The sequence below is a fragment of the Monodelphis domestica genome, chromosome X, assembly GCF_027887165.1.
Source record: "Monodelphis domestica isolate mMonDom1 chromosome X, mMonDom1.pri, whole genome shotgun sequence".
Lineage (NCBI taxonomy): Eukaryota > Metazoa > Chordata > Mammalia > Didelphimorphia > Didelphidae > Monodelphis > Monodelphis domestica.
The window spans coordinates 31,186,333-31,453,832 of record NC_077235.1 but is presented as its reverse complement, the minus strand read 5'-3'; the positions used below and the strand labels follow the sequence as shown (position 1 = coordinate 31,453,832).

Below are 267,500 nucleotides of genomic sequence, written 5' to 3'. Positions count from 1 at the left end.
GCCAGTTATTGAAGCACCACCCTTTCATTGGCTCTGGGGGGGATCTTTCTTGTAATACTTTAGTGATCCCATCAAAGTGGGTGGACTTCTTCCATTGGCACAAATTGCAAACCAGCCCATACTGTGCCCAGGTTGTGCAATTCTTTTTGGCCACATCCCCCTGCAAATCATCAGAGTGCTTGGCATAAAGCATCAGCCATTATTATAAGTTCCTAGACTCTCCGGCTGTGATCAGTCGACCTACGTGACCAATACACTTGACCTATCATGTGGGCCTTTCCTCTTACAGAGTGCTCTCTGCCTCATGGGCACTCTCCATCCCTTGGAATCCCTGGTTTCCTTCACTGCTCATATCAAGCGCCTCCTTCTTCAGGTAGCACTTCCCAGTCCTCCTCAAAGGCTAATGTGCCTCCTCCCCTCTGATACTCTGGGTTCATTTGGTACCCATTTGGCAGCTATTTAGCTACGTGGGTGACGTCTCCTTCAAAAGAAAGGCAGCTTCTTGGGGGCTATGCCCCAAGACCTCTGTAGCACAGTGCTTGGCACACCATACGCATGTTGCAAAATGCTTGAGGATTGACTGATCGATCTAAATACCAAGTAAGTGGGGCAGGTCTTACGTACTGCTAGGGCCCCTAGGAGAGAGAGAGTCTAGTACATCATCACGCCATGGTCTCAAAGGCCCTACCAGTGAAGAGTAGGTGCTAGAATACAGGTCTCAAGTGTGTCATCAAAGAGCCCCATTCAATTCAGAGGCCTATCGCCAGAAAACCAGTCAGGTTTTTTCCTTTGGCCTCAGAAACTTAGAACTCTGGCTGTTCCTTGAAAAAGACACTCCAGGTCTTGGTTCTGAGCATTTTCCCTAGCTGTGTCCCATGCCTAGACTGCTCTCACTCCTCATATCTCACCTACTGACTTTCCAGGCCCTTTATTTAAGTCTCAGCTAAAATCTCATCTCCTCTAGGAAGCCTTCCCCAACCTCTCTTAATTCTAACGCTTTCCCCCTATTAACAACTTCCCATGTATCCTACCGGTACTTTACTTTGTATATACAGAACCACTTTGCTTTACTGAGCTTTGCTACATTATTATACTTGGTGGATATTGTGTCTTTTTTACAAATTGAAGGCTTGCGGCAACTCTGCCATGGACGAATCTATGGGCGTCACTTTCCCAACAGCTTGTGCTCACGTTGTGTCTCTGTGCCACATTTTGGTAATCCTTGCAATCTATCATACTTTTCCTTTCTTATTAGATCCATTACGGTGATCTGTGATCAGTGGTCTTGGATGTTACACTTGCAGTCATTTGGGGGAACTATGAACCACATTCATAGAAGATGGATGCCTTAACTGATAAATGTCCTGTGTTCTGACTGCTGTTCCCTGTGTCTCACCCTCTCCTTGGGGCCTCCCTATCCCCTGAGACACGATAATATTGAAATTAGGCCCGTTAATGACCCTACAATGGCCTCTAACTATTCAGGTGAAAGGAAGAGTCAAGACACAGCAAATCATTATTGTTGTCTTATTTTAAGAAGTTGCCCCATTACCCCAACCTTCAGCAAGCAGCATCCCGATCGACGTGGAGACCAGACCCTCCGGCACCTAAAGGGTCCCAGCTCTGAAGGCTCAAAGGATGGTCAGCATTTTTTAGTATAAAGTCTTTTTAAAATTAAGATCTGCACATTGTTTTAGATGGAATACTAGAGCACGCTTAACAGGTGACAGCATAGTGTAAACACGGCTTTTCTATGCACTTGAAACCAATTCACCTTACTGCGATATTTGCTATATTGGGGTGGTCTCGAATGGAACCAGCAAGATCTTGTAGGTATGCCTAGACTCATGTATATGTTGTCTCTGTCACTAGATTGTAAGCAACTTGAGAACAGGGGCTGTCTTTTGCCTCTTTGTATCCCTAGCACTTGGCAGAGTGCCTTGCACAGAGTAGATGCTTAATAAATGTTTATCGATTGACCAAGCTGGGAATTCTCGAAATATCTAAGTAGGCGATCTGTGAGATCACCTAAGCTAAACTCTTCTACTACCTAGGACTGGAATCTCCCTGATGGCATTCCTAACAAGTGGCCTTCTAGGCTCCCCAGCCCCAGTGATTGGGAGCTCATTAAGGCATAAGGCAATCCATTCCGTTATGAACCAGCTTAACTAGTTAGCAAGAACTAACTGATACTAGCCCAAGTGAGCTGCTCTAGAACTCCCAGGTGTTGCTCCTGTCTTTATCCTACCAAGCTTGAAATCTGCTATGCCTTAGCTAGGTCCTGATTAGTGTGGAACAGCGAAGCCTTCCAGGGGGCTCTGTGTATTTTCATTTACACTATTCAAAGTTTTGATTCTGTAAGATACAGTCATTATCCAGGCCAGCCCAATGGAAATAGGGAGTTTCAATTCAAATAATTAGGGGGATGGGAGTGGAGCTAGATTATTCAAGTGGGACCTAGCTGAGAGAAAGGAGAGGATAGGGAGAGAGGGAGGGAGGGAGGGAAGGACAGAAGGACGGAGGACAGGAAGATCTCAGAGGCGGGCCCAGGGACCTTTGGCCTCTTGCTCCTCAGTGCCAGATTCACCATCCCCAGGCATGGATCAGAGAGAAACGATAGCACGTTGTGGGTATTAGAGATGGAAAGGGCCTTAGCATAGAATTTCGAGAGTGGAAAGGCCCTTGGAAGTCAACCGGGCCCAATTCCCTGACTCCAGAAGAGGAAAGTGAGGCATTTCCCAAGGCTCCCATAACTTGTAGGTAGCTGAGCTGACTACATTCAAACCCAAGTTCTCTGACAAGAACAAGTCCCTGGTTCTTTCCACTAGCTCCCACAGCCCTTCCCAAACCAGAGTCCAAAAGTCAACCTTTGCATCTTGCATGTGACTATGTAGCTACACACATATGGATGTATGTGCCATTTAACAGCCCTTACTTAATGCTTACTAGGACAGCAAGATGGTTCTGCAGTGGGTAGAGTGCTGGGCCAGGAGTCAAGGAGACTCATCTACCTTCCCCAGTTCAAATCAGGCCTCAGATATTCCTAGCTGCATGACCCTGGACAATTCACTTCACCTCGTTTGCCTCAGTTTCCTCATCTGGAAAATGAGCTGGAGAAGGAACTGGCAAACCACTCTTGTATCTTTACCAAGAAAACCCCAAATGGGGTCACAAAGAGTCGGTGATGACTGAAAGGACTAAATAACAATGAAAAGAGTACAGTGTAGCAGGCATGGCATCAGGCACCCCACCAGGTACCCAGCTTGTCTTCCACATCTGCTTTAAATGGCTGTCTCAGAGGGGAGAGAAGCAAAGGTTATCGATAGCTCCTCATTCCTGTCTCTCTCACGCACACCTCACATTAATATACACACCTACCTTAATACATGGATCCTTCTCCTCCCCCTCTCTCCCTGGCAGTACAACACACACAAGCCCCCAGGGGATGGCAGGGGAGGGGTGGGGCCCATGCAGCCTCCAGGATAGACACCAGACTAAACATGGCCAGAAATAGAACTCTGCACTGTGCCTGTCCTGACGTTCCATCTGGTGTAACATGGAGGACTGGCGCGGGGGAAGGAGGGAAGGAGGGAGGGAGGAGAAGGAAGAGCCCACAGGCAGCCTTGTGGAATTCAACAATTCGAGTCAACCAATGTTCATTAAGTGTCTACAATGTTCTGGGCCCCGTGTTCTGCACTGGGGACAGCAAGATGAAAAATGACCCAGCATCCTGCCTTCAGGGAGCTTACTATCTACCTGGGAGATGAGACCTATACACAAGAAGAAGCCAAGGCTGTGAGAAAGAGGGGCAAACAGGAACTGAGACAGAGTGCTCTCTCTGGGAGAAGGGGGAGAGGGCTGGCTGTAGGGGGTCCAAAGAGGGCCTTACATAAGGCCTTAGAGTAAGAGATATGGGGACAGAGGGTTCCAGGCAGAGGAGGCACAACGATGGGAGGAGATGGATATGATGAGATTGTCCAAATTGGCTGGAACATAAAGAACACGAGGAAGAGAGATGTGAAATCAGATTGGAAAAGTCAAATGGAGCCAGATGGGGGAGGTAAGGAATTTGTATTTTATCCAAAAGATCAGAGCTTTTTAACCCATCCTGTCCAAGGCCACAGGCCACATCAATAACAAAACAAATTCAAACTGTCCACGGCCATGTTGGACATCTTCTGTTGAGTGCTAAGTAAAGGGCCAAGGCACCTCGAGTGTTGGGCGCCATGTTTTTGGAAGGGCTGTGACAAGCTACAAGTCACCAGACGCATCATTTATAAGCATTTGGTGAGGGAAATGGAAAATTAAGAAACAGGAGAAATTCATTCATCATGATGAAGCTACCCTACTTCTCAGTGATTGTGCTAGGCTAACAGTATTTCCTTTTCTCCTTTCATCAGGGCTACTAGAGGCTCTTCCCCAGGGTGGCCCCAACCGATAAATTGGGAAGTCCTAACTGTCAGAGATTACGTGCTAAATTAGACAAAGACTGGGTTTTGCATTATTGGAAAGAAAAACCACCAAATCAAAATGGTGGTTCCTTAATGCAATTTTGTGGCCCTAAACTAGAAGATCCAGGGGAATGCTAGAGGTATGCTATACCTGGGTATTTGAGCCAAGCATTTGACAAAGTCTCTTATATATCACAGGTGCTAAACTCTCTGGCAGCAAAAGGCTCAAATCAGATTAAAATGTGACTGGGAAATGCTTTAACAAAATAAATAAAAATACAATACAATATCGTCTTACTTTGTGATTTTCAAAATCAATAAGCCAGCCAGAGAGATCGGATTCTGTTTGAGTTTGACGCCACCGTCTTACACCATCCTAACGGGCAAGATGGAGATATATGGTTTAAATGAGAGGCCTCCGAATGGAAGGACTGTTAATGGGTCACTACTGACTTGGAAAGAGGTCCCTTTAGAATCCTCCAAGGTTCTATCTCTTGGCCTGATGTGGTCAACAAATCCTCAGGAGATTTATGGGTGACAGTGACCGAAGAACTCTGATTCTCGTTTTGACAAAGGAGGAAAAGAAGTTGTCCAAGGCCATACATGTAGTCAGTGGCAGAACTTGGATTTGAACTCAGGTTCTGCGACTCCAAAGCCAGTGCTCTTTTCATTATATCACATACTACACCACTCTAACAGTCCAACGACAGACTGGATAAAGTCATAGAAGGTACACTTGTCAACGTCGCAGAGAACATAAATAGGAGAGAGATGACTAACCTGGTGGATGACAGACAGGATCCCGAAAGGTCTCGAGAGGGCAGAAAGCAAGGTCAGACCTAAAAATAAAAATGTAATAGGGATAAATATAAAATCTTATGCTTAGGTTCAAATAATTAACTGCATCTTTAATAGAAGATGGGGAAGCGTGGAGAGACATAAGGTCACCTGAAAAGGATCTTGGGATTTTACACATCTACTGTGTAGCAGAAACGATGATGAATGGACTCAGTTGGAGTCCACAGTGTGACCCAGCAACCACAAAAAGCTAATATGATCTTTGGCTGTATTTTTTAAACCCTTCCCTTCCACTTTAGAATCGGTTCCAAGGCAGAAGAGTGGTCAGGGCTAGGCAACGGGGTTCAGTGACTTGCCCAGGGTCACTCAGCTAGGAAGTGGCTGAGTTCAGATTTGAACCCAGGGCCTCCCATCTCTAGGCCTGGCTCTCAATCCACTGAGCCACCCAGCTGGCTCTCAATTTACAGAGTCACCTAGCTGCCCCCGATCTTTGGCTGTATTGAGTGGCACGATGTCCCACATTAGGAAGTCAGAGTCCAGCTGAACTCAGCCTTGATCAGACATGTACAGGGTTCTGGTTTGGGATGCTTCATTTTAGAAAGAACAATGATAAGCAAAAGAACACTCAGGGGAAGGCTCCCTATTTTGAGGTTGGGTGGTAGAGAAATAAAGAAGAGAGGAAATTCTGTTTTGTTTCTTCTCAAAACTGTTACTACATATCTTAGAATTGCTACGAAGTATTGGTTCTAAAGCAGAAGAGCAGAAAAGGCTAAGCAATGGAGGTTAAGTGACCGGGGCGGGGGGGGGGGCACAAAGATGGTAAGTGTCTAAGGCCAGATTTGAATCCAGGATCTCCTGTCTCTAGGCCTGGCTCTCCATCCACTAAGTCACCCAGCTGCCCCCATATTATAGAGGAACATGGAAGTCAAGGGAACTTTGGGGGGGGAGAGATGGCAAGTCCATAGCAGAGGAAACTTGCTGCTAGTGTTTATATGTAGTTTTATTTGGGGCATGGAGAAGAGAAGGGACTTACCCACAGTCATACTGCTAATATGTTTCAGAGGCAGAGCTTGAACTCAGGTCTTCCTGACTCACTATCCATTGTGCTGTTGTCTCTTTCTAAGACTCAAAGTCAAGCCTACTGGCTGATTACTTAAAGAATCTTCTCTCTTTTCTTTAAAAAAAATAGATATCATGCCAACACTATGCCCAGTTTTCTTTTCCTTCTCTTTCTGGTAAATTCTAAGATGGGCTTGCCATCTCCCCTCTGCCCTCTCATTTTCACTATCTCCCTCACTGGACAATCCCGAGCATCTTCCTATCTGTGTCATTAAAGATGGGAAACCAATGAGATGTGCCCATGGCCAACCTTGAAAGTGAGCTGCTCTGGGGTGGAGAGGGCAGGCCCCCAACATTCCACATGGCTGCAAGGCCAGAGCTGGCCAAGCAGAGTGGGCCAAGTCCTAGCCAAGCCTCCCTCCTCCTCCAGAATTAACATTGGCTTTTGTTGTAATAAAGATTTATTACTTTATTTTTTTAAACCCTTACCTTCCATCTTGGAGTCAATACTGTGTCTTGGTTCCAAGGCAGAAGAACAGTAAGGGCTAGGCAATGGGGGTCAAGTGACTTGCCCAGGGTCACACAGTTAGGAAGTATCTGAGGACGTGAACCCAGAACTTTCTGTCTCTACGCCTGGCTCTCAATCCACTAAGGGACCCGGGTGCCCCCAAGATTTATTACTTTAACCATTACTTGTCAATCTGACTTTTTCCCCTTAACCCTTACCTTCCATGTTCGACTCAATGATGCGTATTGGTTCTAAGATAGAAGAGTAGTCAAGGCTGGGCAATGGGGGTCAAGTGACTTGCCCAGGGTAACACAGCTAGGAAGTGTCTGAGGCCAGATTGACCCCACCCCACCCCAGACCGGCTCTCGATCCCCTGACCACCTGGGCTGACTCCTGTGGAAAACTCCTTCAAATCTCCCAATTGCTGCAATGGGCTGAGCCAGAAACATTAAAGGTATTGCAGTGATGCCGAGAGTCTGAGAAGGGAGAGGTCCCGCCGATTCATCCCCTCTCCTTTTTGGACAGTTATTAGCCTAGTAGACGGGGAGATACTATATAGCCTGCCGCCAAGCACTTGCCCAAGGCTCCCTACATCCTCTGGGATGAGGAGAGATGCAAGGTAAACGAGAGCCCAGTAGGGAGAATTCTCAGCTGGCAGAAGAGCCAAAGTGATAGAGCAGTCAGGAGTGATTCAGCGGCCCCTTGGAAGGAAGTCTCCCCTGGAGTGCCCCCGGGAGCTGGGCTTGGCCTAAGCCACCGAGGAGCAGAGCACCTTTATCAGCGCGCCATCATCAAATTTCTGGCTGGCCCAGGGCTGGGAGGGGAGGCTAACAAGATGAGAGGCAGGCTCCCCAAAGATCTCACCAGGCTGGGTCATCAGGCCGAATCTAATAAGAGGCGTTTAATGGAGATAAACAGGCTTACCAACGGGCTGGAAAAAAAAGCAACTTTGCCAGTACAAGATGGAGGAGATAGAAGTAGACAGCACCCCTGCAAAGGGACCTGGGAGGGGTTAGTGGACTTCTTTGGAGGCAGCAGGCTGACGCGGTAGCCCTGAAAGCTGATGTACGCTGTGGGTGGATTTAGTGGGGCCAGGACACAGGGCTGACCACATGTGGAGTGCTGGGTTTGGATCTGGGTGTCACGTTGCATCATTGAGAGTACCCAGAGTTCAAGGGCCTCAAATTCAGGTCATGGGAGGGTCAGAGGAAGGAAGAAGAAAAGACCTGGGAGGGCCAGAGGTGTTTTTGTCTCCAAATGGGGTTTCCCTCATTCTGTTTGGCCCCAGAGGCCAGAACTAGGAGCAGAGGGAGGAAACTCATCCGGAATGCTGTCAGGGCCTTGTGGGGTCTCTCTGGCCCCTGAGGTTCTAAGGTTCTAGGATCCAGGCAGCAGGAGCGGCAGTGGGTACGAATCTTCACCACAGCCTGGCTTCGGGCTCTGAAATGCCAGTGGGAGAGTGGCCACATCAGGAAGGCCAGCTGGGCAGGCCACATGCCAGGTGGGCGAGGATGCCCACTGTTCTCTGACCCTTCCTCATCAGGCAAGATCAGCAGGACCTGCAGGCCCCAGAGAAGCCCAAATGGCAGACCATTCCCACGATGGCAGGGACCACTCCTGCTGTGCACACAGCCTGCTGCCAAGCAAACCCCAGAGTTTGCTGGCTCCCTCCTCCCTCCCTCCCTCCTTCCTTCCCTCTCCCTTTCTCCCTCCTTCCCTCCCTCCCTCCCTTCGCCAGTCTGCATGCTCAGCACAGACCTAGAGTGGGTGTGGGGCCTCTCTGACAAGCTCCTGCTTTTCCCCCACTGCTTCTGGGGAGGAGGGAAGAAGGGAGAGGCGGAGGTGAGAGAGAAAACACACAGCCATTTTGGCAATTAAATTTCCGAACCTTTTCATTATGCAATTTCAATTCATTAAAAGGTTTTTCCTCCCCCCCCCATACCCCAAATTCCCTTTCAATGTAAAACCCCACCAAGTTAGCCTGGCCCGGAATCAAGGCCCAGGAGTCCCGGGCCTGCCTTGTGGCCAGGCAGCAAAGGGCCTAGACAGGAGGGGCTTTTAGCCTTGGGCAGGAGCACACAATAAGCATGCTGTTCCCCTCCTCATCCAAGGCAGCTGCATGGAAACCAAAGGGTTTCATAGGTACAGACAGCGGCTCCTGGGCCTGGGCACCAAGAAAGGGAGGGCTGCCAAGTGGGAAGAGGCCACGTGGCGGGGGGGTGCTGGATGAGGCAGCTTCCCATGAGCTGCCAGGACCAGGCTTTGGGGCCTGCTGGCCAGCCTCCTGACCCCTGCTTTCCTCCGGCCTAGTAGAGGGTCTGTCTGGTGCCTAAGGTTCACAGAACACTTCCCAAATAGTGGCCCATTTGGTCCTCTCGGCACGCCTGGGGAGGTGGGTGCCATCATTCGCTTCATTTTGTGGAGGAAACGAGGGAACAGAAATCCACTGCCCCGCTCGCTCCCCAGCCCCAATCCAGGCTGAAGCAGGAATCAAAGGTCAGCCTTACTTACTTACCCGGTGGAGGACAGATGGAGTCAGACAGGTCTGCAGCCCCACCTTTGTTTGAGAAGACATCCAGGTGTCTCCTGGGAAAGAGGGAGCCATTTGGAGCCTGTTGCTGGAGTCCCCAGCCAAGCAAGGAGTCCCAGGGAAGCTAGGCCTTCAGTTGGCAGCTGTTCTAGCTGGAGGAGACACAGATGTGCTGCTGTTCACTGGACACCTGGGCATACCTGGCAGCTCTGGGAGACTACTCCTGGCCTACCTTTCCCCAGTTCTGAAAAGGGCGACAGCAGCTCTGCGATGGCCTTCCCCACGAATAGTGCCTTTCCTTCTGGGTGGGTGGGGAGGAGTAAAGGCTGCAAGGGCCCTCTTAGGAGTCAGTGAATTGACAAAACTAAATCAGACTGGCTTAGAGTCGTACACCTAGTTTCTGAGGTAGAATCTGAACCCAGGTCTTCCTCATTCCAAGTCTAACACTATTCCACACTTCAGTTAAGCCCAACTGGTTCCTTTTACAGATGAGAAAACTGAGGTTGAGAGAAGAGTGCTTTTGAGGTATCGAGGGGACTCCCTGACACGGTCACAAAGCTCCAAAAAGGGTCAGAGTAGAGCTGGGTCTCCAGCTGGGCTCTCCTGCCTCAAATGCGGCAGAGTTCGGTGGGCCCCAGCTAGCCTGAGCCTGACAAATACTTCCACACCAGGTCAACTTGGCTGACCTTAACAGGCTGCGTTTGGTAGCTTGAGCAAAATTCTTGCCAAGTTCTAAATACATATTTTTCTCCTCTTCCCACCCCCCCCCAGCTTTTCTCCCAACCAGAATTAGTCAACTTGGCCACAGGCCATGAAACCTAATTATTTCTGTGAGAGCGTTTAAGTGTGTAAGTACAACCACTGATGAGCAGGCGAGCCAGCCTGGGAACGCCATGTGGTTCCTTGGACTTGGGGCCCCGCTGCAGCGAGGCAAAAGCTGAAGGGAAGAACAGAAGGGCTGGATGCCTCTTGGAACATGGCCTGAGGAAAGCAAACCCTCAAGGAGAGAGAGAAAAAAAAGCAACCACAGACACATCAGAAAGGCCACTGCAGCTGGAAATCCAGGGGCCCCACAGCCTGACATCCTGCCTCTGCTATAGAAGGCAAGTCCCCAGCCCTCTCTGGACCTCACTACCCCCCTGATCCCTTTCAGCCACAGAGACCACCTCGAGCTAGCCTGGCACCCTTCTGCCCAGGAGCAGAAGGTACCTCTACTACATTGGAGGGGGCGTGACGGCCTAGTGGATAGAACTATGTTTGGTGCATCTAAATCCTGACTAGCTGTGTAACCCTGAGCAAGTCATTTCACTGCTGTCTGCCTCAGTTTCCCCAGCTATAAAACGCAGATACTAACATAGCACATGCTAACCTCTACCTCTCAGGGCTGTTGTGAGAATCGATGAGATCAGGGCTGAGCACAGTGCCTGGCACATAGCAGGTGCATCATAAATGTTTATTGACTGGCTGACAGATCATATATGGAAGGTGCTTTTCAAACCATATGGCACCATATAAATGCTAGCTGTTATTATTTTTTTCATTATAATTATTATCGTTCATTTACGTGGCAAAGGAAGGAGCGTGTGGGTCCCTTAATGAACTGAGAATTATTTTGTTCCCAAGCCTGGGCTTATAGAGAGAGTGAGGGACTCAGGGAGCCAGGGTTCAAGCCACTGACTCGCACTGTGACCTTGAGCAAGTGACTCAACCCCTCGCCCCTTAGAATGCTGGGATGAAAATGGGAGTTGGCCCACATAACCTCGGAGGCCCCTTCTAGGGCTACTGCTGGGGCTGGGACTCCAGGAGCTCAAGGGTGGGCCTGGATGCTCCCCAAGGTCCTCTCTCATCCAAGTTTGAAGGAACTAGGCCTGGCTGGAGATGGGGCAGTTCCAACGTGGCCCCCCCCACTTCCAGCAACATCTTGAGATCACAGATTCCAAGCAGGAAGAGCCCTTTTAGACAATTTAGCTCAACCCCCTCATTTTGCCAAGGACAAACCAGATGAGATTATAATTAGTTCTCAATTATCTCCAGGAGGTTGACAGTGGGGGTGGGGAATAGGCTTAGCACATAGTAGCTCCCTGCTTTGGCCTTCCTGCCTTAGGCACCCCCTACAGCCTCAGGAGGGGGTGCCAGGCAGCCCAAATGGGAATCAGTGAAAATCAGGGGCATCTGAACACTTACTTCAAAGCCCAGCTTGGCCTTATTTACTGGGGGACGGTGTGACCTTGGGCACTTCATTTTCCTCCCTGGGAAATGACACAGTTGGGCCAGGTCAGGAGATCTTAACTTTTTCTGTATCATGAACACCTCAGGCAGGCATTCTGGGAAAGCAATTGGGCCCCTCTTTGCCGAATCAGGTTTTTTCCCCCTAAAACCCTCACCTTCCACCTTAGAATCAATACCGTATATTGGTTCCAATGACGAAGAGCAGTAAGGGCTAGGCAATGGGGGTTAAGTGCCTTGTCCAGGGTCACCCAGCTAGGAAGTATTTGAACCCAGAACGTCCCATCTCTAGGTCCACTGAGCCACCCAGCTGCCCCCAAGAATCGGGTTTTTTAAAGTCGTAAAATGCACCGAATTATAAAGAAACCAATTCAAGTAAAATACTTATCAAATTTTTCCAAACAAAAAGTTCACAGACCCTGGGTTAAGAACACACACACAGAACGATCTCTTAGGTTCCTTCTGATTCTGACATTTGGCATTTGAAGTTCTAATATTCTTCCCAGCTGTGTCTGAAGTTCTTCTGATTCTGATATTCTGCTCTGAGATCCCTTCCAATTCCAATAGTCTAGGTTCTAAGGTCCTCCCCAGCTCTGACATTCTATGTTCTAAGATTCCTCCCAGTTCTGACATTTTCTGTTTGTTCTAAGGCCCTCCCAGCTCTGATGAAAATGTGTTCTTAAGATCTTATTCTAGCATTCTCTGTTCGAAGAACCCTTTCAGTTCTCTGGTTCCTTTTCTAAGGCTAGTCTGGGTCTATGAAAGAGGATTAAGAGGAGAAAAGAGACTTGTCAGCCCCTAAAGTATGGGGAAGCACTTAAAGTGTTAAAGTCATGAAGACCCGAGTTCAAATCTTACTAGTTGTGGGACCCTGGGTAAGTCACTAATCCTTGTTAGCCTCAGTTTCCTCATCTGTAAAAATGAGCTAGAGAAGGAAATGACAAACCACTCCAGTATCTCTGCCAAGAAAACCCCAAAGTGGGTCATGGAAAGTCAGACACAACTGAGATAGCCCCTAAGGTAGAGAACTGAAAACTGACTCTATGTCTGTTTCCATTCAAAGACTTGGCCATCTCCCCCCAATTTCCAGTCAGTCTTTCTCCTGTCTTAGTGCTCTGGCTTGGTGCTCCAGACAGACTAGAGTTCTAGAATCTTTCCTGCCTTCCACCATCAAGGTGACAAAAGCTACCCGCCATATTGGCTGCCAAATTGGAGCCAAAGAGTACACGGAGGAGCCAGCACTAGGAAGGGACCTCGAGAACTTGAAGAAGGTACAGCTGCTGCCTCTTTGGGGTTTTGTGGACAAGAGCAGAATGTTATTCTTCATCAAAGGAAATCACCGACACATGAAGGGGGGGAGAATGGGTTGCTCTTAGTGTGGCATTGAGGAATAAGCACTGGACTTTATTTAATAAATGTTTGACGGACTGACTGATCATGAGTCAGAGGACTAGGGTTCAAATCCTGCCTCTGCTCTTTACCAGCTGTGTGACCTTAGGCGGATGATTTTGTTCCTCTCACTTCACTTGGCATTTTTGTTTTAGTTTGTTTTGAAACTTTTACCTTCTTTCTGTCTTGGTAGCGATTCTTATTTCTCTGAATGAAACCGTTTCCATTTATTGTTATTCTCTGACCACCCCACACAACCCAACAGTTTAGTATCTTTCCTAAGGCAGAAGATGAGCTCCTCTAACCACGCTTTGGTCTCCTTTGCTGGCTCCTGTACTCTTGGCTGATTCTAAATGCTGGTGTTCGTTCCCAGGGGTTCAGTCCTCCATCCTCTTCTCATCTCTCCAGACACCATCTCCCTTGAGGATCTTATCTAGTCCTCCTCTTCAACCACTGCCTCTATGGAAAACTCAGCACTTTCAGAGGCCGCCCATTCCACTTAGGGAAAGCTGGAACTTCTTTCTTCACAAGTGTCCCTCTCCATTTCCCACCCTCCTTCCTTGTCTTCTGTCCTCGGAGATCAAGTTTTTGTTTGTTATTCAGGTTTACCTAGCTCTTCATGATTCCATTTGAGATTTTCTTGGCAGAGATACTAGAGTGGTTTGCCCTTTCCTTCACCAGCTCGTTTTTTACAGAGGTGAAACTGAGGCAAGGTGGGTAAAGTGACTTGCCCAGGGTCACTCAGCTAGTTAGTGTCTGAGTTCAGATTTGAACTCAAGAAAGTGGAGTCTTCCTGACTGCAGGACCAGCACTTTGTCCACTGCAGAGAAGCCAAATCCCTTTAATGCAGGACTGCAAAGCCAGCAATCTTGTTTCCCAGCTCTTCCTCCTCCCTACTCAGATTCCTTCAACTGGTCTTTGCCTGGCCTGGTGACCAATGCCCTTGCCTTTCTAGCTACCTTCTCTAGACAATCCACAGTTTTGTGAGGTTTTTTTCCCAGAATACAGTGCCCTAAACTGAACACTTGGCAGCTAGGTAGTGCAATGGAAAGAGCTCCAGACTTGAAGTCAAGAAGACCTGAGTTCAAATCTGGCCTCTGACACTTACTTGGCTATATGGCCCTGGGCAAATCACTTCACCCTGTCTGCCTCAGTTTCCTCATAAATAAAAAGAGCTACAGAAGGAAATGGCAAACCATTAAGGTATCTGTGCTAAGAAAATCCTAAATGAGGTCACCAAGAGTCAGACACAATTGAAAAACGACTAAACAACAACAAACTGACCATAATATTCCAGATGGAAGTCTATGTGTCCTCCAGAGAACTCAACAGAGGGGCTTGCACATAACTGGGACTCAGCTGTTTGCTGAATAGATGGAGACCAAGAAGGAAACGGAACCATTCTGGATTTATAAATACAGTAGGACATGTAATAATCAACACAGACAAGACAAGCTCAACAGACACATGGCGGGCGGGCGGGCGGGCGGGCGGACAGGCGAGCAAGTGTTTTTTCCCCAAAGTACAGCCAGACTTCAGCAGATCCTGTAGCACTAACCTCTTTCTTCACAAACCTAGGAGGCCGAGCTCCATCCTGGAGGGCGCACAGTAGGAACAGACTGACTGCTGTGCCCAGCCCTGTGGCCCACACTGAAGAACAAGCATGCTAATTATGGCACTCCACAGCCCTAGAGAACCCTTGAGACTGCCACTGCTGAGGGCCTCCTCACTTGAAGGCAAGGAGCCGGGGAGGGCCCGAGCCCAGTGGGGACCAGCTGTGACTGCTGTGTCCTGGCAGCCTGCTGAATCACCCACCCCAAGCTCGGTTCGGGGTCCCCAACACCAAGTTCTTCATAGACATTCCTGCAAGGTGAAGGCAGGGAGGGGCAAAGCAGGAAGAGCGCTGTAATGGGCCACAGGATACCTGATTTTCTGGGCCTGAGGCTCCATTAATGAGACAGTCCCTTCCCTTCTCTGGGTCTGTTTTTTCCTCTGTAAAATGAAAGCTTTGGACTCAATTGTCTCAAAGAGAGTCTCTCCAGTCCTGATATTCCCAGACAATCTTTCATTGTCTCTGTTTTACTGAAGAGAAATTAGAGTCAAAAATGAAGTGACTTGGCCAAGGTCACATAGACAGTAAAGGCTCTTGGTTGCCAGGAGACCTAATGCTCTTCTTTACTGGGTGTCCCCTTCCTCTCAAATAAAACTGGGCACCTGAAGGTGTGGCAGAAGAGGCCTTACAGTACCCAGGAGCTAACAGCAGAGCTGCTGAAAGGGCACTGGACAGTCAGGTCCTGAAGGCCTGGGGCTCAAATTCCCATTAGCTCCCATTGATACAGACATCAACAACTGTCATTGTGCATTTTTTAACCCCTCACCTTCCATCTTAGAATCAATACTGTGTATTGGTTCCAAGGCAGAAGGGCAATAAGGGCTAGGTAATTGGGGTCAAGTGACTTGCCCAGGGTCACACAGCTAGGACGTGTCTCATCAGTGTGCATTTTATTCATTCCCCAAGCACCAAATGAGCACCTGCTTCATGCCCGAAGAGTGGGAAGATACAGAGATGAAAGTGATAGGGGTAGGGGAAAAATGAACCATATCTATTAATCTGCTAACGTATGGAGGGGATGTAGATTGTAGTGTCCAAAGACAGGAGAAGCCAGCAGGAGAGTATCAGACCAGTGCAAGTGAGAAATGGTACGAGCCCACACTGCGGGAGAGGTGAGACAGAAAAGGACAACTGAAAGACAGAGAGGTCTGGAGGATGGTTTGTATGACCCTGGGAGGGTCATCTGGCTTTTCCATAAGAGGTCCAGAGGGGGAGGGATTGGCCTCAGAAGCCCCTTCCTGCCCTGGAGCCTAACTGGGGCTGAGGGACAGCAACAACCACTGAGGTTTCCAAGTTGAGTAACTAGGAGGATGATAGTGCCAGTAACAGAAACAGAAATGAGAAGGAAAGATTGGGCTGGGGGGCCGGGGAAGGGAGATGTTGAACACAAGGGGCTAACAGGGCCCCTTCCAGTGGCACACTCTGTCTGGCAGATCTTCTTCTCCAAGCTGGAAGGGCTTTGAGCTGAGCACAGCCCCAGAGCTGGCCTGTGTCTCTTTGGGCAAACTCACCCGGCTAAATGCAGAGAGCTGCCAGGATGGGTCTTTCAGGTACATGCAAATGACAAAGCAGTGCAGGAGGTACCAGTCTGTACTGGAAAAGGAGGCACCGACGCCCACAAAATCCAGGATGCTTGAAGTGGCCAAGTACATTTGCAAAGCACTATGTGCAGTCATCAGGTGCTATGGAAATGTCAACTCTGATGATTACAGGTATGCACGCCCTCCCCCGGCTCATACCACCAGCAGAAATAATTGGCATCAACAGGTTTGTTTGGCTTGTGTGCACACCCTCCAGTCCCTGGGAAGGCCGATCTACAAAGGGCACATTTGCACTTCTACTAACTGGCACAGCAGGCTTCTTCCTTAGTGCCTGCCACAGTCTCAGGGCCCCTCTCCAATCCCAAGGTGGGTCCAGACCTCTCTGCCTACGTGTGAGGCACTCAGCTGGTCAAATGCTTACTGCCTGCCTGATTACTAATAGGTACAAGTGCCCTATTACGCAACTCAGTACAGTCACTCTTCCACAAGCTTCCATCTGCCCACTCTCTGGTCTGCTGCTACTGCCGCCACTGCCGCTGCTGCTGCCACAGTGAAGGGGGCAAACTGGAAACAGATGGATCAGAGGATCTTGGAGAGGGGCTGCTGCCAAGCCTCCTGAGGCCCGAAGGAGGGGAGCTTTGGGCCCACTCAATGTGTTCCTTCCTCCTTGAAGCACAGAGGCTTCAACAGCATAAGGTGTTCCATTAAAGTCATGGCCGTGCTATGTACTATGGGCCTCTGCCCAAGGGGCTTCCCCTCTCTGGGACACAGTTTCCTCCATAAAATGATTTGGGATAGTCTAGAGGATCTCAAAGGCTCCTTCCAGTTCTGACATTCCATGTTAAATGTGCTCTGTTCTAAGGTCTTTTCTAGCTCTCACATTCCGGGTTCTGGGTCCCTTCCAGAACTTCAATTTTATATTTCAAATTCTATATTTGAAGTCTCTTCCAGTTATGAGCCTCCATGTTAAATGCTTTATGTTCTAAGGTCTCTTCTAGCTCTGACATTCTATGTTCTAGGTCCTTTCCAGAACTTATGCTTTATATTTTGTATTCTATATTTTGAAATCTCTTCCAGTTATGAGCCTCCATGTTAAATGCTCTATGTTCTAAGGTCTCTTCTAGCTCTGACATTCTATGTTCTAGGTCCTTTCCAGAACTTATGCTTTATATTTTGTATTCTATATTTTGAAATCTCTTCCAGTTATGAGCCTCCATGTTAAATGCTCTAGGTTCTAAGGTCTCTTCTAGCTCTGACATTCTATGTTCTAGGTCCTTTCCAGAACTTATGCTTTATATTTTGTATTCTATATTTTGAAATCCCTTCCAGTCATGAGCCTCCATGTTAAATGCTCTCTGTTCTAAGGTCTCTTTCCCAGCTTTGACATTCTATGTTTCTAGGTCCTTTCCAGAACTTATGCTTTATATTTCATATTCTATATTTTGAAGTCTCTTCTAGTCATGAGACTCCATGTTAAATGTTCTATGATCTAAGGTCTTTTCTAGTTTGGATATTCCAAGGTATAAGAGTCTATGCAGCTGACATTCCACATTGTATGTTCTAAGGTCCATTTCCAGCTCTGACATTCCCCACACAGCCCTGACATTCTGTATTCTAGGATTTGAGGTCCTTTCCAGTTCTAATATCCCACACTGATTGCTCCAAGGTCCTTTCTAGCTCTGACATTCCAAGATGCATGTTCTAAAGTCTCTAGTTTGAGCATGGATGCCCTGGACCATGCAGAAAATCACCTTTCCTCTCAATTACCACTGCCAAGGCTGTCAGTAAGGTACTTCTTTTGGATTTAGGGACTTAGAAAAAGGAGCTTCCTTTCCACTAAAGAAGGCTCACATAGACATTCCACAGACCCCCTTGAAAAGCATGTTCTCAGAGCCAAAAGAGATGGCGGCAAGAAAACCAGAACCCCTTCTGTTCAGGCTTGACTTGTATCCAAGGCCACTCATCCTGACAACTTTCCAATTTCAATCAATGTTCAGAACAAGATTCCATTAAAATGGAGCCTCTTCTCTTCTGTTCTCTCAGACTTTGTATAGTTCTGTGATTTTATGGGGAGATGGAACGGTTTGACCTCTCCAGAGTCGTAGGGCAAGGGAGGCCAGAGCCAGCTGGGCCAGTGATTGGCTGTGACAGACCCAAAGGGCAGACAAGGAGCCAGAGTAAACTCTTCCTTTGCGCTCACGTTAAACCTTAACAACATTTAATTTAAAAAGTAATTTTGAAAATTTCTCGTGCGATGAATCAAAAAGGTGTTTGAGGCTGCTGTGCTGATCCCTGGAGTTTGGCAGCCTGGAGTTTAATAACCTGAATCTCCCTAAAGCAAACGGAACCCCGAGCTGCTTCCGCTGGAGGTGAATACTCCCTGCTCCTTCCATGTCGCACTCAGGGCAAAGAGTCCACAGCTCTTCCTGCTCCTCCATCCCATCTACCTGTCCGTTCTATCCCCACGACATCTCTCCCATCCTTTGCCTCCTCTCTGCTCACAAGGCCATTACCCTAGGCCCTCATCACCTCTGGCCTGGATAGCTGTGATAGCCTCGTAAGCCATCTCTCGGCCTCCTGCTCGCAACATCTTCCCTCCCTTTGCTGTACCATCTTCCCAGGCAGAAGTCTTCAGTGGCCCCCTACTCCCTCTACGAGAAAATATAAACTCCTCAGCTTTCCACTGAAGGCCCTCCATAGCTTACTCGGGTAACTCCTGTTCCCAAACTGATTTCCTTCTGTTCCCTTGCCCACAGTGGCTTTGGCGCTCAGCCGAGCCAGGCGACTAACGGTTCCTCAACATTAACTTAACTGCCTCTTCTTGCCTCTCTCTATTAAAATCCCCAGGCTGTCCCTCACCCTGGGAATGCAGTCACTTGTCATTTCGGTCAGTCTGAAAGCCAGCCTGAAATCTCTCCTCTCTTCAGGGCCCAGCTCAGATGCTATGGCCTCTGGGGAGTCTTCTCTGATGCTCCTCCTTCTGCCCACACCTCCTGCTCACATCCCTCTAAGACATCCTTCCAGGATCTCTCTTTGGCCCCACTCTGAGCTTCCACTGGGCACATTCTGTTCCCACCATTGCGGGAAGTTCCTGGAGTCCAGGGGCCCATCTTTGTAGCTCTGGGGGGGAGGGAAAACACAAAGTTCTGCACAGACTAGGTCCTTAAGAAACATTTCTTGAATTGAACTGAAATCAAGCTCTAAGCATTTCTAATCCAACTATTCTGAACCTTGAGGGAGCTTATCTGTTTGACCCTGAACAAGTCACTTCCCTTTTATGGGCTCAGGCTTCAGTCTACTCTTCTATTAAACAAGGCCTAGATGACTGCTAAGGTCCTTCTCAGCTCTGCCATTCACTATTCTTTTTTTAAACCCCTCACCTTTCATCTTAGAGTCAATACTGTGTATTGGTTTCAAGACAGAAGAGCTGTAAGGGCTAGGCAATGGGGGTCAAGTGACTTGCCCAGGGTCACACAGCTGGGAAGTGTCTGGGTCCAGATTGGAACCCAGGACCTCCCATCTCTGGGTCTGGCTCTCAATCTACTGAGCAATCCAGCTACCCCCCCCATTCACTATTCTAAACACCATCCCAGCTCCCAAAATCCCTTATTCATTCATTCATTCATTCATTCATTCACTCAATTTCCACTGACACTAACTGAGTGCCCATATGCAGGTTCCTATGGTAAACAATATTCATGATGCAGAGAGCACTAATAATAATAACCCACATTTCTAAAACGAGTGCGAGGGAGGGTCCTAATCTGGATACAGCAGCATGAATGAGGGACGAAGGTCCCTCCAATCCTCTGGAGTGACCCACAAGGCTACCATCTTAGCTACCCAAGTCCTGATGAGAATTAATCAACCAATTAATACACATTTATCCCAGCAATTAATACATGCCAGATACTATAATAGAGACAAAGGTGAGAGCATCCCTGCCCTTGAGGAGCTTACACCTCAGTTATGGAAAACAACATGTGAATATATGGGTAAATAAAAGGAGAGGAAGATGCTAACATCTGAAGAAAACAGGCCAGACCTCATGTAGAAGTTTGACCTGTCCCTTGAAAGAAACTAGGGATCTAGAGAGACGGTGATAAGGAAGAGACGTGTTCTTGGCACATAGTAGGGATGTAATAAATATTTGTTGACAGACCAATGAATTCCACAGATGGGAAACAGCAAGCAAAAAAGCAAGGAAGTGGGAGATGGAGTGCCACGTATGAGAACTACCGAGAACACCAGTCTGGTTAGACAACAGAATGCAGGAAGCGGAGCAATGTATAACAAGGCTGAACAGATTGCCTGGGACTAGGCTGTCAAAGTCTTCAAATGCCAAACAACTCTAAGATAGAAGGGCAAAGGTTGAGCAAATGAGGTTGACTTGCCCAGGGTCACACGGCTAGGAAGTGAACAAAGGCAAATTTGAATCTGGGTCCTCCTGATTCCAGGCTTGGCACTCTGTCCATTGTGCTACCTCTAGTTGCCCCAAGGATATTGTTTAGGGAGCTATTGCAATAATTCAGGTGAGAAATGAGAAGGGCCTGAACTTATGGTAGCAGTTGTGTGGAGAAAAGAGAATGAATGCAAAAAAGAACATGACTTATTAAAAGTAAACCGAGATAGGGCAGCTGGGTAGCTCAGTGGATTGAGAGCCAGGCCTAGAGATGGGAGGTCCCAGGCTCAAATCTGGTCTCAGACACTTCCCAGCTGTGTGATCCTGGGCAAGTCACTTGACCCCCATTGCCTAGCCCTTACCACTCTTCTGCCTTGGAGCCAATACACAGTAATGATTCCAAGATGGAAGGTAAGGCCTTTAAGGAAAAAAAGTAAACCTAGGGAATGAGAAGTGGAAGATGAACATGAAGTTGTGAATATGGGTAGTGACTGGAAGGATAAGTGGTACCCTTAACAGAAACAGGGAAGCTTGGAAGAAGGATGGGTTTGGTGGAAAGATGATGAGTTAAGTCTGGGGCACACTGCATTTGAGATGTCTAGAGAATTTCCAGTTCAAACTTTTCAGTAAACAGTTTGATGGTGCAGCTTTCTTGTACTCAGCAACTAGAGCCAGAAATAGAGACCTGGGAATGATAAGCATAGAAATGATCATTAAACTCATGGAAGTTGATGAGGTTATCAAGAGAAAATAGAGAAGAAGGTCCAATACAGAGCCTTGGGGTACACCCACAGTTTAGAAGATGTTGTTGGTGATGATCCTTCATGGGAGACTAAAAAGAAATAGTTAAGACAGATAAGAGGGGAACCCAGGAATTAAAAGGAATCTACTCTACTCAATTCAAAGAGCAGGGAGGCTTAGAAGAGTTGTTACTAAGAAAGAAGGAAAGTAGATCATAAGACTGATTTGGCTCAAGTGACTTTCACTGTACTGGCTAGGTGCAAAGATGGGGTCTGATTCACAAAAAAGCTAAAACAGCTCTCAGAATATGGGCCAAACTTACAAAAATGCTAGATGTATTCCTTTGTGAAGATGGTGCATAATGGCTACAATTCAGGTAGCTGTAGCACCTAATGAAAAACAAATAGATTACAGCACATAGGACAGCTGCCCAGTGTATGATAGCAGCACTTTACAGCTCAGCAGAAAAAGCAGCCTAGGGATGACATCAGCAGGTTTGACCATCAGGAAAGTCATAAAGAGCTTAGGAAAGTGGAAAGGTGCGCCACATAGAATAGAGCCCTAGGACTAACAGTTTCTCAGGCTCTATTTCTCCCCTCTTCACTAGTGGTATGAGAATTTGAGGAAGGGTGTGTGTGTCCTTACATATATGAAGGGAATTTTCTTCATTATTTACCTTGCAATTCTGTTTAATTAAATATTTATGCTTTAAGTTAGTGAATCTTCTGGGTTAGTCAGATTTTTAAAAGAAGCATTGGATAGGGGTTCATGAGGCTGTGTTTTTCTAAATAGTCACTGTCCCAAGCAAAGCTTGAACCTGAAAATAGCTCTTGGGACTCCAGTTGAGGGCAAGGGTGTGCTGCAAACAACACCCTCTCTAGCACTTCCCTTACTTCCCTAAGCCTCGGTTTCCTCATCCAGAAAATGGGACTTGCACTAGCAATCTCTCAAGAACATTGTGAGGTTCAAGTGCCATAGCTAATACTTTGTAAATCTTGGGGTGCTAATGCAAGTGTAAACTGCTACTATTAACTTCTACAACAACCTTTCTCCAGTGACTCACCAGAACACAAAGATGACCCTGAGCCCTCCTGGGTTCTACTGGCAGAGAGTCAACTCTAGCAGGATTTGCACTGAGATAGAAAGACATCAAGTACAGGGCCAGCAACAGCCAAATTGCATTAGGAGAGGCTCTCTACTAGAGTGCACAGAGAGTAGTAACCCAACTCCACACTGCCATGACACCTCAGGCCTTGCAGAATCAGACCTTCAGGGTAAACTGGAGGCCACAAATGAATTGAAGGGCCTCAGACTGAAAGATGATCCTTTTCATGATCTGTTGGGTCCCTGTGACATCAGTAGTCCTGCCAGTGCAAGTCTGTTGTAACACAGAAGATCATCTTAGCCCTATGAACCAGTGTGTGTGTGTGTGTGTGTGTGTGTGTGTGTGTGTGTGTGTGTGTGTGTGTGTGAGAGAGAGAGAGAGAGAGAGAGAGAGAGAGAGATTCATAGTGTCAGACCTAAAAGGGCCTTTTGGAGAACAAGTCTAACCCCTTCATTTTCAGGTAAGGAAACTGAGCCATCTTTGGATAAGAATGACCCTTTTGATATGGGTGGTGGGTAGTACACTCTCCCACCCCCACCCTGTTTTGCTTTGGGCAGAAGACCTCAGGATTCCATCTTTGGTTGACTAATCTTAAATTCATCTGCTCTAGGTGAAAGACTAGGGGACCATTCCTGCTGTGGGCAGGGAAGAGGGAGGCAAATGATGGAAGGATGAAAAAACTCCTTTATTCTCTCTCCCCTCTTATTTACCACTGCTAAGAAGAGGGTGGGAAATGACTTGCCCAAGGTAAAACAGCAGGTAAATGTCATCAGAGCTCAGACTAAAATTCAAGTCTCTCCCAAAGCCCAATTCTGCGCTATGCAATGCAAAGTGTTCTATGGTTGTGTGAGAACTATTTTCCAGTGTGAGATGTGGGTGTTGGGACATCTAGTCTTTCATACCAGATTTAAACCATGTTTCCTTCCTTAGAAATTCATATCCTATCATCAATAAGTCTATTAAAAAAGCTTTAATAATGTTAGCCCCAACTTTATAAACGGGGAAACCAATGCAGAAACCAAGTTCCTCTAGTATCAAAAGGGGACCTGGCATTGGCACTTTGTGAATAATAGATTCCCATGGACAGAACCAATTGGAAACCAGTAGAATGTAAGCTCCCTGAGGGCAGGGGCGTGTGTACGTGTACACCAGGCACCTAGCACAAAGTTCTGCCTAGAGAGGCACTTAATAGATGCTGAATTGTTGAAATGAGGTTGTCCTTCCATCAGGCACATCTTTCTACCCCAGCTTGGGATTAAGCATAAACTATCAAAAAGAGATAGTGCCTCTTCTAGGGACGGGCAAAGAGGGCTGTGTGGGAGGCGTATAGGCCTGAGAGACAAGGCTGTACAAGAAGCGTTGGATTTGGAGTCAGAAGGCTGGGGCAGATCTTGGGTTTCCGTAACTAACTTCCTCTCTGTGTCTTTCTTCCTTTGGTAAATGAGGAGTAAGGCCTACATGCGAGATCCTTGATCTGGGGCCCATGGACTTGTTTATCTTTTTCCTCACTATTTTGATAACTATAATTCAGTAGAAATTAGAAGTTTCCTTGTTAATCATGTATCTTATTTTATGCATGTAAAAACTGGGGTCTGGCTCCCTTCGCAGCCAGGAAGTTCTTACACATAGCTAACCTAAATCTTTCTTGGCGCAGCAAGCCTCCACTGACTCTGGGTCTGAGGAAGAACGGCCTTTACTGACTGTCTGGAAGTCTCAGAACAGTCAAAGAGTGAGGCCCAGGCCTTCTGGCCTATGGACAACCCCTACACTCACAGGGAACGTCTCTGCATCTACCCATGTGGCCAACCCTCCATTTAAAGACCAAAAAATGGTGCAAAAAGGAACTCCCACCTCCTTAGCTCAGGTCTAGTCACCAAACTGGAAACAGGTCCATGCGCCCACGTGGCATAGCCTTGTCCAGGGAGACCAGGTTTAGCTGCCATACTAGGGGCATGATTGAAGCAAGATATTGGCCCTAAGGCTCCGGGAAAGGCAGGATCTGCGTTCCCAATGATGAGCCATCCACCAGTGGTAATAAATAACCCGTTAGGATGACAGGGATTGGGTTACTGCAGAGAAGATTCAATTCATTAATCAGAAGTCAATAATTCCACACTCTGGTCTTGAGGCGCTGATCAACGTGTCAGTCACAAGTTAATGCCATTTGCTGCTGCACTGTGCTGATAGCAACCTCTCTCCCAGCAGCAAAGGCCCCAGAATAGCAGGGGAGGGAGCACGGGCCTCCCTAGGAAAGAGCTGGCCAGGGAAGGGGGAGAGGCAAGAAGGGGGCCTGGGAATCGATGGCAAAAGAGCACATATTCAGCATTCTGCCTGGGGAGTCATCTCTGCCCAGCCAGAGGCCCAGGGAAACATCTCTGTTGGCCACCAGGCCGAGTGTGCTAAAAAAGACGAACCCACCCCCTCCCCAACCTTGCCCATCTCTACCTGCGGACATCCTCCAGGAAGCCTACCCTGAATTCTCCTGGTTGCAAGTGATTTCTCCCTCGCCAACTCCTCTTGGGCTCTTCCCATTTTGTCATTTGCTCTATAGCTCTTGGTATGTATGTCCTACGGTCTTAAGAAATCGGGGCAGAGGGGGTCTCAGACATCAAAACTGGTTGGTTAGAATCCACCACCCCCATTTTATAGGTGAGGGAAGGGAAGCCCAGAAACAGGAAGTGACTTGTCCAGGGCCATGCCCTTAGGAAGTAGACGGGTACCTGGATTGGACCAGATGGGGCCAAGATTGCTTCCAACCCCAAGATTCTGTGATTCTGGGCAATAACAGAGCCAGGTTTCAAGCTTGGGGTTCTCTGAATCCCAATCCAAGGTTCTTTCCACATTATGCCAGGCAGCCTCTTTTTACCTCCCCTACCAGACTGGAACAGCAACTGGAAGGTAGGGCCCAGCAAGCTGCATCTTCTCCAGTGCCAAGCCTGCTATAGACACAAAATAGGCACTCAGTGAATATTTCTCAAATCAGCGAGAAACTGCTGAATCCTGAAAGGGATGGGCAGAAAGAGAAGATTAAAGCTGCCGTATGAGCAGGGTCAGTTCTGGGAAGGACAAAGGCACAGGTAAGCCAAGGTCCATCTGGGGGAAGATGGGATATGCTGCCGGCCAAGATCGGGCCACCTCACCTAAGAATAGCTGAAGAAATAGGGGGTGCCAAGTTTGGAAAAAAGGAGAGGTAGCTTTAAGTATCTGAAGGGTCACCGAGTTGAAAAGGCCTTCCCCAGAGGGCAGAGCTGGGAGCGCCGGGAGGGAGAGGAAGGAAGGCAGGTTGAGGCGGCTTCACCTAAGGAAAAAGATCTTTTCAATTCAAGCTGCCTGCCCTTGCGTGCAATGGGCTGCTTTGATGAGCTCAGGGCTTTCCCTGTCCCTGGAGGTCGCCAAACAGAGGCTAGATAACCACCTGTCATGGCTGTTATCAAAGAGACTCCTGCATGGGCCACAGTTGGCCTAAATGCCCTCTGAGGGTCTGAGTGCTCTGTTTTTATAGCCACCAGCAGGGCAAAATGGGAGTCTGGAAGCAATCGATGCTGCTTGCAGGTACTCGGAGCAGGGGGTCATAGGGCAGGAGGAGAGCAGCGAATTAGACACAAAGCAAGCATAAACAAGGGCCCAGGAAATGGAGCTGGAGGAGCCGAGAGCCTGAGAGGCGAGCACTGAGGAAAATTGATCTAACAGCGGTGGGGCTGATGGACTCGATGGTGACCCAGGAAGGAAATATGCATTAAATGGTTTGGAGAGAAAAAAAGCAGCAGCTTTGCTGGATGTTGGGCCCAGTTAGCAGCCCCACATACAGGCAGCCATATGAAGGTAGGAGTGAAGGGGTGCCGGGAGACTTTCTGACTATGTTGTACAAGAGGGACTCCTCGTTCCAGCACAGGATGGACTACAGGCCTCCGAGGCCCTCCAAACTCTCAGGGACTAGAGGTAGCTAGGAGGTGCCATGGGATAAATCAGGAAGACCTGGGTTCAAATCCTGACTTCTTGTGTGAGCCTGGTTAAATCACTTACCTTCTCTGGGCCTCAGTATCTTCATCTGTAAAGTGAGGAGAGTAGATTTGTCGATGGGAGGAGTCCTTTCCAGTTCTAAATCTCATGACCTATGAATGAGGTTCTGTATTTCTGGATAGCAATGACTCAAGGGACTCCTAGGCCTGAGAGGTAAAGCGCAAGGGCTAGGCAGCCAGCATCACTCAATCACATGCGAATGGCATCTGACAGAGTGAACCAAAGAAAGAAAAACACAAGGAACCAAATCTTCCATCTGAAAACATTCAAGGTTGCTATTTGTTTCACGCCATCGTGCCCAGACACTTTTCTAAAGAAGGGCAATTGTTTCCCCTATGTTCTAAGGTTCCGCCCAGCTGCGACATACTTTATTTCATGTTCTAAGGTCTCATAGACCTCTGGCATGCTACATTTCACATTTTAAGATCCTTCCCAGCTTTGACATGCTATATTCCCTGTTCTAAGGTCCTTCTCAGCTTTGACCTGCTATATTCCCTGTACTAAGGGCCTTCACAATTCTAGTATTCTATGTTCCATGTCCTAAGATCCCTCCAAGTTCTAGCATGCTATGTTCCACGTTCTAAGGTCCATCCCAGGTTTGACATTCTATGTTCCACATTCTAAGGTCCTTCCAAGTTCTGGCATGTTACATACCATGTTCTAAAGCCCCTCCCAGCTATGACATGCTATGTTCCATGTTCTAAGGTCCCTTTCAGCTTTTGGCATTCTATGTTCCATGTTCTAAGGTCCTTCTCAGCTTTGACCTGCAATATTCCCTGTTCTAAGAGCCCTCACAATTCTAGTATTCTATGTTCCATGTTCTAAGGTCCCTCCCAGCTCTGGCATGTTACATTCCATGTTCTAAGGCCCCTCCTAGCTTTGACATGCTATGTTCTATGTTCTAAGGTCCCTCTCAGCTGTGACACACCATTATATTCCATGTTCTAAGGTCCCTTTCAGCTTTTGGCATTCTATGTTCCATGTTCTAAGGTCCTTCTCAGCTTTGACCTGCAATATTCCCTGTTCTGAGGGCCCTCACAATTCAAGTATTCTATGTTCCATGTCCTAAGGTCCCTCCAAGTTCTAGCATGCTATGTTCCACATTCTAAGGTACCTCCCAGCTCTGACAAGATATGTTCCAAATTCTTAGGTCCCTCCCAGTTCTAGCATGCTATTTTCTATGTTCTAAGGTCCCTCTCAGCTCTGACACACCATTATATTCCATGTTCTAAGGTCCCTCTCAGCTTTTGACATTCTATGTTCCACATTCTAAGGTACCTCCCAGCTCTGACAAGATATGTTCCAAATTCTTAGGTCCCTCCCAGTTCTAGCATGCTATTTTCTATGTTCTAAGGTCCCTCTCAGCTCTGACACACCATTATATTCCATGTTCTAAGGTCCCTCTCAGCTTTTGACATTCTATGTTCCACATTCTAAGGTCCCTCCCAGCTCTGGCATGCTACATTCCACGTTCTAAGGCCCCTCCTAGCTTTGACATGCTATGTTCCCTGTTCTAAGGGCCCTCACAATTCTAGTATTCTGTATTCCATGTTCAAAGGTCCCTCCCAGTTCTAGAATGCTATTTCCTACATTCTAAGGCCCCTCCCAGTTCTGGCATGCTATGTTCGACTTTCTAAAGCCCCTCCTAGCTTTGACATGCTATATTCCATGTTCCATGGTCCCTCCCAGCTCTGGCATACTACATTCCACATTCTAAGGCCCCTTCTTGATTTGACATGCTATGTTCCACGTTCTAAGGCCCCTCTTAGGTTTGAAATGCAATGTCCTCCTTCTAAGGGCCCTCCCAGCTTTGACATGCTATGTTCCATGTTCTATGGGCCCTCACAATTCTATTATTCTATGTTCTACATTCTAAGGCCCCTCCCAGCTTTGACATTCTATGTTCCATGTTCTAATGTCCCTCCCAGCTCTGACATGCTTTGTCCCACGTTCTAAGGCCCCTCCCAGCTCTGAAATGCTACATTGCACGTTCTAAGGCCCCTCTTAGCTTTGACATGCTATGTTCCATGTTCTGAGGTCCCTTCCAGATCTGCCATGCTACATTCCACATTCTAAGGCCCCTCCCAGCTTTGAAATGCTATGTTCCACTTTCTAAGGCCCGTCCTAGCTTTGACATACTATGTTCCCTGTTCTAAGGCCCCTCCCAGTTTTGACATGCTTTATTCCACATTCTAAGTTTCCACTCACTTCTGACATGCTATGTTCCATATTCTAAGGTTCCTCCCAGCTCTACATGCTACATTCCACGTTCTAAGGTCCCTGCTAGCTTTGACATGCTATGTTCCACGTTCTAAAAGCCCTCACAATTTTAGTATTATGTTCCATGTTCTAAGGTCCCTCCAAGTTCTAGAATGTTATGTCCTAAATTTTATGGCCTTTTCCAGCTCTGGCATGCTTTGTTCCCCGTTCTAAGGCCCCTCCTAGCTTTGACATGCTTTGTTCCACGTTCTAAGAGCTCTCACAATTCTAATATTGTGTTCCATGTTCTAAGGTCCCTCTGAGTTCTAGAATGTTATGTCTTAAATTTTATGGCTTTTTCCAGCTCTGGCATTCTTTGTTCCATGTTCTAATGCCCCTCCCTGCTTTGATATGCTATGTTCCACGTTCTAAGATCCCTCCCAACTCTGACATGCTTTGTTCCACGTTCTAAGGGCCCTCCCAGCTCTGGCATGCTACATTCCACGTTCTAAGGCCCCTCCTAGCTATGACATGCTATGTTCCACATTCGAAGACCCTCTCAGCTCTGACATGCTTTGTTCCATGTTCTAATGTCCCTCTCAGATTTGGCCTGCTATGTTCCCTGTTCTAAGAACCCTCACAATTCTATTATTCTGTGTTCCATTTTCTAAGGTCTCTCCCAGTTCTAGAATGCTATGTCCCACATTCTAAGGCCTTTTTCAGCTCTCACATGCTTTGTTCCCCGTTCTAAGGCCCCTCCTAACTTTGACATTCTATATTCCATATTCTAAGGTTCCTCCAAGCTCAGCATGCTATATTCCACGTTCTAAGGCCCCTCTTAGCTTTGACATGCTATGTTTCACGTTCTAAGATCCCTACCAGTTTTGACATGTTATATTCCATGTTCTAAGGTCCCTCCCAGCTCTGACATGCTATGTTCCATGTTCTAAGGTCCCTCCCAGCTCCTCATGCTACATTCCATGTTCTAAGGCCCCTCCTAGCTTTGACATGCTTTGTTCCACGTTCTAAGGCCCTTCTTTGCTTTGACATGCTATGTTCCACATTCAAAGGTCCCTAACAGTTTTGACCTGCTATGTTTGACTTTCTAAGGCCCCTCCCAGCTTTGACATGCTATGTTCCCTGTTCTAAAGGCCCTCACAATTCTAGTAGTCTGTGTTCCTTGTTCTAAGGTCCCTCCCATTTCTAGATTATGTCCTACATTCTATGACCTTTTCCAGCTCTTGAAAGCTTTGTTCCACGTTCTAAGGACCCTCCAAGTTTTTACATGCTATGTTCCATGTTCTAAGGTTCCTCCCAGCTCTGCATACCACATTCCATGTTCTAAGGCCCCTTCTACCTTTGACATGCTATGTTCAATGTTATAAGGCCCCTCCCTGTATGGACATGCTATGTTCCCCTTTCTAAGGCCCCTCCTAGCTCTGCCATGCTACATTCCACATTCTAAGGCCCCTACCAGCTTAAAATGCTATGTTCCACGTTCTAAGGCCTCTCCTAGCTTTGACATATTATGTTCCCTGTTCTAAGGCCCCTCCTAACTTTGACATTCTATATTCCACATTCTAAGGTTCCTCCCAGCTCTGCATGCTATATTCCACGTTCTAAGATCCCTCACAATTCTAGTATTATGTTCCATGTTCTAAGGTCCCTCCAAGTTCTAGAATGTTATGTCCTAAATTTTATGGCCTTTTCCAGCTCTGGCATGCTTTGTTCCACGTTCTAATGCCCCTCCCTGCTTTGATATGCTATGTTCCACGTTCTAAGGTCCCTCCCAGCTCTGACATGCTTTGTTCCAAGTTCCAGGGCCTTTCCCAGCTTTGACATGCTTTGTTCCACGTTCTAAGAGCTCTCACAATTCTAATATTGTGTTCCATGTTCTAAGGTCCCTCTGAGTTCTAGAATGTTATGTCTTAAATTTTATGGCTTTTTCCAGCTCTGGCATTCTTTGTTCCATGTTCTAATGCCCCTCCCTGCTTTGATATGCTATGTTCCACGTTCTAAGATCCCTCCCAACTCTGACATGCTTTGTTCCACGTTCTAAGGGCCCTCCCAGCTTTGTTCCATGTTCTAAGGTTCCTCCCACCTCTGACATGCTATGTTCCATGTTCTAAGGTCCCTCCCAGCTCTGACATGCTTTATTCCATGTTCTCAGGTCCCTCCAAGCTATGGCATGCTACGTTCCACTTTCTAAGTACCCTCCTAGCTTTGACATGCTATATTCCATGTTCTAAGGTCCCTCCCAGTTCTGGCATGCTATATTCAACGTTCTAAGGCCCCTTCTAGCTTTGACATGCTTTGTTCCACGTTCTAAGGCCCCTCCCACTTTGACATGCTATATTCCATGTTCTAAGGCCCCTCCTAATTTTGACATGCAATGTCCTCCTTCTAAGGGCCCTCCCAGCTTTGACATGCAAGGTCCACCTTCTAAGGCCCCTCCCAGCTTTGACATGCTTTGTTCCATGTTCTAATGTTCCTCCCACCTCTGACATGCTACATTCCATGTTTTAAGGTCCCTCCCAGTTCTGGCATGCTATATTCGATGTTCTAAGGCCCCTCCTAGCTTTGACATGCTTTGTTCCACGTTCTAAGGCCCCTCCCAGCTTTGACATGCAATGTCCACCTTCTAAGGGCCCTCCCAGCTTTGACATGCTATGTTCCATGTTCTAAGGTCCCTCCCAGCTTTGACATGCTATATTCCGTGTTCTAAGGGCCCTCACGATTCTAGAATTCTGTGTTCCACATTGTAATGCCCCTCCCAGCTTTGAAATGCTATGTTCCATGTTCTAAGGTTCCTCCCAGCTGACACGCTTTGTTCCACGTTCTAAGGCCCCTCCTTGCTTTGACATGCTATATTCCATGTTCTAATGTCCTTCCCAGTTCTGACATGCTTTGTTCCACGTTCTAAGGCCCCTCCCAGCTTTGACATGCTATGTTCCATTTTCTAAGGTCCCTCTTAGCTCTCACATGCTTTGTTCCACATTCTAAGGTCCCTCCTAGCTTTGACATGCTATATTCTATGTTCTAAGGGCCTTCACAATTCTAGGATTCTGTGTTCCATGTTCTAATGCCCCTCCCAGCTCTGGCATGCTATATTCCATGTTCTAAGGTCCCTCCCAGCTTTGACATGCTATGTTTCTTGTTCTAAGGGCCCTCACAATTCTAGTATTCTGTGTTCCATGTTTTAAGGTCCCTCCCAGTTCTAGAATGCTTTGTCCTTTATTCTAAGGCCTTTTCCAGCTCTGGCATGCTTTGTTCCACGTTCTAAGTTCCCCTCTCAGCTTTGACATGCTATATTCCAAGTTCTAAGGTTCTTCCCAGCTCTGACATGCTATATTCCATGTTCTAAGGCCCCTCCTAATTTTGACATGCAATGTCCTCCTTCTAAGGGCCCTCCCAGCTTTGACATGCAAGGTCCACCTTCTAAGGCCCCTCCCAGCTTTGACATGCTTTGTTCCATGTTCTAATGTTCCTCCCACCTCTGACATGCTACATTCCATGTTTTAAGGTCCCTCCCAGTTCTGGCATGCTATATTCGATGTTCTAAGGCCCCTCCTAGCTTTGACATGCTTTGTTCCACGTTCTAAGGCCCCTCCCAGCTTTGACATGCAATGTCCACCTTCTAAGGGCCCTCCCAGCTTTGACATGCTATGTTCCATGTTCTAAGGTCCCTCCCAGCTTTGACATGCTATATTCCGTGTTCTAAGGGCCCTCACGATTCTAGAATTCTGTGTTCCACATTGTAATGCCCCTCCCAGCTTTGACATGCTATGTTCCATGTTCTAAGGTTCCTCCCAGCTGACACGCTTTGTTCCACGTTCTAAGGCCCCTCCTTGCTTTGACATGCTATATTCCATGTTCTAATGTCCTTCCCAGTTCTGACATGCTTTGTTCCACGTTCTAAGGCCCCTCCCAGCTTTGACATGCTATGTTCCATTTTCTAAGGTCCCTCTTAGCTCTCACATGCTTTGTTCCACATTCTAAGGTCCCTCCTAGCTTTGACATGCTATATTCTATGTTCTAAGGGCCTTCACAATTCTAGGATTCTGTGTTCCATGTTCTAATGCCCCTCCCAGCTCTGGCATGCCATATTCCATGTTCTAAGGTCCCTCCCAGCTTTGACATGCTATGTTTCTTGTTCTAAGGGCCCTCACAATTCTAGTATTCTGTGTTCCATGTTCTAAGGTCCCTCCCAGTTCTAGAATGCTTTGTCCTTTATTCTAAGGCCTTTTCCAGCTCTGGCATGCTTTGTTCCACGTTCTAAGTTCCCCTCTCAGCTTTGACATGCTATATTCCAAGTTCTAAGGTTCTTCCCAGCTCTGACATGCTATGTTCCATGTTCTAAGGCCCCTCCTAGCTTTGACATGCTTTGTTCCATGTTCTAAGGCCCCTCCCACCTTTGACATGCTATATTCTGTGTTCTAAGATCCCTCCTACCTCTTCATGCTACATTCAACGTTCTAAGGCCCTTCCTAACTTTGACATGCAATGTCTACCTTCTAAGGGCCCTCCCAGCTTTGACATGCTATGTTCCAAGTTCTAAGGTCCCTCTCAGCTTTGACATGTTGTTTCCACGTTCCAAGTCCCCTCCCAGCTTTGACATGCTATATTCCTTGTTCTAAGGTTCCTTCCAACTCTGACATGCTTTGTTCCACGTTCTAAAGCCTCTCTCAGCTTTGACATGCTATATTCCTTGTTCTAAGGTTCCTCCCAGCTCTGACATGCTATGTTCCATGTTCTAAGGTCCCTCCCAGCTCTGACATGCTTTATTCCACGTTCTCAGGTCCCTCCCAGCTATGGCATGCTACATTCCACGTTCTAAGTACCCTCCTAGCTTTGACATGCTACATTCCATGTTCTAAGGGCCCTCGCAATTCTAGAATTCTGTGTTCCACGTTGTAATGCCCCTCCCAGCTTTGACATCATTTGTTCCACGTTCTAAAGAACCTCACAGCTTTGACATGCTATATTCCATGTTCTAAGGTCCCTCCCAGCTCTGACATGCTTTGTTCCACGTTCTAAGGCCCCTCCCAGCTTTGACATGCTATGTTTCCTGTTCTAAGGGCCCTCACAATTCTAGTATTCTGTGTTCCATGTTCTAAGGTCCCTCCCAGTTCTGGAATGCTATGTCCTTTATTCTAAGGCCTTTTCCACCTCTGGCTTGCTACATTCCACATTCTAAGGCCCCTCCTAGCTTTGACATGCTATATTCCATGTTCTATGGTCCCTCTCAGATTTGGCCTGCTATGTTCCCTGTTCTAAGGACCCTCGCAATTCTATTATTCTATATTCCATTTTCTAAGGTCCCTCCCAGTTCTAGAATGCTATGTCCCACATTCTAAGGCTTTTTTCAGCTCTCATGCTTTGTTCCCCGTTCTAAGGCCCCTCCCAGCTTTGACATGCTTTGTTCCATGTTCTAAGGTTCCTCCCACCTCTGACATGCTACATTCCATGTTTTAAGGTCCCTCCCAGTTCTGGCATGCTTATTCGACATTCTATGGCCCCTCCCACCTTTGACATGCTATATTCCATGTTCTAAGGCCCCTCCTAACTTTGACATGCAATGTCCTCCTTCTAAGGGCCCTCCCAGCTTTAACATGCAATGTCGAACCTTCTAAGGGCCCTCCCAGCTTTGACATGCTATGTTCCCTGTTCTAAGGGTCCTCACAATTCTAGTATTCTGTGTTCCATGTTCTAAGGTCCCTCCCAATTCTAGAATGCTTTGTCCTTTATTCTAAGGCCTTTTCCAGCTCTGGCATGCTTTGTTCCACGTTCTAAGTCCCCTCTCATCTTTGACATGCTATATTCCAAGTTCTAAGGTTCTTCCCAGCTCTGACATGCTATGTTCCATGTTCTAAGGCCCCTCCTAGCTTTCACATGCTATGTTCTACATTCTAAGGCCCCTCCCATCTCTGAAATGCTACATTCCATGTTCTAAGGCCAATCCTAGATTTGACATGCTTTGTTCCACGTTCTAAGGCCCCTCCGAGCTTTGACATGCTACATTCCACGTTCGAAGGCCCCTCCTAGCTTTGACATGCTTTGTTCCACGTTCTAAGGCCCCTCCCAGCTTTGACATGCTTTGTTCCACTTTCTAAGGTCCCTCTCAGATTTGGCCTGCTATGTTCCCTGTTCTAAGGACCCTCACAATTCTATTATTCTGTGTTCCATGTTCCAAGGTCCCTCCCAGTTCTAGAATGCTATGTCCCACATTCTAAGGCCTTTTCTAGCTCTGCCATGCTTCGTTCCATGTTCTAAGGTCCCTCCCAGCTCTGACATGCTACATTCCACATTCTAAGGCCCCTCCTAGCTTTGACATGCTATGTTCCCTCTTCAAAGAGCCCTCACAATTCTAGTATTCTATGTTCCGTGTTCCAAGGTCCCTCCCACTTCTAGATTGCTATGTCCTACATTCTAAGGCCTTTTCCAGCTCTGCCATGCTTTGTTCCACGTTCTAAGGTCCCTCCCAGCTCCAGAATGCTATTTTTAACCCCTACCTTCCATTTTAGAATCAATACTATGCATTGCTTCCAAGGCAAAAGAGCAGTAAGGGCCATGCATTTGGGGTTAAGGGGGTTGCACAGGATCCCACAGCTAGGAAGTATACGATGCCAGATTTGAACCTGGGGCCTCTCATCTTTAGGCCTTGCTCTCTAACCACTGTGTCACCTAGATGCTCTTGGCATGCTGTGTTCCATTTTCTAAGCTTTCCCCCAGCTCCTGCTATGTTCCACATTCCAAGGTCCCTCTCAGCTCTGGTACTTCAATCTAATACGGTTCCTTTTGGCCCCAAAGCCAACGGTCTTCTGGTTTCAAGAAGCCCAGATATGTTGGTAGAAATGAGGTGGATCTGTTTGGTGGTACAGAAGACCCGTACCTCAGCAGCCTAGGCTTTTTGGAAAAGAATCCTGCAAGGCCCATAAAGTAATCCAAACAGTAAGAGCAGGCATTTACAACCACAAAGCACTCTGGGTACACCGGTTCACAAGGAGTCTGAGCCAAAAGGCCTGGCTTCAGTACTTGCTGGTTGCCTCAGGCCTTCATCTCTCTGATCCTCAGTTTCTGCATCTGTAAAATAGATAGCACCACTGCTCCTACCTTCTGGGGCTGTGGCTAGGAAGGAGAGCCTTCTGTAAACCTTCACATGCTAGCTAAGTGTGAGCGGCCCTATCAGTTGCCCATATATGTTCAGGGAATGGCAGTATCTCAGGGATTTGTCCCAATTATTCAGCGACTCCAGGAGATGGCTGGTCCAGACCCAGGTAAGCCAAGGCTTTGGCTAAAAGCCCTGCAGGCTAATTCACCGGAAGCAGGTTGAGAAGGAAATAGCAGCTTGGAGAAAGTGGAAAGGCTTTATGAGACAACTTACTTCTACCAAAGAAGAGCAGATTCAGACCACTGAGTCGGGTTCCAAAAGATCCTTATTCTCCCAGAGATTTGGCCACCACAAAGTTCGCAGCTCCCTAGACCCAAACCTTAATGGGCAGCTTCCAAGAGAGACAGATCAACTCCCAGAGATCCCAATGCCAGGGCCAAGGAACTCCCCCAGGTCAACCGGTGCTCTGGATGTTGCTACTGCAAAGCCCATTATTTTTATTCAACAATAGCTGGCCAAATGTCCAGTCCAGACCACTGGCATCAGGGCATGGAGGGCACCGATTCTTCCAAGTTAATATCCGTATGAGAAGAACTGGCTTAGGAAACCCTGTCCCATTTGGTTTACTTCAATCCCCCCCTCCACCCACAATGCATCACCTATGTGCTTCAGCAGCTTGAAGCCAGGGTGCCCAGCAGCTCCCTCTGCCAGTGCCACTTCTTGGAAGAGAATGGTAGTGTCAGCCAGAAAGCTAAGGCCAAGACATCCAGGTTACTGTGCCGTCCCCCTGCAGAGAGCCAGTGCTCAAGGTTCTTTTCAAAATGGCAACTCTTGGTTACTCGCATGTGGATATCCAAGTTATGGGTGACGACTAACGGCCACCTCATCAGGGTCCACCACTGCCTCCCTTCTTGTCAATGGTGGTGGGTGAAGGCCGAGGGAATGTAACAGAATTGGGAAGGCTAATTGGGGCAGGGGTATAGGGGCAGGAGCTTTTCGAAACTGAAAAGAAAGTCATTTGAAGTCTTCTAGATTGGATCCTCTCTTTTCTGCGGCACCAGAACAAGAAGGAAGAAAAGGTTTGGAGGACTTTGGGGTGCAGTGGAAAGGGGAAGGATTTGGAATCGGAGGACATGAACTCAAATCCCAGACCTATGGCTGCGTAACCTTGAACTATCAGTCAGTGCCCAATGGTTTCAATTGTCAAATGAGGGGAGTGGACTGAGATGATCCTTTCAACTCTAAGGAGGAAAACATTAGAAAACACACCTTATAGAAAAGAACCCAAAGGTGGGGCTCATGAGAGGAACCTCCTGAGGGGAGAAGCCAGATGTTGTCCTGATGCCGGCCTCCTTGAGGGAGCAGGTCCCTTTCCAGAGGGGGTGGCCTCCACCTTCAAGCAGGAGGAGCCCCACTAATGGTGGCCAACTTGAAGTTGAACCAACATTCGCTTTGGCATTTTCTGAGATCAATTCTGGGTGCTTTGGCCACAATGCAGAAAGATGAAGACTGTAGCCCAAATTCTAGGAACTAACCTGCAATGCCTGTTGGGTGACTGGCTACATGCTAGCTACTTCATGTGTACAGACTTGTAACGTTTCATGATTCCGTGACTAGAAAGGACCTTGAAAGGCCATTCTAGCCTTTTCTTGCCTCCGGACAGGGCTACCCACCAATTGGCTACCCACCAATCATTGCTGCTCTTTTCCCACCTCAAGACCAGAGAAGCGGCTCATGCACCTATCTCTAGAACAGATCCTGGTACCTCACAATCCCGAGACTCGGGGAAGCCTCAGTTTTCTCATCTGTAAAATGGAGGTAATAATAGTCACAGTAGATACTTCACAAGACTTTTGGGAAGAAAGCATTATGTAATCCAAAAAGAACCTAGAAATTAGAATGATTACTATCGCTCCCTTCATACCCCAATAGAAACATCAGCACTTGCTTCCCCTTTATTCCATACTGTCCTTCCCCTCTGTCTTCACCCCTCAGTATCAAGGCAATAATGAGTTCATAAAGTCATAGCTTCAGAACGGCTCTTCTGAGAGATCATGGATTCTACCCCGTCGTTTAAAAAATGGGGAGGGGGTGGCTCAAAGGATTGAGATTCAGACCCAGAGAGGGGAGGTCCTGGGTTTGAATCTGGCCTCAGACCCTTCCTAGCTGTGTGATCCTGGGCAAGTCATTTGATCCCCATTGCCTAGCCCTTACCACTCTTCTGTCTTGGAACCAATACACTGACTCCAAGATGGAAGGTGAGGGTTAAAAAATGGGGAATATGAGGTACAGACAAGGATAGTGACTTGCCCGAGCTCCCACGAGAGCCAATTCCCAAGCCACTGGGCTTGAGCCCATCTCCCAAACCCCAAGATCATTTCTGGTCTTGTGTGGCCCAGTATGATAACTCGGCCATAAACAGATGAGATTAAAGGGCTGGAGTCGGAGCCCACTGGGGTGCACGGCTCTCCCCAGGTTAGTAATTCTAACAGAAGCCCCCACTCAAGTCCCACAGAGGAAAAAACTGGGCTAGACTTAAAAGTTGGCTTCTGGAGGTGCAAGGAATGGCAGAAAAGAAGGGAAGGAGGTCACTGGGCAGAGATATGGGCAGACACCAGCAGCCATGCTCCCAGAGCTGGCTGACCTGACTTGGCTGGCTTTCTTTGTGGTGAAAGAGGGTTCTGTGGGGAGGGAGTCACTGCCAAGGACAACGGTGGCACAATAGAGGGAAAACCATCATTGGAATAGTCTTACCATGAAACAAGAAAAACAAAGGAAGCCTGTGTACCTGCCCAGCTCACAGCATCAGTGGCATACGTGACCTCTAACCCCCTCCACTTAACCAATAGCAACAGCTTCTTGGCTTGTGTGAGAGGCTTGAAACACTTGCAGAATCACAAGGTGGAGGCCATTTAGCGGGAAGGGCCCTCAAAGGTCACTGGGTCTGACCCATCGGATTTCTAGATGGGAAGACTGAGGCCCAAAGGGCCTAGCTGCTGGTCACACAGGTGGCAAGTGGCAGAGTGGGATGTGAGCCCAGGTCCTCTGAGCCCAATCCATAGGTCAGTCATTCCATAGAAACAGATGCCAAGGGAGACAACGAAATGGTTCCCAAACAAAGGGGGAGAATGGCCCAGAGCAGGTGAGGGATGTACCCAACGACTTAAGGCCTAGAGGCAGAGTGAATAACCTCTAGGCCTCAGTCAAACAGGGCCAACAAACATCTCCTTGCCCCATTTCCCTCACAGTTGTCTGGTCAGAAAACCATTCCGGGAACTATGGCGCTATGGAAATGTGCGCTATTTCTTGTCTTCACCACTCTTCGTGGTCTGCATTGGTCTCCTTGGCTGTGAAATGGGAACAATCAGTCTTGCAAACTCTCTGGAAATCCATTGGAATACCTCAAACGTGATGGAGGTGAGCGCTGTGATGGCTACAATTTGGAGCCCAAAGATTTTGTGCTGCCAGCACAGCACGAGAGAAAGGGGAAGGAAAATGGTACTTACTTGGTTCCAAACAGCTCAGTGCTAGCTCCGCTGGAAAGAGAGAAAGCTGGCGCGCTGGAGCCCTGCGCTACAGAGAGACACCAAAGGAAGAACCAGGTTACAAGCAAGACAAGGGTCAGAGCTGCGGACAGGTAATAGGAAAGAAAGGGACGAACGCGGGGCAGGAATCTACCCAAAGGGACCCTCCTCACCTCTTAAGGTCAGCAAGACACCACTCAGAGCACAGGAGACCTTTCCCAAGGAGGGCCTAGCTCTCTGGTCCCAAAGCTCCTGAAGTCACAAGACTGGAGTCCTGGGGCTTCCACCTACTGGCTGCGTGACCCGGGGTAAGTCACTGCCCAGCTCAGGGGCCACACCTGAAAAATGAGGGATCACACAACAACACGTTAGAGTAGAGAGAGGAAGAGCTGAATCTCAAATGGGAGAATCTGGGCTCAAATCCTGGCTCTGCCACATTGATTGTGTGGCTTTGGACAAGTTATTGCCATCCCTGTTCCTCTGCTTCCTAGTCCATGAAATCAAGAGGGTGGTCTAGAGGATGTCTAAGGTTCCTCTCCGTGACCTCTGGCTTTAAAGGGCAAGTTGGGGCCGCTAGGTAGCTCAGGCCAGGAGATGGGAGGTCCTGGGTTCGAATGTGGCCTCAGACCCTTTTTGACTGTTAGACCTTGGGCAAGTCACTTAACTCCCCTGCCTAGCCCTTACTGTTCTTCTGCCTTGAGAGCAATATGTAATATTGATTCTAAGCTCCAAGGTAAGGGTTTTAAAAAAAGGGAGTCAAGTCACATGGTTTCCACAACACCGGGAGGGGGAGAACCCAAGGTTTCTGGAGCCAAGTCCCTCTACCCACCCCCTTTTCTCCTCCAGCACTGAGCTCTTGGGAAATCCAAAAAGGGCCCCAAAGGCAGCGCCCCCATTCCGGAATGGGAGAAGGAGCTTCGGGAATCAATCCCGCAGTCAGTAAGGGGAAGTCCCTGCTCCTTCCCCAGATGGGCCAGAGGTGAATTCTCTTTGCCTGAAGCCATTCACAGGAGGGGAAGGAGGCTGTCTCCGAGTCTAGGCGCTGACCACTCCCCCCTCCTCCTCCCTCAGGAAGGAAGCGTTATCCCCCAGAGCCGTCACAAGACCCCACGGGGGCCACAAGTCAGCCGCATCCGGAATCCTCCCCCCTGACCTAGGACTGCCTAGTTAATTTCAGGAGACAAGGGGGGTTCGAGGCTTTTAGAGCTCAAAGTTAAGGCGACTCTGAGCTCCCACTCATTTTACAGAAAAGGAAATGAAGGACCTGAGGGAGACGGGATTTGCCGAAGCCGCAAAGCTGGAAAGAGGCAAAGCTGCAATTTTAATGCAGAGGCTAGAATGTCCAATGGGGAGTCCCCGCTTTGCTGCTGGGCCACCTCGGGCCTCAGTTTCCTCCTTTGAAAACCTTAGACTAGGTGTTCTAATTTAGGGGCATCTGGCTCTAAATCTCCCTGTCCTTAGGCTGCCGAATGGGACTTCGCTCTGCCCAAGTCCCCCTCCCCATCGGGGGACCCCCTCCCCTTCTTTGTGGTAACATCATTAACAGTTTGATTTCCTAATACTTTCCGGGAAAGTAAAAAAAGGCAGCAGCGATAATTCGGGGCTGTTAGGTGAGGGGAGAGTGGAGAGGCTTAGCAACAGAAGGTCAGCCACTGGGTGAGAAATGTTTTCAGCTGCACCAACTCCCAAGTGTGAAGGAGCTGCGAGGGGCTACGATAATCTAGCCCACCAGGAAGCCCGGAAGTGGCAGCCATAAGAGCTGCCATTTCTGTCGAACCCCAACTGCCCTGGGATGCCAGCTACGGGATTGATCAGAATTTTTTTGCAGATGGGGAAACTGAGGCTCGGTGAGGGGGAAGGGTGGGGCCAGTGGATGGCCAAAGTCTGTGTGTGGGGGATTGGGACCCAGATGTCCTGGTCCCACCTTTATCACTTTTCTGATCGTGGCCACCAAGCCCCACGGCACACAAGACTACAAGACTATCCATCCATCTAGGTGGGAATTGGGACTCAGGAGCCACAGAGGAAGAGAGAAAGCCCCCCATGCGAGGGGTTAGCCACCTTCTCCTCGTGCCCCAAGCCTGCTTTTCCGCCTCTCTAATGAAGCCGGCTGCATCCCAGATTCCTTCACCCGAGGAGCAGGGCGATTTACTGCCCAGGCTTGACGGATGTCAAAATGTGCCACGTGCTTACGTAATTGTTAGCCATCCATCAGGGCTTGTTATTTAGTCAAATGTTTGTTTTCCAAGTGTGCCTTTAAATGGCTTTCTCTAGCCGGCTGCACAGCTGTTCCGAGGCTCCTCTGACAATGGAGAAGTTCTCCGAGAGCCTCTCCTGTCGGGGTCGGCTCTCCCCATCGCAAGCAAGCCTCCCCCCTTTCTCCGCACTAATATGCTCCGCTTGGATTTCCAGAGGCAGAAGCTCGAGAGCGCGCCGCCGCCGCCGCCGCCGCCGCCGCCGGGGAGGGGAGCTAGGCTGGTGGACAATGAATGCCCTCTCTCGCACGCTGGAACATCCTGGTCTCAGGCAAACAGCAGGTACCCAACACCCTGCTAAACCCACACGTCAGAGAGAAGCTGGCAAAAGGACCGGCGCCAGGGCTAGTCAGCCAGAGCCCTTCCAGTCACAGCTCCTCTCCCCGGAAGCCCTGGCTAGGGAAAGTAGGTCCCGGGCTCGAATTTCGGCGACGGAGCGGATTTGCCAGCGCTCCCTTCCTCCCTGGCTGCGGCTGCGGCTGCGGCTGCGGCTCGGGGGAATGAATGGGAAAAGGAATGTCCGTCCTAGCGCTAGTGTCGGCCAATCCATCTCCTGCCTCCGGGAGGTCGGATTTTCGAGGGCGTTTGCGAGGGGCAAGATTGGAACCGAGAGCCCCCTGGGCCCAGTCAGGCCATCCGTGGGCCACGCCAGAGGCATGGGATGCGGCAGGCAGGCGGGCGGTTGGGCTCGGGGGACAAGTCTAGGCTCCAAGGAGAAGACGGGGTGGGAGGAGAAGGAGAAGGAAAGCCGCATCCCCAGGTCAAACCTCAAAACTTAAGTCAGCAAATCCATTTCTCTTGTCACTGCGGGGTGGATGGCCAAGGCTTCCCCGAATCGGACATTGTAATACAGTTGTCCGGGCCCAACTGAAACTGCTCGGGAGACAGATGGCTAATTATATTCCCAGCCGCATTTTTCTCTGGGATAGAGTTTCAGCCAGTCAGCCAGTTTTATTTGATTAGCCAGTTTCCCAGCTAATATGTGAAATGACAGTTCATTAGGACTTTTCTGTTCCCTTCTAAAAATACCTTTGAAAGGAGGGAAAATTCTTCCCAAGCCATGGAACGTCATGGCGGTAAATAAAACCCCAGGCATATGCTCGCCAGTGTGGAGAGCGGGGACAGGAGCTCTCTCCACCAGAGAGGGAGGGGGTAGGAGAGAGCCGAGTGCAAGGACGTTGGGCCACCGAGCGGCTCGCGCGCGGAAACCTCCCTCAACCCCGATGCCCTGGCTCAGTGTGGGTCGGTAGCCCCTCGGCTTGCCAAAGGACACCAAGAGAAATCCAAGTCCTGGGTCAAAGTGCAGGGAACGCCATATTTAGAGCACCCCCCAACCCTCCACCCGACCACGCAAAAACAACAACAAAAAAATAGCGTCTCAACCCAGACGCCCCGCAACGAAGCGGAGAGCCAGAGAAGCAGCAGGGTGGGGGTTCAAATGCCCCCCAAACCGGGCGACGCAGTCTTCGGGCCCAATGGGTGGATGGTGTGTGTTGGGAGGGATGGGGGGTGGGGGATTCTGCGAGCCAGGGCAGCCTCCCGAGGGGACGGGCAGCCCACAAGCAAGCAGGGGCAGTCATGCTGCAAGCGCTGGATTCCACCGCACAGCGGCAGCGGCGGCGGCAGCGGTGGCAGCAGGCGGCCAGCACTGTGCCCGCCCGTCCGCCCGCCCACCATACCCGCACTCCCTGGTGGCGGCCCCCCGGGGCTGTGCGGGGCGGCCCCGGACCACCAGCCCGGCTGGGACTGGCCCGGACCCGTACCAATTGTTCCGAGGGGTGGCTGATGCAGGGGTGGGGGTGGGGGCTCTCCGGGACCCCTCCCCTAGCTCCGGCCCCGGGCCGGGAGGGATGGCAAAGGCGCGCGGCGGCGCCGGGCTTTGGGAGCTAGCCCGGTGCCCGCAGCGAAGCAGGCGCGCGCGCGTGTCCGTGGCCCTGTCTCTGTGCCTGCGTGTGTTATGTGCCGGCCCGTGTGGCCGTGGCCGTGGCCCGTGTATCTGGGCGAGTGTGGGTGAGTGTGAGTGAGTGTGTGCGTGCGCGCGCGCGCGGCTCTCGCAGCCCCCAATACTTCCCCTCCCCCTCCGCTGCCGGGCGGCCGGGCGGGCGGCCGGGCAGGCGGCCGAAAAACGAACGGGGCCTTTCCTAGATTGCAATGCCTGGGAGGGCGAGCGCGGGGCTCGGGCTCCCGCGCCTGCTCCCGCGCCCGCTCCCGCTCCCGCTCCCACCCTCGCTCCCGCTCTCTCACACGCCCTGCTGCCTGTCTTCGCTGTCTCTCCGCTCCAGCTGCAGGCTGCAGCGGCGGCAGTAACAGCAGTGGCAGCGGCGCTGGCACTCGCACCCCCACCCCCGCCGCCGCCCGGGGCCGGGCAGGGCAGGGCCCCGGCACGGGATGCCATCCAGGCCACTTACCTAGCAGGCTGCCTCCTGACGCAGGGCGAAGCGAGGCTCTAGGGCCCAGTGGGGCTGTGAGCTCCGACTGCAGTCAGGGGGGCTGCTGGGGCGGCTGCTGCTGCTGCTGCTGCTGCTGCTGCTGCTGCTGCTGCTGCTGCCGCCGCCGCTGCTGTCGCTGCCGCTGCTGCTGCCGCTGCTGCCGCCGCCGCTGCCGCTGCCGCCGCTGCCGCTACTGCTGCTCCATGCGCCTGGACCGCCAGGTGGACGCGCCTCCTCTCCTCTTCTCCTCCTCCTCTCGCTCCCTCCCTCACTCCCTCCCTCCTGCTCTGGGGGGTGGTGCCGGTGCCGCCGCCGCTGCGGACCGAGTCAGCGCTGCCGCCGCCGCCGCCGCCGCCGCCGCCGCCGCTCAACGCCCGCGCTGCTGCTGCTGCCGCTGCTGCCACTGCCGTCGCTGCCGCGAGTCCTGCGGTCCGTGCCCCGCACGCGCCACCGCCCCGAACCTCGGGCGCCTAGCACGCGGACAGCGCGCGCGGCGCGGAGAGCCCGCTCGGGGCGGCGACGGCCCTCTGAGGGGGGGAAGGAGAGAGGGAGGGAGGACCACGACGACAACGAGCAGGAGCTGGAGGAGGAGGGCGGCTGCCGCTGCTGCTGATGCGACTGGCTTCCCCTCACGGGTTCTCCTCTTGCCTTTCTCCTCCTCCTCCTCCTCCTCCTCTCTTCCCTCTCTTCCTCCTCCTCTGCCTCTCTCCTCCTCCTCCCCCTCTTTCCTCCTCTCCCCCTCCTCCCCTCCTCCTCCTTCTTCTCCTCCCCCCTCCCCCCCCCACCCCCGCCGCCGCAGCTACCGCTACCGCTACCGCTACTGCTGCTGCTGCTGCTGCCCCTGAGCCTCTGCGGCTGCTGCCTCCCCTCCACCTTCTTCCCCGGGGTTGCCTTTGCCCATTCAAAAAGGTGCCCAGATCTGGGCGCTTTTTGCCACTATTGCCCCTACCATTGTTTGCTCCGTTGACACCACTATTGCTGGACTTACTGCCCCCACCCTTCCCCCAACACACTTTCCCTCTCTCTGCTTCCCCTATAACCACCTTTTCTTCCCACCCCCACCCCCTTTTGGGCGCCCGGGAGCGCGCACCGCGCGGCCACCTGTCATAAAAGGCGCGCACCCCCCAAAAAACTGCCCCCCCCTTGAGGCTGCTCCTCGTCCCGGCCCCTTTCCTTGGCAGTTGCCTCCAAGTGTTAGGGGGTGCGAGGAGCTTCTCTGAAGTTTGGAGGGGAAGAAGATCGCCATGGCTAGTCCCTCACGCAATCTTCCCAGCCATGCCTTCACCTTTCGGCCCCCCTCCCTAAGTGACAAAGCTCCAAAGCCGGGAGGTTGAGGAGTTGGAAACAAGGCTTGGGTGAAGGGAGCATTCTTGTGCCAAGACGGGGAGGGGAGTGCTGAGAGAGTACAGATGATTCCAATAAGAACTGCAGAGGTGCTGGGAGCACAATACTGAATAGATCAGTGAGGCCAAACCCCCTTCTCTACAGAAAAGCTCCGAGAGCTGGGGGTGACACAAGTACTAAACAGCAGGCCCGGGTTCCAGCCCAGTGTGCCCAGGACTCCAAAGCCAGGATCCTTTCTGCTCTTCTAGGGGAAAAGGCATCAAGACATACCCTTCAGCTCAAGGCTCTAGCCTTCAGCAGCACCATCCCACACTGCCTAGGGCTAAGGCCAGGAAAGGTTCTTGGAGAGCTGGGCTGCTGAGACAGTTTCTGGTTCCTGGATAAGCTGTTGCCTGCTTCCACAACGGCCCCTTCCTATCAAATCAGACCTAAGAGGCAGCAGCAGCAGCTTACCTAAGAGAGAAAGGAGGAAAAAACCCCTCCACACACACAAACTAGCCAAGCGAGTGGCTGGCACCCTAATGAATTAGAAACAGTTTCTTTTCTGTTCCTCAACTCAGCTATTGCAATCATAGGTCCATTCTCCTACAGCCTGGGGTCCTCAAGGATTGGACTCCAGGGAGTCAGACCACTTAGGAGTCATGAAATCTTGGACCAGTCACTTCCTCTTCTGAGCCCCAATCTCCCCACTTATAAACTGGAGGGTTTATAATGAAGTTGAATGAAATAACTTGGAAGATCCCTGCTAGTTCTGACATTCTCTGGTTGAATATCCCTTTAGACCTCAGCATTCTGTAGCTCCCTGGCTCTCTGGTCTTCCAGGCACTGCTGCTCCACACACCCCTGCTCCACCCTTTGTCAACAGGCCACGCTTGGAACAGAGGGTCACTTCATGTCCTGCTACCCCCTGGCCAGCCAGCCACTCACACCTTTGCCACATAGTCTGGGAGGCAAAGGTTTGAGACAGAGGTCTGCTGTATTTTGCTCACAGTCCAAGTGCTCTTTGCGTGTGTCTTTGCACCCCACAACCAAGACAGTCCTGTCTGCTTGCACCATAGCCCCTTCTGTGAAGCCCTGGATGGGGCTCCCATAATAACAACTTCTTACATTTCTACTCCCACTCACATCTGTATAACACTTCTACAACTTGTTGCGAGGGCTTCCCTCAAAATAGCCCCCTAGGGACCCCAGAATCCTATCTCTAGAGCTGGAAGGGTCCACAGAAGCCATCAAGCCCTACCCACTCATTTCAAAGCTGAGGAAACTGAGGCCCAGGAAAGTTAGTGGCTTGCCCAAGGTCACACAGTAAGTGGCTGAGCTAGCACTTGGCTACTCTGACACCAAAAAGAGGGCACTTTAGATATAGAACCACCCCCTCATTTTACAGAGAATGAAAGGAGCCCTTAAGAGATGCTGGGGCTCCCCAGGGCCTGACTCCCACTCCATTGGGTTTTCCACTACCCTACACTGTCTTCTTGGGGGAGCTATTGCAAGTATCCTCCTCCTCCAACATATTTCCCATGGGGAAACAAATGCTACAAGGGACTCCAAAGTGACTTACCCAAGGCCACACAGCTGGTAGAAATGTCTGAGTCAGAAATGTGAAGCTAGTCCTAACTCCAATACCTCAAGTTCCCTTTGATGAATGAATCTCTTGTATGGAAACCTCATTGTAATGCTCTTTGCACTAGCTTCCAATTGGGTGTGAGGCAGGTCTTCCTTGGCTGCTTGCCCAGTGAGGGCAAATAACTGCCTCTTTCTTGTGAGGCTGCCTCATCTGGAAAGTGAGAACCCCAAGCACAGTGTTCCATCAGACTTCAGTGGAGAAAAGGGCCATGGTGGGGAAATTAGCCCCAACTGGCTACTTAATGGCCAGAGCGCTACCAACCACCCCAATCCTCTAGAGCTCTGAGGTTAGTCACACACTTGGGAAGGAGGCAGGAAGGCCTAGAGGGATCTAGGAGAGAGGGCCTTAGGATGGGAGTCTAAAGACCTAGATTCTAGTCCCACACCAAGTAACAAGCATAGAATCTTCTTGGAATCAATTTCCCCATCTAGAAAATAGATAAGTTTTCTCTTTCCCTGTATGCCTTGCACAGAATACGGGAGGACTAGAGAGTTTGTGTTTATAGCACACTGATATAGCCCAAAGCCCACTGGGCTGAGGGTCGGATGGGTGATCTGAGTTTGAATCCTGACTTTGTCACCCATGAGCTCTGAGACTTCTTTCTGGGTAAAAATGATTCCGTCCCCTTCTGGCTCCAGCGCTGGGTATTTCTGTCCTCTCTGAAGGGTGGTGCCTGGTCAATAAACCCTGATTCCTTCCTCTGAACCTGCCTCTCCTCAGTGTGGCAGGAGGCTGCTCAGATACAAACTATGAATCCAAGCCCAGTGCTCATTTCCTTACTCTTATTTGTCGATGGCCACATGTAACTTCCATTCCATTCACTGATTGCTTTTTAGATGCCTACTTTGTGCTGGGCACTGTCCAAGGTACTCTGGATAGAAAGCCAAAAGGGAGGCAGTCTCTGCCACTAGGGAGCTTACATTCTTCCTAGGGGAGCCAATTTGGTCACCGAAAAGTAAATCTAGGACATGGACAAAGTGACTTCCCCGTGACCTTGGGTCCTGTCATTCCCATTCAGTGCTCTTTCTTGGCTATGCCCAATGTCTTCGAGCTCCCCCCACTTGGGCTCTTTCCACTACCCTTCCCTGTCTCCTGATGCCCTGGTTGGTTGGGGATTTATCCTCTCCCTGAACCCAAGATGGATAAAGGAGGGGGAATAAAAAGACCTTTATTGCAGGATCATACACACAGGTGTTACAATGTATGATATTGCCATATTATTATGCATATAATGCACCATTATACAATTGTGCCTGTAGAATATAGAACAATGTTAATACTTGGCTCAGCTTTGAAGGCCCTTTTTCTTGGAATAATGAAACAGAATTGCCCAGAGGAAGTCATGGGGTCTGTGATAGAGAGGTCAATGCATGGAAACCCCATGTGCCAATCTTTCTTTGTTCAGGGTCAGTAGCCGGCATGGTAGGGGGGCCTGGAGGGCCCTATTATCAAGTGTGAAATCAGCTAGGCCCTGAACAAGGTAAAAGAACCTTGGTCCAAGTTCAACTCTTTGACAGAGCCAAGAATGAGGTACTTTCATTTCTGCCCCCTCACACACACAGCAGCTTAGAGAGGGCCAAGAATTCCTCAGTCAATCATTCAGAAAATATTTCCTGAGCACCAGCAATGTGGGTAGCCCCAAGCTGGCCTGAGGCAGGGGGATGCCAGGAAAGCTCCCTGCCCTCCAGGAACTCTCCATCTAGTTGGGGAGTCAGCCCACACATGGGTGACTACAGGAGATCACATAGGCAGAACAAAATACCCAGCGACCTTAGGAAAAAAGAGAATGAATTTGGGGTCCCAGAATCCCAGCATGCAAAGAAACCTCCGTGACCATCTAATTCAACCTATTCTAACTCCACCCAACCCATCCAACCCCTGCCTCAAGTTCTGCTCTCTGGGCCCAAGCAGAAGTCTAATCCCTCTTTCTATGTGATAGTCCTTCAAAGGCTTGCAGAGAATTATTACCTGCCCATCTCAATACTCAGGCTCAATCCCCCCCCCCAATTCCTTCAACCATGAACTTGAGAGCCTTCCCCAACTTGGTTACCCTCCCCAGGATACTCTCCTCCTTCATCTTATCAGTGTCCCACCCAAGATGAAAAGAAAGCCCTAGCTAGGCCTCTCAACCCCCAAATCTTGAGGACAGAGAAGGAAGAGGCCACTGAGCTCTTGTAGTCCAGGGGGGCTCCTCGAGGACTTTTTATGATCCATTTAGTTAAAAATGTTTTTCTTCCTTCCTTATTCCTGGCATCACCATTTCAGAACATAATCTCCCCACCCCCACCCCTGCCTTATCCAGCAAACCTTTCCTTGTAATACAGGTTTGAAAAGGAAAATGCAGTTGAGCAAAATGAACCAACAACTCAACTGGGTCTCACACAGAGGCGATATTCCTCAGCCACAGAATCTGCCCCTTACGCAATGAGGAAAGTTATTCATTTTCCTCCTGAGCCAGGCTTTATGAGTGGCAGCCATAAATGAAGCATGTCCATGTACAAAGCACAATTCTGGGCACATAGGGGAGACGCACAGCTTAGAAGGTACGGCCCCTGACAATGAACTTCTACAACAGTGCATGGGAAGTACAGGAAAGAGCTGGAGAGCACTGTGTGAGGTCTGAGGAGGAAGGGCATTCTCGCACAGGGAGAAGGGGAGATATCCTGGAGGAGATGCTGCTGTCTGAGAAGAGTTTTAAAGGATGGGTAAGGGTTCAACAGGGGATGCGGGGAGGGCAGTGCATCCAGGAAAGGCACAGAGAATGTCTTGAAGTGGAGTCAAGGCTAGAAAGGGAGCTGACAGCCAGATTGGACTTTACTGGGTAGGCAATAGGTAGCCACAGTAACTTCTTGAGCAGAGTGCCTGCCATATGACTAAAAAAGATCATCATGGAAGCAGCATATAGAACAGATTGGAGGAGGGGGGATAAAAATGGAAAGGCCTGTTAGGAGGCTATTACAATAGTCCAAGGGGGTGAAAATAAAGGTCTGTACTAGAAGGATGAAAGTGGGAAGTGAGAAGAGGAGATGTAAATTTGAGAGAGAATGCAGGGATGGAATTACCAGGGCCTGGGAACTGATTATTCCCAAGAGATACAGAAAAGGAAATGGTCACAGTAACCTCAAGGCTTCAATCATGTGGGCAGTGAATGGCAGTGCCAACCACAGACACAATGGCATCAGAAGGGGGAGGAGACAGAAAGAGAAAAAGATGGATGTCTGATATGCTGAAATTGACCCAGTGGCGGAGCATCTAGTTAGAGTTGTCCAGGAGGCAGCTGGAGATATGGATCTGGCATTCACAAGGGAGTTTGCATAGAGGTAACATTTAGAGATGAGGGACGGATGGGGACTGCCAAGAGAAAGGATGCAGAGACAGAAAAGAAGCCTGCCAAGGACAGAACCCCAAAGAGCACCCAGAGTAAGTAGCTAGGGAGAGGAGGAAGAGCATGGGAAGAAAGCACAAGTCGGGTAGGGATAGCAATAGGGGAAAATGCTTAGCCCTTACACACACACACACACACACACACACACACACACACACACACACACACACACACACACACCTCTATCTCTCTCCTCCCTCTCTCCCTCTCCCTCTCCCTCTCCCTCTCCCTCTCTCTCTCTCTCTCTCTCTCTCTCTCTCTCTCTCTCTCTCTCTCTCTCTCTCTCTCTCTCTCTCTCTCTCTCTCTCCCCCCCCCCTCTCTCTCTCCTCTTCTTCTTCTTCGCCTCCTTCTCCTCTCTCCCTCCCTCCCACAACTTTAGTCCTGACCAGATGGCCAGGACGGGAGGGGCTAGATTTCTTCCCCAAACCCTTAAGATCGGTACCATGGACAGAGATTAATAGTCTTCCAAACACCCAGCCCTCAGCTCTGGCTGGCTGGGTAACAGGAGCTCAGATATCAATCACTTAGTCCAATTCCCATCATTTTCATCATGGTAATAACTCCCATCTACATAGCACATTTAGGTTTACAAGGTGGCTCTCCTGCATGTAGATCTGTACAGTGTTGCTGCAATGTAGTGGGGAAAACCCTAGATTTGGATTTGGAGTCCATATCCTGGCTCTGATGCAGTTTTCTTATCTATGAAATGGGGGCAGTCATAATACTTGCAAAGAGGGATAATACAGTCTAGTGGGTAGAGTAGGAACCCAAGTGACAACCCCTGATAGACTCAGTCTGGCTTTTTCATGACTTGTTAAATAAGGCAGCCTAAAACAATGGAGAGAGTAGTGGGTTGTGAATCAGGGGAGCTATGAAGAGTGATGACTTTGGGATCAGAAGTCTCAGGTTCAGATCCTGCTTTTGCTACTTATTAACCCTATGTGATCTCATATAAGTTACTTCATTCCTCCGGGTCTGGCCTCAACTTTCTCAACCATAAAATTATGAGATTATGGAGTAGATGGTTTCTGAGGCCCCTTTCAGCTCTAAATCTATGAGGCTAAGATCCAGAGTCTAGCCCAGAATTCACCAGCATGTAACATTACCTATCTGACCAGCCATTTCTTCATCCATAAAAACAAATGTAATAATAACAATAACAATAACATTGGCACTCTGCTTCCACATAGTTGGTCATCAGGGAATTCACAGACTCACAATGGGAGGGCAGCTCGGAGGACATTCAGTCCATACCTGACAATTTCTTATCTGCTTTCCAGAGAGGCTTCCAGTGAGGACAAAGGCCACTACTTTCCGGGCAGTTCACTTTACTGTGGGATACCTCAGATGGTTAGGACTCTGGAAGAGAGAGGAAGGGAGGAGACCCAGTCCCTGGCCTCGCTGGAATCCTATACCTATGTGATTGAGTGGCAAGCAATGGCTTTAGAGTCCAAGGATTTGGGCTCCAATTCTGGTTCTCCTTGTGTGTCACAATCATGTACTTCTCTTCTATGAGAGTTAGCTTTCCCCTCATTAAAATAATGGGGTGAACACTTTCAGTTCTACGAACATACCCCTCTTTCCATGTACCTGAGGGGAAACAGATATTATCACAATGTGCTCAGAACACTTGTCCAAGAGCACCCCAGGGAGGAAGGGGACAAAGATTCTGATCCCCATTTTACAGAATGAGGAAGCTGAGACCTAGAGAAAAGAAGGTACTTAACCAAGATCACATAGATGGTAAGTCTATGGCAAATCCAGCACTCAAACCAAGGGCTTCCCCCTCCCCATTTCACCATCCTGCCTCTAGGGGGCAGAAGAGGAGCCTTCCCACATAGCAGGACCTTTGGAGTGAAGCTGACTGGATGTCCTTGGCCACCCATCTGCCACTTCTTCCTACAGGAGCTAAGGCCCTTATCTACATTATCACAATCACCAAGGACCCATGGATGAGCGCTCCTAATGGGTGTCTCCAAAGAACAGTAGGTTCTCTTTATGCCTGGCTCAATCAACACATTCATCAAAGGTTTGATGATGCTGGGAAGGCTGCCAGCCTACCCAGGCATCACTAGGTCACCCTGGCAGGGGCCAATCTCTCTACATAAGCTACCATTCCAGGGTTGGTATGAACCTACGGAAGACCCTCCCCAGAAAAAATGTCACCATTGGACAAGCGTTTATTATGTATCTCCCCAGATGAATTCAGATGGTCTTAAAAGGAGAAATGAGTGTTGAAGAGAGAGACTGGGAGAGGCAGAGGATGGGAGGGAGAAAGGAAAAGAGAGGGGAATAAGGGGTAGGAAAGGGGAAAGCAATGATGAGAGAGAGAGAGAGAGAGAGAGAGAGAGAGAGAGAGAGAGAGAGAGAGTTGTAGCTTCTGAAGCCAGACTGTTGCTAGGTTGGAAAATGAATGAAACCCATTCATCACCATTCTCCTCAATAAATCAGATCTCTGAAGTGTTCAAAGGCACATACAACCAATATTGCATATAAAATGACAAAATTAGACAGGATCTTGGAAAGCTCCTAGTCCAACTCCTTCATTTTACAGAAGAAACTGAGACCTAGGGAGAGGAAGGGATGTGTCTAAGGTCGAATCCAGGTATTATGGTTCCACTGCTCCACTTCAAACACAATCTAGGCACAAAGTCACAATTATTAACCTGGAGCCTCCTTTCCCACCTCTATGGGAATGACTCACAAAGATTTTAGAGGTAGAAAGGACCTGAGATATCAGACTGAGAGACATAAGGGACTTTAGAGACCATCCAGTTCAATCCCCTCATTTTACAGAAGTCCTGACATCCAAAGAAACTAATTGACTTAAGGTCATTCAGGTAGTTGGTGACAGAGCTCAAATTTGAACCTATCTCATCCTATTGCCAGGGGCACTTAGGTGGTACAGTGGATAGACCACCAGGGCCTAGACTCAGGAAGACCTGAGTTTAAATCCAGCCTCATACCTGCTAGCTCTATGACTCTGGACAAGTTACTTTATCCTGTTTGCCTCACTTTCCTCATCTGTAAAATGAGCTGGAGAAGGAAATGGCAAACCTCTCCAGTATCTCTGTCAAGACCCCCCCCCCCATCAAAAGTCAGGAAGAGTCAGACACAACTGAACGATTACACCTACTCCCAATCTAGTGTGCTTTCTATAGTAACTGCTCTAAGTTACTGGTTCTCCTCTGAGCACGATTACTACCTACCCTCCAAATAGCTCTTAGATGTTCTACTAGGATCTCAAAACAAGTATGTCCAAAATGGAATTCATCACATTCCTGCCAAAATGTGCTCCATCCTCCTGACTTCTTTAATTCTATTGAGGGCCCTGCTCTCTCCCTAACCTTCAAGGCCCATTGACTCCATTTTTTACCTTGGATTTCTTCCCTTCTCTGAAATCCAACCAGTTGGCAAATCCTGTTGACTCTACCTCCATAATATCCATCACTTCCTTTCCACTCACAGGACCCCCACTTTAGTTCCAGGGCTCATTGCCTCTTGACTGAACTTTTCATTTTTTTACAACCTCTTACCTGATCCCCCAGCCTCCAGTCTCTCCCCTTGTCCAATCCATCCAACACACAGCTGCCAAGTTAATTATCCTAATGCACAGGTCTAGTTATGTCTCAGCCTTCATCAAAAACATTTAATTCCTCCCTATAGCTTATAAGATAAAATATGAGCTCCTTATCCGGCAATTTGAAGCACTCTCTTCCCAATCTGGCACCAATCTACCTTTCTGACCTCTCCCTACTATCTCCACCCACCACCCCCACTCACACACTCTGATCCAAACTAGCTAAACTACTTGGTATTTGCTTGCAAATGCCTAGAAGAAAATTTTGCCAAGGAAGGAAGGAAGGAAGGAAAGAAGGAAGGAAGGAAGGAAGGAAGGAAGGAGGGAAGGAGGGAAGGAAGGAGGGAAGGAAGGAAGGAAGGAAGGAAGGAAGGAGGGAAGGAGGGAAGGAGGGAAGGAAGGAAGGAGGAAGGAAGGAAGGAAGGAAGGAAGGAGGAAGGAAGGAAGGAAGGAAGGAAGGAGGGAAGGAAGGAAGGAAGGAAGGAAAGAATTCAAAAGCATTTATTAAGCACTTATGACAGGCCTGAAACAGAGGCTACAAAGACAAAAGTGACTCCCTGCCTTCAAGGAGCCTCCATTCCAGGAAAGGGGTATAATACTTAAAGGGGAGTGACTGATATTTGGGCAGTCACAAGGAGAACACAGAGGCCATGGAGAGAGCTGACTGACATGCCATTTCTAATAGCAATGGTGGAATCCATTTGATTCTGAGTCCAAAGCTAGAAAGGGGGTGAGGTGAGGTGGGGAAAGGGATAGGGGAGTCTGCCTAGAAGCAGGAACAATCCCTCATCCCCTCTGGAGAAATTGCAGCTGGTTTCTGGAAATGATGAATTGCTTGGCAAGGCAGCTCTAGTCTGTCCTCTCCCCACTGTCCAGCACTGATCCCCAATTATCTCTCAGCATTTCCCTTCAGCCTGTCTTAGGATAAAGCTAGTTTTCTCAGGTAATGAGGGAGCAGAGCCTGCTGATGACATCTAGCCTTTATCTCCCCAGGTATGGAGATGAGCTCTGACCTGATACCCTGGGAAGAGATGTGCTGCCGGGACACAAAGTGTGGACTGCTGGACACCTGAATTTAATGGCTTTCCTCAATGCCCACACCCATTCCCCACTACCTTCTATGCTGCTCTTCTCTTTCAGAGAACCTTGCAGCATTCTGCCAAGATCATCCTCATCTTCAATGTTCATGTTCAATGAGCAAACACTTATTAAGCACCTACTATGTGCTAGGTCTTGCTCTAAGCACTAGGGATATAAAGACAAAAGCGAACACAATACCTGACCTCAAGGAGCTTCCATTCTATAGGGAGGATAGCATACACATCTATAAGTCTATACATGAAAGTTCCAAAATAAACCCAAAAAAGGGGTTTGAGAGGGAGGGCCCTAGCAGTTAGGGGATCATGAAAGGCTTCCTGGATAAGGAGGTGCTTAAGTAGAGATCTGGAAGTATGGAAGGAGTATATTCCAGGTATGAGACTGCCAGTGCAAAGGCCAGGAAATGAGAGATGAAATGCTATGTGTAAGCAATAGCAAGAAGGTAGGTTTAGCTGAACTGCAGAGTGCAGCAATAGGCAGAACATACAAGGGAGCTGAAGACTGAGGGCCAAGTTATAAAGGTTACAAAGGATTTTAAAAATCAACCAAAAGAGTTTATATTTTATCCTAGCAGCACTAGGGAGCCACTGGAGTTAATTGAGTAGTGGAGTGACATGGTTAGGTCTGCACTTCGGGAAAATCACATGGGTGACTCTGTGGAAAATCAAGTGAGTGTAAAGGCAGGAAGCTAGCAGAATAGTCCAAGGGAAAGGTGACAAGAACCTGAGTTGGGGTGGTAGTTGTGGAAGTAGTAAAAAGTGGTCAGATGAAAGACACAGTGGGGGAGGAGAAATGACAAGATTTGGCAATTGATTGGATGATGAGGTTGAAAGTGAAGAGTGCCCTGAGCAGAAATAAGATCATGAATTCTGTGTTGTCCATTGAGTTTTAAGATGTCAACAAACCATCTAATGGGAACTGTCCAACAAGAAGCTGCCAGCCTGGTGCTCAGGAGAGAAATTGGGCTGGATAAACAAGTCTAGAAGTCATCTACGTAGGGCTAGGGACCCGAGCTCTCAGGTGAGGAAATTCCCTCTACCATTACAAGCTGGTATGTTCTTTACAACTCAGAATCTCAGCGAGTTCCCTAGAGCAATTTGAATTTAAGTGACATGCCCACAGTCAATATGTGTCAGGGGGGACTTGATCCCAGATCTTCCTGGCTTTGAAACCAACTCTCCATCTACTATGGCAAGCTGCTTTTCAGCAGAGATGCTAATGAGAGCCATGGAAACTGGTGATGTCACCAAGAAACATCAGAATAGCAAGAGAAGAGGATTAAGAAGAGAATTGTGGGAGGACAGCCCAAACCAGGAGGCATGCTTTGTATGAGGACCCATAAAAGGAGCCTGAGAAAGAGCAATCAGACAGATGGGAGGAGAACCAGGAAGGAGCAGTGTCACAAAAAAAGCCAGAGGAGACAGTGTCCATGAGGAAAACTCATTTACAACTTGGGAGAGAGTAATTTCAGTTGAGTGATGAGGTTGGAAGGCAGAGAGCAAAAGGGTTGAAGAGTGAGTGAGAGGAGAGAAAATGAAGACAATGAATGTAGACAGCTTTTTCTAAGAGTTTGGCTAAGAAAGGGAAGAAAGTTTGGAGATGATAACTTTAAGGGATGGTAGGGTCTAGTGAAGATCCAGTTCTCGTTTTACAGAGGAAGAAATTGAGTCCCAGGGAGGTGGAGGAGCTTGACTAAAACCACACAGTAGGGGAAAACCTCATTGTAATGTTTTGCAAGGTTTGGAGGCAGCTACTCTGGGTGAAGGTGGCTCAATCCCCAAAGAGACCAACTTGTGCCTCCATATTGCAGCTGATGACCCCTGATTTTCCTACACAGAAGAGGAAGTAGAGAGGGAGTGTAGGAAGATCAGGGGTCATCAGCTGCGATATGGAGGCAACTGGAAAGCATGTGGGTCCCAGGATGGTAAGTAGCAGCCTAGGGTCAGTTGAAGGAGAAGAGGCCACCATGCTGTAAAAGTTGCATGCCAGGGGATTGGTGGAGGGGTGCCAGGTAGAGGACATCCTTGGGATGTCAGCACCCAAGGACAAAACCCCAGGAGCTTCACCCTACATATGGCTCTGATAAAATGAGAGTCAGCATAGTGTAGGGTAGCAAATTGGGCAAAGGTTCTAATACCACCTCTAACACTAATTAAGGAAAATCCACACATCGAATTATAGAGCCTTCGAGAGCTGGACTGGGGAACTCAGAGGTCATCAAGTCCAATTCCTTCATTTTACAGGTGAAGAAAATGAGGCCAAGAGAGGTCACCTGACTTACCTAAGGGCACACAATGAGTGATTTGAATTCAGACCTCCCTCACTCTAAGTCTAGGACTCTCTATCCACTGTGCTACCTACCTATTTTCTCTGGTCTTCAGTTTCCTCATCTGTCAAATATTCCATAATTTCTAAGTATTTTCCATCTATAAATCCTAGGAAAAATTTCCTGTCTTCTTTCTTCATAATCCTCTCCCTTCAGGGTGTGATAGAATTACAACATTTAACAAAATTGATGCATTCCTGAAAATTTGGCTCCAAGAAGGGTGAAAAATGAGCATTAAGATGAAATCAATGGCTTAAAAATAGCTTAACATGGATTTTCTTTAAAAAATAAGTTTTCATTAAGTGCTTTTCTTTTCTAAAAATACACATCACTACTCAAAAGATCTGTGGTTTGGGCAGTAAAGGGGACTCCTATTGTTGAAAGTCCCTTCACCAATGTTGATAGCAACTTGTCCTACGCCATAGGATCATCAGCGTAAGGGATCATAGAGGTCATGTAGTCCAACCCCTTCATTTTACAAATGAGTAAAATGGGGGCCAGAGAGATTCAGTGACTTGCCTAAGGTCACTAAGATAGCAAGAAATGTTATTTTAATGAGATACTGGTCATTTGGTATTGTGGTACCAAGGATAAGCATTTATCCTGTGAAAATAACTGCAGCTTGTGTACCAACATCAGTTGTCTCCCTCCCTCCCCAGGCTCAGCCTCTGACTCTCTAGGCTTAGTCCCTCAGCTCAGCTCCAGGACCTTCTCTCCCTTCCCACTCGCACCCCACTTCGGCTTCCTTTCTGTGCCATTTCCCCCGTTAGAACAGGAGGTCCCTGAGGGACAGAAGTAGTTTTCTTTGCATTCCCAGTTCTCCCATGGTACCCGGGAGACAGTAAGAGCTTAATAAATGCTGTTAGCCTAGGTGAGGAGGAAGAAACAAAAGAGTCTCCAAATTAAATCCACAATACACTCTGCTACTCAGCGCCTTCAACATCAAGGTGGGAAACAGTGACAGTGACAGTAAATAAGGGGGGGGGAGTGTGGTTTAGGAAAAAAGAGATCAGTAGCCAAAGATTCATAGACCGACTACATGTCAGCCATCGTATCAGGAACACTTTCTTCCAGAATGCTACTGACAAGCCCTAGAGTGAGTACCAAATAACACCAGCAAGAATCAGATCCACTCTACTTTGATTTGATTTTTTCTCAATTACATCTACAAACAATTTTGAACGTTCACCATTTATAATTTTCAAGCTCCAGATTCCCTGCATGTGTCTCCCCCCCCACCCCCCGCCGTCTCCTCTCCTCAAGAAGGCAAGTGCTTTGATATAGATTCTAAATGTGCAATTACATTATATTTTAATGACTAGGAAAAGGCTTATGACTGAAGTGGGAGTTATCCCTGAATCAGCTGTCCATGACAGTCAGACCACTGATTCTTCAGGACAAAGATCGGAATAAAGATCAGAATGAGGACAAAGCCCCGCCATAGACAGTGGGATCCCCACACTTGGGCCCTTCTATCATAGTCCCATAGCAGACGTAGAAATAATACCTAAAGAGAAGAGAGGTGGGAAAGCAGCTGGACTGAACCATGTGACTACAGAAGAGATCCGTGCTGGAGCAAGACACAATGGCGAGGACGTTAAAGGACCAATAGGCAAGATGTCTGAAGGAGCAGAGGATAACAAAGGTGAGGAAACAATCTCAGACCTTATTAATAGCAAACAAAAGATAACCACTAGAGCAATAACAACCCTTTATGAAGACATACTCAATGCTGGAAAGAGGCAGCCTTTCACAAGCAGCATCCAACAATGGACCATAGCTTTGCCATGTTGCCATTGACTAAAAGATGTAATGAATATGAGGTTACAATATGCTTATTGTTTATTGATTTTTTTAAGTATTTGATTTCGTAGAATAAAACTGTGCCTCAAAAACGATTTTTCATCAAGGCATTTTCCATCAGTCAAGAGTCCTTGAAAAATATAATGACAGAAATAACACTGCTCTGATCATAAATATCACTCAAGGCATAAAACAGGAAGCCATATGCTCACCAAAGAGGTTAGTCACTGTGATAGAAGAAATCCAATGCAGTCCAAATGGAAGAGAGATGCCTTGTGGATGCTGAGGTCCTTCAGATGCTTCTGTTGATGGTGATTGCATCCAGCCTTCCTGGAAGAGCTCTGGATTCGTGCAGAAGAGTTTTTTTCTGACCATCTGCACAGGAAAGACCAAGTGGACTAAAATGCCCATTGCCCAGATTATAGCATGGATTCCAAGGGACACCACAGAGAGTTTATCTATCTAGACAAATATCCAAGAGAACGAGTACAAATGGACAAACTGGGTTTAGAGACAACAGGAGGAAGAGAGTGGGCTGAATTGCAGCTGAGAAATTGCCAAGTACCTTTAATGACCCCATTTTCCATGGAAACAAAGACCCATGTCGCTAATACCCACATTTTACCAGTTTGGGTTCTCCCAAGATGTCAAGAGAAGATGGAGAAGGCCTCTAGCACCTTGGGTGGATTCCCTCATTCGAACATATTGTTTATTCATTTTTCCAGCCTTTTTTTACTCTTAACTTTAAAAAACTGTCAGAGTTGGGCTCCATTCCTGTGGGGAAAGGGGCACTGACCCAAATTTGAGGTTCTTTGTACAGCTGCTCTCAGAGCTAGCTTCAGAGATGTAAATGTTCTCGGTTCTTCCAAGGTGGTATGCTCTAAGGAGAGGTGTGCTTAATACTCTCTGGGACTGTGTTCTGGCACGTGAATGACCACAAGCATTCTTTTTTCTCTCTGGAACTTTGACCGGGATCCCCTGCTCTCTTGCAGTCACAAGCACTGGGGTACTGATGCTCGTCCTCCTCATCCTGGGACAGCAACCCAGATCTGAGAATGGGCAATGCAATAACCAAGCAGAGCCAGCAAAGGGACCCCTGTAATCTTACTTCTGACCAGCTGTCCAACTCACCTTTACCATCTGTGGCTGAGAGTTCCAGAAGCAGCTGCTGCTGATTCAGTCACCCTCCAGGCCTGTGCTAGCTTGCCAAGGTCAGGCCTACCTTGGCATCCTGGTCTGTTCTCCACTCTCACCCCAGTGTGACAGCCCTTTCCTGCAAACTTTCTAAGTTGTCTTGGGCTGAAAAATTGTTTCACCTCATCCTTTCACCCCCAGAATCTGTTTTAAGGTGTTATAACAAAGTTGTTTGGAGGGTAAATTGGGAGAGATAAGGCAGGTCCCTATCTCTGCCATCTTGGCAGTCTCACTCTGGCAAACTTATAGGAGGCCATGACCAAGACTCTCCCAGGATGGTCAAGCACAGATGGTTTTATTGGTCCATGGGTGATATAATAAAGAGCTGGGCTTGTAGTCAGAAGACTTGAGTTCGAATCCTGACTCAGATACTTCCTGGCTTTGTGAACCTGGGTGTGGCATGGGTTTGTTTCATTTGCAGAATGAAAGAATTAGGCTCCTCTAGCCTCTTCCCTTCAGTTCAAAATTTATGCTCCTGCAATCCAATGGCTGCAGTCTCCATTCTAGGAGGAAACTTCCAACAGAAACTCACAACAGTTTCATTGGAGTATTTCGAATGGGAAAATAACCTTCATATCCTTTTCTGTAAAATGGAAATACAACATTTCATTTATGAGATGGTAAAGTTCAAAGCTGTGATCACGGAAAGGAACTTCGTTTCTAAATACTTTGTGTGGGAGATGGTAATCTCTTGAAATTTGTACCTGTTTCTTGAAGAACCTTTATTGATCCCTTTCATTTCTTCTGTGACTTTCCTTTCTGAATCTGCTCGTACCCCCTCCCCAAACAGGTCATCCCTTTGTCATAAATCACATCCCCTTTTGGAAGTTGTACATATCTATTGACAAGCTGAGCATGTGATTAAATTCCATCTTGAGGGTCCCTTCTACTATGGCTGACTCCCGTTCAAGGAAAAGCCATCCTGGCTGCCCAGGCCATACCTTCTGAGGTCTCCATTCCCCTGGAGAACCAAACTCCATAGCAGACAGTGGTTTATAAGCAGGAATGCCTATTTGTTACCTTATGGTGGTGTGCTGCCTGACACTGTAGGTCTGCTTGAGAGTTCAAATTACAGATCTGAATGTCACAACACTGTATGTTTATTTTCAGTGTTTTTTTAATTTTCAGTCATATTAGGCAACTGCTGGGAGTCACACAACTGGATGCAGAGACCACGGAGGTGACGATCTAACTCTGAATAGAAGCCATACAAAAAAACCGGAACTACTATTTCCTTTGGAGCATGTCGTTCTTAACTGAGAAGTCTGACTCGATATGGCTCCCAGGTTTTTCTGAAGTGCATTTTCCTAGACCAATGCCTGGAACATTTTAGACACTTACTGAATGCTTGTTGACTGATTCCAGGCCAGCTTTCATGATCATGGCTCATAGGATTGGTCCACCAGGCTTAGACAGACGAGGGTTCCAAAATGGAGGGGAAACCCCAAAGCTAAGACAGAGCAGGAAAAGAAGAGATAAATGGAAGAAAGAGGAATGGCTGCCAAAGCAGGGTACCCTGCAAACAATGCCCCAAACTGCCAGGGAGTTGGAATGATGGGATTTTCCCCTGTTCTGGCCAATGATGCATTTGAGGGTTGGTATGGGAGTACAGTCGAAAACTATTCACTGGTTGACTCTAGCCTGAAAGATTCCATGTGCCTACACTGGAAATCTTGCCTTTCATCGGAGACACTGAGACTGTAATCCCTACCCAATGGCAAGGAATGAACCAAGTAGCAAAGTCCCAGAGCCCTTTGTGCTCATCTTCCCAGAAAGGCTTCCTCCCTGTCTGCCCCCCTAGCTCCCCCAGTGCTGTGTGATGAGGCAGCCCTGGAAGCAGAAGGAAGGAAAGGACCCTTGGCCCTAGGCTCCTGTGGGCCAAGAGACAGGAGGAAATGGATTGGAACCCATTGGAACCCAGCAACCACACTGGGTCTATTTTACACCACTTGCTCTTGGAAGCTCTCTTGATATTAGGATGCTTTCCATTTTAGGTAAAAATTGCTCTTACTCTCAATGTTAGAAAGTCATGTGATCAACCTTAACAGTTATAAAGGGGAAGATTCAGTGGAGAGGGGCTCACAGCACCACCAAGTCATTTTGTGCTCCAGCCTCGGTAAAATTATGACGGAGCAGTTCATGACCTAGATTTCTGATAAGAAGCAACACTTGGGCCTCCTCTCGAAGACCTCCAGCCTTCGGAGTTCTGGCTTCGTCTAAACAAGTTTATTTACCCAGGGTTTTTTAACCTAGTGCATGGAGTCATTTCAAGGGGGTTTGAGTTGTTAGGAGAGGGAGAAGGGCGTGCGGCCTGGAGAGCTGGCCTCACAAAACAGGAAGACCTCTGCCATGCTGTAGGCGGATAACCATAGGCAAGTCACTCAACCTTTCAGCACGCTGGGTAATGAACTCTCTAAGACTCTAAATTGTAGAGAAGGCTGCTAAATTATGCGGGTGGAAGACCACGTTTCCTCACCTAGGAGGTCCCTGTGCCAATGAAATCCCAAGTCCAGTCCCTATTCCCCATCACTTAAAAAAGGCAGCGTGCATTCAAAGTCTAAGGATCCCTTGGAGAATTTACAATTTCTCTGATGCTGATTCCGGTCCCCATCCCCCGCACACCCACCCCCTCCTCTGTGCACTTATCCTCCAGCAAGGTATTTCCCTTGAGTGGCCAAGACATTGGCTTCGCTTTCTCATTATGCAGAACTTTGTCCGCTTTTTACCAGGCTGTTATTTCCTAACTCTCCAAATGGCTTTAGATCATTGTTATTACTGAAAACAGCTTTTAAGGCGCAGATGAGAAGGTCGGTTGGCCATTGAGGGTTACCATGGATGTTAGCTGCTGACTCACAGACTAATAGTCCCAATTTCTCCTCTTGCAGATGTGTGGCTGTGCCCCTTTCCCTTAAAGTACAAGATTGAATACTAATAAGGGAAGGCCTTCACTCAAACATGGATGGCAGGTCTACTGGAAGACCTTTGGCTAGGCGGTGGGAGGTGGGCTTCCGAGGGGCAGCAGAGAGAAGTCTCGGCTCAGCACATGTTGGGTGTTAGCCGGGGAGAAGTCTGGGCTGTGAATAGCTATAACACAAGTGAGCCATGGGATGGACAAAGCCTGGTCAGTCTGTCCTGATGTTATTTTTGAATGATTTATTTCCTCCTCAGATCGTTCAAGAGCTTCCGCCTCATTTTAGACAGGAACACAACCTAGGAGTCTGCCTTGCTGATGCTGGAGGAGTAGTCCTACTCAGCTCACCATTGGGAGAACACGATCGAAGGGCTGGAGGGGCCCTTGGAACAGAGGGTGTTGGAGCTGGGAAGGGGGTTTGGAATAAAGAATGCCAGAGCTGGGAGGAACCTTCAAACAGAGAGTGTGGGGGATGGAAGGGATCTCCATAGTCCCGAGTTGAAGACACAGTAAGGGTTTAAAGAAAAAAGAGCCTATCAGAGCTAAGAGGGTCCTCAGAACACAAGGTGTCAGAGCTTGGGAGCTGAGGGGAAAGGGTAGATCTTCAAACACAGACCATCACGGCTGTTGAGTTGGCAATGCTATTAAAATGGACAGTGTTCGAGCTAAAAGGGACTTTGAGCTGTTGGATGGCGGAACACAGGATGTTAGGCCTAGAAGGCACCTTAGAATTGACTAGAGGTCAGATGGTGTCAGGACACTTTGCTGGATCAGCTACCTCTAGTATGCCTCTTCTCTCCAGGACTCAATTTCCCTAGTTCCAAAATGAGGCCTCGTTGGCCTCATCTTCTTTGCCACTCTCTGTAGCCTTCCTCTAAGTGACCAGATTAAGAGGTGAGCCCAGGCTCTGCTATAAGAGAGGAATCAGACATGTTTGGCACCAGAGGGCAGAACTACGAGTAATTGTGGTGGTGGGGGACTACATGAAGAGAAACCAAGGATTGAAATTTAAAAAAAAACAACAATCGGTGGTTTGTTAAACCCCTTCCCTTCCGCCTTAGAATCAATACTGTGTTTTGGTTCCAACGCAGAAGAGTGGCAAGGGCTGGGCAATGGGCATTAAGTGACTTGCTCAGGGTCATACAGTTAGGAAGTGTCTGATGTCAGATTTGAACCCAGGACCTCCTATCTCTGGGTCTGGCTCTCAATCCACTGAGTCACCCAATTTCATTTAAATGTACTTTTTTCTTTTTCTTTTTCAAAAGTATTCTTTATGTTCAACATTCTCTTTACTTAAAATTTTGAGTCTCCAGTTCTCTCCATTCCTCCCACCCATCCCCCATATCATGAAAAGCAAGAAAAATAAAGCCATGGAGAAATTCTACTTCAGTTTGTGCTCAGAGTTCATCAGTTCTCTCTTTGGAATTGTCTTGGATCCCTGTATTGATCAGAGTAGCTCAGTCTTTCATGGATGATCATCATTAAGACCAATTTTCACAATGGAATGGATTGCCTCCCAAGGTGGTCACATCCATTTCCTCAGTCTCTTCCCTTGTCCCGTACGGGCCTCCTTCTCACATTGTCCACTCCTGACCTTCCCCAACGAGGGGCAGAAGTGTTCACACTTCAGAGGACAAGCTCTGCTACCTATTAATGACGAAGGCTTTGGTGGGGTGGGAGCTAGGTACTTCCATCCCCAATCCTGTGGAAATTGGACCCAGAGAGTAATCAGTGAATGGTCCCAAGTTTGCAAGGGTGTACCCCATGGATCCGGTTTTGGCCCTGTGCTGTTTAACAGTTGTATCGATGAGTCGGATCACACTTAGCAACTTTACAGATGACACACATCTGGGAGGGATTACCACCAACACACGGACAGAAGGCCTGCAGAAACACCTCCCAAGCTAGGCTATTTGGCCAAAGACTATTAAGATCAAATTGACTCATGTCATATATGAAATTTTACACTGGGGTTCAAAAACACAACTTCGCAAAGAGAAGATGAGGAGAGTCCTGGCCAAGTAGAAGTCAGTTCCACAAAGATCTTGGGGTTTCATGAAATGTTTTTCCTTTTGACAACATGCCCCAATTTGCCAGATGCATCTGAAACAGCCCCTGCTCTGCTATCTGGAATCAGGCTGAGTGAGGGCAGTTAAAGACTCCAAAGGGGCAAGCAAAAAGCCAAAGCAGAGCTGAACGGCCAGGCGCTAACTCTCCACATGGAGGGAGCCCAGTCCTGTGACAGCAACAGGGAGAAAGGGACAATCAAGGAAAGGAGGAGGCAACTTTAAAAAACCCCACCAAATGAATCATCATCCTAAATCAAGCCCAAGTGCGCAAGAGCTTAAAACCAGAGAAAAACAAAATGGAAAGAAAAAAGAACTCTTGAAATATGGGAGGAGCTATTCAAAAAAGGATGAAATGGACAATCCATCAGGTCATTTGAGAAAAACAAAATAGAGAAAGGAATCAGGGCTGGATCTGTGATTTCATTGGTATAGCGTACGCCTGGGTAAGGCGACACCCTATGTTTACCAATATAAGTCAGCACCTTCTTCACAGCTTGTAATCAAAAGAGAAATGCCATTGAACATTTGCCCAGGGTGGCATACTCAGTAAAGATTTGAACCCAAGTTTTCCTGGCCAGCTTTCAATATACGAGAGAGAGACAGAGTCATAGAGAGAAAGAGAGAGACAGAGACAGAGAGAGACAGAGACAGAGACAGAGAGAAAGAGAGAGACAGAGACAGAGAGACAGACAGAGGCAGAGACAGAGAGACAGACAGAGGCAGAGACAGAGAGACAGAGAGAGAGACAGAGAGAGAGGGAGGGAGAGAGGGGGAGGGAGAAAGGGAGAGGGAAAGAGAGGGAGAGAGAGGAGAGAGAGAAAGAGAGAGACAGAGAGAGAGAGGGAGAGGGAAAGAGAGGGAGAGAGACAGAGAGAGGAGAGAGAGAAAGAGAGAGAGAGAAGGAGAGAGAGAGGGAGAGGGAAAGAGAAGGAGAGAGGGATAAACAGATAGAGGGAGGGAAAGAGAGAGGGAAAGAGAGAAAGAGAGAGGGAGGGAGAGAGGGAGAGGGAAAGAGAGAGGGAGAGGGGAAGAAGGAGAGAGAGAGAGAGAGAGAGAGGAGGAGAGAGAGGGGGGAGAGAGAGGGGGAGAGAGAGAGGGACGAGGGAGGGGCAAATAATAGAAATCAAAAGTAGAAGTAAAAATTCATAATAAATGGAAAGTAAATTATCAGAAACTATTATAACCAATGACATGCCAAGAAAATGGCAAACTTATTTGAAAGAGATGAATAGTTGCCAAAAATAGAGGATCCCCAAAGTCAGTGCAGTTTTAAGCTATCCAAAGTATAGAGTAAGGTGCAAAACCACGTTTGGATTTTTGACACAACCTGTATAAAATACCCAGGTTAACAGAACATAAAATAGCAGAAAGAGAAATTAAGCAAGCCATAAATAAACTCTCCAAGAAAAGAAAGGAAAAACCAGGTCCAGATGGATTAGCCAGGGAATTCTATAAAATATTTAAAGAACAATTAAATCCTATTCTATATAAACTTCACAAAAATAGAATCCACCTTCCCAAACATTTCCTCTGACACAAATCTGCTCCAGCTACTTAAACTGGAAGAGAGAAGGCTGTATCCCACATCGCTAATGAATATTGTTGCAAAAATAATAAACAAAATATTAGCAAAGATGATCACAATATATATTTGAAGCTATCCACTAGGACCACATTAGAGTTAAAGCAGGAGTACAGGTTCGGCTCAATTTAAGGAAATACAAATATAACAAATAATATTAATCAAAGCAGTAAAAACCCTAGTATTAGATCAAGAGACCTCAAAAAAGCCTTTGACCACAGATGGCACCCCTTTATGACCAAAACACTAAGAGCATATGAACGAAAGGACTTTATATGTTTGATGGAATCTACCTAAAATCCATAATTCGTAATGGGGAAGCCTTGGATAGTCTTAACAAGGTTGGGGTAACGGAATAGTGCCCACTATTTCCACTATTGTTGGGAATACTAATCAAAGCAATTATGCTTTAAAAAATCTGGGGAACAAATATAGGCAAGAAGGAGGCAAAATATCCCTGTTTGCAGACAATATGCTGATTCACTTAGAGAATCCCTGAGATTCAATGGAAAAAAAGAAAACCAACAACTAATCGAAGCAAATAATACCTTCGGAAAAGTAGCAGGATGCAAAACAAACTCCCAGAAATCATTAACCTCTCAGTATATTATTGACGAAAGCGAGGACAAAGAGATAGAAAGACAAATTCCATTCTATTAGAGAAAGGCAGACAACGTTTGAGTGGTAACTTACTAAGGTATAGGCAAGCCTTCAAAACCCTCTTTAGAGAAATAAAGTCAGACTGAAAGAGTTGGAGAGAAAGAGAGACAGAAGGCAGAGCCAGGGCCAGAGCCAAAGAGACGTTGCTCTTGGTTCTGCAATACCAACTTAATTACTGTCAAAATGAACTTACAGATTTAGGACTATACCAATAAAATGACCACAGGCAGCTTGGTTGAGGCAGACAAAATAATAACAAAATTCATTTGAAAGAACAAAAGGTCAAGAACTTTGAGGGAAATAATGAAAAAAATGCAAGAATGAAAGGGGCCCAGCGTTACCAGATCTCAAGCTATAATATAAACCAGTAGTTGTCAAAACTATTTGGTACTCATTAAAAAATAGACAAACAAGATGCAGAAACAACTAAAGACAATAGTCCAGTGTTTGGTAAGGCCAAGAACCCAAGTTACTGGAGGAAGGTCTCCCTATTTTACAGTTACTGATAAGAAGATGGAAAATAGATTTCGACCAACATCCCAACACCAAGCACCACGCTAAACTCCAAATGGTTATCCAACCCAAGGATAAAGGGTCACAAGACAAAAAACGAATAGAGGAGTGCAGAAGGAGAGATCTCTTGTAACTTTTGCAGAGGGGGGAAACGCTTAATTAAACAAGCAATACAAGGGCTCACAAAAGACAAGATAGCCCATTTGAGTCACAGGGAAAAAAAAAGAACTTCATAAAATCAGTGTGGCTAGATTCAAAAGGGAAAGATCTTTGTATCCAACATCTCTGAAGCATCTGGGAAATGGAACCAAATTCCCTAGTGGATAAGTAACCATTACTCTCAAGAGAAGTATCACAGACTACTAACAATCAAGTGAAACATCGCTTCAAATTAGTAACAAGAAAGGAAGTACAAATCGCAACAACTCCAAGGGCTCACCTCACACCTAGCGAACTGGCAAAGACGATGAAAAACGAAAATAGTCAATGTTGGAGGCAATGCAGGAAGACAGGCACATTAATAGGCTCTTGGTGGAGATATGATACTGTCAGCGTTCCAGAAAACAACTGGGAATTGTGGGGCCTTTTAAGTGATTAAATCCGCTGTCTTCTTTTACCTGGAAATCCCATTGCTAGGCATAAAACCCAAGGAGGCCAAAGCCAGAAAGGTTCCCTCTATGCCAACATATATGTTGCCAGCAGCACTTTTCGTGTGGTAACAAAGAACTCGAAACCGATTCCTATCTTTTGGGGAACGATTAAACGATTTGTGGTGCCAGAATGCAAAGGAATCTTTTTTTTTTTTCCGAAACTTAGAAATGTGAAGACAAATGTGGCAAGATGTCTACGAGCTGATAAAGCACGAGAAAAGCAATCTATGTCATGGTCGAGAAGAATATAAATGCAAGACAAGAGAAAAGGATACAGCGTAATTATCATGATGAAACTTGGACCAGGAGAAAAGTTGAGAAAATACACCTCCCTCCCTTCCATCCAAAGGTCAAGGAGTACAAATGTGCAATTCCGTCTATACGGCTAAACACGACCAATGGGCTGGCTGCTTTGTTGAACTGGGGCTCCCCTCCCTTCGTTTTTATTTGAAATCTTTGTTACAAGGGAAGGCCTCCTGGGTAGTGAAGAGGGGAAAGAATATATTTAGAAAAGAACAAGACATTCCGGAGGACTGAGATACAGCATGTTATGCTTCTTGACAGGGGAGTGATGACCTCCAGGTGCAGAAAGAGACACAGGTTTGTGCACATGGCAAAGATGGAGACATTATTTGTTACAAGGATCGTGTTTTCTTTTTTCCACTGGGGACAAGGGATTGGTGGGGCTGAGAGAAAGGGAGACGAACGCTAGCAAGAGCATTGCCCCCTTCCCCCCAAAGCAAACAGGAAAAAGGAGAGAAAGGAGGGTAATTGAAGTATTTTTAGTGCACAGAAGAGAGCGAAAATTGAGAAGGAAACAGAGGCAAGCAGGGTAGCTTGGAAAGTAATACACTGAATTGATCATATATATATATAAAAATTGTATATATTACAAAATTGATCATATATATATGTATATTTGTTAAGGTAAGCTGTATATGGTAGGCATTTCTGGTCTCACAAACAGCCCTCTTTCCCTGGTCTACTTTGTATTTGGAAATGTTCTTGTTTGTCAGTGCTCATTAGGTTTAGGAGCATTTTTTAAAGATGTGATACAAAGTGATACAAAAGCGAGAGGCAGCAGTAAACAAAATTGGAAACCCTAAATAAGAAATACAAACTGGCTACAATGATGTGGAAAACAACATCCTGAACAGTCAAGAACCAGAAAAATTAAAAATACATACCTTTGAGGTTTTCCCTCTCACCCATCCAACTGGCAAAGAGAGCAAAATCAACGCTGGAGGGTCTGTGGGAAGACAGACACTCTAATATACTGCTGGCATAGCTGCGAATTGGTCCAACACTTCTGGCAAGCAAACCGGAATGATGTGCGAATAGTTACAAAATGCTTCATATCCTTTTGAACTAGTGATCTCACTTCTGGGCGTATATCCTAGGGAGGTAGAACAGAAAAAGGGCCCCCCTATATACCGAAATATTCACAGCAGCACTTTTTGTGCTGCCCAAAAATGGAAACAAAGGAGTGAAGACCTCCAGGTGCAGAAAGAAGCATGTGTTTGTGCACATGGCAAAGGCTTTGAGCTGCTATTTTACAAGGATTGGGTTTTCCTTTTCTCACGGGGGGGGGGGCAAAGTGGGGCCGAGAGAAAGGAAGGAGAAAGCTAGCACTAGAGTGTTGCCCCCTCCCAATGGAAAAAAAACCCCAGCCAAGAGAAGAGAAGATAGGAGGGTCACTGGAATATTTTTTTAGATGGACAGAAGAGAAGAGAAATTGTGAAGCAAACAGAAGCCTCCGTTGACTGGGAAAGGATAAGCAAATTGGGACACATAAATATAACAGTATTATTGTATCATAAGAAATGATAAAGACTCGGAGAAACATGGGAGGACTTGTATCGACTTATAAAGAAAAGACGGAAGAATCAAGAGAAGAACGAAATGTGCCAAACATTGCGGGGAAACACAGAAATGAAAACCAGATAGTTCTTGCCCTCACGGAGCATAAGTTCTAAGATGAGGAGACAACAATATACCCAACAGTCTCAAAAATGTAAATGAAAACAACACGCAGACATGGGTAGGTGGTAGTGGATAAAGCCCGGGACCTGGAGCTGGGAATACCAGAGTTAAATCCTGGCTGAGACATTTATTAGTTTGTGACTCTGGCTTTCGACTCCTAGTATCCTCAGCTATAAAATGAGGATAATAACTGCACCTACCTCCAGAGTTGGTGAGGATTCAATATATGGCCATATTGGCCATTATCATTATTATTAACACAGAAAAAGCACAACCAAGAGTAATGGTAATGAGCTATCTTGACTCCAGGAGAGCAGCTAGGTGGCGCAGGAGTGGACAGAGTGCTGGGCCTGAAGTCAGGAAGTCTCAGCTTCATGAGTTCAAATCTGGCCTCAGATACTTACCAACTGTGTGACCCTAAACAAGTCACTCAACTCTGTTTGCTTCACTTTCCTCTGTAAAATGGACTGGAGAAGGAAATGGCACACCATTCCAGTATGTTTGCCAAGAAAACCCCAAATGGGGTCCCAGGGAATTTGACCCAACTGAACAAGGGCCTAGAGATGGGAGATCCTGGATTCAAATGTAGCCTCAAATACTTCTTATCTGTATGACCCTAGGCAAGTCACTTGGCCCCGTTGGATGACAACAAGGAAAGACTTGATTCTAGAGCACCGATGATGAAGCACTTTTCCCTCCTCTCAGAGAGGTGAATATATAGTTGTGAGGGTAGTTTGTTTTGCTTAACTCAATTTATTCCAAAGGAAGAGTTTTGTGAGAGAATGGTTATGGGGAGGAGAAAAGGGGCGAATTAAGAAAAAAAGCAATAAAAAGAAAAAAAGAAAAAGTATGAAAGTGAAAAGGTGGGTGGAAAAGCACATGAAGGCCATAAAAAAAGAAGGAACAGGAAGCAGATGAAGAGGAGGAGAAGGAGAAAGAAGGAGAGCTCTCTGTGCCTTGGACAATGTCTAAGGTTGCCATGCGTTTTGACATTAAAGGAAAAATATGCAGGCAAAGCACCAAATAACCTGCATATGAGTAGGAGTCATCTTGGAAACATAAGCCTTGATCCTTGAACATGGTAAATACTTACTAACTTGGTTCGTTACAAATTGACAGCCAGCCAAATCCCATGCCAAACCTCATATGATAAGGGCCCGAATCTCCTCTCCCTCTGAGTGAGTCCCTGGGACCAGCCGCTGATGTCACCTTATCTTCCTCCCTTTTGGAAATCTTGGAAAACTGGCCTGGGATGATTTGCACCCTGTTCCCTAGCTGCCCTGGAGAAAGAACAGAGATGGAACAGCTAAATGGAGAGAGAGAAAAAGGGTCTTTCCAAACCCTACAAGACTCAGTGGCAAGGGGTGATGGGAGTTAGTGAGACCTTGGAAGAAGAAGGTAAAGAGGAAGGATTTTTCTAGAACCTACTCAGAGAGGAAAACAGAGGCTCATTTGTAATAGTGCAAGAAAGAAATGGTAATCGTGACCGTGTTAAGAGACTCACTGTATTCCAGGTGAAGCTGTGGGACTTAGCTGTTAAACAACAGCAGGTTTCCAAAGAATGTAGCCATTCTGGACCCAGAAGCATGACGGAGCCATAACACTTGCCTATGGCTCCAGGGTTTTCACTCCTTGGATCTGCTACTCAAAAGTGAACTCCTTCGAGAGGAGGAAGCTAGCACAATTTACTGGAAGAGAGCTAATCAGCAGAGAGAAGCAACCTAGAAGCAAGAGGCACCATAACATTTGTCAGGAGCAAATGACAGTCACAACAGATCGGTAGAGGTCTCCATAGGGAGCAGCTACCAGAGGAGAGTTCCCAGGGAAAGAACAACTCGAGGCAGACACAGGGAGCTTTGGGGAGGGGCACGGATATGGAGATGCATCCTTTGGCTTCTCCCACCCTTGCTGGCCCCCTGCCCCCAGCCCAGTACCCGTAAATGGGGGTGTGCTGGAGCCAACTCAAACTGACTCATAAGAGCTAATTTTTCAATTTCCAGTGTGAGCATTTACACCTCATAAATCAGCAACCACCACAAATCAGAGCTTGATTTATTGTTTCCTTGATTGTCTAGACTCAAGAAAGCAATGGTGAAAATGTTAATAATACTGATTAAACTTTGAAGATGTGCCATGATTTTCAGAGATCCAGTTGTTAAACATTTACCAGCTCCCTCTGACTGGAAGCCATGGAGACTGTACAGGTCCTTGGGAGAGGGAGGGTGTCTCACTGGAAGTGGGGCAGGCAGTGTCTCTTTGCTCTCTATGTGCTTGGATTTTAGTCCTTTTGGTGCCGTTTACTGTGTAAACAAAACTGCTCAATGTCTTATGAAATCATAGATCTAGATGATATTTTTTCCCCAAAGCCTTGAAATCCTGGAAAGGGTAAGACAAAAATGGTTAACAGGAAGTTGAGATTCAAGATCAGTAAGGAAACAGAGAGCACCTAGTGGCCCTTGATAAATTCAAGTCACCTGGTCCAGAAGAGAACAGTATGCTCAGTTAGTGAAAGTATGGACAGATATGATTACAAAGCCCTCGTCAGTGCTATCTGAAAGTTCATGGGAGAGGTGTCATGAGATCAGGAGAAGGGCAAATGATTTTCTAAAAAGGGAAGTAAGTCTGTCGACTCTAAGCCATTGAGCTTGCTTTTGATTCCAGGGGAAATTTGAGAATGGATCAATAAAGAGATGTTATTGGAAAGGCAGCAGTGATTACAAAGGTGTCACCAAGGGCAGGTCACGCCAGTCTAACCTTATTTCTTTTTTTGGACGGGGTTATTAAACTAGTATATCAGAGAAATGCTGGACATAAAGTTTACCTAGAATTCTTTCTGCAAACCACTTCCTAAGGTACACCTCATGGAACAGCTGGAGTGATGTGAACTATATAATAATATGCTTCAATGGTCTAATGTTCTGTTGAAAAGAGTAATAATTAACAATTTAATGTCAACTTGGAAGGAAGTCTCCAATGGAGCACCCCAGAAATCCGTGCTTGGCCCTGTGCTGATGAACATTGGCTATCAGTGCCTTGAATAAAGGCTGGGATGACATGCATGTCAAATTTACACATGACACAGAGCTGGTAGAGGGACACTGGATGGCAGGGCCAGAATCCACAAAGATCTAGATAGGTTATAATACTGGGCTGAATCGAAGAAAATGCAATTCACTAGGGATAGATGGAAAGCCTTATACTGGGGGTCAAAAATTCAACTTCCCATGGACAGGATGGGAAAAGCCTATCTAGACAGTAAGTCATCAGAAAACAATCTGGGCGTTTTAGTGGACCTGTAAGTTCAATATGATTCAAGAGTGGGATTGGGATGTGACAGACAAAAAAGAAAAGCAAAGGTGACTTTGTCCTACATTTAGAGATGCTGACTTTCCCAGAATAAGGAGGTGGTAGTGGTCCCTCTGTCCTCTGCCCTTTTCAAGCCCCAGGTCTGGGTGTCACAGCTAAGAAAGGACACTGATAAGCTGGGGAGCAAACAGAGGAGGGCAACTGTTATGGAGAAGGTCCTGTGAGGATAGTTGAAAGGCTCCTAGGGATGTTTAGCCTTCAGAAGAAAGGCCTTGGGGTAAGGGGAGAGGACATGCTAGTTCTGTTCAAGTGTATGAAGGGAGGGCTGTCATTTAAAAGGATTAGACTTGGTCTGCTTGGCCCTAGAGGACATTATCAGAAGCAAAGAGCAGAGTAGCAAAGAGGCAAGGAAGAACTTGCTAGTAGAGAGAGAGGTCCAAAAGCACAATGGGCTGCTTGTCCTTGGGATTAAGAGGGGCCTTCCTTCTTGGAGGTCTTCAGGCACTTGGATAGAGATTCCTTTTCAGGTTTGGGATGGAGTTAATGGCCAATGAGATCCTTCATTAAAACGCTGGGGGCTGGAAACAAGAACTGAGGGGCACCCTGGAGGCAGTGAATGACAGGTAGGAACTTCTTAGGTTCCATCCAGGGAGGGGCACCCATGCCTTTCGCAATGGGAGAGGCCTTCTGATTTGGGCTGCTAATTCTGATAGCATTAATCAATTAACTAATTATCATATTATACATAATAACATATAATTATGATGATTAATTAACTAATCAATTAACTAATTGTGTTCTAAATAGCCCATTGTACATACACCAAAGGATATTAGCCCTGGATGGTGTGAGGAGAATAAGGTAGAGGCTCAGAAGGTTCCAAGAGAACTGAGAGAATGTTCGAGTTCAAATGAACTGGGGTTCATATGACCCAGCCTTATTATACAGAAGGGGAAACTGAGGCTCAGAGGAAGAAAGTAACCGGTTCATGACAGCATTGGGACTCATATTCAGATATCCCGACTCCCAACTGGGCATTTTTTCATTACCTACACTGTGTTGCCTCAGTGGAAACACCATGGCAATGATTGGTGTCACTGAATCATTTACTCTTCAATTCTCCCCAAGTACATTAATTAGTCTGTCCTCTTTGTGTGTGTGTGTGTGTGTGTGTGTGTGTGTGTGAGCTTGAGTACATCACAGGGAGAAGGTCATAGAAAACCACCAAAAAATTTGGGTGCCCGATCTTGCATCTCCATCCATGGACTGACCTACAGAGAGGACTCCTGGAGATAGATAGACAGAGAAAGCATTTATTAGGGGAGTATCATGTGCCGGGCACTATGTAAATGCTGGAGTTATAAATATAGGGAAGCAAGAGAGTGCCTGGCCTCAAGAAGCTTACATTCTAATGGGGGAAGGCCTCGTATAAGAGAGAACCAGAAGGGAGAAAGAGGATATCCATATGGGGGGCACGGTGAGGAGATTCTGGGTGGGGGGCCCAGGAATGTGGTTCGAATTTCCAGTGGGATGAAAGCTTCCACTTCTGTGGAAATGGAGTGAAAAGATCCAGGCCAACCCACTTCCACTTATGTGGAAAGGTAGTCCCAAGCAATCGTGGCCCCGTGGACAAAGAAAGTCTGGAAAAGAACTGAAAACCTTCTGTACTTATTGCTAGGAAGCATAAGCCAAGTGACCTGAGAGATCCCGGCCTCGTGAGACAAGGAGTCACGTGGCCCCCAGAAGCTGTCTCAGGCTTTGCGCCTGAGGTAAACAGCAGCGAGTGGCCTGGTAACAGATTCTGAGAAATCATACCAGCTCTGCCAGTAGCTTGAGCCCCCACTCACTCCATCTCATCCCAATCCACTCCTCCCCAAGGAACCAATAACCCCAGGGAATTAGAGGTGTTAAAGAAAGATCAGGGACATGATTGCGGGGCTGATTTCATGTAGAACCCCTAGAGCTGACTGTCTGTGCCCCAGATCTGATATTTGATACAATGAGTGTGTCAATGTCTGGTTGTCACTGCATCTCCTCTGATCATCTATGTTACTTGACACCACAATATGTTGGTCCAGATGGCCAGTACTCAGTGTAGAAACAATATAAGACCCATGTAGTGGCAAGCTGTCTGCTCCCGGCAGCTGCTTCTCAGCCTCCTCCACCCTGAGTGACACACACTCACTCCTTCTTTTATCTTGTAGGTGCATTGGGTTCTCCTCATCTTTGTCCTTTTCTCTCTTGACCACCCCCAATTCCCTTTCCTCTTTCTCTCGGTCTCAGAGCCAGAGGTGGTCTGGAGATCATCCAGTCCAGCTGCCTTTATTTTATAGATGAAGAAACTGAGGGTCAGAAAAGGCAGAGGACCTTGGGGTCCAAACTCCTCATTTAGAGAAAGAACCAAGGCTCAGAGAGAAAATGGCTTGCCCAGGATCACAGAAGCTAGTAAATGGCAGACCTGGAAATCCATAGAATGTAGTTTTTGGTTTAGTTCATTTTTTTCAACGTCCACTCCCCACCCATGGCTTTCACAGCCACCCAGGGCCTCGCTGCAGCCACCTAGCCTTGCTCCCAGACTCTCTCTTCAAGTGCCCCCGCTAGCTCTGGGCTCCTGGTCCCTCCTTCTCAGAGCCCCAAGTCTTGACCAAGTACTCCAGTCAACACCTCCTGGTGGTTACTGGAGGGCCATGAGGCAGTCACTCTCCTTGGTGTCCATCAGTGAAAAGATCCAGGCCAACCTACATCTACCTGCCCTGGAGGCAACATTTGGTCTCCAACAGACCTGGCAAGGCAACCCTTCCATTCTCAATCAGAGCAAAAAATCCCCCCAACGAAAAACCAACCCTCATCTCTGAGGGTCTGCTGTCACGACGTATGTCCAAAAAGCCAATGACGACAATGAGACTCTCTCCTAGATTGTTAGCAGTGTGAGATACTTTCAAAACGACAACAGAAAGCCCAGCTTGAGACCTCAAACTTAACTAGATGGAAACGTGCCTGAAGAGAGTTGGACCTCATTCAGGAGAGATCGTCAGCCAATTTAGACCAACATATGCCGAAAATGGTCAATCAAGTTATCCAGAGTGAGACTCCTCCCTCCCAGGCAGATGCTGTTGCAGCAAAGCGAGACCTGGAGGGCCATCGTTGGCAAGCAGGGGAGATGAGATGAGTCTGCTCCATGCACGCAGACATTAGAAACTGGATCAGGTCAGGGATCAAGCATTCAGCTCTCACGCATCCATGGACTAGTCAAACAAATGCTGTGCACACACCGCAGCAACCCTCAAGCAACAACTCTCAACTGGCTTGAAGATGGAGGTGATACTTTGCCCTCCTGAGCTGAGGAGGCGGAGGAATTGCCACAGAAGCCCTGGAAAACAGAGCCCACCAGCGGTGTTAGTGGTCATCTCAGCTCTCCTTGTATACATCCAGGAAAACAAGAAGCTCACTACCCATTCTCCTTTGCAACAGCTTGCATTGTTTATCAAATCTTATTTATATAACAGTGTAACCTGCTTCCTTGTAGCTTCCTCTGCTTGGTCTTCCCAGCTGTACCCTCTTTAGAACAACCCACCAGATACTTGAAGATAGCTATCGCATTGCCGGGCCCTAAATCTCCTCTTGGCTGAAAATACCAGTTTTCGACTGCCTCCTGGGTGACACAACGCCTTCCCCATCCTTCCCACTTCCAATTTCTTGCCAGCTACTTCCCAGCTTGGCCCAAGGGGGTAGGTGTCAGCTTTCTGTAAGCCCTTCTAGTTCCCATCTTGATGTAAAGACTGAGACTACAGACTCCTGTCTCCATCCCCCACCCAAAGGAATGATGATAATCAGAGATCTCAGTGCCACACCTGGCTTTTTCCCAGCCAGCCCTCCACCTGGGTTCCCAGCCTACATTACACAGAACAGACCATGCCCCTTCTTTCCAGAGGGCCCTCGGCCAGTTACATGTGACGTCATGACTTTGACTTTCATGTCCTTCCTTAGCCTCCCAAAGCATGGGGGTACCTGGCAAACCAGGGACATGAGGAAGGGGGAAGTCTAGACATTTAGGCTCCTAGGTCCAGCCATGGCACTTGTCAGCTTGGCATTAACAGAGCGCTTTGGATTAGAAAGTTAAAGGCACCAGCACTGGTGGGCAGCACATATTGTATTGCCCCCAAGAGAGCTCCAAGTGCAATTGAACACACGACTCCATTTATCAGCCTGCAGGGCTGGAAAGGAGGCAAGATTGGCTTAATAGACATAGTGCTAGGTGGAGAGTTGGGCACCCTGGGTCTGAAGCTTGGCTGTCCCATCTAATAGCTGTGTGATATTGAACAAGCTGCCTTCTCTCTCTGGGCACCAGCAAATTGAGGAGGTTAGACTGGGTCGGTTTCACCTGCTAAGAGTCTCTGGATCCTAGAACTTAAAGGAAGAAGCTATACCCCCTACGAAGTGATATGGCTGAGGTCCTTGAACAGGAGGAGCTACGTCCTCCAGAGAGGACCGGGATACAATTCTTGTCGTTCTCCATCACTTACTTCACAGGCCCACGATGCTTCTCTGTGCTATTCTGGCAAAAGGAACAAAAGGCAAAACTTGCTTTTCACTCCAAATCTTCCATTTTTAGCAGTTTTTTCCTCTCTCCAATTATAAACACTAATTATTATAAACACTAATCTCCTTTGAATATTCTTTTTGGAAGGACCTGGCCCCCAGACGGACCCCATAGGACAGGCTCACATACTAGACTCAACGTGAGAGTCTCAATACACAGCAACTGGTTGAATGAAGATCATTGGCACGCGGGGCCCCATCCAGGCAAGGGCAACCAGAAGGACAAGTTGTTGTAGATGGTGGCATCCCCAGATTACTTGAAGACAATGTGTATGTTTAGCCTGGAGAAAGGAAGACTGAGGGGGTGGAGGAGAGGTCTTCAAACATGGGAAGGCCTATCACTTGGAAGAGGGATCAGCCTTGTTCTTCTTGGCCGAAGAGCAAGGAGCAATGGGTAGACAGGAGAGCTATTTTAGCTCCTCATAAGGCAGTATGAGCTATGGCGGGCGGAAGGGAGCTCCCCATCATTGAGGCCTTTGTGAGTAGAAGGTGCCAGAAAGGTTGCATGTGGATTCCAATTCAGGTCTGAAATGGGCAAGCTGACCTGTGAGGCCCTTTTAGACTTGGAGATGCTGAGGTTTCTGTGACTTCTATCTAGCAGGTCGAGTTCCCAAGATGCTAGGCCATGAGGTAGAGCCTTCTGGAAAATGGACCCTTTTCGAAGGGGATTTGCCTTCTAAGGATATAAAATCTCTGAAGTCAGTAGGGGATCAGGGCCCAAACTGGATTTGAACATACAGTCTTATTCTTTTCCCAGACAAGTCTCTAGAGTTGACCCTGTATACTTGGTCTGAATGCCCCCGATTGAGTCCATCTCTGACCCAGGCAAATATCTCCAGCTGGAGGCATTTGGGGGCTAGATGAATAAATGACTATAAATAAGAAGAACATGTCCTCAGAATATTAGAGTTCGGGGCCTCTAGACAGAGAGGCTGGCAGCTTAGAACCAGGGACTCAAATCAGGAAAAATAGTTTTGCCTCCTTCCATGCAAGTCATTGAACATTTCTGGGCTTCAGTTTCTTCCTCAAGGGGGGGAGGGTTGGTCTCTAAGGTCCCTTCCAGATCTAGATTGGCAACCCTAAGTAGTATGTGGGGTAGGATAGAGGGTAGGCAGGGAGGAAGATGGAGGAGAAAAGCAATAATCACCATCCCATAGAGACCTCTAAGGTCATATAGTTCAAATCCCTCTTCCCATTTTGCTGTTGGAGAAACCAAAGCCTAAGGAGGTTAAGTGACTCGATCAAGGTCACACAGGTAGTAAGAGGCAAAGACAAAGTTGCCATTTGAAGCCAGGTTCTCTAGTTCCTATTTCAGTGCCCTGTCCACAAATCTATGATACGGTCATGTACAGAAGTGATTTTAGAGCTCATGGATTTGGTACTTAGAATTCAGGTGGAAAGTGAGGGAAGGAAGGCACGACTCCATGGTCATAATAAGAGCTGACATTTACATAGCACTTGAAGGTTTCTAAAATCCTTTGTATCCACGGGGCAGCTGCACTGGGGAAATCGCCGGGTGCTTTTGATGTCCCCAAGCTTCTCCTTGAAACATCAATATTTTTCCAGTGTTGTTATATGACAGAGGATTGTGGAATCTCCGGATCTCAAAGTAATTAAAGGAACAGGTCAGCCAAAAGGCATACAGCAGCAGGCACCCCAGTGGCCCGAGTAGGCTAACAGGGAGGAAGTGAGCAGAAGCAGCACAAAGACCGATCTCCATGAAGTATCTAATCCGAAGAGAAGCTGCATGCATTACCTAGAAAGATGAAGGGATAACTGATAGGTGGCTCACAGACTCCATTGGGACTCTATTGTAAGGATAATTTTAGTTTTTTGACTTAAATCTAAATAATTGGTCACCAGGGATGATTCCCAAATAATAAAATACCCAAGTCAGCTGGAAATTATCGAGATTTTAATTAATATAGAGAGAAGGAATTAAGGAAAGGGGAGAGAGAGAGAATTAATTTAAACTGCTCTGGCTCAGGCTGAGCCAGGCAGTAGTTAAAGGTCTTGGCTAAAGTGGCCTCCCTGAGCCTAAGGGTAAGGGAGTCAGTCTTATCACTCACCATGAGACCATCTCCAAACTGGGTTCCAGTCCTCCACTGAACTCAATCTCCTGAACTAAGTTCAGAATCAACCATCTCTGAACTGAATTGCCTAAACTGACTTTTTACCCCTCCTTTTAAAGAAATTTTCTCTTATGTCACCTCCCCTAAATTTTCACATCTACCAATCACAGTAGATGCTTTTTTCCAGGACTGTCCATTCTTAGTTCTCACCACTCTTTAGTTCTCACCTTCTCTGGTTAGATTATATCTTTTGAGGTACTTCACACTTCTTTATTAAAATTGTCTTTTGTGAGTTACTTGACCTTTTTGCGATTAATTTAACCTTTACAGGTACTTAATACCTTTTTGTATTAGATCTAAAAATAGACCTAGTTTAAGGTTCTAGCTTCACTATAAGGTATGAGTTAAGTACCTTCATTGTTCAATCAGGAGTTTACAACTTTATATGTCTAATTAGGGTGGAGTAATTTTAAAAGTTCCCAATACATTCCTGATTCTTGTTAGACCAAGTATCTCCATTGTTACAATAAGGAAATAGCTAAATAAAATATTCTAAAGTACAGTCTGAGTAGTTTTCAAGATTCACACTATACAATGTTAAGAAGCACAGAGGAAAGCCTCTAGCATAATGGGAGGTCATGGACCAGAGTCACAAAATATGGGAAGGCATAGATAGCCTGAAATTTGGGTCATTGGAGAGAATACCAACACTGATGACCTCACAGACCTGTTGAATTTTCAAAGTAGAGGAAACAGACATTTCCTGATGCCTAGGCATCAAGGTCTAGGCTCTAGTCCTAGTTTTAGCCCACCCTGTTTGACCCTGGCCACATCAATTCCATTCTCTGGGCCTCAATTTCCTCATATATAAATGGGAAGGTAGGAGATATGGTAGACTATATGGTTTCCAAAACTTTCTTGGACCTTCCACATTCTATGACCTAAGGGTTGTTTCATTGTTATTTACTCATTTCTGATTCTTGATGGCCCCATTTAGGGTTTTCTTGACAAAGATACTAGAGTAGTTTGCTAGGTCCTTCTCCAACTTGTTTTACATATGAAGAAACTGAGATAAACAGGGTTAAGTGACTTGTCCCTGATCACACATTTACTGTCTGAGTCTGGATTTGAACTCAGGTCTTCCTGACTCCTGGCCCAGAGATCTATTCGCTATGCTATCTAGCTGCCCTAAAGGTTCTTCTAGCCCTCAGATTTTATGGTAGTTTGTAAGGATAATAATGTTATAGGGTCAGGAGCTGAGAGAAACACCATCATCCTTCACTGAGACTTAGCTTAAGTCACTGTGGCTCCCAAGTTCCCCAAATCAGAGAATTATAGAATGTCAAAGTTGGAAGGAACCTCAAAGAACACCGAGATCAACTTCTCTCATTTTATAGTGAAGGAAACTGAGTCCCAGAGAGGAAGTGACTTGCCCAGGGTCACACTGATAGCTTGGGGCAGAGTAGGGCCCTAAACTCAGATCTTCTGACAGCAAATGTCTGGAACGATTCCCACAATGCTTTGTGTAACAATCTTAGCTGAGGAAATTACTCTTTGTCAGCTATGGTTCTCTTTTGCCAGCTCAGGGGCCGTGAAACCGAATACGACAGCAATGTCAGTTCCTCCCTTCACTCCATCTGAGAGTCTGCTTTCTGGTTGCTAAAATTGGCACAAACAAGAACGGTCTACCTTCAGAAGCTACTGAGAAATGGAGGACAACAGGATGAATCATTTGGAATAGATGCACTGATCTCCAGAGCAGCCACCCCAAGGTTTAACTCATTTCCAATTAGACTCTGCTGATGACTCACCTGAATTTCCATGATCTGATGTTCCCCACCCCCAGCTGACATTGTGCTATCACCGAGTACATCTTGGTCAGGTTGAAATTGATTCGGGCACTTCCCCAAAGCACCGTACTTTCATGTGGCCCTCCCAAGGAGGCTTTAATCTTCTAGGCTCGGAGGCAAAAGGTCACTGGTACCATTTTCCCTTCTCGAGGCCTCGACCACCTCCTCTGAACAATAAAAAACTTGCATTCCGTGGTTGCTAGAGTCCATTTCAGTTCAAAATTCTAGCACCTCCTCCAATGCTGCCATTTTATACTCCCGAGTCCCCCATAACCGAATCATAGTCCCCACAACTATACAGTGGCATAGGAATAGTCTAAGGTGCCATTACCTATCAAATTCCCCACTAATTATCAACAATTTACATGGCCATCTGGCACAAACAGAAGCATCTTCTGGTGGGGCTCCACTGGCAAAAATAATATTTTAAGAAAAAACGCAAAGAATGTGTTTTCCTCTGGGATTGGAGGGAAAAGGCTGGAACCCAAGTGTTCCTACACAACCATGCATGTGATTCACCTACATGACCAACGTTTGTCACCAGCTAGTTATTTTTGTAACTTGCAACGTGTTTCTAAGACGTTGATTAGAAATTTGCATTTAGAAACAAAATTCTAACGTGACTTATTAACAAATTGAGCTGTTCATGGAGACCGTTTGGCCTGGCACGATGGAAAGACACGGGCTTCAGATCCCACCTCCGAGTCCTTGAGTGATTCACCTTCAACTCTGAGCCTCGGTTTCTTCATCTTCCATCAAAAGGTGGAAGAGTCAACCAGGGGAAATTTAATGCCAGATATGATGCTCACTAACAAGGAAGAATTGGATGCCGGGGTGGAGATGATGAGAAGTCCTGGGACAAGTGACAGCTTTCTCCTAAAGTGTGCTAGAGAAGGGGGAAACCACACATAGCTTGGAAGGCATTCTAGATCCGGGGAAAGTCCATTTAAAAAGGTTCCAAAGAAGGAAAAAAATCTCATGGACCAAAATTCAACAGGGAAGTAAATCTGGAAAGGATGGGAAAGTCCCAAAAATGAATTGTGAAGACTCAAGTAAAAACAATTCTAACAGAGGAAAACCCAGAGTGTCCGAGGAGACCCATGGGGACACACAAGGAACTCATTTACCAAAAATGCTTTCTAAAAGATGGGTAGCAAAGATGGAACAAGTGCAGGTAACAGAATGAATGAGGATGGCTTGGTTCTCTAGCAATAGCATCAGGGCTGTTAAAGAATGAGGCGAGGTTCATAAGGAAAGCTAAGTTCTTTAAAAAAATCTTTGTTGTTATTGATGCTATTGATGAAGGAGGGACCAAGAAGGAAGAGGAATACTGCTAGGGACAGATGGGAGGATAATTGCCAACAGAAGAGATGCAGGGCTGCTTAATTCTAATTTTGCTTCTACATTCTTTGGGAAGAATGCCATTTACAAGACCACAGTCGCTTACAAAATCATACAGAGTTGCGAGATATTATAGAGGTCATCTGATTGAAGCCCTCATTTCAGAGATGATGAAACTGAAGCCCAGAGATGTGAAATCATTTCCACATGGCAGCACCAGTATTTGAACTGAGGCATTCTGACTCCTAAGCAAGCCAATGTTCCTTCTAGTACACCTGGCTGCTTCGGCATCATTAGTGTGGCACAAGAAAAACTCGTTTGTTTCTTTGAGATTTTACACAGAGGGAACTAATCTAAATGGTTTCTAGACTCTCCCAATTCTCTAAAATTATTTAAGGATTGAAGCAAACTCATTTGTTGTTATTAAAAATAATTGGAAGCTAAAAAAAAGAATGCCTTTCATACACGGAATTATGCACAAAAATAACTGTTGGGAACTTGTCCAAGATAAGGAGGAAGCAAGAGAGCATATAGGGGTCCTTGATGAGTTCGAGTCACTTGGTCCTGATGAACTACACTATCAGCTAGTGTAAGAACTGGTAGGAGTGATGGCTAAGTCATTGAATGAAGGAGCTGAAAGGCTGTGGAGAATGGGGAAGGCACCACAGGACTGGAGAAGGGCAAGTGTCGTCATGATTCTCAGGAAAAGGAAGAGAATATATAGCATGCAAAACATAAGCCGATGAGCTTGACCTGGATTTCTGGGAAATAAGTGGAAGAGAGAATTAAAGAAATGGAAAAGGAAGCTGTGATTACAACGCACAGATTCATCATGGACTGGTCATGCATGACACATTCGCTTTATTTCCTTTTTGGACAAGGTTACTAAAATACTTGAGGATGTTAGGGCTGGAGTTGATCTAGACTTTAGCACAGCATTCGATAAAACATCTCATACTATTCGTGTGGACATGATAGAGAGATGTGAACCAGATGATGATGCAATTGGATGGATCCAGAACCAATAGAATGACCTTAAAGCCAATATGGATGGAGGTCTCCAGTGCAGTGCCTCAGAGATCTGTGCTTGGCCCTGTGCTGTTGAACATTTGCTGTTAGTGCCTTGGATAAAGGCTGGGATGCCATGATTGTCAAATTTACAGATGACAATGTTCAAAAATGACCAAATTAAAAAATAAATTTTAAAAATAAAATAAAACAACACACACAAAATATTTACATATGACACAGAGCTGGTAGGGGGACACCCGATGGCAGGGTCATGATCCACAAAGATCTAGAAAGGCTATAGTACTGGGATGAATTGAAGAAGATGCGATTCACTAGGGATAAATGTAAAACTTTACATTTGGGCTCAAGAAACCAACATCCCATGGACAGGATGGCAGAGGCCTGGCTAGGCGGTAATTGATCAGAAAATGATCCAGGGGTTTAATAGATTGCAAGCTCAAAATGGGATGTGACAGGCAAAAAACCAAACCAAACCAAAATGATTGTGATCTTGTCCTACATTTAGGGAGGCTGAGCTTCCAAGAATAGGGAGTCGGCAGTGGTCCCTCTGTCCTCGGTCCTCCTCAAGCCACATCTGGAATCTTGTGTCAGGTCTGGGTGCCACAGCTGAGAAAGGACACTGATAGGCTAGAGAGCAAAAGGAAGAGGGCAACTGTTATGGCAAAGGGCCTCGAGTTCAGGTCCTGTGAGTATAGTTGAAAGGCCTCTAGGGATGTTTTGTCTTCAGAAGAGAGGCCTTGGGGGTAAGGAGAAAGGATACACTAGTTCTTTTAAGTATGTGAAGGGTGGGCTGTCATGTAGAAGCGAGCTGTGGCTTTGTTTGGAGCCAAAGAGCAGTATCAGGAGCAATGAATGAAGCCTTACTTAATAGGGGCCAATCCAGACTTAACACAAGAACAATTTCCCTATGTCCAAAGAAAAGAAAGGGCTGCCTCTGAAGGTACTTGGCTGCCCCTCACTGGAGGATTTCCAGCTGAGTGGGGATATTGTTGAGTCTGCTGGACGCCGTGGCCCTTGAAGGCCTGTCCAACTCACGAGTTCTGCTTTTCAGGTCTTTAGACTACCTGCCTCACAGGGTTGGTTTGGACACAGGGAGAAGCCGAAGGTCCTGTAGACGAGGTAACTGGTATTTTCTTGGCCCCCACTGCTTTTAGAGTAAGTAACATTACCGCATAAATAGCCAGGTAATTGGCTAGCCCTAGAACATGAAATGTTCCCACTGGTGGCTCACCACCAAGAGTCCACTGGAAACCTGTGCAACATCTGGGCTAAGTCTTGTCAATAAAATGAGTCTGAGGTTTAATTTCCTCAAGTAGCTTTAAGAGGCAAATGTTAATCACCACTTCTTAGAGCATTCACTATAATTTCAAACATAAAATTAGAAGGGTTGCACAAATGGCCACAGAGAGCAAGTCAGCCAGTTGTTTTGTTCTTTGCAGCAGAGGCTGAAAAATACACGAATGTACCATGTGTTCTGCCCCAAACAGCCGGAGAATCAATGACCCTAGGCCTGTGCAGACAGCGTAACTCTGCAGAGATTTCGCATAAAGGTTGGACATGAATATTACTCTACAGTTTTTGAAACCAGAGAAGCCCACAAAGAGGCTTTACAAGGCCACAGGTGACACAGGGATCCTGCTGGGAGTATCCAGTGTTGTACGTGGGCAGAAGCAGAGGCTGAGATTCTTCTTAGTTCTCTTAGTTCCCAGATCTTAGCCACCATGTCAACATCGGAGATAGAAGGAACCTCGGAGACCACCTAGTCCAGTCCCTACTTGAGTGAGAATCCCCTCAGCAACATAATGGCCCATGGATCACCTAGACTCTTCCTGAAGCCCTCTAGCACCCCTCTATAGCTTATGGATAGCTCTAATTGTTAGTAAAGAAGCATGGATTAAGTGCTTCCTATGGGCCACTTCCAAAGTGCCTTGGTATCCCTGGGAATACAAAGAGAGGGAAAGAGCAGGAAGCTTTTCCATGCTCTTGGCCTTACTCTTTGGGATCAAGGAGGACAAGCCGAATCTCTCTTCCATGTGTGGTGGTTCTCCATGGTCTCCTCAGTCTTCTCATCACCACATTAAACACCCTTAGTTCCATCAGTTGATCTTTACATGGCAGCGAGGTAACACAGTGGCTAAAGCTCCAGGCTTAGAGTTAGGAAGTCCTGAATTCAAATTTCATCTTAGTCTCTAATTAACTGTGTGACTTAGCTCTTCCTTGATTGTGAAGATTAAGTTGTAATCCCTTGTCTATTTTTAGATTTTAATCCCCAAAGTGTAAAGCACAGTACTTAAAGTTGAGTATGGAGATCTACTCATTTTGGATTTCAACCACAAAAATGTATGAACACCCATTTCATACATTGAGGTCTGTGACCCTCATGTGAAAGAGTGGGCAGACCAATTAAATATTCAGTCCAACCATAAATTTACCAACTTCCCTTTCAGGAGGGGGAAGAATCTACATACAGTCAGTCAGTCTTTGGGAATCATGGTCAGTTACTATTATGATAAGAGTTCTTCAGTAAAATTATGCTTACAGTGTTGTTGTGGTTGGATGAAATGGTCTCCTGGTTTAGCTCCCTTTACTTGACAGTTTATACAAGTCTTCCCAGGTTCCTCTGAAATCATTCTTTCCACCATTTCTTACAGAGAACTCATATTCCATTACATTCATATACCATAATTTGTCCAATTGATAGATACTTCCAACTAGCTGTGTGACCCTGGGCAAGTCACTTGACCCCCATTGCATAGCCCTTATGACTCTTCTGCCTTGGAATGAATACTTAGTATGGCTTCTAAGATGGAAGGTAAGGGTTATTAAAAAAATTGATAGGTGATCCCTTAATTTCTAGTTCTTTGTCCCTGCAAAGAGCAGTATGCTCAGTCATATAGGTCCTTTCCCTCTTTCTTTAATCTGTTAGGGGTAGAGGCCTAGCAGTGGTATTGCTAGGCATACATTTTAGCAACTTCTGAGACATAATTTCAAATTGTTTTCTAAAATATTCAGGCCAAGTCACAGCCTCACTAGCAAAATGCATTAGAATTAAGAGGTTGGGGAAGGCAAGGATTTTAGTTGAGACTTAAAGGAGGCCAGGGAGGCCAAGAGACAGAACAGAGGAAGGAGAACATCCCAGGCATGGGGGACAGCCAGAAAAAATGTCCAGAACTGAGAGATGGAGTGTCTTGTTCAAGGATCGGCCAGGTGGCCAGTGGCGCTGGTTGGAAGAGTATGTGTTGGGGAGTATAGGAAAACTGGAAAAGTAAAAGGGGTCTGGATTCTGAAGGGCTTCGAATGCCAACCAGAACATGTTTTTGTTCCTCTATTTGGTGTGTGAAGGCTAAGCCAGGGATCCACTGGAACTTAGTATTAGTCTTAGACTAGTTGGACTAGGCTGAGTTTCTACAAGGCTACTCTCCAGCTTTCCCAGCAGTGTCAACGAAAGGTACTAGGCCTCTTCATGAAGCCATACGCTGCCCGTTCATATTCTCGGCTGCCACATGGCACTACTGCTTCATATTGACCTTTCAGATCACAAAATCCCCAAGATCTTTTTCAGATGAATTGCTGTAGGCTAGCCAAGCCTTGCCTAGCTTGTATTTGCAAGGTTGATTTTGAAAACCCAAATTTTACGACTTCTCATCTATTCCCATTAGAAACCCTCGCATCCAGCTGTGTCACCTGCAAATCAGATCATCTCTATGCCCTTTATCCATCTCTCAGAGGTACCATGATTTTGTCAGGGTGGGGAATTCCTTATGTGGGAATTCCTTCACAGGAGGGAGATGACAACAAGCCTCTGACAGTAAGTAGATTGGTCCTAAGGTGTGGCCGAAGCCCCCTGAGGTTCTCACTTTACACACTGCTAATAAGGGTCTGAGGCAGAATTTGAACCTAGGACTTCTTGAGTCCAAGCCCAGGACTCATAAAAATGAGGCCACCTTGCCTCTCCATTTATTGTGGTCATTGGATAAAACCTCTTCCACCATGATGCAGTTTAAACGCAAGCTTTCTTTATGAAGCCTTTCACGAATCCTGTCCACCTCCACCAACTGGTGCCCTCCTCCCTCTCCAACTACATTTCAACTCTTTAAATGTCACTTTTATTCTGGATACAATGAGCATCTGTATATCCTTAAAACAGAAAGGAGACCAGACGTCAAACCGTGGTTTCCTAGCATGTACAGCTTGCTCTTCTCTTAAAAAGAAATGAAGGCCAACCTATAGCTTTCAAAGCTGTCCTGCTTATCTGTGCTTCTTTCTGGACTTCCTTCTCCTCTCTGTATTTTTAATAAAGATGCCCCAATGATTCTCTCTTCTCCTTCTTGGGAAGGGAATAAACATTTAGAGAGCACCTACTATGTGCCTGGCACTGTGCTAAGTGCATTGCAGATATCTGATCCTTTCAAAGGCCTGGTGAACCCCTCCTTTTGACAGCCCGCCTTGCACAAAATCTTTGTCAAAAACATGCATAATGAGACAAAACAAATTCAGACACTGGCCATGCCTGATGTAAAGTGTACATAGATTTGGAGGGGTTTAGGGAGGAAACACAGAGGGTATAACAAATAAAGATTTTGATTTTATTTTAACAGAGTGGTAAGGGAGAGAAGAGGGAAAGGGAGATGTGTCTGCGTAAAACCCTAGTTTAACCCCCTATTTAATAATACTATCTCAACTGCAATAAACTCCTAAGGGCCGGTCCAAACAGAAACCTGAGATCTCACATATAGAGTCTTTGGCAGGTAGATGCAGCTGTCTAGGCGGAAAGTCCTCAGAGGTCCAGAGGATGGCTGAAATCTCCCAATCTTTTCCCTTAGTCCACCGAAGGGTAGTGGGATACTCCTATTCACTCTTGCTTCAGAGGGCTGCTTGGGAGATGGTCCAAAGGTGTCCACGAGAGCTCAGATCTGCAACCTCCAGCTTCTCTGTCAGCTGCGGACCCCCAAGTGAGTCCAGCAGTCTCCTCAATAGCTTCGAACCTTTCCCCTGCCACCTCTGGGATTCTGTGTCTCATGACCTGTCTGTCATGCTTTGTAACCCATTGCTACACTAGCAATGCATACTTAGTCCATGTCTTAAGGCCATCTTGCATTAACCTATTGCATATTCTATTGATAATCAATTAAGCAGTAATTATTAAGTGGCAACCACTGCACCACGCATTGAGAATAGAAGTAGGAAGAAGGAAAAAAAAATCCCTGCCTGCAAGGCCCTTTTGTTTTATTGGGAGAGAGAAGTAGAAAGAAAAAGAGATGCAGGATAAAGTTTATATATATTTATCTGCTAGGCAAAGAATAAGGAAAAGCTTCATGCAGAAGATGAGATCTGAGTGAATCTTAAAGGAAGAAAGACATTCTTTAAGATGGAGGTAAAGAGGAATTGTGGGAAGGTGTCTGAATATGGCAAGAAATTATATTATATCCCATATTCCTCCATGAATAACTTAAAATAGTGTCTTGAAGTGAATTTTAGAGCAGCAGAAGTCATTAGAATTTGGGTAAGGTAGTTAGCCAGTCTTGGACAAGCTCTCACCTCTGGGGCAATGCTCGGGATAGACATCTCCCAAAGTGCTGGTGCCTCCCGGCTGCCTGCCGTTACCTCAAAATCCACAAACAAGGGTGAGGGGGCAGTTGTGGAGGCTAAAACAGACTTGGTGGGAGTGAGGTGGCTGACCAAGAGAAGGTGATAGGGTCCCCTCCAATAGCACAGGATGCAGGGCGCAGGTGGGCTGATCATATGGGGTCCCAGGCTGTGGCTTCTAGTCAGACAAGAGCATACTCAGGTGAGTGTGGTTGGTCCCAGGGGTGGGGCCCTGCTGGCTCTGGTCACTCCCAGGAGAGTGGAATCTCTGGTTTCCATTCCAGGGCAAAGAGTTAAGCTAACTCTGATCTTAGCAACAGGTAGCCTGAGGGACTCCCTCAGAAGAGGGGAATTCTTAAGGTCATTCACAGACTAAGGCATGAGTCCAAATTCAGAAAAAGACAGTGAAGTCAAAACAACTACTTCTAAAGCTTCAAAGAAAAATGTAAAGTGGTCAGGAGCCCAAAAGAGTTCTTGGAACAGCTTAAAAAGGACTTTAAAAAACAAATAAGAGAGGTTGAGGAAAAATTAGGGGAAAAAAAGAGTAAAATAAGACAATCAAGAAAATTATGAAAAGAAAGTTAACCAAGAGATCTAAGAACTTACAGAAGAAAATAATTCTTCAAAAATTGGATTAGACAAGGATAAATTAAGGACTTGATGAGACACCACCAAATAACAACTTAAAAATCAAAAGAATGAACAAATAAAAGAGAATGTTAGCTATCTCATTATAAAAATAATTGACCATTCACCTATTTTAGAAAAAGAAATTGAACAGGGCACCGATGAGATTCCTAAGAAAAAAGAATCAGGACCAGATGGAGTTATAAGTGAATTCTATATAATAGTTAAAGATCAACACATTTTAATGCTATATAAACTATTTGGAATAATAATAGGCAAAGAAGGAGTCCTACCAGATTCCTTTTATGAAACAAATATGGAGCTGATAACTAACCCAGGAAGATCAAAAACAGAGAAAGAAAAGTATAGATTAATTTCACTAATGAGTATGGATGCAAAAATTCTAGCTAGGAGATTGCAAAAATATGTTACAAAGATTATATATTGTGGCCAAGCAGGATTTATACCAGGAGTGAAGGGATGGCTAAATATAAGGAGAACTATTAACATAATTGCCTATATCAATAACAAAAGTAACAAAAATCTTGTGATTATATCAATAGATGCTGAAAAGCTTTTGACAAAATGCACTAAATATTCCTACTAAATATACTTGAAAGCACAGGTACAAAAAAGGAAAAAGCATGGTATAAAAATGGCTTTTTCCTTAAAATGATAAGAAAAGCATTTACCTAAAATCATCAGCGATCATTATTTGTAAAGAGGATAAGCTAGAAGCCTTCCCAATAAGATCAGGAGCGAAACAAGGATGCCCATGATCACCAATATTTTTCAGTATTACACTAGAAATGCTAGCAATAGCAATAATGGAAGAAAAAGAAAGTGAAGGAATCAGAGCGAGCAATGAGGTAATAAAACTCTCTTTTTGCAGTCATTATAACGGTATACATGGAAAATCCTAGAGATTCAACTAAAAAGCTAGTTGAAACCATAATTTTCACAAAAGTTGCAGGAGACAAAATAAACTCACATAAATCATCAGCAGTTCTATATGTTACCAACAATCCTTTGCAAGAAGAGATCGTAAGAGATACCCCATTTAAAATCACCACAGAGAGCATAAAATACCTGGGAGGATATCCGCCAAGACAAACCCAGGAACTACATGAATATAATTCTAAAATACTTTTTATACAACTGAAGGGACATTTAAATAATTGGAGAAATATTGTTTATAAATTAGCAGAGCCAATATAATAAGATGACAATATCTAATAGGCTTATTCAATGCTATCTCAATTAAATTATCCAAAAATTATTTTATTGAGCTAGAAAAAAAACCAAAAATCATTTGGAAGAACAAAAGGCCAAGAATATCAAAGGAATTAATGAAAAAATATAAGGGAAGGAGCTTTAACAGTGCTACATCTTCAATAGTTATCAAAACTATCTGGTACTGGCTAAGAAATAGAAAGGTGGATCAGTGTAACAGAGTAGACTAATAATGATTATAATAACGTTGTGTTCGACAAATGTAAAGATTCAAGCTTTTCAGGAAAGAATTCACTATTTGGTAAAAATTGTGGGGAACCTGGAAAGCAGTCTGGCAGAAACTAGACACAGACCAATTCTTACTTCATTTACCAAGATACCGTCGAAATGGATCCATGGCCTAGATATAAAGGGAGATGTTATAAATAAATTAGAACATGGAACATATTACCCATCACACTTATGGATTGAATTTATGAACAAGAGAAAGAGCATGTGAGATATAAAATGTATAATTTTGATTACATTAAATTTAAAAGGTTTTCTACAAATAAAACCAATGTAGCCAAGATTTAGAAGGAAAGCAGAAAATTGGGGGGGGGGGAATTTATAGACGGTTTCTTAGATAAAGGTCTTGTATCTCAAATATATAGAGAACTTTGTCAAATTTATAATAATGAGTCATGCCTCAACTAGTAAGTGGTCAAAGGATATGAACAGGAAGTTTTTGGAAGAAGAAACCAAAGCTATATGTAAGTTGTGTGAAAAATGCTCTAAATATTAGAGAAATGTAAATTAAAACAACTTTGCAATATCATCTCACACCCATCAGATTGGCTAAAATGATAGAGGGGAAAAAAGGGGATGTGGAAAAATTGGGACACTAGTACACTGTTGGTGAAACTGAACTGAACAAACCATTTAAAAAGAACTCTTATATTCTCTCTTAGAATTGATAGTAAGGGGGGCAGCTGGTGAACTCAGTGGATTGAGAGTCAGGCCTAGAGATGGGAGGTCCTAGGTTCAAATCTGACCTCAGACACTTCCCAGTTGTGTGACCCTGGGCAAGTCACTTGATCCCCATTGCCTAGCCCTTACCACTCTTCTGCCTTGGAGCCAATATACAGCATTGATTCCAAGACGGAAGGTAAGGGTTTAAAAAAAAGAATTGATACTAAGTATTGGTTTCAAGGCGGAAGGGTGGAAAAGGGCTAGGCAACTGGGGTTAAGTGACTTATCTAGGGTCACACAGCTAGGAAGTATCCGAGGTCAAATTTGAACCCATCTCCAGGGTTGGCCTGAATGTACTGAATTACTTAGCTGTCCTAATCCAACCATTTTGTAGAGCAATCTGGAATTATGCCCAAAGAGTTACAAAAGTGTGTATACACTATTAGGTCTGTTTCCCAAGGTGATTAGAGAAAAATGAAAAGAACGCATATATTTTAAAGTATTTCTAGCAGCTCTCTTTGTGGTAGCAAAGAACTGGAAATTGAGGGGATGCCCATAAATTGGGGAATGGCTGAACAAGTTATGGCAAGACTGTGATGGGATACTATTAGGCTAATGATAAGCAGGTAGATTTTAGAAAAACATGGAAAGATTTGCATGAAATAACGAAGAGTGAAATCAGCAGAACCAAGAAAACACTGTCAACAGTAACTGTAGTGCTGTATGAAGAATAACTGAATGTTCACCTCCAAAGAACAGATAAATAGAAGTATATGCATGGTATGGTTTTACTTGCACATACACACACATTTATTTTTTATCGACTGATAGTCTTCTCTTGTTCGTGGTAGTGAGGGAGTGAAGGAGAAATCTTGGAACTAAAAATATAACAAAAAATAAGTTAAAAGATTTTTTTAAAGAGGGCATTCCAGACATAGGAGACAGCCAGTGCAAAGGCACAGAGATGAGAGGGAGTGTTAGGAGTGGGGAACAGAGAGAAGGCCAATTTGGCTTCTATCTGAGTGTAGGAGGAAAGACTGATGTACGACAGGGCCAGAAAAGTAAGTTGAGGCCAGGTTCTGCAGGGATATGAAAACTAAGCAGAGGGGTTTTAATTTTATTTTAGAGGCACTCGGAAGCCTCTGGAGTTTGTTGAGTAATCAGAGCACATGGCTTAATCTGCATAAAAAGAAAATTATGTTGGCAGCAGTGTGTAGGATGACCTGGAGTAGAGAGAGACTTGGCGCAAGACAAACCAGGAAGTTGTTGCAAAAATCTAGGTAAGGGGAGATGAAGGTTTGAACCATAGTGGTGAGCAGTGTGAGGAGAAAGAAGGGGTCAGATGCAAGAGATGTCCTGAAAGGAGAAATTGCCAGATTTGTCACCTGACTGGGCATGCGGGCTGAAGACTTGAGGATAAATTGAGATTATAAACTTGAGACGTTGGCAGCATGGTGGTGACTTCAACATATATAGCCAAGTGTGGAAAAGGAGAGGGGTTAGGAGGAAATATCATGAGGTCAGTCTCAGATACGTTGACTGAAACTGTGGGAGGAGGGAAGGGAAAGGGAGGACTAGCCAGGGCCAGACATGGAAGGAGGGAAATATTGATTAATCTCCTACTATGTGCCAGGAACTGTGCTGACTGCTTTAAAATACTATGTCTTCGGATCCTTGAAACAACCCTGTAAGGCAAGTGCTACTATCATTTCTATTTTAGTTAAGGAAACTGAGGCAAACAGAGATTTAAGTAACTTGCCCAGGGTCACACAGCTAGTACGTGTTGAAGTCTTCTTGAGTCTAGGCCCTCTCTATCACAACCACCTTAGCTGCCTCGAGGCTCACCTGGATCTGGGAGTCATCTGCAGAGAAAATAGTTAAATCCATGGGAGCTGCTAAGGTTACCCAAACTGAGGACAGAGGAAAAAGAGAAAAGGGTCCCCAATAGAACACTGGGAAATACAAGTTGATTATTATCCCGCACGTAATTCTATATGTGCTTATCTTCCTCTTTAAGATCCTAGAAGGCAGAAATTGCTCCATTTGTATCGCCAGGGCCTAGCTCAGTGCTTGGCACACTGCAGTGGAAACAGCAATCCAAGCTGGCATCGATCCATTAATGGCTGCTCTTTGGGTCTGGTAACTCATTATGTTCCTGAATCCAACTAAAGGCCTCATGTTATCCATAAGGATAACCCTTGATCAAATACTTTGTTAATGTTGAGGCCTAGCAGTAACCCTGGCTAATTGAAAGCTCCGACAGTAGGACACCAGTACTGTAGAGGCTTCATGTATGGGTCTAGCAATGGATGGGCACCTCAGGAGTAATTTGGGTGTAGAGAGAGGGTTGGTGGTCAAGTCATGCTTAGTTTGAGCCACAGCAATTCAGACTAAGTTGTTCCATGAGCTGTAATCAGACCACCATTTTAGGGATACATTCAGAGTTTAATGTTTCTCTCATCTCATTCCTTTGAGTGCTCACTCAGAGAAGTTGGAAAGCACCTGAGAGTTTGAATTCAATTTCTTTTTCTGACAGATTAGGAAACTGAGGCCTAGAGAATGTAAGTGTCTTGCCCAAAGTCACATGTGTTTTTCCTGATGTCATTTATTTGACTTCTGGGCTAGAAATGGGGTGCCCACATCAGCACCCGTCCCTGAATTCTCATCCTGTGTGATTCCTACCCATATCTTGCTTTAAGAAAAATAGGAAAAGATGTTGTAAAGAGGCAGGTTGAAATCAGCGTAAGGCAAGGTTATCAACAATGAAGAGGTATGCCAACGTGGAATGGGCTGTCTTGAGAGGTAGTTTGGCATCAGAGAAGTCCTGCAGCAAAGGCTAATCAGTCATCAGGGATATTGTAAAGAGGATTCCTTGGAGAACATGGTGTGGACTAGAATGTTCCTGAGGTCCCTTGTAACACCAAGATTCTGTTTAATCTGCCAAGACAATCCAACCAAAATGCTGGAATCCCTCCTCTGGTTATCTGAACATTTCATGGGTGCCACTCATGCAACAGGCATACACGTTCTAGAGATCTTGGGCCTAAGTCACTGGAGGGCCTTTCCATTGTCATTGGCTGCAATCATGATCATTAGCATCATGTCACGAGTATTCATAAGCTTGTATACTGAACTTGGCAGGAAAGGAAGACTCTAACTTAGGCCAATAGGTCCATTCCACCCTTTTCCCAAGCCCCCCATCCTAGGAATTCTCTCCAAACTGCAGCAAAATGGCTACAGGTGCTGGAGGAAGATGAAGGAAAGAAGTTCTGTTGGATGGGTGCATCAGCTCTCCTCTCATGGCTTTTATGTCATTCCCTTTTTGAACTCCCCTATAGGCCCAAATGTTCCATACCATGTAGTAGGCACTAAAAGCTGTTAAATGCAGTGATTGACAAACACGGGGAAAAGGGAGGGCATGAGGAAAGTTGGTACGGGGCTCTGGTATGTTCACAAGTGCTATCCTGCTGGAGTCCCTACAGGAAGAAGTGGGAGGATACCCCAAGATGTTCTAAGAATGACGCGTGGGTGGAAGCCAGCAGGAGTTCCACCTTCGGAGACCAAATTCAATCTGAAACTTGAGGTGGAAAGAAGAATCAAGACAATGTTACAGATCCTGGGCTTTGCCAGAATGATATTCATGTATGGCATGCTAAAGGGAATCAACTAGATCAATGAAGCTGCTAAGGAGGGCAGGGGATGGCCCCATGACATGGTGGAAACCACATGATTACAGTCCTCTAGATTAGAGCCTCCATCTCATCCCAGTACGGTGAGTCATTTGATGACAAGTATCAGGAATGTAACCAAGTAATGGCAAATACGGGCTGAAGCTTCTCTGGTTAGAATTCAGTCAAATGGAACACAAGTCAATCACCAACATCCTTAGTTCAGAGAGCACAGTGCCCAGCACATAGTAGGGGCTTAAAGTTTCCTTCTTTTCTAGGGGGAGCGAAAAGTTGAGGTTGCCTTTAATTAACTTATTAGCCTGGTTTCAAACAAAAGGGTTCATAACTTTGTTGAACTAACTTCTGTTCTCAGCTTGTAAAATGGCAACTGACTATAGACTAAGAATGAACTCAATATTTATTGAGCACCTACTGTGTGTGTTAGGCTTCGATCTCTAGAAGCTCCTACTGTAATTGCATGAGCACATATACAGACAAGGTAATTTAAGGGAGCCCACATCCATGCCTGGGGAGAGCTTTATTTATGAGGTGTCACCTAACCTGAGCCTTTAAGTAAGCTAGGGATAATTGGGGGAGAAGGGGTGGTGAAGAGGGAGTACATTCTTGAAATGGGGAATAAAAGCTGAGGCAGGAGATGGAATGTTAGGTCTGGGAAATCGCTAATAGGTCAGTTTGGCTGGAATGTGGAGTATGGGAAGGGAGTAACATTTGAAAAAGGCTACAAAGGTAAGATGTAGCCAGATGGAGAGCCTGAAATGATGGGCCAAGTTTGGATTCTATCCTAGAAGTAATGGGAGCCACTGAAGAGGTCAGATCTGGGCTTCAGAAATATTTGGCAGTTGTTGGGAGGATGCATTGAAGAAGGGATCCTAAGGAGCCAACTGAAGCAGTTTAGGTAAGAAACAGTGATGAACAGTGTGAGGGAAGAAGAGATGCAAGATATGAAGAAATAGGATTAGCAACTCAATGATGGACAGGGAAGTCAAACCTGGGTGACTAGGATGGTGATACCCTCAGAAAAAGGGGGGGAAGGTCATGAGTTCCACTGTGGACAGGTTGGATATGAGATGTTTCTAGGTCATCTGGGTGATGTGTGGCAGGTAGCTGACAGCACAAGACTGGCAGGAATTCTTTAGGTTGGCCATATTTCCTTGAGAATGATCCACACCAAAGTGATCACTGAATCCATGAGAGTTGGTTTAATCAACAAGATAGGATTGAGGAGGGGCAGCTCAGTGGATTGAGAGCCAAGTCTAGAGATGGGAGGTCCTGGGTTCAGATCTGACCTCAGACACTTCCTAGCTGTGGGACCCTGGACAAGTCACTTAACCCTCATTTCCTAGCCCTTACTTGGAACCAACACTTAGTTGGAATTCCAAGATGGAAGGTAAGGATTTTTTTTCAAAAGACAGGATTGAGGAAGAAGATCAGGAACCAAGCTATTGAAAACACCCAAGTTTTGTGGATGGGACGTCGATGACAATCTAGCAAAGAAGCCAGAAGAATGGTTAGGCGGGGAGGAGAATGAGGAGAGAGCAAGCTCACAGAAGCTAAGGAGAATATCTAGAAGGGTCAATCTAGTGGGAGGGGGGCCTGGCAAAATTGCATAGCTCAGGTAGGATGAGAACTGAGAGAAAGTCAACATATTTATTATGCAGTTAAGAGATCACTGGCTCTCTTGGTATTTGGAAATGAAGGTGATGTGAAAACCCCAAATATCAGTGCAAAAGTTTTTTTAAAAGAGCTGCTTGGTGATCTCAGGGTGAGATCGGTTTCAGGACAGCAATGGGATGGCTAAGGGACTGGGCAATGAGAGGATGGGGGCATCATGTATGAAGATGAAAGAAAGAAGTTCAGAAAACAGATAAACTGGGATGTTAAAGTGAGGAGATGGCAACGTACATACAAAGTGGTGTGGTTAGGGCATTGGACTACTCCATTCCAAATCCTACCTTTGCATTGTGGACAATTCACAACCTGTGCCTTAGTTTCCTCATTCCCCGTTGCACCTACCTCACAGGGTACTTGTTTGGCTCAGAAATGATGAGGAAAAACAAAGACCAGGCCTACTGCCTCTTGTCAGGGAGAATGAGAAAAGCAAGGGCCATCCATAGTCTGTGAGCACAGTAAGATGGAAACATGGAAGGACCAGGTCTAGAAGGGAAGTGTGTTTATTAATGTAGGGACTCCTGGGGGGTACATTGGAAGAGAAAGGCACCATTGATTGGGAAATAGCTACTTACTACTTGGGCAAGGTTGGGTACTCTAGATATGGTCTATGATCCCCCAATGGCTTTTTCTGACCAGATGAGCTATTTTTTAATACAGACCCTAAAGGTCGATATGTTAAAGGTGATACTTGGTTTCCACTTGCTACCACCCTGGTAGCAGGTGGAAAGCATTACTAAAGCCTGCCAGAGCTGACCCCAAAGCAAAAAGCAAACGTTATTGGGTGATTCAGCTCCCTTAGTGGTCACAAATTGCTTCTACGTACGTATCTCACCGATCTGGCCAATCCTTCCTTACTCTGGCAAAGGTGGTGAGTCCATCATGCCTTCTTTTCTAATTGGGAGGTTCTTGTTCAGATCTTTCCATAACTCTTTCACATAAAATTTATCGGGTAGTATTGTGAGGTGGAAAGAGTGCTAACCCCAGGAGTCCCATGCCCAAAGTTCAAGTCCTGCCTCTAGAACTTAGTACAGCCTTGGGTGGGTGGCTTAACCTTTCTTGGACTCAGTAAAGCTCCTTCCAGGTCTAGCTCCAAGACCGTACCAATGCACTTAATATTCCAGGACCATCCATCTGTTACATCCCGCTCTCGCTACATGACCAGCCCAAGGATTTTTCCAGTCATACCTGGTTTTTACAACATTTCTCACATGCAAGTGGTCACTGGAAATACGCTACAATCCATTTAGACCCAGGGGGTCCAAATAATACCTGACATTTAATAGGAGAAATGCAAGCGGATTATTGGGGGTTAGGATGTAATCAGAAAAACAACCAAGTATCACCTTTAAACTGTTTAAACAAAACTGAATCGTGTGCCCCGTCTCGGGCCAATTCCCTGCCGAAAATAGTCCCTCATGTAAACTCCTCTCCGTCGCTTGCCATCTTCTGTTATGGGTCTGGTTTTGGAGATAAGGTAACCTCCAGTATCTGTTAACTCATTTTCTTTTATTTGCTACAGTTAAGGGTAGCATCTGTAGAGCTTCTTTGTATCATTATCATTAAAAAGATTTTAAACGTGGTAAATGAACCTTTAGAAATAACAGTTGGAGGCTCCTATAATCAGAGTCACAAGAGAAACTGCTCCAGGACATAATTCCCTCTTACTCCAAAGGCATGACTTTCTTTGGAAGACATTTCAGAACACAAGTGAAATACTGGTTACACGGCTCAAGTAGGGGTATACTGGGCTGCTAAGGTGACGATATGGGCCGTAGACAGTCCTTTCATTGAAAAGGCTATTAAGAACCATGAAGACATCAGGAAAAGACCCGAGACTGGTTATGTGTGAACCTGGAAAATAATCTACACTTTTTCCAACAGCCCCCAAAATTCTCCAACCTGTTTTTAATTAGAGTGTGCACGCCCTTCCAACTACCTAGCTAATCAAAATGCTGGTCTAATACTTGATTTGCAGCCAAGACATCACCCCCCCCCATCCCCCTTAATCATTAGGACTGAGAAACTGGGGGCAATCACAACTTACCTTCCACTGATTGGTCATCAAAAATGTGATTGCCTAATACTAACTGAAAGCACTATAATTTGCTATCACTTTACCCACATTACTGAGCACTGCAAACAATTACTTTCTCTCTGAAACAATTCCAAATTCTCTCCGTTTGCATGGAGCTGTAAGGCCATACTCCCAGAGTGTCTATTTCATTATCTGTATTCTTATTCTGAGTGTGTCACGGACAAAATATCAGCTTTCCCTGTGAAGCGCAGAAAGAGTTGTTTCAATAGGACACCCATTTCTATTCAGAAAGATATGTCATTTATTTAGTGATGATTATCTACACAGATTATCATAAACAATAAAACTGTAATAAAGGGTTTCCCTAGGTTTTTTTTAACCAACCAGTCTTAGCCAGCTTCTTTGGCTTAATACTGTTATTTACTGTACAGTTTACATTCACTTCTCCATACTGGAATTGGAAAGAGAAGGGAAGGGACCTTTTTTTGGGGGAAAAATTTCAGGAATTTTCAACACAGGTTAAAACCTTACAATTATGAATTCATAATAGATAATCCTGAGATAAAAGATGGAAAACAAATGGAATTAAACTGGTACTGCAAGAATCGCTGCTCAGTAAATGATATGTTGACAATTGGGAGAGCAGGAAGAAGAACATACGAAAAGCCGGCAAAGTTTGGGCAAGTTGTTCCCCAAACACAGCAACTGTCGAACCTATGGATGGATAATACACTCTTGCTTTTGAAAGCATGCTGTACTTTGAGGATGGCCATCCTTGAAAATTGGGTTCTGTCAACAGACAGACAGAAAGAAAGAAAATACAAAAGCTTTATCTGAAGGTATAGAAAAAAGTGTGAATCCCTCCACAGGAGAAGAGAAGACATTTTTTCCAATTCATATCCTTGAGGCACAAAGGCCAAGGCTTGCTTTTGCAATTCTAGCCCTCTGATCTGGTTTTCGCAGGTGACTCCTCTTACGTTTGAGCTGTTCAAGTTTTTCCAAATGAGCTCACTGACTCACCCATTATCAGGAAGGTGTGCAGACCATTCTTTACAATATAGAACTCTTGCAGAGTCAGTCCAGTCGGAAACTAGGACTCCCAGGGATGGAAGGGGATTGTCCTGGAGATATATTGGAGATGATCCCAAGTGAGCCTTCCTTTTCATTCAAATTCCAGTTTCCAAGGCTGCAGAATATTTAGAGCAATCGGCAAAAAGCATTTTCTTCTGTGGCCCTGACTTGGAGACAGCCCCCCCTCTACACAGTCCTTTTGCTTGCTTATATATTACAATGTAAACTGGCTTCTTTCTGGATCAAGTGCCCTTTCCTTTGGCCCTTTACTCTGATTGGATCGTCCAAAGAAGCTCTCTTTTCACGTTATCTTGGCCAGGGCTTTAATGCTATCACGCTGAACCCCCACAATTACCAACTGAGTTGAAGTGTGGCCTCTCTGTCACTGTCCTTGCCAATTCCCCAGAGGGACAATAAGGGAGGCAGAATGGAGACTGCACTAGGAACTGAGAACCCGGGAATCAGGTCCCCTGGAAGGCCAATTACAGACTGAATGAACTCTGAGGGACTGCAATGTTCTCATTGGGAAAACAATGAGGGGGTTGGATCTGGTAGATCTTTAAGGGCCCTCAGGCTTAGAACGTTCTAGAATCCAAAGTAGCCACTGTGATACGTCTGCAAAAAGAAGAGGTTTCTTCAGATTGTGCAGAAGGTCTCTTACAATTCTAACATCCTATGATTCTAAGAGAAAAGACATTTTCTTCCAAGTCATGGTTCTGACCCCGGGACAACCAGGTTTTTCAGACCATTGAAGTTTCTGCCTCACCTCTCAATGAAAAGGCCCAGCATTCTGACCAGAACAACTCAGGAACACTTGGAGCTGAGCCCTTCCTTAACCAGGTATCCTATTTGTATACTGAGAGCTCTTACTTGTAAAACATATGTGTGTGTGTGTTGTAGAAGGACTACTTTATTCCTACTTTCTTGATTATTCAACTAAAGTTTGATCTTTATAGGACCATCGACTTAGGGGAAGAAGGGATCTCAGAGCCCATCATGTAGTCCCCAACCCTCATTTTACAGAGGAGAAAACTGAGGCCCAGGGAGGTAGTCACTTGCCAAAGGTCTCCTAGGTAGTAGGATTCAGAAGAAAGATCTGAACCCAGGCCGCCTGACTTCTGAGCCAAGGGACAGTACATGCTACTTCCTTTTCATCTCTGATAAAGAAAATACCTGGAAAGGAGGGACAAGGGAAGAAAAGTAACATGGAACTCTTTACCCCATCTCCAATAATATGACTGATTTACTTAGAGAAAATCGTGATTTTGTTCCTTAACTTATCAATAATGCTGGAGGCTGCAATGTCTGAATAATATCTGGCAGCTGGTTCCTGCTTCATATATTCTGGGGTCAGAGACTACATCCCTTCAAGTACTGGCTTCAAGTTACTCACCTATCTAGACTTGCTTTTATGTAATAAAACTGGATACCTGAGTTAGGTAAGATCCAGGTACCTATCATCTGATTTGATACACATAAATAAACCCATATGCCCTCCCATATCTTCTGTTACCCAAAGCACATTAAACCTCAAAATAATCATTAAAATAGTCTCTTATTATAATCTAGCTCTACGTGAATTCTTCCACACTACCAGAGCTCAAAAAGTTGTTTAAAATGAAGACCAGCCATGACAAAAAAGAAGTGCACATTAGAAGGGAGAGGCCGGTCACCAGCTGACAGAAGTATCACAGTGCTCTGCTAACTGTTCCTGATTACTGTTTCGGGTCTCCTTCTTCCTATGAGGTAAAATGTGGCCATATCCTATTGCTGGGCCACCAGGGAAGCCCCTACCTAGAATCTCAAGTGTCATCTGAGATCAGTGATCTCTGCTCCTCACTTAATCCTCCTCGGGGTCCTAAGAGTCCTTTATGACTTTTAAATAGAAGTTGCTTTACTCAAAAACCTCATCTTCCCCTTGCATAATTTTAGATGGTAAAAGAAGAGAACATTAAGAGAAAGGACATTTGAGTTTCCTTATATCTGAAGGGTTACTTTCAAATTATGCTGAGAGCTCTAAGCATCACCTGTCCACCTGCCAAAATCATGCATTTCAGCCTAGGGCCTCGTTTCAGCCAGCAGAACATCTTCCTTGCCAACATGGGCTCAAGGGAGTTTCTCCGCCAAAATACTTGAAACAACATAAGGTAGGTAGGTGTTTATCGAATAGCACAGTTGACCTAGAAAGCAGGCCTGGAAATCTGTGGATCTGAATGTGCTTATTAATTAGTTTTCAGATCAATGCTATATTTCAAGAAGACAGGTGAGTATTAATCTTGCAACTATAAGACATTTTCTTTCCTTTTTTCTGTTTTTTTTTGTCTTTTCTTTAAGGATAGAAGCAGTTTTCCATTAACTTGTTAGTATAAAGGAATTTTACATATTCTCCCACATGCGTAAACCCACATGACTTAGTGGGGTGTGGAGATGAACACCTTAACAAATCAATCAGTGGGGGAAAGTTACACGAGTCAAGAAAATAAGAGAAAAGCAAATTCCACTTAGCCCAGTTCTGATGTGGCCATTCAAATGACTGAAAAATCCTGGGGGTGGTTGGGGGTGCTTTCTGTCCCAGATGTAAATGTTGGAATAAAAGGATACTAGAGAAGAAAGTGGGGTGTGGGAGGAGGGGAGAAGGGAAAGGAAAGTGCAGAGAGAGGAAGGAAGGAGAATCCAGAGATGGACTGAGAAAGAAACTCCTTTGGCCAAAGAATCAATACCTTAGAGAAGAATTTTATAGGAGGGGAATGTCAGATTTTCTGATTTTGTTTTTAAATAAATCAGGAATTCTGCTTCAGTGCAAATATGTCACTTGTAGTTTTTTTTGCTTGTTTTTAAAGGAAACAATTGAAATGCCTTGCAGAGTTTAACAGGAACAGTTTCCACAGCCTTTGACACTGTTGATAATTTCTTCTTGGAGCTTCTTCCTTTCTTCCTCTTTGGAGAGATGCTCTTTCTTCCCTTCCCAATTGGTATTATTATTGGACAGAGGGTTGCTCTGAGCATGCCACATTTCTGAATAGATGCTGCCAAGGTTAGAGAGGAGACTATTGTGGGTTCCCCGCTCAACAATTTTACCCTAAAAATACAAACAAAACAAATCAGGTCAGATAACTCTTTAAATTGAACTATTTGTATACTATTTATTATTTATATTATTTTTCCTGCTAAGACTTCTGGAAAATATCCCCTCTTTTATTTTTTAGGCAGAAAAATTGGGGGGGGGGTTATACCCCATGTCGGATCTCCTGGCTACTAGTCCAGTAGAAGGCCAAGCCCTGAGCTTGGGAGCTTCATTTGGGAAGAAGCATGTTAAAAATGTCGTATGTACTCTTGATGAGCAGGAAGGCATTTTTAAAAGTTGAAGTTCGTACACCTGATCAGTAGTTATCCAATAAGCATGTTTTCTCCTTTTCCTGTACTTAAAAGATAAAGCCCTCCCCAAATCTTCACAAGAGCTGAAAATTGAAAAGATTTCCACAGGATGATCTCTTTTTTTCAGTGGCTGACTACCTTTCTTAACAATACAATGGCTATTAAACTGAACGCTATGTAGACCGGGTATGGATTCGAAATTTTAGTCTATGATTAACTTGTTTTGTCTTGACAGCCACTGGGCAACGCAGTGAGAGATAAAATGGATCTTGTCTTTTTTCTTGTTACTCCTGGTGCTAAGTTAGAGGACCTGCCTGTAAAAAACAGAAGTTTGGAGTTTGCCCTGGACACTTTGGCGTGATTAATTTATGGCATCTCACTTGATTTCAGGATAGGCTCTCCAAGAAAACACAATTTTTATGTTGCTTTTGAAATTCCTATCCACCCTGACAACAATGGCCCATGATCTTTTCACAGTCCAAGAACCACTTTGCTGAGAGATAAGACCCTGCAGATCATGATCCCCACTGAGTCCTACTCAAGAATATAAAAATAAAAGATACATACAAAAACCACAGGAAGGTGATATTTTATCAAGCATAATACTAATGAGAGCTGTCCTCAAATTTAAGTCAGAAACATAACTATAGTGGTATCATGTTTATCAAATCCTAGATTTGGAGCTGGAAAGGATCTCAGAAGCTGTCTAGTCCAACTCTTTACATTTTACAGTTAAGGAAACTGAGGCCCAGAGAGGCTGACCATGTCCATCTGAACCAAAGTCCTCTGACGCTTGATCCAAAACTTTTTCTCATGGTACTTTACTGCTGACTGGTTCATGAATGATATAAGAATCTAGTCCTCCAATCAATCACCTGGAAGATCCTGGAGGACTAAGGTTCCCAAAACACTGTTTTAGGAAACTACAATAAGAAACGTAGGAAAACATGCTATGAAACATGCCCCTTCTAGTCAAGTAAGTACTTCATTACCTCTAACATTTCAAAGGCTAGCTTATTTCATCAGGCTAGATATTCTCCTTCCAGTGGTGCAGATAGTACAATGTTCCTTGTCCACGATTTCCTAGAAATCCTCCAAAGAAGAGCCTGCCCTATGTGTCAGAAGCGTTTCCACTGATCTTTTGCATTGCAGAGGTACCAATGAAGTATGAGGGCTAGTCACCATTGCCATATGACCAGCCCACTTTCTTTTCTAGTCCAATACCTCTCCATGATATCCTTTCCATCACCACTCCTGGAGAATTTTTTGTTGGTACTATGTGACAGCCTCATCATGTATCTCTTTTCTGACTTTTGATGAACCATAACTTTTGGTTTTTGTATTCAATAACTTTCAGCCATAGAGTGTCTCCAGGAGAATGCAGAAGTAAAAATATGGACAGATCTCTGCTTGAGAAGAAGCTTAGTGGTCACTAAAAGCACCGTATAACTTTTTAATCTAATCTGATCTACTTTGTTACTGATCAGTTTCAGATGCATCCAACTCTCCATGGCAGAAATACTGGAGAGGTTGGTCATTTCCTTCTCCAGCTCATTTTACAGATGAGGAAACCAAGGCAAACAGGGTAAAGTGACTTATCCATGGTCACACAGCTAGGAAGTGGCTAATGCTGGTTTTAAACTCAGGCCTTCTTGACTCCAGGCCCTAAGCTCTACCTATTGTGCACCTAGCAGCCCATAAATTGATATACTACTATTTTAGCTCAATTTTGGTCCCAGTTCATTGCCTATTAATAGAACCAGTCTGCCCAAGAGGTTCAATTGAATATAATAACCTGGACAACAATACTACTTGATTGTGCCTGTGTGAGGAGATAAGACAAACTCTTTTGAGTGATTAAAGGTTTCATCAGGAGACCCCACAATATTCCAAGCTTGATGCAATCTGCAACATGTTATCAACAAGGATTTATTAAGTTCTTCCTATGTGCCAGGCATTATGCTAAGTACTGGGGATACAAAGAGGTAAAAACTCAAGGAGCTCACATTCTAATGGAGAAGGCAATGTACAGTCTACTGTGTACACAGAAGAAATATGCCTGGTAAACAGGAGATAATCTCAGGAAGGTGCTCATAGTGAGGAGGACTGGAAGAGGCTGAGCTGAGTTGTAAAGTCAGGGAAGCCAGAAAGTAGATATGAGAAGGAGGATATTCTAGGTATGGAGAAAGGTCAGTCAAGAGGTTGAGTCAAGAACTGGAGTGCTATGTGCAAGGAACAGCAAGAGGGTCAGTGCTGCTACATGCTGGAGTATGTGGAAGGTGGGAAAAGTATATCAGAACAGAAAAGCAAGATGGGACAAAGTTTTAAAAGTCAAACATGGGGAGGCAGTTGGATGTCTCAATGGAACGAGAGCCAGGCTGAGATGGAGGTCCCGGATTCAAATCTGGCCTCTGATATTTCCTGGCTGTGTGATCCTGGGAAAGTCACTTCACCTCCATTGCCTAGCCCTTACCCCTCCTTCTGCCTTGGACCTGATACACAGTATTGATTCTAAGACAGAAGGTAAGTGCTTAAAAAAAGTCAAATAGAATTTCAAATTTTATCTTGGAGACATTAGGGGAGGGAGAGGGAGAGGGAGAGGGGAAGAGGGAGAGGGGGAGGGGGAGGGAAAGGGGGAGGGAGAGAAAGAGAGAGAGAGAGAGAGAGAGAGAGAGAGAGAGAGAGAGAGAGAGAGAGAGAGAGAGAGAGAGAGAGAGAGAGAGAGAGAGAGAGAGAGAGAGAGAATGAATCCTATGCCTTGGGAAGATTGCTTTGGCAACTAAATAGAGACTTAACGTGGGGAGAGACTCTCAAGGCAGACAGACCCACCAGTAGGCTACTAGAATAGTTAAGGCATGTGGAGAAGAGAGGTACCAGGGTGACAGGTATGTGAGTAGAGGGAAGATCACATATTAGAGAGATATTGCAAAGACAGAAACAACAAGACTTGTGGCCTATTACTGAAGCACTGACTGGTACAACTCTGGAACTGCTCATTAAGTAACTCTTTGGCTTGTGCCTTCTGGGAATATTTGAATTTACCTCATTTTGTGCTATCCATAGCTGCCCTAAGTTTTCAGTGGTTTCTCTCGCAGATGATCGTATATTTACTTACACAAATACATAAAAATCACATAAAGAAGTAGCTAGGTGGCATAGTGGATGGAGTGCTAGGACTGGAATCAGGAAGACCTGCATTCAAATCCAGCCTCAGGTACTCACAAGCTATATGACTGAGCAAGTTGCTAACCTTCTAGATCTCCCTCAGTTTCCTCAAAAGAAAAATAAGGATAACAATAGCTCCTACCTCCCAGGGCTGTTGTAAGGATGAAAAGATCTTAGCATAGTCCCTGGCACACAGAAGGCACTTAATGTTTGTTTCTCTTCCTCCTTATGTATGCACATGTTGTGTTCAACTGGAGATGATTTCTGGTAGAAGGTGAACTCCTTGCTTTCTACTACTAAAACACCACGCATAGTACTTGGCACACAGTAGGTTCTGAATGAATGTCTGGTGACTTTCATATCAGCACTGGAGAGGGATCTTAGCACTTAGTCTAGGGGTTGTTAACCTAGGGCTTGTGAATTGAAAAAATACTTTGACAACACTAGTTCAATATAACTAGTTTTTGTAATACTCTAGATTTCATTCTATAGATTTAAAAACATTATTCTGAATAGTTCCTAGGCTTCCCTGACTCCTGCCAAAGGAGTCTGTGATACCCAAAAGGATAAGAGCTTCTGCCTCTGTCTAAGACTCTCATTTAAAATCACTACCATTGCCGCCACCAAAATGAACACCAGCAGCAGGGGCTTTCTAGGTCCCTTTCCCAAACGACCCTCAGTCAGTCCCAGGACAAAGTCCTAGGCTAGGCCTTGAGGGAACTGGAATCCGGCCCAATTTCCTTGTACCTTTGGTCAATTCTCTATTGGGGTCTCCACAATCTAGGGGCTTGGTGTAGAGGGTTCTCAGTACCTATTGGCTTTCTGGTACCAAATTCCAAAAAAAGATTGAATCAATCCAGATACTGAACGTCACATCCAATCCCAGGATGGACCAGGCTCCCTCCCTAGGCCTCAGTGTTCTCCTTTGTAAAACAAAAGGGCTGGTCTGAATGGCTAGCGAGCCTGGCCCATCTGTTCCCTAAGTCTGTAGATGAAATCAAATAGATCCAAAGACAGGTCTAGCTCAGCTGGTGGAGACACCAGGGGGGATCTCACAGCCAGAGGAATAGGAGATGATGTAGCCATGACAGAGCAGGGTCTCTGTCTACCCTCAGAACCACATGGAAGTTGGCAACATTAGGGTCAATGGCCCCAAAGTGTGCATCCACCTAGATATGTTCATGCAGTGTGAAGTGAATGGGATATCCCACCATGATGGGGACACTCTCAATGTAATGTGTACAAGGGAGGTCAGTCAAGGCTGCTCTGCTGCCTCTACCCAACTGATCATGATCCAAGCCCAGGAGCAGCCAGCCCAAAGCTTGGTTGGATTTGGGATGTGTGGAAGACAAATGATATGCTTTTGTATACGTGCAAGAAGAATGGGCCATTGGAAGGTAAGCTCCTCAAGGGTGGGAACAGCTGCCCTTGGTTCTCTGCACTTTCAATATCCAGCCCGGGGCCTGGCTTGATAAAATGAACCCAATGATATTGCAGATGAAGAGACTGAAGCCCAGAAAACTAATTTGCCCAAGGTCAACACAGGCAATGAATGGTAGAGATAAGCCCAGAAACAGACTGATGTAGTGGAGAGAATACTGAATTTGGAGTCAGAGGGCCTGAGTTTCAGCTCAACTCTGCTTCTTACTACATGTATGACGACCTTAGGCAAGTTGTTTAACCTCCCTGGGACTTCATAACCTCATCTGTAAAATGGGAATAGAAGAATTCTAATTTCACCGGGTTATTATTATTATTAGCATTGTTTTGGGGCACCTAGAAAAAGTGATGGACTCAGTGCCAGGGAACGCAAATCCTATCTTAGATACTTACTAGCTGTGAAACCCTGGGCAAATCTCTTAACCTCTCTTAGCCTCAGTGTCTTCATTTGTAAAATGGGAATAATAATAATAGCGCCCATCTCACGCGATTGTGAAGACCAAATGAGATGTGTAACATATAGTATAAATGTTGTTAAGATCAGCCTCAAAGTGCTATTGAAATGAGTTACTGCTTTCTTATGTGACTTCTGCCTTAGAGAAGTGTTTTTTTACCACACCTCATATCACAAGGAATAAAAACCAATATAACTTTGCATGATACAATAAAAAGGCCACTGCATGATCACATCAGCTTCCATGGAGGCAGGTATCATTTCTCTGCAGATGGCTGCCAAACACTCCCACACACAGCTCTACTCTTCTGCTTGAAGAAAGCAAGTCTCATTGGCATCTTAAGCTTATCTTTCCCTCTCCTAAACTTCCCTATTTCTGTTGAGGGTACCACCAGCCTTCCAGTCAACCAAATCTCCATTTCTCTTATCTGCCACCTTTTCTCCACTGATGTGGCTATTACCCTAGTTCAGGCTTTTGTCACCTCAAGCCTGGACCGTTGCTCAGATCTCTTAATTGGACCCCTAGCCTACAGACTCCCCTCTCCTCTATATTGCAGACAGCTGCCAAGCTAAATTTCCTGAAGTCCAGATATTACCATGTCACTCCTCTGCTCAAAAGTCTTCAGTGGCTCCCTATTTTCTCTAGGGTAAAACAGAAACTTTCCAGCACTGTATGAAAAGCCCTCCATGATCTGGTTCCAACCTACCTTTCCAAACTTACTGGCAGGTTCAAGTTCCCATCTTATGCCCTCTATGTACTCTAGACAAAATGGCTTACCCACTGCTCCCCAAACTCTGCATTCCATCTCTGGCTATGTTATCTGAAGCCTACCATGTCAACCTTCTGGGCCTCAGCTTTGTCAGCAGTAAAATGAAGGGATTACAGTGCACCATTTAAACATCCTTTTCAATTCTAAAGTTATATATGTTTTTATTCAGCTCAACAAGCATTTAGCTTTGTTTTTTTCAATTAATACAAATTGACTCTCTCCCTCCCAATACCCCCTTGCCTAGAATGTACTCCCTCTTTATCTAGAATTCTTGCAATCTATAATTTTCTTCAAAGATGATTTCATCAAGTGCCACCTCCTACAAAAAGCCTTGAATGCACAGAGGCTGTTCTATTTTTGTCTTCATGTCTGGCCTCAGTGCCTGGCACACAGTAGGCACACAAACGCTTGTTTAACTTACACAATAACAACAACATTGTAAGGACAAACAACTTTCAAAGACTTAGGAACTCTTTTCTATACAATAACCAACCACAATTCCAGAGAGCCAATGATGCCGTATGTCACCCACCTCCTGATATAGAAGCAATAGACTCAGGAAGCAGATGGAGACATATTATTTGGATACAGCCAATGTAGGAACCTGTTTTGCGTGACTGTGTGTGTTTGTTTCAAGAGTTTTGTTATTTTTTTTTTACCCGTCCCCCAATTAGGGAGTAGGGTGGAACACAGGGGATGTGTTATGTTAATAGAGAGAGGAAATAGATTTTATTAATGAAAAAATCCACAACTAACTGTTTGGTGAATCATATAAAGTCCTATAAACTTTAAAGTTAAAAGTGATCTTCAAGTCATTCACTGTAATCCCTTCATTTTCTTGAGTGGTGAAGCGCCAGGCTAGAGATAACATGCCTGGTCAGGGGCAGAGAGGGTGCCAGGCAGGATCCTTGGGTCCCCAAACCCTGGCCAGTGCTGTTTCCATTATAGTAGCATTGCCTGGTCTTGCGCTCAACAGCTATATTTATTCCTTTGAGGAATGGAAGAGACTGAGGCCTCCCTACAAGAAAGAAAAGAAAACCGGAGGCTCCCCTGCATTAGAAAGGGGGGAAAAGTGGAATTGAGCTTCAGCTACGGGAAGGGGTGGGGGAGGAGAGAGAAAGAATGATTCTTGTAACCAAGGAATAATGTTCTAAATTGGCTAATTAAATGAAATTTTCAAAAAATTTAAAAAAAAAGAGAAAGGAGGGGGGAGAATAACCCTGGCATGGCGAGAGGCATCCTCTCCCTCTTTTCTTCACCCCATCTTTGCTCTCCTTCAAAGTGAAAGCACACTTGGGCATTTCCTTCCAAAGTAAATGTCACTATGGGCCCACACAATAAAAGGCATGAAATGATAGCAGCAATGGGATTGCCTCTAACAACCAAAGAACGGAAGAATGTGGGTGGAAAAAAAGAAAAAAATTTCTGTTCAGCCATACACAAGCTCTGAATGACACTTTGCAAACCAGAAGCGAATTCAGTTCAACTCCATCGAAAACCATTGAGGGCATCTACTATCTGCTAAGTGCTTGGGATGCAAAGACAAAACCAATACCACCCTGCCCTCGAGGAACTTACACTGGGCTCAGGATAGGCAAATATAACATAGAAGGAGTGCCAAGAGCAAGAGAGGACAAGTGGTGACCAAGAAAGGTGCCAGGCATCAGGCAGATTGTGAAGTCTGAGCTATGCTTTGGAGGAAGCTCGGAATTCTATGAGATGGAGCACCTGTGCAAAGGCATGTACATGTCTGTGGGCACTGGAGCAAAGTGGAGACTATGGAAAGGGGATAGATGTAACACTTCCAAAGACAGGTAGGAAGCAGATACGGAGAGCTATAAATGCCAAGTGAAAGATTTGCTATCGTATCCTAGAGATGCAAGGGAACAGTTGGAAGATCTTCTTTAATAGGGCAGTGACTCAGCCAGGTATGTTTTTTAGCAACATCAGTTTGGCAGCTGGGTGAAGACTGTATCAGAGGGGGGAAAACATGAAGGAGGAAGACCAATTAGGAGGCCAGTTCAATAAACACAGTGAGAGGCTGGGTAAGCAGAGACAAGGGGATACATCGTAGATATGCTGTCGCATTAGAACTGGCAAGACTTGTCAACTGAGAGGATAGGGAGGGGGAGAAAAATGGAGAAGTCACGAATGAAGCCTGGGTCCTAAACCTGGGAGACTAAAAGAATGGTAGCATTCAACCAAAATATATAAGTGTAGAGGAGGGAAATGGCTGGGATGAATCTGAGATGCACTTTGAGGGGAAGGCTAAGGTGTGGACCTGGAATTAGGACTGTTGGCTCTCTGTTTAGGAGAAGCTTAGTATTGTGAGGCTACCATTTTTTCAGCCGTATCAACTCAAGATGATCAGCAGATTTATTTAAATATGAAACCTACAGCTTGTTGCCCTGCTACTAACAAACTAGTTCTGATTTGTCCAAAATTCAAGTCCAACATAAAGCTTCAGAGTGACAAACTAGAGAGTGAACCATCGGCCTGCTAATCCACACTAATATGATATGTGTAAGAAAGACTAAAAGCACACAAATGCATACCTGGAGACTATTCGTAAAGGCCCCCAAGCAGGCAATAGCAGCAGCAACAATATCAAAGGGATACTTTCCAAGTTTCTCATTTAAAACACTCTGGTACATATCTATTGCCTGATACAAATTGGGGCCAGGAAAAGTAGTCTATTCTATAATGAATGATAACGTGTTATGATCAATCCAATAAAAGATTCGAAGGTCTCAGGTGCACAGATAACGGAAATTGATTGTATAGACACATCATGCAACTGAATACTTCATAGGACATTTTACTGGTATGAATAAACCACAGTGGCCCATGGACCCCACCAAGTAATTTGATATATAAAAGGTGAGCAAGAATGCTTCCTCTATCTGTACTCAGGCTTTGAAAATTATAGGGAATTGATGGGTTTATTTGTTTGCTATAAGGGGAAAATAACCATAGAAAAAGCTGAAATGGAAGGCAGAAAGTGAGTAATTGTAGAAACAGTCCAATAGTAAGGCTTTTTTCATCCCTTCCTCCATTTACTCGTTACTTGGGAAGCAGACAAAAGAAATGATAATAATTTCCAAAGGTCACCAATCACAACGGTCTTATGCTGATTTTCAGCACAATTAGATGGCACAATCTTGGAGCCACTCTCTCAAAAGAAATAAAACAAGCTGTCACTTTACCTTCCTTTCCTTACTCACAATGGCTGGGTTTGAAAATTCTACCCTTCTACATGAGGGATAATTTTCTTTGGGAATATCAAGGGTCTGAGAGAAATATGTAACAGGGCAAAAATGCTAAATGCTTAACAGCAGATTTCACTTAGAGCTGAAGAGGAAAAGGGAGAAATCAATCATTATATACATTCCCTGTGAAAACGGCTTCTATCATCCCTCCATTCAATGCTGTCCTATTGTACTTTTGGCCTTCAGCACCCTGCTACACAATGAGTTATCCCATGGGTGTGGTTTCAAAAAAAGCAGGGACTCTAGAGGTCATCTGGTCCCAAGGCCACATCTAAAAAGGAAATGCTTCTAGCACTTTATATGCTGCCAAGAGAAGAGTCCTCCCAATGTAATTCTGTCATGGTTACATCCCAAGGAAGCCACAGAGATTAAGAGGCAGCATGGTGCAGTGGAGCTGGGGCATCAGAGGAGCTGGGCTCCAATTTTAACCCTGCTCCACTACTCCCTTTTCAGGTGATGCTGCATAGGGCCCTTTGCTTCTCAGGGCCTCAGCTTCCTCATCTTAAAATGAAATGAAGGGAATGGGTTGAATGAGCTCCGAGATCCCTTCTAGCTCAAAATCTCTCATCTTATGAATTTCACATATTCTATTAGGACTATTTTTAGCTTAGGCTTCACCATTAAGACAAATCCCAGTGTTCTCAGATGACTAAACTTTGGAAAGTAATAATCTCTCACCTGATCCAGGACAATGATTTCATCTGCATCAATCACTGTTGATAATCTGTGTGCAATGAAAATAGATGTTCTGTGTTTCACCATGTCCCTCATGGCATTGAGGATATTCTGCAAATTTGGAGATAGAGAAGGGAAATAAGATTTAAAGACCAGGTAAACAGTGTGTTGACATACATACATATCCATATATATCACAGCACATCTTTCCTAAAGGAAAGTCAATCTAAGCATTTAATATTGTCATTAATATTGAACAGCTTAGGTCAGTGACAGAGTGCCTCTGCTAATCTGTGGACAGGAGTAATCACACGAAAGAAAGAAGAAAGGAAGGCCAAACATGAAGATGACAAAGAATAACTCAAAAGAGTCAAGGCAGGTCTCTTAAAAAAATGGTGTATATCAAAGATGCTAGAGAGAAATGAGGCTTTCTATCTTCTCTCTGTCTAAATTTTTCTTATCTAGTTAATGAGAGGAAGAGCAAGACGTGAAGGGTGACTAAAGCAACTGCACAAAAGGTGGGGTAGGTAGGGCAGTACACCTGCCAGCCAGCAAGGGGAGAAAGATGACTTCCCTTTCCCTGAACTGAGCGTCATTAGGAGGTGAGTATAGGACACTGTGGTGGTGGCCACATTTGAATATGTCTTGGTTTTTTAAAAGTTGATCTTTCTAGAAAAGACACTGCTCTCTGCTGACTTTAAAGCACAGCTACATTGGACAAAAGTCACCTGTGTTTGGCAAACTCAAAGTTAAGGCAAACAGGAAAAATACCTACCAGAGATACAGTCCCCTCCAAGAATCCAAGTATATTACAAAGTTCTGAATTCTGGCCTAGTATAGGGGGCTACTCAGAGAAAGCAGTCTGCATTGTATCAGTAGAGGCAACACAAAAACTGACTCCAACTGTGGGCCAATGACAAAATGAGAGTGGGACATAATGGGGGGAGAATGGGAAGGAGTAAAAGCAATTTGCTTTAAGTGGCACCTCTTGGGTTTTACACAGCTCTATATATCTGGGGAATGTTCAGAGTTCTTGACTGAGTTACTCTTTGGGCAATATTCCAGAGGTCCCTGGTCTGCTTACTTAATAATAATACTTCTATCTTAGAATCAATACTGTGTATTAATTGCATGGGAGAAGAGAGGTAAGGGCTAGGCAATGGCAAGGTCACACAGCTATGAAAGTCTGAGGCCAGATTTTAACCTAGAACCTCCTGTCTCTAGGCCTGGCTCTCAATCCACTGAGCTACCCAACTGCACCCAATCCCACCCTCCTGCCCCTGGAACTGGTACCCAGCATTTTAAGATCCGCAAAATGTTTTCCTATGCAGTGAGGCAAATGTTATTTGAATTTCAGAGATGAAGAAACTGAGGTTCAGTACAGATTCCAGCACATTATGCACTTTTAATTTGTTTTAAGGCTCTAACACTCCTTCCCTCCCAAACTCCATTATCTACACTTAAACAGGGCCCTTTGACTCACAGGAATGACTTCTGGTGAGAATTTCAGGGGAGTCGAAAGGGGATATATTCACCAAGTTGGAGAACTTTGGACACCCTTCAGAGTATACTTTGTAGGTAGCTGACATGGGGATGGCCCCATTCAGGGGGCACTAGGAGGGGATAGAAGAACCTTGGGTTTAATAATGGCCTAATATTAAATCCATTCAGATAAAGTGTGGATCAAATGATATCTACTGACAACTGACCTCTCTATAACCAAATCTGTTACAAGATGGCTAGCCAATAAGATTGATAGCTTGCTCTGTCCCTTACCACCAGATATTCCATGTATATTAAATAAGAAGCAGGACAAGAAAGGACAATTTGCAAAACCACATACGGCTACTTTCAGTTCTAGATAAGGAGCTTAGTTCATGGAATTCCTGCTGCTGCTGAGAGCCAGGCTTTGGTGCTTAAAGCAAGGGTGTGGCTCTGAAGGCTGATGCAGAAGCTGTGGCAGTGTCATGACTCTGGTGTCACAACATGCTGATGTTTCCCAGCCCTCCCTGTGAAATGAATAGAAACTGAGAGCCGCCCTGCAGGTTACCGTGTACCTGACGTGCATCTTAGTGAGCTGCTCTGGGATGAGCAAGAGGCTTTCTGGTGTTTCGTGTGTCAAAAGCATTTATGTGACTTCTTTTAATGAGTGATAAGTGACAACCAGACACCTCCATATGAGAGGGACAAGAGGGCTTCTGCCTCAGTAAGCATCCAAGGTGATTCCAGCAGCTGTGGGTGAGGCAAGGTTAGGGCTTTAGCACAGGGTATCACAGTGTTCCAACCTGAGGCGAGTTTGCAAATGGACTTGACATTCCTATGTCTGGCTCAGTACAACTTGGCAATCTTGAGGACAATCCAAAGAAGGGGTCAATGGCACCTCCTACTGATCACTTACACTAGAGGGATATCAAAATTCTCAAGGAATATAGCTACTTTACAGTTACCTCCCCGGGAAAAGAAAACAAAACAAAACTATATCATGAAGAAACAAAGCAAGTCTTTACACAGTCACCTAATTTACCTCTTCAGTGATTGAGTCTAATGATGATGTAGCCTCATCATAGAGAATGACAGGGGGGTCCTTCAAAATGGCTCTGGCGATCGCTATCCGCTGCTTTTCTCCTCCTGGCAAAGAAAGAGCTCTTAGGGAGGGTATGGGATACATATATCAGCGCCTCAGGATTTCCATCCATCACCAGGTGACAACCTCAACATCTCCCAGCACTCCTGAAGTGAACGACACTGCTCATCTTGAGTTGCACGATTGAAATTGTAAATGTGAGCCACTTAGGGAACATCTCTGGGGAGCATCAGGAAGGTAAATTTTAAGATTGGATTTACTGTTCCAACAAATAAGTAAGGAAGGTAGGGAGGGGAGATTACAACTTTGATTTTAGATCACAATGCTAGAATAACAAACAGATGAACAACTTAAATGTTGCACCAGCAGCCACAAAATAACCAGTGGCAGTATTCCCAGAAATATGCCCATTACATAGTACTTCAGGTTTAGGGAGAAAGCGCTGAATATTTTATAAGGACATGCTACAGATAGGAAATTTCAATAGATTAAGAATAAAATAGATTAAGTAAGATACTTAGAATTTTGAAAAAAATGGAATTTGGAGTGTGGTATTTTATATTTGAAGGCATATTTGACTAGATTAGGCCAATGAGCTACAGTTTTATTCTGTTTCTGGGAGTCACACCAAACAGTGTTTATGGTAGAAGAGTGCTTTCCACAAAATCCTCAAAGAGTAATTTACTGAACACCCTTAACTTCCCTTTAGAAATTTACAATGACTATCAAACCATATTTTTTGAAAGTTGGAAGGGCTCTTGGAGAACCAACTGGAGAGAGGGAGAGGGAGAGACAGACAGACGGAGGGAGGGAGGGAGGGAGGGAGGGAGGGAGGGAGGGAGGGAGGGAGAGAGGGAGAGAGAGAGAGAGAGAGAGAGAGAGAGAGAGAGAGAGACACACACACACACACAGAGACAGAGAGACAGAGAGAGAGAGAAAGACAGAGAGAGACAGAGACAGACAGAGAGAGACAGACAGAGAGAGACAGAGAGACAGAGAGAGACAGAGAGACAGAGAGAGAGACACACAGAGAGAGAGACAGAGAGACACAGAGAGAGATAGACAGAGACTGCTTAGTTACAAAACTAGTTATGGCAAGACCTGGGCTACAAGGCTCAACTCTTGACTGCTGGTCTAGGAGTGTTCCTGCCATACTGCTATAGAAACCTGCCTATGTATGGTATACTAAGTAAAACTAATTTTTTCTTTGAATAATGAAGGGCTCCAGGGTCAACATTCTAATTATAGTAAAGTATTATAGACAGATGGTAAAGGGGAATGGTTTGGAGATGTATTAATACTAGAAAGTACTCCAAAGAAATTTCTAGGCTAAGTTACTACTAACCATAGCATGAGACTACCTTGAAGATAACTCAGCAGATTGGCTAAATGAGGACAGGCCCCACTTACACCTCAGTAAAAACATCCTCCAATACAGCAAAGCACATACTCTACCATGGCTGATCTTCCGTATCACCTACCAGATTTCTGGTTGAATGTCTCATGTGTAAGCCCTGTCCTTGAACCCTTCTCCATGTGCAGACTACTGTGTATACTTCAGGTCCCTCTCCCCTTAGAGTCCAATGTTTTCTTCTCTCTAGGTAGGTGCTAGTTAAGTTTTTTTATTCCATTATCATTACTTTTCTTCTGAACTCCTCCACTACACCCTTTATTAGGCTACTTTGCCTCAGTCCCAAATTACTAGTAATTCATCTCTTTCTTAATGAGAACACTCCAGCAAAGGCTAAAGAGGATGTATAAAAGATTCCTGCACTGTTTAGAAGGCCTGACTAAATAATCCATAATCACAGGATGTCAAAGCTGGAAAAAAAATCATTAGACACCATTTATTATCTATTAATTCCTACTTTCATAAAGGGAGAAACTGAGGCCAAGAGAGGAAAGTGACCATTTTTCCACTTGGAAGAGTCTAGGACCCCAGGAAGGATGAGTAGAGACTCCTATTGCTCCTCAAAACAGAAGGGAGAATCTTTCTTCTGAGCTGCATTAAGGCCCACTGAATGTCCAATGACATAGGAAGGGACATGGATTTGGAACTTTCCTCTATAGATGTGATATTAAAAAACTTCAAAAAAACTCCAAGCTAGCATTCGTACCAAATGTGGCAATGCTCAAAACAATTATCTTTGACCCGCCATCAAAGCCCTACTTCTGTGCCTCATGGTGGTGTGGAACCAACTTTGGGTTTCTGCAAACAAGGTCACCGCAGCTCAGGTACAAAGGATGAACTGTCTAACTGTTCTGTTTTGTTTGAAGACCTGCCTAGTTACATTTAGAAAGGCTCATTACCAGAAGGTTGGCTACTCCATGATGAATTTTTTTCTACTTCAACAACTCATAAAGACAAAGGCAGGGAGAGGCTAGGATCACACCAATGATCCTTTAAGTACTTAAGGTAAGAACCTTCTTCTACTCTGCTGAGCTGGGGAGGGGAGAGAGAGGTAGGGCAGTGAGAGGAGGAGGAAGACTCCAGTTGAAGAGCACTGTGTATATCACATCATACTTGTCTGAAGCACTGGTTAGTTTTGCTGAACTATCTTTTTCCTCTCTCTTTATTCTTATTATAAGGAATGGCTCTCTGGGAAAAGGAAGGAGAGACATAGCAGGAAACAGATGATTATCCAAAAAGAAAGAGACTATCAATAAAAATTTATTTTAAAACAAGACCAGAAAAGGCATTTGGCAAATGTTAAACTAAATCTTATTTATTAAACCAAGAAGGAAATGAAAATGTTTATTTTAGGCAAAATGCAGTCCAGTTAACAGGTTCAGAAATACAAAGGTTGATAACAACAAGAAAAAAGCAAACTCTTAACACACACACACACACACACACACACACACACACACACACACACACACAGAGTAATGGAAATATTCATTTTTTAAGCAGAATATTTGGATCTTAGCTCCCACTGTCTTTAAAAGGTGCTGAGCATCACCATTGGGAGGGGTGGGGGGGTGGGGGGGAGGAAAAGAAAATGATCTTTGTTTCTAATGAATAATGTTTGAAAATGACCAAATAAAATAATGTTTAAAAGGAAAAAAAAGGTGCTGAGGTTTCCTTCCTAAGTCACAATGACTTAATCCACACTGCAGCAGTGTAGTAAGGTTCATCAATGAACAGGCATTTATTAAGGAGATTCTTACTTTGTGCCAGGCAAAACCAAACCAAGCCCTAAACCTGCTTTCAAGGAGGGAGATGACACATACATAAGTGGGTGCACTGAAGGTATATATGGAGTAGATGAAAAGAAACCTTACAGAAGAAGGCATTAATGGGGTGCAGTCAGAGACAAGGGACTGGGAAAGACCTGAAGAAAGTGGAATTTGAGCCAAGTGTTGAAGAAAGCCTGAGAAACTGAGGCAGGGATGAGGGTACCAAGCATGCTGATCAGTACAAAGGGCCAGAGCAGCAAGATTTAATGTCCTATGAGAGGAATGGCAAATGGATCAGTATTGCTGAATCTTCTGAGTCAAAAGGCACATTATAAAGGGACTGGTATAACAACTTCCTATTTGATTCTAGAGGTAACCAAAAGGATGGATTGGAGTGGAAAGGGACTTGAGGCAGGGAGACTAATTAGAAGGCTACTGCAATAATCCAAGGCAAAAGGTGTTCAGGAAATGTAGAGTCAAGGATGATACTGAGGGTGAATGAAAGAATGGTAATGCCCATAACAGAAATGGGGTGGGAGGGTACAGCTAGGCAGCTCAGGCATAGAGTCGGGAAGACCTGGATTCAAAGCTGGCTCAGGTACTTCCTAGCTGTGTGACTCTGGGCAGGTCACTTAAGCCCCCACTGACTAGATCTTAGCACTCTTCTACCTCAGAATGGATACTCTAAGCCAGAAGGTAAGCGTCTAAAAAACCCCAAAACAGTAATAGGGGAAAAGTTTGGAAGAGGGGGGAATTTGGAAGAAAGTTCTGTGGTGAATGTGCCAAAATTAAGATGTTCAAAAGGCAGCTGGAGATGCAGAACTGTAGCTTAGGAGAGACACTAGGATTGGGTACCTAGTAGGTCTCTGAATCATCTGCAAAAAGACAATTGAATCCAAGGGAACTGATGAGATCAACAAGCAAGATAGCATAGAGGGAAAAGAAGAGCCAAGTTGGGCTAAATTGTGGGAGGGCTCCCACATGTATTGGGCAGGAGAGGAAAACTGAGAAGAGCACTAGATCTGGAGCCAGAGGACCAGAGTTTGGCCACTAATTCATTGTGTGACTTAAGGCAAACCTCTCTGGCCTCAGTTTCCTTCTCTGTAAAATGAAGGTGTTCCTTGCTATTTCTAAGGCTTCTTACAGCTCTAGATAATATGATCCACTGGAACAGAATACTAGCTTGAGTTCTTGGTTTTAGGAGCAAGGGGCCATGTGGCAAAGGAAGGAAGCTAGGAAGAAGAAAACTTTTCTCCCCTGTTGCTGCATGTATAACCATCCCAAGGTAAAATCTGGAAAGAAATGGATTTTATCTCTAGAATTCTCCTACCACTCACTTTCAGTGGCTCTTGCTGGTTTAAGCCTCCAACAACAACAACAACAACCTTCCTCAAGTTTGTCCTATGCACAATTTGTCCCCCAAAGGACATAATAGCCCACATCTCTTTACCTCCTCCCACCTTCCCCTTCTCTATACTTAGCTCCTCCTGCCCACTCAAAAATCACATTCCTTGAGGACAGGGCCCATAGGTGTCAGAAACCCCCCCCAAAAACAATCAACCTCCATTAGATTGTTTCTTTCATTTGTAAAACAGGAATAACAACAATAAAAACTGAAGTATTTACCGCTAACATCTGAATGTGATGTTCCATAAGTATTTACATTTTAAGAGGCTGCTTATTAAACAAAATGGGATCTCTGGCATAATTTCCAGCTGTGTAACAAAATGAAATAAATTCTAGAAATGAGGGAGACAATGGGACCATCACGTAAGTAAGTGACAAGCCCAGCTGGGGAGTCTGTCCCTAGGGGTGGGGGTGCAGGGCTCTCCAGGCTTCCAGAGGTTTCACAATGGCTCCTATGGCAATGGCAATTCCAGTGGTCAATTCTAAGTTCAGAGGCTACCCAGACCATGATGACAAATACAACTTTTCCCATGAGATCATTATTCTCTTCCCTCTTACTATCCCAGGCAAATAACAAGCCCAGTTTTCCCTTACTGATTATGTAGCTTACAGGTCAATTAAGAAGTAGTGATAGGATTGTATCATTAACTGATTCACGGTATGAGTGGTGTGGCAAGACAGTCTATACGTCCTGATGAATATATATATATTTAACTTTTTTAAAATGCCGAGTTAATTAGTTTGGGTTATTATTATTATTTTTTTTTTACTAAGAGAGGGAGGCTTGGGGTTGGCCTAAATCCTTCTTTTGAATCCAATCAAATCAACCACAAAAGAGTCAACGAAAGATTGGGATTAGATGATTCTGTTTTTGTGTGGCAGAGGGACAGGGGAGAGGGGAGAGGGGAGAGAGGACAACTGACAAAAAGAAAGTTACCAGAAAGCTTGAGTCCTCGTTCCCCAACTTGTGTGCTATATCCATGAGGCATCCGAATAATAGCATCATGGATCCCAGCCAATTTTGCTACTGTGTAAACCTCCTCAGCTGAAGCATTCATGTTTCCATACAGGAGATTGTAATAGATGGTGTTATGGAAGAGAACAGCATCCTAGGGAAAATATGAGAAAGGCTGTTAAGAAATACATGACACTTAAGGAAAAAAGGATATTCAAAACAAAGGAAAAAAGAGAGAAACTTCTGGACTTATCTTTTGGGATATGTTTGTGCTACTAGTAGGGGAAAACAACATTTCTATCTGCAAGTACTTACTCAAGCTGTAAAAATTTCAAGCATTTGTTTAGTGATGGATTAGATAAAGTCTTTGTTAGAGGCTTCAATATATATTGCTGAGATGACCTAAAGCTGTTCTATTTAAAATAGCTAAGTATCTGTTTCTACATCTTCTACATTCTTTTTAGAAGGTTATCACTGAAAAGAAGAACCACAATCTTCCTATTATTGCCTATAAACAATGATAACTTGAGAATGTATCATGGTCTTCCCAAGCATCATCATTATTTGAAGGGATGGGTTTAGCTATTTAAAACAGTAACTCTGTCATCAATAGACATATGTCTCATATTGCCATAATAGATAATTAATACTCACATTGGAATGGAGGCCCAGAAGCCTATAGTTGGAAGCTCGATTCAGCCTATGGGTATGACTTCACATCTCTAAACTTTATTTTGCCATTTACAAAAAGAGAATAATGCTCCCTAAGCTTCTCCACATTTCACAAAGGGAAGGATCATGTGTTAAATAAAATAGGAGCTGTTATCTCCAAAAAATTCAAGTTCTGGGCACATTGTGTGTGTGTGTGTGTGTGTGTGTGTGTGTGTGTGTGTGTGTGTGTTACAAGATTATTGAAGTAAAAGCCTCATAGAGTCCTAAACTACAATAAGAGCTGAGGCATGTGAACAAAATCATTGAGATCCAGCTGTGTTAAGTGATTTGTCCAAGAATATCATCTTCAGATTTATAGTCTGAGGGTGTAGAAACTACAGTGTAATAACCATCGCCATACTGCCTTCCACTAAAATCCCAGTTCAATATCTCATGATGACACGGTGACAAATCTTAAGTTCTCTAAAGGTTTTGCCAGCAAACACATGCTCTGGGAGGTTCTATTGAGTTGGAAAGGTTTCAAGCATGGGCTTGGTGATGGATTATATGTCTATCATCCAAAGACCTAGTTATACACAGAGAAATTTTTCACCAGAAGGCTGGCCAGTCAAATGATAAGACTTATTTTTGGCTACAGCAACAAATGAAGACTACCTCTTAAAGCACAGAGGCACTGGAATTCATGTCAGTGGATGGAGCCCACACAAGATAAAATAAGAAATCTTTTTGATCTATCATCATCAAAAACAATAAATTAATACCCAGGTTAGACAAGACTAATTGACCAAATAACAAAACTTTTTTTCTTTTAAAATTCAAATTTTTAAAAAGTTTTTATTGATAACTTTTATTTTTATATCACCTACATTTTCTAATATGTTATAGCCATCCTTTATAATGATAATTTTTCAAGGGAGGACAGAGAGCAATTTAGCAACCATTATATCCAAGATTCAAAATTATATTGCTTCTCTACTTCTTTTTCTTGGTACTTTGTGGGCTGGGGAGTGGGTGGGTGGAGGAGAGAATGGCTCAATCCCTATGAGGCTACTAATTCTTATATATTCAGGATTTTAGGATTTTATCTATGCTATGAATTCTTTTAAAAAATTAATTATATATGAATTGTTTTTTGATAAAGAAAAATGAGAAGAATCCTTCCTTGATATTTTTACAAATAAGTCCACCTTCCTAAAACTACTAGACATCAACTTGTGTTCATAGGAAAGAGCAAATCTTAGCATCATAGACTAAAAGTGAGAAAAGATCTTAGAGGCCATCTAGTCCAAGCCCCTCCAGGAAACTGAGGCTCAGAGATGCAGGGAGCCTTGCTCGAGGCCATGCAGCTTGTATATATAGGATGGGATCCTAAGTTTTCCTTACCTGAAGTCCAATACTCCATGTACTACAGTATACTACTTCTCCCTACTCTTCATGGAAAAGATGCTTAATCAGAGCAGGGACAATTGCCTTTCTAACAACTCTCTACAATAGTAAAATTTTCTTACATGATAAACTCCAGAGAGGTAGCTGCCAAATTGTTTGGCAGTCCTAGATTTTCACTATATCTATGACTGTTTCAAGTAAGTTATGCCATTTGGTTGGGGCATGGAAGTCTTTTCAGATCACTTTTGGTTTTTGGCTTTTTTTTGATTATTGAAATCTGGTTTATAGTACCAAACAGAGCCAGGTACCATAGGACATCCAGTATTCACCACATTGCTCACACAGCAGCACCCAAATTTTTTCTCTTTATGACAAATATAAGCAAAGATCACATTCAGAGGAAAAATGTACCTGAGGCACCACTCCCACAGATTTCCTTAGGCTCTCCAGGCTGACATCTTGTATGTTCTGACCGGCAATATAAATGCCACCACTCTGGGGCTCAAAAAAGCGAAATAGTAATCTTACTATTGTGCTTTTCCTGAAATTAGGAAAGAAGTAGAAAAGGGGAAATAGCTGTAAGTTCAAATGGCATTGGGCAGACATATTCCAAGTGACTGGAATGATATTAGAGAGGAGAAAACGTGTGACAATGAAAATCAATGATGCAGAATTTTCTAAAGTTACCCACCCTGACCCACTACCTCCTACAATGGCCACTTTCTTTCCCGCAGGGACTTCAAATGATACTCCGTTCAGGACTTTCTGCCCCGCAATGTATTCAAAATGTACATTATCAAAAGCCACCGAAGCAGTCTGGGGTGTAATCTGCAGGGGAAGTGCCGTTGCTTTGTCCTAGCAGGGAAGAGAAAAAACAACACCATACCACTTTACCCACTGCTTAGCATCCAACTCGGAAGATCATTTTCCATTTCACACAGCAAAAAAAGCAAATAATGGGGAAAAAAAGAGGAAGAGGTAAAGAGGCTTTTAAAAAGACTCCCTCCCTCCCTCCCATTCCCTTTCCCATTAAAGGGCAGAAAAATCCCTCTTTGAATACTGTTTCTAAGCAACTTTTTTCCATCACAAATTCTGCATCATTCATTATAAACAAAAGAAAACCAAGTGCATAATACAAATACTTAAGTCAAGTCCAAACAAAACGAACCCCAAGCATGTCCCTTTGCATAAAGCACCTTCCCAATACGAAAGAAAAGGCTACTTAACACATCTGGCAAAGAAGAAATCTGTCAGCTCAGCCAGTGAAAACAGATGAGTTCCCTAGCATAATTCTATTCACGGGATGAGACGTATACACTTAACAAGAACAAAGTACTTACTTTAATTTGTGTGTCTACCTTGAGTAGTGTAAACAAAGTGTTCATATCGATGAGTGCTTGTCTAGTCTCTCGGTATACAGTGCCCAGAAAGTTCAGAGGCAGGGAAAGCTGAAAAAGCAGCCCATTCACCATGACAAGATCTCCAACAGTAAGGGTGCCTCAAAATAAAAAGAATTTAGAGGAAGAAAAGAAAAAATGAATTTAGATGACACTTGTCCAGCTGAGAGAAGCTTAAGGCCTATTGCTCTGGAATACAGTTCAAAGCCCAGAAAATTGGCAAACTCTTGGCCTATTCAAATTTCCGAGCCTATGACTTACATTCAGCAACCATATTAACTCCCTACTATGTGAGTATTAGTGTGCCTTAGCACAATGGGGTAACATACAGAGATAATTAAGACTAGGTTGCTACACTCATGGAAGTTACGGGATAATTTTGTAGGAGTTAAGTATTAGACGAAAAAAGTCTACCATGCAAATATTATGAAACTGAAAGCAACAGGAGAGCTTGGTGCAAAGAGAGAAATAAAATCCTCCACTTTTTCTCCACAAGACAGAATTCATTCGTAGCTTTGCCTGGTACATCAGCAAGCTAGCAACAAATATTCAAAACCTGTAAGACCACGGAGAGATGATAAAGGACCAGTGGTTAAGTCCTAGTTTATTTATGATTTAAACTCAGGAATGGCATACCTAATATTAAAGTTTATAACAAATAAATTAAATGATGGAGATGATGAATACTTGCAATATACCTTGAAAATGAGGCAATTGCAACACAGAAAGATGCCCAGGATTCAGAGAAAGAGTATTACTTATCTCTTATTGTACCCCATTTCAAAAATTAATTGTTATCGATTTCTTTGTTTTGATCATGGCCCATTCTGAATCCTGTGATCTAATTATCAAATTCCATACCCTTGCAGGGCAACAGGGGAAATGAGAAACCTTGGCAGTTTGTGGAAAAGCCTCCTCATCTAAGACACAATCTACACAACTAGTAATGCCAACTAATAATGACGTCAGTGTCCATCTAATGTAGTATAGGGTTAAAAAAAAATCACCACACCACCACCACCAAGCTGTTAAAGAAAAAGCATCACAGACAATAAGGAAGATATATTCCATTTCAAGCAAGAAAAATATTCCAACTAGACTGAGGTTGCTCTCTGTCACAGGCATTTCACAGTCAGCAATGGCATGTGTAGCCCTTATAGTTTGCCTTTGTTCATAAAAGTAAAAACTAGAAGGTAGAAGGGTAAAGGGATCCATTACCTGCCATAATTCCCTGACTGGCAAGAACCATTATTGCTGTTAGGCCGATACTGAAAATAGCATTTTGTCCAAAGTTGAGCATAGCCAGGGTAGAAGTGCTCTTCAGCGAGGCTGCCTCATAAGACTTCAAAAATCCATCATATCTCTGGGCTTCATACTTCTCATTATTAAAATACTAGAGGATACATAAGAACAATCACCTTGAGAAAGAGCATATATGCAGCCAATGGACATTTCAGCAAATGCAATTTACTATCTGTATTTTGAGATCATTGGGACTCCGCTGACTTTAAATAGCTACAACCCAATCATATACCACTACCCACTATATAAGTCAAACTCTAATCTCCACTCCTAGCTCTCTCTGCATGGTTATCACAGGCACACCCTCAAGATGATCTTTTTAGGGCTATAGATGCAAAGAATATGAAGTCTGGCTCTTTTCCATAGAGAAGAGCATTTGAAAGATGCCTGAAGAACAAGCTAAGTTTTCATTCTCAATTGAGTTGGTCCCCCATACTTTCATCACTTAGAAATTCATTAAAAGGTGAAATGTTAAGATGACACCAAACCAAAATGAAGGCAACTCACTAAGTAAGGAAGAGGCAACTTCCATCAAAATGATTCTTCCACCACTCCCAACTGATATTCTACAATATTCCTTGAAACTCAGGAAAATAGTTCACTTGCACCATGTCTTCGTAACAGAGTTAAATGTAGAGAAAAGCATAAATAAGTGCATTACCTTCACAGTTTCATAGTTCAGCAGAGAGTCTATGGCAGCATTACCTGCATCATTATCTGCCTTGTTCATTTCTATTCTAAATTTAGTTCTGTAAGACAAAAACCAGTAAAGCCATGAACAATCTGTTCCGCCAAAGGAACACATCTCTAAAGCCCAACTGGCTTCTGGGGTAGAGCTTACCTCCAGCGTGTGACTCCAATTGTGTAAGCTGTGTATGCACTCAATGTGCCTAAGGTGACAAGCGCGAACTGGGCACCGCATTTGTAATACTGGGGAAGAAAAAGAGAAACAAGAAATAGGTACTGTTCCTTATAGAAAACAGACTCACTTTGTGCCAAGATGGCTTCCTGAACAGGAGGCATCCTGCCAAGCTCCTACATACCTACTGCAACAAAATCCTGAACTTCACACCAGACCAATCAATGATCAAGAAATCCAAAGAGAAGGGCAGCTAAGTAGCACAGTAGATAAGAGTGCTATACCTGGAGTCAGGAGGACCTGGGTTCAAACCTGGCCCCAGACACTTCCTGGTTGTGTACCCTGGGCAAGTCACTGGATCCTGACTGCCTAGCTCTTACTGTTCTTCTGTCTTAGAAAGTAAGGGTTTAAAAAAACAGAAAAGAAAAAAATCCAAAGAGAAACTATAGTGATTTCTTCTACTCCAGTACTGGGGGAAAAAGTCAGCTAGAAGGCTGAGGGCAATATTAAAAGGCAATATTAAGAGGGGCTCCTTTAGCAAAGCAAATGCCAAGCCAATCAGAGATAGCCAGGGGTATCTCTGCAGTAGACTGCAATACTCTGAAAAGGCAGCAGTCAGTGGCTAGTTTGGTGCTGACTACCTCAGTGCCTCAACACTCAGACCAGAAGAGCACAGGGCCAGGGACTCTGATGTCACTCCCAAATACGCTGCCCTCAGACACCAGAGAAGCACTCAAGATCTAGCACTTCTGAATCTCAAAGATCTCAGTTGGCCTTAACGGGAGGTGGAGGTTAGCTCAAGAACTCAGGGGACTAGGGGCAAGACCAAGCAGGGCTTGACCCCCTGTTTCTCCCAAGCACAACAGGGGTGGGGGTACAGCCTGGGGCTCAATTTAGGAACTTAAGATGGAGAGTAATAAATCAAAGGAAACACTGACCATTATAAAAAATTCTTATAAATTTAATTCCATAATAACTGTAAGCAGAGACTCAAAGGAAAAAAAAGTCTATTTTCCACAAGGACTACATGAATATCTAGAAGAAATGAAACAAGGTTAAAAGAATGAAATAAAAGTACTAGAGGAAAAAAAGTGGAAGGAGAATAAGCAGATTAAAAGAGAAAATGGTAAGCTTTACATAAGAAATAGAATCCCTAAAAGTTAGAAAAGACCAAGAAGAAATAGATGACTCCATGAGACAGTAAAAAATATTAGAACAAAACAAAAGATAGGAAAAAACAGAAGAAAATATAAAATATCTGCCATTAAAAACAAATGAGCTTGTAAATTGGTAAAGGAGAGAACGTTTAAAAATCATGATACTCCCCTTTCCCCATTCCAAAAAAGCCTGCACACTGTATTTTTTAAAACCTCAAATGAAAATGAAAATTGCTCAGATTATTAGAACCATAGAACAAAGTAAAGGGAGAATGAATCTACTGGTCATCTTCTGAAAAGAATCCCCAAAGGAGAAGTCTCAGAAATGACATAACCAAAATTCAGAACTCCCAAATGAAAGGGGGGGGGGACTGTAGGCATCTTAGAAAGGGGTAATTCAAATAGCAAGGAACTTCAGTCAGGACCACACAAGGCCTGAGAATTTCAACCAAAAAACAAAAACAAAAACAAAAAAGAAAGATCTAAAGGGCAAAAGATAAAGGCTTACAACCAAGAATAACTAAGTAAAAAACTGAATATAATCCTATAGCAAAAGAAAGAATTTTTAAAAGACTAGAGGACTTGTGAGCATTTTTGATAAAAAGACCAAAGCTGAATAGAAACTGAAATACAAACACAAGAGCCCAGAGCCCACCTAAAAAGCCAAATTATTTCAGCAATTAGAAACTTTTTATGATGACGTAGTGCTAACATTCTAGTAGAGAAAAAAACAAGGGTCCCTTTGGAACCTTAATGTTTTCAAAGGGCACTGAGGGAGTTAAATAAGAAATGTAGAAGTCTTGAGAGGTGGACTGGCTCTCTTCTGAGGGTCTGAAGAGGGGTAAAAGAAGGAAGACATTAATGTAGAAAGGAAGTGGAAGCAGGCAGCCTTGGCTACTTCTCATAATTACAATATATGAGAATATATAAACATGGAAGAAGGGGTGTGGGAAATGGGCAACAGATGTAGCCCTTTTTCTAAAGCTGACAAAAGAGAGCAGAACAGAGCTTGGTGTGGAAATCAAGCAAATTCAACAGGAAAATAAGCTGACATGGGGGAAGGAGAGGGATGCAGGAATAAGAGAAAAGGTTATTTGGGGGAGAACACTCACAAACAAAACAAGCTTCCTAATTCTAAAGAAACCATGAGGGCAGAGGAGCAATAACTAGGATTTATATATTATTATTATAGATTACAAAGATATTATATATTTATAACCATGGGGGAGAAACAACTGTAAGATTAAAATTAATATACAATAACTCCAAGTATATTTTATAAGATTTATTAAGAATCACTTGAAGTAGGAAAAATACAAGAACAAAAGTAAAAACCTTAGTAAAGACACATGAGAAAAATTCTCCTGCCTGGCACTCACCCAACATCCCAGCTGCAATCAGGGGAAAGGAGCAAGAGGGCAGAGCTACATAAAACTTTTATCCTCCCTATGTTAGCACGTAACATGAGAAGGAACATGGGAAGCTGGGAAAGAGAGTCCCTGGGGAGCAAATCCAAATTATAAACAACTATAGTTGAAAAAAGTGCTTTAGATTGCTTCTTTGATAATTGTGGAATGGTTGAAAAAATTATAATATAGAAACATAAGGGAATATTACTATACTATAAGAAGAAGCAAAAGAGGTGAATGCAGAAAATCCTTCAATGGATTGCTGACAAAAAGAAGTTAGCAGGGATGTCCGTTATCACCACTGCTATTTATATTGTAATAGAAAATGATAGCAGTAGTAATTAGAGAAGAAAAAAAAATTGAAGGGATCAAAGTAGGGATTGAGGAAACTCAACTATCACTCTTTGCAAATGACATGATGGTTTACCTAAAGAATCCAAGAAAATAAACTAAAAAACTAGTAGAAACAATAACTTTAGCAAAGTTGCAGGGTACCAAAAAAAAAAAAGAAGTTAGCACAACCAGGAGATATATATATATATATATATATATATATATATATATATATATATATATATATATAAAAGAACAAATGCTGTAAAGAAAAACAATTTCTTGGGGGCAGCTGGGTGGCTCAGTATTGAAAGCCAGGCCTAAAGACAGGAGGTCCTGGGTTCCAATCTGGTTGCAGACACTTTCCAGCTGTGTGACCCTGGGCAAGTCACTTTTACCACACTGCCTAGCCCTTACAGTTCTTCAGCCTTGGAGCCAATACACAGTATTGACTCCAAGATGGAAGGTAAGGGTTTAAAAAAAAAACAAAAAAACCAAGATTTTTCAAGACTTCAAAATTCTGCCAGATGTAATGTCAGCACACCCACCTACAATGAAGCAGAAAGGTAATGGAGATAAGATGCAGAGATCCTCTTCTTTGGACATGGCTGCTATTGTGGATTAATTTTGTTTGATTATGCTTAGTTACTCTAAGTTGTTGTTTTTTTCACTTCCTTCCTGAATTTCATAAGTAGGAGTGGGAGTGAAAAGGCAACAGCTTTTCCGAAAATAAGGAAGGGTTGGTTAGCCTAATGATACCCCCAAAAAGAGGGCCACTGCAACATTTTTTTAGAAACTGCCCTAAAGTGAACAGAAGTTCAAAAAGAAGTACAGATTAACAGGACAGTTTTGAAAGCAATATGTAAAATTTATTATATACTGTTATTTTTTTAAAGCAAGTGCTATGAAACTGGGCTTTGTACAAAATCTTTTTGTGTTCTATCATGTGTATGAAAATAAAAAATAAAATAAGTCTCATTTTCCAACTGCAATGGAATAAAATTATTTTAATAAAAATTATGCTAAGAGAAAGATCTAAAACTGGAAAACTACAAATGAATCCAAAGCAACAACTAAAGAAATTAATGTAGGTAAAGAAAAAAAAAGTTCCCTCATGTAGGCTGAGAATTGATTGGAAGAGTAAAAAAAGACTGAATGTAGAAAATTAGCCAGCTCTCTCAATGATCACAAACTGTGCCTTTATACAAAAGCCCATCTTTCCATTACCAATATTCTCCTGGTGCTGCTATATCGCTAAGAATCATGGAATACCACGATCTCTAAAGAATCAAATTTGTGGGTGACCCCAAGGGCAACAGAGAGATTTATGATGACTCTAAGTAGGCTATGGCACGTTATCAATGATGATCTGTTTGTAAAAAGTGGCATGAAAGTCATCATTAATGACATGTATAACCAGAAAAGCTGGCTTGTCACGTATGGTGAGTGAAGAATAACAGATGGACAGGCCAAGGGCTACACTAATATCTACAAAATATTAAAAGACTCAGAGGAAGGCCTCTAGCACATTAGGTGTATCCTCTATGGAAGAATATATACAGCAAGCTCACAGACTGACAAGGCCTCAGGGCAGAAAGATTCTATGAAAGCTTGACAAGGGGACAACCATCTCTCTAGTAGCCAAGGTTTGCAACCTTGGGGTCATCCTCAACTCCTCACTCTCCCTCAACACTCATACCCAATCACTGTCAAGTCTGGCTGACTGAACCTCTGGGATGTCTCTGGTATCTCTCCCTTTCTCTATTCACATCATGACCACTGTAAGTCCAGTTCTCATCATCTCTTGCTTGGACTATTATGATAACCTCCTAATTGTTTACCCTGCCTTATGCTTCTTCCCTCTCTAAGGTCTCCTTCACACAGGCATCAAAGTTATATTGCTAAAGTACAAGACCAAGTCAATCCTCCCCTCATATAGCTTCAAGGTTTTCTTGCTGCCTCCAAGATGAACTAGAAATGCCCCTGCTTTACACATAAAACCATTTATAATCTAGCTCCAGGGAGCACTAGCTAGAGGCAGCTAGGTGGTGCAGTGGCTAGAATGCTAGTCACTAGGAAGACCAGAGTTCAAATCCTACCTCAGACACTTCCTAGCTATGTGCCTGACCCTGGACAAGTCACTTCAGCTGTCTGCCTCAGTTTCCTAACTGTAAAATGGGAATAATACTAGCACCCATATCCCAGGGTTGTTGAAAATTATAAAAATTAAATTTATATCTCAAAAAAGAAAAATATTATATTTTATGAGGTTTATTAAGGATCATTAGAAATCAAGGAATAAAGGGGATACAAAATAAAAACCACATGCCAATGGCTAGTTAGCCATTTTTCAAATTTTCCCCGCCTTACCACCATCACTGCTGATGCTACATCATGCAAGAAGAGAGGATGTGGGAGGCATTACTGCCAGTTAAATACCAATAACCTGATCTCACCAATGTGGAGATACAGGAGAGATTATAAGGAATTCTGAGAAATACCAAGGACTTCTGGGGAATGAAGTCTAAGGTTCAAAATCTCCATTTATACAGAACTGAAGTACAAACTCACGTTGGAATTCTGTAGTAACTACTTATATAATGTTCCCACTGTGAAATTTGTCACATCCTGTTACCATCCCAGTGTTGACACACAAAGCAATATTTCTGAGGCATCCTCAAAGACAATAGTAAGGCCAGTATGACATCAGGACCATCCTACTCTATCCAGATCCTGCTGGGAGAACTGACATCAATAGCCCATGGCATGTTCAGTGTAGAGTTCTACCAAAGCTCAGAGACTTTCACAACTACGTGCTGGAATCCTATGTCAAGCCCTGGCTCTAGCTCTCACTGTGTGCATGTGCATGTTGCATGTGTGTCTTTCTCCCTTCCCTGGAACCTTTCTTCTTCCTCTTCTCTCTTATGTATAGGACTCGATATCATAAATTGCCCCCCCACCCCCACTTTTTTCCCCATAAACTTAGTCTCTACTCCAGCCCTTGCTGAGAATGTATGTTGGTTTTTTAAAAAGCTACAAGATGTTGTTGGCCAACTATTGATTGACTGATATTTCCTTTTCTCTGTGTGTTCCCCATTGTTGTGCCCCCTGCTCCCTTACACCGAGCAGAATGTAAGGCCTGTAAGGGCATGAAGGGCCTTTCTGTCTCGTATCCCTAACTCACAGTGTATGTGGCACATATATTTAATAACATTTGCTGAAGTGAATTGAATTTCTACAGTGGTTCATGAAATAAGCTTAAATATAAACAAAAAATGGCTTCAAAGTGCAACCCCCTTAGCTCTGAAAGTCAGTAGGCCTGAACACTGGCTGCATAATGGTCTCAGAGCAGAGTTGCGAATGCCCATTTTCCTCTCTTCAGTGCTAAAATGGGGGGTGGGGTGGGGTGATGGCTAGAGAATCCTACACAAACTGTCACCTGAAAGATATAATGTTGGTTTTGCTGGACTTTTTTTCCCCCCAATCTCCATTACAAGGGGAAAGCTTATTGAGTAGGGGAAAAGAGGAGACGCACACTGAGAAATGAACAGGATGTAAAAAGAAAAGGCACTGATGGAAAAAAAAAGTGGAAATATTCAGTTGGTTAAATGGTGAAGAGCAGCTTAGAAATTCTAAAGTGAATCAAACTTATTTCAAAAAACTTTTTTTAATTATCTAATTTTGATTTGACTTTTTATAACATTCATTTATCATATTTATATATAAATTTATTCATTTATATATTTTTATATATTATATATAACATTCATATATATATATATATATATATATATATATACACACACACACATATATATATTAAATAACATTCATTTCATCTCTTCTACCAAGCAAGCCAATCTCTAGAACAAATATTTAAAAAGAAAAGGTAAAAAAAGTAGTTCAGTAAAACTAACCAACTTATACTATTATCTGGCTTAGAGCACATGCAATATCCCACCATCTTGACCTCTGCAACAAGGATGAAGGTTTAAGTTTAAGACCGTGCCCCACCCCCCCCCTCCAGCCCAAGTTCAAGAACTATGTGATTTAACAAAATTAACAACAAACTAAGTTGGGTAAACCACTGGAGCTTGGGGCAATAAAACTGGACCTGTACACAAATGAAATTATTCTTCAGGCTCATAATGGAACCACCACCTGTGAACCTGAAACAGTGAATATCTATTGAAAGGACTATATCTGACATGTAAATGACAGTTTGGGGTTTAAATGAAGCCAGCACTTACCAAAATGCCACTGACAAGGGTCACTTCGAACATGATGGGAAGAAGATTAAATACTAAAGCGCTCAGGACAAAACTGATACCCCTTGTTCCTCTGTCGATAGCCTTTGACAGAGCTCCTGTCTGTCTGCTCAGGTGGAAACTCAGATCCAGGTTGTGAAGGTGGAGAAAGACATTCCTGGCTATTCTGCGGATGGAATTTTGGGCCACTTTACCAAATACTGCATTGCGAACTTCATTAAAAAGGGCAGCACCAGCTCTTGATACACCATCTAAAATGATAATATTTAACAAAAAATTAAAAGGAAGGGAATGTAAAATGCAAAACCCTATGACAAGGATATTCTTATTTTGAACTCTCCACATTGTTGCGTATACTAGAAGAGTATTAAAAGCTACTGTACAGTTAGTACATTAAGTTAACTTAGTGGAAATAAATTCAACCAAGAACTAATGCACAGTTATAGGCTGTATCTTAACAGTCTAAAATTATAAGTTTTTATCATGATTTATATTTTGTTCCAAGATTGGAAAGATATAACTCAGGCTGCAGAATCTGGGAATGGATATTTTAAAACTAAGTTCAACTAAACCACCCAAAAGAATAAGAAACACATTAAATGCTAAGTTGTGTTAGCAGTGAAAAGGTTATATCAGCTAATCTATGACGAACTGCTTGCAGAAGAAAATTAACACCTGTAGAGAGATGAAGAAACACTTACAGCCAATCAGAACTGCTGTTGCCATGGTTGCTACTGTATTTGGTGCATCAGTCAAGTTTAATATGTCTCCTGACACCTGGTTGAGGTTGTCGACTGCATATTTAAACATGAAGGGAACTACTATATTCATGGCCTAAAAAAAAAAAAGCAATTATCCATACTGCGATGAAATATTTATTCATAAATGCATAAATATTTACCCTATATTAGCGCCTGTTGTCTCATTTGGAACTTCACCACTCAATGTCAGTAGGGCAGTTATGATGGGAAAAATGCTTGCTCCTGGGAGCACTGTCATCCCAGAGATTGTATTTCCCACTGACCCTGATCTTCAATATTCATTTTCATTGCTATATAAATGATTCAAATGTCACTTCCTTCCTCTATGAAGACTTCACAGGTCACCCTAGCCAGAAGTGATCAATAGAATCATGGGATTTAGAGCTAGAAGGAGACTTGGAGAACATCTTAATCCAATTTTTTTAATAGTTGAAGCCACTAAAGCCCAGAGAATTTTAGGTGATTTTCTCTGAGATCATCCTTCCTCCTGTAATTCTTCCTCCTGTAATTTTTCATTCATACCACTCTGATCACACAGGTCAAATCAACCAACATTTATTAAGTGCCTGCTATATGCCAGGATAAAAAGGTATATTCCCAACTCTCTGGGAGCTCAGTCTAACATATTACCTTCTATTACCCTTTATGGTAGAGATTTATGTACATCTTTCTGCCCTGATGGACTGTAAGTTCCCTGAGGACAAGGTATTCAAGCTTTGTTGAGAGGTAGCTGTGACACATGGTCTCTGACTTAGTCAAAGGTTCTGGGTTCTAGTTTTGGATCTCTTCTACCCATGAGGCTTTTGTCAAGTTCCTCTCCTCTCAAGACAAGCAAACATTTAAGGAAACACTTACTATGTGCTAGGCATTGTGCTAAGTGCTAAGGATATACATACAAGCAAGCAAGACAATCCCTACCCTCAAGGAGTTGACATTCTAGTAGGGAGTGGGAAGTGGGGGTACAAGTATCCATATATGAGAAAAGGCAGCTGTCAAAAAGCAAGAGAGTAGAATCGCTGTACAATGGGAAGATTGGACTAAACAACTAAAAAGGTTTCTTCTAATTCCTATGATGTGACTTTAACTTCCTTGAGTTCTTTTAATGAGGTCTTTCTTAATTCCCTAAGTATCAAGCACAATCCCCTGATGTGTAGATTTAATTAATGTTTCGGTATGAAAAATTGAAAACAAAGCTACTTTGATACACAGAGTTCATTCAAATGATGGTAAAAGAGACAATATTTAAAGTTTAATATCAGTAACTAATATTTGCTATAATAGATACTAGTAAAAAGTATAATCAACTCCAAAGCACAAATAAAGCTTTTAAAAGTCATCATATAGTTGAACCACAAGGATAACTCACATCCCATAACTTCTCCAAAGTTATCCGTGAAAGGAACAAGTTTGAATTCCAGGTCTTTTACTTACTACCCATAAAATGTCACACAAGAGAGTTAGTTTACTTCCCTGGGTCTTGGGGTCCTCATCTGTAAAATGAGAGGTTGGACTAGGCAGGTGCCTCTCAGCTCTAAATCTCCAAATATAGGAGCAAGAAGTCTATTAGACTACTCAAATTTATTAAGACTATGTACAGTCATTTGCTATGAAAATTGATCTATTAGAGAACAATGCTTGGTGTTACTTCTGTCACTTCTCAACATAGCATCAAGAGCTAGTGTGTAATAGTTAAGTGGCCAAAAGAAATATATTATTTTCAAAGGAAGAACTGCAAACCCTAAATGACCACATCTCAAAAGCTGCAAATAGTAAGAGAAATGCAAATCAAACAACTGGAGTTTCACCTCAAAGATGAGCATAACAAAATTCCTGAGTCCCATGTTTGAGGGATACTAAGAAGACGGGCACACTAATACACTATTGGTGGAGCTGCTTAGTGGTCCAAACATTCTGAATCCAATTTGGAATTATCAAAAAGTGAGTAGGAAATAAACGACAGAAACAAAGGTTTGAGAAGGGGAGAAAAGGCAAAGACGTGCAATTTAGATATATTCAGATAACAAACACAAGCATGTATATATTTAAAAGAGAATTTTTAGAGCTATAAAGGGGCTTTAGAGATCATTTAATTCAACCCCTACATTAAAAAGATGAATAAATGAGGACCAGAAAGGAAAAATGATTTGCCCAAGGTCATAGAGCTAGAAGAAGACAGAGCCAGGATTTGAAACCAGATGCTCGGATTTCCAATTAATCGGAAAACATTTATTAAGCACTTATTTTATGCCAGGCACTATAAATAGGTTCTGGGGATATGGACACAAAAAGTAAACTACCTGTGCCTAAGGATCTGAATTCTAGTGGGGATGATAATACATGTTACTATAAAAAATATGGACCAAAAAAAGAAAGGAATCGGACATGGTAAGGCATTAGCATCTCTAGGATATTCTTATCCTTTCTGGTGTCATAGACCTCTGAGGAAGCCTATTGATTCCTCAGAATAATGTTTTTTAAAATGAATAAAATACAGAAAAATATAAAGGAAACTTATGAAATTGAAATATAGCTATCTACCTAACTACCTAAAAAGTCCACAAGCCCTAAGTTAAGAACCCCTACTGTTAGATATAACAGAAAGAACTTATTTCTTGTGCACCTTTGATTATTGATATAAGGAAATGCATGGTTGCCAAAGGTATTCACTGCTGTCATGCACAGAGATTGTCCAGAGCAGAGCCTGAGTAAAAGTGGGATTCCTTATAAATGGAGAGAGGTCTTCCAGATGTTCCTGTTAATGGATAATAGGTTATTGATTGCAACAGGCTGTGGAACACTGCCAAGCCTCCCAAGCTTGAGGCTCCATAATCACTTAAAGGGTTTAACCTAACTATCCACACAGGAACAAACAAGAAGATAAAGAATGACTATTGTCCACATTACAATATGTACAGCTGGACCCAGAGCACTGTTTGGGGAGTGCAGGTGGGGAGATGGGGGGGGGGAGAGAGAGAGAGAGAGAGAGAGAGAGAGAGAGAGAGAGAGAGAGAGAGAGAGAGAGAGAGAGAGAGAGAGAGAGAGAGAGAGAGAGAGAGAGACAGAGAGAGAGAGAGAGAGAGAGAGAGAGAGAGAGAGACAGAGAGAGAGACAGAGAGAGAGACAGAGAGAGAGAGACAGAGAGAGACAGAAAGAGACAGAGACAGAGATGGAGGGAGAGGGAGACAGAGACAGAGAGAGAGAGACACTGGGGGGGGGGGGGGGAAGGGAGTGTGTGAGAGAGGCCCCTTGGGCAGACAGTGCAGACAAGACAATGAAATGGAACCAGGATAAAAGTAGGCTAAATTGCATTTGGGAAAGTGTGCTTTTCTTTCAATGCCCCTAAGCTTTTCCCTGAAAGAAAAAATCATCTATTCAACACTAATATTCTCCAAGTAATATTATGTGGCTACAAAACATGGAATTCCACAATCTCTAAAAAATCAAAATTGTGAGTCAACCAAAGAGCTATGAAAAAACTGATGGTAGGCATAAACCAGTTATCATCAATTATAGCTTTTACATGATTAGTGATGTAAAAAAATATCATTAAAGAAATACAAGAACAGAAAAAGGTGGTAAACCAGTCTTGCAGCAAAAGTAAAGGACAACAGGTAAACAACTCATGTGCTACTTTGGTACAAATGCAATCTTAAGAGCTCCAGAATGTTGAGTGAACCCACAAAGGAAGAAGACTCGTGGGAAAACATGAACAAGAGGTATGCAGAGAAAGAAGGCTTAGACGACTTGTGATTTACACAGTTGAAAGAGGGACCCACACTGATGAAATCACATACCCATTGAAGTACAAAAACACGTGAAGTTCTGCAAGCCTTAAGAAAAACAAAGAAATCCCAGCTCCTGTTAACATTACATTCTTGCACCATTCATTTTTACTAAATATAAAGCCTGTACTGACAACAATCCTAATTTTAGCTACAACTGATAGAAGCTATTTAAATCTTACCAATCAAGTCTCCAATATAAGGTATATGAGTGTCTTAGCAACTAAGCAGGTGTTTTAACACCCAACAATATCATTAAAGTACACAGCAGATGTTGGAAAGCTTTATAAAATGAAGCAACTTTGCATTACGTTTGACATTGAGGCAAACTGTTTCAAACTTGGAAAAGAAAACAACACATTGAAACAGTGGTAGACTGGATAACTGACTTTCCAAATATTATCAAAAGAAATATATGCCCTCTTTTAAAGAAAAGCCACTTCTTAATAGATTTGGGGTCTGAGAGTTATCAGCCATTGTAAAATTGTCAACTATTGGATGGTCTGCCCACTCGACCTATTAAGTTATAGCCATTTAGCTATTACCCACAAGTTCAGATGCAAAAATGGCCCTAAGAAGGAGAAATGCCAGGATGTGTCTATCCAGAGCTGAGGGGTTCAGCATTATCAGTCTTGTCAAGGATTTTGTTCTAGCCACAAGGCTACACACTGGGGTAGTACAAAGTCCAGTGTAACCAAGCTCCCTTTACTCCATATCCCCAGAAATGAGTCCCAGACTGGTTGCCTGTATCTAAGTCCCTGACACCATTCTCTGGTATCCTTACTTTAGAATTGCTGTCTTTCCTTGCTTGTGCCAGCCTTACCAGGAACTGAATTCTTCCCTCAGTCTCCTGCCATCAGACAAGCTGGATAGCATTCTCCACATGACCCTCAATTCCACTCACTTCTTTCACCTCAGTGAAAACCCTCTTCTACCTTTGCTTATTATCCTTCTAATGAAGCTCCTTATTGGTATCCTGTCTCTTCTCTCTCTCATCTAGCTTTTAAAGTAACCTTCCTGGGGGCAGCCAAGCCCTTACCACTCTTCTGCCTTGGAACCAATACACAGTATTGATTCCAAGATGGAAGGTGATTAAAAATAAACAAACAAACAAATAAAGTAACCTTCCTAATGTGAAGTTTAGATGCTACTGCTTCCTTGATCAGAAATCTTACTAAGTTCAGAATAAGACAGAAATTCCTGTCTGGCATCCAAGATCCTCCATAACCTAGCTTTGCACCTTTATCTCACAATATTCTCCTGAACACATTCTATCTTCCAGACTAGGTTTAATACTAGCAAATCCTTAATCACATTCTTCACTCTCAAGCTGCCATCATGCATTCATGTTCTCCATTTACTCATATCACCTATGTTCCCTCCTTGTGTCTATCTGTTGAAATCTTTCTTTTCCTTTAAAGTTCAACTGAGAAGCCATTCTTTCCACAAAGCCTTCCTTCCCTAATTCTGCCTGCCCCTCTACCTGCTACATCCATGTTGGCAAACTTATGGCACACATGCAGAGGGGGTTGCCCACTTCTCCCTCTCCATGGGTACCTGAGGACATCTCTAACATGACCCGTTCCTCTGCTCAGCAGCCCATTGGGAGTTCTTCCTCTCTCCCCTGTCTGGGGTAAAGTGGGGAGATGGTGGGGGGGGGTATGAAGGTTGTAGTCTGGGTACTCAGTCTCTAAAGCAGTGGTTCTCAACCTTTCTAATGCCATGACCCTGCAATACAGTTCCCCATGTTGCAGTGACCCCAAACCAAAACATTATTTTGGTGGCTACTTCAAAACTGTAATTTTGCTACAGTTATGATTTGGAATGTAAATACCTGATATGCATTATGTATTCTCATTGCTACAAATTGAGAGGTTGAGAACCGCTGCTCTAAAGGGTTCACCATCACTGCACTACACCAATACCAAGCTGAAAGTGATTCCTCACCTCAACACTTGTTTGACTCTTTCTTCTTTCCCTATCACAATCTACTTATTTGGGTACATATCTTATCCCCCTAATAGAATGTAAGCTCTTTGAGGGCAAGGACTCTGGTTTTTTCATCTTTGTATTCCTAGCACCTGGTACAGTGTCTTGCACACATCAGTGTTTGGTGAATGAGTGAATACCCTTCTTGCCCATGCTAAAATCACCCAAACCAATCATTTACACACCTCTGGGGTTAACCAACTTCCAATAACTCTGCCTACCTGGCTCTCAACTTATTTATCGCCTATTGCTACCTTACCCTGTTGCTCTACTCACCTATCAAGGCTGTTGCACATATCTGGAAAAACAACATGATATCTGAGGTCTTTTCCACCTGTAAAATCCTAGGATGACAGGATCTTTTCATTCACTGATGGAACCTTTTCAGACTGTTCCTTTTACCTCAGGGAATCTGGCTCTCATTAGTCTGGCCTGCCCCATATCCCACTGTGCCTAAGTAATAACAAAGCCTGAAAAAAAACAAGCCAGTCAACATCCCTTCACAGCAGCATCAGATGCGCTGTTCTTTAAACTTGAAAATGATATCCACAACTGCTTAAACATTCTTAGTCTTGAAGAATACAGTGCAGAAATGGGCCTTGAAGATCATCTCTTCTAACCCTTTCATTTTATAGAAGAAAAACCTGCGGCTCAGAGATGGGGAGTGAAGTGTTCAATGTCTTCATTCCGTGAAATCTCTTCCCTGCCACGTGGATGGACCCCTTTTCTCTGGAAGCATTTCTTCTCGGCCCTCATTCTAATAGAACTGATTGAGCATGGGTGCCTGAGCTTCCCTGGGGAAGACAAGTGATTTTAGTGACTACTTTAGTAGCACTAAAGTGCTAAATTGCCATGGTAAAAACATTTCTGTTTTGTGTTCCTCTGAAAGCTGTAAGGAAAGTCAAAAGTAAAAATAGGAAGCTGGTTTTATCCCTTCTCCCCACAAGGGGAACACACAAGCTCATTCTCCCCAAGGCAAGCCTGGGTGAAGAGATAAGCTTTGTACCAAGCCCTGAAAGGCGACAGGTTCAGACTCTTTCAGTCTGATTGGAAAATCAACCATACTCCAGAGGAATAACAATAAATTCTGGTGTCAACCACATGATGAAAACCTTTTAATAAAAGTGCACGCATGTACATACATACATACACACACACACACATACATACACACACACACTCAGACACCCCTAGTCTTTTAATGAAACATCTCCTCCTAGAGTGACAGAATTTTATGAAGACTGGTCACTCTAAACATTGACAGCAAAAGAAAAAACACTTTAGTGTAGTTTGGTAAGAAACCTCCACTCTAAGCTACAGCCCAATGCCTCATTCAGATATAGACCTGGCAAGAGATGTTGTGCATGGAATCTACAGATGGCACTTTGCCATAAGGTTGGTCAACAGGTGAACGATTGTTTTAGTCATGGTAACTCAAAACAACTATATTAAAAACTTATGCAATCTGCACCCATGAAGGGAGGATCTAAACACCAATTGCTTCAGAGATCCTTGAAGTGTTGAAGTCTGGAAAGCCTCAGGAGGAATCAAATCTATTTGAGGAATAAAATATTTCATCCACTGAATCTCCCACATACCTGCATGTTGACATATACACACATGTTTTATTCTGTAAAAAGTCAATGAACATTTAGCCTAATCAGGTGAAGTCATGAAGCAGAGCAACTTCTCCAGGTAATTCCTACAGAAAATTATGTTTAATGTGACTTGCATTGCTCTTGACTCTCCATTCCCACAGGATTACTATAAGTCTCTTAATAGATATCACCATCTTAAAAATCCTTCTGCCCTTTCCAATCCACCCTACATACTACATTCAAGGATAATCTGATAATTCTTCTTGAACAATATCCCCCTCACGTCCTTCAAAGAACTTCAAAACTCCTTATCAAGAGATGAAATCAGGGGGCAGCTAGGTGGCTCAGTGGATTGAGAGTCAGGTCTAGAGATGGGAGGTCCTAGGTTCAAATATGGACTCAGACACTTCCCAGCTGTGTGACCCTGGGCAAGTCACTTGACCCCCATTGCCTAGCCCTTACCACTCTTCTGCCTTGGAGCCAATACACAGTATTGACTCCAAGACAGAAGGTGAGGGTTTAAAAAAAAAAAGAGAGAGAGATAAAATCTAACCATTACTTTTTGGCATTCAAGGCCTGGCAAAATCTGGTTCCATTTGCTTCTGTGATTTCTATTCCTGAATACCAAACTTCCACTCCATATAAATGGTTCACTAATATCATCCTCCAGGCATGTCATATACATTCCCACCTTCACTGCTGCTCATGATGTTCTCTCGGCTTGCCTAAATCTTATTCTCTGAATCTCCCCTGGCACTTGGCACAGCATAAGCTGCCTTGGTTAAGTGGAGGGAGGCCACCGTCCATCGAGTTGCATGTGTTTTGAGAAAGTCACTTCACCAGTTGGTTTGCCTTAAATGTTTTCCTTTGCTACAAGGGAGGGTACAAAGGGAACAAAGGTATATGGGAAAACAAATGGTGTAACAAACAAGAGGTATCAAGAAGAACTTTTTAATGGTGAGAGGTGCTTTCCATTCTAAAAAATTTAGGTCTTTTATTAAGGGGAATAGGAGAAAGATAGCAGTAAAACTGGCAAGGGCTTTAGTCATTTAATTCAACTCCTTTGTTTTACAAAGGGAAGACCTGAGGCCCAGAGTCAAAGTGACTTGCCCAAGGCCACACATCTGGCATCACAGCTGAGTCTCTTCTACTGTACCACTATGCCAAAAAACAGAAAGAAGAAGCTCTGGATGACTATGTCCACATTCTTCATGCCACACTCACACCTCAAAGTGGTCAAAACCAATAAAATCATATAGTCGCACCTTTCCCTAGCTTTATTTTTTCAACTACTTTGGTATAGAACTTATGAATATAACTGCAAAACCACTGTCAGTGATATCTGAAGTATCATGGGATTTTTTAAAAGGGGAAAAGTATAGATTCTTTTTAAAAAAAGTATAGATTCTATAAACTACCAGACAGTATGCTAGATGTTAATTACTGAAAATATGTAAATTGATTATTAAATGGACGGTTCATGAGGACTTATGAAGTGATGCATTATATTTAAATAACTATAAGATAAGCATGTGTTCAGTAAGGAAGGCAGACCTACTACATTTCCTTTTATAACAATAAACAGGCAGCAAGGTGGATAGGGGGTAAAGTGCTGGACTTAGACTTCAAAAGACTGGAGTTCAAATGCTGCCTCAGACACTTACTTAGCTATGAGATCTTGGGCAAGTCCCTGGTCCTAGTCTGCTCAACAACTTCATCAAATATCTAGCTAGAAGGTATAGAAAGCATGTTTACTAAATCTGCAAGTGGCACAAATCTAGAAGCAATAGTTAATATATGAGCTGATAGAAAAGGACCTAAAAAGAGCAATAGGTTGTAATGTAGTTTGAATCTATTTGGATGAAACAGAAAGAAGTAAATGTAAAGTCTTGAACTTGGCTTCAGGAGTCCAAGAAGAAGTACTGACGATAGATGACAGATGATAGAGGGAGACCAGTTTTCAGTGGACCCAAAATGAGTCAACAGTACAATGTTGTAACCAAGAAAGCAAATATAATTAATTACAGATTACATTCATTAAGAGTACAGTGTCCAGAACAAGGCAGGTGAACATCTCTATGCCATGCTGCAACACAGTACCATGCTCAGCTAGGAACACATTTGAGAAAGAATATTGCATGTGTTCCAGCTTGTCAAAGGAAGGTCACCAAGACGGTACGAGAATTGGAAGTCGCGCCACATAAGACTTTCTTGGGGGATTTGGAGGTGTCTTCAACTATTTGAAGGGTTGTCTTGTGGAAGAGGGAGCAGAATTATTCTACACAACCCTAGAAAGTAAAACAAGGAGCAATGTATAGAAGTTACAGCAAGGTGAATTTGAGAAGAACTTCCTAATGATTAAAGCTGTCTTCAAAATGGCAGAGGCTGCTTCAATTCCCAGTCGTTCGAAGTTTTCAGGCAGAGAGGATGATGACTTGTCAAGGATGTTGTAGGAAGGATTCATGGGTCAGGTAGAAGTCAGACTAGCTGACCTCTTAACAATCCTTCCAACTGAAATTCTCTATCATTTGAAAGACTGACAATAATTAATCTCTTCCATGGTAGCCTGCCATAGCTAATGGCTCTCTAGCTTGTACTGCCAGAAAAGAACTGCCTAGTTTGGATCTAAACACTTCTGGACAAGCAGAAGTGAACTCCTTGTTCCTCTATTTAACAACCTCTCATCCTCTCAGCAGGACAAGAAGGTAATGGCGGAAATTAGGCACAGAAGGCACTAATGGAAGATTTGATGGAAACTAGTGGAGGGGGAGAAGAAAGCAGAAAATCAAGTATTTAGGCGATTCTCTTACCTTTGGGGAAAGAGTGAAGCCTTGAGAAAACCTCTTCATTAAGGTTTTGACTCCAGGTAAGAAAAATAAACTCTACTGAGGTCCAATTACATCAACACAAATCTTCCTTTTCTAGTTTCAAAAACTTTGGAAATTAACTCAGTTAATAAAGCTATTTTACTTCTTATATGAAATTATCCTTTTGGTTTAGAAATATAGAGGTTTCTTCTTTTGAGAAAATGGAGAATTCTGGGTTGTTGTTTTTTAAAAGAGCAATCTTAACAGAGAAAAAAATCTGAATAACTGAGTATTTAGGACATATGGAAAAGGAACCAAGGAAAAGAAGACGCATTTATTAAGCCTACTGTAATGTGTTGGGGACTGTGAAAAGAATTTTACAAAAAACAATTCATTCAATCTTAGTATTTTCAAACCAGTTTTGGGAAGGTAAGCAATAGGCTTAAATAGTTTGCATAAATAATGAGTAGAAGACTATATTGAAGACAGAGAAAATTTACAAGTAGTCTGTTCAATGGTTTTCTATTTAAAACTACTAATTTAATCAAGAAACTGCAAACCTGATAAGAAGCAAAATAGGAGCTGGAAATGTGTGGCAGGACCAAGTAACCTCGATTTCCCCCGGAGGGTAAGGTCAGCTAAAAGCTAGGGACTATAATATTCACAAAATGAGACTGCTTCATTTTATTTCACCACTCAACTACACAGAGATGGACACAAATTAAACAGGGAAAAACAACTGACAGCCAAAGTCTTCAATGTATGTACTAAGCTATGAGATGAAAGTCCCCCAGGAGCGGAACAATTTAGAAGGTCTCATCCCCTTTTCTCTATGTTTAATGAACTACCCAATACTAGCAGCAGGAATTTTGTGTCAAGGGAAGCAACTTTTTCTTAAAATTCTTATATTAATGCAGTCTTATCACACTGTATCCTACAATTTGTTTGACTAAAAGTTAACAAGGCTCCTGAACTAATGAGGCTAGGGGAGTTAAAAACATTTCAGGATACAAATCAGTTTTCCCAATTAATGGCAAAGACAATATACTCCTTTCTAAGAAAAGGTCCATTTCATGACATTTTTCAAATTACCACAGTACAACTTTTGAAACGCTGAGATAGTAGTTAAAGGGAAAAGAAGAACTAGGCCGAATGGATTATCAGCCTAGCCAGAGGGACATGGATGAGATAAGAATCAGAACACATGAGCAAGGTGGCCTCAGTTTATATTGTTATGGTATTACAGGAAAGCTAAATCAGATCAAAGTTGTGCCAGTCATCTTCTTATATAAATTATACCACTAATTCAAAAATATTTTGTCTTCATTTCAGATTGATTTCTAATACCACGGGACTTTGGCCATTTTAAAGTCTCTTTGGTCACAGGGTGGGTATTGGATGAGGAAAATGAAAACCTTTGTCTCAATAAATAAGAGGTCAAGTGCATGAATGGAACAGACAAGAAAAAATGCAAATCATAAATGCCCACATGAAAACAGGCTCCAAGTCATTCCTATTATGAGAAATGCAGGGGGCAGCTGGATGGCTCAGTGGATTGAGAGCCAGGCCCAGAGATGGGAGGTACTGGGTTCAAATTTGACCTCAGACACTTCCCAGCTGGGTGACCCTGGGCAAGTCACTTAACCCCAACTGCCTAGCCCTTACCATTTCTTCTTTGGGACCAATACACAGTACTGATTCCAAGACAGAAGGTAAGGTTTAAAAAAAAGAGAGAGAAATGCAAACCCACACAAATCTGAGGTTTCATATCACAATCTGCAACACTGACAAAGATGATCCCCACCCCACCAAATAAAGAAAAACCAAAACACCAAAACCCAGGAACAGTCAATGTCTGCTACAGGAAAACAAGCAGACTAATGCATTACTGTTGGATTAGGGAGGTTCCAAATATTCTGGCTATATATCACTCTGGAATTATGTAAAAAAAAAGTTGCTCAACTGCCCATACTCTTAGATCAGCAACCTGATGGCTTCTCCCCACAGAAGACAGAAACAAAAGCACCCCACACCTCCAGCATGCTAGTCCTTTGCCTCTGCAATTACCCTGTATACCTTACATGTACATAGACTGTACATGCAACCTCTGCCCTTAGAATGTGAGCTCCTATAGGGCAGTGACATTTGCTTGCCTTTCTTTGCACTCTCGGCATTTAATACTTAATGCTACATAGTAAGTATTCAATAAATGCTTTTTGTTGTTGGTCGTGGTAATTATGATGATGATGATGATGATGATGATGTAGGAGCTATTCCTGAATCAGCTATCTGGGCACTCAGACCTTGATGAAACAAGAATAAAAACTGATGGAAAGCTTAGCAGAATAAAAATGAGAAAAGGAAATGGTGAGCAAGGAAAATATCTTGAAACTCCTCTATTTAAACAAGGAACCAATGCCTCTCAAAAGGGAAATGGATGAAGGAATCATTATTATTTAATAGACGTATTTAACCAATACAAATATAATGGCATAACAAGAAGACCAAAAAAAATCATAGAAACTCTAAGCTGCCAGATAAAATATCCTTTCCAGAAGGAGAAGTATAGTAGCAGGGAGCAGCACATTTGGAATGATGCCCAAAGGGCTATACACGTGGGCATACTCTTTGACCCAGCAATACTACAACTGAGTCTGTATCCCAGAGAGATTTTTTTAAAGGGAAAAGGACCTTGTGAATAAAAATATTTATAGCAGCTCTTTTTGAGGGCAAAGAATTGGAAATTGAAAGGAGGCTCATCAACTGGGGAATGGCTGAACAAGCTGGGGAATATGACTATGATGGAATACTACTGTGCCAAAAGAAATGATGATCAGGATGCTCTCAGAAAAACCTAGAAAGACATACATAAACTCATGGAAAGTGAAATGAGCAGAATGAGGGGAATAGTGTACACCATAACAGCAATACTGTTAGGATGATCAAAACTGTGAATGACTCAGCTACTCTCAATACAATGATCCAAGATAATTCCAAATATCTTATAATTTAAAAAAATGGTATCCACCTCCAGAGAAAGAACCGATGGAATCTGAATGCAGCCTGAAGTATATTTTTTAAACTTTATTTTTCTTGTTGTTCTGTTTTCTGGGAATTGTGTTTTCCTTTATAATACAACTAATATGAATCCAAATTTTGTATAACTACACATGTATAACCTATATCAAATTTCTTACCTTCTCAAGGGAGGGGGAAGAGAAAGACAGAGAAAAAGTGGAACTAAAAAAAAATTTTTTTTAAACCCTTACCTTCTGTCTTAGAATCAATACTGGGTTCCAAGGCAGAAGAGTGGTAAGGGCTAGGCAACGGGGGTTAAGTGACTTGCCCAGGGTCACACAATTGGGAAATGTCTGAGGTCAAATTTGAACCCAGGACCTCCCGTCTCTGGGCCTGGCTCTCAATCCACTGAGCCACCCAAATGCCCCCCTCAAAATTTTTTTAGATGAATGTTACAAACTTTTTTACATGTAATTGGAAAAAAATAAAACATTTTCAAAAAATAACAACAAAAATACTGTTTAAAAATGTGCACAATAGCACTGAAAACAACCAAGCTATACAACAATGAAATCTAAAATCAAACAATAACAAGGTAAAACAGTAAGGAAAAGGCAGCATACATATGCCAAGTGTGAAGCTTAGGAGGAGTTCAAATATATGAAGATATAAAAAAATTACTCACAAATATGGCACAAATGTCATTAATAAGAGTGAAGCTATTAGTTGATCACACTATGTCATTCCTCAATATATAAATCACTTGCTCTCCTCTCTGTCACCTAAAATCCAGTGTTAAGAGCTGGAATGAGTTTTAACATTTAAAACTTTTACAGAACTTTTTAATTCTCATCTAATTTCTTCATTTTATAATCAAGGAGAGTTAGAGATTAGAAAACACAGCTAAGTAAGTGTCATAATGTATAAAGAGAGCACCAGATTTAGGATCAGAGAGACGGAAACTGAATCATGCTGCAGACACTCACTAGCTGTGTGTGTATCCTGGGAAAAATCACTTTAATTCACTCAGCCTCAGTTTCCTCTTTTGCAAAATGGTGGTAAAAGAAGCCTATGAGGTATTTTTCAAACTAAAAAAAATTGACCTCATCACCAGAAATGACTTAGCAAAGGATTTTTTCAGACCCTAGTACTCCAAGTTGATATGCCAATTTAATAATTATACTTCTGTGAGAGTTTTTAGACAAATCATATTAGATGGATTCAATTAAAAAGTGTCTTATAAATGTTAAGTAGCACCTACATCATTTACCTTTCAATTTACACTATAGAAGTCATTCTTCTCAGTCCATTGCTCATATTATTGCTTCCTGAATTAGTCCATTCCTCCAAGGTGTGAGGAGAGGAGGAATGAAGGGATATGATTGAGTTGAAAGAATTAATCTGAAGTAAGAATTAATGGCTTCACTTGGAAAATGTGATAGATGCCCTGGAGTATGGCTGGGAACTTCCTTTCTTTTGCTTAGTTAAAGGATTATTGTTAAAATGGGATGGAGATTTTTTTTTGTCTTCTTTCCAAGATTCATCCCTTTCGGAAAAAACATTTCTTTAAGATTTAACTTGATTTAAACCTAAAATGTACTTGGAGAAATAAAGGGTGACACAAATTTGGACGAAAAGCATTCCAATGTAACCTAATGCAGAAAAATATACAGTAGCAGACCCTCAGCATTTAGCACAGTGCCTGGCACATAGTAGCTGCTTAACGAATGCTTACTGACTGACTGAGAGCTGACAGCCAAGCTACTAACAAGCTTTTTAGAGTGTACAAAATTCTCTCCAGTTCAATAACAAGCCACCAGCTAGCCAACATACCAAAAAGTGTAGAGGGGGTCCACTTTAAAGCACTGAGTCATGACACAAGATTGACTGGAGATGGGTGACATGATATAGTGCAAAGAACATGGGACCTGAAGTCTAAAGACTAGGTTGGAACCATTAATCAGACTTATCAGAAGCATCTGGTGGCAAGATAGATAGATAAAGCCCTGGATCTGGAGTCAGGAAGACCAGAGTTCAAATGTGACCTCAGGTACTTTCTAGCTATATAGCCCTATTTACCTAAGTTTCCTCATCTGTAGAGTGGGGAAACCTACCCCTCCCCAAAGATTTTTGTGAGGATCAAATGAGATGACATATGCAAAACATTTTGTGGACCTTAAAGTGCTATATAAACACTAATTTACCAGCTGGGAGACTTGAGGTAAGTCTATTTAATCTTTCTGGGCTTCAACTTTCCTTTTCTACCCCACATGGCTTTATAAATCTTTTTTTGATTTGAACCCTTACTTTCTGTCTTAGTAATGACTCTAAGAGAGATGGGTAAAAGCTAGGCAGACAGGGTTAAGTGACATTCCTAGGGTCACATAGCCAGGAAGTGTCTAAGGCCAGATTTGAATCCAAGTTCTCCTGATATCAGGCCTGGTGCACTAACCATTGTACAATGTAGTTGCTCCTTCATAAATCTTAATGCTCATCTAAATACGGGCTTTGATTATTACACATCAATTATACACATGCAATGCTGAACAAAATTCTAACAGTAAAATTGAGGGTTGGAAGAATGGTCCACTGGGTATTAAGTTCTAAGATCCATGCAGAATCTGGGAAAAGAGTGACTATAGAGTACACTTTTGCTCCTCATTCCCTCAAACACTCTAGGGTCAGGGGAATGGCCAAAAGGTAATAAATGGCAACAATAATCTTCCTCTGTGGCATTGCTAACACCAGTAGACACAATTCATGACATTTGGCTTTTTTCCCTGTTTCAAAAGGAATTAAGCATACTGTCTGAATGTTTCCCTTTCCTGCATCTGTCTGATAAAATGACACTGGTTTCCATTCTGTAGGCATTTAATCGCCTATAAATATTTTAGCCATCTAGAAAGTTGGCTTATAGCTAAGGTCTCTACCTCGATAAGATTTTTTACTTCCAATCATTTTGCTATGACCAAAAAAGCTGTTTTCTCTGAAGAGTAAAAGAATCTGCCTTTTGAAAGATCTGAACTTATTCCTTAAAAATAAATCCTTCTACAAATACCATTAGTTAAAACTTCTTATGAACGGCTTAGTCAATCTTCTAATCTACTCCCCTTTGCTTGACATAAAGTCTAGAAAAGACTAAACATCAATTTAACTCACCAGTTACTAAATGCTAAAGGTCAAATTGCTACTCATAATGTGCACGAAAGCTAAAAATTAGCTCTATATAAAATACAGAACTGTATGGTGCTAACTGTAATGACGAATACGCGAGTTCAAAATATTGTACTGTTGGTTATTGAAATCAGACTGCTAGAACTCTCCTGTCCCTTCGACTTCAACAAACAGCCCACAGCATGGATTATCTGTCTGTTGCTTGGCAACCTGAGAAAAGGCTAAAGTAGAGCTCAGAAGCACCAAGTACTAAAAAGGCAGATGGGTTGGGGGGGGGGGGGGGGGGGGGGATGGAGATGAGGCCTAGCAAAGGAAAAATAGGTGGCCCTAGCAAAGAAGTAAATAAGAAATAACTAAGATGGAAAAAATTTAATCCAAATACTTCGAAGCAGCAGCCCAAGCACAATAATATCTTCTTTATCGGCTAACATTTGAAAAAGAGTTCTATCATACAAGTTAATTTTCTAGATAAAAGAAGCTTATACCTTTCAGTCAAAACTTTGTTTTTCATGGAACTCAAATACATAGTTTATATGTGGTCTGCTTTCCTAAACTGAGAACTGGAATATATCTTTTTCTGATGACTCACCATTTTTATTAGATAGGTATTTGTTACCATCACTCAACAAGCATTAATGAATTCTCTAACTTGTGTCAGGCAATGGCTCAGGCACTAAACAGGCAAATTCAAAGAGCTGCACAATCCCTACTCGCAAGGAGCTTATGTTTAAATGGGGAAGACAACAGGCATACATAGGATTATTTGTGCTCATTTCGTGTCTCCTGTCCAGGTTTCCTATTTCCTCCCTTGGTATTAAACAGTCAGTTGCCACTCCTCCATTGTCTTTAGTATCCAATTTAACCACCCTTCTGATTTGCTTTTTCTAATCTATTGTGAATTAATGATCAATCGGGCCAAAAGTTTTTAAAGCTCTGAGGGCCTCTGAAATAACCTATATGGGCTTTGTTGTAGCTAATGCCCTTGTTCAGTTTATGGCTGTGTTGTGGAAGGCTGTGTGTGACCACCAGAACGGGAATTTATTGCTCTCAGAATAATTTTGTCAGAACTCATGCAAGTGGCCACGATCACCCTATGTCATGGGTTCCCTATCACTGGCAGCTGGTCAGGCCCTGGTTATGGATGTTGCAGAGAAGGCCAGCTGATTTCTGAGGTCTCTCTCAGCTCTGCTTCTCTGAGCCCACGGGCTCACTGCTAGAATGCAGGAGAGAGTTGCTAAGTTACAAGAATAGCCACTTCAAGTCCATCTTTCTTACCTTTGCACTTCCTAATAAGCCAAGAGAAATGGCAACTCGAGCTCGAAGATCCGGTCTATCCTTTGGCCACACGTATGAAAGCATTACTTTTAGGATTTTCTGAGTATCTACATCTTTTAGCTGTTGAAAGAAAAAAGGAAAGAAATATTAAGATGCAAGTTCAAATGTAAATATTCTTTACTATTTGAAAATTTGCATCAATATTAGGTAATTTAAGGGGAATGACACTACAAATATCACTTATTCTGAATTTAAATCCAGTATTTTTCAAAACACTTTTAAGAAATGTAAGGCTATTCCAAAACATTTTTTAAAAGCTTAAAAGTTTTTCTTAATTTTTAAAAAGGAAATATCAATCTCAGATTCTAAATTATTCTAGAGAATGTTAGGAGGGAAGGAGATTATCTTCATTAAATCATCAGAAAATTCCATAAAAACAAGAGAAACAACTCCTCCTCAAAGTTTATAGTCAGAAGCATTACATTTCTGGAGTTATTTATTTCATTGTTTAAAAAATGTATTTTTATTTTCAGCTCCAAATTCTCTCCATTCCTCTACACCAGCGGTTCTCAACCTCTCAATTTGTAGCAATGAGGATACATAATGCATATCAGGTATTTACATTCCGAATCATAACTGTAGCAAAATTACAGTTTTGAAGTAGCCACCAAAAGAATTTTTTGGTTTGGGGTCACCGCAACATGAGGAACTGTATTGCGGGGTCACGGCATTAGAAGGGTTGAGAACCACTGCTCTACACCATCCACCATCCATTGAGAAGTCAAGAAATATGAAAGCCTTCATAGATATGAAGTCATGCAAAATATATTTCCACATTAGCTGTGATCCTTCTCCTCCCCACCCCCAGAAAAAAAAGAAAGAAAAAAATATGCTTCAATCTGCATTCTGAGTCCATCAGTTCTCTGGCTGGAAGTGGACAGCATTTTTCATCATGAGTCCTTTTAATTTATTTCATATTGTCATTTGGAAAACTTCAAGGTCCTATGTCACTTCTCATAATAGAACACAGCCGAGTGTGAGACCTGGCACAAGCTAAACACAGCCAAGTAACTGTAAAAACAAAATATATTCAACAATATAGCCTGCTGGCTGCACCCACTGGCCTTGGCCGTAACCCAGTCTGCTTCTTTAATCTCAAATGTTCATTGTTTTTCCCCAACCAGTCCCAATAACTCCAACAAATCACTTTATTTTAAAGTATCCATGAGCATAAAGTAAGGAAAGCAATCCAAGATTATGACAGAGAGGGACACCAGACATCCTAAGCCTGGGGTGGAAGGGAGAAGGACTGGCATACTATACGAGAGCAGAGCTTGAAATGATCTTTCAGCAAAAGGTGCTAACAGTTACTTGATTTCAAGCAGTTTTTGACATTAAGAAGAGAAAAATATGTACTACAGAAAGGAAACTCATAAATCGCACACAGTCATTTTCTTCTTGCAGTTTCACAAACTATATTCAGAGTCTATTTTTGTCAGTTTGCTGAGTACAGACTACCATAAATAAGATCATGTCATACGATATTGAAAACAGAAAAAGCTACAGTCTACTGCTGCTTTAAAACCTTATGGCAGCATTAATATTAAGTACTGAAAGTACATTAAACAAAATTAAACCCAAAATATATATGTGTGGTATGTCTACACATACACACACAGGTTCTCTTTCTCTCTCTCCCCACATATGTGTGTGTGTGTGTGTGTGTGTGTGTGTGTGTGTGTGTGTGTGTGTGTATATGAATGAACTCTAACTCTAATAAGTAGGTAGCTTTTTTGGTAAACAGAAGGGTACTATAATTTAAAATTCATTTTTCCAACATACTATTACTAAATCAGTATCATTTTGGTGCATTTAGAACCCAGACAGGGACATTTCAATTGCTTAAGCATTTCCTGAGTGTTGTAAGCCTTATTTTTCTTGATGAATCAACAATAAGAAGTCCCTGCCCGGAAGCTCTCTCTCCTGTCAGGACCTCCTACAATATACACCAACAAGGACATGGAGAACTTATGGCTAAAAGCAAGAAAATTATTCTAGTTGGGTTAATTGTGCATAAAATGTCACCACTTCATTTAACAAAATGGGCTCCAAAGTTGTGTAATTACGCATTATGAATCCATTAAGCTATAAAGTACATGACTTCAGTTCTAGCTTAGGTAAAGTATAAAGTTTGAAAAAATAATTTCTCCTTTTTAAGCTAAGGCCCATACCAAATCCAATGAATGAATGTCATGCATTTTAAAAAATCCATACCCCCCCCCCAATTCCGAGTCACTGCTCTCAAGGAGATCATGTTCCAAACAACTATGCAGAAACAAGATATATAGAGGATAAAAACTGGAGGAGCTCAGGGAGAAGGCACCAGCATTAGGGGGCCTGGGAAAGGTTTCTTGCAGAGAGTGGGATTTTATTTGAGACTTGAAGGTAGAGATGAGGGGGAAGATTATTCCAAGGATGAGGGACAACCAGTATATGTTTGTTGTAGGGAGACGGAGTGTCATATGAGAGAAACAGAAAGGAGGTCAGTGTCACTGGATTTTAGACTGAATGGATGAGAGGAAGGAATAGGATTGCAAAAAAACAGATAGAGACCAGGGTATGAGGGGTTTAATAACCAAAGGGAGGATTTTATATTTTATATTTGATTCTAGAAGTATGGGGGACGGGTCAAGAACATGACATAGTCAGAGAGCCACACTTTAGGAAGATTACTTCAACAGCTGAGTGGAGGAGGACAGACTTGTCTAAGGAAGCCCAAACAAAAGGCTATTGCAACAGTCAGGTGTGAAGAGATAGGGGCCTGCATAGGAGTGGTTTCGCTGTCAAAAGAGAGAAGGGGCCTATAGGAGAGCTGTATTGTAAAGGTCATTCTCGGTCACCTAGAGACTACCACTATACTATTGTAAAGGGAGAATCAGCACAACTTGGAAGCAGATTATCTGGGAGAGGCAGGGTGAATGCTAATGAGAGGTCCAAGGTGACCCTAAGGTGAGCTTGGATAAATGGGAAGATGGTGGTTCCTCAATAATAAGAAGGAAGTTAGGAAGAATGGGAGGTTTAGGGGAAAGAAAATTAGTTCAGTTGTAGACATGCTGAGTTTAAGATGTCTAAGGTACAGAGGCAGCTAGGTGACTCAGTGGATTGAGAGCCAGGCCTAGAGACGGGAGGTCCTAGGTTCAAATCTGGCCTCACACACTTCCCAGCCGTGTGACCCTGAGCAAGTCACTTAACCCCCTTTGCCTAGCCCTTACCACTCTTCTGCCTTGGAACCAATATACAGTACTAATTCTAAGACAAGGTAGGGGTTAAAAAAAAGATGTCTATGATATAGCTTGTTCAAGATAATTAAAAAGCAGTTGGAGATAAAATATTGGAAGACAGAAGTTAAGGTTGGATAAACAGATCTCAAAATGATTTGAATAGAAATGATAATTGAATCCATGAGAACTAGTAAAATCATTTAAGTTCAATTGTGTGGAGGGATAAGAAAAAAGAGCCCAAGCCAGAACTTAAGGAGACACCCAGAGTTAGTGGGCAGGATTTGGTTGAAGATCTGAGAAGACAGAAGAATCAGGAGAGGGCAGTGTTGGGAAAACTCAAGAGAGAAGAGTGTGTCGGGGTCAAGCCTCAAGGGGTTCTCATTTCTGGTGCCAAGAGCCCAGCCAAGAGGTGCACTGGAAGCACAATCAGGTGGGGTGTTTGACTAGGGCAGTACACCTGTCAAGCCATAAGGCAGGGCCCCTGAGGTGAGCTCAGGGAGGACAGAAACTTCCAATAGAGCAGAAGGGCAAAAGCTTGCTGGCTCTTGATTTGCAGTAGGAATACAGATCATGAAAAGCAGGCTTCTTCTGATCTTTGGAGTTTTAAGCAGGAGGGGTCAGAAGTCGCCACGGAAGACAAGGTGCTACCTTCTGCTCCTTTCAGGAACTCCTGCACTCCAGTGCTATGTAGTAACCCCAATCTGCAATTCCCCAGCCTCAATTAAAGACCTGTGTTGCTGCTACTTTGGCAGTCCTCTTGATTTCAGGCTGACAGAACTATCCTCCCCATCCTGGTGGCACAGATATTACTATCACAACAGTACATCTACAGGCACCTATTTTTTGTTGTTGTTCCTGCAGCTAAATGGCTTTCAATTTCAAAACTCGCTAGAACTGACATTTGAAGCATCATTATGGAGCGAAAGAAAAGCCGGTAGGCACCATGTGAAATGGAGGAGCAGAAATAGAACGAGGGTGAGACTGTCCATTTCTAACCTTAATTCCATCATGTTTACATGAAGAATAAACTGATAAGAATGTTTTAACTCTATGGTGCTATCATCTGCTAGCTTTAATCATAAAGAATTTAGAAATTCAATTCAACTTAACCAACATTTGTCAAGTACTGACTATGCAGAGGAAATACAAATACAAATGAGACATTTCCCTGACCTTAAAGGGCTTACCAGGTAAAGGAAGCTAAGGGATGGACAGAAATAACCATCCTACAAGGTAGAACACAAAGGACTTGCTCCAAGAGGCAGCTCAAGTGCCCCATTCTGCAGAAGACCTTCTGTGGTCTCCCCAGCCCTGTCTATATCTAATATAGGGACATTATACTGATCATCTATACAAATATTAGATTCTCCTTTAAGATAGAAAGGATCTTTATCACTTTGTCCTTGTATCCCTTGTGCTTAGCACAGTTCCAGGCACATAGGAAGTATTACAAATGTTTGTTGATTTTATGTATGGTTCTCTTTTCCTATATCTATACCTATATCTATATATGGGTATGAATGTGTGAGTACTTGCATGTGCAAAGACAGATAGATACACATCCATATTTTACTTAATATTTGCTAAGAATATAATTTTTTTACTGTGGCAATCAGAAAGAAAAAAAGGTGAAATAGCTATGCAACTCTGGGCAAGTCATTTAGCATTTAGATACTTCAGGTTCTTTTTCTATAAAATGGAGATAATGATGCTGGTGTTGGTAGGAAAGTATTTTGTAAAGGTCTAAATTAATCAGATTATTTCTTATTTAAAAATAAACACAAGCAATATTAAAGCCATTTTTTTCCTTCTCTACTCTTAAAGCACTTCCCTTATCCTTCCCATTTTTCAAAGTATAGATATCCCTTCCATATCATAACTTTCCCCACTGTGGTTTCAATATATCATGGGTCAGCTTAAGAAATTAACTGAGAACTTTTTAGGAGTTTTGAGGAAACTGCAGACAACAAAGGCCAATGAACAGACAAAGTTTGGAAACTCAGAGATACATAAAATAGGGAACAGCTAGGTGGCTCAATGGATAGAGAACCAGGCCTTGTGTTCAAACCTGGTCTCAGACACTTCCTTAGATATGTGACCCTGGATAAGTCACCTAACCCCCACTGCTTAGCCCTTACCACTCTTGGAACAACATTAATTCTAAGACAGAAGGAAGGGGTTAAAATACATAAAATATATGCAGAGTATTGTATCATATCAACATATTTTATCTTTTAGTACCATAAATATACACAATTGCCCAAATTTTACAATAAGATAATATAAAAACCTCATAAAATTAAAAGAAAAAATTCAAACTTCTCTGGTACAAAGGAAAAGCCAAACATTTTTACATGGATTTTAAGGTATCTGGGATGCTGCATCCCTAACCCCCACAATGCTGAAAGGAACCCTGTACATAAGGACAGATCTTTCGTTTGTTCCCCCTCTCCATGCATATATGTCTTATCTTGGTTTCCCCTAAGCCTCCCTCTTGCTTGTCCAAATAGAATGCAAGCTCCTCAAAAACAAGATTTGTGTCAATTTTTTTTACCTCTGAATCCTGAGAATGTAGTATAGTGTTTTAGAAGCAGCAAGAATTAAAAAAATGGTCCACCAGCATGGAGAATTATGGGAAGTTTTTGGAATATACTTTATGAAGATCCTTACATCAATTTAATATAAATTTAACCCCATATTCCATTTGAAAACCCATCTTTGATCAGTATTAGTCCCACCCTTTGACTGCCTGTCATGCTGGCATCCTAGTGTAGGGAAGGGGTTGACAGAAGTCTCCATACCAGTGAAATGGCAAAAAGACAGAATTGGACCCAACCTGAGATTAAGTCTGTGCAACTAGAGAGTCCCAGGAGGAGTGGTAAAAACTGGCTTTATGAGAAAGAGGACACAGGAAGCACTCTTTCTCTTGCTGGACACTTGTTGCTCTCTCTCCCTTCTCTGAAGTGTTTAACTCTTGGCACACTGCCTTACTTCAAAGCTGCTTGGGACAATCCAGAGCATCATGTGCAAAGCAGCTAGGAATCATGTGACCTCCTCCCTGAGCTCACTCATCAGACATGGTGGAGAAGGGGAAGGGAGCAGCTCCGCCTGAGTCCCTCTGCCTTTCTAATGAACTCAGGGATGGGAGATGCAGGGAGGTGGGGAGGGAATGTGGCTGAGTGCCCACAGAGTGTGCTCAGCATGCCATTTTTGGCACCCGGGCCATAGGTTCGCCATCATTTTCCTTCCTATGTGATGCAGGGAGGGTTAGGAAAATATCTATTAAGTAGATATGAAGAGAAGTAAATTCGACATATAGAAGATGTCTGATTTTATTTATGGAATATTTTCTTTATTTTTATATATGGAAATGCTTGTTTTGTTTGGATTTGTAAACATTTGTAATAAAAAGGGGGGCCCCAATGTAACAGCCAACATCTTGAGTTCCCACATCAAAGAAAAATAGTGCAACCTACTAGGAAGAAGCAGTTTAAGTACCATAGGATCACAAAATACCTAGAATCTTCTACTAAAAACCAGAAGAAACAGTGGAATATAATATTCAAAAAAGCAAAAATGATAGGTTTAGAACCAAGGACAGTTTCTATCACAAAGCTGTGATAGAAATTTCCTCCCAACAGGGAGGAAAATGTACCTTTAATGGAACAGAAAACATTCAAGCATTTTTAATGAAAAGATCAGAGATAATGATGACTGGGAAGATTTCAGAAAAACCTGGAAAAACTTACATGAACTGATGCAGAGTTAAGTGAGCAGAACCAGAAGAATACTGTTCATAGGGACAGCAATACTGTATGACAAACAATTGTGAATAGCTTAACTATTTTCAGCAACACACTGATCTAAAACAATACCCAAGGGTTTAGGCTTTAAAAGATTGCTCTATAGCAAAAACGAATAATATGGAAATAAATATCAAGTGATAACATTTGTACAACCCAGTGGAATTGCTTGCCGGCTCTGGGAGGGGGGAAGGGAAGAGAGGAAAGAAAGAAAATAAATCATGGAAACATGGAAAAATATTTTAAAATTAAAATTAAAAAATAAAAATAAAATAAAACAATCCCAAAAGATTCATGATGAAAAATGCTCCCTACCTCCAAAGAAAGAACTGATGGAGTCTGAATGCAGACTGAAGCAGACCATTTTTCTCTTTTGTTAATATGTCTTCTTCCATAACATGACAAATATGGAAATATGTTTTGTATGACAGCACATGACTACTATTTTTTAGATTTTTCTTTTTTCTTTTTTACCAATTACATGTAATAACAAATTTTCACATAAGTTTTCCAGAGTTATATGATCCAAATCGTCTCCCTCTCTTCTTCCCTCCCCCAGAGCTGGCAAGCAATTTGATCTGGGTTATACATGTATTATCAATGCAAAACTACTTTAAATTTCTTATCTCAGGGAGGGTGGAGAAGAAGTAGGGAGAGAATTTGGAGCTCAAAATGTTAGAAGACAAATGCCAAAAACTGTTTTTACACTGAATTGGGGAAAACATAAAATATTACTAAAGAGGAATGAGTTGGGGAGAAGAGATCAGAGCTGAGCAGGAAGAGTCCAGAAAAACCTAGAAAGGTAAAGCTGAGTAACTGGAAGGGCTGTAGGATGTTCTATTAAGGAAAAGAAACAAGGGCTTCTTCAGAATCTTAATGTCCTCAGAAGGGTATTTGAAGGCATTCAATATGAAAATAATAGAACAGGAGAGCAGATTTAATCTGTTCTAAGACTCTGAAAGGGGAAAACAGAATGAAAGATAAAAAGTATACAGTCGGTGGTAGCCAGGTGGCTCAGTGGTTGAGTGCCAGACCTAGAGATAGGAGGCCCTGAGTTCAAATGTAACCTCAGACAATTCCTAGCTGTGTGATCCTAGGCAAATCACTTAACTCCCATTGCCTGTACTTCTCTTCTGCCTTAGAATCAATATGTAGTATTACCGGTTCTAAAACCAAAAGGAAGAGTTTAAAATATATATACTAGTGAAGAGAAGGAAAATGTTGAAATATGCTATTTCTAATAATTGTGGTACATGAAAGAGTATACAAACATGGAAAAGTGAGGAAAGCAGGCATCCCATGAAGATTTCTCAAATCAAAACATATAAGAGAGCGGTGAATACACACACACACACACACACACACACACACACACACACACGTTTGGGGTAGAAACATGTCAAACAAACTCATCAAAGAAAAAAGTGGGGATGGGAAGTGGGAGGAATGGAGGCAGTCACAAGGAAGCAAAATGGGGAAGAAAAGGTAAAGAAAATAAAAGAAACTAGACTCCAGGGGGGCACTCACTAATTGGGGAATGGCAGAACGAACTGATACATGAATATCACTGCCCCATAAGAAATGACAAAAGAGGTGACCATAGAGTCTTCCAATGCAAAGAAAGCAGAGTCAGAAGAACAAATAATATAAGAACAACATTGTAAAGAAAAACATCTGGAAAAGACGGAAGAGCTCTGGTCAATGTACTACACAAGTCTATCTCCAGAGCAGCCTATGATGAAGCATGTTACCCTTAAAGGAACCCAAAGAGATATCCTTGGGCATGAGCACTGAGATGACTCATTTTCTCTACTATGTTTATTTGTTACAAGGAATTTTTTCCCCTTTCTCACAGTTTTTTAATGGGGGTGAGAGAGGTAGAACAACAATGCTGATATCCATAAAAGGAAGGGAAAGGACTGAAATATTTCTTTAAATGCATAAAAGAGAACAGAAGGATACTTAGAGGGCACCACAGACAAGAAGGGCAGTTTTGAAAGTAATGTATAGAATTTATTCTGTACCCTAACAACCTAGTTATTCTATGTAGCTTGCTTTGTATAGATTTGTATCCTCAATACTAGGCACAGTGCCTGGCACATAGTAGGTACTTAGTGAATGTTTACCAATTTATACTTTTTAAAAAAGTATAAAATTGAGATTCACGGTTTCATGTAATCCTCTTTTTGTGTTCTGCTGTGTATATGGAAATGTTTTTTATTGTGAATGAGTTCAAAATAAAAACAAAAAACTAAAGTTTTTATTATAATCAATATAATTTTTCAAATTAAGGACTAAATATCCTAATGAGGAAATGGCCACTGGGATTTACCATCTTGTAATAGATGGGTCTTTTTTATATTTTGGGGATGTGGCCAGCTCAGAAATTTGACTTGACTGTATATTTGTTACAAGGATTTTGGCTTTTTCCCTAATGGGTAACGGTGGGAGGAAGAGAAAATGGGTTTTTTGCAAATTAAAAGTAATAAATTAAAATTTGACAAATAGAACTTTTAAAAATTTCTCACTAACCTCATAGGTCCAATGTATTGTCAAATATCATTTCCGTCTCTACAACACTTCTCCACTTATATAGCCACCACCCTAGTTCAGGTTTTTATCACTTCTCAACAGAACTAATGAAAGAGCAACAGGTTAGTGCTCCTGTCACAAGTCTCTCCCCCTCTCCAGTCCATCCTTTATGCAGTGGCCAAAGGGAGCTTCCTGAAGTACAGGTCTGACCATGTCATCACCCACCATTCCTCACCCTCACTCTCTAGGATCAAAGGGAAACTCCTTTCTTTGGATCTTAGTATTCTTCACATCCTGGCCTCAGGTTCCTTTCTATCCTCTCAGATTTCACTCTTCATTCCTGCTACAGTCCAGCCATACTGGTCCAAGCCAACTCAAGAACCCATCTCTTCGAATTGCTTGCTTCCTAGAAAAATGTTTTCTGTATTCTCAGCATCTGGCACAGTATCTGGCACATGGTAAGCATGGAATTAAGCTTCTTGACTAATTAATATGCTCCACACATACCATATTAAAATGAATACAATGAGGGGGTAGCTAGGTAGCTCAGTGGATAGGGAGCCAGGTCTGGAGATGGGAGGTCCCAGGTTCTAATCAGGGCCTCAGACACTGCCTACTTATGTGACCCTAGGCAAGTTACTTAAACCCCATTGCTTAGCCCTTACTGCTCTTCTGCCTTGGAACTAATACTGAGTATTGATTCTAAGACAAAAGGGAAGGATTCTAAAACAGAAAAAAAAATACATCTGGCAAGATGCAACACATCTCATTGTTTAGATGTAATCCTTCCCTGGATACTTGCCTTTTTCTAAGATAATAATTTGTTGTTGTTCAATTGGATCTAACTCCTCATGACCCCATTTTGGGGTTTTCTTGGCAGAAAGTGGTTCATCATTTCCTTCTCCAGCCCATTTTACAGATGAGGAAACTAAGGCAGATAGGGTGAAGTAATATGCCCAGAGTCACACAGCTAGGAGGTGTCTAAGGCCAGATTTGAACTTGGATCTTCCTGACTCCAGGTCCAGTGTTCTATCCATTGTACCACCTAGCTCCTCATAAAAATTATGAGAAATTATAAAGAATAATGATAGATCAAAATGGGACATAAGTGAGAATATGAAGTAACTTGATGATACAGTGGCTAGAAAAGGCCTCTCAAACTCAGGAAGACCCAAGTTCAAATCTGGCCTTAGACACCTCCTAGCTGTGTGACTCTGGGCATATTACTTCACCTCTGACTGCCTCAGTTTCCTCAACTACAAAATGGTGATCATAATTACATCTATCTCTCAGGGTTGAGATGAGACAGTATCTGTGAAGTGCTTAGCACTGTGGCTGGCATATAGTAGATGTTTACTGTTTAAATGAGGCCCTAATAAATGCTTGTTCCCCTCCCCCCCTAGAGCTAGGACAGAGACACTGAAAAGCAAGCCAGGGAAAGGATGTCCTTTCTCCCACCACTGGCAATGTTTCAGTTCTGTCTGGAGATGCTACACACTATGCTCAGCTGAAGGAGAGAAAAGGGACAAGATGATGAAGGAGAAAGTATATTACCAGTAGGGGATGAATCTACTCAAAAGAAATGGAGTGAAAATCAAGCCTTCCAAAGAGGAGACAGAGGTATGCCACTAGCTGTCCTAAAGAGAGCCTGGATTCTACAAAACACGGCAATGGTTCCACACCTTTACTTTGACTCCATGATTATAGACAGACAGAAGCTTCGGTATCTAGTGATACTGGTAGTAGCACAGTGGATTTGCAGTCTGGAGACCAACATTCAAATGTGGCTCCAATACTTCCAATTAGCTGTATGACTCTGGGGAAGTCTGAATTTGAGGTTGTGCATTTGTAGGATGGAGATGATAACCTCCGAGTCATGACCTAGTACAGATGAAGTACACCTGGGGCTGGTCATGGTCAAATGAAAAGGGCAGAGCTGGGATTTGAATCCATATCCTAAATCCAAAGCTATTATTCTATTAGTTCACATTAAGTACTATATAAGTGTGAGCTATTATTATAATTAATTCTACACAAATAAATTAATAGATGTGGGGGGAAAAGGGGGAAAATTACATTAGGCTTCAAAGCAAGCCAATGAAGGAGGGGACCCACATTCCATAAACCTTATGTAATTATATTACTAATTAACCGCCTTGCTGACAAGGCCAGGTTCAACAACCACCATTGATGTGATATTGCAAAATTAGAAAGTTTAACTTGAAAGCATATGACTGGCACCTAGACCACAAATATCAAATCTGTGGTTTAACAATATACAAAAAAAATGCAATTAACTGGACTAACCACATTTTTCTAGTACAAAATAGCAAAAAAGATACTAAAGAATGCATCTTATAAAGAGAATGATGAATGAGAATTTCCAGAAACATTTAATCACTTCCTCTTACCCCTTCCTTTGGGTCTGAATGCAGTCCTCCTCCTGCATGACCGTGCCAACACGTCCTCTTTTCTACCAATGGCCACGTCTGGCATCCCTGGTTGGATATGACACCAAAAATTCATGAGTTATTCAACAATCTCCGATTTTGGAAATGATCAAAGAAACCCATTCTTAGGAACTGGCTTGGCTAGCCCAGAGAAATGGTTATTTAGTTATTTAGTAGAATCTGATTCAGGTTCAAAGCCTCATTTCTAAGACTTGCACAATAAAAAGGGATACCTTCTAAAATTGTCCTTCTGCTTAAAAGATCTATTAATAATAAGCAATGATGATTAAGAAATAAAAATTATAATAAAGACTAACAATAAACAGTTAGTGGTTTCTATATCCCCCATCCATAGGGCTCTAATGGTTATACTTGATTGTAGGTAGTACGAAGGATGACAGCTGAGCTGTTTCGACTTCTATTGTGCTGTCAGCAAGCAGCAATTATTAGTGAAACTCTCCCAAATCCCCTCTCCTCTTCCATCCTCAAAAATTCCCTTCAGACACTCCCAAACTATCCACAACATGATCCAGTTCAAGAAGCAGAAATGGTTTGTCGTGGGATAAATGATGGGTGTTTCCTTTGCACCACAGAGCAGAGGCTGGATGTCCCTTCCATTTAATCAAGGGGCCCTACTGCAATATGGAAATATGATTGCTGGTAATAAATTCACTTGAACAAAACTCCACTATAACAAAACAATGTCCTTGCCCTTAACTTTAATGAGATTTTTTTGGTGTACTGCTTCAAATAAGTGAATCAGTTGGTAAGGCTTAAAATGTGCTTATTCTGGGAGGTGCTCAAGACCTAGCCCTGGGGAGGGAGTTACAGACTATGACCTGGAAGCCACACTCTGCCTCTTAAAAAAGGTTTGACCTTGGTGATGACACTTAGCCTCTTGGGACCTCAGTTTCCTCATTTATAAAGAAAAAGGTTGAATTAGATGAGCTGTGAGGTCCCTTCTAGCTCTAAATGTATGCTCCTATGACCTGGGCAATTCTCTTTTCTGGGCCTCACTTTTCAGCTTCTTAAGATGAATTCTAAGATTCTTTCTAGGTCTACGTCCTATGAGAAGCCAAGAAGTGCTAAGACAATGTGGCTTCGACTGTTTCACCACTACAGTCAAGCTGATTTAGTATGCCCCAATTGGTAAAGAGGCTTTCCTAAGATCCAGGGCCACTGTCTACATCTAGCTCTTCAAGTACAGTGACTGTATCTAATTTAGCATCAGTTCTTTTCCCCTATGATGGGATCACAGAACTGAACACTGAAATGACTCTTAGCTGTCATCTAGTCCAACCCTCTCCTTTAAAGATAAGAAAAGAGGGCCCCGAGGAGGTGGGGACTCACTCAGGGTCACAAAGATGGTAAGTATCAGAGTCCAGACTCAAAGCCAGACATTTTTGACAAAGCCATGGCTGCCTATCATTACTGATCAGAAATTGAACTTGACATTTCTATATACTATAGCCCTTTGAGAGGTCTGTAGAGTTTTCCTCACAACAAATCCATAAAACCCTTATGAGGCTGAGAAAACTGAAGTCAAAAAGAAGTGACTCCCCTAAAGTCTAATAAACTAAAAATTAGTGGAGCTTGAATTCAAATTGAGTCCTTTAGACTCTATAATCCAGTAGCCTTTCTGTTATCTGTGCACATGCATACTGAACTATTTGAAAATGATAAAGAAAGACAGATGCACACATTTTACAATAGCACTTGAGAATCAGTTAAATACTTTCCTGACTATTATACAACACTAATGGGAGGTGAGGGGGAAGAGGGTGCATGGGGCCAAGCATCAGAGCAAAAAAAAAGTGTTCCTCAGCTAAGAAAAATACAAAAATACAACAACAGGGGGAAATAGAAGTAAGTGAGACACATGTGGCCCAGATAGTGTAATGTTGTTTCAATTTGTTTAAAAAGAAAAGCATTGTCACAACCACAGCCACCTAATGAAAAGCAGGAAATTAATTATGCCTCTGCAGAAGCCACAATTATCAATAATTCATTAATCAGAGTAAAGTGCTTTGCGAACACAGATACATATAAAGATCAGCAGAGAGCCAGCTTTGAGCCAAAGCCAATCTATGAGAGATGATGACCCTCTTTAGTCTCAAGAGTTCAAACCAATAAGAAGCTATTACTCAAAATTATTTACTGGCTTTGGGATTAAACTTATAAGCAGAAAATACAGAAAAGAGATTTCTGACCTGATAAACTCCCTAAATAAGCAGTTTTCCCCGAAGGCAGAAGATAACAAGGGATGTTATAGGTTCAAATGAATGTCCAAGGTCAAGTTGACCTTCACCAAAGGCAAAGGACTGCGCATGAAATGACATAGCGGGGCCTCAAACAATTCAGCTTCAAAAGCAGAGGAGCAGGATTTGGATTAGTTTCCAATTCTGGAGCCCACTTCCATCCAGAAGATTCACCTGTGTCTTTTTAAAGCATTGGCAATTGTCTCAAATTGCTTTTCAGTTACCAATGACCAAATCCAAGATGCAAACTCAGCTGCATTCCTTGGTGTGGGCTCTAACACAGAGAGCTCCCCAGCCCTCTGCTTGCTAACCAGGAATCTTTGAAAGAAGCATCAATCCCTTAAAAAACTCACCGCATTCCACATATCACATACAAACCGCCAGGATAAATGTGAATGTCCACAAACTGCCATTACATTTATAAGAGCTTTTTGAACATGCTGTTCTAGTTGGCACTGATTTTGAGAAATTCAGGAGCATTTCTCAAGGGGCTGAATGGGGGAAGGCGGTGGGTACATGCACACACAATATTTCAGTGCAGATTTTTTTTCTCCATTCCCAGGGGCAGAAATATAACTTCCTATTCATCTCACAAGTACTTAGGAAACATGAAAAGGGGAATTATCCAAGAGATGTAAAACACATAACATAAATTGGAAAATGCTTTAAGGGCTTGCACATTTCCCCCCTAGCTGTAACAGAGTAGGAAACACTATTTTAATCTTACCTTTGTAATCTCAAGTAACTGTCTTGAATGGTGTGCCCCAAAATGCTTCCATGAGGTTTGTCTGAATGGGTCAGAAATCTGTTAAAGAGAGAAAAACAGTAATGAGGATTACTAGGTGTTCAATGTTCAAATAATATTTCTTTTATTTTCCATAAAGCAATATAAATTGAAAGTCACAAATTACTTCAGGTAGGACTTGGATAAACTGAGTAAAAAAGAAAAAAAAAAGGAACACACAGCTTGTCTGGAGTAAAACAACTGCATTCACTCATTCAAAGTACCAAAGTCGTGCGCTTGGGAAGCAGCTCCCTCCAAGGTTTTCAGTTTGGGTTTGAATTTTAATTCTCAGCAGCACTCCCACTCCCCATACCCTGCCTCCCCAAAGTCATCTTCCCTTTTTCAGGCACCTCTTCTAAACTGACTTTTATATGCTTTCCAACTACTTCTCTTTTGCTCTATTTTATTTTTGTTCCATTTTAGCATTTACTACTGTTAGTTCCCTTCCTGCTCTGGCCATAATCACAATTGCAGCCTTGGAAAATGTTGAGATACTGTTATTAGGTTTTTCAAAGAAATAGCTTTTAGTTTGCTTTTAGTTTAATCAATCCTATATTCTTGATTGCCAATTTATCCATTTCTCTATTTTTCAAGATTTCCTCATTTGAGCTTATTTGGGGGTTACTTCTTGATTTTAAAAATTGTTTAAAGTACACTTTTATTAATATTGTTAGGTTTTATATCACCACCATTTCCAATGTATCCTGCCCCTGGGTCCTCCTCAGCAAGTGACTCCTTAAAACAAAGAGGAAAAAAGAGGGGGAAAATTTTATCCAAACTAAGGGAAACTGAGCAAGCTGACCATATAGTTACTACATTAATACTGCTTTTCTAATTTAGTAATGTATGTTCTCAGGGGTATTCTTTCCCTATAAAGACTACTCTAGCTGCATCTCATGTTAAGATATCTCGTTACTCTCTTTCACAGCTATTGTTTCTATAATGTGTTCTTTGACTTGCTCATAATTCAGGATGTCAATATCAAGTCTCTATTTAGGTCTCCATTTTTTGGCTTACTTTATCATCATTATTATTATCACTGTGCTATCATGTATAAAGCATGTGTCATTATTTGTTTTTTTAACATTTATTTCTTAACCATAATTTCTGAATGCTCAACTGAAATAATGGACACATTGGCATGCAAAAAACTTATGATTTCTCACTGTAGTAGATGGCTAGGTGGTACAGTAGACAGAGTGCAGGACTTGGAGTTAGGGAGATCTGAATTCAAATCCTGCCAAAGATACTTACTAGCTGTGTGAGTTGGGGAAGTCACTTAACTTGTTTGCATCAGTTTCCTCATCTGTAAGATAGGGATAATAACATTACCTACCTCTCAGGGTTGTTGTGAGAAATAAATGAGAGAATGTTTGCAAAGCACTTTGTAAACCTCAAAGCGCTACATAAATACCAGTTAATATCACTACTAAGGAAGCTCGGTGGCACAATAGAAAGAGTGCTGGGCCTTTTCCTGACTTCAAATATGGCCTCAGATACTTCCTAACTGCATAACCCTAGACAAGTCACTTAACCCTGTTTGTATCAGTTTCTTAATCTATAAAATGAGCTAGAAAAGGAAATGGCAAGCCACTCCACTATCTTTGCCAATAGGAGTTAACAAAAGAGTCCAACGTGACTGAAAAATGACTAAACAACAAATATTACTATTAGCTTCATTCAGCACTACTCTTTAACTAGCTGATAGATTTCAATAAGAGAAACCATTTTAAAAATTGTTTTCTGAGCAAATCATACTTTGGTCTTAGTTTGGGTTTTTCAAAACTGAACTCTTAAGAGAGCGGAAAGAATGATAAGCATCTATACTGTTGTTCAGTCATTTAGTTGTGGTCGATTCTTCATGACCCTGTGGACCATAGCATCCTAATGCTGTTCATGGGTTTCTCGTGGCAAAGATACTGGAGTGGTTTGCCATTTTCAACAAAGGCTAAGTGATTTGCCTAGAGTCACACAGCTAATATCTGTCTGAAACTAGATTTGAACTCGTCTTCCCTGCTCCTGGCCCAGTGCTCTATCACTGAACCACCTGCTGTCTCACCTCAGCATCCATGACCATGGCCTAAATAATCAGTGTTTCAAAAATATCAATGGGAAGTGGAGCCAACATAGCAGAATGAGAGCTGATAGTTTTGTAGCTCTTTCACATCCTCTCCTACAAGAACAACAACCAATAAAGAACACCAGATCAAAGTCTGATTAAGAAAGCCAACAGAAAATCAGTGAGTCATTTTTCTGGCCTAGGTCAGAAAGAGATGCCAGAAATGTGTCATTGAGGGAGGACAAGTATTATTTTATGACTCTATTGACCATTACCTACATCTGAGTTAGAATTCCCGGAAAGAGAGGAGAAGTCATGGTCATGAGAGAATAGTGGCCCTACCTGTGCAAAGAACAAGGAACAACTTTCAGCACCATAACTGTGAAACTCTGAGCCCAAGAACAGGGTGGAGATTCAGTTCTAACCTTTAGCCCTTCAGGTAAGACTGCTGTAGAATAAATTTGGGAGAAAAAAAAAGAAAAGAGAGCCAGCAGTTGAATAACTCTAAACCTGTAGAACCTCCCAGCAGCATAACTGTGGCTGACTCTAAAAGCAATCTATAGAAACTCAACCACATTTAAAACAAAAAAGAAAGAAAGAAAAAAGCACACTAAAATTGGATTGGGTATTTGCAGATCAAGAAAACGGTGAAATACAACTCTCCCTAGATTACACTACTTTGGAAGCATAAAAAACTTACAGGTACCTCAGAATGAGCTGTGAAAACATCAGAAGACATAAAAGATAGAAGCTCAGGGCAGCTATTCTGCCCCACCCCCTCCAACCAGAAGTGAGTAGAGGCCAATATAAAGTACAAAGTTAAGAAATAGGCTGGAAAAACAAGCAAACAACAACAAAAACATTAAAAGCTACTGTGGTGACAGGGAAATTTAAAATACAAACTTAGAAGGTAATGACTTGAAAACATCTACAAGCAAAGCCTCAAAGAAAAAATCATATTGGATATGACTTTCAAGAATTTCTAGAAGAGTTGGAGATTTTTTTTAAAAAGCAAAATGTGTATGTGTGTGTGTGTGTGTGTGTGTGTGTGTGTGTGTGTATTTTAATCAAATAAGAGGTAGAGGATAAACTAGGAAAAGAAATGAGAGCTGTTTGAGAAAACTATAAAAAGAGAAGTAACAGCTTGGTTAAAATCAGCACAAAAAATAATAATAAATGAAATAACTACTTAAAATCAGCTAAATATTAAGAGGTTTTAAAAACCTCACTAAAGAAAATAACTCCACATGTTCCAAATCTCTCATAATTAGAGAAATGCATATCAAAACAACTCTGAGATACCAATTCACAACCTAGCATATTGGCCAATATGATAGTAAAGGAAAATAATAAATGTTGGAGGGTATGTGACAAAATTAGGACACTAATGCATTGCTGGTGGAGTTGTGAATTGATCCAACCATTCTAGAAGGCAAGTTGGAACTATGCCCAAAGGGCCTTAAAAAAAGTACACCCTTTGATCCAGAAATACCACTACTAGGTTTATACCTGAAAGAGATAATAAGGAAAAATGTTTGTACAAAAAATATTCATAGCTGCACTCTTTGTGGTAGCAAAAAACTGGAAAATGAGAGTGACCCTCAATTGGGGAATGGCTAAATAAATTGTGGTATATGATGTTGATGGAATACTACTGTGCTATAAGGAATGATGAACTGGAGGATTTCTTTAAGAACTGGAAGAATCTCCAGGAATTGATGCAGAGCGAAATGAGCAGAACCAAGAGAACATTGTACACAGAAAGTGAAACACTGTGGAACAATACAATGTAATGGACTTTGCTAATACAAGACAATCCCAAGGGACTTATGAGAAAGAATGCTATCCACACTGAGAAAAAGAACTGTGGGAGTAGAAACACCGAAGAAAAAACAAATGACATTTATTTATATGGATACATGATTTGGGGTTTTGGTTTTAAAAGACTGCTTTATCACAAAAACGAATAATATGGAAATAGGTGTAAGTGATAACATTTGTATAACCCAGTGGAAGTGATCATTGGATCTGGGAAGGAGGAGGGAAAGAAAAATGAAATATGTAAACATGGAAAATATTTTTTAAAATTTAGAAAATAACTCCTTAAAAACTAGAATTTGCCAAGTGGAAGCTAATGACTTTATAAGATGTCAAGAAATAGTAAGACAAAGTCAAAAGAATGAAAAAATAGAAGAAAATGTTAAATATCTCATAACAAAAATATACCAATAAAACAGACTAAGGAGAGATAATTTAAGGTTCACTGGAATACCAGAAAGCCACAAAGTAAAAAAGAATCCAGACACTGTATTTCAAGAAATTATAAAGGAAAAGTACCCAGATATCTTAGAATCACAGGACAAAGTATAAATTGAAATAATCCACCAGTTGCCTCCTAAAAGAATCTCAAAAATGAAAACTCCCAGGAATATTATAGCCCAAATTCAGAACTCCTAGGTGAAGGAAAAAATACTCCTAAGAATCAATAAATAAATAATTCAAATCCTCTGGAGCCACAGTCAGGATCACACAAGATTTAACAGCTACTACTGTAAAGGAAAGGACGGCATCTTTGTAGTAAATTTCCCAGATAAAGATCTCATTTCTCAAATACAGAGGGACCTGAGTCAAATTTATAAGAATAAGAACCATTCTCTAACTGATAAATAGCTAAGGGATATGAACAGGCAATTTACAGAGAAAAAAATAAAACTATCAATAGTCATATAAAAACGTGTTCTAAATTACTGATTAGAGAAATGCAAACTAAAACAAACTGTTCCAGAAGATCTATACTGGAGTCTATACTCACCTCCTAACCAAGGAGTGGTGATGGACACAAGCTTCACAGACATAGATTTTTTGATATATATCACCATTGTGTGGATCTGTTTTGCTTGACTATACTATTTGTTACAAGGGGTTTTCTTCTCAGACACTAGCTGTGTGACTCTGGGCAAGTCACTTCACCCCCATTGCCTAGCCCTTACCACTCTTCTGCCTTGGAGCCAATACACAGTATTGACTCGAAGAGGGAAGGGAAGGGTTTAAAAAAGGGGGGGGGGTCCTCTCCATTTTTAATCAGGGATAAAGGAATAAGAAGGGAGATTAGCAAAAGTGAGTTTTTAAAGGAAAGCTATTTTAACATTTTAAAAATTGTATAGTAGTTAAAATATTTATCAAGCACCTACTATGTGTCAAGTACTAGGCTAAACACTGGGGATACAAATACTAAAGTGACAAAGACAGTCCTTGACCTTGAGGTTTACAAATCTAAGGGGGGAAAACAACATACAAAAGAAAACTGAAAGGGGAGGGGAGGGGAGTGGTACTAAGCAAGGGAGGATGATAGAAATGTCAAAGAAGTACAATATGAGGGCTGCTGGAGAAATCAAGGAAGTCCAAAATGCAGGGAGGGCACAAAAGGAATCACAAATAAGCAGAACAGTTTTGAAAATAAAGTGTAAAATCTATTACATGCTTTTTTAAAAATTACTTAGTAGAAATAAAAATTTATGGTTTTCATATTTCTTTGGTTTCTATTGCTTATATAGAAATGTTTCATTTTTATGTTTAAGTTAAAAGAAAAACTTTTAAAAAAGATAACAAAAAGGGAAGGTAGCGTTGGAGAATGGGAGAAACTGGCATGGTTGTGACATGGTTCCAGGCAAGATAAGGTAAAAAGTTCACCTGAGTCAAGGGTCCCAAAAGGAATTTTAAAATATCAATGACCAGTTGCATAATGCTATTCCTCCCCTTTACCACCTACATGCTCCTAACTGAAACCTCTGAAGATGCAGTATTCCGAGTGTATTCCCATCTTCTAACTCTTCTCCTTTTTCCTCTTACTCTTCTCCATTTAACTCAGAAAATTCCTCCTATTCTTCCAACTGAAAAACAAAAACCTAATTCTGGCTGATCAACTTGGACACGCTAATAATATACACTTGTATCAAAGAAAAGTTGTACATTGAAGTGAAATTAGGCACAAGAAAGAATTCCAAAATCACCATCAAAATCTATAATCTCCCTCCTGCCTCATTTTTCTCTACACTTGGTTTTCCATGCCCAGCAGCATTAGGGATAAACCCTTTCTTACTCAATTTTATTGTTTAAATCCTGGTAGTACTCAACAATATTTATTCCTACTATTTTTCATTACAAATATACAATGCCCAGCTTCCCTAGGAGCATTCTTGATCTTACTGGAAGAGGATTTTCATGTGCATATACAACCAATAAATACAGATTGCTAAGGATTATTTGAATGTCCATTTATGAGAAACCTAATTCCAAATGTTTATTGCATTGCCATATATCTTACAAGAGTTATATTTACCTCATCTAATAAAATAGCAATTGATAGACACAGAAAACTTGATTCTGTGACCTCTGAGATTAAAATACTTTCTAGTATACTAAGCTCTATAAATTAAGTCACCCAAGTTGACTTCTGAGTAGAATAATCTTTTAATTGGACAGAAGTATCACAGTAGGGTAGAAAGAGCTAGAGGATCTGGGTTCATATCCTGTTTCTGTTACCTGTGTGACCTTAGAGAAGTCAATTCCTATCCCTGGTCCTGTTCTCCTTCATCTGTAAAAATAAGAGATGGGCCTTGAAGGTCCCCTCCAGGTCTAGAGAAACAGAACATATCAGAAAGATTACTAAATTTGAAGTTCCAGGATCTATATTTAAATCCAAGCTTTATGATCCCCTAAATTTCTGAAGGTCCTTTTCAGTACTAATTATCCTTTGGTCCTATAAGTACCATAGCTCCAATGCTCATTACCAGTTCCCTCAGGTGCTGTGATTTCCTCCTTCTCCAATCTCTTATACCTCTTTATTTTACCTCTGCTATAAACTTCTGTTCCTCTAACCTGTATTATATGTGTGTAGGTCTCATCTTCCTACTACACAAGATACACAAAGTATCTTGAGAGATGGGATTTTAAATTTGTAAATCCAGCATCTGTCCCCTTCATGGTGAGTACTTAATAAATCTCTGCTGGACTGAATCCCACATCAAGTAATTATTCTCTGCAAACAAAGCTGAAGGCACAATTTAAGATGCAGAGACCTCACATAATATTGTAACCTTTTGGGGAAAAAAAGAAAAAGCAGGTAAGTTCCTGGGAGGCGGGCACCACTCATCCTCATATCAGTCCGACTGCATTTTATCAATATTACATATTTAATTTTCTTTAAGGTCAAACTAGGTACATAGTAAGCACCAAGTAATATGATAAAAATGAAAATGGGTGTATTTTAAGATACAGGAAGATTCAATATTGACGTGGTCCCTGAATCAGTTGTCTATGTGCAATCAGATCAAGTTATTAAAGAGTCAAAATTAAAATTAGTATAAAACTAAAAGATATATCATACAATTAAAAGAATTTAGTCCAACTCATTTAAACAAATTAATGATAATGGAAAATGAATAACTGACATTAGAAATTACAATGGCACCAATTATATAAATTCTATATGAAAAATTGAATACAAAATCAATTAGCATAGCAAGGAGACAAGAAGAACCTGAAGAGAACTGCATGTAGGTCAAAAAAAGAAAAAGACAACAACGAAGTTGCAAAGAGACAAATTTAGGTTTGATATCAGATGAGAATTTGATGTGGAATGTGGAAACAAAAGTGGAATGGACTGCTTCCTGCAGTAGTGAGTTCACTCTCCTTGGAGACTGATCACTTTTTTTTTAAACACTTACCTTCCACCTTAGAATCAATACTGTGTATTGGTTCCAAGGCAGGAGAACGGTAAGGGCTAGGCAATGGGGGTCAAGTGACTTGTCCAGGGTCACAAAGTTAGGAAGTGTCGGAGGTCATATTTGAACCTAGGACCTTCTGTCTCTGGGCCTGGATCTCAATCCACTGAGCTACCCAGACGGCCCTGAGACTGATCACTTGTTGAACATTTTATAGTAAAAGTTCCTTTTGATAACCACTGAGGTCCCTTTCAGCTTTTAGATTCACTGGGTATATACCTTTTGGCATACAAGTCTTCATAACAAAATATTAATTTGATAATAGATACTTTTCCTAACAGTGACCATAAAATAACTCATAAAATGCAGGGAAGAGCAAAGAAAGAAGGGATGGGGTAGAGGCAGCTATGTCAGAAGAATTCAGAGGTAAAAAGCCTCCCTTCCTTCTCCTTCCTTGAACAGTCTCCAGATGAAAAGCACATGCCTGAGGTGAGTTCCTGGCCCGAGGCAGAGCTCAGAACTCCTGGGAGGGGGTAGCAGGATGTGCTGCTCTACCACTTTGTTCAATGAGAATGCACAGGGAGCTCTTTACAACAGTGGAGAGAATAAGCTCACTGAAGTACTCTGATCCACAAACATGCACTCATCACTCCTCTCACTTTTTTCTCTGCAGAGCATAGCCTTCAATGTGAGCAGCTGCCTCAAAAGTTAACTGCCTAAATGTTATGGGTTGACTGTGATTCAATCCTGACCTACTTAAACAAATAATTGATAATGAAAAATAGGTAATGTGGAGGAATTCCATGGGGACTGGAACAACCTCCAGGAAGTGATGCAGAGTGAGAGGAGCAGAACCAGGAGAACATTGTACACAGAGACTGATACACTGTGGTACAACCGAATGTAATGGACTTCTCTATTTGTGGCAATGCAATGACCCTGGACAACCTGGAGGAATCTACGAGAAAAATCACTATCCACATCCAGAGGAAACACTGTGGGAGTAAAAACACCGAAGAAAAACAACTGCTTGAATACATGGGTTGAAGGGATATGGTTGGGGATGGAGACTCTAAATGAACATCCTAGTGTAAACAACAACATGGAAATAGGTTCTGATCAAGGACACAAGTAATACCCAATGAAATTGCGTGTTGGTTGCAGGAAGGGTGGGTGGAGGGGAGGGAGGGAAATAATGTGATTAATGTAACCAAGGAATAATGTTCTAAATTGACTAAATAAACTTATTCAAATGGAAAAAAATAAAAAATAAAAATGGTCAAAGTGCACATTTTAATATCCTAACATCAGCTTTATGGTCTTAAAGAAATATTAAAAACAAAAACATACATACAATATATAACCTATTTCCAAATTGCTAAAGTCTAAGAGAGATGATTTGAACTCAAATTCCTAACTCTTCAGACACTGGCTTGGTTTTCTAAAAAGTCCTTGTAGACAAAGCTGAACAAAGACATCTTAATCTAGATTTCACAATTTCAGTACTTGTATAGCAGCAAAAGGCAAAATAGTCTAGGATGAAGAGAAAAGGGAAACACTGGCAAAGGTTGAGGGAATCCAGAACATCTGTCAATGCCTCCATAAGATAGTTTAAAAAGAAAGGTGTTGAATTCAATGTTCTCCCCAGTTTTCTTTCTTTTAGGTTGTGAGCAGACAACTTGGGATATGTGCTACTGTGTCACCTCATTCAAGGGCTGAAATGCCACAGGACTTGGGATTCCTCTTATGTAAAATGAGAAGGCGGAACTCTTGGAATCCTCTGCTCTATGAGCAACTATAAAAGCTGAGCATACATGTACAGTTAACGTTGTAATGAAATAAAATGGATAAGTGATTTTGACACAATTAATGACATAATGAATTATTATTTTGCTATACAGTCATTAAAGTTTAACTAGTTGAGGGGAGCATAGAATGAGAGAGTTAGAATTAGATAGGCTATTAGAGGTCAAATACTCCCAACTACCTCATTTTACAAAGGAGGAAAAAAGGCAACCAGGGAAGTTGTCACTTAACCTAGATCATATAGGTAAGTGACAGAGTCTGGATGTGAACCCAGGTACACTCAATTCCAAAGCCAGTAAATTCCTCAGCAGTGGTAGTGGTGGTGGTGATTGCCATTACTATCATTACTATCATCATCATCATCATCATCCCCATCATCAAAGCTAACGTTTATATAGTGTTTATTAAATGCAAGGCACTCCCCTAAGCACTTCACAATTATTATCTCATTTGATCCACACATCAATTCTGGGAGGTAAGTACTATTACTATATTCATTTCATAGATAAGGAAACTGAGGCAAACAGAGGTTAATTGACTTGCCCAAGGTCATAGAGACATGAAGTATTTAAAACCAAATTTGAACTTAGGTCTTCCTAATACCTGCCAAACAAGAGAAACATATGGCCCATTAGGAACAGTTATAACTGCTTCTATACAGGGCTCCAATGGAATAGCTCCAATACATGATTTCACAAAGGCCCCGATTGGAATAGTTCTAATACTTCCAAACATGGCCCAAATTGTCAGTTCAAATACCAGTATTAACACATGGACCAAGCAGAACTTTCTTAACACCTTCTTCCACATATGATCCAAATAAAACAGTTCCAATTCCACATATCACATCTGGCCCAATTAAAAGTTACAATAATTGCTTTGACTTGTGGCCACATTGGAACAGATACTATACTTGATCTTCCCTTGGCCACACTGTAAAAGTTCTATGACCTGCTTCCACATGTAGCTCAATAATAACAGTTCAAATACCAGGACCCAAATATGGTCCAACTGGTAGAGATCTAATACCTTCTTGCAGACTTGACTTGGCTGGAATACTTCTTCTACACAAGACCCAACTGGAATAGTTATAATATTATTTTTTAAATAGGGAGAAAATAGGACAATTCTAATGATACTTCAGCAAAGAATCCCATTGGAACAGTTTAACACCTACTTCTACAAACGATCCAAAATACAGATCTAAAAGACAGGCTTCCTGATATGGCCTAGATGGTACAGTTCTAATATAAGCTTCCAAAAATGGCACAACTTAGAAACTTCTCATATCTGTCTCAACACATGGTCCAATTGGAACTATTTTACTATCTGCTTCTACACTCGGATCAATCGGAAGCACTGCAACACATGGTTCCATACAAGGGCCAAACGAAATAGATCTATTATCAGCTTCCACACATGGTAATTTGGAACAGTTCTAATAGCTCCTTTAACACATGGCCCAATTAGAACATTTCTAAGATCTACAACTGGAACAGTTCTAATACTTGTGTCCACACATGGCCCAAATAGAAGAATTTTAATGTATCTTTTCACACATGGCTCAAAAGGAACCATTCATATACCTGCTTCCAAAAATGGACCATTAGAACAGGTCTAAATTGAAACAATACTAATACTTGCTTCTGCATATTTATTTTATTCCACAATTGCAACAATTCTAATATTGGCTTCCACCCTAGACCCAAAATGAAATAGTTCTAATATCTGGTTACACATATGGCCCAACTAGAACAGTTCTGTAACCTGTTTCTATATGTGGCCCAAATAGAACAGTTCTAATACCTGTTTTCAAGCATGACCCAAATAAAATATTTCTAAAACATGTCTCTTCGAGTTATTCAATTAGAACAATTTTAATGCATGATTCCTCACATGAGGAAAAATGAATGTTCCTAACAACATCTCTCATATGTGTCCCAAACGGAACACTTCTAATATAGGCATTCCTACATGGTCCAAATAGAACAGTTCTAGCACCTGTTTCTACACATGGTCCAACAGTACCTATACTTGCATCCAAATAGAACAGATCTAATGGCTTCTGCCCAAAACCCAACTGATACAGTCCTAATATCTGCTTTCACACATGACCAAACTGGAACAGTTCCAATACTTTCTTTCACATAGGTTCAATTGGAATAATTCTAATACATGCCATGACACTTGATCCAACTAGAACAATTCTAAGGATCCCTGAAATGAGGAGAAAAGGATAGTTCTAATACATTCTTCCAAATAGAAGGGGTCTAATAACTGCTTCCACATGTGGCCAAAATAGAATACTTATAATTTTCTCCATGCATGGACCAAATAGAATAGTTCTAATAAACTCTTCCACATCTGTTGCAACTGGAACAATTATAATACCTACTTCTATACATAACCCTATGGGAATAGTTCTAAAACCACCATGAGGGGGCAGTTGGGTAGCTCAGTAGATTGAGAGACAGGCCTAGAGATGGGAGGTCCTGGGTTCAAATTTGAATGAAGATACTTCCAAGCTATATGACCCTAGGCAAGTCATTTAACCCCCATTGCCTAGCCCTTACCACTCTTCTGTCTTAGAACCAATACACAGTATTGATTCCAAGACGGAAGGTAAGGGTTTAAAAAAATACCCTGCATGAAATGATCAAACACATGATCCAATTAGAACAGCTCCAAAACAGGCTTCCATACTTGTTGTTAAAAGAACAGTTCTACTTTCTGAATCCACAAATGGCCCAATGAGAATAATTGAAAGGTATTCTTCTATGAGTAGTCCACTCTGATTGAAACTTTTCTAATACAGGCAATATACTTGTCCCATAGAGTTCTAATACTCAGTTCCACACAAGGTCCAAGTAGCATAGTTCAAATACGGGCTTCAACAAGTCACAAATGCAACAGTTCTAACCCCTGCCTCCACAAAAGGACCAACTGGAACAGTTCCAATACTTGTCCCTATAACTAGTCTAAATGGAGCATTTCTAATCCCTGCTTCTACCCCCAGCCCAAAAGAAACCAAAGAAAACCTGCTTTGATGCATGGCCTATTAGAACAGCCCTAATGCCTGCTGCCAAATATGGTACAAATGGAATAGTTTTAATATGCACTCCCGCAAAAAGACCAATTAGACCACTTTTAATATCTACCTTCACTAATGGACTGGCCCAAAAGGAACAGCTGAAAACTTCTCTAACACATCACCTAACTAGAACAGTTCTAATCCCTACTTTCTTACACAGTACAAATGGAAACGGTCTAATATGTGCTCCCACAAAATAAACAATTAGAATACTTCTAACACCTGCCTCAGCTAACTAGCCCAAATAGAACTATTCTAACACGTCCACACATAGCCCAATTGGAACAATTTTAAAACCTGCTTCCATCCATGATCTAATTAGAAAAGTTTTAATATATGCTTTCACACTTGATGCAAAAAAGGCCATTTTTACCAGATCATAAATTGTACTATAAAGCAGTGATCATCAAAACAATATGGTATAAATGACCTCAGCAAGACAGTCTATGATAAGCCCAAAGATCCAAATTTGGAAAAGGAAAGACTTTTAAAACCAAGCAAGAGCTAGAAAAAAACCACAAAATGTAAAATCAATAATTTTGATTACATCAAATTAAAAAGGTTTTATACAAATAAAACCAATGCATCCAAAATTAGAAGGGAAGCAACAAATTGGGAAATAATCTTCATTATAAAAACCTCTGACAAAGGTCTAATTACTCAAATTTATAAAGAACTAAATCAATTTTACAAAAAAATCAAGCCATTCTCTAATTGATAAATGGGCAAGGGACATGAATAGGCAATTTTCAGTTCAAGAAATCAAAACTATTAATAAGCATATGAAAAAGTGCTCTAAATCTCTTATAATCAGAGAATTGCAAATCAAAACAACTCTGAGGTATCACCTAACACCTAGCAGATTGGCTAACATGATAGCAAAGAAAAGTAATGAATGCTGGAGGGAGTGTGGCAAAGTTGGGACATTAATTCATTGCTGGTGGCGTTGTGAATCGATCCAACCATTCTGGAGGGCAATTTGGAACTATGCCCAAAGGGAGCTAAAAGACTGTCTGCCCTTTGATCCAGCCATAGCACTGCTGGGTTTGTACCCCAAAGAGATAATAAGGAAAAAGCCCTGTACAAAAATATTCATAGCTGTGCTCTTTGCGGTGGCCAAAAATTGGAAAATATGGGGATGCCCTTCAATTGGGGAATGGCTGAACAAATTGTGGTATATGTTGGTGATGGAATACTATTGTGATCAAAGGAATAATAAAGTGGAGGAATTCCATGGGGACTGGAACAACCTCCAGGAAGTGATGCAGAGTGAGAGGAGCAGAACCAGGAGAACATTGTACACAGAGACTGATACACTGTGGTACAACCGAATGTGATGAACTTCTCCATTAGTGGCAATGCAGTGATCCTGAACAACTCGGAGGAACCTGAACAACTCGGAGAAAAACCACTATCCACGTTCAGAGAAAACACTGTGGGAATAAAAACACCGAAGAAAAACAACTCCTTGAATATATGGGTCGAAGGGATATGGTTGGGGATGGAGACTCTAAATGAACATCCTAGTGTAAACAACATGGAAATGGGTTCTGATCAAGGACACAAGTAATACCCAAGGAAATTGCGTGTGGGCTGCAAGAAGGGTGGATGGAGGGGAGGGAGGGAAATAAAGAGAGTATTGTAACCAAAAAAACAAAACAAAACAAAACAAATTAAAAAAAACAATATGGTACTGGCTAACAGATAGAAGTGTGGATCTATGGAATACACTAGGAGTAAATGACCTCAGCAAAGTAGCATTCGATAAACAGAAAGATCCTAGCTTTGGGGACAAGAACTCACTATTTGATGAAAACTGCTGGGAAAATTAGAAAACAACATGGGAAAATTTAGGTTTAGATCAACATCTCACACCCTATACCAAGATAAATTCAAAATGGGTAAATGATAATATAAAGAGTAAAATCATAAATAAATCAGATGAACATAAAAACAGTATACTTGCCAGATCTATGGGAAAGGAAGGAATTTACCAAGCAAGAGATATAGAACATTACAAGCTGTAAAATGATTAAGTTTGATTATATTAAAGTTTTTGTACAAATAAAACCAATGCAACCAAAATTAGAATTTACAAAATATATAAGGAACTAAGTCAAATTTACAAGAAATCAAGCCATTCCCCAATTGACAAAAAGGTCAAGGGATATCAATAGGCAGTTTTCAGATGAAGAAATCAAAACTATGAATAATCTTTGAGAGCCATTCCAGCTGTCTCTCAGAGGGGAGGGGAGGGTCCTTCTAAGTGTGAAGATTCAGTCAAATAACAGATGAGAGGCACTGCATGTTCAATCTTATGTCAGGCATCACACAGTGCTCTGCCCTGGCATGAGGTTCATTTATAATATAGGTTCAGTGAGTATATATTTTTCAGTGAGCACATACAATCAATTTTCTACATACATGTTTCCATAAAATCTAACAACAGAGGCAAAGCCTAAGGAGATAGTCAATGAAACATTGTTGCTACAAGAGATGGAGATAAATTACATGGATAGGTTGATCTGGAGGTTAGTACCTCTTGATCTAAGGGATGACCAGTTAGGAGAATCATTGTTACTTTTGGTCAGCTTTCACAATCAATCACCATTACTTAGGAGATGGGTAACAAAACATTTTGTAGCTAGGTATAGGGTTAGAGGGTAATTGAATGACAGACCATATTTGGGGGTTTTCCTCAATTTACAAGTTCTATTTTTCTTGTGTTATTTTAAAGCACTTGGCAATGTTGCCTGGTTTTTGTCCACAAACAGATTCAGTGGAATGTGTCCTGTAGACCTGGGCTTGAAGGTGATTGATGTTCTTGGCTTGCCTGGCTTGTAATGGGAGTGAATGTAACTTTGTGGAGAGGGAAAGGAGGGGGGTAGTGGGTAATGATTAGGTTTTAATTCTGTGAATGTAATCTTTTAGGGTAATATTCTGGGGGAATTAAGGTGGGATATATGTGTGTTAACCCTGTAAGTATTTGCTCTCATATTATTTCTCCTATATTGGGGAGAGAACAATAATCATAGCAATTCCATTAGTAGGGGAAATTAGAAGGAGAAGTCACACAGAAGGGGGCTCAGTGGGTGTCTTATTTTCTCGGGGCTGCTTTGCAGTCTCCATTTCCCCAGACTGTGACTCTGTCAGACAGCAAGGGTGTGATGGCTTTCCACAAATAATCACCTGAAAAAGTGTTCTAAATCCCTCCTGATTAGAGAAATGCAAATCAAAACAACTCTGAAGTACCACCTCACACTTAGCAGATTGGCCAATATGACAGTAAAGGAAAACAATAGATGTTGGAGGGGATGTGGCAAAATTAGGACACTAATACACTGCTGGTGGAGTTGTGAATTGATCTAACCATTCTGGAAGGCAATTTAGTATTATACCCAAAGGGCTTTAAAAGAATGCATGTCCTTTGACCCAGCAATGGTTTGTACTCCAAAGAAATAATAAAAAATGGTTGTACAAAAATATTCATAGCCACTTTCTTTGTGATGTCAAAAAACTGGAAAATGAGGGGCTGTCTCTCAATTGGGGAATGGTTGAACAAATTGTGGTGTCTGATGGTGATGGAATACCAGAATGCTATAAGGAATGATGAACTGTTTGACTTCTATATGAACCAGAAAGACCTCCATGAACTGATTCGGAATGAAATGAGCAGAACCAAGAGAACATTGTACACAGTAGCTGAAACATTGTGGGACAATCAAATGTAAAAGACTCTACTACTAATAGCAATGCAATGATCCAGGACAATTTCGAGGTACTTATGAGAAAGAATGCAATCCACATTGAGAGAAAGAACTGTGGGAGTAAAAACACAGAAAGAAAAACATATAATTTATCACTTGTTTATATGGGTATAGGATTTGGGTTTTTGGTTTTAAAAGATTACTCATTACAAAAAAGAATAATATGGAAAGAGTTATCAAGTGATATTACATATATAACCCAGTGGAATTGCTTGTCAGCTCCAGGAGGAGGGAAGGAAGAGGAAAAGGAGAGAACATGAATCATGTAACCATGGAAAAAATATTTTAAAATAAATATTTTAAAAAGATCATTCTAATATCAGCATTCACATATGGCTTATATGGTACATTTCTAACACCCAAACTCATGCATGGACCAAATGGAACTATTATAATACAGTCTTCCCAAAAAGGACCAACTGAAACATTTCTAATATCTTATTCCATGTGTGGCTCTAATAGAAGAGTTCTAATATCTGGATTCAAACAAAGCCAAAAAGGAACAGATTTAATAACTGCTTTCACGCTTGTCCCAAATGGTAAAATTCTAATACATGCTTCAACTCACAGACCAAATGGAATAGTTCTAACACCTGCTTCCACACATAGCCAAAATGGAACACTTCTAATATCTGTTTCTACACTAGGACCAACTGGAATATTTTAAATACTATCTCCACATATAGCCAAAATGGGACAGTTGCTAAATCTTCTTCAATTCCTGACCCAAATGTTACAGTTATACCTCCATCCACACATGTCATATTATAGAGGTATTCTAATATGTTCTTCCACAAAAGGACCAATTGGAACATTCTAATACTTGTTTCCACAAGTGGCCCAACTGGAAAATTGGGCCACTTCTAAAACCTGCTTCCACACATGATGCAATTAGAACAGTTTTAATACATGCCTCAACATTTGATAGAAAAAGAAAAGTTCTAATACCTATAACCATACATAGCCAAGCTAGAACAGTTCTAACATCTGTGTCCACACATGGTTCAAAGAGAACCGTTCTAATATCTTCTTCCAAAAAAGGACCAAATGAAACAGTTCTAATGCCTTATTCCATACATGGTCTAAATGGAAGAGTTCTAAGATCTGGGTCCACACAGGACCCAAAAGAAAGAGTTCTAACACCTGCTTTTTACTCATATGTCCCAAATGAGACAGTTCTAATACTAGCATCCATGCATGGCCCAACTAGCATAACTGCTTCCACACACACAGCATTCATAGAACAGTTTTAATACTTGTGTCCACACATGATCCAGATGGAACTGTTCCAGTATGTTCTTCCACAAAATGGCTAATTGGAAAACATTGATTAGGACCTTCTGTGCATGGTCTAATTCAAACATTTTAATATGTGCTTTCACCAATGGCTCAAATGGCATAGCTCAAAAACATCCAAATATGACCCCAATTTGAAAATTCTAATGCATGATTCCTCACATATTTCACACATAGAAAAATTAGAATTGTTCTATGATACCTGCTTACACACGTCACAAATGGAAGAGTTCTAATACTTGCTTCCAAACTTGTTATGAAAAGAACAGCTCTAATACCTGCATACACAAATGATGTAAATCAAAAGTTTTTAACACCTGTGTCCAAGCAGAGTTCAAAATGTTCTAAAATATTCTTTCCACAAGAGGCCCCACTGAAAACATTCTAATACCTCCTTCCAAACAGCCCAAATGGAATAGTTCCAATACCAGCAACCTCACAATGCTAATTTAACACCTGTGTTGATATATGACCCAAATAGGACAGTTCTAAAACCAGTTGAAATGGAACAATTCTAATGCTTTCTGCACGTGGCAAAATGGAACAATTCTAATACCAGCTTTCCTACACAGTCCAAATGTAATACTTTTAATGCCAGCTTTCATACAGAGCTAAAATGGAACAGTTCTAATACCAGTTTCCATACAAAGCCCAAAGGGAATTGTTCTAATATCAGTCATCATAGATGGTCCAAAGGGAACATTACTAATACCAGCTTCCACAGACAGCCCAAAAAGAACAGTTCTAATACCTTCTTCTACAGGAGACCCAAATGGAACACTTCAAATAACAGCTTCCATACACGGCCCAAATTGAATAGTTCTAATACTAGCTTCCATATATTGCTGAAATGGAACTGTTTGAATACCAGCTTCCATATACCGCACAAATGGAACAGTTCTAATACTCCTCACATGGTCCAAAAAGGGCAGTTCTAACACTTTCTTCTATAAGAGGCCCAAATGAACACCTGAAATACCAGCTTCCATACATGGCCCAAATGGAATAGGATCAGCAGACATATTTGGCCAAGATCTTTTTTTTTTATTTTTTAAGTCTTTAATTTTGGGAGGGAACAGTTCTAATACAAGGTTCCACGCAAGGCCCAAATAGAACATTTCTTTATTATTTATTTTAATATTATTTAGAATTTTTAAATAATAAATTTCCACATAAGTCTACTGAAGTTATATGATCCAAACTGTCTCCCTCCCTTCTTCCTTCCCTCCTCCAAGAGCTGGCCAACAATTCAATCTGAGTTATACATGTATTATCACACAAAACATATTTCTATATTATTCATTTTTGTAAGTGAATAATCTTATAAAACCAAAACCTCAAAACATATAACCAAAGGACAAATCATATGTGTTCATTGCCACGCCAGTGGTTCTTTCTCTAGAAGTGGAAAGCATTCTTTTTCATAAGTCCTACAAAATTGTCCAATATCATTGTATTGCTAATACTAGCAAAGTCTATCACATTTGATCATTCCACAATATTGCTGTTACTGCGTACAATGTTTTTCCTGGTTCTATTTATTTCATTCTGCATCAATTTATGTAGGCCTTTCCAGATTTTTCTGAAATCATCCTGTTCGTCTTTCCTTATAAGCACAATAGTATTACATCACCATCAGATACCAGAATTTGTTTAGTCATTGCTCAATCTAGTGACAACCTTTTAGTTTCCAATTCTTTGTAGGGTGGAGTCAGGATGGCGGCTTAGAAGCAGCAAAGGTTCAGACCTCTGAATACCCTTCCTTACCAATTACAAACTAAATGCTCCTAGGGGACTGAAAATCAACCCCAACAACAAGACAGAGCCAAGGAACTCTCCTGCTGGACTCAATCCAAAAGGTATACCCCCAAAAGCCGGAATTCAAGAAGACTTGGGTTTAAGGGGAAGGCAGAAGGAAGGTCCCAGGACCCACCCCCCCGCCCCGCCCTGAGCGCTAAGCCTCCAGCTGCAGTGGGAACCTTGCGGGCAGGGCTGTGCCAGGCCCAGATCGTCGAACACAGGCAATGGGAAAAGGAGCTGGAGAGGAAGCAAAGAGCTGGCAGACTGGTCACAGCTGCTGAGAACCTCCTTATTGCTCCAGCCTTCCAGGAGGTTTTGGCCTCATAGAACACTCAGCCCAACCCAGCTGGACTTAATCCCATCAGAAATCCTCAGAGGTCATGGAAGCCAGACCTCCAACACCCCTCCCCACCGACTGCACTGTCCTGACAAAGCTCCAAGAGGGGAAACTGACAGAAAACCCCATTACCCCAAAACATACCCCAAAACCAAAAAAAATGAGAGGAGCAAGAGCACAGACAAAAACGGGGAGTAAAGAAGGGGTAAATATGAGCAAACAACAGAAAAAGAAATTACAATAGACAGCTTCTACACAGGCAACAAACAGAGAGCAAACAAAACAGGAGGACAGATCATCAAACAATAAGTCAGAAATCCCAGCAAATTGGATACAGGCTTTGGAAGAAATCAAAATGCAATTCAAAACACAATTAAGAGGCTAAAGACAATTGGGAAAAGAATTTAAAAGCTAAGTCATCTGGAAACAAAACCAGCTTGAAAATGAGGAAAAGGAGATGAAAGATGAGGTAAAGAGAATGAAAGACGACCTCCAAAGAAAAGTTATATGATCCAAATTGTCTACCTTCCTCTGTCTTTGAAGCTGGAAAGCAATATGATCTGAGTTATACATGTATTACTATGCAAAACATATGAAATGAAGTTGTAAGAAAGGGCATCAATAAAGTTTATTTCTAAAAATTTTTAAATAAATACCATATGAAATGAAACAGTTCTAATACCTTCTCTTCACATAGCCCAAAGAGAAGACTTCTAATACAAACTACCATACATGGCTCAAATGAAAAGTTTTCTTTTCTATTCTAATAATAGCTTCCAAAAACAGCTCAAATAAAATAGTTCTAACATCTTTTTAGACATAGCCCAAATGAGACAGTTCTCATATCAACTTCCCTACATGACCAAAATGGAATAGTTCTAATACCAGCTTCTATATAGGGCAAAAATGGAATAGTTCTAATACTAGCTTTCATACAAGGCCCAAATGAAAGATTTTTACTATTTTCTTCCTCCTGGCCCAAATGGAGCACTTCTAATACTAGCCCATATGTACATAGCCCATATGGAACAATTCTAATACCAACTTTCATACAGTGCCCAAAAGGAAGAGTTCTAATACCAGCTTCTATACAGGGCCCAAATGGAACAGTTCTAATACCACCTTCCACACAAACGGCTCAAAAGGAACAGTTCTAACATCAGTTTCCATAAATGACCCTAATGTAACAATTCTAATACCATTCTCCATACACAGAACCCAAATGAACAGTTCTAAAACAAGTTCCTTACCTGGCCAAAATGGAAGAGTTCTAATAGCAGCTTCCATAAGTGTCCCAACTGGAACAGTGCTAATACAAACTTTTCATACACAGCCCAATCTAAATAATTCTACCAGCTTCCATACATGGCCCAAATGGAACAATTCTAATACCAGCCTCCATATGTAGCTCAATATAAATAGTTCTATAACAAGCTACCATATAAAGCCCAAAAGGAATAATATTAAAATCAGCTTCCATACACAGTTGAAATGGAAGAATTCTAATACCAGCTTCCCTCCATGGCCCAAATGGAACAGTTCTAATACTTTCTTCGGCATATGACCCATATGGAACAATTCTAATACCAAATTCCATGCACTGCCCAAACTGAACATTTCTTATACCAACTTCCATGCACAAGCCAAACTGAAAATTTCTAATTTTCCACACATGGTCCAAATGAAACAGTTCTAATATCAGCTTCCACGCATGGCTCATTGAAAGAGATTAAATATCAGTTCCTGCACATGACATAAATGGGACAGTTTTTTTTTGCTTGCTTATTTATTTAGAAATGTTATTTAATTAATAAATTTTGAATATTTTCCATGGTTACATGATTCATGTTCTTTCTCTCCCCTCTTCCCTCCTCCCACCCGGAGCCAATGAGCAATTCCACTGGATTTTACATGAGTCATTGATCAAGAAGTATCCAGAGTAAGAGACTTCTGGGTAAACATGGCGGCAGTCTAGACACAAGACTCTTCCTCTCCTCAACACCCACCAATATGGACCTCAAAAGACACAAAAAAACCCAAATTCCTAAAAAAACAAGAAGGGAACAAAAAGGGAGGGACCAGAAAGGGAACCATATGAAGGGAGGGGATTAGGGGGATTGATTAAACGTAAACCAATGGTTTAAAAGGATATAGCAAAAGAAGAAAGGACAGAACTAAGAGAGGATATCAAAATGCTAGGGAATACACAAGTGACAATCATAACTTTGAACGTGAATGGGATGAACTAACCCATAAAACAAAAACAAATAGGACAGTGGATTAGAATCCAAAATCCTACCATATGTTATCTACAAGAAACACACTTGAGGCGGGTAGATACTCACAAGGTTAGAATGGTACATTCACAAAGATTAACCATGTACTAGGTCATAAAAACAAGGCAAACAAATGCAGAAAAGCAAAAATAATAAATGCAACCATTTCAGATCATAACGCAATAAAAACAATGATCAGTAAGGGAACATGGAGAGCCAAATCAAAAATTAATTGGAAAATTAAATAACATGATTCTCCAAAATCGATTGGAGAACAAAATAGAAACAATGAATCATTTCATTGAAGAAAATGACAATGATGAGACATCCTTTCAAAATCTATGGGATGCAGCCAATTACTCAGGGGAAAATTTATATCCTTGAGTTCATATATTAACAAATTAGGGAGGGCAAAGGTCAATGAATTAGACGTGCAAATCAAAAAACTTGAAAGTGAACAAATTAAAAATCCCCAGAAGAAAACTAAATTACAGATCCTAAAAATTAAGGGAGAAATTTATAAAATCAAAAGTGAAAGAACTATTGAACTAATAAATAAGACTAGAAGCTGGTATTTTGAAAAAACAAACAAAATAGACAAAATACTGGTCAATCTAATAAAAAAAAGGAAAGAAGAAAACCAAGTGATAACAGTATCATAGATGAAAAAGAAGACCTCACCTCCAATGAAGAGGAAATTAAGGTTATCATTAAAATTATTATGCCCAATTATATGGCAACAAAAGTGGCAATCTAGGTGATATGGATGAATATTTACAAAAATATAAATTGCCAAGACTAACAGAGGAAGAAATAGAATTCTTAAATAATCCCACATCAGAAAAATTGAACAAGCCATCAATGAATTCCCTAAGAAAAAATCCCCAGGGCCTGATGGATTCACAAGTGAATTCTATCAAACATTCAAAGAACAGCTAATCTCAATACTATACAAACTATTTGACATAATAAGCAAAGAAGGAGTTCTACAAAGAGTACAGCTATGAATATTTTTGTACAAGTCTGTTTCCCTATTATCTCTTTGGGGTACAAACCCAGCAGTGCTATGGCTGGATCAAATGGCAGGTAGTCTTTTAAAGTCCTTTGGGCATAATTCCAAATTGCCTTCCAAAACAGTTGGGTCAATTCACAACTCTACCAGCAATGCATTAGTGCAGGGCAGTTTTAATATCTTCTCTTGCACATGGTGCAAACCGAACAGTTATAATACAAACTTCCATGCATAACCCAAACAGAAATGTTATAATACCACCTTCCATACATGACCCATATGGAATAGTTCTAAAAACTTCTTTCCACTTAAATCTCCTTCACGCACAAGTGTCTTTGTGCACACTCATCTATACACCATAGATGAAAATGCCCAAAGAAAATCGTCATCCTCAGTTACCGAGAGACTACTACTACTACTACTACTACTACCAGTTTACATAAATGGTTCAAATGGTACACTTCTAATACCAACCTCTATATACAGCCCAAAAGGAAGAGTTCTAAAACCAGCTTCCATACAAAGCCCAAAAGGAACAGTACATAGAAGCTTCATACATAGCTCAAATTGGACAATTCTAATATCAGCTTCCAACACAGCCCAAACTGTTTTATTACCAGCTTCCATGCACAGACTAAGTGGGAAAATCCCAATAACAGCTTCTATAGATGGCTCAAATGAAACATTTAAATTAACAGCTTTAATATATGGCCCCCCTAAAAAAATTCCTTTTAATCACATGACCCAAAGGAAATAGCTCTAAATGCCATCTTCCATACACGACCCAAATGGAACAGTCCTAATACCAGCTTCCATATACAAACCAAATGATAGAGATCTAATATCTTTTGGACATGGCCAAAACGGAACAGTTCTTATACCACTTTCGATATATGGCCAAAAATGTAACAGTTACAATGCCAAACTCCACGCAAGGCACCAAATGGAACAATTTCTAATATTAACTTCCACATATTTTTCAATCTGAACAGTTCTAATAAACTTTTACATACACAGTCCAAACGAAACAGTTCTAACACTTTCTTATGCACATGGCTCAAAAAGAATAGCTCTCATGCCAGCTTTCCTACATGACCCAAATGGAACAGTTCAAGTACCATGTTCAATACATGGCACAAATGGAACAGTTCTAATACCAGCTTCCATACATGGCCTAAATGAAACCATTCTAATACATTCATTTGGATATGCCCAAATAGAACAGTTCTTCTACCACTTTTGCTATATCACACAAGTGGAACAGTTCTAATAATACCAGCCGCCATAAAGGGCCCAAATGTAACAATTCTAATATCAGCTTCCACACATGGGGGAAATGGAACAGTTCTAATACCAACCTCCATAAAGTCCAAAAGGAATAGTTCTAAAATCAGCTTCCATATACTGCTCAGATGGAATGGTTCAAATAGAAGCTTCCAAACACAGTCCAAATGAAATAGTTTTAATATTTTTCTACTACATATGGCACAATGAAAGAGTTCTGATCTTCATATCACCTTCAATACATGGCTCAAATGGAACACTTCTAATATCAGATTCCATAAATGGAATGGTCCTAATACCAACCTAGATACAATTCTACAACCAGCCCAAAAGGAATGTTACTAATGCCAGCTTTCATATGTGGCCAAAAGGCAAAAGTTATAAAATACCAGGTTTCATACATGACCCAAATGGAATAGTTCTAATACCAACTTCCATGAAACATCTCATATAAAAAAGTTCTAATGCCAGCTTCCATACAAAGCCAAAATGGAACAGTTCTAATACTTGTTTTCATATAGGGTAAAAATGGAATACATCTAATTCCACCTTCCCAAATGGAAAAGTTCTAAGAGCAGCTTCTAGACAAAATCTGGAACAGTTCTAATTTTTTTTCTGCATATAGTACAATGGAAGAGTTCTAGTGCCAGCTTCCATACATGGTCCAAATAACAGCTCAAATACTTTTTTCTGTATTTGGCCAAAATGGAATACCTCAAATATCAGACTCCATAAATGGCCCAAATGGAACAATTCTAATACCAACCTCCATACACAGCCCAAATGAAACAGTTCTAACACCAGCTTCCATACACCTCCGAAATGAAACAGTGCTAATAACTTCCTTTACACATGGCTCAAATGAAATAGTTCTAATACTAACTTCCATATACAGTCCAAACAGAAAAGTTCTAATATCAGCTTCCATAAATGGCCCAAATGGAATATTTATAATAAATTTATAATTTATAATACTTTCTTCTGCATATAGTCCATATGGAAAAGTTCTAATACCAACTTCCATACTCAACCTAAATTAGCAGCTTCCACATACCATCCAAATGGAATAGTTCTAATATCTGCTTCCATACACAGCCTGAATGGAACGGTTCTAATATTGCCTTCCAGCTATGCTAAACTGAACAGTTAGTCTACTACAAGCTTCCATACAAGGCCCAAATGGAACAGTTATGACTTCTTATGAACATGGCCCAAATGGAATAATTCTCATACCAGCTTCCCAACATGGCCCAAATGGAATAATTCTAATATCAACCTCCATACATAGCCCAAATGAACATTTCTAATACCAGTTTCAATACATGGCCCAAATGAAAGAGTTCTAATAATAGCTCCCATATATGACACAAATGAAACAGTTCTGATGCCTTTTTCTTCACATGGTCCAAATGGAACACTTCTAATACCAGCTTTCTAAACAAATGAAATGAAAGTTATAAAACCAGCTTCCATGTACAGCCCAAAGGAACAGTAGTAATCACAACTTCCTTATAAGGCTGAAAGGAAGAGTTCTAATACCATATTCCATACACGGCCTAAATGGAACAGTTCTAATAACAACTTCCATATAGAGCCCAAACCGTACAGTTCTAATACTAGCTTCCATACACAGCTCAAATGGAACACTCCCCACACCAGCTTTTATACATGGCCCAAATGGAAAAGTTCTAATACTTTCTTCTCCATGTGGCCCAAATGGAAGAATTCTAATATCAGCACCCACACAGGACACAAATGGGACAGTTCTAATACTAACCTCCATAGACAGCTAAATTGGAACATTCTAATACCAAGCTTCAATATATGACCCAAATGAAAATATCCTAATACTTTGTTCTGCATATAGCCGAAATGGCACAGTGCTAATACTAGATTCTATATACCACCCAAATGAAACCGTCATACACAGCCCAAATGGAATATTTCTAATACCAACTTCCATACATATCCCTAATTAAAAAGTTCTAATGCCAGCTTCCACACCTGGCCCAAATGTGATAATTCTGATACCTTCTTATGCACAGGGCTCAAATGGAACAGTTCTAATAACAACCATCCAGAAACTACCGAATTGAAAAAGTTCTAATGAAAGCTTCCACAAAAAGCAAAAGTAGAACACTTCTAATACCAGTTTCCTACATGAATGAAATGAAAGTTATAAAATCAGATTCCACACATAGTCTTGTGGTAAGGGAATTCCCCTCCCCATTATGTCCCTGGTTGATGACATCAAGTCTAATACTTTCTTTTGCATATCCCCAAATGGAACAGTTCTAATAACAACTTCTACATAAGAGTCCAAACTGTACAATTCTAATACCAGCTTCCAAGGATGGCCCAAAAGGAAGAGATCTAATTTAATCTTCCAAACCAAAGTGGAACAGTTCTAATACTTTCTTCTGCAAATGGAATAGTTCTAAAACCAGCTTCCATACACAGCCCAAATAGAACAGTTCTAATACCTTCTTATGCACATGGCCCAAATAGAATTGTTGTAATAACAACGTCTATACATGGCACTAATGGAACGGTTATTATAATAATAGTGTATACATGGCCCAAACAGAAGAGTTCTAATACCAGCCTCCATACGTGGCCAAACCTAACAGTTCTAATACCAATTTACATACACAAGCCAAATGGAAAACTTCTAATACCTGTTTACACACAAAGCCCAAAAGGAACAGTTCTAATATCTGCTTCCCCACATGGTCCCATCTAATACCTTCTTCCACACTTTCCCCAATTGGAACATTTCTAATTTTTACTCTAATATTCAAGTTTCTAAAGAACATCATTATCTCATTTTGGTTCTATTACTTGCCAGGAGTCTGGGGTCTGTGATCATGATCATCATATATCCTACCACAGACTTCATCAACCAAATGACTTTCCTAACACTTGGTCCTGAAATTACATCATTTTGGAACTGTATGGAAGGCACCTAAGTGGCACAGTGGATGGAACACTAGCCCTACAGTCAGGAAGATCTGAGTTGAAATCCAATTTCAGACTTTAGCTGTGTGACCCTGATAAAGTCAATTCACCTCTGTCTGCCTCAGTCCTTATCTTTAAAATGAGGATAATATAGCAACCACCTCCAAGTGTTGTTGCAATAATAAAATGAGATGTCTGTAAACCTTAATACACTCTATGAATGCTATTATTATTATTAACATCATCATCATCATCATCACCTCCTAATAGTCCTAAGAGAAGAAACCTCTGTGGTAGAAGACTAGGAGCCTAATGGTCCTTCTCTGTCTCTTACATACACACATAAAATCTATATATAGCTTGTATATATTTGTGATTTAAACCACTATTCAAGAAGACTTCATTTCATCATTTTTTCCTACAAATAAAAATCTCACCAATCTGGTTATCTGATGAAACTTTAAAAGATTTAATCACAAAAAGTAAAAATTTGAAGATAGCTGTCATGGGAGTGAGGAGGTTGGAGGATATTAAGATTATATATTAAATAAATTCCAGCAAGGTCAATATGAAAACTGGAATATTAGTTTGTGTAGCTAATTCAATTATCATCTTCTTCTTCCAGCTGATTCCTTGACTGGAAAAGGCAGGAATATTCCTTTATCTGATCAAAAGCTTTCATTATTCTATCTTTCCCTACAACTTAGAAACCTTCTGTTCTTTGTCTTCACTGTAATCTTCAATCTCTCCATCCCTCAGTTCATTCCCAGGTCAATACCTGGCAGACTGCACTCTCCTCCTTTCCCTGTCTCCATCTGGAAATAAAACAGTTCAACTGTGCACCATACTCTGCACTTGAATGTCTATCTGCCTTGTCCTAATGACAATTATACTTTTCCAAATCCCAATCTTGTATAGCTCTGACCATCTGCCACTTTCAGTCCTATTCAGGTGATATACTGAATAGAATTTTGAGAAAGTCATGAAATCAAGCAAACTTGGTCCACTACAAATTTATGCTACAATAATTTTAATCGGGCTCTCACTACAGCAAGGTAATCCTATTACACTTCCCTAGCAAATTCACTCTTCTACTCACCACAATGGCTACTCCAAGTCTGTTCATGCTTTCTTAGGCTTTCCACAATGCTCCTTTCTGTGCTCTCTGGTGAGAAACTTGTCTCATATTTCACTAAAGAGAGTGAAGCTGTTCACTGAGAATTCCCTTCTCTTATCACATAACTTAGACATAATTCCCTACTATCTTCTTCTTCACAAGTCTCACAAGAAGAGACGGCCCATGTCCTGGACAGAGCAAATCCTTGATCCTATATTCTTTTGCCTTCTTTAGCAGATTGCCCCCTACTCCCTCTAATTTTCAACCAATCTCCCCCATTATCTTCAGTTACTGCCTAACTATTGGCTCCTTCCCAACTTCCTACAAATAAGGTCATATCTCCTCCATACTTAAATTTACCTTCACTTAATCCGCCCATCCCTGCTAGCAATGATTACATATATATGTGTCTTAAGTATAAATGTAGAGAGTTCTAATCTCTCTACTAAGTTCCAGTCCCCATTACCACCTTACCTTACCTTACTAGAAATCCCATAGGGAACATAAATCAAACTTACCAAGTTCAAACCAGAATTCACCTTTTCCACCAAAACTCACCTCTTTACAACTTTCTGATGACTAATAAAGAAAGCACCACCATCTCCCCTGTGTGCCAGACTCACAAACTCAAGTCCTCCAACTCCTCAGGAGCATTCATCCCACAAATCCAATCCATTTTCTGGTCTCTTTACCTTCACAGTATCTCTGGTGTGTGTCCCCTTTTCTCCACTCAAAGCCACCACCTTTGTCTGATGTACTTGCAGGGTCTTATCTAGACTATTTCAGTAGACTTCTAATTGCTCCCCCTACTTCAAGTCTTTCCCCCATTCAAGATCACTAATCTGCCAAAGTTATTTCCTCATACTTTTGTCCAACCATGTCATTTCCATACTCAAATCAATTCTAGCAACTCATTATTTCCAGGATCAAATGCAAATTTCTTCATTTAGAATTTAAAGCCCTTCACAACTTGGTCCCAGCTGTCTTATACTTTAGTCCCCTTCCCACCCTCTATAATCCAACTAAATCAGCCTCTCCTTATTGCTTCTCACACATGAGTGTATTTTCTGACTCTAGCTTTGTACTGGCTCTCCCCCGTGTGCCTGAAATGTTCTCCTTTATGGTTTTGGACTCCTAGTTTTCCCCAGCTTCCTTCAAGATTCAGCACAAATCTCACCTTCTACATGAAGTCTTTATTGGACCTTTCTCCTGTACCCTGCAGGCCTTTTTCTCTAATACAAGGGTTCTTAACCTTCCATGTGGATCTCACTGGCAGTCTGGTGAAGTCGATGGGTTCTCCCAAATGTTTTTAAATGCATTAAATAACATAGAGAATTAAAAAAGAAAATAAAGTTTAGTGAAAATAAAGTCATGTATTTTTTGCCCATCCAAGTTAACAGACCTCTTAAAGTATGGTCCATGGATCCCAGGTTAAGTTCTACTCTTAATTACCTTCCATTTAAACTACATGTATCAACAGGTAGCTAGGTAGCATAATGGATAGCCTATCACGCCTGGAGTCAGAAGGACCTCAACTCAACTCTGGCCTCAGACACTCCCTAGCTGTGTGATCCTGGGCAAGTCACTTAACCCTAAGTGCCTAGCCCTTGCTATATACTAAGACAGAAGGTATGGGTTTAAAAAAAATAAACCTATATATCTTATCTGTACATAGTTATCTGCATGTTTTCCATCCCATTAGGGTATGAATTCCTTGAAAGCAGACTGTGTCTTGTGCCTTTCTTTGCATGCCCAGTGCCTAGCATAGGGCCTGGCACAAGACAGCGGGCTTTCTTTGTATCTCCAGTACTTAGCCCAATGCTTATTGGTTTACTAATTAGAGGGGAAATAACATTTGTACCCCAACAGAAGCCATTCCTATTAAGAAGAAAGACTTAAAGCACATTTATTCCTACAATTTTATCAGTTCACTGAAATCTGACAATTGCTGTTACTGAAGGCTAAAAGAAATCCCTCTGTTAAAACCGTGTACCCCCACCCCACCTGGACCACCCTTGGTATTCTGTCCCAGGCAGGAAAATGCTGTGTTGATTCAAAAGGCTGAATAGGAGAACTATGCATATTTCTTTTTCTGTTTTCATGCAAATCTGTACACTATTTTTTAACCCCTTACCTTCTGTCTTAGAATCAATACTGTGTATTGGTTCCAAGGCAGAATAAGGGCTAGGCAATGGGCGTTGAGTGACTTGCCCAAGGTCACACAGCTTTTTGTAAAATCACAAATAATTTATTCTTCTGTTAAAGTTGATACAGTTTTAAATAGCAACAAAGTACACAGTGGTGGAAAATTGGCATAGAACTTACAAGCACTTCAATCACAATAATGCTGTTTGTGTTTTATCCGTTCAAAACCTTGATGCAGGGGCAGCTGGGTAGCTCAGTGGATTGAGAGCCAGGCCTAGTGATGGGAGGTCCTAGGTTCAAATCTGGCCTCAGCCTCTTCCTAGCTGTGTGACCCTGGGCAAGTCCCTTGACCCCCCTTGCCCAGCCCTTACCACTCTTCGGCCTTGGAGCCAATACACAGTATTGACTCTAAGACGGAAGGTAAGGGTTTAAAAAAAAAAAAACCTTGATGCACATTTTCTACTGACCAAATTAATATATGAAAAAAAAATCTTTTTTAAAACAAATGAATTTAAAAACCGTCCATTTGAATGGACTGTATGTTTTATCTCCTTTAAATGCCATGGTATCATATATGCTTAGTTCTCAGTTAGCTCAAAGGCATATTGATTCTCTGAGCAGTGTTAAGTGTGTAATTCAGAAGTTTGCCTAGATGTAATTTTCTTTCTTGGGGGATGGTGGTAGTAGTGGTAGGGATGGATTGAGAGATTCATACCTGGCCTTTGTTTCTAGAACAGGGGTTAAAGAGGCTTGGAATTTTGTTTTTGAAACTATGTGATGCTAATACACAGGGGTGTATGGGGTGCTCAGGGAGGGGTCGACCAAAGAAAAGATTCAAGGATCAGCTAAAGTCCAACTTGAAATGGGCTGGCATGACACCAAAGCAACTAGAACTCGCTGCCTCTGTCAGAAGCAGCTGGGGAACCCACATTCACCATGCTGCCACCACCTTTGAAGATGAGCGACGTCAACGTCTTGCCACTGCGCGTGAACGCCGACACCAGGCCACAACCGCACCTCCCGTCACAACTGGCGTCCCATGCCCCACGTGCCACAAACTCTGCGCCTCAGCCTATGGACTTCAAAGCCACATGAGGGTACATCAATAGATGATAATGCACAAAGACAATTGTCATTCTTGGTCACCGAGAGACTACCACTACTACTACTATTTTAGTCCACTTGCTGAATGGGAATGAATGGTCATAAACTTGTTTTACAACTACTTATCTCTTGAATAAATGAATTTTAATATGAAAAAAAAAGCTAGGAAGTATCTGAGGTCAGATTTGAACCCATCTCTAGGCCTGACTCTCAATCCATGAGCCGCCTACCTGCTCCCCAAACCTGTACACTCTATTGGTATTTTTAACTCGGAAAAGTCGAAGATCACATGTTGCTAGTGGAGCAACACAAGAAATTTAGAGGGAAAGAATACTGAAACTAGACTCAAAAGTCCTGAGTGAATTTTGTTCTCTGCTACTTACTAGCTGTATGACTGTAAGAAAATTACTACCTCTAGTTGTCAAGGAAGAAAGCTAAGCTATCGCATAGCCATATGAAGAAAATGTTCCAGATCATTAATAATGAGAGAAATGCAAACTCAAGCAACTCTGAAGTTCCACTTCACACCTGTAAGATTAGCAAAGATGACAAGAGGAAAATGAAAAAGGTTGAAGGAGCCAAGGGAAAATAGGCACACTGATGCCCTGTGGGTGGAGCTGTAAACTGGTCCAGCCATTCTGGAAAGCAATTTAGAACTATGCTCAAAAAGTTACTAAATTGTACATACCCTTTTCCCTAGTATAATCACCACTAGGCCTATACTCCAAAAAGATCAAAGAAAAAAAGAAAAGGAACCACAAGTATGTACAAAAATATTTATAGCGGTCCTTTTTGTAGGGACAAAGAACCAAAAGCTAGGGAGGTGTCCATCAAATTGGAGAGCAATATGAATGTAATATATTATCACTATGCCATAAAAAATGACAAAAACTTTTGAGAAAACTGGAAAGCAGTTTGATAGAAATTGCGTATAGACTAATATCTCTCTGTAAAATCTCTACATGGATACATGATTTATATACAAAAGATGGCATTATAAGCAATTTAGAGGAACAAGGAAGAAACTACCTTTCAGGTCTATGGATAGGGGAAGAGTTCATAATGAAACAAATGAGAGGAACCCAGAAAATAAAGAGATTCCATTCTGTGTTTGATCTTTTTTTTTTACTCAGCACAATGTCTGGCCCATAGTGTTGAATAAACACTTGTTGCCTTTTACTATTTCTACCTTGTCCATGGAAATACTCGAATTATTTGGTGTTTCAATTTCTAGGGGGTTTTTTGTTTGTTTTTTCAAGGAAACCAAAAAGATTTCTTTTTCAAATCACTGCCTCTCTCTCGGTCCATTTTTCTCATCTCTAAAATGAGGCATTGAACTAAGGTCCCTTTGGCTGGCAATGATGTTACATTGAAATACGAGGCATCTGTCAAATGGAGAGCAATAGAACAAAGGCTGGATAGTAAAAGGAGAGAGAAAAACTTTTTGAAGCAACTGGTTTTCAATATTACATTAAGGGGACAATGAAGAGCATAGAGAGAATAATGTTCTTTATCATATTAAGAGTAATTTAATGAGAACAACTTTTAGAGTAAATTAGATTTTTCTCCCACTGTGCTGGCTTATTGGAACCTGAGAACTTTAGAAAACTGGTAGTGCCATTGCTGGCCCCGTTGTGCTTGTGCACTGAACAGAGACGTTATCGCACATTTCACACTACATCTGGAATGCTGAGATAATGGAAAAAGAAGTTGAGAAAGTGGAATTGGACCTATTTTCTGCTACTTTACAGTTTCAATTTCCAGTCATTCAGACAGACTTGCTCTTTATGGGTTACTAATGTAGACTGGGGAAACCACCCCCCCCAAGCACATTTTTTAACTCAGTTCCACTTCTGGACCATTCCCATCAGTAGTGGGTCTGCCACTTGCTTTAGCTATGTTTTTCTGAAATGGTCTCATTTGTGTTTGTTGCTTTTTATGGATTTGTCAGGCTGCCACTGATAAGTAAATTACCTCCAGAATTACACTAAACTCATACAAGGTGACACGTTCATCCTCTTGGGTAATGCTGCAAAGCTCACTCTGCAGGTCATCTCCAATACACCTTGATTTCCTTTATAAACACCCCAACAAAGTCTAACACCAGGCAGTTTCTCAGACAGAAAACCCTCAACAGACTTTGCTTCCAAGAGACGCTTGAGACAAAGAGAATTGAACACACAAGTCCAACAACAGTGCTAGCAACAGGAACTAAAGGAGCTTCTTAGTCTGCAGAAGATGGAAAATGGGATTTTGAAAAAGCTTTTTAAACATTTTAAATCAAATAAACCTTCTTAGCATGACCCCAATCCTAATAAGTCAACTTCTATTACAGGTAGAAGCAACCAATATCATTCTGGGCAAAATCTGGTAGTGTCCCAGCAATCTCTGGCCTACTAGCAAATGGATTCTATTTCTTATCTCTCCCACCTAAGTGCCTTCTGAGGCTCCCCTCTTTGTACACTTATTGGTGCAGGGTGCCATTTATACACATAATACAAAGCCCGCACACAGCATTTCAAGTAGAAGAAGCTACTCACCTCTGTCCAATTGAACTGAACAAACTAAAGAACTGAACAAACATTTATTAAGAGTCAACTAGGTATATACACTACGAAAATAATGTAAATGGAAATTCATATAGCAACAACAGAAAAAGGTCAAGTTTATCTCCAAGAAGAGATGAGGGACAGGACCATGTTGATGTATTGGTTAATTTTGTTGAACTGGTTTTACCCCTTCTCTTTCTATTTTATTTTCTGTTCTGAGGGATAGTTTATCAGGTAGGAGGTAGAAAGAGGGATATACCAGAAATGGAAAAAAAATAATTTCTTGACAAAGAGACAACTTTGCAATCACTATCACAAAAAAAAATAGAATTTACTACATATAGTACATTATGCTAGGGAAGCAAAGAGTTCAAGTCCTGGCTCTGATACCAAATATTACCTGTGTGACCATGGGCCAGTCACTTAATCCCCTGGGCCTCAGTCTCCTCATCTGTAAAATGAGGGCGTTGGACTAAGTAGCTTGTCAAGTCCCTTTCAGCTCTAGATCCCATGATCCTACAGCACTAGAGTCACAACAAACCTAGGTGGTAGTTAGGGAAAGTATTATCATCCATTTTTGACTCATGAGAAACCTGAGGTATGTGGGCAAAGTGACTTGCATACCATTCATACAGGTAGTATCAGAGCTCTCTAAATGTGGCAGTTTCTCTCATTCTATCAGGCTGCCTCTCTACTTTTCTTCATATACTATAGTTACAAATGTGTTGCTTTTACACAACTTGAGAGTTTAGAAGAAATGCATTTAAATCCCAGATCTTGCTAGCTGATCTGACCCTGGACAAGTCACTTAACCTATTGAGTCCTCAGTTTTTGCACTTGTAAATTGAGAGGGTTGAACTAGCTTATCTCTAAGGTGTCTTCCAATTCTAAATTCTCTGATGCTAAAATCATGCTGAGTCAAGCAACAAAGTCCTGACCACATATCCAATAGGGAAGTAATAGAGAACAGAACTGTCTGGTTATAAATATTAGAGCCAAACTTATACAAAGTTAGTTCCTCAGACATGAGGCTCTGTCTTTTACCTTTAATTCTTTTATCTTAATTTTATAGCCTCTCAATGATCTCAAGTCACCTTGAGGTCTAACGATCTGCCGGATCTTTTCATTCTTTCCAGTTACACTTCTAAAAACACAAAAATCAGCCACAGGTTTCTGGCTAGAAACATTGTTTTCAAGTAATGCCACCCTGAGTGTTTCTAGAAACATTCTAGATGATGTCTATAAGAAAAGCTGCTTGAAAATAAGCGCCTCTAGAAGGTTGGAAGGTTAGCCAGTTCTTGTCTGTTACACCAATTCTGTCATTATCTCCAAACTTTACTAAGTACCTATCACAAATGTTTTACAGATGTGATGATTCCTGGAACTTTGTCCTGTTAGAAGGGGTCCATAATTCAAAATGGACAAACATACAAGAATCTCAGCAAGATAAATGTTACAGACCAGCTTGATGTGCAATAGATCAATGAGATATAGCAGAAAGATCACTTGATTTGGCGTCCACAGGCGCCATTCAATTGCTAACATTGCTACTTTCTACCTATGTGTGACTTTGGCCAAGTCTCCTGCCCTCTGAGGTCTTAGTTTGCTTATCTGCAAAATGAACTGAACATAATGACCTGTGAAAGATCCCTTTAAGCTCCAGATGAAGGGGTTTTTAGCCTTTTTTATGTCCCTCTGGCAGTCTGGTAAAACCTATGGACCCTTTCTCAGAACAATACCTTTAAATAATGGAAAGAAACTAAATTTTACTCCCTAGCCTATAAGACAGGTGGGTGGCACAGGGTCTGGAATCAAGAAGACTTGAGTTGACATCAGGCCTCAGATACTCACTAGCTGTGACTCTGGACAAGTCTCTTTATATCTGTCTATCTCAGGTTCCTCAGCTGTAAAATGAGGATAATAAAAGCACCAAACTCCCAGGGTTTGTTGTGATTATAATTCTCTGGAGACTGTATATTAATTTATAATTATGTATTACTGAAGGAGGGAGAGGCAGAGAGAGAGAGAGAGAGAGAGAGAGAGAGAGAGAAATAAATAAATATATCATATATATATATATATATATATATATATATATATATATATATATAGAGAGAGAGAGAGAGAGAGAGAGAGAGAGAGAGAGAGAGAGAGAGAGAGAGAGAGAGAGAGAGAGAGAGAGAGAGAGAGTTCACATGGTCACTTGGTCTCCCTAATTACTAGATGCCTTACACATGGTTCATTGCCTTCTCTGTCCCAAGAAGTTTGTTCACAAGCAGCTGAACCCTGAGCTTGTATGTGCCAAGAGTTAAATGTTCCAAAAAAGGTAGAGTAACAAGTGTCCAGCAAAAAGAAAGAGTGCTTCCTGTGTCCCCTCTGTCATAAAACCAGTTTTCACCACTCCTCCTTGGACTCTCTCTAGTTAAGAGGTTTAACCTCAGTCTGGGTCTGAGTTCAAATCTTAATTTTTTGCCATGCCACCTGTCACACTAGCCCCTTTCCATACACCAGGATGCCACATCAGATAGCCACACAGTTCCTAGTCAAAGGGCGGGGCTGATACCGATCAAAAATGGGTTTTCAAATGTAATAAGGGGGTACAGTTTATACAAAATTCACACAGGTTGTTGTGAGGATCAAATGAGATCAAAATTGTAAAGCCCAATGCCTGGTACAAAGTAGGTATTATATAAATGATCGCTAGAAAGTGTCTCGTTGACAAAAGGACTTATGAAAAGTCCCAGACAAGAACTGTACAGGTTGAAAGGGCATAAATACGTTGCTATCTGCACAGATGGTAGGAGTGCTCACATCAATGAAATCACAGATCCATTAACATGTGAAAGTTTAAGTACATAATTGCTGTAAGATTGGGAAATAATCTGTTCTAGTTAGAGAGGATCACCAAAGCCTGGGTCTTGAGGCCAATATGCACTAAAAGTATGTTCACTAGTAATGATGTGATTGTTATAATTAATACCACCAGTTCATATTCCTATAGTGTTTGAAGGATTACAAAGTGTTTTCCCTACAACAGCCCTGTGAGGAAGGTATTTTTAGTAGTGATGTTTCCATTTTATAGATGAGTAAATGCACAGAGAGGTGGGAGTGACTTGTCCAAGGTCACACAACCAGTACCTTCATTCAAACCAGGTCTCATGCAACTACAAGTCCAACATTTTTTTCCTAGACCTCTTACTCCCCTTTTTTGTTCCTAAGGCCAACATATCCTCTTAACTTTCTAAAGAATATGCTTAAATAAAAAATATTAAGTTGAAATCAGAAATGTGAAGATGGAAGCTGAGCACAAGTGGCCATCATCTACGTCAGTTTTGCCTTTAACACTTTCATATCCTTTAACATTTTCACCATGAGCTTACCCTTTGATAGAATCACTTGTCTTTCCTGGGCTTCCTTTGTAAAATGATAGGATGGTACTAGATGCCTAAAAGGACTCTTACAACTCAAAATCTAGAATCTTCTATATTAATCATGAAGATTCCACACAACTTCGATGGTAAACATCCCCTTCGAAATGCCATCAATTCAGGTATATCAGCAATGTCACCCTGCTGGACCTGAAAACTGTCACCCTCTTAACCAGTAATTTTGGAAATAAACGTCTTTCTTCTATTTAAAAACAAGATGAATATAACACATATAAACAGATGATCAATTCTTTTCAAGAACATGAATATTGTATTGTGTAAAAATATAATATGTATTCATCTTATTAAAAAATTTAAATAAAGAAATGCAGGGTTATGTATCCATGTGCTATATATTAAAATTAGTTTCAATATATTTAGGAAGATTATTTTATCAATAATAGAAAAAATTAGCACTTAATTTTAGCACACACAAATCTGTTTCTTACCTCTTGCTATACCCACTGAATGTTTGCGAACATTTTTCATCCTGCAAGTCACTATTAAAGTCCTAAATTGTGCTGATAAAGGTAAGGAAGAACAAGGAAGAAAAGAAAAACAGAAGAGGGGAGAAAACAGAAGAAATGAGAAAAATTTAAGCCATTACATTATCTGGACCACTCTAATACTTACAAATTCTGTCTTCATGCTTCCAGTATCTTCCCCTTACTATCTGTTCTTTAGACATTCATTTTCCTAAAGCACACATCTTGCATGGAATTTCCATAAAGCACTAACTGAAAATACCATATACCTCCACAGCCTCTCCCTCTGACTAAATGAGTTGGCCCAGAGTCTACATTTGAGGAGGAAGCCCAAGTTGGCATTGTTCTCAATCCTTTTTAGGCTGGATTCTGGACTTCCTCTACCATGAGCACCCAGGTTACTTTGTCTCCTCCACTGCCGCCACCCCCCCCCCAACACTTTCAGCTTCCTTCTCCACTGCCTTCCCATCCCCTAAATTAGAACGTAGGATCCTTGAAGACAGGACTGCTTTCTATTTGAATCTGTATTCCCAATGCTAAACACAATGTAAGCTCTTAATGAATGCTAGTTGACTGATGGCCTCTTTGATCAAGCAAAGAAACCTTTCATGACTCAACATACCTGACAATAAAGGCCCTCTTCGACATAGCACCAAAAGATCTTTTATCCTATTAATAACTACTCAACACAGGGCCTCCCCTTCAGCCCATTTGTCATTTGAATGTGTTTTCATGTTGATCTGGTTTCACCTCTTTGGCATCTCCTCTCCCTCCACACATATGGATGGGATGAGGGGACCAATGGTCAAGAGGCTTGGCATCAACTACTAACTCTACCAAATTTTTAATGTTCAAATCATCTTTTCTCCAGGATCTTTTCCACCTCTGTAAAATGGGCTAGATAGACTAGATAACATTTATTAAGGCCCTCCAGATGATGGGGATCCAAAGACAAGGAAACACTCTCCACTCTCAAGGAGCTTATGTTCTAATAGAGGAGACAAGGGTACCGGTGTATATGGAAGAGAGATAAGGAAAAGAAATACAAAATAATTCAATATAAAGTCCTTTGGGAGAGAGATATGATCTCATATGTCCCTTTCAGCTCTGAAACTCTATTATTCATGTTATTATTCAACTTTGTAAAAAGCAACTACCTTGATTGTTGGTTAAGAAAGCCCTCAGATCACCATGTAAGAGTAATCCAGATTAGAATTATCTCCTTAAATGAAATGCACAGTAAATACATCTGACTTTCCTACCTGACAATGAGACAATGAGTCATTTGTTTTATCTGCTCCATTCTAGATGTTTTTGTTAAAAGTACAAAGCTTTCAAAAATTCTTGATGCACTTCAAAACTTTAAACATCATTTCTATCCTAACTATTGTTAGGATACATTGTATTTGAAAGCAAACTTATTAAAGGTTTGTACAGATACATCATAAAACTACCTGAACACTATTTCCAATGCTACAAATAAAAAATGGCCATCAGAGATGATAAGATAAACAATGGTAGAAATTAAGTCCAAATCAACAAGGAGAAGAAAATTCAAGTTGCCTTTAAATTCCATTTACAATTTACATACCTACAAACCCAAGTCATTAAAGTCTAAAAGCTATGCAAGAAATTTTATGAAGACAATATAACTGATACAGGAATGACTTCATTAATGGCACTCCACCACAGAGAGACTGCAGCCTTTCAATGCCTTAGCAGATGGCATTCATAATTTAGGGTAAAAAAAATTCATTACCTAACAGGCAACCCCGTGGTGCTGGGTCTCCAAACTTAACTAGGCTAGCCTTCAGATAGCTATCAGATCTTCCGTGAAGTCGTTCCATTTTATAGAACCTGCTAACACTTGGGTTCCTTTGGTAGAGTATTTTTAAAAACCTAGGTCACTTCCATGATATAATATGGCATGTAGGACTTAGGTCTGTGACATGGACTCCTTTGGCAAGGCAGAGAAACCTATGGCCAGTTTTCAGGATTTTTTTAAGTTTCTAATTAGAGGAAATGCTGAATTTCATTTAGAAGCTAATGAAAATAAAGAAGCATTTTTTCCATTAAAATTCACAGACTGCCTGAAATCTGTCCAAAGACCCTGAGTTAAGTACCCTTGATTCGGGTGGAAGTTGGGAAAGTCGGTTGAGCTTAAATATCACAAATAAAGGTCTTAGGCACAGAAAAGTAAATCAAATAATTAAGCTCAGCCATAGTTCGGTTTTCATGGCTTTCAAGAGGCCTAAATCAAACCCCCTAATATTATTTGAACCTAGTTTTGTCATTTAATTCAGTTTGGTGCTGTTCATGTATCCATTTGCACAATAATAGCTACTTTATTCCAGACTATGACAAAATTATATCTATCAAGAGCATTTAATCAGAAGCACTGAATGAAAAGCTAGCCATAAATAATTTACTGCTTCTGAAAGTACAGGTCTTAAATGATCAAACTAAAAGAATATTCAGGATTTTCTAGATGAATGCTCATATTTTAAAAGGTGATATTCTCACACCATGCAAGGTAAATGTTTACACTTCTCTTATGGGAAATTCCTGCTCAGTGTGACTAAATGTTAGGCTTGACCAATTTAATAAGCCAGAAAACATGCTTATTTGTGAAGCGCAGCAAGTCCCCAACTTACAAACAGGTTGTGTTTTTAAAAATTCATTTGTCAGTCAGATATTTGACATTCAGAATATAATTGTTCATGCGGGTGAGGGAGGGATGGTGACTTCATCAGTGAAGGAACTGCCAATGTAGAAATTCCTTCCACAACTGATGATCTTCAATTTATGGTATTAGAACAGGAATTCTGAAATGGGGGGTTGGAAGGGAGGGGAAGGTCTAAAGATAGATTTAAAGAAATCCGTGGCCTGGGATAGAGAAAAAAATATCTGTCTTTATCGTCACTGTCCACCAAATGAAATTTTGCAATTTTTGCAATTAAGAATTTAAGAGCAAAACAAGCCCCATTATTTTTTTTAAACCCTTACCTTCCGTCTTGGAGTCAATACTGTGTATTGGCTCCAAGGCAGAAGAGTGGTAAGGGCTAGGCAATGGGGGTTAAGTGACTTGCCCAAGGTCACACCGCTAGGAAGTGGCTGAGGTCACATTTGAACCTAGGACCTCCCGTCTCTAGGACTGGCTCTTAATCCACTGAGCTACCCAGCTGCCCCCAAGCCCCATTATTGTAGAAAAGATCTCTAGGTTTCACCGAACTGCCCAAAAGGTTGGGAAGTCCTGTCTTAGAAGTTTGCCTAGAGCCCTGAGAATTAAGTGTCTTGCTCCTGGTCAGTCACACAGCAAGTATGCATCCAAAGAATGTTCCCAATTCCAAAGCCAGGCCTTTACTTTATTCCCTAAACCACACTACCACTCTTCAACAAATATGAAATTATAAATGATGATGAGATCCTTAATCTAGCCTTCTAAAGTTTAGATAATTGAAAACTTAGCTAAAATGGTACAAATCAGAGTGCTGAGACCCAAGTATCAGCCTAATCACAAAAAAAATTTTAAGTGGCTACAAGTGTAAGTGAATGAGCAGTGATGAGCTGGATTTTCATGCCCACTCTGCTTCCGACCAGCTCTGACCTTGGCGAATTTACTTTCCCTCTATGAGCCCATCTTCTTACCTGTAAAAAGGGGGATGAGACTTGTCTGCCATACCTTATAGAATTTTTTGAAAGCTGTTTTGAAAACCTTAAAGAATTCTGTTAATAAATCGTTACTATACATGCAGATCCACTGATTATTAACAAGGCATAAGAGTTCCCTGTTCCCTTTGGATTGCATGCTCACCAAAGGCGTGTGTCACTGTCATGGAAGATGTCTAGGGGCAGGATCCAAATGGGAGGATTCAAGACAGTGATGTCCTCCAGATGTTCCTGTTTATGGATGGCATTGTGATGACTACATCAAGGTCTAGAATCCTGCAGAGCCCCCAAAATGAAATTCATAACCAGTTTAAAAAGAAGTTCTGCCTAACAATCCACACTATAAAAAGCAAACCTAATTAAAGATCACCCATTGTTTAGACTAGGATATGTCATTGAATAGAGTTCATTAAGCTGGTCTATGTGTGTGTGTATGCACACGTATGCATGTATGTGTGTGTTGGACAGAACTTGGAGATGGACAATGAGGTGAGCTACAAATGAGGTGGAGAAATACAGCAGGATGAATTACATTTGGGAAATTGTATAGCACTTTTAAATGACCCTGAACTGCCCCCCGGAAACAAAATCTCATCTTTTTAACACCAATAGTTTCCCCATGATTTAGTATAGCTATGAATCACAGAATACCTCAATTGTCAAGGTATCAAAATTGCAGGTCACCCAAAGGGCAATAGAGGGACAAATGGTGGGTGTAAACAGGGTAGAACATATTGCCAAAAATACAAGAAGCAATCTAAAAAAAATCAGAGATCTCTGAGGAGAAAAGAAGGTGCATCAGTCATGTAATGAGATTGAGAATTAACTAATAAGTTGTGATTCTTGCCTACATAATGTAAAAAGACCTAGAAGACAGCTCCAGTACAAATAGGCGGAAAGACCCCTATGGAGGATTTCCAAGAGGACAGGAGCCACCCCAGATGAAATGGCCTGGAAAGGCTACAATATATACCATTTGTAAGAATATCATATCCATGAGACCAGAGAACCATACAGACCTTTCATAAATCTAATGTTTATAATATGACTTACATCAATATTTGCGACAATAATCTTAGTGGTTCACATGTCTATAGAACTTTTTAGATTGTGAATCTTAAATTTTCTCAGACTCTACCTTGGAACATTTGGTATGGGCTATTCCCCATCTTAAACAATGAAGGTACTTGATCAGGAATGTGGGGACTTCTAACATTACTCCACCCATACTTGGGCATACTTCAGGGGAAAATAAAGTTGTAAACTCCTTACTGAACAATGAAAAAGTACTTAACCCATACTTATAATGAGGCAAAATCCCTTAAGCTAGGTCTATTTTTAGATCTAATACAAAAGGGTGCTAAGTACCTATGAAGGTCAAATTAATCACTAAAAGGTCAGGCAACTTGCAAGAGGCAAGCTTAACAAAGAGATGTGAAGTACTCAGAAGATATAATCTACCCAGAGAAGGTGAGAACTAAAAACTAAGAATGGGCTGTCCTAGGAAAAGTGTCTACTGTGATTGGTAGATGTGAAAATTTAGGGGAGGTGACACGAGAAATTTCTCTTTAAAAGGAGCTGTCTGAACCAGTTCAAAGTAGTTCGATTTAATTCAGCTTTGGAAGCTGAATTGGAGGTCAAGAGTCAAGGCTGCTGAGTCTCTGAACACTAGTTTTGCTTGGAAAGATCTTGTGGTGAGTGATTAAAGACTGACTTAGTTTCTCTCTTAAAGAGAAAAGGCCTAGGCCCTAGCCTTTTCCTACTATTTCCTCTTACTCTGTCTCTTTCCCTTTCCTTAATTCCTTGATTTGTATTAATTAAAATCTCCATAAAACCCAGCTGACTTGGGTATTTCATATTTGGGAAATTTTCCCATGGCAACCACTTATTTTTTATTTAAACCAAGACACTAAAAATTATCTTTTCAAAGTCTTGAAAACCACATTTTCACGGACACAGATTCCCAAAGCATTCATCTTTATAATAACTCTGTGAAATGGGTATTACAAGTATTAGTATTCCCATTTTACAGATAGAAAACTGAAGTTCAGGTCAACTTTCCCAGGAAGCTAGCAACAGAACATAAATTCAAATCTGCCACCTCATATCACTCTCATTAATGTAACACTTTAAAATTCTTAAGGGCTTTTACCTGTTTTACCTGGTTTGAGTCTTCCAACAATTCTGTGAAGTAGAATGTAAGTCAATTCAACATTTATGAAGGGCCTGCTACATACTGGATCCTTGTTAGATAAGACACTGCTATTACAAGGACAAAGATAGATGAATAGATGGATAGATAGATAGACAGACAGACAGACAGACAAGGACAAGATACAGACAGACAAATTAGATAAAATAGATTAGACAGAGATAGAGACAGATTAGAGACAGGCAGGCAGATAGATTAGATATATAGATTAAACAGAGGAATAGAGACAGATAGATGGATTAGACAGATTAGAAAGAGATAGACAGATATATTAGATAGGCAGATAAATTATATAGATAGACAGAAAGCTAAGAGTCCCTTTCACAAGAAGCTTACATTATCTACAAAGAAAAATATAAAGAAAAAAATTGGGAGAGGAGAAGGGTACCAATAAATGAAGAGGACCCAGGAAAGAAAGGCCTTGTATAGGAGGTGACATGAGCTGAACCTTGAAGAGATCTCGGGGATTCCAAGAGGCAGAGGTAAAGGCAAGCACTCCAATTAGCTGAAAGCAAAGGCATTTATTAATATGGCATAGCAAAGATTCATGATGAAAAATGCGATCCCTCTCCAGATAGATATCCAGAACAGATAGAGCCTGAATGCAGATTGAAGCATATTGTTACTTTATTTTTCTTGTTTTTTTTTTGTTTGGGTTTGTATTTTCTTTCATGATATGACTAATATGCAAAAATGTTTTGTATTACTACACATATATAAACCATATCAAATTACTTCCCTTCTCAATGAGTGGGGAGGAAAAGAATTTGGTACTCAAAATTTTGCAAAAGTAATGTTAAATTAAAATTCTCTTCATGTAATTGGGAAAAAAATATTTTTAAAAAGGTGGCATAGAAGAAAAAGAGCTAAACATAATACCCACCTCTTAAACCTGAAGTACACTCTCCCATAATCCCACAGGACTACAGGTTAGATTGAAGAATGTGTAAAATCTGCATGTTTAAAGGAGTACCCTTTCAGCTCCCATTCCTAAAACTTTAGCTCACAAGTTCCCAAACAGTCAGCAGACAAAACTATCTCAAAGCAAGAGTTTCTATAAGAAAGTGTGATCGAAATAGGAGTAACAAAACATTTCCCTACAATCCTGAGGCACAAACCTCCCACAAATAAATACTATCTGTGGAAGAGTGAGCACAGATGTCCAATGGCAATGACACCAACTCTCATCTTTGTGGCCTGCCATCCTGGTTGGGGATCGTTTCATGTGTCTCACTGCATCTCGGCCAGCTCTAGCCCTGGCCACCTGGCTGCTGCATATCTTCCACTACCACCATTCCTTTCCAGTTCTGGAACCATAATCAAGTCAATACTGCCACTGCTATTGGAAAGGGTTTGTCAATATACTCTTCTAACTTATGAAGCTAAAATACTTCCTGGTCACTGATTTCCTTTGCATGTTATCTTATTTATTAGGATGCAAAGTTGACTGGCATAATCTATAACACATTATTTACCACCTTGGGGATGGAGGAAGGGAGGGAGAGAATCTGACTCACTAAATGTTAGAAAACAATGTTAAAATTATTTCTATTATGTCATTGAAAAAATATATAAGTTTTAAAAAATAAAAAGTTGTTCATAAATTAATTTGGACCCAGGCTGTATCCCAAACAGATCAAAAAAAGGAGGACCTATAAATACAAAACTATCTATAGAAGTTCTTTTTGTGGTGGTAAAGAAATGGAAATGATGGGGTTGCCCATCAATTAGGGAATGGCTAAACAAGTTGTGGTAAATGATTGTGCTATAAGAAATGAAAATCACTGAGCAGCCAGGCAGCTCAGTGGATAGAGAGCCAGGCCTAGAGATGAGAGGTTCTGGGTTCAAATCTGACCTCAGATATTTATTTAGCTATGTGACCCTGGGCAAGTTACTTAACCCCAATTGCTTAGCTCTTCTCTTACCAATCCTCTGCCTGTGAACCAATAGTTAATATTGATTATAAGGCAGAAGATAAAGGATTTTTTAAAAATGATGCTTTCAGAAAAACTTGGGAAGATTTACATGAATAGATGGTAAGAGAAATGAACAGAATCAGGAGAACAATGTACATAGTAACAGCAATAATATAAGTTAATTAACCATGAATCACTTAGCTTCTCTCAGCAATACAATCATTCAAAACAATTCTGAAAGACTTTCAGTGAAAAATGCTATCCAGCTCCAGAGAAAAAAACTAATGGCATCTAAATGTAGGTTGAGACATACTTTTTAAACTTTATTAGTTTTCTTTTGCAACTTAGCTAATTTGGAAATGTTTTTGCATGATTATACATGTATAGTCTATATCAAATTGCCTTTTCAAGGAGGGAGGAGAGAGAGGGAAATTTAAATTAACAAGTTTTAAAAAATGTTTTTAAATATTTGCATTGAGAAAAAAATTAAAGAAAAATTAATTTAAAGAAAAAAAGAATAATGTAACTGACTTTGCTACTAGTAGCAATACAATGATTCAAGAATTTCTGAGGGACTTATGAGAAAGAGCACTATCCACATCCAGAGGAAGACCTGTGAGAGTAGAAACACAGAAGAAAAACAACTGCTCAATCACATGGGTCAATGGGGACATGACTGGGGATGAAGACACTAAAGGATCACCCTAGTGCAAATATCAACATGAAAATAGTGGAATTGCACATTGGCTTCGGGAGGAGGGGAGAGAAAGAGCATGAATCACGTAACCATGGAAAATTTTTCTTAATCAATTAAATAAAATAAAAATTTTAAAAAGAATATCTTCCCTTTTGCATTTGTATCCACAGTAATTAGCACAGCAGGAAAGTTTTTAAAATGCTATTTCATTAATTAAGGGGCAAGTAGACCCATTTGGCTAGAACAGAGAGCATGGAAGTAGAGTGATAATATGTCCATTTGGAAAGGCAGATTACAGGTACAACATGAAGGGTTCTGCAGCCTAAACAAATGGTCTGTACCTACCTAGAGGCAATAGGGAGCCAAAGAAATTCTTGAGCACAGGGGTAACATGGTCACATTTATGCTTTCAGAATATTCTTTTGGCAGTTGCATGGAAGATGGAATGGAGAGGGATAAAACTGGAAACTTTGTTGGAAGTCATGACAGATGTCCAGGTTAGAGATGATGAGGTCACCTAAATTGGGGGCTCCTTGAGTATAGGGAAGAGATTAGATATGAAAGACCTAATAGGAGAAGCAACAGGACTTGGCAAATGAATAAATACAATGGAGAAAAGGGAAGAGTTGAAGATGATTCCAAAGTTATAAACTTGGGTAACTGGCATTAGTAGCCTCCAGTTTGGCAGATAAGGGAACTGAGGCCCAAAGTGTTGAAGTGAAGCCAAATAGCTAGTGAATAACAGTGATGGAATTAGACCCCAGCTCTTTTGAATTCGAGTTCAATATCTTCCCTACTAAACCATTCTTCTTTTCATGTGTAGGATACCTAGTAACATGTTACTCTACTAAAACATGTAACATTCCCTGCACTGAATACATCTCTTATTTACATTCCTTGTAACCCTTACTCACTTAACAATTTCTGAACAAAGGCATCAGGACCTAGAAAGTCAACACTTGGACTTCCAAATAGTAGGTCTTGGCTTCCATGTGTTTTAAAGGAAGGTCATCAGATAAGTATATGCACTTGACTAATGCTTTAATCACCATCATCTGTCACTGTTTGTTCTAATGGCCCCTTCATAAAATCATAGGCCTTAAGGGCCTTGGAGTCTAGTTATAGGATCATCAATTGTTCGAAATTGCTAACTCCCTCTTTTTTCAGAAGAGGAAACCAAGGCCCAGTAGGAGTAAATAACCTGTCCAAGGGTCACACAGGCTATCTAGAGACATAGGTCTCCTGACTTCCAATCCAGTGATCTTTCTACTACTCTACAGAGCCTCACTTCTTGCAAATAAAATTTCCCACAACTTTAAACTGATTGTATTTGTTTGACCACTTAGAGAAATTGGATTTCTGGTAGTTCGATCAAGTCATACAATTAAACCTACTGTCCTTGACTACTGAACACAGAATTTTAAGGAATGCACATGAAACTATCAAATTATACTGAGCATTGCTCCTGGTTGCTTTTTTATTATTATTTGATATAAGTCTAGGCTGTAAAAAAGAAATGCATCTTCAGATACCTTGGCATCTATATGGTGCTGGGTATTTATCCTGTATAAAATGAGTCAATAAAGACACATCTATAAGTCTCTAAGCTTCTAAAGGACAAAGATCCTCAAGTACATAGAAGAATCATATTGAGACTGAGGCAGGCTATAGGATCATAGATTTAGCATTAGGAAGGACCTCAGAAGCCATCTAATGCAATACCTCATTTTACAGATGAGGAAATGGAAGCCCAGAGAGCTTACCTTACTTTCAAATAACAGTCAGGAATTGAACACTGGTCCTCTTTCTCTAACCCTAATGTTCTCTATTTACACCATACTGTAGGGCATCAACATCACAAATGCTAGCTTGGATTTTGGAGGTTTTTAAAGTGTTGAAGGGTTCATTTCATTTTGGTCAAGCCTTTTGTGGTTTTCCTTTTCTAGTTATGAAACCAATTTCTCTAAAATCTAAGTTTCTTCACAACTTTCCCCTTCTCTTCCTGAAGTTCTATTAGGTGATCACACCCACATTTTCCAAGTCTGAGCAGAACTGCCTTATCAAAGTAGTTATATTTCAGTTCCCACTCCCAGGCTAGACAATGAGTCCACTTCATAGTGATCATAGGAACAGACAATTTTGGTTACTGGCACACATGGCAAGAAAGAAACAGAAAGGAAAGAAGTATTTATTAGGCACCTATTATGTACCTGGGGCTATGGTAGGTGCTTCACAAATATCATCTCAAGGGGGACAGCTAGAGGGCTCAGTGGACTCAGAACCAGGCCTAGAAACAGGAAGTCCTGGGTTCCAATCTAACCTCAGACATTTCCTAGTTATGTGACCCTTAGCAAGTCACAACAACCCCATTGCTTAACCCTTACCATTCTTCCACCTTGGAACCAATACACAGAATTGATTCTAAGATGGAAGGTGAGGGTTTAAAAAAAATAAAGCAAATATCTCAATATATCATATGCAACAGTGGTGCTCCAAATGATACAATGTGGACCGTTGTAAAAAACAAATCTATATTTGTAAACATCCTAAGAATAAGCCCTCTCTTTATAAGTATAGAACTTCTGCAGAGAAGAGCAGAAAGATCTGGGTGGGTATTTTGCAGGAAGACTCAAATGAGGACTCCTCCTAACAGAGCTTTGCTCCACAGTAGTGGGTGGAGAGGGGGAAGAGGATCCTTGCACACTTCTTCCCTGTACTGTATGACCCCTAAGAAACCCAGCACACAACTCTCATAGGACTCAAACTGGAAAAGAGAATTCTGCCAGGCAGAGATTATCCTCTGCTTTGCTATTTGATGAGTTTAACTGAATTAACGGACTGGTCATCTCTCTCTATCTGAAGACCTACCTATAGGATTCAGAGTCAGATGTTAACATATCATCTACTACTCTGTCATTATATACCTGCTGTGTTCTGACTACCAGGGAGTCTGTCAGACCCTGGACAGCAAGGAACACTATTAATTGCAAGTATTAATATTGCAATTTATATATCTATATGGCACAATTAGAACCTTCAAGTCCCATTCCAACTAATTATGTTAGAGGAAGAAAAAATTCATTTCAAACTACTGCCTTTTTAGAAGGGCATACACAGGACTTTGAGCTGGAAGAGACTTTAGAAATCTTGCTGAATACCAAAGAAGTAGACTGGAGCCATCTCACCTACAAGGAACAATATAATTGCCAATGCTCCCCTTTTCTGGTCATTAACCAGAGGTCATAAAACTGGCAGAAGAAAAAGAGAACTTCTATTCTTCTTTTCTTCTTGCCTCCCTCATCCCTCTGGAAAATTTGCTTAAAGAACCCAAAGCCTCTCATAATTTGGTTTTCCTTCTCTTTTTTTTAATATAATAAATTACACAAAGCCTTTCATTAGAGTAATGGAAATAACAAAATTCTTGAGATCTTTGTAGCTTCCTTCCTCCCCTCCCTTGGTTTGAGTTCAATATCTCTTAATTAAGTGTCTCTTCATTTAATCAGCATGTGCTAGCAACTACATTTTATGCATTTTGACAAGTCTATTTAGGGACTGAGTTCAGCCAGATTAACAGTACCTGAATTTGTTTCAAACAAATCCAACGGTTTTGAAGTTGGACACAGATTCCTCATATTTAAGCCGGCTCATAGACCTCCGGACTTGGTTTTTATCATCTGAAATGATCCCAAGGAGAGTGAACAGTAAACTGCCTTTTTATGAATTGATGTGGTTTTCTTCTTTAGCTGGGGTTGCTTTTTGTTTTCTCCAGCTTTGCAATTCATAATGATTGGATTCATTTGCCTCTCAGTTAAGTTTCTCAATATGAGGTGCAGAGCACAACCCAGATCTTGTGTTAATCACTCTGCAGAAACTGAAAGTCAGCTGGCATAATGAGAACAACAATAAATCTGGAGGCAAGAGCTCACATCCTGGCTTTCTGGATTACTGACCGTGGCATCCTGAAGAAATCACTGAACTCTCTTGGACCATGTTTCTTTTTCAACTATCAAGATAAGGCAACTTGTGGTGAAATGGATACACGTGAATTTTTCAGAGGGAATGGGCTTGAAACTCAATGGGCATTTAGTGCCTGTGTGACTGTGCAAGTCCCTTAACCCCTCTGGGAGTCAGTTCCCGCTTCTGTAAAATGAGGGCATTAAACCAGATGACTTTTAAGCTCATTTCTCCGCCTACACCTATGCTACAATGATGGCAGGGAGTCTGAATTAGACGATATCTTCTAGTTCTCAACCCTAAGAACGCTCTGCACAAAAATTTTTGAGTGAAAATAAGCATGAAAGATATAACCAAGGATAAGTATATGAGCAGAAAAGGCAAGAAAATCATGAAGCAAGACTAAGAGATAAGAGAATGACAGCTCAAGTAGAATATTGGTACCCTCAAGATGAGAAAAGAAGAGACTATAGAAAATGTTGCGTAGATTCTATGGAGAATTCATGAAAAAATAGACCCCCCCCCAAAAAAAAAATCACACAAGGTGAAAATTATAGGATTTTGTTGTGCCTGTACCCATGCCATCAGACTATATCAAAGTATCAGGAATAGAATGTTAGAACTGGACCTCAGAGATCACCTACATTATTTTCTAGCCCAAAATATACTGAACTCCAATAAGCTATCTAAATTCTCTAAAAAACAAACACCAAAAAAAGTCCTTTGTAGTCTCAAACATAGCAATTCTTGACAGTTAATGGGTTGGAGGTATGGAGCCAAAGGTGAGGAGAAGAGAGTGGAAAGAAAGAAAAGAAGGAAAGGAAAAGTTGTATTAAGTTAAAAGGTTGTAATTAGTAAAAGCCTTTGGAAGTCAAAGTTATATTGAATGCTAAAAATCTGTCAAGGGAATCAGAGAGGTGGGAACACTGATTCCTTCCCAGGCCTCATTTTATACATGAGAAAATTGAGGCCAAGAGGAAAGGAGATGACTTGCCCAAGGTCAAATTGCTAGTTAGGGGCAAAACTAGGGCGTCCAGTCTCAATGTTTTTAGCATGTTACTATTTCATTCATTCTCTACTCTCTAATATTCACTAGCTTCCTTTCTATTAGGCAGTATTAGGAAGGTATTTAGGATTAGGAAAAGGGTGTCAGTCACAATTGAAGTGACTAGGAAAAAGCCATAAATCCCAGGAACCTGGTCTTTGGGAGAGAATCTCCTGATTAGAATGGTAGGAAGCAAAGCGAAAATGGCAGTCGGCTGGAATATGGTTATTAAAGAAGCTTCTTAAATATTGAAAAAGCTGTATTTGCTTGTAAATATAATAAAAGATGAGTATTAAAAGCTATTACTGGTGTAAGAGATGTAGTAGAAATTGGGCAGATCAGTAGAGAAGTCCTAGGTCCACAGGTTACCTCTGATGGACACTGGCTGTGTGACTAGGGAGGGATAAATGGCTTCATCTCTCAGTGCCTTGACAACTCTATAAGGCTATAAATTAGATAAGCTGTCTATGCCCACAGATGAAATCATAGGTCCAAACAAGTAAAACTGTGAAAGCAAGTACAACTCAAAGAGAACTGAACCTGGAGAACAGAGCTACCCCCCTTTCCACAAAATAGAGGTGCCATGGCATTTCTATAAACATTGAATTTTAATATCGTAATCCTCGAGGTACTCTGTCATTCTAAGTTAATTTTCCCCTCAGAAGACATAGTATTAACGAAGTGACTCAAAGTTTTTAAGACAAGAAAACTGTGTTTTGACTATTGCACTAAAAGGTTCATTCAATGACACTATCCCACAGGGGTGTGGTAGGGGAGGGGATTGTGGCATGACCCAACATTTAATATGAAAAATAGGGCGATGGACCATCTCAAAATGCTATCCAAAGTTTTGGACAACATAATCTGACTATGGCTTCACTGAAATCTACTTTTAACCTAAAGTAAAGTTTCAATTCTCAATACATAACAGCACTATAAATATGATTTATCCTTTGGTCTTCTGGGTAGTCCCAGTGGCTTCCAGATACCTCATTTAACAGCCTCACCAATCATGAATACAGGAGGTGATTTCACTTACACAGTTCTTATAGAGAATCATAGCAATGAAAAGAGCCTTTAAGGATTATAGAGTTCAAACTCATCATTTTATAGATGAAGAAATTGAGATCCAGAGAGAAAAGTTGATTTTTCCCAAAGGTCACGTAGCTAGAAAATGGCAGAACTAGGACTGGAACAACTCATAGTATAGTGTTCTTTGCAGTATACCAAGACTTGTTCCACTTCAGCTAATGTGAGGATCAGACTGGAAATAATACCTTTTAACCTTCATCCATCAGCAGCTAGTGGAAAAGAACTCCCTCTTGAACCAATTAAAGCTCCTATCCCTGTCCACAAAGTCACAATGAACATCAACATTGTGGACAAGATGAAAGTAGGATTGTAGCAAAAGCAATGGATTGCTCAGGGTTGCTTTGAGACTCAAATGAAATAACATTTGTAAAACGCTATCTAACACTGTCAGATTCAAACACTTGCATTGGGTTTTTTGGCCAATTTTCTTTTGGTGGGGCATGTGGGAAGGTTTCATCTGGAAGAGACATTATTTTAGGAAATTATTATGGTAAAAAAAACAAAAATTTTAAATAGAATGTAAATAAGGCCTATCTTTAAACACTTTAAAAACAACAACAACAAATAATAATAATCAGCAATGGATTTGGAATGAGAAGATCTCCATTAGATACCTAGCTCAGCCACTAACTACTAACTTGGGTGATCATTTGATTTCTCTGAGTGGCATAAGATGAGGTGATTTCTAATAGGGTCTCTTCCAACTCTGGAATTGTATAATTCCATTAATAGCAGCCAAATACCTAAGATAAGCATCCTAAAAAAAAAAGGTAATATACATTCATTGGAAATATCCCATACAATAATTTCTTATTCCAGAGAGCCAAAAAGGCCAGAGTGCCAATTACAAGCAAATAAAGTTTAAACTCAATTGACTTTGCAATCTCATCAATTCCAAAGTTCCTCCCAATGATCAGAGATGGCTCTTCCTGTCCATCTTGTATGGCTCAGCATAGAGGGAGCACTGAATATGCTGAAGGCTTTCTTTGATTTCTCCTGAAGGAAATTTTATATACTGACTAGCAAATATGCCATCCAAGATTTTTTGAGTTATAATAAAGATGATAAGAAGAGAGTATATAAGTCAGCTCCTTAAGGTCAGTCTGGAACCAATACAATTTTAAAGGATGTAGTGATTTCCATAAAGTCTGGTCTTACATGCCTGCACCATTTTCTTATATGTGTAAGGACATGGCTTTGCTTCTCAGTACTTGCCAGTGTCTTTCTTCCTCCCTTGGAAGAAGGCAAATGAATCAATGCTCACTGATATCAAGTAAATATATGCAAACAAATAAGTAAGCATTATTATATTAATGAGTAAGGTCTCCATACCCTTAAGGAGATCTTATTCTCTCTTCTCTAAAAGGAATCCCCCAAAATATAAAGTTATCACACCTCTGTGAGATTTTCAGTTCCTCACTTTAAAAGAAAAGTGGCTAGTTGTTAACATTACTGTAGCACTTCAAGGTCTTTACAAATAGTATCTCATTCTATCTTCACAAGGACACTGGAAGGTAGAGGCTATTAATATCCCCATTTTACAAAGAAAGAAATTGACGTAGGAAAAGGTTAAGTGACCAGCTCAAGATCACACAGATAATTAATTAAGTGTCTGAGGCTAGCTTTGAATTCTTTTCCTCCTTACTCCAGGTCCAGCAATCTATCTGCTGCATCACCTAGTTTCCTGTTGCTAATGTACAGTCATTTTCGACTTGTTCGAATCCTCATAACCCTACTTGGAGTTTTCTTGGCAGAGATACTGGAGGAGTTTGACACTTCCTTCTCCAGCTCATTTTACAGATGAGGAAACAGAAGCAAATTGAGTAAAGGGATTTGCCCTGAGTTACACAACTCGTAAGCATCTCAAGCCACATTTGAACTTACCAGCACTCTATCCATTGCACCACCTCACTGCCTGAGAGTAGGCCAAAAGTGTCTCCTGGCACTTGCCAAATAACTGACACATATCCCATAGGTGTCAAGTATCTCTGAATTTTTCTTTCACCTCTAGAACCAGCCACAGGGTCTCCCTCTTTTCCAATAAAAGTTTCATAGACAAAGTGTCCATCTGGGCCCAGGCAGCCCCATAGCATCTGGTATCATTCATAAGAACTTAAATGCTTTCCCTTGATAGCTAATTGAGAAACATCCCATTCCCATACTCTCATCTTCCTTAATCAATTATTTCATTCAAAGACTCCCCAAGGACACTAATGCATTGCTGGTGGAGTTGTGAATTAATCCAACCATTCTGGAGAGCAATTTGGAACTATGCCCAAAGGACTTTAAAAGACTGCCTGCCCTTTGATCTAGCCATAGCACTGCTGGGTTTGTACCCCAAAGAGATAATAGGGAAACAGACTTATACAAAAATATCCATAGCTGTGTTCTTTGTAGTGGCAAAAAAACTGGAAAATGAGGGGATGCCCTTTGATCAGCGAATGGCTGAACAAATTGTGGTATACGATAGTGATGGAATACTTCTGAACTGTAAGGAATGATGATCTGGAGGATTTCTATATGAACTGGGAGAACCTCAATGAACTGACACAGAGTGAAATGAGTAGAACCAAGAGACCATTGTACACAGAAAGTGAAACATTGTGGAACTATCCAATGTAATGGACTTTACTACCAGTAGCATGCAATAATCCAGGACACTCCTGAAGGACTTACGAGAAAGAACTATGGGAATAGAAACGCAAAAGAAAAACATGACATCACTTGTATATATGGGTATATGATTTGGAGTTTTGTCTTTAAAAGATTGCTCTATAGCAAAAATGAATAATATGGAAATAATTGTCAAGTGATAACATTTGTACAAGCCAGTGGAACTGCTTGTCAGCTCTGGAGGGGGGAGGATAGAGGGGAGGGAAAGAAAAATTATGTAACATGGAAAAATATTTTTAAATAAATGTTTTAAAAAAGAAAAAAAAGATTCCTCAAATCTACATTGGGGGTAACAGATAACTGTGAAGATTAAATTTGACTCTCCCCTGATCATTACAATGAAAATACTTAACTTTCCCCTGATTGTGAAGATTAAATTGTAATCCCTGCCTATTTTTAGAACAACCTACTTAAAGTTGAGTATGAGGATCTGCCCAATTGAGATTTAATCACCAAAGGTAAAACATCCCAATTCACACTTGAGTGAGGGAGGTCTGTTACCCATGTGTGCAATAGTGGGTGATGAATCAGAATCAACTGCCTTCTGGGCAGTCCTAAAACAAAGTGTCAACTGTGATTGGTAGACATAAAATTAGGGAAAGACACAGGAAGTGACAGAAAAGAAGCATCTTTAAAAGGAGCTGTTACTTCCTGTGAGAGGACAATTCTTCATTCTTTGATCTGCTGGGACCTGAGACCCTGTTCCTGACTGGACTGGTGAGTGAAAAGCTGACTCTCAACTGCCTCAGGAAAGACTTATCCTCTTGAGAGGCTCCCTGTATCCCCAGGGCCTCTGCTACAAGCAGTGAGGCCCTTCCAGCTAAAAACTAACTCTCCCTGCCCCAGGGACCTGGAGCAAATTAATTAGTGTTTAGGCTAAATATCTTACCTTATCCTCTCTGATTTCTTGCTTCACTCTTTCTACATTTTTAAAATAAATTGTAAATAAAATCTCTTTGGAATTAATTAAATTTCTGGTGACCACACTCATAAATTATAAGTCCAACCCTTTTAAAATTAAACCCCCTTTCCCCCTCACATAACCCTTTGCTCCTGACCAATCATCATCCTGAACCACCCTCAAAAAAGGAAGGAGCACCTCTAATTTGTCTAAGAGATGGACTTTTTCCTATACATAAAAAGGGAAAGTCAGATTACAGTGATTTATTCAAGAAATCATTCATCAAGACCAAGTGGGCTTTATACCAGGGTTGCAAGGAAAGTGAAATTATATTAAAAATCAAAACATCCCAAACCACATGATACTCTCAATAGATAAAGAAAAGCCTCCAACTTAACAGCACTTCTTTATGCTAAAAACCCCTCAAGGTGTAGGAATAGAGGGTCCATTTTATAATATCAAGAAAATCTTCTATCGAAAACCAAAAGCATGCATCACATACAATAGGAATACACTAGAACTTTTTTTCAATAAACACAGGAATGAAGCCAACAAAGACAGCCACACTCCCCACTGTTATTTGATAGAGTTCTGAAAGTGTTAGCAATAAGACAGGAGAAAGAAATTAAGAGCAGAAAAGTAGGTAAGCAGAAGTTAAAACTGTCTTTATCTGGTGACATACACTTGGAAAAACCATAGGAAGCCACAAAGATATTAATTGAGACAACACCTTCAGTGAAGTTGCAGGCTACAAAAGAAACCCTCAAAATCAACAGCATTTCTACATAATAACAACAAAAATAAGCAATAACAGGGAAATCTCATTCTAAATAACCACAAATTGCATAAAATATCTAGGGACCAACCTCTCAAAGTACACAAAAGCCTTGTATAGATTCCATTACAAAGTGCTCTTTAAAGAAATAAAGAGCAATTTAAATAGCTGAAGGGATATTCAGGGCAAATGCTTAGGCCAAGCCAATATGATAAAAACAGCAATTCTACCAAAATTAATTTTCACTTGCAATGCTATACCAATCAAATTACCAAAAAGATACTTTCTAGAACTTGATAAAGTAATAAAAAATCATTTGGAAAAACAAAAGATGGAGAATAGCAAGGGAATTGATGGAAAGACATAGGGATAAAGGGATTTCTAATTTTCTGATTTCAAACTAATGCAAAAAAAAATTAAGCAGCAACAATCAAAACTATCTGGTATTGGTTAAAGAATAGAGCTCGCAGAGAGACTGGATTGACAGAATAGACTAGACAAAGAAGGCTCAGAAACAATAGAACTCAATAACCCTGTGTTTGATAGAGCAGAAAACATAAATTACCTAGGGGGAGAAAACTCTTTCTATGATAAAAAAAAACTTCTGGGAAAACTGGAAAGAAGTGTGACAAAAATAATGTTTGGACTAACACCTTATACTCTCCCCCGACAATACATTGTAAGTAGATATGCAACCTTAATATGAAAAATCATACTATGTAAAAGAAAAATAGATCCCATACTTCTCATAACTGTATAGGAAATGTATTCTTTTTTTAAAAACCCTTATCTTCTGTCTTGGATACTGTGTATTGATTCCAAGGCAGAAGAGTGGCAAGAGCTAGGCAATGGGGGTTCAGTGACTTGCCCAGGGTCACATAGGTAGGCAGTGTCTGAGGTCAAATTTGAACCCAGGACCTCCCTTCTCTAGACCAAGCTCTCAATCCACAGAGCTCCCCCCAGGAAATGTATTCTTAACCAAACAAGAGATAAAAGGTAATAACAAAAATAACAAAAAAAACACAAATGATAAAAAAGGTAATTGCTTACATGAAACTGAAAAACTTCTGTATAGACAACATTAATGCATCTAAGATAAGAAGGAAAGTGGTAGAATAGGAAAAAAAATTTGTATCAAATTTCCAATAAGGGTTTGGTATGCAAGATATATAAATCAATCAATACATATAAGACTAATAGACATCCCTCAACAAAAAGGTGGTCAAAGGATATGAACAAACAGTTCTCAAAAGAATTGCAAAGTATTCACAACCACATAAAAGAATGCTTCAAATGAATAACAATAAGAGAAATGCAGTTCAAAACAACCCTGAGGTTTCCTGTCACATTCCCCAAATTGGAAGAAATGTCCCCAAAATGTCAATAATACATGATAGAAAGACTGACACACTAATACAATCATTTTGGAAAGCAATTAGGAATTATGCAAATAAAAGCAACCAGAAACCATATTACTGGGCTTAAAACCACAAGGAAACCATTAAATAAGAAAGTCTCCCTAGACACCAAAATATTTTTAACAGCACTTTTTGTAATAGTAAAGAATTGCAAACAAAGTAAATGCCCATCAAGGGGAGACTGACTAAGCAAACAATGATACCATTAATGTAATGGGAATATTATTGTGTTTTTTAAAATGATGTGTATGTTAGGGGGCAGCTGGGTGGCTCAGTGGATTGAGAGCCAAGCCTAGAGATAGGAAGTCCTGGGTTCAAATGTGGCCTCAGACACTTCCTAGCTGTGTGGCCCTGGGCAAGTCACTTCACCCCCATTGCCTAGCCCTTACTGCTCTTCTGCCTTGGAACCAATACATAGGGCAGAAGGTAAGGGTTTAAAAAAAATGATGTGTAGGATAAATACAGAGAAGCATGTAAAGAAATGATGCAAACTGAAGAAAAGAGCTACTAAAATGATATGTACAATAACTACAGCAATGTAAATAGAAAGAACATCAAAAACAAAGTCAAATGTGAATGTAACAAAATTACAAAGATCAAACAAGACTTAAATGAAGACATAAGAGGACGCTCACTCCATGGAAACGGAAGGTCCATAGGTTAATATATAATTATACTCGTTTTCAGTTTTTCGATGTTATCAGTCTATTGGGTTGTTGTTGGGTTTTCTACAATTCTAAAAAAATACTATTTCTCAAGGGACAGCCAGAAGGGGAAGGAGATACTTGGGGTAATAACTATGATGATTCAAGAAACAAAAGATATCAACAAAAATGTGCCTTTTTAGAAAAAAGAGAAAGCTAAGAGGCCATCTTTGGAACTACCTTCCTACCTCAATTTGGGCAACTGTCACATACTATCATCCCAACGGAGGCCCAGATCGGGAGGTCAATAGCATCTCACTCCCATCTCCATCCAACTGTAATCAACCCTTTAATAAATCTCCTTTGAACATGTCTCGTGTGTGGCTTCTTTTTTCCCTTTCTAATGCACAAGCAGGGTTACCACATAATCACTCATCTGAAGAGGCTATTTGCCAAATGAAGAAGCTGAAATAAAGAGATTTTGATCAAGGTCTCTCCTCATTTGTAAAGTTCTCAAAATTAAAGAGCTCTCACTTCATTTGCTGCAACGAATGGCCCTAATTTAGACAGGAAATTTTTGTATTGTCTCCCTATCCCCACGGCTTAACAGCTTTGAACAAGTAGATGCTTACTAAATGCTTGTTGGAGTTGCAGCCTTCAGAGCCCGCACCACTAGCAACAGCCACTTTGGAAAGGGGGTTTCTGCCACTGCGCTGGGCAAGCCAATGCACACTTCACTGCCTGTGCAATGGGGTTGGGCAAAGTCCAAGAGGTGAGTGCGAACCCTGGCCCAACAGAGTCCTGCAAGAATCCTCATATGGCCTGGTGACTTGTACGCATCAAGCTTCGGGGCAGGAAAGGGTTTAAGTGGGATCAACTAGCTCACAGGAACAAGACAAAACCTAAAGCTACCGGAACCTACAGCCAAAGACAGGCAAATATCCCACTATTGAATTGGTAATGCAGTGGGAGGGCCTGAAAGACAAGAAACAAAGTCTATTCCCCCACCCCTAACCCCAGCAGGAATGGGGGATGGGTTGCTGGGAAAGGAGGAAACTGGAAACCAGCTCAATTGTGCCAGAAGGAAGGAATTTCCAGGACTTTGCCTTTCCCCTTTCAGGGACCCAGTTCACTGCCAGATCAAGAACCATTGCAGCTACACACTACACTCCATAAGGTAAGAAAAGGTAAGTTCATTTGGAAGAACAAAAGATGAAGGAAAATAATGAAAAAAATGCGAAGGAAGGTGGCCTTGCAGTACCAGATCTCAAACTATACTATAAAGCAGTGGTCATCAAAACAATATGGTCCTGGCTAAGAGACAGAAAGGAGGATCAGCGGAATAGACTTGGGACAAGTGACCTCAGCAAGACAGTCTATGACAAACTCAAAGAGCCCAGCTTTGGGGACAAAAATCCATTATTTGATGAAAAAACTGCTGGGAAAATGGGAAGACAGCGTGGGAGAGATCAGGCTTGGATCAACACCTCACACCCTACACCAAGATAAACTCAGAATGGGTGAATGACTCAAACATGAAGAAGGAAACTATAAGCAAATTAGGTGAACACAGAATAGTATACATGTCAGACCTGTGGGAAAGGAAAGATTTTAAGACCAAGCAAGAGCTAGAAAAAAATTACAAAATGTAAAATAAATACTTTTGATTACATTAAATTAAAAAGATTTTGTACAAACAAAACCAATGTAAGCAAAATTAGAAGGGAGGAAAAAATCTTTATAACAAAAACCTCTGACAAAGGTCTAACCTCTCAAATATATAAGGAGCTAAATCAATTGTACAAAAAGTCAAGCCATTTCCCCAATTGATAAATGGGCAAGGGACATGAATAGGCAATTTTCAGATAATCAAAACTATCAATAAACACATGAAAAAATGTTCTAAATCTCTTATAATTAAAGAAATGCAAATCAAAACAACTCTGAGGTACCACTTGACACCTAGCAGATTATGATAGCAAAGGAAGATAATAAATTTTAGAGGGGATGTGGCAAAATAGGAACATTAATACATTTCTGGTGGAGTTCTGAATTGATCCAACCATTCTGGAGGGCAATTTGGAACTATGCCCAAAGGGCTTTAAAAAACTGTCTGCCCTTTGATCCAGCCATAGCACTGCTGGGTTTGTACCCCAAAGAGATAATAAGGAAAAAGACTTGTACAAGAATATTCATAGCTGCGCTCTTTGTGGTAGCAAAAAATTGAAAAATAAGGGGATGCTCTTCAATTGGGGAATGGCTGAACAAATTGTGGTATATGTTGGTGATGGACTACTACTGTGCTGAAAGTAATAATGAACTGGAGGATTTCCATGTGAACTGGAATAACCTCCAGGAATTGATGCAGAGTGAAAGGAGCAGAACCAGGAGAACCTTATACACAGGGACTATACACTGTGGCACAATGCAATGATCCAGGACAATTCTGAGGGACTTATGAGAAAGAGCGCTATCCACATCCAGAAAAAGAACTGTGGGAGTACAACTGCTTGATCACATGGGTCGATGGGGGTATGACTGGGGATGCAGACTCTAATGGAAATAGGTCTTGATCAATGACACAAATGAAACACAGTGGAATTGCACGTTGGCTATTAGGATGGGGGTTGGGGGGGGGAAGAACATGAACCATGTAACCATGGGAAATTTTTCTTAATTAATCAAATAAATAAAATGTAAAAAAAATGGGGGGGGGGTAGCATGGGAAGGGTCCAAGAAAAAGATAACCTAAGGGAAAGGTTGCTTTGTGATCTCTTAAGAATATAACATAGGTGTGGCAAAGTTGGGACATTAATTCATTGCTGGTGGAATTGTGAATTAATCCAACCATTCTGGAGGGCAATTTGGAACTATGCCCAAAGGGAGCTAAAAGACTGTCTACCCTTTGATCCAGCCATAGCACTGCTGGGTTTGTACCCCAAAGAGATAATAAGGAAAAAGCCCTGTACAAAAATATTCATAGCTGTGCTCTTTGTGGTGGCCAAAAATTGGAAAATGAAGGAATGCCCTTCAATTGGGGATGGCTGAACAAATTGTGGTATATGTTGGTGATGGAATACTATTGTGCTCAAAGCAATAATAAAGTGGAGGAATTCCATGGAGACTGGAACAACCTCCAGGAAGTGATGCAGAGTAAGAGGAGCAGAACCAGGAGAACATTGTACACAGAGACTGATACACTGTGGCACAATTGAATGTAATAGACTTCTCCATTAGTGGTAAAATGCAGTGATCCTGAACAACTTGGAGGGATCTACAAGAAAGAACACTATCCACATCCAGAGGAAACACTGTGGGAGTAAAAACACGGGAAGAAAAACAACTGCTTGAATACATGGGTAGAGACTCTAAATGAACATCCTAGTACAAACAACCCAACATGGAAATAGGTTCTGATCAAGGACACAAGTAACACCCAATGAAATTGCGCGTGGGCTGCAGGAAGGGTGGGTGGAGGGGAGGGAGATTAATAATGTGATTATTGTAACCAAGGAAAAACGTTCTATATTGACTAAATAAACAAATTCAAATGGGGGGGAAAAAAAGAATATAACATAGGGTTCAATTCCAAACAATAGTGGGTTCTCTTTTCAACCTTAAGTAATACTCCTGTCTAATATCTAATGTGAAAAACAAAATAAAAAAATTTAAATAATAATATCTGATGTGACCACCAGGCTACCACACCTTGCTTACATCTTCCAATGCTCTCTGAATGCCATCTGTCTCCTTCTACCAAAGAGATCTGTTGCTATGAGTGGATGTTGGTTTCAGTAGTTGCTTTCATTTTCCCTGTCTTGGGTGGTATTTACTAAACAAATGGATGATTTTTTTTAACCCCTCACCTTCCATCTTGGAATCAAGACTGTGTATTGGTTCCAAGGCAGAAGAATGGTAAGAGCTAGGCAATGGGGGTTAACTGACTTGCCCAGGTTCACACAGCTGGTAAATGGATGATTTTTGCCCAAGTTTATGAGTGAATATACAGCAGCATGTATAAAGGCAACTTTCTTTTTTAACCTTATTAACTTGCAACTTCTCTTTTTGCACCTGGAAATACTCTTTGAATAAAGCATTTATAAAATATTTAAAAAATAAAAAGAAATGTTTGGTAGATTGGATTCAGTGGTACATTTTCATAAACTTGTAATCTAAATGTTGATAAAAATAAATTTAATTTTTAAAATATACCACCTTTATGACTCACTGTAAACAGAGAATAATCTAACAGAATGAGCACTGGACCAGCAAACATTAGTAATTAAAAATCATCCCATATGAAAAACTAAAAAAATATTGACCTTAAAAATCAAATACTGCCATTTCTATTTATTAATAAGCTTTTGATAGCTAAATTTTAGACAAATCTCTTCCAGTTTTCCGGTAAATATCAAGTGACTCGGGCTCTGTAAAATGAAACTAAATGCTCCAAATCGCTAATAATAATTTAAAGAATAGTAATAACAGAGGCTAACATTTACAAAGCACCTACTATATGTCAAGCACTTTACAACTATTATCTCAACTGAAATCAAAACAATCCACACCAAATATGACAAAAGCCTGGAGGAAGTCAATGAACTTCCTAAGAATTGTAAAGGTAGGCACAGCAATGTCCTGTTGGTGGAGCTGTCAACTGGTTCAACCATTCTGGAAAGCATTGTGGAATTATGCAAAGAAAGGAACTAATAAGATGCCCATATCCTCTGATCCAAAGATGTCACTGCTAGGCACTTATCATCATATGAACGTTCAAAGGCTCCACTTTCACAAAAATATTTCTAATGGTACTTCTTGTAAATGCAAAATAAATGCCCATCATTTGGACAGTGGCTAATAAACTGTACTACATGGATGTAATGGAGTATTACTATGCCATAAGAAACAATAAGCATAATAAATGCAGAGAAGCATGGAAAGAAATTTCTGATGGAGAGTAAAATAATCAGAGCCAGGAAAACAATATACCAAACATACCACAAAGGGATCAAAAATGATACCTTCCCACACTCCCTTGCAGAGGTTTAGGCCCACCCAATGGGAAATCACTGCATTTAAAGGCACTTCATCTAATGTACTGATTGGTTTTACTGAACATTTTTTTCCTTTCTTTTAAAAAAATTCAAGAGAAGGCTCTCTGGGAAAAAGAGAAGGATACAAGGGGAAATCTCAAGAGATATAAAAACAAAAACTATCAATAAAATCTATTTTTTTAAAAACAGTTCAGTTACTACTCAGGATCTTTTTCTACAGATCACTATACTGGGTTTGAGTGGGAAATAATCATGCATTTATCAGTCTAGTTTCTACTGAATGCCATAAACATTTATAATAATCTATCACCCCAACTAGATCATATGCTCCCAAAGGACAAGAATTCTTGTTTTTTTTTTATCTGCCTGAACTCTGGGCAGTTTGCACAATATAACCACTTAACAAATGTTTTCTCAATTGAATTTCACATAATAATAGGTTAGTAAGGTCACTTCGTACATGAAAATAAGGACAATGTATTCAAAGAAGGGCAGGCATACAAATTTGCTTCCAGGATTTGGAACCAAAAACATTTTAGTCACCCTGTGAGAGGCTCTGTAAATATGTTGATGAGATTGAAGTAACTAAGACAAATGGTCCTTATAACATGAGGGTATTGTCAGAACCCAAAATAGTCTAAAACAAGGCCAGTTGAAGTCCAATAAGAATTCGTTGATACATATATAGCAAGGCCCAAGGAGTTATTCTGAAAAATGACCACTAGCCAAATCTCCAGAGGGACAAGGACAAGTCTTCAGAGGTTCACAGATTTAAAGCTTGAAGGGACCAGGACCTGAGAAGTCATCTAGTCCAACTGCTTTATTTTACAGATGAAGAAACTGAGGCCCAAAGAGACTTGGGCAGGATCATGTAGGTAGTAAATTGCTGAGCTTTGAACCCAAATCGTGTGACTCCAAATTCAACACTTTCTATTGGGTACCCTACTTGAAATTTCAATCTAAGGATCATTAATTAAGCACCTAGAATGTGCAAGGCACTGTGTTAGACATGGGAGGGGGTTGGGAGTGGAGTTGGGGGTCCTCATCCTATGATTTCATTGGGAACTGCTTAGTTTCAAATTTCAGAACCACAGGCAACTTCTCAACCTTAGAGTTGCCTGGGTGGTTACCAAGGAACTTAAGACCAAAGTGAAAGTATTAATGACACTATTTAACCTTTGGTATGAAGTGAAAACACAGGCCTGCCAGCTTCCAAACTTTTTGATCTACCAAGTCCTTAATTTGAAATAAGATCATACTTTTACAAATAAAACCTCTATCATGATTTCTACAGGAAACTCTAACTGCCTGGGATTTCAACCCTTCAAATCTTGAGAAACTAATTACGTGTCCCAAAGTGTATTGTAAAGGCTTGAAGCTTGAATCTGGAGTGAGAAAACCTGGGTTTAAAACTCTGCTCTGCTACCTGAGAGATCCTAATCAAGTCATTTAACCTTTCAAGGCTCAAATTTTCAGACCGAGGTCCTGGACAAGTCACTTAATTTATCTGGGCCTCTTCTAGGTCCTAATCTCTAGAACTAAATGATGGCTAAGGTTTCTTCCAGGCCTCAAAGTATATGACTAAGTTATCCAGTAACCTCATATCATGTGCTCAATTAGACTAGAAGTCCCTAACAGGAAGAGAGGATGCCTTATATGCCATTCAAAGGAATTATATTTTTATAATATGCCTTATATTCTCACAGGCCCTAGGCACACATTTTAAAAAATGATTTTTCCTCTGTTAACAAGACACCAAATAAAAAGGGCATTTCCAATATACAAAACAGATCCAAAAAAGATCACACATGAAACTGCAAATATCTATTATACATGACTCCCTTTTCAAATATAGATTAAATTTTTCGATGTTTTAATTTTTAACAAATATTTCCCATTTACATGTAAAAAACTTTTTAACATTCATTTATTTTGAGCTCCAAATTCTCTCCCTCCCATTTGCTCATTCCCCTTCCTTGAGAAGGCAATATCAATTATACAATGAAATACATACTAAATGAAATGTGCAACTGGCACAGCAGTCTGGCTTGTCACACAGTGGGTCAGTGACTGTGTGGGCATTCCCTCCACACATGCCTTCTCATGTGACATGACTCCTGTCTGGCTCCACAGAGGATCCACCCAACATGCTTGAGCTGCGGTCTTCCTCTAGGTCAGCTGTTCTTAACCAAAAGTCCTCAAACTCACATGTTCTTAACATTTCAATGATTGTTTGTCAGCATAACTGCTTTCCTCCAGAATCTTGTGTGTTTTGTTTTATGCATTTCAAAACGTGACTCTGAGAAAGGGTCCACAAGTTTCACCAGACTTCCCAAGGATCCCATGCATGACACAAAAAAGGGAGAAGTCCTGCTCTATGTCTTTCTATATTTGGGGGTTGCCAATGGGGCAATCTGGCTATCCATTTGTCATCCTCCTTGCAACATGGCTGGCTCGACCTTCTTTTCCAATCACAATCTAAACGTTTATGTGATCACTTTGACAGAATGAAAAACCAATCTAATTCTTCAATTCAAATTCATCAAACATTTTCAAAGTCTACTCTATTAGAAGAAACAATGCTAAATGCTGGGAATACAAAGTCACAAATAAAACAGTCTGCCTCTCAGAGAGTTCGTGCTCTTCAGGGGGTTATGATACCCAAACAAGCATAGTATAGGAAAACTGACTGGGGGCGGGCAGGAGGTCAGAAAAAACTTCACAGGTAGTATCTGAGACAAGTCTTGAAGAAAGACAAACATCAGAGAGGCAGAGACAAGAGTCTAGTCCAGGCATGGGGTGGGAGCTGGAATGTCAAGTTCAGGAAATAACTAGTAGGCCAGTTCAGTTGGAACACAGGGCTCAAGGAGGCAGTAGTAAGAAATAAGGCTACGCTCAGTGCTAGAGACGCAGAGGAAAAAACAAAAAATTGCCTTCAAGAAGCAGTAGGAGGAGAGAGGAATACATGTACGAGCAAGAATGATGCAAAATAAAATGCTAAAGAGGCAAAGAATTCTGGAAGATTTTTGGGTGAGGGAGAACACTTTCAGATGGGGACATCAGCGAAGACATCATGGCATAGCACCTGAGCAAAGCCTTTGGCAGGCACAGATGAAAAGTACATTTGAAGAATGAGGAATAGCTTTCAAATGTACAGGGGCAGCAGACGGAGTACTTGTATTTGAGGTGTCTTTTGGACTTAAGAGTGTTATAATATAAAATAAGATAGGAAAAATGAGCTGGAGTCTGATTGAAGAAAGCCTTACTTATACTTAGGCACCTGATATTCCTTCTAGTTGTGGGTTCCCCTTACTGGAAGTCAAAGGATAACCACTTCAGGTGTGCTGAGGTGATACTCTTTTGGGCTGGATGTGGCTGCTGAGGTCCCTTCCAATTCTGAAATTCTATGACTCTTTGAATGCATTTTGCTCTAGAAGTAGATTTTTTTGAGCAGGAAAATGACTTCATCAAATCTGTGTCTTGGGAATAATGATTTGATAGGTAGGCAGAGATTAGAATGGAAGGAGAGACTAGAGGCAAGGGGAACAGCTAAGAAGCTATCATAATAGTCCTAGTGAGGAAGGATAAGAGCTTGAGTCCTCTAGAGTAATGGCCATGCGGATGGAGAAATCTAATGGAGGTAAAGTTCAAAGAAACTGGGGATTTATTAGATGGAGAAGAAGAGGCAAGGGTCAAAGATTATTCTGAGATTTGAGACTTGGAGGATGGCACTGCCATTAACAGAAAGAAACACGAAGGGGATCAAATGTGGTCGCATAAATTCCATTGTGATATGTTGGGTTTCAGATGCTGGAAGAACATCCAAATGGAAATGTCAAGCACAGTTAGTGAAGCAGAATTTGAGCTAAGATATATAAAGAGTCATCTGCAGAAACTTGATAACAGTACTCTAAGGAAAGTAGGAGATCACCAAGTGAGAGAGTATAGGAAGAAATGGGTATAGGATGTGCCCCTCCCTGGGAGTCACCCATACTGAGGGAGTAGCAGGAAAATGAGCCAGAGAAGAAATCAAAGGGATGGGAAGAGCAGCAGGAGAAAGGTCTATCACAGGAGCCAAAGGAGGAGCAGGAATGTGCCAGTTTCCAGAAGGAAGATTTAATAGTGTCAAGAGCTATAAAAAGGGCAACGAGGTTAAGGACTGAAAAAATAGGACACTGGATAAGGTAATTAAAAAGTCACTGTGGACAACAATACAATCAAAACTAAATGTCATAAAATTGCAATGTCTAAACTTGGCCCAAAATATTCAATATTCAATTCAATAATTGTATTAAATATCTATAATGTGCCAGGCACATTGGTAAGCAGTGGGGTTATAAAGAAGAAAAAGTCTTGGGGTTCATGGAGTTTTACAATCTAAAGATGGAAGGCAACACACAAAAGGAAGCTGAAGAGCAAGGCAAGGGGGGAACAGTCGGGGGTTACTGGGCTAAGGGACATGTTGTTCCTTGGAGTAGAAGACTTTAAGAAGGGTTGCTGGGGGCAGCTAGGTATCTCAGTGGATTGAGAACTTCCCAGCTGTGTGACCCTGGGCAAGTCACTTGACCCCCATTGCCTAGCCCTTACCACTCTTCTGCCTTGGAACCAATACACAGTATTGACTCCAAGACAGAAGGTAAGGGTTTAAAAAAAAAGGGAGGGGGGCTGCTGATGGAGAATGGAGTTATTAGAAAGGATATGAGCACCATAAAGGAAGGCTTGGGGAGGGGGGGGGGGCATGTTTTGCACTCTGCTCTCCAATCCTCCAATCAGAAAGGAAATAACTGAGAATGAATTAAAGAGTTGTACAGTAGGTTACTAGGACAAGCCACTTAACCCTGTTTCCCTTAGTTTCTTCATCTGTAAAATGAGCTGGAGACCAATATCCTCACCAAGAAAACCTCAAATAGAGTCAGAGTTGGACTCGACAGAAACCTTGAATAACAGGAGTAACCAAACCTGAGTCATTCTTCTTGGTGATAAGATTTCAGGTGATCGGCTAATCCAGGGGCCAGAGAAGGGAGATGAGAGGTGTGAAACACTAAACAAGGTCAGACTCTTTTTATGTGATACTTAAGATACGTGAGTTTTGCTAATCATTTTTTAATTCTTTATAAGGGGTAACTCTGGGAGTGGATAGAAGGTGGGTGCGCAGTAGGGAAATATAGGAGTTTTTTAGAAAGAAAATTTGTTTAAAGGAGGTCACTGTTGACCTTTGAAAGTAGCTTCAGTAGTGGCTAGAGGTGAGGGTCCAAAGGATGGAATAAGTAGATGGGGAGAAAAGTGAAGAGCTAAGAGCTTCCCACTGAAAGCAAAAAAAAAAAAGGAAAAGAAAGAAGAGAGGAGAGTTTAAGGAGATGGAAGCAAGAGTCAAGGGAAACTTTTCAAGCCAGAAAAAATGTAAACATGTTTTTAGGTATCTGGGAATGGGACCCCAAACTGGCAGCATCTATACTTCTAGGATACATTCTTATAGCAACTGAACATTTCTATCAATAGAAAAGAAACACTGAAAGTGAAAACTTGCTCTGGATCAAATACTTTATGTACAGAAACTGACAAGGCGAGGACACTTAACAATAAGTGGCAGCAGCTACAAGTAGCCACAATTTCATTCATATTAATTAGCTGCAGCCAGAAAAAGTAGCTCTACAGTTTCTATACTTGGGTGTACAGAACTTTGTCGCTGGGGGACGCCACCCCAGCCAGACTGGGCCAGAAAGCAGGTACAAGAGTTATCGGCCTTGGGCCTCCCAGTGGAGGAACACTGCCAACAAGAGTGTCAACTCAATTTGCCACTCGTCTAAAGGTGACCTGCTGTCATTTTGCTGCCACCCTGAGCCACCCCTACTTGGAGGTACACAAGTTCTGCATCCCGTTACTCACTCTGGGAAAGCAGCAGGCAGTTCGCCCCAAGTTCGACAACCCCTTCGGGGCGAACATGCAGGAATGTGTTTCCCCCTACTCAAATTTAGAAGACAAAAGCTGTGTTGTAAAGGAAAGGGCGCTGGACTGGGAGACAGAGGATCTGGATTCAAAATCCACCTCAACTCCTCATATCCCGGCCGCCGAGGCAAGCAACCAGCGAGAAGCCGCTGGTCCTGGGCTGGACGGTGTCCGGGTGCTGCTCCACAGAACCTCGAGGATCCCAAGGCGCTGCACTTCCGCCCCTATGACCACCCCACCAAGCTTTCCTAGGTCTCCCCAGTAAAGTAGCTCCGTCCCCAGCTTCCCCAAGTCGCACACACCGCCTACAGCCACCCCCGCCTCCGGCGGCGATCTGAGCTCCGGGCTCCGACCTCCGACCTCCAGAGGGGTTGCCGGGGTCCGAGCCCCTTAGGGCCGGCCCCCTCCCTCGGTCGCCGGACTCTCCCCACCCAGGCTCGTTCCCTCCAAGCCAAGTAGTCTAAGCCCGCCATGTGGCTAGCGCTCCTCACCTGATAGGCTCGGCGGCTCCCCGAGCCGCCCGCTGAACCGCCAACCCTCCGCGACCAGGTCACGCTGAAGTCGGAGCCGTGGTTAGAGACCAGCGGCCGCAGCAGGGCGGCCGAAAGCCGCTGCTTTTGAAAAGCAGCAACAACAGTAGGGGGACATAACACCAGGCGCGCCATCTTGAGCGGGGAGAGCGGCGGCCACGCTAAGAATTGTGGGATTGTGACGGAGTGAGTCGCGTCCCCGCCCCTCAGCTACCTTAACTACCTTAGTTACCTAGGCTGCGTCTCCCTTAGTTGCTACCGAACCCCGTAGTTGACCGGCCAGCGGGCCGGTGGGCGCGCGCGCACGCGCGCGCGCTCAGAGGAAACGCTCTGTTGTCCCACGGGCTCCAGCCCCTTCCGGGCAGCCTTGCTTACCGCCCATTGCCGCAGGTGCATTGCTCCCATGGTACTTCCAGTCTCTACCTGGTGACCTTTCTCGCCCTTGGCCTGTCAGCTCTCGGACCCCCATTCTTAACTTCTCCTGCTTCCTTACTTGGGTACTCTAGCACTCCCTCCATAGGCCAACCGGTCCAGTCAACTTGTATTAGTTGCTTACTGTGTGCTGGGTCAAAAGGAAATCTTACCTGCCCCTAGGAGTTCCCATTGTGCGGGGGGGGGGGGGGGGGGGGGGGGGGGGGGGGGAGGCGGGAACGCTAATCTGCAAATGAATGAATATGGGTCACAGTGCAGTCAAAGAGAGGGAAAGTCCTTTGCCCAGAGTCACCCAACTAACCATCCAGCTTAAATAAGAGGTTCCATTGAAGCCAGCTCTTCTAATGGTACAACTTAACCACTTTAGGCCATACTGGTGCTCTGAGTCAGAGTACTGCTTTTATTTGAACTTCAGTGTCTTCTCTAGTACACTATGAAGACCTGGGTTTCCGTCCTGTCTCAAATGACAGCTCTATAACTCTTTGTGGTTTTTCAGTTGTCCCATTTAAGGTTACTAGGATGGTTGGCCACTTCCTTCTCCAGCTCATTTTTGAGATGAGGAAACTGAGGCAAACAGGGTGAAGTGACTTGCCCAGGGTCACCTAGCTAATGTCTGAGGCCAGATTTGAACACAAGGAGATTAGTTTTCCTGACTCCAGGCCTGACACTCTGGGCTACCTATAACCCTGGGTAAGTCAAGAACATCTCTTTGCTACAGTTTCCTTATCTGTAAAATGGACATAATGAGAGCACCAGCCTCCTTGGGTTGGTGTAAGGATCAAAGGAGATTATGGAAAACCTGGACCTGTCATACAACCACTTAAGTTTCTCCTCCCTCTAAATCTATGGTCCAGTATTCTTAAATACAGCAAAGCATCAGCATTCACTGCCTTCAAGGAACTTACATTCTACTGGAAAGGAGGGTTACACCGTGTATACAAATGAGTAAAAACAAATTAAGGAATAACAGAGACAACAGAGTGTCCTTGGAAATTTAAGAAGGTAGAAATCACTAATTAAGGAAAGAAAGGAGGAGAAAACAGTTCAGAGAAGGCCTTAGAACCTGGGAATCTGAGCTGGCAAAGGATTCTGAAATAATTATGAAAGGTAAAGGTGAACTTTCAATAATATCATAGGATTATTGAACTAGATCTGGAAAGGAATTTAGAGGCCATCTAGTACATATCTCTCATTTTACAGATGAGGAAACTGAGGCCCAGAATAATAGACTATTGAGGTCCCAGAGGTAGTAAGTGGCCAAACCACATTTCGACTTCTGGGCTCCTGATTTCAAGTTCCATACTTTTCCCACTGTACTATGCTGCCACAGGATCAGTCAATGAGTCAGTCAATGAATCAATAAGCATTTATTAAGTACCTACTATGTGCCAGGTACTGTGCTAAGTGCTGGTATCATACAGCAGGCATAGCATCACAGAATAATAGATTTAGAGGTGGAGAGAATCTTCCACCCATCTCATCCAACCTCCTCATCTTACGATAAGGAGGATAAGGAAACAAACCCAGAAAGAGAAAGGAATTTGTCTAGATCACATAAGTAATCAAATCTGGCTGAAGCAGATAAAAATACAATTGGGAAATATTTAACAAAACAAATAAAAACAATAACAAATAATTCTTAACGTCTAGTCTTCAAAGTCAGTATGTCCACTGGGATCCTTAATGTACACTTTATTTTTTTATTTATTGTTAAACCTTTACCTTCCCTATTAGAATCAGTACTATGTATTGGTTCCCAGAGTGATAAAGGCTAGGTAATGGAGGTTAAGTGACTTGCCTACAGTCACATTCCTGGGAAGTATATGAAGCCATATTTGAACCCAGGACCTCCAGTCTCTAGGCTTGGCTCTCAATCCACCTAGCTGCAAGGCCCCCAACCCCTTACATATGCTTTAATGGCCCCTTTTCAATCTAAGTTATCATCACTCACCTAGAAGTTGAGCATCTTGTCCAGGATCAAAATAAGCATTTGAACCCAAGCCTTTGTAGCTTCAAGGCCAGCTCTCTATCTACTTACTACTCCACTACTACTACTATGTAAAAGGCAGCATCTCCGGATATTACAAAAAAATACTATTTCTAATGAAAAACTTTCATCAGAGCAGAGAATTCTCCCTCTGCTCCCTCTGCCCAGTGCTATTCTACTTAACAGAGAGAGGGGAGGAGACAGAAGGGAAAAAGGGAAAGAGCGAGAGGAGAGAAACAGTCCCATGTGTCCTTTGGGACAGCCCAGTAGCACAACAATCTTTGACTCAGTAGAGAATAGTCCAAGCTTTGTTGCCAGGGGTCCTGGGTTTCAATACAGCTTTTCTGAAGCCAGAAGGAAGGCTCTTGTTTAAAAAACAAACAAACCAAAAAAAAATCTAGTCCCTTGCCTCTCAGTTTCCATTTCCTCATCCTTAAAATGCAATTAAACATATATTAGGTGCCTAATGTATACAGAATACAAAGCTAGGTGAGATCCAAAGGGTAGATAAGCTCCCGACTTCAGACCCAGTGACCCCATGATACTACTTCCCTTTTGATGAGCCCTTTTCTTCTGAGGAGCTCAGAATCACCCAACTATTGGCTAGGATTCTTCCTCTTGTTGCTAATTAGTCAGAAGAGTGTGGTGAATAAAGTTCTAGACTTGGTGAATGGAGAGTTCAAATCCCACTTCAATCACTTACTATCTCTCAGGTCCTTTAACTTCTCTGGACCTCAATTTCCTCATATGAAAAATGACTCCAGAACTTCCAAGGTCCCTTCCAGCTCCAGATGTATGTCCCTAATGCATCTCCTATGGCCTCAGTTATTACATAGAGAGGTAGGGGTGGGGGGCTCAAAGGGAGCCTTCCATTCCTAATGGTCTGAATCTGAAATTCCAGTACATTACCTTATTTCCCAGCCTCAAAGTCCTTCCCAGGCAATGATACAGTGCCAAAAGAAGCCAATACCTTCTTTCAACCTGAATCCCTAACCTTGGTTAGATTTTGAGGGATTAAAAAAAATGAGAACTTAGTATAATGGAAAGAATCCAGAATAAATGATCAGGAGGCCTAGATTCCTATCTGGGCTCCCTGTGGAATAGGGGTCAAAGACTGCTTCTTTCCTTCTTTCCTGGGCTGGGGTGACAGAAAGCTCTCCCTCCTTTCCAAACTAGCTCCACCTCCTAACCTTAAATATATCCAGGCCTCACCCCAGTGCTGATAAAATACAAATTCTTTGCCTGAAATTTAAAACTTCACAATTGTACCTACCCTCCTGGTCTTATTTTCTAATCCTACTTCTCTTCAGTACCTCCAGCAATCCATCTCTATCCTCTGTGCATTCCCATTGTTTGTCCCCAAGGTTTGGAAAGCAATACAGCCTCCTCTAGGCCAGTGATGGCAAACCTTTTAGAGGAACCGGTGATGTGAGAAATGTCCTCGGGTGCCCAGGGAGAGGGGGAGGGAAGCAGCCCAGATTCAAGTCCCTCTGGCTTTCTAGTAATGAACTGTCGAACTCTGCTGGGGCAACAGTACACATGCTCACAGAGAGCTCTGAGTGCCCCTTCTGACACACATGCCACAAGTTCACCATCACTGCTCTAGGCCTTTTATAATATTTCAGGCTCTACACTGATGAAGTTGGTCCAGGACCTCCTCTCTACCCCATTCCTCCAAGTTTTTGTAACCCACAAACACAAAAACATACAAACCAAGAATATAAACTTCTTGAAGGCAAGGACTGTTTTAGTTTGATCTTAAATCTCTAGGACCTTAGCCCCATGCCTGGCCAAAGTAGGCCCCTGACAAATGCTTGATGAATTTATTGAGTCCGAATCTTGGTTCTTCCACTAACTTTTGGTGGCCAGAACTTGAGAGTACAACAAATTAAATAGGGTGGTTAAGTCTTCTTCAAACTTCAGGTCAGTCCATGGTACTACAACAAAATCAGGTTAAAATTATTTAATATGATTGTATGTGTGACTTGAAAAAGCATCCATAATATGGAATTCTTGTTATACAATTATCTCCAAAATTTCAGATCCTAGACTTTTGAGATAGAAGAAGCCTAAGAATTTATCTAGTGCAGTGACCTTGGGCAAGCCACTCTTCCTTTCTAGGTCTTAGTTTCCCATTCTGTAAACTGAGGACTTTGAACTAGATGATCTCAAACCTGGCTTCCAGTTCTAAGTGTGGGTAAAATCATTCAAATAAACAAATAATCTTTTGCAAATACTTCAGGAAAGCGACTGTTGGATACACCTCATACTTCTTTGTACAGAGCATCATTTTTCCAGAATATTTGCTCACAATTCACATTTCTATAGTAATCTTCTGAGGCAGGTAGGAGAGGTATTATTATCCCCATTTTACAGATAGAGAACCTGAGAACAGAGAGGTTAAATGACTAATCAAAGTAGTTAGGAGCAAACCAAGAAATGGAGCTCAAGTCTCTAAACTCTTAATTGACTTCCTCCCCCTAGGCCTAGTTGCTTGCCCTTGGGTTCTTGGTTAAATTATCCATAGGTCTATAGACTGATGATTGGGTCTAGCCATCTGTATAGAGAAGAAGCCTGAAAGACATTTCAGTCAAGCTTTCTGAGTAGTTTAATCATTTCCCTCTATAAGCCGCAGGGGTGAAATGGTAAATGTGGATTGCCATTCCCTGAAATAGAATGACTCTATTAATGATCAGTCAATCAACAAACATTTATTAATCTCCTCCTATGTGCCGGCCACTGTGCTGCAGGCTGGGGATACACAGACAAAGAATGAATCAATCCCTACTCCCAAAGACTTTACGTTTTAATAACAGGATCGACAACATGGACCTGGATAAGTACCATATCCATGGAGTATATAGAATAAAGACAAGTAAATATAAACTGCTCTGAGAGGGAGGTAACTCACAACTGGGGGGGGGGGGTCAGGAAAGGCTTCATATAAAAAATGGTGCTGGAGCTACACCTTTTTGTGTGGTTCTTCTACTTGATTCTGAATTTAAAAGATGCCCTCCCAAAATAAAACAAAACAAGCATTTCCCAATACATGGTAGAGCAGGAGAGATTTTGTATCTGAAACTGCAAATCTCCATCACATGGGGTGAAGAGGGCTGTAGCTAGACTAGTGGCTGTGTGAGTGAAGAGAAGGGAGGACAGATGGGAGACACTCTGAAGTAAAGTTAATATAGTAATGGATTGGCTTGGCACGTGAGGAGTCAGGATGACCCGGAGGGAGTATGGCAGCCAGGGAGCCTGGAACCAGGTTGGTTTTTTGTGTGATCATGGTGGCCATTCTGAACTCCTTCCTGCCCTTTGCTGATGCACTTGTGTTCTGGGAGGTGAGATATTCAGGATCCCTTCTTGGCTTCGAGGAGCTGTGAAGACTTGGACCTTCCTGCCTCCAAGCAGGACAATCCAGGGCTTCTGAAGGACAGGCAAAACAATCACCTGACTCAGAGATAACAAAAAGTCAGCAAATAGTGGGTGGAAATGAAAACCAAAGGATTTGCTTTAGCCTCACCATCTGTAACAACCACCACAAGCATTTACTAAGTGCCAACCCAGTGCTAAACACAGAGAATACAGGGAAAAGTACAGATGTGGTCCCTGCCCTCAGGGAGCTTACAACTAATGGGGAGGGCAGGGGAAGACAATCTGAAATTACTGTCTCCATTTATAGAAGATACATAGAGTGTGAATGGGCCATGATGGCAGAGGGAAGGAAGTGGGCGAGGCTCGAGATGGGAAGAGGACCAAGAAAGGTCTCTTATAGAAGGTGGGATATGAAATGTCTCAAAGGAAGCTGGGAACATATACAATTTTGGGAAAAAACTCTGCCTATATATTGGTTTTTTATCACCTTCAAACACTGAAGGAGAGAAACATTCATATTTAAGTCCCTCTTCAGGTCAGAGCCAATTTGCAAATGAGTCTTCCTGTGAAGATCAACATGTAGGGATGGCCTAGAATCCTAGAATGATACTAGAATGCCAGCTTTAGAACTGGAAGGCACCACGGAAATCATCTAGTCAAACCTCCTCATTTTGCAGATGAGGAAACTGAGGTCTCCTTAGGAAAAATTATTTGCCCAAGGTCACACAGATAATTACTGCTAGAACCTAGTTCTTACTCCCTGGCCAGTGCTTTTTGGCACAGTGATCCATGAAGTCTAGGGATATACTGGAGCTGATTGTTAAATTTTGGTGGAAAGCCTTTATACCTCTGAAATCAGCCAGCATTACAAATGAGGGCTTGTTTTGTTGATTGAATAGACTTAAGTAATAAAGAAAATGTTAATAATGTAGATTAAACCCAAAAGTGTGTCCTGAAGGGTTTTTTCAGAGATCCAGCAGTCAAACATTTGCCGGCACACCCCTGCCTAGTCTGAGGTGTGTCTGTCTCAGTTGCTGGCAGAGGTGAGCCTCAGTGAAGCCCTACATTTGTGTGGTACATTTAAGATCTGAGAACTGTGTTCAAAGTTTCCAGAGCTCAGTGATTTCTGTCGCCTTAAGGGAAAATTGGCATTTCAGGGAGAGAGCCTGATAGACACTGGGGTAGGGGTGAGCAGCAGGGTGTATACAATAGGAAGAGTCCTGGGCTTCCAGCCAATAGTGCTGCCTGAATGGAGGCAGGCTGCTATTCCTACTCCAGCAAAAACCTGAAATGTGCACCAGATTGAATAATGTTCAAGAAAACTGATGAGAAACTATAGTAAGTGACTTCTTTCACCCCAAAATTACACCAAAAATTTAACCAAGGAAGCAGCTAGGTAGCTCAGTGGATTGAGAGCCATGCCTAGAGACGGGAGGTCCTGGGCTCAAATCTGGCCTCAGACACTTCCCAGCTGTGTGACCCTGGGCAAGTCACTTCACCTCCATTGCCTAGCCCTGACCACTCTTCTGCCTTAGAACCAATACATAGTATTGATCTTAAGGTAAAAGGTGAGAGCTGTTTTTTTTTAAATTAACTAGTCGGTTACAGGAATTAAGAAAGGAGGCCTTTAGCAAAGCCAGCACTCAAGAGAAGAGGAGGAGGAGGAGGACAAACATTTTTATAGCATTTACTACACAAAAGGCCTAGTATCTTAATTTATCTTTACATGAACCCAGGAAGATAGGTGCTATTACTATCCCCATTTTACCATTGGAGAAACTGAGACAATCAAAGAAGAAGTAAGTGATTTGCTCAGGTGTCTGAGGTCACTTTCGAACTCAAGTCTTCCTGATCATAGACCCAGAACTCTATTCAAGGGCTCTTTGTCTGAATGAAGTAGAGTAGAGGGCTCCCCTGAGAAAGCCCATAGGTGGTTATAAATTCACAGTAAGAAAGAAGGGCCTTGGAAATTCCAGGAAACAGCAACATCCATGTGACTGTGTGCGAGACCAGGGTGAACACAGAAGAGACCGGAGGCTCAGGGCTCCACAGTCCCTAGCCCCCTGTCTGAGCCACAAAACAAGGACCTAATGATCTAACACTACTAAAAATGAGAGATCTTAGAACACAGTATTACTGTAGGCAAAAGATACAGGCTTACAACTGAGTTTAGCTTATTGTGTAAAAGTGAGTATAATCTTACAGCAAAAAAGAACCTTTAATGGAACAGAAGACTTTCAAGCATTTCTGATGAAAAGATCAGAGCCAAGAGGGAACTTTGAAATGCAAACACAAAAGACCAGAGAAACCTAGAAAGGTAAATTTTGTGAGTAATTGGAAGGGGCTGGAAGATGTACTGCTATGGTTCTAATGGGGGGAAAGAAAAAAGGGTCCCTTCAGAACCTTAGTGTTGACGGAGTTAAGAGAAACAGAAGACTTGAAGGGGAGGATTGGTCCTGTTCTAGGAGTTTGTAGAGGGGGAAGAAAACGGAGGGTAGAAGGAATACTCTAGGGTAGAAAGACAGAGAAGGAGGGGGTCAAAATTTGCTATTTCTCATAAATGGGGTACATGAGACAAAGAGGGAATATGCAAACATGGAGCATGGGACTAGGGATTGGGTATCCACCCTACTTCACTCTTGTCTGAATTGGACCATGGAGGAGAGAAGAAACAGATGGAGTTTGGTGTAGCAGTACAATACAGTAAATTGCCCCTGTCCTTTTTTATCCCCTTCCCTATGTCTCTCTGTCCTTTCCTTTTTCTTTCCTCTCATTCCCTCCACCATCTTGCCCCTCTCTGCCCTTTCCTTTTCTTCTCTTCCTCAGCTTACACGAGACTGTGGAGGAGGTGGCCAAGAACCACGGAGTCCACGAAGGCCAATATCACAGAGCCATGCTAGTACATTTCCTTCCAAATGGACAAGAAGACTATCATCTAGAAATAAGAGGCTGAGATTACTATGAATAGAAATCTAAAGAAAAAAGATTAAAAAAAATTTTTAAGAAGGAAACTGGGGACAGCTGGGTGGCTCAATGGATAGAGAGCCAGGCCTAGAGACAGGAGGTCCTGGGTTCAAATCTGACATCAGATACTTCCTGGCTGTGTGATCCTGGGCAAATCATTTGACCCCCATTAATTAGCCCTTAGTGCTCTTCTGACTTGGAACCAATACTTAGTATTGATTCAAAGATAGAAGGTAAGGGTTTCTAAAGAGAGAGACACAGAAGGAACCTGAAGGACTTAAATGGAAAGAAATATGTATCACTTCAGCCTTAGTGGGACAAGCTCACACTAATTAAGGAGAAGATAAGTAGCTCTCCAACAGTCAGCCTACAAGTGGGAAGCAAATTCAAAGAGACTGGAAGCAAAGCATAAGTAACTCAAGAAATGATAGAATTCATTTGTTCTTTAGTACTGAGACTTTCTTCATCCACAAGAATGTTTCATAAGAGCTGAAGTTTGTCAAATACAACTTAGCAAATTTCTACGCTTCAAGTCCATAAAAGGCAGCGGTGTCATTGATCCACGAAGCATCTCCTCTCTCAAGCTTTGGGTAGATACTATTAGTGCAGCTCCCCTTTGATGTGTCCCTCAATCTGGTTCTTGATTCTTCTCAGTTACATGATCTTGAGCAAGTTGCTTCACCTCTTTGGGTCTCATTTTCCTCATCCATAAAATTCAAGGCATTGACTAGATGAGTAGGTACCTTCCAGTTCCAACATTCTGGACACTAGACTCAACCTTTCCCTTAGATCAGAGTGATGCCTTCTAGGAAAATCAAAAAGACCTGTCAGAATTGCCCACCTTCAATACTACAAAAGATCTGTGGCTTCAGTAGCATCTGAGCTTTCCCATGGTGTTCATGGTAACCCCATCATGTCTTAGCAGAGTCTAGACTTGGGCCTAAAGGGACTCTGGAGGTTGGTTATCTAGACTAATTCCTTCATTTTACAGATAAAACTGAACCCAAGAGAGGACACATGTCTTGCCTGGTGATTCAAATATATTAAGTAGCAAACCTAGTGCTCTGTCTGTGGTTAAAACCAGTTCATTCTTTGGCGCCCAGCCTTCTGGCAATGGGACTAAGCTGGTCCATCAAGAGGCCTGTATTTGAAACCCTTCCAGTTCAGCAGGACCTAAAAGAGATTGAGAAGTTAGCATAGTCCTTGAGAACCCAGGCTCAGTGACATCTTTTGGTAACGGTACCTAAATACAGGGTGAAAATCATGGAGAGATCACGGCCCTGCAACCAGGCAGAACTGTGGCAACCCATTTTTCATTGTCTCTAATCAATCTCATCAACATGGGCATCACTTTCCAATCTAAATCCCTTTCAGAGGTCTCATAGGGTTGAGAGGTGTTCTGGTCCACACTCCTCCATTTTACAGATGAAGAGAGAGAGACCCAGAAACATGGAGCAGGTTGCTTCCTTCAAGCTAGTAAGGTAGCAAGCTCAGGATTCCAGCCTAAATCCAGCATTCTTACCACTTCCAGAAGACATGGAGAACGGTAGTTTAATATCATTTACATCTTTTTCATGTCATCTCCTTTTCTGCACCTGCAGGCCTTTATTTAAAATCACTGCCAACACCAGCTGTGACACCGAGGAGGATACTTAAATTAAGCCTTTCTGCTCTCTCTTTCATTCTGCCAGGGAGCTAAGTGGAAACCTTCCCAAGCCTCACTTATTTCCTCCTTGTGGTAGGGGGGAGCAGAGGGGGTTTAAAGTAGCACCTTATCTTAAGTCCCCACCCTTTCCTCCTAGCCCTTCTCCTCTTCATAGATTGAATCAGCTGTCCAAGACAAAAATTAGCTCACTGTTAGCCCAACAGCAATATAATCGACCCAGGTTCACGTGGTTCCTTTCTCTGCTAGTTTATGGAGTTGATATCTGATGTAAACTTATTCTTAAAATCCCCATAGCTCAGAGTACCCAGTTTGGAAAATCTCTGCCATTCAAACAGAGGTTTGGAACAATGCCCGGCTTTCAAAATTGGGCAATGAGGGCTTCTAAAGAGTTGAGGCCTAGTTGAGGCCTAATCAGGACACAGAAAACACTTGGGTTTATTAGGATACAATGTCTGTTATTGTCAGACAGGCAAAGGGAGGAGAATGGAGAAAGAGGGAAGAAGCCGGCCTTTGGGAACTTCCCTCAGACCCTGAAGAGGTTGGCACAAGTGTTCCTTCCAACCAAGTTCCATTCTGAGGTGCCTGCAGTGACCAACCTTGATTTTTTCTCTGTTGCTATTGAACTGCTCTTCTTTCTTTCTGTTTCTCACTTCCTCTGTTGTCCCTGTGCCTTCATTGTCTTTCCAATGTCTCACTGCTACCACTTTCCTCTCATTCTACGTCCTGTTTTTAATTTCTTTTTATTTTTACTTTCCACCTTAGAATCAGCCCTGTATATTGATGCCAAGGCAGGAGAATGGTAAGGGCTGGGCAATGGAAGTTAAATGACTTGCCAGCGGTCACACAACAAGGAAATGTCTGAGATCAAATTTGAACCCAGAACATTCCTGTCTCCAGGCCTATCTCTCAATCCACTGAACCACCTAAATGTGTACCCTTTTATTTTATTTTTTCAACCCTTACCTTCCATCTTGGAATCAATACTTAGTATTGGTTCCAAAACAGAAGGTAAGAATTTGACAAAAGAGTGCTTTCTAAACTCTTTAAAAAATAATTTTTAAAAATGGCATTAATAAGGCAAAAACCATCTGTACAAAAAAATTCCTGGGCACTGCTATTTGTAAGAGCAATTGGAAACAATCTTAATCCTGTCTTCATTGATTGGTGAACAGCAGGACAAATTCTGGTGCATGAATGTGATAGACCTCATCATTCCACCCAAAGTGCTCTCTCCAAAGTTCCCAGTGATCTCTTAGCTGCCAAATCAATGGCAATGCCAAATTGATCCTCATCCTCCTTGACCTCCCTGCAGCCTTTGACACTGTTGATCACACTCCTCATTCACTTGACACTCTCTTCTCTCTGTGTTTTGGGTTTCTATGTTCTCTCCTGGGCCTCATCTTATAGACCATTCCTCAGTTGTCCTTGCTGGATCCTCCATTTCTCAGCTCTGGATTCTTCCTACCTACCTTCCATGCCTGGTATGATTTTCTCCTCATCACCCCCTCCTGTGATTCCTGGCTTCCTTTAAGTTCCAATTAAAATCCCATCCTCTATAGGAAGCCCTTCCTAACCTCTCTAATTCTATCACTTTCTCTCTATTTATCCTGTATAGAGTGCACTCTTACACACCATCTCATTACCCATTAGTGGTAAGCTCCTTGGAGGCAGGGACTGTCTCTTTCCAGGCACACAACAGGTGCTTGATAATTGTTTATAGATTGTCTGACAAGACGTCGTCAGGCACTGTGCTAAGCACTCCTCAAATATCTCATTTTAATCTCAACAACAACTCAAGGAGGTAGATGCTATTATTAGACCCATTTCACAGCACAGGAAACTGAAGCCGACAGTGGTTACTTGTCCATGTATCTGAAGCCACCTTTTTAAAATCAGGTCTTTCTGACTCCATGCCCCACACTTGATCAACTGTGCCACCTAGCTATCTGTTTTTAAAATAAAATTTATCAATCAAAGAAAAGGATCTTCCCCCTCCGAACTCACATAGCACTTTGGTGAGTGCCACTCTGGGAATACTATTTTTCTCAGTACCTGTCCCTGTGTCTTATACCCCTACTAGACACTATGAGAAAAGGGCCTGAGGCTGATCTAAATGCTCTTCTTGGAGCCACAGGTGAGAGTTGGGTGAAAAGTGGAGAGCAAAGGTGAAAGAACAGCCCTGAAAACACCAGGGGTAATAGTCCTTTCTGAACATTCCAGTGGGGGCAGAGGGAAGGACTTGGGGGAGGGAGGGAAGTAGGCTAACTTTAATAAATGCCAAATGAATGAATGAATGAATGAATGAACGAAAAGCAGCTGACACTTATAGTCATATCTCATTTAATTCTTAATTCTTAAAAGCAATCCTGTAAGATAGATGGTACAAGAACCATCCCCATTTTTTTAACCCTCACCTTCCGTCTTGGAGTCAATACTGTGTATTGGTTCCAAGGTGGAAGAGGGGTAAGGGCTAGGCAATGGGGGTCAAGTGACTTGCCCAGGGTCACACAGCTTGGAAGTATCTGAGGCCAAATTTGAACCCAGGACCTCCTGTCTCTAGGCGTGACTCCCAATCCACTGAGCTACCCAGCTGCCCCCCATTCCCATTTTACAGATAAGAAAATGAGGTCCTAGAAAGGTGAAGTAATTCAGTCTGAGGTCTTGCAGCCAGTCAGTAAATGGCTGACCTTGGATTGTACACCCCAGGTCTTTTGACTCGCTCTCTGGCGGGCAGTACTGTTCATCACACTTTCTGAGATGCTCAATAAGGCAGCTTTTTAAAATAGGATATAAATTGTTTGTAACTGTATTCTCCTGCTGCTTGAATACAGTGAATTTGGGGGATTAAATTAATAGTAATGAGCTTTCCTATGGCACTAATTAATCCTCACAATAGGTAAGAAACATTATCCTGAGCTTACAGATGTGTGGCAAGCATGGCACTCCTGATGCCGACATCAAGTACCGCCTTGTTCACACACTGACAATCTCCCCAGCAAAGATTTCCTCCTTTGCCTTGAAAGCAAAAGGATGAAACAAAACAAAACAAAACAAAAGACCCCTTACAAAATGTTGTCGGTTCCTTCTGTGCATCTGCTAAGACTCTGACCTAGGGAAGTCTAAAGAAAGATCCCCTTTCATCACTGCACAGGGTTTGCTTTGAAATATGCCAATCTTAGAGTAAAGAGAAATAAGAGCTTCATTTCCGGAGGATAGCAAAGATCTCCCCATTATTTTTGCAAATCTCCTTCTTCATATTTCTCGAGGCTGCCAGCACTGTCCTCATTTAGATCCCCGTGTTTTAGACCACATTCTATGCTGACGTAGGAAATGGCTTAGCCATGTAAGTAGGATAAATCGGCATCGGCAAAAATCCATCAGGAGTGTGCTCATGGGAGATTTCGGCAGGGACAGAGAAGTGCTCGAGAGATATATGAATGTGAAATCCAGAGATTTACATATAAAACCGAATGCTCATGGAAAGGCATCAACTTAGAAGGTTAACATCATGTTTTATGAGGAAAGAAGATCATTGTACCTTATCAACTCTGGACTAGGAATCATTAACAATGGACATTAACAGGGCAAAAACATATTTATTTGGTAAAGGTATCCTTTATCTTCTTTATTTATTGCTTAAGGGGTTGAGGAAGAATTAATGAGATGATTTCTGGGTTAGCCTGCACAAGGACAGGAGAAAGAAGGTTAGGCCCTGACCCTAGTTCACATTTCTTTAGGGCTCTCCAGTTTACAAAATGTTTTTAGATTACCTCCCATCAGCCTAGATGAGGCATATAAAAGAGGTATGATTAGTGCCATTCTACAGATAAGGTAACTGAGGTTCAAAAAAGTGACAGAATTTAGTCGCCCAAATTCCCATTGCTTGTAAGTCATGAAACAGGCTCAAACTCAGGTTTTTACTGCCTTTTTTGATCATCATGAAGCCTTTGACTCAGTTTCACACTCATGGCTTATTTGTGTATAGCAAATATTTAAAATAGACTCAGGTACAATGGGAGCACTGGAAATGTCAACCTGGAAAAGTGTCCTCTATCTACAACATGCCACTATACCTCCACTGCCTTCTTTGCAGAGTCGGAGGACTTGAGGGTGCAAAAAACTGGTGTTTCCCTATCAAAAAGAAGAAAGGGGGTTGCTAGATGGTCTTAGAGCACATTCTAAATAAGTCACTTCATTTCTCTGAGAACAGCAGAGTAGGACAATAGATAAGCACTATTAGATTGGTCAGGTGTACCCAAGAGTGCTTTGTCTCTGGTGGAGCTGATGAAATGGCTAAAATCCAAGAGCAGAATTAAGAGGCCTTCCAAGGGTGGCATCCATATGAACTCAACCAACATTACGGTTGAGTCTAGCAGCTAACTCACATTGGCTGAGCCCTAGAGATTTATTTATTAAAATAGATGGATTTTTAAAATGACAGTTCAGGACAAGGCTATTGCCAATAGATTTATAGACATATTGTCCTTAAGGGACCCCAGAATTATTGGTCAATGAAAATTAGGCAAGGAAATGGTAGAAAGCAGGTAAGAGTAAGACATGATGGAAAAATAACTGAACCACCACAATAAAGTGCTTTACAAATATGATCTCATTTAATCCTCACAAAAGCTCTGAAAGGTAGGCACCATTATTATCCCCACTTTACAGATAACAGAAGAGAGAGAGAGGTAGAGGTTGAATGACTTGCCCAGAACCACACAGTAAGTATCTGAGGCAAAATTTGAACTCAGGACTTCCTAACTATTAAATGAACAGTAATGAGCTTCCCTGGCACAACAGGTCCCACCCTCTATCTTCTCACTATGTCATTTGTCCATCCATTTCTGCTACCTATTGTCCTACATCTCTTCTCCCTTTTCTGGTTATTCTCCTTGAAAAAGCTGTGAACTTCCTTTCCTCTCACCCTCTTCTTCACTCTCTGATGTCTGACTTTTGATCTCATTATTCAACTGAAATGCTCTCTCCAAATTTACTAATATTAAATCTAATTGCCTTTTCTCAATCTTCATTCTTCTTGACCTCTCCGCAGGCTTTGACAGGCTCAATCACCTTCTTCCCCTTGACACTCTCTTCTCTCCAGATTTTTATAACACTGCGTTCTCCTAGTTCTCCAACATCTCTGACTCCTCCTCAGTCTCCTTTGCTGGATCTTATCCATGTCACACTCAGTGACTTTATCTTCGGTCCTTCATTTCCTCTTCCTCCTTATGCTTTTACTTAGGGAGCTTGTGAGCTTCCCTGATTTCAGTGACCTAATCTTCAGATATTTACCTCCAGTCATCTTTGGGACATCCTGAACTGGATGCTCCATGGATATCTTAAATTCTACATGTCCAAAAGTGAACTTATCTTTTCCACAAAGATCTCTCTGCTTCCTAACATCCCTCTTACTGTCAAGGGCACCATCATTCTTCTAGTTACCCAGGCTCAAGACCTAGGTGTCATCATCAATTCCTCACTGTCTCACCTCCCCATATCCCAATGGTTTCTAAAGCCTGACTACCGTAGTAACTAACATCTCTCCCATATGCTCCCTTCTTTCCTCTGACTCTGCCATAAGCCCATATTCATTGACATGCTTTGTTAGATTATTCCTGATGCAGGAGCCAAACTATGCAAGAGCAGTTGCTAAGGCAATTTTCCATTTACCTTCATTAGCTAACATTTACTGAATGTCTACTGGGCATATGGCACTATTCTAGCACCATGGGGGGCGGGGTTCCACGATAAGAAGATAAAGCCAAAAGAGACTTTTATCTCCAGAAACCATCAGGTTATAATCTGAAGGTCCTCAAAGAAATAGACATTAATTGAATGAATACTGGGATGTGAGACACCAAGGGTTGATATATCCCTCACCCCTGGGTTTATATATATATAGCACACAACAAAGAGATCCCTGGTGTCATTGGCCTAGCCACAAGATGGGCATTCTCTCCCCAGTCAATGTCTAACTACCTTTTAGCAGGGTGAACTATTTCTCACTATTCTTAACATACAAGAATTTAGGGTTAACTCACGTCCAGATCAGGCAATCCTTTTTTATTTTTTTTGGACACAGTTGATGCTGGGATTTGTTTTGCATAACTATTTATATTTGTAATGTGTTTTGTTTTTCTTGCTTTCTGAGTTAGAGAGAGAGAGAGAGAGAGAGAGAGAGAGAGAGAGAAAGAGAGAGAGAGAGAGAGAGAGACATGGTTAGACTACTCAAAGAAAAATCACTTTGATCCCCCTAAATGGAGGATAGGTTGATCTCTTTGTAGACAGTTTTAGTTCTACTTATCCAGCCCTAACATCTTTCCCAATTTCTAACCCCTCATCACCAATTGTTATTGAACATCTCAAACTGGTTGTCCCATAGACATTTCAACTCATCAAATGTCCAAAACAGAATTTGTTATTTTTCTCAGTAAACTCTTCCCTCCCCACAAACTTTCCTACTATGATGGAGGTCACATGAGATAACAATTGTAAAGCACTTAGTACATTGCTAGGCACAAAATAAGTGTTATATAAATATTAAATACTATTATGGAAAGCACTGCTATCCTCTCGGTTACTAGGGCTCAGTCTTACTTTAAAAAGTTTAATAAAAGTGTTTTATTTCACTAATTACATGTAATAATTTCCACATAAGTTTTCTGAAATTATGAGGTTCAAATTGTCTCCCTCCTACCCTTCCCTTCCCCCTCCCAGAGATGGCAAGCAATCTGATCTGGGCTATACACATACCATCATACAAAACATATTTCCATATTGTTCATTTTTTAAAGACAATAATCAGATAAAACCAAAACCCCAAAATAAAACTCAAGTAAACTAAAGGAAAAAATTTTATGCTTTGAGACCTGCTTTCTGACTGCAATAGTTCTTTCTCTGGAAGTGGACAAAGGCTCAGTCTTAGTATCAGCCTTAATTCTTCCTTTGTACTTACTACACTTGTCTAGTCTCTTGCCAAGTCTTGTTGATTCTTCTCCTCTCTCTCTCTCTTTCTCTCTCTCTCTCTCTCTCTCTCTCTCTCTCTCTCTCTCTCTCTCTCTGTCTCTGTCTCTGTCTGTCTGTCTCTCTCTCCTCTTCCCTCCCTCCCTCATCTTTTCTCTACTTATGTAGTCACCATCTTGGTGCAAACCTTGACTATCTGTGCTGGGCAAATCAGACCCCACCTTTATCATCATCTCCCCTAAGATCTTGTAGCCCAAAACTCTGAACCCATAAAAATAGCAGTGTAATATATACCAGATCTGCTCCCAGCCCAACTCCTTTAGCCATCATAAAGGGGAGGAATCATTGCAAAGAGAAGGGGCCCAATTTCCTTATCACTGCCAGCAACAAATGTTGACCAACTGCCACCAACAGACAGATAGGCGTGGGAGCTCTGGAGTGGCGGCACCCTCCAGTCCACTGGAGCCCAAAGGGTTCCAAAAACTGCCTCCCCTTTGATCTAGCCATACCACTGCTGGGTTTGTACCCCAAAGAGATAATGGGGAAAATACGTGTACAAAAATATTCACAGCCACACAATTTGGGGTGGCAAAAAACTGGAAAATGAGGGAGTATCCCTTGATTGGGGAATGGCTGAACAAATTGTGGTATCTGATGGTGATAGACTACTACTGTGCTGTAAGGAATGATGATCTGGAGGGTTTTTATATGAACTGGGAGAACCTCGATGAACTGATGCAGAGTGAAATGAGCAGAACCAGAAGAACATTGTACACAGAAAGTGTGTACAACACTGTGGAACCATTCAATGTAATGGACTTTACTACCAGTAGCAATACAATAATCCAGGACACCCCTGAAGGACTTAGGAGAAAGAATGCCGTCCACATTGAGAGAAAGAACTATTTGAGCAGAAATTCAAAAGAAAAACACATGACTTATCACTTGTCACTTATATACATGGTTATATGATTTAGGGTTTGGCCTTTAAAAGATTGCTCTATGGCAAAAACGAATTGTATGGAAATAGGTATCAAGTGATAACATTGGTACAACCCAGTGGAATTCTTGTCAGCTCTGGGAGGGGGGAGGGAAGAAGGGAGAGAAATAAAATGAGTCATGCAAACATGGAAAAAATTTTAGATGAATAAATAAAAATTAAAAAGAAAAAATCTCTGACTCTCTGGGACATTCAGGAGATATGTCATGAGCAACCCCTGTGAAAGATGGGGAAGGGCCCTGGGCCGCTCTGCTCTGCCATGGTAGGAAAGGCATTCCAACCCCCAGAATCTAGACACCGCCCATGGCAGGGCTGATGAATGATCCCACCCCAATTCCTTAACTCATGAGAGGAGAGACCAGAGAGGTGCCAGTTGGGGGTGTGGTAGTACCAAGGAGGAAAGAAGCCCTTAAGAGACAGGTATTCCTTTTGAACTGCATTACTGCAATTCGACCTTAAACAAGGACAAACATTTGGGAAGCACTGGGGATAAAGTAAGGTAAAAGGCGTCCTTGCAGAAAAAGAGCTCCCATCCTAACGGAGGGACCATGTAAATAACGAGGTAGATGGAAAATATGGAGTAGATGGAAAATAATCTCAGAGAAAGGGCAGGGTAGAGAAATGGAAAGGTCTCCTGCAAAAGGTTGGATTCAAGCTAATACTGAGAGAAAGCCAGGGAAACTAAGGGGCAGAGAGGAGATAATAGAGTATTTCTGGACTGAGGAGAAAGTACAAAAGGTTGGGTAAGTGGCCCTAAGGAGGAAACAGGCAAGTCCTTCTATCTGTAGCAGTCTGGACAAAGCCCTCCTCTAGGCTCTAGTTCTATCTTCATTCACAATCACACCCTGGGTCTCTATCCCACATCCTGCCTCATCCCTGATCCTTTCTTCATTGTTTTCAGCCCAGATCAAAAAAGACTCTCTGTTCCCTGCAAACTGTGGGTGGAGATGAAGCTTCTTTGCTCTTCAGGACATAATGCTTATCTCTAATTTATTTCCATAAATGTAGCCTTCAAATCACAGCCTCTTGGAGACAAGAAACAATTAGAATACATTGTTGATTTATTCCCCAGTTAACCAACTTTCTCCTGATAATTCCCACCTAATTTAAATCTTCAGAAGGGCTTGGGCCAAGAGTTCCTTCTTCTACCTGCTTCCTACTGGGCTCAAGAGAATTTATATTGGGGGGGGGGGGCAGGGACTATTCAGCCCAGCCCCAGGACAATCCTTGGACCATAGTAGTAGCTTAGTAAATGCTTGTCAAATTCATTTTAACACATGATCTCCAGGGACTGTCGTTTTTACAAAATACTACAGCGTGAAGAAGGAAAAGGAAACAATCAATCATATCAAAGACTTGACTTTGACCATCAGTTTGGTAATGCCCTAGACAGCAATCCAGAAGTTAGGAAGAGGGGAGAGTTTGGAGGTAAAGAAAATTAGTTCTGTTTCAGATAAATTGAATTTGAAGTGCCTTTCTGAAATCCAAAAGGCAACTATTGAGATGGGACTGGCAGTCTAGAGAGAGAAGAGGATTTGCTATTTAGAGGTCTGGGAATTATTTGCATAGAGATGATAATTGAGCCCAAAGGAGCTGATGAGGGTGAGATAGTGTAAAGGAAGAAGAGAAGGTACCCAGGGCAGGAAGACCCTTTGGGGAGCAGCCCTCATTTGTGGTCACAACATGAATAAATAGTAAAGGAAAAGAGGAAAGAATAGTTATAGAGGAGGAGAACCAGGAGAGAGCTGGGTCAGGTGAAGAAGCAGATTCAATAACTTCCTTTTTAGTTTCTCTAGAAATACTATGAACTACTATTACTCCAGCCTGAAACCCTTTTCAGACTTTTCCCTTTTGGAAAGTGGGGAGAAGAAAGGCTGCAGACTTCCTTTGAAATGGAGTGAGGAGCATAATGAAACTTATCTCTTTAGTCTTTGCTAACCCTGTTGAAGCCCACAAAAGGATATCATGAATCTTATCTTTTGAAGTTTACAGTTAAGAAATTGAAGGAACTCTTTTCAGTCCTTAAGGAGAGAAGTCCAGGAAGAAGCTGCGTAGTTTTGGAATGTTGACTCAAAACTCATTTTTAACATATTATCTTATCTTTTCCTTATTCAAGATTCTCAGATATGTTACTTCAGATTCTCTTGAGGTAAAGGATCATGTCAGAAGGCATGGGAAATGATGCCATTTTGTATATATCTCTCCAATCTAGAAATGGCTTGGGTGTAAAATAATGTTCAATTCAATTTAAAGTTTTCTGATAGACTTGAACCTCGGAGAACATCATTAGTATTATTATTTTTCTTCAATACATGAAAATCCAGGGGGCAGCTGGGTAGCTCAGTGGATTGAGAACCAGGCCTAGAGATGGAAGGTCCTAGGTTCAAATCTGGCCGCAGACACTTCCCAGCTGTGTGACCCTGGGCAAGTCACTTGACCCCCACTGCCTAGCCCTTACCACTCTTCTGCCTTGGAGCCAATACCCAGTATTGACTCCAAGATGGAAGGTAAGGGTTTAAAAAAATACATGAAAATCCACATAGTAGAGAGTATGCAGGCGAATAAGGTAATTGATAGTGTCAAAGATTGAAGAGAGGTCAAGAAGGCTGAGGATGGAGAAAAATCATTCAATTTGCAATTAGGAGATCATTGGTGACTTTATTTTTTTAACCCTTACCTTCCATCTTGGAGTCAATACTATGTATTAGTTCCAAGGCAGAAGAATGGTCAAGGCTAGGCAATGGGGGTCAAGTGACTTGTCCAGGGTCACACAGCTGGGAAGTGTCTGAGGTCACATTCAAACCCAGCACCTCCTGTGTCTAGACCTGGCTCTCAATCCACTGAGCCACCCAGCTGCCCCCTAAAATATTCTTAAGAGTTACAGATATTATTTTCTCATATAAGAAGTAAACAATTTAACCTTCTTCAATCCTTATAATTAGTCTTTCTTGTTTACCTTCTTAGATTTCTCTTGACTCTGGTAAGCCAAATTTTCTATTCACTTCTGGTGTTTTTCTCAGAAATATGTGAAAGTCCTTTAGCTCATTTAATATCTATTTTTCCCTCCTAGCTTTGCTGAGTAGGTTATTCTTGGCTGCAAAGATAGATCCTTTGCTCTTGTTTCCTGAACCCTCTCTGGAGGCCTTTGACCTCTTGGCTCTTCCACTTTCTATAATCCAAGGTCAGGTGTGGTCATTGCTCCTTCCCATCATGCCTTGGTCTATGAGTAACCTCAGGCACTCTCCTCTGCCTCACACAAGCACCCTCAGGTGCTACTTTGGGTCCCTGTGCCCACCAGGGCCTCCAGTGCTGCTACCACCACAACTTCTTGTTCTCTGTGGTCTGGCAGGTTGCTGCAAGCGTCAGCTGGTCCTTGCTTGGGAAACCAGGGACTCTGCTCTCCTGGAAATGACCACAGATAGCAGGGCCCCACCCCTATGACCTTAGCTCACTTGCAGGTACTTGTTCTTCCTAGGTCACCTCAGGCTAGGACCTCATCTGTTCAGCACCAAGATGCCCCCAATTCCCCTGTCCTCACTGTCAGGTACAAGATGGAAACTGAGGCTTTGGTTTCTACAGGGCTTGTCATTTGTTGACAAAGAGGAATCTGCCCCACGGAGGTGTCTGTATTTCACCTAGGCCAGTGTTGGCAAATGTTTTCAAGATCAGGTGCCTAAAATGCATATTCAAGCAGCCTGTGAGCTCCTGTATTACCCCAGACAGAAGAGAGAGGAAGTGCTCCCATTGGGCTGTTGGGTGGAGGGGTGGGGCATATGAACATTGTCCTAGGAGCTGTGGAGAAGGAGGAGAACAGAGCTGCCCCCTCAGTGCTGCTCCGGCACCCATCCCACACCTTCACCAATACAAACCTAGGCCAGAGCATCACCTCAGAGGTGAGATCTTCCCTAGCATCCTCTCAAGTTAGCCTAGGCAGAATGACTGCTTTTCCTGACTTTGAATTCTTTGTGCCACTCCAAAGTTCACTCGGAGGCATTATTGCCAGTTATCTGTGGGGGAATTTAGGAGACAGGTAAATCCCTTTCTTATGCCCCCCCCTCTTCCCACAATTCCCTCTGTACTGTTTTTTTCCAAATTTGTTAGTGCTCCAAGCTCCCTGGCTAGACTCCAGGATGGCATTCTGGCTCCTCTCCTCCTCCTTCTCCCCTTCGTCTTCCTCCTCTTTTTTTCTGTTTGGAGCCCATAGTCTCTCGAATTCTTTCTTTGCACTTTCCTTTTCACTGGCTGTAAAATGATGATTTCAGAATAAAAGGTGCCTTCTTAGTGTACCGCATTAGAGATGACATTTGAAATGTTTGCTGCTCCTTTCAGCTACGTTCCATTTGTGTTTTATTTTTAGTCAATCACATAATTTGAGTCAATAACATAATTTCATACTTACGTCACAAGGAGATTTTAAAAAAGCTGTATTTTTCCAATCAAACTAATAATTGGACAAAGAACAGTGGGAAAGAGGGCCCTGTCATCGAACTGTTTTCTTATCCGACAGCTTCTGTCCTGGATGTGGGAGTTCTGAATAGGACTTGGAGCATTTGTTCTCCCCTGGATTCAGGATCCCAGAATGCCTTTGTGTTTTAACTTGTTCATCCTCTCTCCTCCTTCACGAAATGTCAAGACTAACTCCTCACCGTGCTCCTTGGACTTTGGGGCAACACCAGTTTTAAAAACTGAGCTCGTATCCCAAGAGGCGAGTGCACAATGGAAAGATATTAGCACTTGGGAAACGAGTTCCAGTTCTGACAGTAATATAAGAGTGGGGTTTCTATTTACTTCATCAGGTCATCCTGCTCCACCCAAAATAAGGTGCTCAAGCAGTCAGCCTTGGACTAAATGTGAAGTCTTTCAAAGCCATTTGATGGAATGAAATGATAGCAAATATGAAGTCAGTCAATAAACGTTTACAGAATACCTACGACTTGCCAGGCACTATGCTGAGCATTGAAGATACAGAGAATGGCAATGAGGAGGTCACAGTCCAATGGGAAAGAGAACATGCCAACAGACAAGCTGTACCCAGAATACACTGGAGCTAATCAGTAGAGGAAAGGTGCTAGCATTAAAGGAGATCAGGAAAGGCTTCTGAGGGTTGGGTCTTTTAAATCTTTACTCTCTGACCTGGAAGAGCAGTAAAGGCTAGGCAATGGGGGTGAAATGACTTGCCCAAGGTCACACAGCTGACAGGTGTCTAAGGCCAAATTTGAACCCAGGAGCTCCCATCTCTAGGTCTGGCTCTCAATCCACTGAGCTACCCAGCTGCCCCTGAAGTGCTCTTCAAACTTGAGTCCTCTTTCATCGGACTTTCTATTTAATTGTGAGAGTATGTCCCAGACTTCTTGGGGGTGGGGGATGTTTTGTACCAACTGTTCTTACTATATCTTTATCACCTTAGTAAATAGCCCTTTCTACATCTACTTTTAGGGGCACAGCTATGTAACACCATGGATAGAGCACCAGGCTTGGAATAAGGAGGACCTGGGTTCAAATCCAGATACTTCCTAGTTCTATGACCCTGTGCAAGTCACTTCACCCTATCTGCCTAGCCCTTACCAGTCTGCCTCAGAAATGATATTAAGGCAGAAGGTAAAGGTTTAAAAAATAACAACAAAGAGAAGCAACAAAATATATTTAAAAAAAAATAAACTTTCAGGCTAGCTGACTCAAACAATTCTCAACTGATAATCCTGGAGGGAAGTCCAGCATTTAGGACTCTAGGGTAGCCCACAGCATTAGAGAATCATTTTTCGACTTCACAGACCTAGTCGAACTCTGAGCTCAGGGTAGGTGTAGCTTTGTTTCAGGATGGGAAAGTACTCTGTGAGAGAGTGGGGAAAGGATCTTCAGAGCTTACGTGTGTATTAATAACTACGCCCTCTGGGGATCAGTTTACTCCTCTAGAAAATGACTAGCCTATCTCTACAGTGTAAGGTCTCTCCCAGCTCTGACATTATGTGCTCCAAGATTTTTTTAATGGCAAATTATAGTCCTCTAATTTTGTACTTCAAGCAGCATAATCAGCAGAACTATGAAATGTCTTCCATGGCTGCATTTTATTTAAAAAAAAAAAAGGAGATCTTCTATTTATTGATGCCTTTTGTTTTTCATTCCCATTCATTTCCAGATGTACGCCTCCCCTTCCTCTGTCCCTGTAGGTAAAGGTTTTTTTTTTTAAAAGGAGATGAGGAAGGAAAGAGAAGGCAAACAGCTAGAGGAATCCACAAAGGCTTTGTGTAGGAGGCAGTCCCTGAGTTTGTGATTTAAAGCTGAAGATTCTAGAAGGTGGAAGTGAGGAAGGAGGACATTCTGGGCTTGTGGAATGGGAGATGCTGAGAGCCACAAGGAAAACAGAAACCAAGGGAGTGGGCAGCTGGGTGGCTCAGTGGATTGAGAACCAGGCCTAGATTCAAATGTGGCCTCAGACACTTCCCAGCTGTGTGACCCTGGGCAAGTCACTTGACCCCCATTGCCTAGCCCTTATCACTCTTCTGCCTTGGAGCCAATACTCAGTATTGATTCCAAGACAGAAGGTAAGGGTTAAAAAAAAGAACCAAATAGCAAAACCAAACAGGTATATGAGGAAGAAAGGTGGGCTGGCCTGGAGGAGCAGTGGGACTCTGGTTCTCTTCATCTGTGTGTTCTTTGTAATCTGTGACTTGGTCCTAGGATTGGCATTCTAATAAGTGCCTTCCCTTGGCTCCGAGCCTACACATGATGCAGAAAGAAACGGCTAAGCAACAATGAGGCTGGAACCTCAGATCTACTCTTTTTCCAAATAGTGTCAGCTCAACTCCCTCCAAGGTCTCCCTTTTGGAAGCAAGTGGTCTCTTCTGTGCTGGCAGTGTCCTGATACAACTAAATCCTTGCTTTGTTTTAAGCCCTCACCTTCCACCTTGGAATCAATATTATTTATTGGTTCTAAGGCAGAAGAGTGGTAAGGGCTAGGCAATGGGGGTCAAGTGACTTGCCCAGGGTCACACAGCTGGGAATTGTCTGAGGCCACATTTGAATCTAGGCTTGGTTCTCAATCCACTGAGCAACCCAGCTGCCCCCTAAACCCTTGCTTTTGATGGGACTCAAATTCTGATCTTGATGTCATCTCTTCTCTCTGGTCTGATACCCATCTCCCTCCATCACACAATGAAGGGCTGTTCTGGACTCCAGGCTGGCTGGCCTACCCCTGTGTGGCTTTACTTGCTTCCCAACCCAACAGTATAGTAGGTGAATTCCCAGTACAATTTTAGCCAGTTGGTAATATGGACATAGGTCAGGAGAACAAATGAAGCTACTGCAATAGTTCAGACCAGTGATGATGAACTTTGTCGAGACTGTGTTCTGTGCCCTGTCCACCCAGAGGCCCCATGCCATGCACCCTGTGTGCTCCCCCCTTCACCCAGATAGGGGAAGAAGTGTTCCCACTGGGCTGCTGGGCAGAGGGGTGGGTAAAGTGAAAAAAATGTCCTCAGTGAGGAGTAGAGGGGAAAGGGAGAAGCTCCCCTGAGTCCCTCTGCCTTTCTAGTAATGAACTCTGGCAGATGACAGCTCATGTTCCCATAGAGAGGGCTCTGGGTGCCCTTTTTGGCACATGTACCATAGGTTTGCCATCACAGGTCTAGACAATAGCAATTAACCACAACAACAATTCTAAAAGCACTGAATGAATGTTCTACTCTATAGGCAAAGTCCTGGGGGTATTGGTTACTCACAATCAGGCAGGGAACCCAGTCTTCTCTAGTATGGTCCGTACAACCTCTTGGCATATACTGACCATTTTTTTTAGTCTTATTTCACAGAGGCACAAGGCTTTGGAGTGTTAGGCTAGCTACCTTGCCAGTCTTCTCTCATATTACCTTCCTCCCCCACTCCCACTTCTTGACTGTATTTATTTATTACAAGAGTTTTTTCACCACTTCTTTTTCTCTTTTAGTTGCAAAGAGAGGGGGGTGAGTGAGTTAGAAGGAAGGGGAATTAGCAATAATGATGCAAAACAAAAGAAAGAGGACCATTGTAACCCTTTTTAAAATGCACAGATGCATAAAAGAAAACAAAGAAATTCAAGAGAAAGCACAAACAGGACAGTTTTGACAGTAATGTGAAGAATTTATTATGTTCTTTAAAAATAAAAGCAAATGATGTAGAGATTTGTGTTTTCATTTAGAATTCCCTTTTTTGTAAGGCTGTATATGTAGAGATGCTCTTTTTGGGGTGTTTAAGGTCAGAACGAAAAAATAAAATAAAAAAATCAATTGTTCCTGCTGTAGACTCCATTGTGAAGAGGAGCTCAAGGCAAAATGTCAGAGAAGTTGTTCAGGTAATTGGAGTTACTTCCTTCCCTGATGAAGAGACGTGGGAGAAGGAAACTGTCTCAGAGGGGAGAGATGGGATAGCTTACCAACAGTTGTCCAAATCTGAGGAGCCATGGGCTCTGCTCCAGCAAGGACTCAATAATCAGAAAGAGAAAGGTGGGAATCAAAGGGTGGGAAGGATTACCACCATTCCCAGCCTTTGCTGACATGGTCTAGGAACAGAGATATCAACAGTGTACTCCAAACATCTCTATCTTAGGACTACCTTCCAGAAAAGGGCAGCTAAGAGGCATAGTGGACAAAGCACTGAGCCTGGAGTCAGGAAGACTCATCTTGAATTCAAATCCATCCTCAGACACTTACTAGCTGGGTGACCCTAGTCAAGTCACTTAACCCTGCTTGCCTCAGTTTCCCCATCTGTAAAATGAGCTGGAGAAGGAAATGGCAAACCACTTCAGTATCTCTGCTGAGAAAACCTCAGATGGGATTACAAAGAGTTGGACGACTAAAATCAACTCCTTTCAGAAAACTGCATAAAACCCTGCCACTGGTTCCAATTCTAAAATGTCTCTGGTAGACTTTGGGGATAGCACCTCCACAGTGACCATGATTTAGACTTCTCTGGGTCACTATCTTTTTAGATTGTCACCTCTAAGAGGACAGGCACTTGCGTCTCAGCTAAACTTGACACCTCATCTACAGAGCTCCTGGCAGCTTAATAAGTGTGTTATAAAGGAATGAATTCTGTAACTAAAATCATCCGGAGCTTTCCTC

The 267,500-nt window shown here is 42.1% G+C and overlaps 2 protein-coding genes across 2 annotated transcripts in view; both read right to left on the bottom strand.

Annotated features, from left to right (window-relative positions):
* The window catches only part of NEXMIF (neurite extension and migration factor), a 198,264-nt gene extending 154,153 nt beyond the window's left edge, over positions 1-44,111 (bottom strand). The window contains exons 1-4 of the mRNA XM_001362112.4: positions 43,880-44,111; positions 39,390-39,554; positions 39,199-39,265; positions 5,232-5,290 (exon numbers count right to left, since the gene is read on the bottom strand). The gene's annotated coding sequence lies outside the window, so the exon portion shown is untranslated. The remainder of the gene's footprint in view (positions 1-5,231; positions 5,291-39,198; positions 39,266-39,389; positions 39,555-43,879) is intronic.
* Positions 44,112-100,895: 56,784 nt separating this feature from the next.
* ABCB7 (ATP binding cassette subfamily B member 7) lies at positions 100,896-240,327 on the bottom strand. Its single transcript, XM_007505622.2, has 16 exons — positions 239,983-240,327; positions 169,202-169,279; positions 166,178-166,264; positions 154,151-154,270; positions 136,448-136,580; positions 135,729-135,997; positions 128,562-128,650; positions 128,382-128,469; positions 127,637-127,811; positions 126,362-126,519; positions 125,713-125,876; positions 125,433-125,562; positions 122,946-123,117; positions 117,362-117,465; positions 114,841-114,948; positions 100,896-104,768 (listed from the first exon to the last, which is right to left on the bottom strand). Exons 1-16 carry the CDS (start codon positions 240,154-240,156, stop codon positions 104,556-104,558), a joined length of 2,262 nt encoding a protein of 753 aa, XP_007505684.1. The 5' UTR covers positions 240,157-240,327; the 3' UTR covers positions 100,896-104,555.
* Positions 240,328-267,500: the final 27,173 nt, after the last annotated feature.

Coding starts and splice junctions, on each gene's coding strand:
- ABCB7 (XM_007505622.2), bottom strand. CDS start 240,156: ATGGCGCGCCTGGTGTTATGTCCCCCTACTGTTGTTGCTGCTTTTCAA. Junction 166,265..169,201: donor AGTTACTTGAGATTACAAAG/GTAAGATTAAAA, acceptor ATATCCAACCAG/GGATGCCAGACGTGGCCATT. Junction 117,466..122,945: donor ACGAGGACTCAAGCTTTCTG/GTAACTTTCTTT, acceptor TTTCTTTGCCAG/GAGGAGAAAAGCAGCGGATA.